Genomic DNA, 288,358 nt, shown 5'->3' on the forward strand with positions numbered 1-288,358 from the left:
GGACATGTTTTTTAAACTCCGAAGTATCTCATTCAAGTCAGGACAAAAATTAAACTCTCAATTTTATCCCTGGATATCAAAGACCTGGATAGGGCAGGTCATGAACTTCTCCTGAATTAGAGCATTCTGAACAGGGCAGTCTAAAACCAAAAAGTGGGCAGTCTTGCCAGTCACAGCAACCGGACGCAAAGCCAGTGACAACACGTTCCGTCAAAGGAAGAGCACCTGGGACGAGCAGTGACATATGGTGACATTCTGAGAAGGACAATCTGACAGCAGAGCAGAGGAGAGAATGACTTATGAAATTTCCAACAGACTTGCATTTTTATCACTATCCAAACAAAAAACAACCTGTCAGTGACAACGAACAAAGCAATTGTTTTGGGTACTCGTAGCTGCACAAAAGGTACCGAGCCCACAGAACGGTCTCGGTGCCTGTGTTCACTGACAGCTCCTAACTATACAGATCACCTGAAGCAGTTTATCTAAGGCAACTCTTAGGATAATTTGAGAAAATATTCCCCAAGAAGGGATCTGATATTCTATGTGAGTCTTTCACAGTACATGCTAAGAACGGCAAGAGAGCAGACATGTCTATATTGGCCCTGTTTGCTCGTGGCATGCATGTCCATCCACAGCCTTCTTTAGACTGTTGTTCCCGGGTAATATCCAAAAAGGACTAGGTATGTTAGAGACTGTTGGCACAAGAACTAGCCTGTATTAAAAAGACCTAGGTATTAAAAAAAAAAGATGTAGGTATGTCATTTTTTTTACCTAGGCCCTGTTTAGAAGGATTAGGGTGGAACAATTTTGATCAACCAACCAACAAATAAACAAAAGTAACAGGCAAAACAAAAAAATGCTGATTAATACCAGCAATCGGAATAGACATTTTTAGAAAGTGTTTTTAATCAGTTCCCCAGTATGGGGTTAACCAACTGTGTCAGCAGAACTAAATTACAGACTCATAGGGAAGGAAAAAGCAAATAAAAAAGAAGAGAATTTTGAAACAAATTCAAACTATTCCCTCCTGGGCTGAGCAGCTAAAAGTACCGAGGAAGGATCATTGGCTGAACGCTATGAACAAACAAACCCTAGGCAAATAACAGTGAAGAGTATCCAGAAATATGTAAGACTTTTCTGCCTAAATTAGGCAAGCATAAAAAACAGAGGGTTGGCCGATCATCAAAGAAATGCACAAGTACAAAACTAACAGGGAGGGAAAGGCTGAGGTGAAAATGGCGATTATCAGGTACAAACCTACATGTCCCATCATTGGCTTCAAGCATTCTTAGCTTAGGGGCGTCAATGGTACCAGAAAGCCAACAATAGCTTGTTAGGTGCCAGCAAGTAAGTTCCGATTCATAATGGCCCTATGTACAACGAAAGCGAACGCTGCCTGGTCCTGTGTCATTTCACAATAGTCAGTCTGCTTGCGTCCGTCCGGGCAGTCACAGTGTCAATCCATCTTGTTGAGGATGATGTCCTTTTGGAACCGGTCCCTCTGAATAGCAAGTCCAAAGCAGAAGAGAGGAAGTCTTGCCGGCCTTCCTTCTAAGCGGCATTCTCGTTTTAGGTCTGAGACGTTTTCTCTGGTAGTCCACGAAATGTTTAATATTCCTCGCCAGCACAAGTTCTCAAATTCCTCAGCTCCTCGTTGTTTTCCTCACTCGTGGTCCGCCTTTCACATGCGTGTGAGGTGATTGAAAATGGCGTCAGCTAGGTCAAGGGCACCTTAGTCCTCAATGTGACATCTTTGCTTTTTAATACTTAGAAGAGATCATTTGCGGCACATCTGTTCAATACAATACGTTTTTTTTGCTTTGTTTTTTTTCACTGCCATCTCCATAGGAGTTGGTTGTGAATTCAAGTGAAATCCTTTGTAAATTCAATCTGTTACGTATTTCTCTTGGTGTTGCTTGTTGGCCCAGTTGTGAGGATTTTGTTTTCTTTATGTGGAGATGTAATTCATACTGAAGGCTTGAGTCATTGATCTTCATCAGTAAATGTTTCAAGTTCTCTTTACTTTTCAACAAGCAAGGATGTCATCTGCATATCACTAGCTATTAATGAGGCTTCCTCCTATCCTAATGCTGCATTCTTCTTCATATAGTCCAGCTTCTTGGATTATTTGGTCAGCATACTGATTAACTAAGTGTGATAAAAGGAGATATATATATATCCTGGACACACCTGTCCTGATTTTAAACTCTGCAGTACCTTCCTCTTCTACTGCAATGACTGCATTTTGTTGGTCAATGTACAAGTTAACCTGAGCACTTATAAGTGTTGTAGAATTCTTTGAAATGCCATCATAATTTGTTCTGATATACACAGTCAAACGGGTCAATGAAACACAGGCAAATATGTTTAGTATTCTCTGTTTTCAACCAACAGCCAGGTGATATCAGTGGATCCCTCATCCCATGTCCTCTTCTGAAGCCACCTTAACTTTCTGTCAGTTCCCTGCCAATATACTACTTCAACCATTCCTGAAGTCTATTCAGTAAAATGTATTTGTGCACGCTATTTGTATCATTATTCAATAATTTCTATATTCCACTGGGTCACCTCCCTTTGGAAAAGGCACAAATATGGATGTCTGTCAGTTGGTGGTCAGGTCGTGGTTTTCCACATTTCTCGGCATAGATGAGCAAGCACATCCAACATTGTAACCACATGTTGAAACGTCTCAGTTGCTATCCCCTTCATTTCTGCCGCCTTTTATTTATTTTAGTATTTTTTGGTCAATGCCGTCAGTGCTGCTTGCACTTCTTACTTTAGTACTAGGGGACCTTGGTCATCCTGAAATGGGCCAATTCTTTTTGATTCAGTGACTCTATGGTTCCCTTCTATCATGTTTGGGTGCTCCCTGCATTGTTTATTATTTTGTCCTTAAAAACCTCCAATAATACAGCACCAAGCTTGGGTTGTTGTTGTTTTTCCTCTGGTTCTTTCAGCTACAGAAATGCTGAGTATGTTCTCCATTTTTCATTTTCTCCCTCTAGGTCTTTATGCATTTCATTATAACACCTTGTCTTCTGGAATCATCCTTTGGAATCTGTTACGCACTTTTATTTCAGCATTTCTTCCTCTTTTTTCCTTTTTCTTTTAGCTACTATACATTCGAAAGCAAATTGCAGAGTTTCTTTTGACATCCACTTTGGTCTTTCCTTGCTTTCATATTTTTTAATCACCTCTTACTTACTTCATGAATGACGACCTAGATATGATCCCACAACTTGTCTGGTATTTGGTCTAGTGCTCAATGAACCAAATCTATATTTGATATGGTCTCTAAATTCAGGTGAAGTGTACTTAAGGTTGTACTTTGGTTCTCATGGACTTGTTTACATTTTCTTCATCTTTAACTTGAACTTGCATGTGAGCAATTGATTATCTGTTCTGTAATTGGCCCCTCGCCTTATTCTGATTGGTGATACTGAGGTTCCATCGTCTCTTTCTAAAGATGTAGTTAACGTAATTCCATCTGTCTAGGTTCACATGCATAATTGCTATTTATGTTGTTGATAAAAGGTATTTGCAAAGGATAAGTCATCAGTCTTGTAAAATCTAATCATGTAATCGAAAGCATTGTTTCTGTCACCAAGACCATATCTTCCAACTCCTGATCCTGTTTCAGGCGCTCTGGTGAAGTAGTGGTCTACATGGGGAGGGGGGGGGGCTACTAAGCTCAAGGTCAACAGTTCAAAACCACTATCTTCTGCTCCCCAGGAGAAAGATGAAACTTTCTAGTCTCATAAATATTTATAGTCTCAAAGCCCACAGGGGCGGTTCTCTTCTGTCCTATAGAGGCCACTAGGAACAGAATACTCTTGGGTAGTGATTCTGTTTGCATCCTTCTTCATTTCCGACCTTTGTAGTCCATATACCGGGAATTATCAGTGCATCTTGATTTCATTTTTTATCAATTTTAGAAAGCAGACGTTAGTGAAACCTTGTTTCATCAGCTTTGGTATTAGTGGTTGATATGCAGATTTGAATGGTAGCCATAGCAGCAGGTCTTCTGCCCTATCCTAGCCCTTTTCTGCTCATATGCCTAGGATAATGATCTTTAGGCATTCAGCTTCATTTTTACAATGCTGTCTCATATTTCATACATTTGCTGTTCTGATCATTGATGAATCTTTGCAGGAGTTTCTTCTCATAGTGAGCTGAACCACATCAGTAAATGAAGCTCTCTCGTGTCCTTCCAGTTGACTCTGCTTTGAGGAACCCCCCCCAGTTGTATTTGGAGGGTCTTCCAATTTGAGGTGCTTATCTCCTGGCACTCTACCAGTGCTCAGATGCTGTTCATAAGGTTTTCATTGGTCGATACTCTTAGAAGTAGACCGCCAGGTCCTTCTTCCTAGTCTGTCTTAGTCTGGAAGCTCAATGGAAACCTGACCATCATAAGTGACCCTTTGGGTATTTGAAATACTGACGACGTAGTTTCCAGCATGACCGCAACATACAAGACAGCCCAGTGCCACAAATTGACAGACTCCAGTAGCACATTATTGTTGGAATAAGACTGAGTTTGATCTTTATAGCAGTGGTTTCTGTAGCATTGGAAGCTCAACTGCGTGCCTGTGTTTCAAAGTGGATTTAGAATTCAGGTAAATCGACAGTTATTATAAATCCACGACTATCTATTTTCAATCTTGTGGGTTTCTAAGTTCCCAAGTATCTAGATTGTACAAAGCAACATTGTTTTTTATTTTATTTCCCTTTGTTTTTAAGAAGGTCAGGCAGGGCAACAATTGTACAAATGTGCTTTCCACAAGTGATGTATGTATGAATTGTGATAAGAGTAGTATGAGCCCCCAATAACATGATTTTTTTTAAAAAGATGATCAGGCATTTTTATACATGATCATTTTAAATTTGTTCCATTTAGTGGGCAGAAGGAATACAGTAAAACCAAAGCTGTAAGTGAATGGCATTAGATTTGCTCAGAAATGTGACCATTTTTTTAGGTAGGCACTAGGAAATAAATCTGTGTATTAATTACTTCCTGCCCTACAAACTCAGTGTGCAAATTCTAATAAAAGACAAAAGGGAAATCGTTGTATAACCTGTGGAGGAAGGATTGAGCATTTTAACATCTAAAACACACCAAAGAATATGCAGACAACATCTAAATGCAAAAAAATTAATAATAATCTCATGCTTTTGACATCTTTGTGTTTACTTTAGTTTTTTGGATTTTTTTTCTCCCCAAGTATGTCTTTCAACAAAGACCTAAGTTGTCACTTTCAAACTGAGAGAGTAATGTCTGTATGTAACAATGCCTGAAGACAGAAAGGAATTCCTGACACTTGATTTTTCTGTTGAGAGAATCCTAAAATAAAATCAATAAGTAAAAGGTTTTTTTGTGAAGAGTGAATGAACGAACAGAGAAGAAAAATTCCAGAGCAGAAGCATTTATGTTTGCCTTCTCAGTAATATAAAAGATAATAGTTTCAGATTTCAGTATTTTTGGGGGTTTATATAAGACCTTATTATGATTTTTGCATAGAACCATGTGTGTTTTTCAAGGTTTGATTATTATTGTCAACATTTGGGCCTCAGAAATTTCTAAAATTATAGTCATTGTATTTCAAAATGCTGCCTTCTAAAACAGAAATTTCATTGAGCTCACCAACATCGGCCAATTTCAGTTACATACAGAAGCTTACAAAATAGAACCCCATTCTAAACACCAAAGTGAATTTTAAAACATTAGGTGTTCATCAGCTTCCCAGTTGTCAGTGCGTTTCTTCTTTCTGTGTCGCCGTGTGGCATTGGTTGAATGGCACTTGGTCCAGGAGCCCTGGTGACATGCACAGTGCTTTATATGTTCAAACCCATCCGCTGGGACGTGAGAGAAAGATGAGGCTTTCTGCTCCCGGAAAGATTTACAGTCTCAGAAACCCACAGGGGCAGTTCTACTGTGTCCTGGGGTCACGGAGAGTCAACAATGACACACTTGCTGTGAGTTTGGTTTGGGATTTTGACTTAGTCGTGCAGATATGCAAGTAGAATCTATTTAGAGCAAACCATATTGAACAGATTAAGATGAGATTAAGACAGCCTTAGTTCATTGCTTCCAGAAGTAGAATGAAGAAGATGTTAGGTATATTGTCAAGCAATAGATTTAGCATATATCCAAGCAAATCATTGGCTTTTCTTTCGCATCGTCACTATACATTACATGAGAACAAAATCCAAATCCCTGATATTTCCATGGTAGAAGATACTTATGTGTTCTGTTTCAGATGAAACAGGTTTTAAAATGAATAAGTAAGTAGCATTTCGGAGGGCTCTGGGAGAAGGCAAAGACAGGTAAAGGGCTGAAGTCCTGTCAGGGACTTCACAAATGCTGTATAGCACAAAACGCTCCTCACCACCAGCTCCAGACCCAAAATTTCAGCTTCTTTAAAATTTACTATGCGATAGTGCCTATCGCCATGTCCTTAACCACGTGACTTTGCAGTCGGTACAAAGTAGCACACTTCCTATCTAGTTTTATGCTACTTGAAAGCATTACATACAAGACTCAAATGCACACAGGGACCAGAGTAAGTTAACCAATGTATCTTACAGGTGACCAACTTCCTTCCATTGGATCCTCCCATTCCTAACTGAGCTGAATTGGAACCCACACATCCTAACTCTCCGTTCTTCTCCTCTAACTCACTGCCTCCCCCCTGGATCCTGGCCGAGACACCTATCTGTGCCAAGAGCGTCTTCTAATACAATCCAGTTTCAAAATAATTTCTCAGTGTGAGCCTACAATCTCTTAATAGGTGCAAACAAAATAGCATACAATATGTCACAGATGTCTGGGATCCTCAAAAGATGTTTAGCTGAAAGAAACATGAATCAACAAGTATTTAAGAAGATGCAACAGACTTGTCTTAGAAGCTTAGGCAAGAGCATAGCTCGTTACTATCGTTTAAATCTTAGAGTGCTCTGCTGTTTTTGTTAAGATTTCATTGGAGCAGAAAACGCGATGGTTTTTAAAATTTAAAAAGATAAATACAGATAACATCAGACTACAAAAGCCAAGCAGGTTTTCTATACCAAGCACTCAGATCAAGGCCAAACTCTAGGCACCAACATTTTTAATTGAAAGGAAGATATGAAACGAACAAGAGTGAAGATGGCAATAAATGCCTCCTTTGTTTTAAGAGCAACACCCAAAGCTAAAAAACTCGAAAACACTTCTCAATGAAAGGGGGCTACCCTAACCCCGGTGCGTTGCCTGTAACATACACAGAATGTCATTGAAAAGACAGTGCCAATCTGGGCCTAGGTTGCTGAGCTTGAAACCTAAACATCCCACTGGGGCATTAAGCCTGTTTGGTCTTTAAGAAGCTCCTTGAATTCTTAAAAGGTAAGCTCCTGCGGAGAGACAATGTTGGAGAGGATTTTGTTTTTAATCCTTTGGTGACTAAAGCCCACTCATGTCCTGAGTAACCTGGGCTAGTTTCTCCCTTAGAGCCACTCAGTCCAGCAAAAGCCCTGTGTGTGCTTGCATGCTTAGAGATGATGGTGTGTGTGTGTGTGTGTGTGTGTGTGTGTGTAGGGGGAGGGTTGGGGGGGAGAGGCCGCCAAGGCCTAGGAAGACCCACGTAACTTTCTTTCTTACCATGTATGGTGTGTGTGTAAGTGTGTAAGTTGGGACACTACAAAAAAGACACTGGCTTTGTCACTTCAATTCTCTGGGTCTCAATTTAATCATGGGCAACAAGGGCAAGTGAAACCGATTCTCCACGACGGGGCAGGGCCCAGACACGTGAGTCTGGGGAAGGACTATCATAGAGCAGAATGGTCTTTCCTGAGAAGATCCATGGGACATTTGAAGACAGTGCCGATGCTTGTGACTGGTCTCAAGCCCCATCCCAACACACACACACACACACACACACACACACACACACACACACACACTTTTCCTTTCCTTCCTGTGGGAATTGTTTCCGACTGAACCAGATGGAAGCTCTGTGGCACAGTTTAGAAAAATCAGTATGCAATTGTGCAAAAGGATATGATAAGATTGTGATCAGAAAGCATCGAAAAGGGGGAATCGGGAGTGTGCAGGGCTGGTCCTCCTTCCCCAGCGAGCCATTTTCCTGGGTCTTGGAGGTGGCCAGCGAGCAGCCACGTTCACTTGTGCTCTGCGGGCTGCCTGTGATTCTGCAGCTCTCCACTTCTTCCTCGCTCCCTGGATGTGGGTTCCTCTCCGAACGCGCCTCTCCCTCCGCTTTCCTTCTCACTCCCTCCTCTCTTGGGGCGCAGGCTTGGCCGCCCCCTCCAGGTGTGAGCGCGGCGCCGGGTCCTGGCTGGGCGCAGGGGCGGGAGCGCGGGCGCTGCGGGGAGAGGCTGCGGGCGCCCGCCGGGCCGCGCCTCCCCTTCCGCGGCTGCGGGGCGGGCACCGCGCCGCTCCGGCTCGGCCCTCCAGCCGCCCTGGTCGCACCCGCGCACCTGAAATAACAGCGGCGCCCCCTCCCAGGGCGCAGCGCCGGCTGCTGGAGGCACTCGGGGCCTGAGTCCCGGAGGGTCCCCGCCTCTCCGGCAGCCTGGCCGCCGGGCACACTTGACCCCCGGGAAGGAAGGGGGGCTGGGCTGCGCTCGGGGACGCTGCGACTCCGAAGCGGGAGGGGAGGTTGCGCCGGCCGCCGGGACTCGCGGCGGGAAGCTGGGGGACTCAGAACGAGAGGCAGGGAGCTGGTGGGGAGGAGGCCGGGGGCCGGCGTTGCGGTGCGGAGCAGGCGCCCCCGGGTGCGCCCCCGCCAAGGACGGACGCCCGCCACGGCCCGGAGGGGCACTGGCAGGACAGCCCACCGCCTGGCCCTCTGCTCCTCCCTGGGCCAAGCCAGCTGGGAGCAGACCCCGCACCTCGCTGCCCACAGAATCCCCAGGTGGGACCCCCACATTCCCTGGGAAGGGGCCCCAAGATGGGGCGGGTGGCTTGGGGCTCAGGGTGGCTGTGCGCGCGGGGGCCCCTCCAGTCAGACCAGCGCCCTCCGGGCGCATCTCGGACAGGGCAGCTCCTGTCTCCGTGCCCCCCCCCACCCTCACCCCCCAACCGGGCCAGATGCCCCTGCGCTGAGCGGTCCCGCCGGGCGAGGCCGCCGGTAAATAAACCCACGGCTGGGTGAACTCCGGGGAAGGGAGGGTCAACCCGATTTGCTCGAAGCTTCCACGTTGACTTCACCCCACGAGGTCTCCGGTTTTGAATGGACCCCTTTTTTCCGCTTAGTCTCAAAAAATGATGCTTCTCTAGCCAGGGGCCCATCGCCTGACTGTGTTTAAAAAAGTAAATTGATCAATAAAGACGCGGACGATGAGATTCTTTATCATTTTCAAATGTCGTTGGTGCCGCCCAGAAGTTCAGGCTCATAGCGACCCTGTTCCCACAGAGGTTGCTGTGTTGGAGCTCGCTCTGTTCGCATCTCAGGGAGGGCCTCCCTCTTTCCCAGACCCAGGGTTTTTTAAAGAGGGGGCGTGCAAAAGGACATTTTTCAGAGATTCACAAGTGAATTCCTCTCAGCAGGCGTCCCTCGGCTTCTTTTGGTTCCTTCTCTCTCCGTGGGGTGTTTTTCCAGCTACTAGAATTCTTTCTGAGCCGCAGGAAGCCTTCCATGTTTTTCTTACTCATTAGAGAACTCAATGAAATGTTAAAATATTTATTTTTGAATAATCAGTATGAAGTTTGCCTGAAGGTTTTCACAAAATCTTCCCCGTTTACCCAGTGGAACATGGACGCTAAGCCTGACCAGCCTGCCTCGCCCTGTGGCTTCGAAGGTAAATGTTTGCATTTGGTGACTGGAACCCATTGGCCAGCTACTCAGTAGTTCACCAACTTCAGAGAGCATCAGGCATGGGTTTATTACTTGCTCTCCGTGCCTGGGAGATTTTCCTATTTTCTCCAACGACGGATAATAAGGTTGTTGGGTGTGTTTTGTTTTTAAATATCTGACTCAATGGCTTTAGACTGCACCTCCTAACAGCAGTTCAGTTCATTGAGCAAAAGTCTGAAAGAAAACCACTGTCGTCGTCACGTTGGAGAGAGTTGAAATCCTCCTGCTCTTCCACAAGGCAATGTGAGTAATCTGGTTGCCTTACCGAGTCCTTGTCCATTGACTCCTCCTGTGGCTATATGACAGCCAATATTTTAAAGTCATTCTGAAGTAGTCCACGCCACACCAAAAGGTGGGTTTGAAATGAATCACTGACATGTGCTGCTGTCTCCATCAAATACCTGAAACTGCCACCTCTCCACTGAGTCTTCATGAGCAGGCACCCCAATCCCTGGCATGTGCCCCTGGTGTTAGGAACCCCCACGAAGGAAGTTTACCCTCAGAAACGCAGCTGAACAGCTTGCAGAGCCTTGCGCCAGACTCTTCTGGTAAAGTCCCTTTAAATTCTCCATATTTTATTGGTGTTGGACTTTGTTTGTTGTTGGTTTGTCTTTAACCACCAGGACAGCACTGGTGTGTGGTGATTGTGATCCTGGGAGAAGCTATGTCAATATCAGAGGTCAAAATTGGCTTATTGCTTTTTTAATACAATGATTCTATAATGCCAGACCTTGACAACATTTTTTTTCAGTATAACCAAAATGTATGCTGTGCTTTTAAAAATGGGTTTAGGAAGACATCAGCCACACGTTCTCCCCACGTGTGTCTCCAAGTGCAGAAACACTCCAGTGTCAAGTTTTCATCTAGGGCTTCAGAAAAAAGGAATTCCTCTCAAATGTTTTCATTGCCAGTTTCATTCCCCCTCTTCTAAAAAGTACTCTTCTCGGTTGCTGAACAATGTCATGTTCAACTTCCAAGAACGAAAGTGGACATTCTGGATTATCAGCCCGAAGATTCACTTAGCCTGACCGTCACACAAATTCACACTCAGAGCCAAGCAAACCATCTGTATTTATCCCCAGAGATGCTAAGCCTGTTCAGTCATCCTTTCTTGCTGTCTTTTTCCCAACTTACTTTGTACACACACACACACACAGAGGGAACGGTATTAAATGTAGGCTTTAGCCTCTGCCTTCGTCAAGTGGCTGAAGTGTACTTCCACTTAGTATGATGCCCTATCCTTGGACTGGAAAATATGACCAGGCCACACGACTGTCCTGTGAGTCTCAGTTGGCTCCTGTGGTTTTCTCATTACTCACCAGGAGCACATCACACCCCCTAATGCTGGACAAGGAAAAAAATAAAATGTTTGTCAAGAGGCTGTAGTTTTTTCATTGTCCAGTAGACGGCACAAAAGATCAAGCCTTCAAATGCTAAACAATCCTCCGAGGCTATTTTGTTTGGATTGGAGCGTGTGTGAGTGTGCTGCTCATTTTAGATAGCCAGCCAGCCAGCGCTGTAGCTGGGAAACAGAAAAACCTCTCTAAACTTCAGTACCTCACCAGGGTTTTGAAATGGAGTGATATGAAAAGGTTTTGCCTGTCTGCTCGGAAAACAAAAATGCTGCTAAGAAAACACACCATCAGAAAGGAGGAGCTCAAAGGAAGACGTTACCGAGAAAATATATTATTTTAAAGTTACCTTTGAAGAAATCAAATGTAAGAAGTGATGAGCCTTTCATTTCTCATGGCGATTTCCTAACAGTTAAATTAAATATTTGCAGCCTGAACCTGAAAGATTCTCTACTGGGATTTTGTGGGGTGTATCTGTATCTTGTATTAAATTGAACACACAGCTCGTTTAGAAAATTCGAGACTGTAATTCAAATGGGTATACATATATACACATATATAATATGTAGTAAAGAGTCTTTCTTTGAACTTTTGGGAATAGCTTTGGAGGGGATATTGGAGAATGGGCCATTAGAAATAACTCAGATCAGAATCTGCCACTTTTAACTCAATGTGTGACTTTAGCTACTAATATTTATATTTTACTAAAAGGTTTCTATTTCCTTTTTCAGTCATGTGTAGCACGAGGAGGGGGGGGGGACACACAAAGTGTGGGCTAGTAACTCATTTCCTAGTTAATTTTATTAAGAATTTATAGCACTGTTTAGAAAGTTTTAAGACAACCATAAATTTTATTAGGAATATTTTATTAAGCCCTCCATTTAATTAATAAAAGACCTCTATAACTTCTGAAAATGTCAGAGCGAGTAATTATGTTAACCAGTGTAGCTTTTTCCCTCTCTAGAGACCCAAGCATTTTAATGATTTGAAGTAGAAAAGTAGTAAGGAAAGTGGCCACCCTCTCAAAAAAAATTTTTTTAACTTCTGCAATATCCAGTCCTTTTCCCTGTGGCGCCCAGCGAGCCTAAACTGACCTCTCATTGACTTCTGAACTGGACCCAGACATTGTTTTCTGAAGCAAAATGCAGTAAACAAATCTCAAAACCCTAGATTGCTTTGAGGGCACTTGATTAACATCCTCCCTAATCCCTTGGGCTCACCCCCTTCCATATCACCTAAGTGGGGGGTTCTCCCATTAATAGACTTCTAAATAGTTTATTTCACTTTTCTCACAGCCATTCATTAGCTTTGACTTCTGGATACCGGTCTCATCTCACAGCCAACAGCCCTTATCTCCAGGCATTCCTGGATTATCTCTACCAGATTTAAAATCTATTTTCTTTAACTGGTCCTTCCCGCCTCTTATTTCTGTCTTTTTGAAATGCAAATGCTAATGTGCGGTGAGATGCCGAGGATAAATGTTCCCCAAGTACTCTCCCCAAGACTACATACTGCAGGACAACCTGAGAAGCAATCACCTCGTTTTGAACAGGCATCCTGAAGTTAGGTGGCATATGATAACCCCTTATCATCCTGTGAACACAGCTGCCAAAGTCGCTTGATTAGCAGGCTCTTGTTTATTCTGGGCAGGCAAATACACACACGTTTTTCCTTAAGAGGTGCCTCTCTTATTTCTGAGGCCTTGAGGACTAACTCATCCGTGTGAACCTTGGGGACAAAAGTTTAATTCAGGATATAGGCCTTTCCGCTGGCACCACTTCTTAGAGAGGTCCAGAAAGTTACAGGGACGTCTGTGGGTTTTCAAAGCCTCTGTATGGGACAGTGGAAACAACAAAGACCTGGGCCCAGCTCTCCTCTCTAGAGGCCCTCTTCTTTATTTTGGGGACAGCGCTGTGGAATATGACGGATAAACAGAATATGGAAGGCCCATGTCTTAGGGCCAAGGGCTCCCCCCACAACACTCCTTCACCAAGTCACATTTTGTTTGTTTTATTGCCTTTAAACCCAAGTGTCCGAAAGACACTAGGAATAGGTGCTGTCACAGAGTAGCCATAAAGATCACTGTTTTCTAAGCTACCTAAACCTGTCCCTTCACCTTTTCCATTTAATCGATGATTAATTGCCGTCCTCCCCCGGAAAGGGGTTTTCGTTGGTGGTGGGGTTGTTGTTTTATGGATACTATATTGCAACTCTACACAACCTCATGCACTGGCTCTCAGCAAGCCCAACTGTAATAACTGTTTGCTAATTGTAAAATCCTTATCCAGAAGGAGGTTTGGGCAAACAATCTGTACTACTGTAATTACACTGTAAAAGTCTTCTCCGTCCCGTATGGTTGCTCAGAATGAATCTTATAAAAGGCGAGGAAATCTACTTCGGTTCACAGTTATCAATGGAAAGGGGAAGGGGTAGGAGAATGGAGGACAACATAAGACACGTCTTGAAAGTATTATGAGGTTGTTATCTGCTCCACAGGTGCACTTTCCTTCTAAAGAAAATCAGTAAGGACATGTATTCAGTGCATGCATCAGGTGCTCCACATAACGCTGGGAAAACAGGAGACAAAATAACAATTAATAAAATTAACCAGACAGCAGTAATACAAAATAAATGATGTAGTCAAAACCAACCCCCCCTAAAAAAATAACTGTAGTAGGTTCCAAACTTTTGCAAATGTGGTCGCCAGGCTAAGGCCACCTTCAGATGGGCCACCCGTGTGTCTTTGCCAGAGAACCCGTGGGGTTTGTCAAGACCAAGGCCATTGAACCCTTTCGCAGTAAAGTCCTCTCAGTTAAGTTATCCTTACACAATTCCCTTGCAGTTCATTTAAAAATCGTAAAGGTAGATGTGCCCCTGTTAGTGTTGGGTTTGACAGCGCGCGCGCGCGCGCGCGCGCGCACACACACACACACACGCCTCCATTCCTGCACCCCAGTCCCGGCCTTCTCAGCTGCCAGTTGAGCCAGGCAAATGAGTGTTCACGCCGCTGCTGGCCGCTGTGGGAAGGCATTAGCCTGGGGTTCTGGAAGGGCTTTCCAGCTGCAGACCCAGCCTAGTCCCTTCTCCAGAGAGCAGTGTGTAGCTGCTGCCTGTCCTGTCCGCACAGCTTCCCAAGAACTAGACGGAGAAAAACGACTTCTTGGGACCGAGGGGCTCTATCTTAGCCTGAAATTCTGCATCCAAGTTCACGTTGGGATGGGGGGGAGGGGGTCAAGCTCGGGTGTACAGGCACTGCTCATTCAGCTGGTCCGCCCCCTCCACCCACCCCTGCCCTGCTTTCACAAACGGGCTTGCTTTAACCTGCGTCATCCATTGGGCCGTTTGTGCCAGAAAATTCTACATATGTATGCAACAAAGAAAAATGTAAGCGATCTCCAAACTTGAGTGTCATGGAGCTAAGGAAGCAAATGAGGAGGGATTCTGGGCATGAGTTGTTGAATCGGTAGGACTCTTTTCAGACAAAGAGCATCTCCAAGCTTTGGGTGAACCTGCGTGAGGCCCAGAGTCACACTGGGGTTGCGTGCTGTGCAGAGGGGGTGTAGTGTGAAGGGGGTAGGACACACAGGAGGCTGGGAAGGCTCAGCTGCTCCGCTTTTGGAAAAACTCCAATATTGGGGGAGGAACGCTGGCATGGACTCGTGCGAAAGGCTAAACTAAACGGATCGCTGTCACCCAGGGAGGCTGAGCGTGCTCGCTGGAACTGGACGCCAGACGGAGGCTAAGAGGCTGCTCTGCCCAAGCCCACTCAGCAACAACTTCAGTCCCATCTCCGCACCATCTCCTTGCCTCTGCGCCTGGAGTCCGTTTCAAGACGTCTCAGAGCGCCAACCTTTTGCAAACATTCTCAGCGTGAAGGTGGCCCCCTAATCTCTCTCAAAATGCTTCCTCCTACCTACACCCCCTTAGGAGTTAGAGTTTGATCCCCAGCTGGCGGGTGGCATGGGGTTGGCTGTGATGGGCGCCCCGCCTCGGCTTCTTAGGGGAGTCAGCCTTTTGGCCATCCTCAGGGCGGGAATCCGGACCGGCAGTTTACATTCCCGGCAGATCGAAGCTCCCTGCTGATCGATTATTTGATAATTGATTTTCCTCGCAGCCAATGCGCGGCAGCCTTGGCGGGGGCGCGCTCTGATTGGTCGAGCCCTCCTCCACGGCTGCCTACCGAGATTTGGGTGAGCTCATTTTCCCGCAGACCGCAGGGGGAATTTTCTGCGAGGTTTCAGCTGGAGGGAGGGGGGGCCGTGCTGCTCTGAGCCGGGCGAGCCGCGAGCTCTGCTCCAAGGGAGAGGCGTCCAGCCCGCTGATGGTGGAGTTGCTACGTCTAAGCCATCTCGGCCGATCCGAGCCCGGTGGGCAGGAACATAAATACTCAAATAACACTCATGAACACCACAATAAAGGGCCAGCTTGGAGTCAGAGAATAGATTTTTTTTTTTAAGAACCGTTTGGGGATTTTTTTGAAGCCCAAAGAATAGGTGTTTCAAAGGAGAAAGTTAAAAGTGGGCGCCCCGAGTTGTGCGGCGCAGCAGCTTTTTTGTCTGACATCTCGGCTCCGGAGGTGGATTCCTTTCCCTCCGGCACCGGGAGTTTTCGCCGGGCCGGGTTGGGGAAAGCGGCTTGGAGGGAGAAGGGCTGGCCGGGGCGAGGCGGGGGAGGAGAGCAGGGGTGACGCGGAGAGAGATCTGGGGGCGCCGGCCCCTCCAGGCCCGCGTGCGGCCGAGGCCCGAGCCCCTCCGCGCCTCCGAGACAAAGGCGGCGCGGCCGCGGCTGTGGCGAAGCGCGCCGACCTCGCCGCGCCCTGGGCGCACAGCCGCCGGGCCCGGAGCGGTCGGAGAAAGAGCCTGCCTCCGCTCGGTTCCCCCGCCGGGGCTTCGCCCGCGGGCGCCCGGGCCTCCCAGCCCGCGTCGGGTTTCGCTTTCGGGGGATCGTAAATAGCTGGTGTTTGTAAACAGGCGCTGGGGGCACCTTCCCGTCGCTCAGCTCATTGTTCCCTCCCTTCCCCTGGCACTTCTCACTGGACGCCCGGGCTGGGGCTCGGAGCCGCCCGGGCGCCCAGCCTCAAAGCGAGAAAGGGCCAGCATTTCCTCTCTGCGGGATCCGCATCCCCCTCGGTCCGCCAAAAAACTCCGAAGAAGGGTCTGCGGAAAGCCACAGCCACGTCCACCCCAGGTTCTCTGGACTCTACCCAGCCTTTCCCAGCCTGGGTTCCCGCTTCTCCTCCTCCTCTGCCTGGGTCCCCGGTTCACTTTTCCTCTTGGGGGTTGGGGGAGAGGCTTCGTTCTGGGAATCCAACTTGCCTGCACCCCCCTCTCCTCCGGAAAATACTGGCAGACCCCAAGAATTTCGAGGACAGTCATGAAGTCTGTGTGCGGAGCCCTGTGCAAAGAATGCCCCCATACAAAACAACTCTCCCAGCTGCCTGCCCCGCGTTGATTCGCAATTTATTTCCACAGTCGCCTGGGGGGCGAGTCCGGAGGGGTAGGGAGCAGAAAAGGATCTGGGTGGGGGGGGGAAGCCGATGGCCCGGTGCTGCTCCCCGCGGGTGTGTGTGTGTGTGTGTGTGTGTGTGTGTGTGCGCGCGCGCGCGCTCGCCCTGGGTGTGTGAGTGTTAGTGCCTGGGCGTGCGATGTAATGGGGCGCCACTCCGCCTCTCCAGGGCGGCCAGAGCTCGCTTCGCGCACCCACCCCTGCAGAGGAGCCGACTTGCTGCAGCCCAATGCATTGTGTAAGACGCGACCTGTTATGGCCACCACTACTTCCGGGTTCTAGCATTCTGGTCGGAATCCACCTCTCCGCCTGTGCAACACACACTTTACACACGCACGGGGACTGCAAGCGGGCAGCATCGATCGCGGCTCCTTTAAGACAAACTCAGACAGACATTTTTTTTAACCCTCCTCCTCTAATCTCCCTCCAGTGCAGCAGTTGCAAAGAGGGAGAGAGAGAGAGAGAAAGAGCGAGAGAAGAGAGAAACTGATTAGGAATTAGGACTGATTCAAAGAAAGCGAGCGCTAGGGCTTTGTGCATTTGAATATTAACATTTGAGGTGTTCTGACCAGAAGAAGACAGAGCGGATGATCATTCATTCCCCACGTTGACAACCTCGCCTGTGATTGACAGCCGGAGTGGCAGAAAGCCATGAGATTTGGTAGTTGGGTCTGAGGGGCGCTTTTTTTTTTTAACAGAATTTTTGGGGAGAGAAGAGAGGACCTGCTTTTCTTTCTTTCTTTCTTTCTTTTTTTTTTCCTCCCCCCGCTGCTGTCTTGGAAACGGAGCGCTTTTATGCTCAGTGACTCGGGCTCTTTGCTTCAGGTTCCTTAGACCGAAGATCTGGGACCGGTAGCTCACGTTGCTGGAGACCTTAAGGGAATTTTCGCCGTTGGTTTTTTTTTCCCGGGACTTTGCGTATTCGTTTCTTTTCACACTGGCCTTAAAGAGGATATATTAGAAGTTGAAGTAGGAAGGGAGCCAGGGAGGCTGATGGCGCAAAGGGTACGTATTAAAAAACAATTGTGAAGCTCAAATGTGAGATTTCAATTGAAACGTAGCTGAAGGACACTGCTAAAAAGTTTCTTCCTTTTTCCCCCCTTCTTTTTCTCTTTCTCTCTTTCTCTTTGAATGAGGTTCCTCAAGCCGTGGCCTAAAGTGAGAGGATTTATTCAGTGCATTTCTGGACTTAATGTATGTTATATGTGATTGTTAATTCAAGTAGTCAAGTTTTCTATAGATTCCTAACCAGCAGCTTTATAAATAAAAATTCAAGCTGGAGAAATCAGCTGTTAAGAATAAGCAACCACAACAAAAACCAAACTACTAGATACTTAATGCTATCATTTGAGTGTTCGGAGATCAGTTTAAAGCTGTTTTAAAACTAAAATAAGCAACTGGAAACTTCAGATAGGTTATTGACTCTACTCGTCTTTGCTATTTCCCTAGAAACAGAGAACTTTTCAAAGCAAATAACTTTGTCACAATTCAGCCGAATTTGAGTTGGGAAAGCAATCATCTTTTAATCGTCATTTTAATCTGCATAGGTTTTTTTTAATACAAGGTAGTAGTTTGAAAGTTTCTCTTCGCTAAGTCTTGTACTAATTGGGTACGAAGCACACAGCTACTAGATTGAAAACGGCAATACTAATTTCCCCAATATTCCTATTTGAATGGAAATGTAGTGAGTAAAGTGAGACAATGACGACTGAGGTAGTTTCTTAAAAGAAAAGAGGTCCACAAAAAGCCTCCCTTGCATAATTTGCGTCCTGGCCCTCAAAGCCCTGTTTGCAAAAGAAAGTTACTAGGCTGACACATTTTTCTTTACCCCTTTGGTTCAGACAAATGTCAGCGTTCTTCCAAACTCCTTTCACACCTCTGGCTTTAAGGAGATGAAAGTGGCAATTCCTCTTTTCTTTGAAAATCATTTCACTCTCAGCACCTCCAAATCTTGGGAAAAGGGTTTTGCCTGGAATGAAGCCATTAGAAATTCTAAATAGCCAAACTTCGCACAGAAAATGACAATCAATGGGAAAATAGGTTTTTGGTTGTTGTTGTTGGTTTTTTTTTCCTGGAATAGGAAGACAGGGCTTGGTATGAGTGTTTGCTTTGAATTTGCTTGAAGCCTGGTGAGGAGCCTTTGCCTCATTGACTTCTAATCTAGGGAGAAAGTTCGTATATAGATGAGTGGGAAAATAGAATCATAAACTGCTTCAACTGTAGGTTTTACTTGCACTTTGGGGGCAAATTCACCAATCTGAAAATTCAGCTCTGATATGCAGTAAAGGCCAGCTTCTCCCGAGTTTCACTTATAAGGGGGCAGTGAGTTTTGTAAAATTTAACAGAGTTTGTCTTGGAAAGCGTAGGAAATGTAGTCTTTGCGGGTCTGCCTAGCCCGGGCCGCTGGCCGAGGGGGGAAAAATGCAAAGCCTGTATGAACTCACATGCTTGGCATACCTGTTCCCACCATAACTTATATATATGTGTGTGTGTGTGTGTGTGTGTATAATTCCCCCTGTTGTGAAGGGATTGTGGGATGAGGCAGGTTTGCTGCACTGCCCTGGCATGTTTTATTATTGTGATTTTGAATTTCCTCCTCTGGAGCCTTGCACGTTTCACCTTCCGCCCTCTGGGAGAAGGCGTCCTTGTCTTCCCTTCTCTTCTTTCTTTCTTTCTTCCTTCCTTCCTTGCCAAAGGATCCTGAATTTCTGAACGGAGTTGATAGGGACACAAGTTAGGGCAAGACCATCCCTGTCAGTCTCACTCAGGGAGAATCCTGGAATTTGTACTTCAAGGATTTATTTCCTTTTTCTTTTCCTTTTCTTTTTGAATAAGAAATCTCTCAACTTGAGAGAGGCAAGGCCACCACATTCCGGGTCAAAAGGACCCAGCTGGACTGACATTTTAGAAACCCCCGAGCCTGCCTTTGCCCCCTTTTGCCTGCCTGGCCTTCTGAACCTTGTTTGTCTCCTTCTTGTCATGCAGTACGACGATCTGCCCCATTACGGGGGCATGGATGGCGTGGGCATCCCCTCCACGATGTATGGGGACCCGCACGCTGCCAGGACCATGCAGCCGGTCCACCATCTGAACCACGGGCCTCCTCTGCACTCACATCAGTACCCGCACACCGCTCACACCAACGCGATGGCCCCCAGCATGGCTTCCTCCGTCAATGACGCTTTAAAGAGAGATAAAGATGCCATTTATGGGTACGTACAATGAGCGGCAGGTTCAGTAGTTGAGATGTGATGCTGCCCTGGGTTCCTTGTGCTGATCCTAAGAGGAAAGTTCTCCGGAGGTACACATTGGGGACTTTACATTGACGTTGCATGGAAAGTTGGACACACACCCTCCTCGGTGGTGGCCCAGCGCCTGGCTGGGCCGCCACCTTGTCGGAATAAGGGGGGTTCCCACGCAGGAGAAGTTCTCTGGGTCCCTGGGCCGCTCTCAGACATTGGCCCGAGGGTTTAGCCAGTTAGTCTTCACTGGGCTGGTCTTGGTTGGGAGAGCTTTCGGGTTTCTAAATGTAGGCGCCTTTGTGTGAGCACTAAAGTTTTAGTTTAGGGAAAATCTTTTAAGCCACTGATTGTTCTGACTTGCTAAGTTTACTCAGCAACCGCATGCTGGCTCTGCCACCGCACAATACAACCGGGAGAGGACAGTTGCAGGTCAGACAAGGGGGGACATGTTTTGCATTTAGGGAGTTTGATCACGGACTTCAAGGAGAGAGGCTGGCTCGGAAATTGCACAGATATTAAGGAACTTCCAGGGGTTTTGTGCACTTTGTGTTTTAAGGAAAAACCTGCAAGACTGAGATACAAGTGGGGCAGGGGGTGCTCTCCGGCCAGGCGGTTTTCCAGCGGCTCCTTACACAGGGTTCTCCCAAGACCTTCCATCGGACCCTGACCGCTCTCTCCACTAGCAAGATCTTTTGAAAGCCATGTACCTACTGTGTGCTGATGAATTTGGGGAGGTTTGTTCTTTTTGTTAGCTTGGTAGCAACTTTTATTTCTAATTTTTAAAAAATATTTAAATATCTTCCGGGGTGAAAGGACCTCACGCCGGCCTTCCCCAGTGGAAAATCTCAACCTGCTTTATTTCCTGATCCCTCGTAGAGAGGCTTCTTAGTGTCCTCGTCCTCTCTGCACCGTGAACTGCAACTGGTTTAGGCTCCAGGACAGCATGTTTGGGGGAGCTTTGGAGAGGACCCAACTGTAAAATGCCCAGCTGGGCTGTAAGAGCTAATAAAAGACTTGAGACAGCTCCTTGAACGCTGGAAGCTTTCCCGCCTCCCCTACCCCCTTCTTTTCTTTTATGAGCTGAGATAAGCCACATCTAGGCCCCTCGAAATACCAGCTGTTTTGCCACTCCGCACAGACAAAATGAAACGCGTCCCCTCAGGAACCTGGGAAGCAACTTGCTTTGCTGGGCTGTGGGGCTACCGGTGAAGGCAGGAAAGTGTGTAGGGAACCCAAGAGGGGTGGTCTTCTTACTCTCCGAGGGTCTTGGGGTCAACATCCATAGGTGCAGGTCCCTGACAGTCAGCCCCACAGCTTCAGGAGACCTCTTTCTAAGTTAGCTGAGCGCCTGCCCCTGGGATCCCAGGCCCTCTGGCCTCCCGCGGCCGCCTGCCTCCCAGTCATCTACTCCAACCAGCTTGGCCAATCCCTGGCCTCTCGCTCCCTTTCCCTCCACCGGGCCCTGGTTGTGGAGCCCAGGGAAGGGGTCGTGTGGGGAGTGGGAAACTTAATTCAAAATGGCTGCTGGAACCGCTTGGGATTTTATGCTTAGCAAATGTTACCAATTTCTCTGGCCAGAAATGCTGAACCGATCCTCAGATACGGTCCAGAGCTCTGGGCCTCCGACTGCTGGGCCCTGGGCTGTAGGCGAGGTGAGCAGCCAGCCAGGCGGGCAGGCGGGCGAAGGAACAAGTCGAGGTTAATTCAGGGTGGGGGTCCCTACCTGGAGCTCCGCTACTGCTTCCCTTGGGCGCCTTTTTTCACGGACTGGGGACTAACCATGGCGTTGTTTTTGTGCTTTGTATTTTTTTGTTTTTTGCAGACACCCCCTCTTCCCTCTCTTAGCACTGATTTTTGAGAAATGTGAATTAGCTACTTGTACCCCCCGCGAGCCCGGGGTGGCGGGCGGGGACGTCTGCTCTTCAGAGTCATTCAATGAAGATATAGCTGTGTTCGCCAAACAGGTCAGCAAAATATATACATATACATATATATTAAAGGGGGGGGGAAGGAAAGAATAATAGAGCTCTCCACCCCACCCCCCACCAATCAATACATTTGCCCAAGTGTCTGGCTCCCCAAGAGTCCCCACGGAGTAAGGACAATGTCCCGCAACCTGGAGACGCAGCTTCCGGAGGGGGGTGTTTGCTGGTTTGGAAAACAACCGCGTTCACCGCCGCCCGCGCACCCTCACCTAACGCAGAAAGCTCCTAGCAAACAACATCGCCAACACCGGCGTTGTGGCTGCTTTGGCTTAGGCGAGCCGCTCGGCCTCCGGGAGAATCATGCTCGCTACCAGAAGTCAGCCAAGGGTTCTGGGGCGTTTTCGGTTTATTTGAATCGCATTGAAGTGTTTCTGCGCGGGACAAGCTCCGGGTCACCGAGTCCCCCCCACCCCCCGGGGGTTCCACACTACCCAGGACAGCGCAGGGAGCGTAGGGAGACACTGGAATAGGCGGTCCGATTCACATTGTCTTTCTTTATCCCCCCCCCCCTTTCTCTCCCTCTCCCCTTGCCCTCTGCTCACGTGTATTTAGATTCGCGCAGAAAAACCTCTATTTTCTTCTAATCCAGAACTGGATAACTTGGTAAGAGCGGACCCCTTATCCTCCCCCACCCCACACACACCATTTCTCCACCCAGCACCCCAGCGGTGCTTTGAAAGACCTGAAGTTTCTAGACAGGTCTTCCGGTAGCCGCAAACGGGCTTGCAAGTGTGTTTCTGTCCACGGACAAGAGCTCTGGGACAAGGTCCCCGGGAAATCCATTCATCTCGAGAGGGGCCGGCGCGGGAAACGCGAGCTTTTGTTTTTTGTGACAGCCGGGCTGCGCAGCTCGGCGCAGGCGGGGATTTATCTCTGGGCCTGTCAGCGTGTGTGCTTAAAATGTGCGATTCCCCAACCCTCAGAGTCGCGTCACCAGGGCAGCGGCCAGGCCAGCGACTCTGAACTACTCATTTTGCCGAAAGGTGTGCGCAAAGCAGCAGGAAGTTTTCCTGTGAGAAGCCACAATGTGGGGGCGCTTTGGAATCTGTTCCATCCCCTCCTTGCAAGGGAAACTCCAGCCCAGGGATGCAGCCCTTGGAGAGGGGGAGGAACGGGGTGGAGAGAGCAGAGCCATGGGGGAGGTGGGTGTTTATGGTCCCCACTTAGACGCTTTGTTGTTGTCTTAGTCATTTTTTTCTCCTTAAGAAATATAAACCTCTAGATGGTACCCAGTCGCTGCTATTAAGTTTTAGTGTTATTGCCATAAATCAAAATAACTCTGTTTACTGGGGGGAGGGGGATGGAGATGGTAAAGCAGAGACAGTCAATAGTCTGCAAAACCAGGAATGGACGCTCATTGCTTTTGTATCTTTGCAGATGATTCAAGCCATACAAGTATTAAGGTTTCATCTGTTGGAATTAGAGAAGGTAATTCCTCCACCCTCTTTTCCCATTGCTTCACCATCACCCCCAAACACACACCAGGGAGGGTTCAGAATGACTGAAGTGCAGGCTTCTAGGACATTTGCATAAATGTCTTCCTTTCTGGTAATTAGTGTCAAGGCCAATCTTAGCGTCCATTTCTCTTTGCAGTTTAATTACAATTTCAGCCACTAAACCCAGGATCACAAACGCCCTGGCCTTGTGTTCACTCTTAATACCTTGCTGGCTTGGTCTAAATTGTTGGAATTCTATGCATCCCAGTTGAAGTGTTGAATGTTGTTGCGAATTTGCTTCCCAAATTACACCTCTGGGCCCTTGGTCCCCTCCTCTTCCTTGCTACCTCTGAGGGGGAACAAAGTTTTGTTTAGTTTAGTGAGTTTCTGGAAGACAGTCTGAGAGCAATGGCAGGTCAGGCACACAGGAGAGGCCAAGGGGCCGGGGAGCAGGCAGGGAGTCTGAAGGAGGTGGTGTGTGTGTGTGTTGGAGGGAGGGGCACACATGAAATGTTTCACAGAGACAATGTCTTGTATCTGTGAGTCTCTCACACACCCCACCTTCATACCCAAGAAAAGGGGGTGTGAGATAACATGATTTTGCTAGCTGTTCTATAAATCTCAGCAATAAAACCTTAATGCATTGTAATGCAAACTAATATTAAATTGCAAGGACTCTGGGGTTTCTGGTGAAATTTTGCAAGTCAGTTGATGCACAGGGCCTGGAAGAGACTTCTCCACTCACATCTCAATATTTGGAGGTTTTCTTTTTTCCTTGAAAAACAAAACAAAAAATCAATTTGATAAGTTGTTCTGGCTGTAGGCTTTTTTATATCCCAAGTACTGGCAATTTGATTTTCTTTCCTCCCCCTCCCCCGCGCCATACATGCTCCTTATGGAGAGAAACCCTAGTTATGAATGTTACTGGGACTTGAGGTACCAGGCATGTGCCACACTACATTATTGATCCTCGGGATATGTAAGAATGATTATATATACATACATATATGTCTATATTCACCTTTTTTTCCTTAGACACTTTGGAAAAGGATTTATGATAACATAACTGGATGAAATTAAATAGTTTACCTTAAATGTCACCCACGCAGGTCACCTCTCTAATGGCCACAGCCCCAGGAGCAGATGAATTTAACACGGGTGTTGAATATGTTGTAGCCTGTGAATCATCTTGTCACTGTCAATTTTCTGGGATATCTCTATTTTGCAAGAAAAGAAAGTTATTCCTAATTCTGGATGCGTCTGGGGGTCTCTGGAGGACAATTGCCCTGTGTTTCCCCCATTTGGAAGTTTGCATCTCACAAGGGGGTGGGTTGTACTTGTCAATGTCATTTATGCACTCCTGATTACATTTTCTTTTTTTGTAAATTTCTGTCATAATGTAGGTACACGAATTATGTGACAATTTCTGCCACCGGTATATTAGCTGTTTGAAAGGGAAAATGCCTATCGATTTGGTGATAGACGACAGAGAAGGAGGCTCGAAATCAGACAGTGAAGATATAACGAGATCAGCAAATCTAACCGACCAGGTATGCGCTTTTCAATCCTTAATATGGGGGGGGGGGTGTTGAAGGTGGGGGGGCATTCGTATGTGTATTGCTTGCTAGGTTACTACCACCTCCTTTTATTATTTGCATATGATTAAGTCCCTTTTAGATACATTTCCATGGAAATGAAAATTTTTGAATAATGTGGCTATTATTGCTTCATTAAGACTGGCTCTGGGATTCGACCTGTAGAGATGAGCTTGTGGAAGCCTTGCCTGCAAACTTGACCTGTTTCTTGTCGCTTTTAATTTTTGTCTTTATTTTATTTACCCTTCATGATAATGAGAGTGCTAACTGCCAGTGACCGCCTCTGATTGTAGGGCTTTGTTCCCGGAGCATTCCAAACCCCCTTCTATTTCGAAGAAAAGAAAAGTGTAGGGTCTGGTTATTTCTTATTTTATTAGGAATAAATCCAAGATAGGTGGTCTAAGAGAGACAGCGAGGGTTTGAAATCTAGCAAATGCTGCCTATTTTCTCCCTGTCTGTACGGTTCATTAGCCTGTCTTGTCAGTTTTCCTCGGCCGAACGCTTCTAGACCTCACTGAACATTGCTTTGTGCAGTGCACGCTGCAAGCTCGCCCATTTTATTGTACTTAATAGAAAAAATAAGACCAGGCCGAGGTTATAAAAACAGATAAATACGGACTTTTCTCCTCCTCCTTTGCATTCATCCTCCAGCTGGTACATGCTCCGGGCCCGCTGGGCTGGCAGCTTTGGGAAGTGTCAGCGTCAGGGCGCCCCCGCGGCTGCCTGGGGGAGGAGGTGGGGGGCTCCAGGCTGCCTAGGCTCTCTCCCGCTGGTTCTTGAGCCCGCTCCTCTCCCTGGCTCCCTCCAGGCCGGGTTTCGGAAGTGCTGCTCCAATGGGAAGATTTTGATTTGAAGTTGCAGGGGTGGGAGCGGTTCTCCCCTACCCCCTATACCCCCCCCCCTTTATCTCTCTTGTCACGGAGTTTTAGGCTTGGTCCAAAGGACTTGCCAAAAGGCAATGGAGGTGAAAACGCGAGGAGTGGGTGAGCTGAAAGGGCCAGGGATAGTTAGCTCTACTTCGAATTGTTGCCGCGCTTGGGCAGGTTTGGGTGACCTGCCTGCCCGGCCCCCAGAGGGACATGAAGGCCCAGAGTCGTTTCTCTGACTTGGCACGTGAATCCCGTCTTGAGGGAGAGACCAATCATCCCTTTGTTAAGCTATAAACCAGCCGGGCCAGCAGAGTTTTGCTGCTATAAACACGGTTGGCCAGCGCCTGTCTTCCGGGGTCCTTGCTGGGGTGCCCTGCACCTCGGTCCTGGTGTCATTCTAAAGTTTTCTCTCAGCATTATCCCCTTCAAATAAAAATCGAAACCCCAGGTTGGGCGTCTCTGGGACACCCTACCACCGAGTCTTCACGTCTACTTGACACAAAATGAGTTAGGGCCAGGCGGAGTTTAGCTTGAACAGCGCCAGCATTCTGGGTCTGCTGCATTATGGGGCGAGTTGTAAACTTCTCAGGAGTGTATGTAGACAAGCACGCGGAGCAAGGAGCCTGGGCTGTCCAGCCGCGGGCCGGCAGGGCTGGCAAAGCGGCCGCCGGCTCCGGCTCAGGCCGGGCCCGCTGGCTGCCAGGCCTCCCGCAGGGTTCGGCCCGCCTGATCGGCCCGGGAGCGGTTAAATGCAGATTCCGCTGCTGTAGAGTAAAAATTGTAATCCAACAAGCCTAACTAGAAAATGGGATTCTAAAAGCTCGGGAGTGCTGGGTACATATTTGAGCAAATTACAAGAATCGCTTAGGGGCACCAATGAAATCAACACTTTAATTGCCTCCAAAATGAAGATTTATACCCCCATTTTCTCAACAAATCATTATTTTATTAAAGTCAAAGATAAAGGACCAAAGTTATGGGGTTGCTGTTTTGGCTGGGGAGGGGAGAGGATCCAAAATTGGTATCACATCATTGAGTTCGCCCCATACTCCTTGCGTAAACTTTTGTTACCCAATTACCTTAATCTGAGCTATCCAAAGATTGATCTCCAATTGTATTGGGTTAACATGCTCATTTTCTTTTCCTCCCCTACCTATAAACTGAAAAACCTTTGGGGGTGTCCTCCTCGCCCCCCCCCCCCGCGCCCCTTAAGAGAAGCGATGAGTCTCAGAAGTCTTGCGCTGCCCATCTGTGCGCGTGGGCGCACTCCCGTGACTCGGAAGGTTTACTCCGGTCTCAGTTGTAGGTGAACAGCAAGGCCAAGGGTCCTCCTTTGGGTGGTCTGGGTCCGAGGAGCCAGGCATACGCATAGGCTCCTTTTGGAGAAGGAGAAGCAGCGTGGGGGGCTCACGCGGGTCTGTGCCCGCAAATCCTGCTGGCTCTCTGCCGCGGGATGGGCTCTCTTGACCTGGGAAGGTGGGGAGCACGAAGGATGAGATGCCAGGGCCTACCTGAAGACTCCAGTTATCATGACTGAAGTCGGCTCTCTAGCCCCTGGGGACGCTTGACCCCGTGTGGGACGACCCGGGAGCCAGGTCCCAAAAGGACAGACTCTCCACCTGTCTGCCAACGCGGCCCGGCCGGTTGGAGCCTGGACAGAAAGTGGGCTCTGGGCTTGGACCGCTCCAGGGGTGGCGGGAGCGCAGGGGGCTAGTTAGCTCATTAACTCCTGTGCCTCTGGGGTCTGCAAGTGGCACAGTTTATTTTACTTTACGGGTTGTGCGTGGGCAGCGCGAAGGCTGCCACCCGCGCCGGGCTCAGGAAGGGATGGCTGACTGGTAGGAGTGGGTTTCTCGGAGGCCTAATTCGGCGGAAATCCACGTGGCTTTATGTTGTTGGCTCGGGGAGCTTTTTATCAGATTAAAATGCCAATAGTAACCATAATCCCGTCTCCCCATCCCGGACGTCCCCCCAAGTCCTGGAGACCGCCTAGAAGTCCCGTGGCCTGCGAACCACGGCGCAAGCCTCCCGGGCGCCCTCTCCCGACGGCCGCGCTCCGCGCTCTCTGGGCTGCTGGTCCCGCGGGGCTGGGGGCGCGGGGGGCGCGGAGACTTGCCGGCCCTGGGGGTGGGACCAGGGCTAGACTGCGGGCCAGGAGTGAGTGGTCCGTGGTGAGAGGCGTCGAGAATAGTGTTGAGCTTAGTGGGCCATGGAAAGGGACTCGCGTTTGGGGGCGCAGGATGGAGTGAGGGGTGCTATCATGGGCATGGGCCAGCCGCCCTGTGCAGCTTCAGCAAGAGACTTCGAAGGCGCTTCACGTGAGGAGTGAAACCTCCCAAGGTTGTCAATATATTTCTCCTTGAAGTCAAGCGTTTTCCACTCCCTGAATAGGTCAGGAGAAGCGGGGCAGTACACCCGGACCCCCAAGGCCACCTCCCGGACAGGCAGCAGTGTGCGGTCATCAGTTCGGGAGCCCCATTCTCCCTAGGAGCCAGAGAAACGGTCCCTTTGGAGTTGAGATTTTTATTCACAGTCGCTCTCCGGGGGGTCTTCGGCTGAATCTGCATTTAACAGCTCCTGGGCTGGGGCTGGCGCTCTGTTGCATGTTAATCCAGATTTGTCTCTGACGTCTGGGGAGAAGTAATAATGGCTAGCAGAGATGGAACCCAAAGGCGTGCTCCCCAGGCAGGTTAAATGCCAAGTTCTGGTGGGCTCCCTGGGGTGGGGGGGGGGTCGGCCGCCGGACTGCGCGGCGACCAAGGGTGGAGAGCGCTGAGCCGCGGGCCACAGAGACCCAGGGCAGCCTGGGGCCAGAGCGCTTTAGGTCCCACACGGGTTGGGGAAACCCGCTAGCGATGGTTTTGCTTTACAAGTTTGGAATGTGGTTTCTAAATTAAGAGTTTGGGTTAAAATTCCAAAATTGAACTCGAACTTGACCGAAAGGGTTCCCTCCCTTTTTTGGGGTGAGCCCAAAGGAGATAGAACCATTCCCTTAGGGGGACGTGTGATAGTAAGGGAAGAAAATGGGAGGGCACGGAACAACCTAGTGTCCTTGAAGGACTGGTCTCTTGAAAACACACACACACACACACACACACACACACACACGAGGGGACCAGTGACTATTTACTGAACTAGAAGTATTGGACATTTATTTTCATCCAATGAGAAGAGTGGGCCACAAACAGTGGAAGGGGGGTGTGTGTGCAGAGGACAATGGTCCTGTTGTCAGGTGGTTTATTCTCAGTGCTCACATTCGATAGAATTATTTAAATTGTTACTGCCTGATGGGATTTCACTTCTGCCTGGTCCTGGAGCCTCTCAGTCCCACAGGTCCTGAAACCAGTGGGGTCTTAGCATCCTCTGCCTTCAGTTTTGATGGTGGTTGTGGAAGTGTGGTCTAGCCTTCTTTCCTTTTTTGAGATACGTCAAAGAGAAATGATGGCAAGGTTCTCTGTAATGATTAAATAATAAGGTGTTGACTGCTTGTCACGACACTGGCTAATTGGGATGTGCATTCTAGGCTCTTTATTGCTTAGTACCCTCTGAGCGAAAACTTAGTTGTTTACCAGGTGTGTTTTTACTGTTGCTTTATGATTGGCTCTTAGAGGGCATTTATGTCTGAACTTCAACGCAGAAGTGTATTGATTTTTCATAAAGGCATTTAGAAACATTGTGGGAAACAGTGGGGAAGAGCAGCTCAGGTCTATGACCATAGGTTAAGAGCAAGTGCATTATGAAATGTCTCAAAGTTGAAATGTGAATACTACAAAAGTGATTCCTGTCTCACTTTTGTTCACTTCTCCCCACACTCCCTCCCTCCCTCCCTCCGTCTTTCTGGACTCCCCTGTGCAAGTCCCATGCTTAATGGACAGCCATGGTACTAACACTAGTTTGGGCAAAGTCAAGTGCCCTAGCAGTGACTATTGTGCTGTGATTTAACTAGCTGTGTGAACTAGCACTGTGGCAATAGATGGCTCAGATCGCAGCCTCTCCCCCAGCAGAAATAGCTCCGTTACTCACCATTCAGAGATATGGAGGTGCTTGTTTGTGTTCTTGGTTGTAATGTAGAGATTTTCTTTAGAAAACACGGAGAAGCATAAACAGTACAGGAAGAGGAGAAGGAAGAGCAAAGGGGGCAGATTAAAATGTGGGCCTGCTTTAAAAAAGAAAACACCAAAATATCATGCTGTAATTGCCCGACTTTGGAAATCAACAAATTTTAAATCATGATGTTTTCAACATTGGTATGTTTAAATTTTACTATATTTGTCATAGTCCAAAAAGATTTGAAACACAGTTGTTACCGGGTGACAGAAGGCAAGTTATTCAGTAAAATGCCGTCGTCTTAAAAGACAAAGACTATGTGTAGCCATCCCAGAGTAGAAACATCATGTGTTTTAAGATCTGGCAGATGGGCAGATAGTAGAGTCTTTACCTGTTCTACTGTTCTGAAACAATGTCCCTGTCCTCAGAGACGGAATCGGAAAAACGATGGAGAGTACATAACAAGTTGTATGAGGGGCCTTCAAAAAAGCTCCTGGAAAATTCCACTGTCTTTTCATTCCACTTCCTTCCAAACTTGTTGGAAGCCCCTTAGTGTTCAGACACTTGGCATCCACGAAATTCGTGCTTTTTAATACTTGAGAGAGGTTATGCGCAGCAATTTACCCAAAGCAGCGTGGCATGAACTCAAATGAAGTATTTTTTTTGTGTTGATAATAATGTTTTCCATCGTAACAACAGTATTTTCTTATGCAACATAAATATGTCAAACAAATGGGCAATGGTAATGTTTTAATAAATTATCATTTAATCATCTAACACAACCCAAATATGTATACAGAAACTTTTAAAAGAAAGTAGGCATCCAGCCAAATTCCTATAGGGACCAGCAGGGGAATGATCAAACAAGAACATGAAATAAGATTTCCTGTAAGAAGGTCTATATTTCAACATTAGTTGATGCCACTGTCAGGGAAATAGTTGAAGGATAGTAAACTGATAGCATTCTCCTCATTTTTGTTACACAGTTTTAAATGCTTGCAACTGTAGCATTACATGGCTTTTTTATTATGATATCTGTCATATTTGTATCAATGTTGTGCTTGAATTTATGTTTCAATCGAAACCAACAGAAAACAATTTCTGCCTCTCCGGAATGCCAAAAAAAGGAGTTCGGTGTTTTAAAATTAAGTCAGAATTATGGGAAAGTATTCTTTTACAAATAAAGGCATAAAAATAGAATGACCATGACACTGTTTATGTGAGAGTGGCACAGATTGTCGGACCTAGGTTTTCATATTTCCAAGGGAAACAGCCGGCTTGCTGTCCTTACTCAGCAGGAACCATCAGGACGTACCTGTTTCAAAAGCTGGAGTTGTGTGGACATACATGTGACTGTTGTTGTTACGTTATGGGCTCACCGCTGACTCATACTGATCCTATGTGTAGCAGAAGAAAACACTGCCCCGTGCTGCCCTGTCTACGCAGCATTGCACGTTTCAGCCGTCGTTGGGGACTGTGTCCATCCGTCTTGTTGAGGTCCTTCCTCTTTCTCACTGGTCCTCTGCTTTACCAAGTACGATGCCCTTGTCCTGATAACAGAGGATGCATTCTGGCTATCTCCCTTCCAAGGAGCCTTCTGACTGTACTTCCTCCCATCAGACTTGTCTCGTGTTCTGGCAATTCATAGAATGTTCCATATTTGTCATCAATACCGTAATTGAAAGGCATCAGTCTTCTTGTGTCCTCTGTAGCCACCGTTCAGCTTTCGAAGCTTAGGCCAGGCGCACCTTAGTGCTTTTTAATACTTGAGAGAGGTAATGCGCAGCAATTTACCCAAAGCAACGTGGCATTTGATTTCTTGGCAGCCATTGGCTATGGATCCAAGACAAATGATGACAAATCACACACAAGACACAGGTCTTCTGGTCTAAATTCTAATAGTAGTTTCAAAATTTGACTTGTGGGATTTAATGAAAGTTGTATATTTCACTGTTCTGATTATGTGACTAAACCTGCATTTGTCTGTGTCATGTAAAAGGTGAAAGAACATTTTCACCCTGGCCTTAACTTTCTATGACATCCTTTCAGGATTATAGGAATTGGGGTAGGGTAGGGTGCCGTTTTGGAATCTGAAATAGTTCCTCGGAGGAAGTATACCTACCACAGACAATTCTGAATCCCCCGACTTATAACACTGGCGTTTTAATAAATGGCACAAGCGATCCCATTTGAAATAAGCAAGAATATATTCTTTTTAACGTTTGTCACTAGAATTCAATTTCAATCAATTTAACGCATTCAAGTGCACAGAATTAAAGCAATTGGCAACACTTTACGAGACTCTGAACACTCTTGTGCAAAATAGCATTTCTTAATCGCGAAAATATGTCCTAGTTAAAGGAAACTATAAGAGTGGATATCTTTCTAAAGGATTTTGTATTTCTTGAATTCTTGACTCAACATTCCTAAAACATACTATAAAAGGTTTGGTTTTGGGTGGAAAAGAAGTTTATTTCTAATTTTCTTAACTTTTACACCTGTTGGTTCTTGGCATCACGGGTATACAGAACCAAGTACAAGTTAAAAATCAGCACTAAGTTGCTAATTCTTTTAAGCTATGAAGTACACAGGCAGCGTCTTTTTCGTGAGTTATATGTGTCACCATAGATGGCATACAAGGATTAACGAGATGTAAACATAAATTTTACTTTTTAATTCTCAGAAAAAGAACTGCTTTACTATGAATTCTTCCCTTGTTACTGTTTCATGATTCCATTTACAATTGATAGGATTTATGCTGATGGGGTAAAACACCTTGAGTGTGCAAAGTTATGAGTCTTTAAAAACTTAAATGAAATCATACTTTGCCAGGGCACTCCTAGGGGAAGCTTCTACTAAAAATACATTTACCCAGGGATACTTTCTAAATGGCCAAAACTTTCTGTGAGTGTAACAAGTTCATTGGAGAGATTGTGTGTCATTGACTCCAGGCTTCCTCTAAGTGCTTCTATAGGGCTTCCAAACCTTGGTCTTTACGGAAGTTTACCGACCCATCTGTGCCGGTGGCTTTGAACCCTTGACTTTTCCGTTAATAGCCGTGGGTTTTAACCGTTGCATCACCACGACACCTATTCAAGAGACAGGAATAAATAAGTAACTAATATTGAATGACGTAGCATCATAAGCTAACTTGGAATTAATTGTCATTACCGAGACCTTCCCATTTCTAGAGGTGTCCTTCCTCTTTAAAACGTGGTATGTGGTTCCTGCTGCTTAGCTGGAAAGCTCTCTGTTGCTGATGGCGATTTGGCAAGGCAGAGCTGTAGTTGTCTCTGCTCCCTTCTCTTTCACTGTTTGGTAAACCTTCTCCTACCTGAGATCTCAACTGAGACTGGTGGGGCGGTGCTCATCCCACTGAGACTGGTGTGCATGGTGCTCATCCCCCTGTGACTGGTGGGGTGTGCTCATCCCACTGAGACTGGTGTGCATGGTGCTCATCCCACTGAGACTGGTGGGCGCTCATCCCACTGAGACTGTTGTTTTGTGGTGCTCATCCCACTGAGACTGGTGTGCATGGTGCTCATCCCACTGTGACTGGTGGGGTGTGCTCATCCCACTGAGACGGTGGGGTGCTCATCCCACCGAGACTGGTGGGGTGTGGTGCTCATCCCACTGAGACGTGGGTGGTGATCATACCACTCTTCCTGTACCTTGCGGGCTTTGGTTCGCCTGTGGGTTTGTTTTACTGAGAAGATGAAAGCAATCTTACTCCCTTTGGAGCAGGAATGAATTGAGACCAGAGTTCCAGATATTCCCACCCTGTGACTCACAATTAGGGGGGAAACTGGCAACTGTGATTCCCGTCTGCTTTCCCTAGAGCTGTGAACACTTAGAATCAAGATTCATATCAGCCCCTCTATGGGCTTCTGCTTAAGGCCTAAATGTTTGTTTTCAGCCATAGTGCTCTTAACTGATGGTCCTTAGTTGGTCCCTGATCTCCATGATTTGCATTTTATTCTGAATTTGCATTCACATTATGCCCCATAGAAACTCTTTGAGGTGGAGGGAACTTATGATTACTACAAGGGAACTCTGGGAAAAGATTTTTATAATGAAATCAGCATAAGTATCCCAGAGAGGAATCGGATGTAAACCCAGGTTTGCTCACCCCATCCCAACGTGTAACAGTTTTGCCCCTCTTCTCATGAATGTAGTAGAAGCTGGGTGATAAGAATTTCTTTGACGAAACAAAACAACAACAAAAAACCTCTTCTTAATGTCTCTCTAACTATTTGGATGTGCTTTTGAAGACTTACTGATTTTGAGAGACCGGCTATAAATAATGGAGGTGTATAGGTGTTTTCTATTACTCAGAGGCAAATCCATGGCAATGTGGAACTTTAATTTAAAACTAAATATGCCATATAGGATCTGAGGCATGCTGACTGTATATTTGGAGGAGGCAGGGGGTTGTATGTCTCTGGGATTTTGAAAGGGAGGTGCTTTTTTTTCTTCTAGCGTCTGGGGGCCTGCAGCTTTCACAGTGCAACGCTCTTAGGACAGTAACTACAAAAAGTAGACTCAGGACTGTGTGCTTCCTTTCTACATACTGCAATTTAAAAGTTATTCTCATGGAAACAAAACGACAACGACAACAACAAACCCACTGATATAGCTATGTCATTTTAAATCTAGCTATTTATTGATCTAAAAGCCATCCCTGTAGAGCACAAATTAAAATGAACAACTAACAGTCATCCATTCATTAATGACGATGCAGTCATCAGAGCAGTGGAGTGAAATTGGGTGTCTGGGATCTAGTTTGGAATGTTGACTCCAACGTTCCCACCAGATCTGGAGTGGTTGTGAAACCCCACGGCAAGGCCATTTTTACTTTAAATACGTCATGGGGACATGATTTGAACGTTTCTTTTAGTTGAATTCATCCATCCATAGGAGACTCAGTCTCCCGAATAGCTACCGTGCCCTTCACTCTTGTACAGTCCAGATAAATGTATTATGTATTTACAGTCTACTGTATACATTATTTACATAAAAAGGCCACAACTTGCCAGGATATATGGACTTTATCTTTATGAGATAGAGGTGGCTTCTCTGCCCAGCGTGGCATAACCCTATAGAGATAAGAAACCTGACTCATAGCGTACCGCTGATGGTCATCTCTTAAAGGTCATTGGGGGTATGTATGTTACAGCCCCATCCAAATGTAGTTTGCCATTTGCATTTCAGTTCCATCACTTGTTTTGTTGGCTTCCACTTCTGCCATAAAGAATCAGGAATTTTACATACTGGAATTGATCTTAGTGAAATTAATATGGTTGGGGATGGATAGGATTTCAGGGTACCATTTCGCCCCTTCTTTTCTTTCAGCATGCTTTCTCCAACCATGTTCTAAAATTCTCTGAGGAATACTTTCCAGGATATTTTTAATGCTGGTGGTGGATTTGTGGGGTTTGGCCTATTGTTTCCCTCTGTTTGGTGATTTTACAAGTTATGCTAAGGGACAAAATCACTCAGAGAAAAATCAGACGCACCTCGCCTTTCAGTTTCTAGCGCAAATGGATCGAAGCACGTCCGCCATTGCTCGGTCTGTGCTTATGGAGTCCATTACTGCCGTTCAAATGTTTGGGTATGCTACCAGTTATTCAAGAGCAGTCACAATCTGCATCTGAGCAGGCATAAATATTTTTATTTGGGAATTTGGGATTTGCAGCAACTCAATTTTATTTTCCAAATTACCCTGCCATTTCAATTAGAGGCATTGTTTGCTCCCCTGTTGCAATGCTCAGGTTTGCTCGCCGCCCCAATCGTGAACGGTTTCACTGTTTCATACTTATTGAGGGCATGTAAGAAACATACCAATAGAGAGAGAGACGAATATAGCATTAACAAATCAATCCTGGGGCCGTCCTTCACTTTCGGAGTGGACTTCTAATCTTCCAAGTACTCGATCGCTGCTGACAGAGTTGGAATGGCCCCTATACTGATAGACTAGGTGTGGTGGAAGAATGACTTTCTGGTTAACAGGGGTTTCTGTAAAAGTGAGGCCCCAGGGCAGCTCTGCGTTCTGCTGCTGGAATTCACAGTGGCTTGGCCTGATCTCTCTGTTAAGTGTCTTGAAACGCGAATGAAATGTCCAGATATTTTGAGAAAGGCCTCTTTGATGATTGTACACAAGATAAATAATGCAGGAAGGTGAGTGATCTTCTCCCTGTCTCCACATGGAGCACTTCCAGGGAACGGAAAGGCTTGAAGAGGAACAGACACATTCCAAATGAAGTTGGGTTGAAAATGCATACAGCTGGATGTGCTTCAGAGGAAACGCCCTCTTGCTAGTGGTTAATGGAAATCTGTGGCAATATGCAGGTCTCCAGGAGTCGTTTATCTGAACGACAATATTACCAGGTAGTAGTGGAATAAAACTGGACATCGTGGATGACGTATTGTGTTTTCTTTCCCACTTGACATGGATGGCCCCCTTGAGTTGAGAACTTAGAGCTGGAAAAGAGAAAATTCCAACTGCACTTGAGAGACAATGAGTGAGTGTTATAATTCTCACGGTTTGCTCCGCCCTTTGAGCCAGGTGGTGGCCCAATGAAGTAGATGTAATGTGGAGCCAGGGTGCTTCTGGATTTCAATCTATACTTTGCTAGGAAAGGGCCAGCCACGTCCCTCTCTGAGCCCCAGTTTTGTCACCATAAAGTGGGTAGGTGAATTACATATGGTTATTTTCATTGAGTAGCTGAAAGAACAAGAAAGCGTGTCGGTAGAATCACAGGGAATCCAGGACAGATGAACCCCTCAGGACCAGTGGTGAGAGTGGTGATACCAGGAGGGAGGAGGGAAGGGAGGGTAGAAAGGCGGAACCGATCACAAGGATCTACACATAACCTCCTCCCTGGGTGATGGACAATAGAAAAGTGGGTGAAGGGAGACGTCAGGCAGTGTAAGATATGATGAAATAATAATTTATACATTATCAAGGGTTCATGAGGGAGAGGGGAGCGAGAAGGAAAAAAGAGAAAAATGAGGAGCTGATTCCAGGAGTCCAAGCAGAAAGTGAGTGTTTTGAGAATGATGAGGGCAATGGATGTATAAGTGTGCTTTACACAATTGATGTATCTATGGATTGTGCTAAAGTTTTATGAGCTCCAATAAAATGATTTTTAAAAAGAATGCAGGTCCATAAACAAGATCTGTATTAAATGATAAGGAGATGTGGTGGAGTAGTGGGTTACGTGTGTTGGGCTGCTATCCACAAGGTCAGCATTTCAAGCCTACCAGCCCCTGTGCAGGGGAAAGACGAGGCTTTCCGCTTCCATAAAGATTTACAGCCTCAGAAACCCAAAGGTGGGGCAGTTCCACTCTGCCCTGTGGGGACAGAACTGATGATGCCAAGGCATTGAATTTGGTCTGGTTATACTAAATGATATGGTAGCTTTGAATTTATATTCAAAAACACGAATGTGATTTGGGGAAGGACGAATGAGGACTAGTTGGTGGAGGGATGCTGTTTTATGGAGCATTTTCCGATCATGGCATCTCTGAAAATATCATTTGAATCCCGATTCAGAGGAGGCCCGTTACTCTGATCACGGCAGTGTAAACACAGACCAGATGGTCAGATGTCTTGCGGAGATAACACAGTGACTTACTGCAGGTTGCCTCTTCAGTTACAATTCATATGACAGTTACGTGCAGACCTGGCACTAAGGACTCGCCCCCAGATTTCTGAGCGCAAATGCTGTACGCTAAGACGCAATCACTTGCAAACTCTTCTCGTCGGGGAGTACTCAGGATGCAGTGTTTTCTGTGTTCCTGGAGGCACTGGATGTCCTCTTTGCTAGGATGGTTGCCTAGCAAGTGTGTGGTTTGAGGTGGCTTTATATAAGACACTTTGGAGTTTATTTTATCTTAATTTGTTTGCAGAACCAAGAGCACCGAATACTGTGACAAATGTAAAATAAAACATTGGGAAGCAAGCACTTTTATGAAAAGGATTTTACAGCGCCAGATGCACTGGAATGTAGTTCACAGATTCCTCCCCCGCATCTAACCAGGAATGAGAGAAAAGAAGCTTAGTTTCAGCAACTGGTTCTCAGCGTATAACTGCAGGATCCAGTTTGAAGTGTTTGGGTATGAATATTTAGAGAAGTAGTGGTGCCACTTGGATTAAATACACAGATATATGGCATATATGCCAATCAATATCAATTAAAATCAGTATATATAAAAGTATATATATTTATTTATTTATTGGAGCCCTGGTGGCATCGTGAATTCTGGGAATCGCCTGTGAACCAACCCAGAACTGACCAGCAGCTCCTGTCCACAGTTACAGCCTTGGGAACCCACCGCAGCAGTTCCGTCCTGTCCTGTCCTGCAGGGTTGCTAAGAGCCCAACTTAACCCAACGGCAGTGAGTCTGGGCCTTCTTTTATACAGACACAGATGATGCAGCTATGGGTACAGACGTGTGTGTGTGGCCACATTTATGTTCCGGTCAGACACAAAACTCCATGAACCAGTGTGCACAAGTCGTTCAGGAAGACAAGTGCCCAGAGTCTTTAATAGCATTAAGCCTCGTCGTTTGCTTTTGCTTGTAGCAGGCCAGCCATCGGGCAGCGGCATGGGAAAGCGGGGAAGATTGTTTACACATAGAGCAAGCAGTCTGTGGACGCTCCTAGTGCGCCCTGGCTTTGCCCTCTTCTCTTCTGTTCTTGAGATTTTCCTCCGCAAGAAACATCTGTGAACATCCAGCACATTTGCGCACCGTCTAAATTACTCCGTAACATCTCATTGCTTTCTGGATTTGAGATTTTGGTAACACTGGTTGTCAACTCTTGATTCAAGCTTCCTTTTGGTGTAGTTCTTGATTTATTTCCCCCGCCCTCATATAATTTGGCTGAACATAAACCCATGTGGGCAATCTACATCTTCTTCTTCGGCCCCAGGGGTTTGTCCCTGGATGCAGTGAGCACTGATATCAGTGTGGAAAAGGTTGACCAAAGCGATCAAGGCTGTGCCCATTTTGCCAGTGTTCTCTTGGGATGCGTTGGGCAGTGTTTTCTAGTTACCGACTTCTTAGCATTGCACGCTCATTTCTACCTTCTTGCATGAATTACCTGACAGCGTCAAGTGGAGACCTGCGAGTTAGCAGGCTGTGGGAAAGTGGGGTTTGCAGAGTGCTAGGAGCGTGACCCTCACTGTGCTGGGCTTGAGCTTCCCGGGGCCCTGGTTCTTAGCTGCCAGCCCCCGAGAAGGCACAACCATTTGCAGAAATGTCTGCTGGCCTCAAGCTTGGCCGTTCAGACCGACCCGGTAGAGTACCTCAGGAGAGAGGCCTGGCACTGCTTCTTTGCAGATTGATGTGGTGGTGGTGGTAGTGGTGGTTAGTGGCCCCGAGTCCGTTGTAACCCACATCCCCAGAAACCCCTGTGGTGCCCAGTGTTGCAGAGAACCATGGGCTCGCCACAAACTGGTTTCCACTCAACCACAACTAACAACAGCGGCAGCGTGCAAGGCGAATCGCCTGTGAACCAAATGGCCTTGCACTTGGCTTTTGCACGGTGCTTTGCCTGATCCCTCCCACGAGGGCGGTGAGGCCTGCCTGTGTGCACGTGTGTGTCTCCAGACTTCCGTGAATCCTAGAGCTCGGGCAGTCACCTGGCTCAGCGTTTAAACAGGAAACTGCTTCTTGCAGAATGTTCACCAGAGGCAAAAAGCACAGAGAGCCTTCTTTTCCCTACATACCTTAGTTTCCAGAGATGGAGGAGTCCACGTTTGAAATGTAAAAGGTTTTTAGGGTTTTTTTGTGGGTTTCATTGGTAGTTTGAGAGAAGTAGGCATTACTGACAGCAATCGTCTCTGCCAGCACAGTGTCCACACCACCATCCTGAATATAGTGTGTGTGTGTGTGTGTGTGTGTGTGTAATGTAACATGTTATAGGAACCCTGGTGGTATAGTGCTTACACGTTGGGCTGCTAGCTGTAAGATCAGCAGTTCGAAACCACCAGCTTCCCTGTAAGAAAAGATGAGACTTTCTACAGACTTTCTACTCCAGTGAAAAGTATAGTCTTGGAAACTCATGGGGCAGTTCTACCCTGTCTTATAGACTCATTGTGAGTCAGCATCAACTCTGTCTCTGGCAGTGGGTTTGGTATTTTGTGTTGAGATAGCACGTGTGTGTGCATGTGCGTGTGCATGTGTGTAAGCACAAGACACTCTTGTTCTATACCTTTTAAGCTCACTGCCACCGAGTCACTTCTTACCCATCCTGCCCCTGTAGCACAGACTAGACCTGCTCCTGTGGGCAGGGTCGCTATGAGCTGGCATTGACTTGATGGCAGTGGGTTTGGTTTTGGTTTATCAGCTGTACGGAAGCAGACGACCACATCCTGGATCTGGGGAGTGGCTGGTGCATTGAGACTGCTTTCCTTTGGGTTGGCAGGCGAATGTTGTCACCACCGGACCCCTCTTTCCCCCCGGGACTTTTCCTTCGCTGTGAAGGGTCTGGAAATCTACCTTATTTATTGCTGCATGAGACATACTTAGGGTGTAAGCCCTAAAGGCATGGTGCTTACATTGGGCTGCTGACTGCTGTTCGGAACCACTAGGTGCTCCGTGGGGGAAAAGACAGGGCTTTCTACTCCCACCCAGAGTTAGTCTTGCAGACACACGGGGACAGTTCCACCCTGCCCTATGGGGTCACTGTGTGTTGGAATCGAGCGGACAGCAGTGACTTTGGCTTGGTCAGCCTTATGGATGTAAAGATCCTCCGGGCAGCAGCATAGTGCACGGATTGACTACTCATGGGGATCACAAGTCCGCAACAGCAGACCGCATAGTGAAAAGAGGAAGCGTGGGGTCTTGGTGAGGGTGAGTGCCACCGACTAGGCCGACATGGGATGCTGGATTGCCACGGTCTTACCACGCATTGACCATCGGCCCCAGCCGCCTGAATTTCCCATCAGGCCTCGGTGAAGTGGAGGCGCCAGCACATCTTATCGCAGCTCAGCAAAGGGTTCCACCAGAACCAGGTCAACAGACAAGGACGGAAAAACCAGGTCATGGGGGAGGGGACGCGGACGGAAAGAAGGAAAAGGAAGAGAGTCGATGAAGGAACTCGGAAGAAATGTCCCAGGGAGCTAACATTTGAAAAGTCCACTTCCCCGTTGACCGCCAGCAAGGTCCCCCCACCGTCAGCAGGACTGAGTGGACTCCGGGACAGATTCAGTACAATCCTGCCTCAACTTGTCCTGGTGAAGTAAGTTTTGCTTGATGATATCCAGGGGGTTTGTTTGTTTGTTTGTTTGTTTGTTTTCAGATCCATATAAAGAGCGCAACGCATTTTTTTTTTCTGAATTAACTTGAATCTGAAGTTGAGTGGACACAGGCCCAGCGGGAGTATGCTTTGTTCAGCACCGGCTTTAGCTAGGGCTCCGGGGACCTGTGGGAGTTAGCTGGCAGAGGGGGCCCGCTGCGTGGTGAGGACCCATACAAAGCGACTGGACCCGTATGATCTGTGGGCTTTCTTTCTCCCTGGCTGATTTGGGAAGTAGGTCACCAGGCCCTACTTCATAGTCTGTCTTAGTCTGGAAGCTTCCAGAAAACCCGTTCACCTTCATAACAGCACACACACACACAAGCCTGCACTGACAGGTGGGCGGTAGCTGTGCGTGAGATGCACCAAAACCCGAAACCCAAACCCAAACTCACAGCTCCTGAGTCCATGCTGATTCCTAGGGACCCGCTAAGATAGGGTCGAACTGCCCTTTGGGGACTGGGGCTCTTTCTACCAGAGTAGAAAGCCTCTTCTTTCTCCGGGGGGACAGCTGGTGGTTTCAAATGGCTGACCTTGGGGTCAGCAGCCCAACGCACGATGCACTTTGCCATCGGGGCTCCTGTTGGCATGGAATTGAGAACTCATGGCTCCCAGATGGAAGCTGAGGCTCTTCCATGGAGCCAGGCCTCTCTCTTCCTAGCAAACCGTCAGTTTCCCGCACTATTGGGTGGGTGAATCGCATGACTCTATAGGATGTCTGGATTATCAAGCAGTTGCTTATGGCCCACCCAGAATTTCGATAGACATATAGGATGATCCGGTTTTAAAATATCCTTGAGAAAACTATCGTCTCAGCACCCGCCTCCCACGCAACCCCAAGGACACCCAGCTAGAGAGTGTGGGTGCCTCCCAGCAGGACGTGGCTGGTCTTCTCCTCCGCATTGCCTCCCATCTGTTTCCTGGAGTGGCATCCCTGACTGAGGGCTGTCCCATGGCCCTTTTGAGCGGGAGCGCTGCTCCCTGTGAGAGATCAGCCTGAGTGTCAGCATTTAGACAGAAGTCAAAAGCCCAACAGCAGGGCTACTGAGACCAGCCGGGCCTGCTAGGCAGAGTGGAGATGCTCTGAGACCCTGCCCGCTTCTTGCATGGATGTGCGAGCCGGGCACGTGTCCTCCGACGCGGGGAGCGGAGAGCGTGTGCGCATGCATGCACTTTGTATGGGGTGACGCATTCCCGGGTCGCCTGAGCCGTTCGCTTTGGGAGCTGAGCCAGCTGTTTTCAGGCCACTGGGCATCGCTGCCCAAAGGGACCCCACCTATTTGAAAGAGCAAACATACCTCCCCAAAGAAAGCGGCCTGTGGGTAGGTGCAGGCGGTGACGTCAGATTGCGAGCATGGTGGTTAGTCGATCAATTTCTACTTAGCTGTCAGCGCCCCCCCTCTTGAGAGTCAAAATCTCCCAACTTCCAGCTGCCTTTTTGAATGAGACCAGTAGAAATTTTTAAAAACATACCAAAAAAAAATCCTACTGTGTCTTTTTTTGCCTTGAAGAACATGATCGTGGCATCCACCTGATGTGATGAATGGCCACGTGAGAAGGTATGTTGAACGTGCTTTGTATACTGTAATGTGATTTATAAATATTAGGTATCAAATGAAACTTGATGGGGTGGGGAGGAGCAAACCACCTGTAAAATCTTGTTATTCGGAGGCGAAAATATGATCAGTTTGCATTTGCCAGCGCACACCAGCTGGGAGATAGCCCCGGGCCTACCGAACTGCGCAGGCAGCCAGCTCCACTTAACGATTCTTCCCAGAAGATCTATCAACGACTACACCTGTATGTAGATCGTCCTGGGTTGACTAGGTCAACCTGTGCTGTTGCAATAAAAACTACAGTAGCTGCCACTTATCGAGTGCTTGCTGCCTGCTTGGCATTTTACATCTTCTGTCTGCACTTTCCTCTCATTTCCAGATCTGGGCAGTGAGGCTCCCCGTGGATGTGACTTGTCTTAAGACCACCTAGCGAGTAAGCGGTGGAACCGAGTTAGAAATAGAGATGTGTCTAGCTCCATATTTCCTTTATTTCCACATGCAATGGACTGTCCATTCCTTTTTTGTAAAAGTGTTTGCAAGTGTGTGAGAGGTTTTCATTCATTGTACACAGGTCTTTTTGAGGGGCTATTTAAAGTTAGAGAACACGAGGTCAGACGGTAACCGAACCCAGAGATTCTCTCATTTATCACTTAAATGATTCATTCAAAAATGTATCCTGGCATCTACCATGACACAGACATCTCCCCAAGGTTCAGGGTAAATAAGACGTTGTCCTGGACTTTAAGACAGTCGTAATGTAGAATCAGAGACCGGCAGAAAGCGGTGAGGGAGCACAGTAGGAGCCGTGGGCAAGAGAAGCTCTGCGTGGAGTCGCCTCTTGCTGGCCACAGTGAGTGTGGACCGGGGAAGGCTTTCTGGGGGAGGGGATGTCTGAGCTTTGCCTACAATCACATGTAGGAAAGTCCGTGGTCAGGGTCAGCCAGGACCAAGGAGGACATTCGAGGCAGATGGAAGGATGGGCATCAGCATGGGAGGGAAAGCAGCAGACTGTCAAGCAGCAGACACATGTGGGTGGGTGGGTGGGTGCTTCTGGAGGAGAAGCAAAAGGAGGATGCTCCCCAGGAGGCAGGTTCTGAGCAGCTTTGTATCCCAGGTGGCACGGCGGACTGTGATTGAGCTGTTACCCACACAGTCAGCGGTTGGAGCCCACCAGTCACCCTGTGGGAGAGAGATGAGGCTGTCTACTGTTGACAAGACGTAATGCCGCAGAAACCCAAAGGGGCAGATAGCTCCTTTGTATTCTGTTAATATACAGGGCTCCTATGTGGCGAACCCGACTCATAGTGAGCTTCTAGGTTGTAGCACAAGCCAAGGACCCTGGTGGCAGTCCCTGGGCAGTCACAGACCTTTCATTCTCTCAACAAGCATTTTGATACTGGTGAAGGCCTCCACTGGGGGCAGAGGATGCAAAGATGAGCATGACTGACACCCTCTGTACCCCCTTTCAGCCTATGGCCTAGTGAAACTGAGCCAATTCGAGCTGGAGAGGAATGTGCACCTGGACAAGAAAGGCCATCACAAGGTGGAAAGTGGGAGATGAATTTGAAACCAATTTCTGGGTAAAAAGGGGCAAGACTTGATATAACTGATTGGATGGGGGAGGTTGAGAGTGAGAACGAGGTCACACGTGGTGGTCTTAGATCAGACTATGGTTGAATGGGTCTGTACCTATTAGGATTAGGAGCAAAGATGAATTAAGAAAGACATTTGGTGGAGCGAGGATGTGTTTAGCTTTAGACTTGTTGAGCAAGGTTGCAGTCTATCTGTTGGAATGTTGTTGGAAGAGGAGCTAACAAGCAATTCTGTTTCGTTCACTATGTATTTATGATGAATACACACATGGGGAGCCCTGATGGCATGGTGGACTATGCATTGGGCTGCTAAGTGCAGGGTCAGTGGGTCAAGACCACCAACTGGTCCCCAGGAGAAAGATGAGGCATCCTGCTCCTGCACAGATTTACAGTCTTGGAAATCATAAGGAGTGGCTGTCCTTTATACTCCAGCATCTCTGTCCGTTGGAATTGACTAGCTGGCAGGGGGTTTGGTTTGGGTTGAATGTAAGTCAAGGGAGTCCTAGTGTACTTGTGAAAACTTGACTGCTACCCACAGATTAACTGTTTGAGTGGGAGAAAGATGTGGCAGCCTTAGATGACATCCTTGGAAACCCTGTGGGACAGCTCTACTTCAGGGTTGCTGTAAGTTGGAGCCAACTTACAAATGACCTTAGAAACACAAGTCACACATTGTACTGGGCTAAGAAAGGGGGCTTCAACTTTCGGACACCAGTGCACTTGGCTTATACATTAAAAAAAATAGTACTCAATGAATTCCAGGCTGCCATCGCAAATTACAATTTACTTTGAAGTATTTCTGAGGGAAAATAGCAAGAACTGGGTATACCGTATTCATGCCGTCAAAGAGAGAGTGTATGGGGAGTCTAGCTTGCTTCACATGTTCTAGGGGTGGGGGGTGATGAAAATAACTCTCGTTGGGGCCTCTAGTACTAGGAAACTAAAATGGTTTACTTAGGAGAGCCCCTAAGTAATGGTGGCTAGTACTTACGCACTGGGTTGCAATCCACAAGGTCAGTGGCTTGAAACCACCTACCGCTCCTCAGGACATTGACGGGGCTTTCTACACCTATTCACAGTTGCAGTCTCAGACACTCAAACGGGGCAGTTCCACCCTGTCTTACAGGGTTGCCCTGAGTCAGCCTCAACTCAATGGCAGTGAGAAAGTATGGTTTATGTATGTTGTCATGTTGACCAAGAAGGATTTTCTGACAGAGCGAAGCCCGAGGTAGCTGCCTTGGTTACATCGATTCAAATCATGTATAAAGGAGTAGGCTAAATAAACAAACAAATGAATGAATAAAAGGACCAGGTTTCTGCTATTGTTTGTTAGCTTTTGTCCAGTTGGCATGTGATGAATGAAATAGTGTCCAGTTCCGTGCCATCCCCATGGTCATCTGTGGATCAGGCAGTTGTGGTCCACAGGGTTTTGTCTCAGGCGATTAGCAAGAGAATCGCTGGGCTTTTGTTTCTAGTCGGTCTTCGTCCGGAAGGTCCGCTGAAACATGTCCAGCATCACAGCAACATACAAGCCTCCACCGATTGAAGGCTGTGCCTGAGGAGCAGTGACCAAGAATCGAGATGTCTACCATTGTCCCTATCGGAAGGACCACTGGCCTTCAAAATCAGATTAACAGTGCCCAGTTGAGAATCCATTAGGCCCTTTCCACCTTTGGTTTACCCGTCTAGCCCTGTGAAGTTTTCCTAAAGCAGTGCTTCTTTGGGAGCATTGCATAACCCTGATGAGACTGATAAAAAGTGAGGCACACTGTCCCCCGGGAGGTGGGGAGGGCGGTGGGCAAGAAAGGGCTTCCTATGTGACTACAGCTATGGTTATGACAAGACCTTCTTGAAGTCTTCCATCAAAAGTCCCTAGACTTCAAGAGCTAAAGGCCCCTTTCCTTGGTGTATGTCCAAAGGAGGAGCACCCAGCCGTTGCTCACTCAGGGAATTAAAGGCGTTGAGGTGAAGAACATCTTTGGAACTTAATTTAGAGCCGTGACTGTGGTTTACTGTGTGTCCAACACGGTGCATCATTTCATTTTATTCTGCCAGCCGCCCTTTACATGGGGCCCCGAGCAACTCACCGCTCCGCAAACAGATGTACATAATCACAGGCACATATTTTATGTTAAAACTAATAATGCTGTTGTTTGGTGAAGCCACGCATCGTCCCAGAGCTGTATTATTGCAACTGTGATTCTATCAGATGGGTTTTGAGGGCATTCTTTCTGATTAGGGCGGTCTTCCCCTTTTGGACTGGAAGACTCCACGAGCCTCTTTTGGATACTTAGACTCGAATCGTGCTTAATGAACTCAACTAGACCTAATTCTTGCTTTGTTTTGGGAACCTTGTGGCTTTCTTCTGATGCCCAGTGTCATATGATCACAGTGGTCTTGCCACGGCAAAGCCCAACATGCTCACTCAAGAAAGGGCCACAAAAGTTAGCTTGCCTCTCTGCACGCACAGACCTTCCGGAAGAGCTGGGCTGTGAGAAGAACATTAGGCGGGAAATATGGGCTCCCACCTTTGGTGGGCACACACATTTAAGCCTGTAGGTTGCACATCATTTGGATAAACTGAGGTGGAATCCAACATTTCTTGCATGAGTGCCTATATAATGCGGCGATGGCTGTGAGAAAAGAGGATCCCAGCATCTAAGACCCAGCACAATGAAAATGCAATGAATTGGAATGCCTCACAGATCATAGCGGAATCAGAATTTCCAGCAAGGAAAATCTTTTCATGGTGAATTAAGTGGTGGATGAAGAAAAATGGCGATGAAAAAAGGCAGGCACAGATCACAAACACTGGGCTCAGGGCTCAAGGCTGAAGATTTAAGAACCTTAGCTAAAGCTATGCAGAATAGAAGGTGGAAAATTGAATTTACTAAACAATTAAGCATTGAATTAATCTACATCCTGCACAGTAGCAAAGTGGGGGAGGGAGGGGAGCGGAGCTGAATAAATCAGTGGAGCTCATTAAAAGATAGTGAATATATCAGGTCTGTGGTTACAAAAAGGAGGACAGTTTCCTGTATGACATGAATTCGCTCTTTGGTTCTCAGTCACCTTTTTGGAGTCCTGGTCTTAATCAGATTAACAAACACGCTGAGGCTGAGGTGAGTCGGTTGCTCTCTGTTTTAGCTTGTTACCGCGAGCTTTTCTATTAATTACGAGCCAGATCACCAGTCAACAATCGTAGAGAGGGACAACATAAATAAAATGAGAGCGCCCAGGAGATGTCACTCGCAGGATCTCACGCATCCTGAAGCTCCCACGGGTTCCTGCAGCCTCCCACATGCCTTGCCGGTCTTTTGTTCAATTACAGTTAATGCAATAGTTTGCCATTTTCTCCTTCTAATTATATTTTCAAGTGGGATTTGTAGCACATAGAAAAACATCCTTTTACATGTAGAGGCACCGGGGTTTTGTGCCTGGCATTGTCTGTCCCCTGGGTGCTGGGCCATTCTTTCTGCAGAGCTCTGAATAAACAAGTCCCCCTTTTAGAGCTGCAGTTGTACAAACTGAAAATTTATGCATTAACTGTTTGCATTCTGAGCATGTGTCCCAGATTCCGTCTCCCAGCCTTCTTCTAGCAGGCCGCAGGATGTGTGTGGGTCGGGAGCATTACTTTCACGGCTCACCCATCTTTCAATCCCAGCAGCAGCCGATCTATTAGCCCTGTTATCTATTTATTGAGGATATGCAGACTGGGGGAGTCAAGCCTGTGTGTTCTAGGGCCTCTCTCTCCATCACTTTATTTCGTGGTGTTTTCAGGCTGCGTCCGCTCGGGGCCCTGATGATGCGGGGAACGTGGCGAGGGAAACGGCAGACTTCTCAGGAAAAGTGAATCCTTTTACCTTGGATTCCTAGGCAGCGGGCCTCTTTGCTAGGATCCTTTCTTCCCTCTCCCGGGTTGTCTTCAAACTTTTGATCTCCTCAGTCTTTCTCTTCTGCTCTGAGATAGGAAAACATGTTTCATGAATGAGGAGTGTTTGGATTTGGGTAGGGTGTCATGAAGGTGGTGGTGGTGGTGGTGTCAATCAACTGTCCTATCCTGCCAAAGTGAGCCTGGACCTCGTCATGGGACTGCAGGAGGGGATGCATACAAGTTTTCTATCCTAGATCATCTTGCCTCCCCATGCCCCATCCTGACACCCCAAAACCCCCTGACTCACCAAGAGGCAGCTTTGTCATTGGCACCTAGCAGCAAGATGACCAGTGGCTCACAGGGCTGCCGTTGACAGCTAGCACCAAAACCTAGTGAAGCCCTTTTCTGGTTGAAAGGGACTTTGGGAGAAGTGTCGCCATGATTGTTTCCCCCCCAGAATTTAATAGCCATTTCTCTCTCTCTCTCTCTCTCTCTCACACACACACACACACACACACACACACACACACACACACCTGAGTGTTACTTTCACATTCCCCCAGTGATAAGAAGCAACATCTGTTTTCCCTTCCACGGTGTAAGAAGGCCCTGCATGGGGCTGAGTGTCCAAAGTCCATGTGAATCTATTGTCATTGTCTTTTCTTTTTTTGTCCCTGTGCCTGGTCCATTGACCATGTGCCACCCGGCAAACAGCTGACACACACAAGCTGTTAGGGACCCAGGTCTCCTTGTGAGGTCTTAAAAGCTCTGCATGTCCGTCTTCTCGGTTGAACCAGGAGCCTCTAAACCGCAGGGCTACGGACACACACACACACACACACCCCCGCCTCCCAGTTTGCATTTGCAGAGTAGCGGACTGTTGCGGCCCAGGGTTTATTGCTGTTCAAAATCTAGCCAGACCATGTGCCAGGTCCTACCCACCCTCAGCCCCAGCCTGGAAAGTTTCTGTTGTCCTTGGTAATAAAGCATGCGATTACTTACAGAACAACTATCTTGTAGATACTATCATAGTTTGGAAGAAGAAACCACCCTTTTTTTTCCCATTTTCCCTGTGCCAGTGTAGTTTTGAGCTGGCACCGCACTTGTAGGGGGTCGGGAGGGACAGGACGACTGGTTGTCCTGCCTGGCTTTCCATGGCTGTCTCACTGGGTGGTGCCCTCTGACATGGCAAGCACTAACCCACAGCTCCCTTGGATTTCTCCTGTGTGCCCCCGCAGCCCTCTTGGAACAGAGATCACGATGACACGGCATCTACCCGCTCAGGAGGAACCCCAGGCCCCTCCAGCGGTGGCCACACATCCCACAGTGGGGACAACAGCAGTGAGCAAGGTAGGAGACGTGCTCTCATTCTCTTTGCTACCTGTTCTGTCTTTTAAAGGTTGGAAACATTGGAGATGTGGAGCTCGTTCCTGTTTAGATGGTTTCCCCTAGGCCATAAACCCCATCTGATGAGGGAATCAGTTCATCTGACCTGATTCCCTGGTCGTTGACTTCTTCCCACTGTTCCCGCTCCCTAACAGCCCATTGCCTGGCTGCCTCCGCAGCACAGGGGCAGGGAGTCCCCAGAAGGCAAGAGTAGAGAAGGCGAGTGGAAGGCCGAAGATGCAGAGACTGTATGTCACCAAGGCCCTGCTATCCAAGTTAACAGTAGGATTGATGGCTTGCCTTCAGATGCTTCTGAAGGGCTTATGAAGAAAGAGCCTCCAGCGGTGGGAAGGCAGGATGCCTTGAAGAGACTCAGAAGGTAGCTTTCACTTCCGAAACCCATGTCGGGCTGCCTTCTCCACTGGGCTGAGCCTTATTTTCCATTAGGTACTTACCTGAAGCTCTTCAATGCTGGACTTGTCTGCACAGTCAGACTCAGTGGGATTAGGAAGAAGAAGGGAGCCATGCCAGACCCGTGTCATGTGGGCTGTACCTGGAACGTACATCACGGTGCACATGTGTGCACGTGGGTGCACGTTCTGGCCATAGCATAGAGCAGGAAACAAAGCTTTCCAGGGAGAGACCCGTTTCACCCAAGAAAGCGAGTGACCATTTATGTATCTCCCTTGCTCGGTGTTTGATGAGGTGCGTAGACGTGGATTGGGGGCCCAGGTCATGCACTGACAGCAGAAAGGAGGGTTCTCTCAGTCTGAATAGGAAATAGACTGCGGCTATTGGAGTTGATTCTGAACCAACAGTAGGCAAGATCCTTTGTAATCTGCACTCGTGGTTGTGTTTCATGGAAGGGCTGGTAGGTAACGCAGGAAGTTGCTTCCTAACTTACTTGGGCTTAACCAATGAGAATGGCAAAGTCTACTTTCCCATGATCAACTCGAACACACAAGGAGGAGAGTTCGCCTTTAAAGAATTTCAGGCGCCTGTATGCTATTTGCACGGGGCCTAATGTCTACAAATAGAATTTTAAGCACGTGAGACATGTATTGTTCAAAGAAAAGTTGCTGACGGCATCACCATGATGGCCTGTAAAAACACAGCCTCGAGTAGTAGAGCGGTTCAGAGCCGAGGCAGAAACAGGGAACCCTGACCTCTAACTCTTACTGGAAAATGATATGCAACGTAAATCCAGGGGCCTTTTCCCTTTCAAGTGTACGTGCATGCCCATGCGCCGGGTGGCTGCTCACAGCGCTGCGGCCAAGGTGCGCTCAGCACTTTCGCTAGAAAGCCCGACTTTCAGAATTCTACTTACAGGACTCCTTCTGGTTTTGTTTGTTTTTTGAAAGGTGTAAATTTAATCTACACTTTTTCCTGTACTGCAAAATTGCTGCCTGGGGTCGCAGCCTAGTGTTTTGTTCTTTTGTTTCTCTCTCTATCTTTTTTTTGTTTGTTTGTTTGCTTTTTTGGGGGGTTGGGCGGGGATAGATCACCAATCTACCGTGAGGGAGTTTAACTGCTGCTTTGAAGGTTTGCACACGGCTGAAATGCACTTGACTTTAAAACTGTAGCAGGCCAGTTTTCTCAAGCCTAATCTGATAAGAGGATTTTCAGAGGCCAGTGCCCGGTGCTCACTCTTTCCCTCTGAGACGCCCTAGCATGGAATTAGGACCTTTGCAGGCGTCTCCTTCTTCGCGGCCAACATTCTCCCAAGGCCAATTCAATCATCCATTTTCCTGTAACCAAGAGCCGTGTATTCTTCACGTTCCCAGCATTTCCTACTTATCCCGTTTCCTTGTACGTTTCTCCGCATCAGGCCAACCCTGCTTTTTTTTTTTTCTTTCACCCACTTGCTCCCACACCTTCCAAAAAGCACTTTTGACAAAAATGGCCTCCTGGGAATGACCCCAGCTGACCCTTCAAACCACACAGCGTGGCAGCTACAGAAGGGCTTGCGTGCCCATCTGCCAGGCGACAAAGGCGAGGCCTGCGTAAGCTGATGTGTTGAGGTTCCCGTGCACATTGGGACTTCACAGTCCAGGTTCCTGAGTGTGTCGATGGAATTCTTCTCATCAGAGCCCCCATTCTTCCCCCCCCCCGCCCCACTGCCTAAGAACCACAGCCAGGGCCGCCTGCCTTCTTCAACCCAGCAATAGAAATGTCCGGTGCCCATCCCACCCCCAATCCCCCCAAGCTCTCCCCCCAAGCTAGATAACAGAGGGGTGTGTGAGCAGTACCTTTCCCATGCCCTTCCCTGTGCACTGGCCCAGGCGGCATGATTTATTCCCACTAAATGCAGAGCAACGCCTGCAAGGGTGGCTGCAACAGCTGATGCATATTTCCATGCCAATCACGACCCCCCTCAACCTTTTTTTTTCAGCCTGAGACCTGGGGAGCCCGGTCTTTATGCAGCCTGCGGATTCACTGTGCATAGTGGCTTTCCCATGTTTTCCCTGTTTGCCTTTTCTGGCAGGCACAGATGTGCAAGCCGTGCCAGCATTTGGCCCGTAGTGCATGTCCTAAATAGTTATTTACACAGTTTGAGTCCATTTTAGTCAACTGGGTAAATAACAGCCCTCTTCAAAAGATTTATAAATCCATAAATATGTCTTTATACATACCCAATAGACAGAAATAACTCAATCTGTCAAGAACATATCCAAAGAGGTGTTTCCCCCACAGACAGAAGTAATACATATTTTAAAACTTTCTCTCCTGTGTTATTTGCACGGTGTGTCTTTCTCCCCGTTTCTTTTCCATTTTCACCACTTCATTATGGCACCTGTGGTTAAAAAGAAAGAAAGAGCAAGAAATCCCTTAGACTTTGCTTTTCTGTTAAATAACCTTCGCTGCTGCACAGTAGAGATGTGTAGTAGGCTATAGCTCAGTAAGAGTCCTGTTCTTTTGGGCTTTCAAAGTAAATAAAATGAAATAAGTCACACAGGACGTTTAAAATTCTCATAGATTTCCACAATCAGTAACAGTTCCTGATGAGAGGTCTAGTCGTTTGAGGGCTTCTGAGGGCTTGATAACTTGCCAAATTAGTAGCTGTTGTGATTGATGAAATTGTTGGAGGACAAATGTTTACCTAAGCATCAAGAGAGGGAAAAAATATGGAGTACAAAATTCAATGCTGGGTATTCTGAGGAGAATCTATGTAAAGTATGCAATTAAGAATGGACCAACAGTTTTATTATTCAGAGATTTAATGCTAATGCGTGATTTACATATTATATCTTTCCCCAAACTCAGATTATTTATCTTGACAACTCTTCCTATGGTGTCTACTTTCACCGAATACTAACACCTTGCAGGAACTTGATTCTCTTCCCAATCTCTCCGGTGAAACCCCCTTAAGAGGCATTTAAAAGGGAGGACTCTCTGAGCATCCGCCCAGCTAGGGGTTCTGCTGCGACTGCTACCACAGCAGCGAGGTTCTCTTTCATTAACTTCCCCAATGCCCTTTCAAAGACCTCGGGTTGAATCTTTACTTTGTCTCTTTCAACTCGCTCCTATTTTCCCATTTCACAGGAGGGGAGGTGGGGACAGGAAAGAAAAGCTCGCAGGCTTGAAGAATGAGTCATTGTCCACGTCTGCTTGGTGTTCTGACCGTGGGACACCCCACTGTGCACAGTGGTAGGCAGGGCACGGTGGCAGGCAGGTGTGGGGCTCTCCTGCGTGGTTGGTAGTCCTACTGTGTGTGCATGGTACTCCACTCACTACAGGCAGGGCCAACTGCAGCAAGGGGTGGTTTGCAGTGGGAGATCCCTAAGAAAACACGGTGTCTCTTGCTTGTCGCATGGGCCCCCCTCCCCAGGAGGGCTGCATGGACTCAGAGGTCGTGTTAGCTACAGATGACCAGATGCCGAGTTTGAGCATGTCCTTATTGTTGACTCAAAAGGGTAGAATAACCTATCATGATCAAGAAGTCCTTCCAAAAAACCAAACCAAACTCATTGCCATTGAGTCGATAGCAACTCATAGCGACCCTATAGGCTGGGCTAGAGCTGGCCCTGTGAGTTTCTGACGCTGTAAGTGTTTCCGGGAGTAGAAAGCCCTGTCTTTTTCTCCTGATGAGCGGTCGATGGCTTCGAACTGCAGACCTTGGTAATCAAAGTCCAATGCAGAACTCAGTGCTCCACCAGGACTCAAGTAATACCCCAAGGGCTGCCATTTTGTGACCCGAGCCTGTAAATGAGCTTGTGCAGGTGGACGGAGGCCGGGAGATGTGTCCCATGTCACGTAGCGGTCGGGCTCTCTTTGGGATTGCAACCCATGCGCCCCGACTTGGGAGTGGAGCTCCTCAGGCCCGGATCCTATCGGACACAGCAGTTTAGTGGGCAGACCTGGCACAGAGCCTCTGGGCCGTGCTGATGCTGCTCAGTTCACAAGCACCCAGAGGTGCCCGAGCTGATAGGTGAAAATGCCACAGCTCCGAAACCCCATGGGGCAGTTCTACGCGGCACACGTGGGGGTCTCGTGGCGTGGAGTTCACCCGAAGAACAGATCATTTTGCAGATGTTTCTCCTTTGATCACCTCAATAGCTCTTCCCCCAGTGCCTAAGCTGTGCGCTGCCCGGCTGGGGACCCTGCTCGAATGGGCCTTAGCCTCAGGGTGTTTACACTCTGCTGGTGAGTGGGGCTCTCCTGTGACAACTGGGGTTATTTACAGAGGCGCAGCGAGGATGGATATGATTCATTTGTATTATGCATTAAGAGCCTAAACATTTCACTCATTCCAAGATTTATTGAACCGGCAACAGGAGCGGAGCTGCAAACCAGTCAGGCCATTTCTCTCCCGGAACATATCCCACTTAAAGCTTGTCTTATTTCCCGCTTTTGTGAGGTTCAGGAACGGGTATAATTTCAACACTGGAATCTGATGTGAAACATTTCGTCCTCAAAGGACTTCGGTGGTCGCTGGTGTCTCTGAAACCCATTTAGGAACTTCTTCCGGGGAAGACAGTATTCAGGGCCACAAGCATAGCCTTGCTCCCACTGGAGAGAAAAAGAAGAAAAGAAAGAGACAGAGAAAAAGAGGCAGACCAGCATGTTTCTTTAAAGGGGAACAATTGGAAGGCAGGGCTATTGATCTCTTCATAATAATGTATCAATAGTTGCACTGCCTCCCACCGCCCCTCCAGCTTGTGTATGAGCCAGGAGGCAATTCCATTTATTATTGAAGGGACACCCGGCCAGTTGTTGAGACCTGTGCAGCGGCCGGGCGGCGTGGGGAGGACTCCGAGGACGAGTTGGGGAAGGGCCACGCGATGTTCCAGATGACTGAGCGACGATTCATATACCAGCGCGGCCTTTTTACAGGAAGAAGAAGAGTAATCACAGCCCAAACCCGGGCACTGGAAACAGCCGGCTGGGTGATGACTAACGGGGATAGGTGGGAAGGAGCCGTCCGATTGCATGTCTTAATGAGCACATTTTGAACCGAGTTTGGGCGGCAGTTCCCTTTGCCCTTTGCCCTTTATTGACCAAACTGACACTTCATTTCTCACATCCTTCCAATTATGGCTGGGCTTAAGTGTTGGACTCCCTCCTTTCTTTCTTGCCTATGGAAGACTTGAGAGTGAGTGCGGTCACGGGAGAGATTTTCATCTGAGAAATTACCCTAGCGACGCAGCTTTAGGGTCTAATCGGAAACTGGGGTCCCTTTGCCGTTCTTCAGTGCAAACGGGTTAAATACGGCTTGTTTACAAACCCCTTGCTTTTACCACCATCACCACCACCACCATCACCACCACCACCACCACCACCACCACCACCACCACCACCACCACACCAAAAAACAACCTAGTTGCTTCTAAAAGTTGGAGAACCTAAGAACACCTAAGAACTTAGAAGATGAAAAAAAAAAAGAAAATTAAAAAGAAAAAGATTCTCCCACCCGCCTGCCGATCTTGCCTGTCTGTTGGCCTGAGGGGCTGGAATGATCTGTATTTATTTGTGCTTCCCTCTGAAGCGATGTACTTCTCCGGAGAAGACTTGTATTTCAAAGCTGTCGGAATGTATTTTGACTAATATGCTTTTTTTTTTTTTAGCAAAGAGGAAAGTATAATATAATTGTGACCACAGGCCTCAGCCCTTCGACCACCGCGGCCCTGTGTGCCGCTCTCGCTCCGGTTAATGCTAGGCTGCAAATTAAAAGGTGGCCTTTGCAGACCGTGGCAGGCGGGATAGGAAAATGATTTCCTGATGGGAAAAGTCAGGTGGAGAAAAGAAAGGGGAAGTTATTAGACTCCACAAATCCCCATTATCAAAAGGTCTATATTATTAACTTATCAGACATGTCCAATTAGGTATGCAGGCAGAAGGTTGTTTTCCTGGGAACACCCCCACCCACCCCCACCCACACAAGACCCTCCCCTTTCCCTTTCCTGAGTCATCCAATTGCCTCTGCTCTTCAGCCCCCATGGTGTCCAGAGTCCAGAAAGCAGGTCATCTTAAAACAAAGGCAGGTAACTCCATCCACCTAGGAGCAGTCAGTGGCTAGGGACTGAGGGAGGTGAACTTGGCCACGTGTGCTTTCCTAGGAAGTGCGGGTCCCCACACTAGTAAACACGAGGCCCCCGTTTCGTCACCAGCCGCTGAAACATGCATGTAGAATGATTTGCTCCTCAAATCTCGGCCCCTCTCACACAGAAGTATTTGTGTTAAAGAGTAGATAAAGTGCTACCTCCTTTATTATGTAGGCCTCTGGCATATCGGTGGCATATTTTTACTATAATATGGTAATAAAAGACTATGTAAAAGGCAGACAAAGGCTCTGTCTTTCTCAGTAAGGTGACCTCTGTTACCAAGTAACTGCTTTACTTATGAGCTTATTAAAAACTCAAAAAATGAGCTTTTCATACTTCACAGGCATTGATGTGAAAATGAGCAGTCCTGTGAGTAGTTTTCTTGATCATTTTTAGAACAATTGATTAGCCAAAGAGCTCCTGTCATTAGTTGACATTGACTGATAGCAATTTGTCACAAGCTCTGAAGGTCAGCTAGACGGTGGGAGTTTCAGCTTGTCTTTGATTGACCTTTACTGATTCCATCCTCACGTGATCCCGTTTAAATAGGGCTGACCCTCGATTGGAAAAGACAGGGCATTCGTCAACGGAGCCATTTCTTAGATGTTCTGTTGATTGCTTATTTTTATTTATGACTGGACACCTGGTCTGGGTTTCCAATCACTCTTGTGCACTCTTCCTTTGGAACCTTAGAAAGCATGAATCTGGTGAAGTGGGGCCGTAAAGCCGTCGTTACGCTTCCCCCTTAGTTTGCCACGAGCAGTGAGCTGGGAGGCCACGCCATAGACTTTGTGACCGGCCGGCACCTGGCATTGTCATCCAGGCATATGGCTGGTGTTTTGCTGCAAGGGGATGGATTGGAGTTATCTTGTCTTTTTAAGGAAGACCAACTCCAGTTGACTTGTAGACCTTCAAAGCTCACGTCTTGATTCGTAACTTCCATAGAATGAATGACGTTTTCTTTCTTTTTTTCCAACACTCAAGAATCCTATTCTATTTCAAAATAAGAATGAACATGCAGCAAGTATATGTATACCAAAGGAAAGTTACTCCACCATTTAGCTCTGCAGCTAGAAAGATTGAACACTTTTTAGAAAGGGCATCTTTAGTTTTATTATTTTTATAGTTTCACTCAGTCTGTTGTAAACTCTTAACAGCTCTCCTAGCTGGAAGACCACTGCATTTTAGCAAGAGTGAACGAGAATTTCCATGCTCTGCCTTTGAAGTTCATTGTTTATCATGCGAAGCCCTTTCTTTCTGAAACTGTAAGGTGCCCCTCCTCCCTCCATCCAAATGCGTCACATATAGAAGATCACATGCCATACTTAAAATAGCAACTCCCCAAGGTACCGCTTTATTTAAATGATTAAAAAATGATATGCTTTGCTTTAAAAACCAATGTCCATTTGTAAATATTTCAGTCCATTTCCAAATAAGTCCTTCCTTGGCTCTTCGCCCCACTGCCTACCTATTGCTCTTCTTGCGTGGCTTCATGGGGCTCTGAACTGTAAGCGGCAACTCATTTCTCCGGTTCACCCTCCCAGGTATTCCTGGGCCACCACGCAAAGCTTGGCACGGCTTAGATGCACAATTCTGTTTACACTCAAGAAATGAAAGGAGTTGGGACTCCATTGTCCCAGGTGTGGATTCTTCTTCACAGGGTGTTGTTCTTGGCCAGGAAGAAGGAGGAGGTTAATTTTAGGGCAGCATTCATTGACCATCGCCCCAGGAGGTTAAAAAAGAACAAGTTTCGAATTGTAACCATTTCTGCAGACCAGCCAAAATGGACCAGGAATTGTATTTAGGAGAAGAGAGGTAAATGGTGACCTTCAAGTCCAGTCACCAGAAATGATTTAGCCACTTAGGAGGTAAAACAGAGTGGGTCATTGGGTTGGTCCTCAGGAAGCATGGGGGTGCTACCCTGAGCATCAAGCACGTGGAAGCCCATGATTCTTGCCAAATACTGGGTATTCGTAGGGAGCTGTGCATGTCCTCATTTCACAACATGCCAGTGGTGCAGGTACGGCAGGCTCTGGGGGCAGGGAGGCATCTGGCTCAGCCTTCTGAAAGGAGAGATCCCTCCTGTATGGGGCCCTGTGACACCCGCGTAGCCCTGAAGGTCCCTCTTGAGCACCCTCTCCAGTCCCCCAGCCAGCCCTGTGGCCATCCAGAGCCTCTGCTCGGTGAGCCACTGGCTCGCTCTTTCGTTCCTCCTCATTTGTCACTTGGCTGATTCGTCTCCATCCTCTTCAGGAGACTTTGGTTGGATTTTGGGGATCGGGGAACCCCTTTGAAAGTCTGGTCATGTCAACGTTCCTTCCTCAGAAGAACGTGTGTAATCATGCTCAAAATCTACAAGAGAAACTAATAACCGTTACACGGAGTTATCAAAGTCTTTGAAAACAAACAAACAAACAAACAAACAAACAGCAGAACTAGTAACAGCGCAGTACAAAATAACAAGAACTAGCAGAAGCTCTGGAGGCAGTGGTGTGATGGTAGGACCACGTCTTCCACTCAGGAGTCCTAGGCAGTGCATAGATGCAGTCACTGTTCATCTGTCAATGAGGCTTGTTGTTGATGTTGCACCGACTCTGCAGGGCAGCTTCCAAATTTCCAAAGGCAGCCTAGGAAGAAGGGCCTGGGGATCCAGTGAAACCCTGTCAGTCACAATCCCCTTATCTCCAGTGTTGAGCCACCTACTTGGTGACCGCCGCCCCCCCCACCAATAGGCTTGCAATGAACTTTTTTAAGACTAAAGACTCCAAATGCACTTTAGTTTTACTTTTCCTCCTCTGTTTTTTTTTCTTCTTTTTTGTAAGCCACTAAGATCAATATCTAGGTTCAGGGGATAAAGAATCTGAAGGGTGTCTATTGAAATTTTGAAGTAGATGGATATCAATTGTAGTCTAGCCATTCCTAATCACTGCATTGTACTATGTAAGCCTGATTTCCACTGGTGACAAAGTCACAGGCCCAGCTGATAGTCCTGAGGTTGGTTAGCTGCCTATCTTCACGTTTACAGTTAATGCTGATTTCAAGTTAGAGGCTCCCCGAACCATTGCCATTGAGTTGATTCTGACTCATAGGGACCCTGTAGGACAGAGGAGAACTGTCCCTGGGAGTTTCTGACACCGTCACTTTTCAGAGAGGTAGAAGGCCACTTCTTTGCTCTCCTCTTGTGGAGCAGCTAGTGATTTCCAGCGGCCGGCCTTGCAGTTAGCAGCCCAACTCGTAACCACTATGCCAACGGGGCGAGACTCAAAAGGCAATTTCTCCCCATTTCCAGGTTCACGAGTCCCTTGAAATCTAATGTTGGGCCCTGGCAGAGGGCAGATCAAGCACTTCTAAGCCTAGTTCAAGAGTCATTTCCAGGAAGTATTCCTTGAACTCACATCCTGGAGGATCCTCTTTTGTGTTTTCTTGGTATCCTGTGCACACCTTTACTGAGTATCAGAATGAGCTACCCATGGATTGGCCTCTCAAAGGTGCCCCCTGGGAGGGGCTTCTTCAGCTTTGCATCTCCGGTGCCCAGCACAGTCAGGGAGGGACCCAGTCAGTGATGGATATCAGCTGATTGAAGAGAGCTGTGCATTCTCCCCTCCTTTCAAACGATGACTGGCCTGAATTCGATCCAAACTGATGCTTGCTTCTAGATGTCAGAGAGCTAATCTTACTGGGCCATCTCTAAGATAAATAGGTGCCAAGGGGTCACTTGATCTGGATCCCACAGATGCATGCCAACAGAAACATAGGAGGGAAAATCCAATGGGTGTTCCTCTCAGAATTACTGGTAGATGGGCTTTGGGTGTAGCTGAAATCATGCCACCCAAGTAATTGACCACTCTGTCTGCTCCTTGGACCCCATCCTCTGCCCCCAAGTGGGTGGGGACTGGTAGCAGCATGTTAGGGCGTTTGAATGGGGATGCGCTGGTCCCCTATGCTCCTGAACGTCTACCTCTCACCCCAGGGTGCAAGCACTAGTTCAGGAAAGCAGTAGAGGTTTGGGCTGTTGCCTGGCAAAGAATAACCCAAATAGTCAATCTTATGCCAAGCGTTTTCCTGAAAAAGAAAAAAAAAGAGGTAGGCGTTATCTACTCTTGTATTAATTGATCCCAGAAGTGTAGTTGGTCAGTTGGGTTTGGCGCAAGTGTCTGCCTTTGTGAATTAGTTCTGTCTGGCAGATGATTTTGTTTTCGTAATTACTTAACCTAAAAGCATCCTGTTTGATTAGAACAATTAGCTTCAGCTTTCCCCCATTTACCAATATCAACCCATACGGATTCCACTCCTAAGTATATTTCCTCTTATTCTAACAGTAAATGAAGCAGGACTTCCTTTTCCATATTTCCACGTCAGTAGACAGGAGACTATGACCTTACTTACCAAATCTTCCATTTTTCTTCACGATTATGCATTTTCAAGACAGGAGGAATTGAACCACGAATGCCGAAAATATTGAATTTGCAAGAGGCTTCTTGCTTAAAATCACCTGATCAATGTTACCTCGTTAAGTGATTCCTTTGTTTTAGGTTCATTTATTTGAGTGCCCCTTATCAAACTGCACCTACAAGAGCCAGGACAAGTAGCCAGTTGATGCTCTTTTAAGCTTTTGACAGCTTGAGAGAAAAGGCTGCATTTTATTATATTTTTAAGTACGTCTTTATGTTCTCACCATCATTCTGAGAAAAGACTTGAGGGAACTAGCGAACATATATGTATCGCGTCAAGAAGTATCTCTGGACCACTAACCTACAGACCAGTGCTTCCAATTCAACAGCGCTTATGCACGAGAAAGACAGAGCAGTCTGTGTTCGTGGAGATTTACAGCCTCGGCAGCCCCCGAGGGAAGCCCTAACTTGTGCCTAGAAGGTCTCTGTGAGTCAAGTCCACTTGATGGCAGGGGGGTTGAGTTCTTGGCATATTGTAAACAACAGGATAAAAATAAGTAATGAAGTCATTCGAATGAAAGGAAAACAAACCAGAAGCCAGTTATAACGGCACTACAGGAAACAGTAATATAAGATTAGGTACAGTTGTTAGTAGTAGACAATTAATTTGACTCTGAGCATCCTAACACTCAAAGCCAAGCATGAAACACAATCAGTTACAAGATTACAGCGCCCACAGAAGTTGCTCAGAAAAATCCCTGTGAGTGCTTTTATGACCTGGAAGAGACTATTTCCTATGTCCTCACACAGGAAATCCGGTCCGTTGTGTAGAGTGACATCCCCAGCAATACGCAGAGGACCCCTCTTTCCCCTCATCTCTCAGCCCAAAGCTGCAGATGGAGGGGGGTGAATGTTTGATCAATTGATGTGACTAGCTGTCTGGGATTTATTTCAGAACAGATTCTCACTTTGAAAGCTCCTTGGTCTCTAAGCTAATTTTTATTTCCATGGTTGAAACAGATTGTGGATGGTTCCCTCCCCTCCCTCATAACTCACTGCTATTGATTCAATTCCAACTCTTAGCTACCCTATATAAACTGAAACCAAACTCACTGCAGTTGAATCAATTTCAACTTATAGTGACCCCACAGGACAGGGTAGAACTGTCCTTGTGGGTGTCTGTAACTCATTGGGGGAGTAGAAAGCCTCAACGTTTCCTCTGAAAGTGGCTGGTGGTTTTGAACTGCTGACCTTGGCAGTTAACAGTCCCACGTGTCACCCACTCTGCCACCGGGGCTCCTTAACCACCCTGTATATGACTCCTCGTTTCAAAATACTACGAGGCCTTTCTCCGTTTTTCTGTTGTCTTTTGTGGGCCTTTTTATGGTGGGCTCTCTTCAACCCCTTCCCTGACTTGAAGTCAGGAATGAGAGTGAGATGTTCTCGTCACTCTGGTTGTTGTTCCGTAAAACAGAGTGAATGGAGCCCCAAAGAGTCAGAGGAGGAATGGTTCAAGTGGGGACACTGAAGGACTGAGATACCAGCCTGGCAGGATTCAGGTCCCAACATCTTTAGAACCAACAGCCATGAGGACCTACCTTCCAAAAGAGGCTTAATGTTGTTAATATTCAGTTTACTACATCCCAGGACCAAGAATATCCCCCATCGATAAAAGAATACATTTAGTGCAAATAGAAGCCCTTATTTTAGATTGGGAATGTTAAGCTTCTGAGGGAGGTGAAACACTTAATGAGCATTAATTGAGTTAATAAAAACAAGGATAGGTACTAGTTGGTAGAGGATCCAGAGAGAAGGAGATCACTGCTGGTATCGAGAAGCTGACAACCCAGGCGTAGGACAGAGGGTTGACCTATGATAGGTTCAGTCCCTGGTTGCCTAGGCAGTGTAGACTTTAGAGATGCAAGGAGCCCAGGGGAGGTAGTGGTAACATGTTGGGCTAATAGCCACAAGGTCAGCAGTTCAAAACCACCAGCTGCCCCAGAAAGATGAGCCTTTCCACTTCCGAAGAGTAATCGTCTCAGAAACCCACAGAGACAGTCCTGCCCCACAGATGGCCAGGAGTCAGAATCGACTCGATGGCAGCGAGTTGTTTTGTATTGTTTACAGGAGCTTCAAAAGGTTCATGGAAAACTTCCATGATATTTTAATTCAGTTTTTCCCAGGAACTTCTTGAGGTCTCCCACCCCTGTCCCCCTGGTAGAAGAATGTCACCCAGCGAAGTGAGGGAGGTGTCCGTAGCAACTGCTGCTGAGGTCGGGCCTTTCCAGGCACATTCCAGGGAACCATCGCCTTCCTCAGGAGCATTAGCCCTAGACAAGACCGGTTTCCTCTTCCCTATCTCCTACCTAACTCCCCAAGGGAGTGAGTCCGTATTGGAAATGTGTGATCAGCAGAGAAGAAGCCAAGAAAAAGAAAATCATTCGTGTCATAAGGACAGAAGAGTTTGGTTAGCAGTCGTTAAAGGAGTCCGCTGCAAAGAAAAGGTTGTTTGAATCCATCCACCAGCCACACGCTGTGCAAGAGAGGGGTGACCAGTTGGCTCCCATCAAAACGAAAGCCTTGGAAACCACATGGGGCAGCACTGGCCTTGTGGGGGGTGGGGTGGCTTTGAGTCAGAAGCAGCTCCACAGCAGAAAGTTGGGTTGTTGGCTGAAAAGTAAGAAAGGGAGTATGACACGTTGGAATTTTGGAATTGGCCTCAAAGTGAGCTCAGAACCCAACCTGTTGATGCAGAGCTGATTCCTGACAGCCCTCTGTGGGCGGGACTAGAGCACTGCTTCCTGCATCACCCAGAAGTCCAGCCCCAGGCCTTTCTGCCCAGGTGACTGCAGGGACTTGAGCCTCCAGCTTTTCAGCTGAGTTTTTCACCCTTAGCACCTCCCTGGGACTTCCAGGGGAGAACAACGTGAGGAGATGGAGGAGTCTGAGACCAAGCAGGTATCATGAGGAATCCATTGCCTTTGGAGTGGGCTTAAAAAAATTTTTTTAAGTCCTTAAAAACATCACAGTAATTGCACAGTGAGATATGGGTGGATGGGAGGAAGCAATGCGAGGTTCGGATGGAGCCAGCGTCCAGCCATTCAGAAACTCTGACAATATGAACGGAGGCAGAGGGAGGAGGTCGGGGAGAAGAGCTTTAGACATGAAAGACTTGATCTAGTAGAGAGATGGCAGAGGGGGGAAAGGGGAGGGGTGGTGCAGAGGTGTGGGATGATACCAAGGTCTCGGGATGCTGTCTAGAGCAGCGGTTCTCAACCTTCCCAATGCCCCGACCCGTTCATACAGTTCCTCATGTGGTGGTGACCCCCAACCATAGAATTATTTTCGTTGCTACTTCATAACTGTCATTTCGCTACTGTTATGAATTGAGTGACCCCTGTGAAAAGGTCATTTGACTCCCAAAGGGGTCACGGCCCACAGATTGAGACCCGCTGGGTCTAGGGGGACCGCAGCTCTCTAGTCTGCAACTCCTGCCTTCTGAAAGGGAACCTCACTGGACAAAAGCACAGTGGTCATGGCTGACTGCCTTTTCCCCAACACCCCTGGGCAGAAGGGCCACTTTTCCTACCCCCTCCTGGGGAGCAGGAGGGTGGGGCGGCTTTCAGAATCCTGGCCACTGTTCGTTCTACCACTCCGTTTTCCCTCAGAGGAGACTCTGTCCGACTCCCTGGGGCCAAGGGCTGGGTGGAAAGGAAGCGGCCAGCCCAGCTGTCATGGGAATGTGGTGACTCATTTCATCAGTTTACTGCTCTGAAAACGAGGTGACTTCCCCCTTGGTTTGACAGCTGATGGATGAACGTTTCCTGAGAATCTGCGGAGTAGATGTTTGGCTTCAAGGGCCTTCGTGTTTAAGGGCTCCCAGCAGATTCTAGCGCTGGCGTGCCTCGGCTTTTTGCATGGCCCGGGCTGCCGGGTCTACTTTCATGTAGAATCTTCGAATCACCTGTCCATAGCTTAATACAAATAGCACACCTGGTGTCTATTCATACCACTCTGTTGACCTGCACTTCTTGCCAGAATGTTAAAAAATGCAGGAGCTTTCTATCCAGAAACCTTATTTTTGCAACTGAAAACACCATTGCCTGACTTTGTATATCTACATTGAAAGTTGTCTGTGCAAAGAGGTGGAGGCATGTCTAAGGTCTAGCAGGTATGGCCCATCCCACGGGGGCCACTGGAAGGAGGGCGGAGCACTTTCTATTAAACTTGGTACTGCGCAGCATCCTTCCTCAGGAACCACACACATCCAGAGGTGAGCAAGGAGGGTGTGCAGGGTGACACTTGTTCCCCGGGACAAGTTCACGGGGGCGCCGCGGGAGGGATCACGTGGCTCCCTCAGGTGCCATCGATAAGAAAAGCTCCTGATTGAGAAAGCTGGAAAGGAGGCAGAAGGCGTTTCTGCTAACTTGTTGCCATCGATAACAACTATTCATCCATCATGAAATGGGGCAGCAGGTGACGGGCAACTCAGAATTTGCTCCCAGGTGTGCATGGTCCTGCCCGAGCCCCTGCAGACAGGTGGGCTTCATTCGGTGTGTGTAGAATGCTGCTTTTGTGTTTTGCATTTTCACGGCCTTTCCCGGGATGTAGGCTTGTATCGTCTCCTAAGGGATTACCCTTGACTTGGTTTACAGATGTCCTGGTGCTCCTGATAGACTAGGAGTCTGCTTCGGCAAAACATCGATTGCTCCAGGAGAGGAAAGAATGCTGATAAAAGTTACATTCAGAGCAAGAAGCAGAAGCCTCCCTTTGGGGTTCCAAGACCAGGCCTTAGTCCGTCGGCTCCTTTCCGGTAATTGAATAGAGACGCTAGGTTGGCTTCCTGGGAGTCGAAGTCAACATCTTTGATTCTAGTTCTGCGATTTGATTTTCGGGTTTCAAATGGAGGCACTAGGTTTAACGGGTCTTACTCTGCAGCTCTAGCAGATTCTATTTTTAATCTGTAAGTCAAACATGGCATTGAGCTGTGTGCCACCCGGATCCAAAGGCATAACTCCTGTTGATACTAGGGAGTTTCATGAAGGATTGGAAAGAAGGAGATGGTCTTTATTTCAAATCTCTCTCTCAGGCTCTTTAGAATTAAACATGCCGAACAAATTCCGGCACTTTTCAAGTGACAAACAGCATTTTTTCTAATGTAGCAACCGTGGTTGGCTTAAAGAAACAATGCAACACTTCCAAAGAGACACACACACAGAACCGGAGAATTGGTTTTTCAGGCAGAGAGGCAAGTGGGCTCAGGAACCTGGCTGGCACAAAATTGCCTTTAAGTAGAAAAGATACGAGGAGAGAGCCTTTTCTCCGGATGGCTCTCCGCTCCCGGGAGCACACATTGCTGTGGGTGAGAAATCCCAGCAGGAACACCCTTGGACTTCCTCACTCATTATCCCAGGGGTGGGAACGGTCATTCAGAACAGACCCGGGTTTGCGTCCATAAATAAATAAATGGGCTTGTATCATAATTGTGATAACAGGATTGTTTGATTATACCTGCCAATGGCCCGGTGTGGAGATAGCGCCTGGATCACCTGTTTGTGGGGAACATTTGAAGGCCCTCCTGTTTATGACCCAGTGGGGTGTCGGTAGCAATCTGGGCTAAAGATAAACAAAAAAATGCAAGTGCTTGTTGACCTTGACTCTTTTCCACAAGAGATTGGACTTTGATGGCTCTATTGCTGTTGAGCTGATAAGAGTTATAAACAGTAGTTTAAGGAAAATGCTTCATTCCCAGAGGAAAACACGCTCTTTGCTGTGGGAAATGGTAATAGGACCCATAGCCCTTGCCAGATTTCCTTGATTCACCTTCATTGGGGCTGTGGGAAAAGGGCAGGGGGAACATTTCTTTTTCTTCTTCCTTTTTGCGCAGATTGCTGTCACTTGTGAATGGTGTGGTTCCTTTACTGAATGCATGGTTCGAAGAAGCCACTGGTGTTTCGATGATAAGATATTTACTGATGGGATTTCTCTCGAAACCATCGGGCTAATAGAGTCTGATTTCAAAGAGCCCTTGTAAAAACGTCCGTAGACTTCTGTGGCTAAAGTGTTCTTTCAGATTTCAATTAAAAGCATAGAAATATCCTAGCTTCCTGTGGTCTTCGAGGGCCAAAGAGAGAGACCACTGCCCCGGGAAGCTTTACCTGGGGCCCCCAGAAGTGGACTGGGGAATTTGCACTGTGTCCTGGGGCACAGAGTCTTATTCCTTGTAGAGAGGAATCTGGGAACCCCAGGCCATGTCTGGGTGTACCATAGAGCCTGGGTGACCTGCTCTATTTGTGCTTCAAAACCCCACTGCCTTTCCTCTGAGAGGAGAGGTGCTTTGGCTGAACGCCGCAGGCTTCCGCTTGTGCTCTTAAAATGTTGTTTGGAGGCATAGTGTCGTGATGGCGGAATTGATTTCGGGGCATAAACAGTGGCCTAGATTCTTGCCCTGTGGAAATCCATGGAATTAAGAAGTGTAGGTTCTTGGAGTGGTAAGAGGTAAGCAAATGATTAGATATGCATGCAGAGGAGAAGGGGGAAAAAACAAAACTGAGATGCTCATAGAATGGAAATGAGGGCCTATATAATTTGCAAGTTTAATGTAAATAGAAGCCGCAAATACAACTAATCATTTAATGGTAATCTTGGGAGGGAAAATGAAAATAGTTCCAAATGTTTCCTATTTTGCGCATTCTCAGAGAGTGCTCGGCAGAGAGGTACTCTCAAATGGTATTGAAGTATTTCCCCGGCGCTCTGGAATGCATGTGCGGCCTGCTGACAACGGTGGTCCTGATACAGCCTCGTGCCTCGGATTGCCCGTGAGATAAAGGCTGTGGAACAATTTGAGACGGCGAGTTCCTTGCAGAGAGTGTTAAAACACTGGGCGATATGGGTTTTCCCCACAAGCTGCAATCTGGTCCAACTTTCCCACTGGAATCATGGTCCGTGTTATTTAATCATACGGCATGCTGCGAATTATTTTTCCAAGCATATTTGACCTCTTCTTCAAGGCCTCAAAGTCTATATGACCTTTCAAAGCGATTGCAGACAGGTGGGGGCTACCTTGCGCTGAGAACAGGTCCTTTGAATGAAAGTTGAAAGATAAGTAAAGCAAGCCAGGCCAAAGAGAACCAGTAGGGAATTCCTTGCTGTCTTTCAAAAAGCAAAAACAAAACAGAACAGAGGGAAAGCATTCCGCCCTCCCTGGCCTCCGTTGCCCGGCCACGTTTCTCTCCCGGTGAATTTCTTAGCCGGCTCGCTGCTTACTGCCCTGCAGTTTGCTGTGCGGCTGTTGTGAAGTACAGTGGAAACCTTTGCAGTGACACATGCCACTATGGATTATGAGGGTGCCCATTACTTGGTGAGTGAAATTAGGAAGAGTTCATTTCTGACGGGGCACCCACCTCTCCCTGCGACAGAAAGACTGCAGCCTGGAAGCTTTGTAAGAAGCAAACCAAACACCCCAGGCCCTCACATCCCCAGGAGTATTAGGCTCGGCTCCGTGGCTGGTGTGTTAGATGGGAGCAGAGGCCAGCGAGAGCGCCACCTTGGCCATCCTGGCCCGCAACAGCAGGAGGCACCCTGGCCTCCAGGCTCCGGCTCCTCTCACTGACTTGGTGGGAAGGAGTTCTCTGCATTCTTCCTGGGGGTCCTTGAAGCCCCTGGACCTTGTGTGGCTGCCCCTCTAGCCTGATGCACAGAGTTGGACTTTGGGGAATGCCAGTCACTCCTGTAGCCCTCTCTTGGGGCCACTTTGTGGGAAAATGTTCTTTCTGGGGAATGACGTGGCATTTCTTGTCACTTCCTCAAATTCCTTCCCTCTGCCTATCAGCAGGCCCTGGACTTATCTGGGCTGAGCTTCAGCCAGCTAGTACCAAGCCAGGTTCCTCTTCCTGAGCAGCAGTTTGATAGCAGTGACGCTGCCGTTTCTTGGTTTGTGGCCCGAGGTGCTAGGATGGGGGGGGGGGAGGGGGCACTAACCCACCAAGTGCCCTTCGGGGCCTTGGGTTCATACCTCTCCCTGACAGCGCCGAGCCTCTGAGAGGGAGTCTCAGGAACCGGGGCTGGGGCGATCGGAGGCAAGGGGCTTTTCCATTCCATATGCCCATCCCTTGGTTATGTGTTGGGGAACAGGGCTAGGAGATCAGAACATCATCAAATAGGGATTATTTTTTCTTCTTTTCTTTTTATGCCTTTTGTTTACAGAATAGCCCCCCACACTCGTGTGTGAGCTTTATACCCACTTTATGTAGGGTCTCCATTCTAGAGGTAACAATCGCCAGGCTCTTCAGTGACCCGACCCCAGCAAGCACCGGGGTCTGCGTCCTGCGGGGTTGTCTGCTCCAGCACAACTTTTTGTGTGCACTCTGTTAGAAAGGGAAGGAAGCCTGATGGCGTAGTGGTTATGCATTGGACTGAGATCCATCCTCAAGGTTGGCAGTTCAAAACCCCCAGCTGCCTTCCAGCAAAAAGATGGGACTTTCTATTCCTTAGAGAGTTATAGTCTCAGAAACTCACAGAAGCAGTTCTACCTTGTCCTGGAAGGTCATGATGAGTCGGCATTGACTCGGCGGCAGTGAGTTTTGATTGTTGGTTTGGTATTAAAAGGGAGCCAAGTAGCTGATACCTTCTTCGTCTAGTTTTGGCTCCGTGGTTTCCTCACCAGGTAGAAAGAGGAGAGACTGAACTAGAAAGGATCTTTAGAAAGAACGAGCGCAGCCCCGGTGGTCCAACAGTTAGGCATTTGGGCTATGAGCCTCAAGGTCAGCAGCTCGAAACTGCCGGTGCTGTGTGGGAGAAAGAGGAGACTCTACTCCCGTCAAGAGCTGCGGTCCCAGAAGCCCAGAGGCGCAGCCTCATCTGCCCTACAGGGTCACCATGACTTGATGCTAAGTAGTGTGTTTGGTTTTCTTTGAAGGAACCGATGGGGCCTTGTTTAGCAATTCAGTTTCATTCATTCGCTGAGCACCACATGCCTGCTTGTAATGCGCGTGCTAAAACTCGGAGGCACTGGGAAGGTGGCTTAGGCCAGTGGATAATCCAGTGTGAGTTCCTCTTCTCACTTCTGCGTGGAGAAATGACTGAGAGCGACCTTTCCACATACCCTTTCCTGGAGAGGTGGCGTCCTGCCCCATTCACTGGACTCTCTGGCCGCTCTGATTTTCAGGCAGGTGGGGGTTATTCCTGTCTGATTAGAAGGGAAGCAGGCCTCCAAGTTTCCCCTGGTGGAAAACAGGCTCGTCGACAATATGGAGTTCTGCGTGAGAGGACAGGGCTTCTTTGGGCTGAAGAACTAGCCTGTAAAAATGGGGTTCGGATGAGTACCACTCCTGGGTTTTTTGTGAACACGGATCAAGGTAGCATGGGCACATTGTAGGCCTTCTGCAGGTGCTAACCACAGTTCCATGCTTCAGGCCAGTGGATTCCCGTGCACGGTGGCCCTTTACGTAGAGTGGAACTGCTTCGGCGGAGTTTCAGGGACCTGATCTTTTGAAAGTGGATTGCTAAGGCCTGCCTTCTGTTGTGTCCCAGCGTGGGTTAGAACTGCCAACCCCTAGATTACTGGTCAAGTGCTTAACCGGTTGAGCCACGCAAGGACTGCTGGACATGTGCTACCTGTGACTATCCTCAGCACCATTATTTTATTTTATATTTTAGTGGAAAAGCGAGACTCTGCCCAAGACAAGGGTCCATTCCCGAGTAGAGGAGACACAGAGACTGGAGAGCCGGGTTTTGCTCTCAGCATGTCTTTATGTCACACTGGAGGTGATCTGTTTGCCCAGTGTCAGGACAGAGGGCTTTGGAAACTTGTTGCTCCTGAAATGCCCCGTGGACTCTCCCCCGTGGTCTAGCGCCACTCTCAAAAGCCATACGTCTGTCACTTTCATTTAAAGTGGTGCCGTGAGGGAGCCCGTCAGTGAGTAAGAAGAGACTTAGAGTACAGTTGACTCCATCCTTACCCCACGGCCTTTGGCCCACTGGACTCTTGTTCAACCACAGCTTGTGGTCTTTGGGTACCACAGAGTCGGGTGTCTGGGAGAAGAACAAGCTGTGCGGTGCCACTTGGGGACTGGGTTTAGTGGCTCACCTCTTGTGGACAGTCACAGTCAGGTAGGGTTGGAGGTCCCCTGGAGGAAGGGCTTCAGGCAGGAACTGTATTTGTTGACTAACAAAGGTCCTTCTTACATCTCCGGTCTCACCTTGCCTTGACAATCTTTGCTCTTTGCTGAACCGATCAGCAACAAGTCAGACTTTCAATGTCATTGTCAATGTTTGAGGTTGTATGTAATGTTTAAGCTCTAGTAAGACAGTCCTGAGTATTTACTACAGATAAGCTTTACTTCCTACGTCGCTTAAGGGTCTGGTTTAGAGTCATTTCATTTGGCAACATAAAGTTCAAAATGTCACTAGCCTATGAATAGTGCATGAGCCCTGGTGGCATAGGGACTTGAGGTTTGGACTGCAAGGTATGTGATTCAAACCTACCGGTCACTCCACGGGAGAAGGATGAGACTGTGTGCTCCTTTAACGATTTGCAGTCTTGGAAACCCTATAGTGGGTTGCTATAAGAGAGAGTCAGCTTGGTGGCTGTGGGTTTAATTGATTGGATTATTAATAGTACATAGGAATGGTTGACTTTGTGAGACCGGAGGGGGCAAAAGTAGATTTGTAGGAAGGTTTTTGATGTGTTTATTGCAAATCGATGCATTGTGATGAGTGCCTAGAGAATCCATCTCCTCTTTTGACTATTCTGATTTCTTTTTCTAGCCTACTCTCTCATGGCACAGTAATATGCTCAGAATTTTTTTTAATATTAATTGCAAACTAAGGGAGTCAGTCGAGGTTGTTTCCTAACAGTTGAACCTGGCCCCGACCCTCTGAAAAAGAGGGCTATCTTACATGGGTGGAGGTGACTACCTTCTCCTGGGGCACCAGACAATGAAAATGCTCGGGGCTTCTCCCTTCGGAGGCGGGGAGTTCGATGGCCCGTGGGAATGCAGGGCAAGACCTGGGCAGCCTTGCAGCAGTATTATTTTCCCACCTATCTTTAGCCCATGTTTCCTCAGCTGTTTAGTATTCATATTTTCAAACATGCAAACTAGAAGGGTGAATAGCACAATAACTATTGGGAACGCACCATTCCTTTTCAACAGGGCTTCGGGTGTTGCCATATTTGCTTTATCTACATACATGGAGAACCGCATGGCTGTGTGTGTGTCTATCAACCAGCATAGCTCTATATCGACATAGTTATCTTGATAGATGACTTTAAACATTTTTTTCACATTAAAAGAAACCAACTTACTTTAAGAATCCTTAATCTCCTCAAGCAATAATGAAACCACCTAGATCCCATCAAACATTAAACTGCTTATTTTGGCATCTTGAGAAATGCTGAAACATTAAGAGCACATAGTTGTGGGTGGTTATCTGTAGGGATGAGATAATGGTGAGTGACTTCTGTTTACCATCTTTGGTTATGGGCATATCACCCGGTGAACTTCTCAGTCTCTGTGGCAGAATATGGACACCACAGTCTTAGGAGTTTGGGGGCTGGCTCTGTCCCTACTCCACAGCTTATGAGCTATGAGCTCTGGGTTGAACACGCCATGCAAGCTCAGTGAAATGAAGCTTCTCCCACAGATAGAAATAGGCAGGACTCTCCATCCCACATCATTTCATGGACGATGAAGAGGAACTGGCTCTGAAGATGCAATGACGCCAGAAACACTGGACAAAACATTTCAAAGGGCAGCTGGAGAAGACAGAGTCAAATATTGTAAGGACGTGTGCAAAGACCTAGAGTGGGAACGCCAAAAGGAAACACGTGTTCAACCTACCTTAAACTGGCAGAACTGAAGAAAAAAAAATTCAAGCCTCAAGTAGCAACATCGAAAAACTCTATGGGGAAAACATGAATGAGGCAGGAAGCATAAAAAAAGATGGAAAGAATTCATGGAGCTACTGTACAAAAAAAAAAAAAAAAAAAAAAAAAACACTAGCCACCATGTCAGGAAGTAGCATGTGAGCAAGAACTTTAGGCATGTTCTCAGAAGTGACCAGTCCCTGGAAAAGGACATTATGCTTGGTGTAGGAGAGGGGTAGTGACAAAGCAGAAGGCCTCTGATGAGATGGATTGGCACAGTGGCTTCAACAGAACCATATCTGTGAGGATGGTGCAGAACTGGCCCGCGGGTTGGTCTGCTGTCTGTCGGGCCACTATGAGCTGGAACCAAGGCGATGGCACCTAATTATAGCATTAAAGAGAAATTCAGAATTGGAGACTTGGCTAATGGCAACCGAAAGGTACAGACCACCCCTGATAGCTGCGTTTTCTGGGTATCTGGGTATAAAGGAGGGTTACATATTTGACTTGTTCGCATACAGCCTATTTATGTATAGACTACTTAAATAATTTGACTAATGGGGGCACTTCCAAATGCTGTACCCATTTCGATCTTTGCCCCTCGATATTTTCTCCCCTTTGATATGGTCTAAAGCTGGCGGAGGGCTGTGTGTGGGGAATGATGAAGGAGATGAATCGATGTTGCTTCAGGAGAAACCATTTTAGTGATATCCTGCACTCATCGGACATTGCCTTATAACATTTGGGTAGCATTTTCATGTTTCTCTCTAAATACCATTTTTACTTCTCAGAAAAATCCTTCCAGTGTATCATGAACTTCTGAGAACCCTCGTTGTCTTTCTCTCCTTTCAAGAAAAGACGGAGAGCTTGGCGTCTATGGATACAAATCGGTTCAGGGAACCAGCATTTCTTTATCGCCTTGGATTTAATCTGTTGCTAACCAGCTGAATGCCTGTGTCTGACCACACAGGCAGAATATAAACTTCGACCTGATAGTAGCTGGGAGGAATTGCAGCAAAATCTTGTTAGTATGACACCTGCCCTAATAAGCAACATTTAAAGAAAGGTCTTTTCCTTCCTTGGCAAAGGAGGTGGAGGTGTGTTCTGTCCCTCTGCCTCTTACCTGTCAACCTGTTACCTACAGTCAAGTCTCCAAAGGTTTGTGTGTGTGTGTGTGTGTGTGTGTGTGTGTGTGTGTGGCGGGGGGGGGGGGAGGTGTGTGTGTTATACATTGTTTATAACTATTTGGCGAGATTACACTAATGCAGGCCAACTTAAAGGGGAGCATTGGGTGAAGCTTTCTAGATTGTTTTAGAAGTATTGCCTGTGTTGGGATCCTTTGAAAGACGGGGCCCGGCGCTGCTTTCCTGTGTGCAACAGTAAGCCCCCTTCCTTGGCTGATCACCTTCATGGGATTCTTGGAAAGTGCATACTTCGTTCTTAGCAACCTTGCATTTTCAGTATCAAGAATATGCTGTCACCCAAGCCAGCAAACAACCCCAGTGAATGATAAACAAGTGGCTCCTAAGCCTGAGGTGACCAGGGAGGGTAATTGCGGCTTGCTTTGGGGGCCTTCTATAGATCCCACTTGGCACCATTAACCTCTGTAAACACTGGAGCCACTCTGTAGTGGAAACACTGTCTATTTCAGGAAGCCGAAGACTGAAGGGTTTTTGGGTTGATTCCTAATAAAGCCCGTTTACTTTTTATTGTTGCCGTTGCTTTGGGGTCTGCCTGCATTCAAATGGACCTGTGATTGTTACGATAAGGCATCGACCAATCTGCTTAAGCGTTGGAAGCCAGCAGGCCGTGGAAGGGAGCTTGGCATTGTGGAGAATCTCACCCTGGCCCGAGTGGAGTCCAGAGTGCTGCAAGAGCATTGTGCTAATTTTAGCTTACAAAGAGGATGAAGATAAACTGCCTGCCGCGAGTTTGCCATATGCTGCCCTGGTGATAATATCCAAGTGCAGAATATTCCGTAGAGAGTCTTATTGTTTCAGTAAGGGACGCTCGGATAAGAGTTAAGCAAATTTCTGCTCCGTAACTTTGTAAGAAATAATGAAGTAAAACAATTCTCAAATGCAGGTAGATGAAACCTGCTAAATTTATTTTGGCTTTATTGACTTTCATGGGACTTGACAGAATTAGTTTTGGTCTACATTTGATCCAATTGTACCTATTTTTCACATGTAAATCTTAAAAATCAATTTGAATAAATATTGATCTCTCTCAAAGAGGCAAAAATACAGTTTGGATTGCATAAAACTGCTTAAGAGACAGCCTCCCTTGAAGTTCCACAAAGGGATAAAGCAATCTGTTCAACGGGCTTTAAAATAACACTTTAAAAAGGCTTTTTAAAAATTGAAAAAGTCAAAATCCATTACATTTCCATATTTGGCAAATTCAGCGTCTCCGGTGTCACCTAAGAGTGTTTGACCTATTTATTTGTCACTGAGACCACTTCACAGTGAAGGGATTGTTAGTTCCTGCAAAACTGAGAAAAATCCAATGTGCATAGCACATTTGCAGATGGAAACGGAGTGTGGAGCCGGATTTGGAGGGTGGGTTGGCTGGAAGCTTTGTGTTAACAACTGCTGAAAAGCTTGACCTTGCGTGACCTAGGTCAAACAAACCCCCAACTGAAGAGCTCTCCTTTGACATGGAGACCTGTTTGGGGAAGGGGGACCCAGGAAGGGGATGAGATAAAACGATGCCAGTCACACGCAACGCAATCTTGCTCTCCATAAAAGTTCTAGTCCACCGGACTATTTTAGGAAGGACAGCCCTCTGAGAGGGCTAGGAAGGAGCGAGGATCTGTTAGCCAAGTGTTGGGGAGCTGGGAGGGGTGCAAGAATGATCGGAAACCACGTCTTTCCCTCAGTGGTGCAGGCCCTGGACGGTTGTTTTTTCTTTTTTCTTCTCCCCTCCCCACAATGCAATATGATCTGGCTTGCGATTCACACAGCGGAATGAATGGGCAAGCCCCTCTGATGAAAACATGTGATAATGTGTAAACTGAAAGCCTGGTCAAGAGGAGAGGGCCAGGGTGCCATTGTTTGTCCCTACGCTTTGTTTTTATAGGGGTTCCCACAGGAACAAATACGGTGGCGTAAATAAAAGCATACGCGCTCGGTCAGCCCCGTATCATGGCCTCACACATGCTCACGAGTCAACTTTGGCAGGAAACTAGCAAGGGTCTCTTCCCGGCCATGTGTGAGACATCTTTATCTCGCCGCTACATTGTTTGCCACCCCGAGCTTGGACCTCAACTTCCCAAGTAAAAGCTTCCTGTTGCTCACTCGCTTTTAAATATAGTTCTCTGACTACACCACCACCGACAAAAGATGGAGGCATCTATTAAGGAAGCCAACAGATGGGGAAAAAAGGAATCAAGCAAGTCAGACCCATCCTGCTGTGAGTTAGAAAGCCTGATCACCCCAGCTACGATCCTGGCTCCTTTTTGAGGTGTGCAGGGAGAGGGGACCTGCTTTATTCTTTGGGTCAAGGCCCGCCGTGGCACATAACCATGGACACTGCTGCCGTGGGCTGTGCTCAGCTGTCACTTCGTCCCGTGACTGCCTGCCCTTTCGCTCGCAGCCTAGAGGAGAGGCCCCCCATGTCCACTGGGCTGCTGCGCCAGGACCCTGCGGAGCCAGCGTATCTGAAAAGTCATCCCCGCTCCTGTGGGAAATGTGGTTCTTATTCCACCTTAATGGCTGGGGGTTGCTCTGATACTTCCTGCAATTTTGAAGGAAAGTGCAGCCGTTTTCTCAGGCCTGGGATATAAACAACATTGTTTACGCTGCTTCCACTCTCCTAGTCCTCTGTTTGTGCAGGACTGAAAATAAGTGGGTCTGTTTTGCATTTGAAAAATTAGTGTATGTTTTCAGAATCAATCTATCAAATTAGGCCAAGAAATGCCCTAAGAATGCACGGTTGGGGGGGGGTTTACCCAATTTGGCTTTCAAAACTCACTTGACGACCGTTTAAAAGGCTGGTTCTGTGCTCCTGTGAGTCGTGCGTGGGGCACGGCACCCTCTGCAGGGCTCATCTAGGATGGAAGCACTTGGTGTGGATGCCTCTGAGTGCGTGATGCCCCCAGCAAATTACTAACACCCTCCAGTGGCCCTTTATTGAGAGGTGCTTCTGTTGGGGGTGGGGGAGGTTTGCTGTTAGGACAGTGGGTTAAGCATCGGGCAGCCAATTAGAAGCCTAAAGATTTTACAGCCTCAGAAACCCCATGGACTTGTTCTACCCTGTCCTGTCCAGTCCTTGTGAGTCCGTAACTGCTTAATGACAGTCAGGTTTTCTATTGATGGGTTGTCCCTTCGGCCAGAATATGAGCAGGGTTGGTAAAGAGCACTGTGTGGTAAGTACTTGACAGTAAGTCCGTTCTGGTGCCTGGTTGTGCAGTGAGTCAGAAACTGTAAGAAAAGGAATTATTCAAGAAAAAATAAATAAAGCCTGTTGCTTTTGACTCAGTGGAACTCCTGGTGACACTGTGTGTATCGGAGCAGAACACTGAGTAGTGCTCCGTGGGGTGTGCAGTGGCTGTTGTTGTTTTTAAGTAGATCACCAGACCCTTCTTCTGAGGCATTTCTGGATGGACCCAAACTCCCAGCTTTTTATTGACTAGCTGAGCACGTCAACTATTGCACTTGTGTGTGTGTTTGTATGTATGTGATGGATGCAGTGTGGTGAGCCAGGTCCACTGGAGGGAAGACTCCAGGGCTCACATTCTGAGGGAGTCTTTTCTAATACCCTGAGAAGGGCAGAGGAGGCAGCCAGCTTGCCGAGCAGTTATGAGCCAGGCAGTTAGGAACCTGAGCTGCCCTTGTAGACTCCACAAGATGCTCTGTGGGACTGAAGATGTGCCCCAGGGTGTTTCAGCCGCAAGTGCCAGGAGGCTTTCTTGGCAGTTTTCTAAAGTGTGACACTAAGTCAAGCACCGAGGTCTCGATTCTCAATCAGCTTGATTGTCTGTGTTCAGCAGTCTGTGTGCATTGTAAAGGTCTCCTTAGCTTGGTTCCTGCTTTAGGAAAATTAACTTCAGGGCACTAGGTTAAGAAAATGGTGCCCCTATCTGGCTAGCTTTAGCCAAGGGAGAATGTTAGGAGAAAGTGAAAAGCTGAGTCCTTTATGCAAGTCTTCTGACCCAATTCTGAGCTGAGGATTTTGGAGGTCAGCTTGTACCTGGAGACCCATCCAACAGGTCCCAGAGCTGGCGATCCTGTGGACATCTCTTCAGGGACAGGGACTAGTGATCATTCAGAACAGTCACTTGGAAAGTTCTTTTCTTCCTATTCAAGAGACGGGAAGTTTGTCCCATTGTTTTCATGACAGCTGCATCTGGCTCTTCACTGCAAGGTCAGCAGTTTGAAACCACCAGCTGCTTCAAGATGTACAGTTTTACTGTGTCCTATAGGACCACTGTGAGTCAGAATTGACTTGATGGTAATGAGAGAGAGAGAGAGAGAATTAATACACCATCGCTTTTGCATAGGTTCTATAACGCCATGCAAGCCTGCCCCGTCTTTCCAGAGAAGAATCAGCAGAAACGAATGGCACGACAAGGCGGGCTTTAAAAAGGGGATCGGTGCTGGGGCACATGGCCGGCAGAGCACCAGCCAGATAAGCGGAAGGTCCCCAGTGTTCAAAATCCCAATGCCATCGCACTAGTTTGCCTAAAAAGATCACCTGCTATCCCTTAACACCCAAGGCCGCTGTCCTGAGCAGAAATGTGGGTCCGTACTATTCTACAGTCTGAACTTGCAGGTGTTAATTGGGGCTGGACCTGTGTGTCAAGTCTCTCGTCTCGCCGGTACTCTCAGAATAATATTCGCTGGCAACATTTGGACAGCCGTGAATTGCATGTTACCATCCAGTCTATTGTAATTCATCTTCTCCCAATGTAACAGGCGGCCTCACTGTCTTCCTAACGGCAATATGTGTACCTTATTTTATAGTTATGTGCTAGGCCCTGAGTCACCTTAAGGACTGAGGGATTTAAGTCCTGTTAATATGGTTATTACTGTTGTCTTTATTTCCTTATGAATGAATTGCCCCTTTCAACTGTATCTTTGGAAAATGGTCTTGGTTTTCTTCAGCATATCAATAATAATAAAAGAAGCCAAGAAGTTGTAATCACTCTTCACAGGCCCTCAGTGGAGTGGTTAAACAGACCATCCACTTGTTATGATGTTAATTTCCACTCACTGCAAATGAACAGGAACCAAATCTTCCTGGCTGTTTGATTCTACCTTTCACGGCTGGGCATGATGGCTCCCTGAGCGTAAACCCCGCAGTCCGCTATCATGCACTGTCTAATGTACTTTCTAATAAATAGAGCCAGCTAAAAATACTGATGTTCTTCATTAAATGTAAAATGATCATTTTAACTGCTTCTACTCTGAGTGACCCATATGCCACTTAATCAGGCCCATTTAAGCAGGCGGAGAGGGAGAATGAGAATATGAGTGGATCATCTGTCTGTATTTCATCTGGCAGCAGTTGGAGTGGAATTTAGGTGATGGCAGTTCTTTAGGCGTCTGATTGTTTCCCGTAAGAGTATTATTATCTTCAGCATTTATGGATGGGCGTGGATAGAGATATCGGTATAACCTGAAAAATCAAGATCACCCCCCCCCATTAGTTCACCTGGAGTCAGAAGGTGGCATGATGGAAGAGATGCCCTCACACTTTCCCTTCCTTTCAATCAGTCGTTTCATCTGCCTTCTTAGCTCACCACATGCAGCAATGAGGATGGAGCAGACTTCTGGAATGCATGACCAACTGCTTTGTTGAGTTTTCCTGATAATGAATTCTGTATTTTCCATAGACGGGGCAGAGTGGAACTAACTCACTCGGGGCAGGATCTCTCACTGCCACCGAGTCAGTCAGTGCTGGCTCAGGGCGACCCCCTGCGGGTTTCTGAGATTGTAGCTATTCGTTGATGGACAAGGAAAGCCCAGTCTTTCTCCCAAGGAGCTGTTGGTGGTTTTGAACTGCCAACCACGCAGATCGCAGCCCAGTGCACAACCAGCATATTGCCGTGACTCTATGACTCAGTCCAGGAAAGGGAACCTTATTTGCGTGTAGGGAAACAACAGCTGCAAAGGTTGAGTTCCTCCTCGACCTGCCCTCCCTCCCCGTCCTTGCCCAGCACCAACTTGATGGTTGCTTCCCAGCAGGTGCCACACCCATGGTGACGTTATGCAGACAGAAGGAAACAGTGTCCAATCCTTACCCCCTTCACGGTCATTCATATGCTTGAGTCTGTTGGTCTGGCTGTTGCGTCTGTCCAGCTCAGGGAGGGTTTCTCTTGGTCCTGTATCAAACATGATGTTCTTTTCTACCGATGGCTCTCTCCTGAAGACATGGTCATCACAAGCCAGTTGAAATCTCTCCAGCCTCATGCCTAAAAAATATTCCGGTGGTCCAAGATATGAGTGTACTGTCCAAAGGGTGTAGCACAGTGGTTCTCACCCTGTGGGTCGCGACCCCTTTGAGGGTCACCCGATTCATAACAGTAGCAAAATTACAGATATGAAGTCGCAAAGAAAATAATTTTATGGGGAACCAATTACAAGGATCTACATTTGACCTCCTCCCTGGGGACAGACAAGTGGGTGACAGAAAAGTGGGTGAAGGGAGATGTCGGACAGGGAAAGATATGACAAAATAATAATTTATAAATTATCAAGGGCTCATGGGGGAGGGGGGAAGGGGAGGGAGGGGAAAAATGAGGGTCTGATGCCAGGGGCTTGAGTGGAGAGCAAATGTTTTGAGAATGATGAGGGCAATGAATGTACGGATGTGCTTTACATAAATGATGTATGGATGGATTGTGATAAGAGTTGTATGAGCCCCTAATAAAACGATTTAAAAGAAAAGAATGTTATGGTTGGAGGGTCACCACAACATGCGGAACTGTATTAAAGGGTCACGGCATTAGGAAGGTTGAGAACCACTGGTGTAGCAAGTTAAGACTGGTATTTCCAGGTGAGACCAGCTACAAGGAATTCCATCAACCCCAAATCATTTAAATCGATTTATTATTTCAATCTGCCTTTCATTCAAACAACATTGAACTGCCTACTTGTTCCAGGCCCCCAAAATATACAGTGGTGAAGAACCAGACCTATTATCAAGGAGCTTATGGCCTGCTGGGAGTAGCTGGCATGCAGACTGTGGGCACGGGGTAGTACAAGTTATCATTGTTTGCACATGGAGAATACACTGACGCCATGCCCCGGAGGCACCTGGAAATTCTTCCAAAGGAAGGGATAGTTTTACAGTGCAAGCCTAAGTCAAAAAGTATTGCTACCAAACCACCACCACCTCTATTCGATGAAAATCTCAAACCATGAAGCCCTTCCCTTAGCTGGGCCACTTTCCGGTTTCTAAAAACTTCTTTATAGCAAGCCCCACCTCCTTTGAGAAAATCTACCCTTTCAACTCCAAAAAGAACAAATGAACTGCCATTGAGTCCAGATCCTGATGGGACAGAGTCAAACTGCCCCCGTGCGTTACCGAGACTGTAACCCTGACAGGGGCAGACAGCCTCATCTTTCTCTCATGGAGTGGCTGGTGGAGGGGGGGGGGGGTGTTGGTTACCTCTGGAGAATTTTATTTTTAAAGTCACCATAGCCTTCTGAGCTGATCGATCTGCTTTGAATTTAACTGGTTCAGCGGAACACCCCCCCCCCTTCGCTGTAAGAGAAGTATATTAATACAAGAACCTGTCTGCAGCCAGCCACTGATCGCAGAGACATGTTCGAACACATTTTATTTTAGAATAAACCTGTGTATGCATGAACAGACACCCCAGTAGCAAAACTTAATGACTTCCTGTCATAGGTCCCATTTTCGATGAGTTTTCACTTATCGTAGCTCCCCTGTGGCTCCTAACAGCCCTGTGGGCTAACAAGGTCGGGCATGACTTGCCTTTCCCTCTCACTCTGGAGAGGGAGATGGGGAGGTGGCAGAGTTGAGTCATCTCCGGAAGGCTGTACAGAGAGGAGCAACTGGGCTGGAACTACAACCCCAGGCTTGGACTGTGAGGTCACTGGTGTGTACGTATGTTTGAGGAGGCCGTGAAAGTTGCGAACAGGAGAATCGAGGGCCCGGCATTGTGAAATCACTCGTTGACAATCTGGGAATGTGTCCTCCTCCCCCCAAGATCGACTGCCAAGGTTAAGAAAGACGGGCAGTGATCATTCCACGTTCAGATTTCCCAAGCACAGCCGAGCAACACCCATTTCACGTCAGGAAAAAAAAAAAAAAGAAAGAAAAAGCGAGCAAATAAGCAACTTGACAGGCCACTCGCAGGACAGCTTTCCTAAATGTCAGTCCCCTCCTCCCTTTGACGAGCCTTGTTCCAAACACCCATAGTTTGTAGCTTGAACGTTTTGTAGGCTTCTCAGCTCGAGCTCATCTAACTGTAAGAGGGTTCTTAAACCTGAGGGGATTTATTTTTTGGTTTGCTTTTGTTTTTTAACGGAAGCCTACCTCTTCTGACCCGAGCAGAAGCAGGTTTCTGGCTGCCGTGATCCGATCCACACAGTTCAACTTCCCAGTCGCCCAGCTCAGACCAGACCTGCCCACACTTGCTCTTTCCTGTGGTTGCCTTTATTATTACAGAGGCAACTTGTTGATGAGATGCCTACTTAAGGAGAGGTCGTTTGGAGATGTTTCTAGGAGGAATGCTCTGGGTAGGGACGGGGTACAGGGAGTACAACTGCGCTCCCCACACCCCATTTTGGCATCAGATAGGCCAAGCTTAGTCTTGCAGGAAGCCTGGATGTCAGTGAACGCAATTCAGGGCCCTTTGCCATCTCTGCATATCAGATGGGAACGGAACAAGCCGTGGTGCAGGGCACCGTAGGGCCTCTGCCGCACAGTGCCATGGGCCGGCAAGAGGAGCCTGGATCGGGCAGACACACTCCCACTACATGAGGAATGAGAGTTTGAAACATTGGACACACAAGCGGTCTCCGAGCAGGCAGCTGGGTGGTCCAAGAAGTAGTGTCCAAAGGGTGTAGCAAGTTCAGGCTGGTATTTCAGGATCCCCAGTCGGATGGGTGGGGCCAGCCAGAAGGAATTCCAGGCCTCAGGCCAACTCAGAAGTCAGGCAGGGCCAGGGTTGGCATTCTGAGTTCTGTTCGGAGGGACAGGACCCCCTCCAGCTGGCAGTTGTGGGAGTTGTGTTCTGCCCTGGGAAAGGAGGCTCTGGGAGAGAGGATGGGGGCCCAGAGACACCCAACTAGGAGTTGACTGAGTTCATACAAGGTCCATGAGCAGCGTGGGGAATGGAGAGCTGAGTGCTATGTGTGTGTGTGTGTGTGCGTGTGTGTATGTGTGTATGGAGAGCTGAGTGGTGTGTGTGTGTGCATGTGTGTATGTGTGTATGGAGAGCTGAGTGCTGTGTGTGTCTGTGTATGGAGAGCTGAGTGCATGTGTGTATGCGTATGGAGAGCTGAGTGCTGTGTGTGTGTGTGTGCATGTGTGTATGTGTGTATGGAGAGCTGAGTGCTGTGTGTATGTGTGTATGGAGAGCTGAGTGCTGTGTGTATGTGTGTATGGAGAGCTGAGTGCTGTGGGGGGGTGTGTACGTGTGTGGGGGCACTAGGCAGGGTAAGCTAAAAGTCAGTAGTTAGAGTGAATCCCAGATCCAGGGGAATGCTACAGGTCCAGGTCGCTCCAACCTGGATGCCCTGGAAGACTGTCCCAGAGCAGTGCACAGGAGTCCAGAAGGGGAAACAGGGACTGAAAGGTAGGGCGCCCAGGACACTGGGGTGGGTGGGTAGGGGTTGTTTGGCTCAGCACCTTTTCTATGGGAGAGAAGATCCCTGTCTTTAGCGGCTGTGAATAATTCATCGGAGACCATGGCATTCTTTTTTAGTATCTCCACAAACAAACAAACAGACCTTCACTGCCAGGGAGGCTCGTGATGACCTTAGGGCAGGGTGGCCCTGCCCCAGTGTGACTGTTGACAGGCGTAGACACCGCGTCTTTCTCCCGGGAGCAGTTGTTGGTTCCGGCCCTATCTCAGGTGTCCTCGCCGTGGGTCGTACAGTGGACGCGTGAGCACCCCACGAGCAGGGGCTCCGCTCCAGGCTGGCCTTAGATGCGGCTCCATTTCGGTAGTCCGCCCAGAGGGGGAGGGGAGCCTTTCCTTTCTTTGCTATGAAAATGGTGAGAAAAGAAATATATATATATCAACTGGGGCGGGGTGCTTCTCCCGCTGGGCCGCCTGCCCCCTGGCCCTGCTCCGCTCATTTCCCAATTCCTTAGAGTGCGGGGGGGGGGGGGGGGGGGGGGCGGGGAGGCCTCCACCTTTTGACTTAGTTGTTTGGGATTCCTGATGGAGAGGGGTGCGTTGCGTTGCCGGGGTGGGTCTGCTTGGGGCGCGTGTCCAGGGCCCGGGCGTTTGGGTCTTCTGATGGCTGGTCCTGTCTGCTGCGCAGGGAGCAGAGGGCCAGCGGGGACAGACCTCCGGCCGCTTCCCGGAGCGTGACTCCACTTCCACCCTGTACCTGGGCGTTTCCGATCGGATCTCCTGCCTGCTTTACTTTTTACAGGCGGCCAAACCCCAAGAAAGACGGTCTCACGGTTTTTGGATTTATTTGTTTATTTATTTATTTTGCAGTGTGGTTATTTGGGGCTTTACCAAGGATCGGTACCGACTTCCTCCCTTCTGGGCATGCCTTTCTGGATCCGTAAATATCTGGTGTTTGTTTTCTTCCTCCTCAAGACGTGGTTTTTCATACGTGGTTTCCCTCCCCCCCCCACCCACTATTTCTCACTAAAGGTGCACTGTCACGCCACGCAGGCAACCTTTGTTTCTTGTCCTTCCTTGACCTCACGAATAAGGAGACACTCGGCCAGCGTTTCTGAGGTCCACACCATGGGCCAGGCTTTGTGCCGACTGTGGACAGCCTGCGGCCTTTCTAGAGGCTGTCTAAGGGGTGCTGGTGCGTTGGCATATCATCGGAAACACTGTGGCTGCCACCTCAAACTGCTCCTGCTAGACAGGGAAGACTTGCCCTGGGGGGGTTCTGAGACTGTGTGACTCTTTACAGAGTGGAAAGCCTCAGCTTTCTCCCATGGAGCCAACTGGTGGTCTCTAACTGCTGACCTTGTAGTTAGCAGCTCCACTCGGAACCCCGCTATGCCACCAGGGAGCCTCCAGCGAGTGTAGCGAGTCCCTTTGGGGAGCGCAGTAGTGGTGTGGTTAGGGGTGTAGGTTTGCCTCAGGCCCGAGTTCAAATCCACAATGAGCTCTAGTTCCCTGTCTGTGTAGCAGGCTACTTCTGTATCTGGGCAATAGAACCACAGAGGGGATTGTATAGATAATTCAGACAAACACCTAGCAAGGTGCACCAGCTACATGCAGCCTGGAAACCAAAGCCAAAGCCATCGTCGCAGGGGAAGATGGAGCAGAGCTGCACCATAAGATTTCCAAGTCTCTGTCTTTCTCCTTTCTCCTTCAGAGCAAAACCTTGGACCTTTTGGTTAAGGGCCAAACCAAAACCTCCAGTGCCACCAGGGGTCACCATTAAGACTCCGTACCTGCAGATAGATTCCCACTTATAGCCAAATCTTTATGGACGTAGACAGCCTTATCTGTTTCTCATGGAGTGAGCGAGCAGCTGGTGGCTTTGAACCGCTGACTTTATTTAAGATTAGCAGCTCAGGACGGCTCAGTGCATGGCCCAGTACACCAGCCGCTCTCCTGTCCAGGACTCTTCATAGTTAACAGTAAATATGAGTTATTTTTATTAACTGTTATGGAAAAATCCATGACAAATGAATGAAGGCTTTTAAAACAAATAGTTATAGAGATTTTGACTTTTTTTAACCTTGATAAATTTTAATTCTATGGTTTTTATGAGGATTAAGTAACTGAGGATAAGTGCCAAACATGGTTTTAGGTACCTAGTAAGTGCTCAGTAAGTGGTACTTTTTATTATGGCTGTTATTCGAAGAATTAAACAAGAGATGAACTGTAATTGAAAATTCATGCTGGGTTTTTTTTTAATCGTGTCTTACTTTTTCTGGACCTTAAAAACGCTTTCTTAGACCATGTAGCTTGCTTTCTTCCATATTAGTAAAGCAATACAGAACGTGGCTGTTAACAACTGCCACAGAAGTATTATTATTCAGAGCGAAAAAAAAACAAGAGCTTGTATTTCACAAATTGCTTTACAGTGTGGCACCACCCACTGATAGCTGCCAGGCTTGTGTGGTTTACATAGCACTCGGCTTGATGGCAGTGACTTTGGGTTAGCCCATTCCCTTTCATGCTGAAATACACCAAGTTCCAAATTACTTCAGGGTTTTCCTTGGAGAACAAGGGGTGGGGGCAAGAAAAAGAAAAGGATATGCAATGGTTAAAAATCGGAGAAGGATGTAGATATTTGGGGGAAATCTGGCCACTCCATGGGAGCAAGATGAGGCTTTCTACCCCTATACATGGTTACAGTCTTGGAGACCCACAGGGGCAGTTCTTCGCTGTTCTATAAGATTGCTTTGGGTCAGAATTGACTCCAGGGCAGTAAGGAATGAGGATGTGATGGAGTAGATGGAGAGAGATGATAAGAGGGACGATGGTCATTTTCCTGTATCAGGCGAGGAATAAATGTCCTGGTAGACCTGTCTAATAGGCATCGGGCTGCCAACTCCAAAATCAGTGGTTCAAACCTGCCAGCCAGTTGGTAGGAGAAAGATGAGGCTGTCTGCTCATGTAAACACTTACAGCCTCAGAAACCATATAAGGTCGCTGTGAGTCAGAACTGACTGGATGACTGTGGGTTCAAAGACAGTCTTAACAAAATAATAACCACAAGAACCAATATCGACAGAGCTGAGCCAGGTGACATGCTACGCATTTTTATGCAACCAAGAACTCTACGGGGTCAAGCCTGTGACCACACTCACTTTTCTCAGAGGGTTTAGTCAGAGGTTTGGAGAGGCTAAATAACTCACCCAGGGTCGCCAGGCTCTTAAGTGGTGAAGATGGGATTTAAATGGAGCCAGACAGTCCGACTCCAGAGGCTCAACTATTCTCTTACAATATCTCTAGTGAAGGGGGCAGAGGGGAAAGCGGGCCAAGGCTGAACAACTAACGGAGAGAGAGATGTCCCAACGTGAGACATCCTGATTGGCTTTGCTATGTCTTAGAGACAACCATATGGCTTTAAACTCAAAATGAGGAGCCCAACAGCCTTTCCCCAACCTACTCCCGCAGGTGCAGGTACGCTCTTCGATGCTGGGTGTGACAAAGACTGTCTTCATCATCCGCTTTCGCTACGCATCCCAGGCCCTAGTCCACCGTCTACCTTGGTGGTCGCTATAGAGCCATCTCCAGGGAGTTGTTGCTGTTGTGACCTTTTGGAAGCAGGTTGCCAGGCCTGCCTTCTGAGGTGCCTCCAGGGGTGCTCAAGCCACCACAACCTTTTGGTTAACAGCAGAGAGCTTCAGCGAATCACCCAAACCAAACTCACCTCCCTGCCATCGAGTCCATGCCGACTCCTAGTGACCCTGTGCTCCCCTGTGAGTCTCCGAGACTCGAGCTGCTTCCTGGGGTCGAAAGAAAGCCCTGTCTTTCTCCCACTCAGCCATCCAGGGACTCCCTCGCATGTCTGTAGAGATGCTCTCTCCACTCTCTGCCCCTGTGGGCTGCCCACTACACCCAATTGACCCTCGGGATCTCTGCGCAAGCACTTCCCGCTAAGTCAATTTCTTCTGTTTCACATCCTCCTAGATCGATATTTCTCCCTGCACATCTATGTGCCTCCAGAACCTTGTGAAGACTCAGTGTGGTCCTTGGACCTGCTGTTTCAGCAGCTCCTGGGAGCTGGCTACAGATGTAGAAGCGTGGCCTACTACTGCCCCTCCTGGATCCAGATGTGCAATTTAACAAGATCCCACGTGCTTGTTGGCACACAGATGTTGGAACAGCACTGCTGGGGGAAGGTAGTGCTACCCTTAAGATGCCACCAACATGGACTCACCTCTTTGCACAGTGAGCTCACTGCGAACACAGACGGGCAAGGAGGTGCCCCTAGTTAACCCAGAGACCAGACGAGCCCTCAGGGCAGAGAGGATTGCACATCAGGCTGCTAATCGTAAGGCCAGTTAGAAACTACCTGCAACTCCTTGGGAGAAAGATGAAGCTTTCTATTCCAGTTAAAGAGTTGCAGTCCCAGAAACCCACAGGGTCAGTTCTATGCTGTCCTACAGGGTGGCTGTGCATTAGAATCAGCTCGATGTCAGTGAGTTGCTGCTCTTTGAATATTCACTGAGCGAGTGGCGCGTGCGTGCGGAAAATCCACGGAAGAATTAAGGGCCTCGGATAGTCAAGGGAGAGAAGGAGAGGTGCACTGTCAGACACATGCCAGTATGTCCTCAACCCTTTCTCTCGGAAGCAGTTAGATATTTCAGTAACTTGCTTTGCAAGAGGAGAATGAAAATGCTGCCTCTCCCCCACCCCGGTCCCGTACCACCGTCTTTCTTGTCCATTTTCCTTCTCACTACACGCAGTGATTATGTGTTGGCATTCTCACCTTCCACGACACAACTCAACCCCAAACACCTTGTCAGCCCATGGAGGCTTGCATGTGGCTGTGGTGCTGAACAGAACACTTTCTGCAAGGCTTTGGGACTAGGGACGACTAGCAAGAAAGACCTGGCTGTCTACGTAGGAAAACTTAGTCAGTGGAGATCCTCTGAGCCACAATGGTCTGATCAAACAGTATATGACTGCCACAAGTCAAAGGCTGACTTCACACACGGACAGGGCCTCGGGCTTCATCTCTCTCTTCATTTCCCCCAAAGGCTTGCCTCACAGAGGTCAAAAATCAAATGCCACCCAGAGTAGAAATATCTGCAAGGGATGTAAAAGAGAGTGCCCCCAAAGAGACGACTCCCAGAAAGCTAGGGGAAGCCTGAGAATGAACGGCTACATTTTAGGAAGTTTACTGAGCCAATCAGAGCCCTCACTCTGTAAGGCATCCAGTCTGTGTAAGCACAAGGACCAGCGAGGTTCCCCCTGGTTTCTCCGGTATCATTGGAGAGTCGGTCATCCAGATGAACAAAGGAACCCTGCTGGCACAGTGGCTGCTCGTCGGCCCACAAGGTCAGCAGTTCACAACCACTGACTGGAGAACGATGAGTTTTTCTACTCTTGAAATCATGTACAGTTTCAGAAACCCACGGGAGCAGCTTTTCTCCGTCCTGTAGTGCACTGTGAGTTGGAATCAACTCAATGGCAGTGAGTTTGGGTTTGGGTTTTGAGATGAACAAAACCCTACTTGTTTAAGATTAACAATTGGGGGCGCGTTTGAATGACAGTGTTTCCAGACTGCGCGCACACACTGCATCATGTCTGATGATAACAAGCATTTCATTTATGGTTGGACATCGTTAGGCACAAGAGCTATGGCACCATGCTGTATGTTTGCCCAACATCCTTTGTCTTTTAATTTCCCAACTAGATGTCGCTTCTTAGACTCTCAATTTTGCCTTTTCACGCTTTTATACTTCCACAAAACTCTCAGTCTGTAAACTATGAGGCAGTGGAGTAGAGGCATAAACCTTTGAGAACTGCATCTGAAGTAAGCGTACCCACTTGCTGAGTGAGCGTCTTTGACTCTTTCTCTGTATGTGAGTTTCACGGCATGCCAAAATCTGTGCTTCCAGCCCAGAGGTTCTCAAACTGGGCTATATGTTAGAGTCAACTGGGAGCTTAGAAAATCCCTAATGCCTTGGTCTCGTCCATCAAAGTATTAATTTAATTGGAATTGGGTGAAACACAGGCCTCAATATTAGTACAAGCTCCCCCAGGGGATGCCCTGTGTAGCCAAAAATGAGAGCCATTGTTTTTAATCTGGATGTCAGGGTGGGGGGGATTTTTTTTTTAATCTTACTTGACAAGTACATTGTGTATAATTGAGTTTGCTGGAAAATTGATGTCTTGGCTCAACGGGACTATCCTGGCTGGGGAAAAGTATCTTCGTAGACACATAGACACAATACGAATGTACACATGCAGGATGCTGGAAACATTCAAAAATCCGTTCTCTGGCCAACATTTGGAGACACCACACAAGGAGGCAATGCCTGTGTGTTTGCCTGCATGTAAGGCTGGATGGGCAGTCTTTCTTTTTATTGGGTAGAAGCCCCATTGTCATGGTTATTTTGATCTGTATGACCACTCATTAACGCACTTCACATGCATCTGCGGGAGGGGATGGCGTGGATCAAGTAATGGCCTCACCATATCACACTAAGACGTCTTTCAAAAGCAGGCAAGGTCGTGGTTTCTAAGATGCTTTCTGGGCTGTTGGTTCGAAGTGAAAACTTGCGACTTTTGCACTGCTTGACCTTTGCAATTGTGAATGTGTTTTCTTTTCATAGAGAAAGGTGTGTGGGGGGTGGGGGTGGGGGTGTGTGTTCCATTTTGTGGAATTTACCTTTCGTGCTAATGCCGACCTTTCATGGTATCTTGCAAAGTATTCACAACCTGAAATGTCTAAGACTGTGTTCAGAAATTGTGCTGGTTGTGCAGGGATTTTCCGTGGCGTTCAGTCGTTTAAAAATGCTGAATGGATAAAGAATGAGTAAAATCGGATTTGTCTTGGGGTCCCCACCCCCCCCGCACCCTTTTCTCTTTCCTATTCATCATGGCTGTCTACCCTCTCTGTGCGGGCAACTAATTTGTGGTTGTTCCCCCGAGGGGAAATCAAGTCAAAAAGTCACATTGAATTACTAGAAAAGGGTATTCCTACTGAAAAACAAAATGACAACTCAAGGGGAAAAAAACCCAAAAAGATGGAAACTTGATCCAAGTTCTTGGTGTATCCTGTGCCTGTTTGTGGCCTTCTACGTGTGTGAGCATTCACATAAAAGAAACCTTAACACAACGAAGCTAAGTACGAACAACCAGTGACTCCTACTGGAAACTCAATATCTTCATCGGATTCCATCCGATGCACACTGCATTTTTGGCAAAGCTTTCTTGCCTGCTCCTCAAATCCAGTTAATATTTTCTCTCTGGGCTTTGATTATTTAGCTCATTTCTTTCCCAATTTTCACCCCGTTTTAAGTCTTGGAAAATATTCGTGCTGACAGTGAAGAAGCATGAAGTGATAGACACTTAATTGAATGCGATGTTAATAGGAAAGAAATTATTCCAAAGGTAGTCCAACAGGCTGGCAGCCCCTGACTTACAAATACTCAAGTGATGAATGACCTACATCCACACATATGTGTCCACCCAGATGTCCTCCTCCTGCTCTCACTCTCTTAGGTCCCCATAGTCCATCTTCCCGCCCTGCCAGAGTGGAACTCGTAGAAATGCATGGTGCCCTACATCTAGGCAGGGATCCACCTGGGTGGGATTGGATAAGGGCATGTAGTGGTCAGTTTGGGAAACTGATATTGAGCTATGCCGGGAGATATTGGTCGACTGAATAAAAAAGAAAAAGAAAGAAAGAAAACTCTACCAATGACTATTTAAAGAAATCCTTACTTACTTTTCTTCCTGAAATCCTGCCATTTAGAAATTCATTTGCATTAGCAAATTTTCTTTTGAAGGGCAAACACTTCCTGGAAAGAGGGCCAGTGGCAGTTGTCACTTATGGCTATTTGGCTATTTTATTTTATCTGATTGCTCTCTACTGAGAGACTGACTTAGAGGCACTAGATGGAAAGGTTGAACTTTTTTTTTTTGATTGTTGGGAAATGGTGAGGTCATTTTAGAACAAAAAGAAAATCCCACTGAGAGTCAAAGGAATATCCCTGTGGGTGACAGGCTATTTTCAGGGCATTGGAATTAGATAGAGCATTGAAACTCCAGGAGAGGCATATGAGAGGTAAATTTGAAAATGATAAGTACCTCTGGTGGCAGGGTGGCTGAAGCATTGGATGCCCAGTGGAAGGTGGGTGGTTCGAAACCACTAGCCGATCTGTGGGATAAAGATGAAGCAATCTGTTTCCTTAAATATGTAGAGACTCAGAAACCCCATGGCGGGCATTTCTGTCTACTCTATGGTGTCATTATGAGTCTTAATCAACTTGATGGCAGAGGGTTTAAAGGCAAGGACACATCATTTAATGTTTCCCTGGGTTTACGGTGAAGAGGAAGATGATAAGTGACTCAAATTCTTCCTCATTCTTGGTCTCTGTGACTTCCTGCACCCAGCGCTCACACACCACTAGGACTTCATTCCCTCAGGGAATTACTTGGGCTTTGAGGGACTAGACTTGGAACCTAACTTGCTTCTGGATAAAAATATATTCCGTGTGTCCGAGGAACCGATTTACAGATTAGCATTGAGAATGTCATCTGTATGTAAATTGGGGTCTTTCTGTAGGGACACATTGCATTCCATGGTCCCTCATTTTCCACTCCAACTGGAATCAAGGGATTCGTTAGGTTTAACTAGAAAGAGGCACTGGGGAGCTAGGCCTTGTTTGACAGTATTTCTATCTTTCTTACCAAGACATGCAATGGAGAGGATTATGATGACTCCATTCACACCCTCAAGGGTCATGGCTTTTAGAACCCCAGACCTAACCCCACCCCATAGGCCTGGTGTGGTCTTGCTTCATTAACGACTCCTGCCCACTGTGCCTTGCATTCTCAGGCTACAACTTCATGCTTGTGTCTTGCATCCTCTAGTCACACAGGGCCTTTGCACATGTTATCTCTGCTACATGAACTACTTGCTGCCCATTTAGACAAGGAGCCCTGTTGGCGGGAGGGCTTATGCATTGGGCTGGTAGCCACGCAGTCAGCAGTCTGGGTCTATCAGCCAGAAGAAAGAGGGAACTTCCTGCTCCCACGGAGATTTCTGGCCTGGAAACCCTAGGGGACAGTTGTACTCTGTCGTGTGGGGTCACTGTGAGTCGGAGCTGACTCAGTTGCAGTGGGTTTTACTATACCCATTCACCTTTTCCTCCCCTTCAGATCCATGGGTGCCTAAGTCAGTTAACTCCCTCTACTTCATACATGATACTGTACATTGATTATTTCTCCCTGAGTATGTGCCTCCATTTGTAACTGCATATTTATTCCAGTGCTTATTTTGTTTAACATCGGTGTGCCGTAACACATAAGCCATGAGAATATGGACTCTTTCTGACTGGGCTTAATGTTGAAGTCCCGCTGGTTGGCATAGTGATTGGCACTGAGTAGAAATCCCATTACTTTTTGAAAACGAGTGATCAGAGTGACTGATCATGCAAAAGATTGTTCTATAGACACAGGGCTCAGTTGTCCATGCTTCTTCTGACTCCTTAGAAAAGGAAGAGTCAGATCCTAGGAAAAGGCACTGAGTGGCAGGACTCCGGGCCCTGAGTCTCCACTTCTCCCCATTTGGGTCTCTGGGATGTCAGACGCCCACTAAGCACTCAGTAAGGCCTTGAGCTCACCCCGCAGTGGTTCGCCATTAGCGATGTCTCATCACCACCCAGCAAACCTCAGTTCAACAGCAGGGAAACACCTATGTGGAGGCCCGTCTCTGGAGAGTCTCTGTGGAGAGACCCTTAGGAGGCACATCTGGGCACCCACGCTATAAATGTGGTTAGCATGTGTATTTGGAGGCCTGGTTTTGAACCTTCGCCCCCATGCTTTGGGCCATCAGCTTTTCAGTGAAGGCCTCCGTGTGTCTGCACCGCAGGGCGTGCGTTGGGCCCCTTGCTGGGCTCAGCATCGTCCTGGCAGGTGGCGGCGACCTGTAACTCCTGATCGTGATTTCCAAAGGAACCACCCGGGAATCCTCAGGAAAGCTGTGAGAGGCCAAGTGTATGAGAGCACACTTTTCTGTTCTCTGTTCAAACGGGAGTCGCTTCAAAGTGAGAACAAGGCAACCTTAAGCTCCAAAGGATGGAGGAACAGACAAAGGGAAGTTAAGGAGTTAGGGAAACCTTTATTAAAGTTAAACTTCTATGCTAATCACTCATAAATATGTAACACTTGGGGATATACGAAGGAAGGATACTGTGTTTCTAATGTCTATGACATCATAAAGAATCGCATTGCTGTGTCTTTCTTCTAGCTCCCAGAATCCTTTCCAAGGGATCCTGGGTAATGTTTCTGCCTGTAGGATAGCATGAGTCACTCTTCCGATTACCTATCCCTGGAAAATTGCTGAGGTTGAGGGAATGTGAGGACAATATTGGGAGGTAGACTGTGGGAAAAGCTGATACATTAATTTGGCAAACTCAGGATAAGAAGAAATCCAGACTTCTAGAGTTTTAGATTTAGCACCAGAGGTTTCAGGGATGGGTCTGGAGTCTGAACTCAGGGTCAACTTGTCTGCTTAGAGACAACTGTGTGTCTTCTTAGCATACTAGCTAACCTATGGTATACCTGGGTGTGTGGTGGGCGGGCGGGGATAATTAATCCACGGGTTGGGGGGGGAGTGATGCAGAAGGAAACAAATAGCTTCTACTTGAGTTTTTAAAAGATGGACTCAGGAGGAAGGCATGAGCAGCAAGAATTTTTATGAGGTAGATGGCTTTACAGTCCCATTGTGGGAAGTAGCGGGGTATTTCTGAATGGCTACGGCAAATGAGAGAGAACTCTGATCATTTAGCTGTTGGTTTGTCCTTTGTCCCAGAAGAGCTTCAAGGAATCGACCCAACTATGGTGGATGTATTTCTTTGCAGCGACAGGGAATGCTTTTTGGCAGTTGACTGAATTTCTTTGATGGGGGTTTTTCAAAAGTTTACTTTTAGTTCATGTGTCCAAAGGAAGTTTTATGGCTAGACATTGGGAGCTGGGGCTTTCTCTGTGCAGTGGTGACAAATGCATTCACTTCTTTCATCAAGGGACACGAACAAGCTTCTGCAGTGGGCAGCATTGGGGTTAGAAATGAGGATGAGGATGTCTGGGCCTCTGCTTCTATGTAGTCAATCCCCACACAGCACACACACCCCTGTTAGAAGCATGGCTGGGGAGGAAAAATCACTCAGGGGTGAAGACAAGGAGTCACTACCTGCTTTTTTATTTTTTTAAAGCAAAACTAAACAGCCCACTGGCTTCCACCTCAAGGTATTTCAGAGCAAAGCTGCCCCAGTCAGGTTTTCTTGCTGGTCTTCTGCATGGAAGCAGGTCACCAGCCTTTTCTTCCAAGGTGGGAGGATTAGAACTTCCACCCTTGGACAGAACAGCCCATGGCAAACCATTGGACCACTCAGGGACCTCTAAGCCAGCCAATAGTTGGGTCTCATAGGAGATGGCTGTTGAGCTGAGCCTGAAAGGTCACTCAGGCACTCGCTTTGTTGTTGGGGGAGGGAAGAGGTGGGGACGATGCGACAGGGACAGAGGTGGGCATGAGAAAATGCAGAGGTGTGAGCACACTGTGTGTGCAGTGAGAACTTCAAGTTCACTCCTGGGACCGGGGGCGGGTGGTGAGTGAAGGCGCACGCAGGGCCGGGCAGCCACACACCCAGGAGAGGACTTATCCAAGACCTCTCAGGCCAGGCTGAAAAAATGTGACCTTTCTCCTGAGGCAGGGGGATGGCCACTGAAGGCTTGCAAGTGCTAAGGTTATATGATCAGATATGTGTTTTTGAAAATCCATTCTGGCAGCTAGTATGCATTCTAAATGAAGACTAAACACCCCTTTAAACCTGCTCCAGACACCTCACCTGGTTCCCGAGGCAGGATCATCTTTAATGCTTATCATGTATTCTCTTGATGTAACCCAGAAAACTCAGCCCTTTGGCTACAGCCTAAGTAGATGCAGCCATGATCTGGAAGCATGGGCTTGGGTCATTTTTACCTTTGTGCTAACTATCCTAGACTCCAGATGTTCAGATAACTTTTCGACTAAGGAAGCTTCTTCTTGATATGGGGTGTTTGTGCCTGTAGACACTGGGAAGGCTGGGGTGTCCGAAACCTTATTTAAAAGGAGACTACCCTTCTCTTGTGCAAACATGCTGTGAGAGGCAACACAGGAGAGAGAGAGAGAGAGAGAGAGAGAGAGAGAGAGAGAGAGAGAGAGAGAGAGAGAGAGAGAGAGAGAGATACAGTTCTGTTTTCTTTTGGCTGCATATCAGAATAGACTTCAATATTTCTAACCTGGATGAAAATGTAGCCACCTTACAAAGCACTCACAAGAGAGCTTTGCCCAGTTAGACAACTTTAAGGCGCCCCGAAGGCCCTCTGGTGTCACTGTGGGTTAAGTCCACAGTGGACTGTGAACTACAAGGGCAGCTTTCAAACCCACTAGTCACTGTTGGGGGACAGTTGAGTGTGTCTTCTCCCATAAAGACTGGCGGTCTCAGAAACCTCGTGAAGGAATTGTACTCCCTTCTTTAGGTCACGCTGACTCAGGATTGACTCTGTGGAAATGATTTTGAGAAGTCCAATCGATGGTCAATCATTTGGCTGCTCACCAAAAGGTGGGCAGTTCAAACCTATCCAATAGCTCCACAGGAGGAAGACCTGTCCACTTGTCCCTGGAGAAATGCTAGCCTAGAAAACCTTAGTAGGACCTTGTTCTACTGTCTCCCACAACCACAACGGAGCCACACTAGAATACAGGAGTACTGGAAGATTTAACTATAAACGGCCTGGATGTGTTGGAGTCAAGGCCCACTGGGTGGGTGGGTGGGTGGGGGGCAGGGACGGGACACTCTAGACCAGCGGTTCTCAAGCTGTGGGTCACCACGCCTATGGGGTCAAACCCGATTCATAGCAGTAGCAAAATGACAGTGATGACGTAGCAACGGAAATAATGTTATGGCTGGGGGAATCACCACCACATGAGGAACTGTAGGAAAGAGTCACACAGCATGAGGAAGGTTGAGAACCACTGCTCTAGAACAAAACGCTGGACAAGGAGACTCGGAGAAGCTGAAGGGAGGACACAGCCTGAAAGAACGGTGTGCCCAAACCCAATTGTACATGAAAATGGCCTTGAAGCTGATGGCTTCTAGCAAAACAAGAGGGTCCACAACCTTACACGGTCGTCTGCCCTGGAGGTTGAAAGTTCAGATCCCTAATTAGGAGTGGTGTCTTCCCAACAGAAAGAGCTCTCTGAGGGACAGCGGATTTCACGTCCACCTGACGGCACTGACGCTGGCTGGTCCCTTCCGATGTGATGGAAATTATATGGCGCCTTTGGGTTTGGTTTGGTTTTAGTTTTGCCTCACTCCTGGATAGGTTTGGGGGAATGGCAGTGTTAGGGGGAGAGAGGAAAATGGGAGTGGGGCTCTGACCTGCCCCAGTGGCACCCCTGCTGACACGGTCAGTCTGACCCATTGAATGGCCTGAATCCGATAAATGCCGCTTTATCCTGCCTTGAAAGGCACGAGGTAGCCCCGTCTCAATGCCCGGGCATGCTTAAATAGGCAACTTGGAATGTTTGAGCTGAGCGTGTTTGAAATCTGAGCTCTCGGACAGCCTGGGAGCTGCCCCAGGTCACCTACCTCGCTCCGTGGGGACAGGCCCAGGTCTCACAAGAAATTGTCCATAGACGAATTGTAGTACAAATTCCTTTCTTTGTTGGTTGGCCTCTTTCACTAGACCATGGCCTATAAAAGTTTGTAAAAACAATTCTTAAATATTATTTGAAAGGGCGAATGGGCCACGCTGAAAGATTTGACAGTTTGACATAGGGGTGCACTGTTTCGATCGCTCAGAAATGGGACCGTATGGCCACCATTCTCCTCCTGCTTGTTAGAAAGAAGCCTGGCGCTTCTTAAATAGTGTCTCATTGCCCGCCAGAGTTCCCCCTGCTCCTGGCCAGCTGACAGGGAAGGAGTCTGCTCCAGTGGTCTGAAATCCTTTTAGACTAATTTGTGAGCGAGCAGGAAAGCGGCTAGCACCTTTGAATCCAGCATCCAGAAAGCACCCAGCCAGGTATGGCCAATTAAGGCGTGGTTTGGTTAATCATATCAAAGCAGATGGCTTTGAAACCTTCTGATGTACCCGGCTGGCACCTAGAGAGAGAGGCACCCAGAGTCTCACGTCCATGAGGGGAAAACTGAGCATCTCTGTCTCATCAGAGCAGGGCAGCGGCAGGAAGAGGATTCTGCATTAGAATGTTGCATATGGGCAGCGTGGCAGGGCTCGTACCCGTCGGCTGCCTCTGCATAGCCAAAGGCCATTTCCAGGAGACTCTGGCCCCTCAGTCACTGGCCTGCTAGTTAATTGCCACATGGACTTCATGACACATGGGCAGATAATATGACATTTTCTGTTTCTGTCACTAGCAAACGCCACAACGTTGCTTGCACTAGTTGCTAAGAAGCTGTCAGAAACCATTAGCAGTTGGGCTAAACTTGCCCTATGGCATTTCCTCGTAGCATCAGCAAAACGAGCATAAATCACCCACAGGAGCCCGCTGCTCCCCTAATGAGGCTGTAAGCTTGTTTATGGACTAGCATCATTTTTATGATTATTTCCACCTTTTCAGTTTGCCTTCATTTGACGGCAGGAGAAGTCAGCTCCGGGGAAGGAGCCACTGCCCACATCGTCCAAATGGGGTGGCGAGCCTGCCGTGTGGTCGCCCGGTGGTTCTCCAAGTTTGTTTAGCGATCTTAAAAACAAAGGGGGGGTGGCGGGAATAAATCCTCCGGAGACCGCAGGGAGGTGACTATCAAATTGCAGGGTGCCTGGCCATGCCGAAGGCACAATTGACCATTTAGACCCTCCTTGGGAGCTGGCGACGGCGAGAGATCAATTTTCAATTTCAGAAAGTGGAAGAGGTTAAACAATTTATTAAAATCTACGAAAGTGTTTGCTTTTAGAATGGCCTGTTTTATTATTGCTCTTCTCCTTCCCCATCTTCTCCATTTCCCTAACTTGTGTCGGAAAGGAGCAGGGTTTATTGTTTTAGGCTTTTCTGAACATGCACCAGTATTTACACTGGATTGAAAGCATTTGCTTCCAATGAAAATCTTGTCTTAGATTACAACCCAGCAGTGTAATTTCCCTCCCAGATGGGAGGAAAGTAGCTGTATTTGCCTAAAAACAGTAGGAAGAACAAACTGTGCATTAAGCCAAGGCTGTTTTTGGCTTGAGCTAATGATGTAACAGAAACCTTTTATTCGGGAGAGGTCACTGCCAGGGACTGAAGGGGGTGATCTGGCTGTTGCCTGAAAGGTTTCTCCATTGTATCTACATAAGTCTTCACTTAAAAAATTCTGTTCCTAATGCTTCTGCTTTCAAACAGCAGAAATAAACAGGAAAGGCTCTGGTGAGTGTTACACATGGAATGCAGAAAGCCTTCCTCTCCTAATGGAGTATATAATTCAGGTGCCCTGCAGGCACGCTTTCAGGAATTCTTTTGCCCGAGGTAATGGGAAGCTAAGGCTGCTTTAAGGCCTTGATTATCTATTGATGCACAAAGCTGGAAAAAAAGTCATCGCTGCTGGATTATAGTAGATATTTCCATAAATTATCAATGAATTCTCTTCCAGGCAGGCACTAGGCATTGCCTGCTAAATTAATCTGAAGGGGTTTTCAAGATGGATAGAAAGGGCATCCTCCCCACACCCCCACTTTTTTTTTTAAGTGGAAAACAATCGTGGCAAAGTGAAACACAGTGCCATTAGGTTGGAGGCTTTTTATTTTATATTATCAATGATGGAGTAATATGTTGCTTTGCCTTGGTTACCTTTTGCATATTGAAAGTTGATCAGCCCGGTGAAATTTTCAATGCTGCCCAGTTGTTTTCTTTTCTCATGTTTCTTTAATGAATTGTTATTTTATATGGTGGATTGCTTCTCTGAATAAAAAGCCTCTTTAAATACTGGACTTTCAAAGAATTTATTAGGCAAATCCACCGGGACTCCAGGAAAAGCACTTGGTTACGCAAATACAGCATGTGACCAGGTGGAAGGAACTCTGACCTGGGAATCTAGGTGCCTGGTCCAGCACCTGGTCGAGCGCTCCCAGCTGGGGCTCCATCCAGGTCAGATCGACCTTGGACAAGTCATCGCAACATTTTCCTCCTTGACACAACTGGAGCGTTGGCACAGTAGATCTCCATGAGCCGTGCCAGCTGGAAGACAGCTTTGGTCTGGGGCAACTTCACTAAACTCCATGGATTTTAAGGAACGCGGTGAATTGTAAACTCATGAAAGCGTAACCTCAGCGAAGTTCTGCACAAGCGTATTTGTGGCAGAACAGCAGTATTCTAGACATGTTTAAATGAGCCCTCTCCTTCCTCACCCAGTGAAGTTTCAAAACTTTCCTTAGAGGCCAGCCAAGGCAACTTGGAAATGACTTTCCTTTTTTACGGGGAGAGGGGAGTATCCTCAGGGATCTGCCAAGAATAATTGATTGATTACAACATAACAGCGATGGATTAGACTGGAATAACTGAAATCAAGATAGAGAACTGGTTTTATCCATAGGAAATAAATGCAATAGAGCAATTATTGAGGCAGCGTCTATCAATCTGAGACTAGTACCTTGAGGTGCAATGGATAAGCACTCAGGTACCTAACACAAAGGTTGATGGTTCAAATCCATTCAGATCACAGCCAAGAAAGTCTGTGTCACTTCTGGTGCATCAAGGGGTGGTCACTAGGGATCGGTCACTGACAACTGCATGCTCTAGTGCACAGTTGCCGCGATGCATGTCTTACCAAAGATTGGGGTTGCCTGGGCCATGAAGTTTGGGGTTGGCTGGGCCATGAAGTTTGGGGTTGGCTGGGCCATGAAATTTGGGGTTGACTGGGCCATGTAGGTTTCTCTCAAATAAGTTATTTAATCCATGGGCAATGGGGGCATTTGTTACCTCACTGGTAACCCTTGAGTGCTAGACATCTCTTCCTTGGGGTCTCAGATTTAGCTGCCCACTTGTAAAAGCCAGGAGCTTCCTCAGAGAGCTGGCGTGCCATCCTGGGGCTCACAGAAGGTGGCATTTGCTAGACATGGGGTTAATGGTTGAAGGAGGACTGGGCTTTCTGCTCCCAGAAAGAGTTACATTCTAGGGAAGCCCAGGGACAGCTCAACCCCTGCCCTGTAGGCTCACTATGAATTGGCATAGGTTCAATGGCGGTGAGTGAGTTATTTTTTTTTTAGCATAGTGAATTTAGACCAATGTTGTTTTCCCTTTTGCATTTCGTGCCAACGCCAAAAACGGAATACAAATTCCATGTGTCATTGTTGACTCGACTTTGGTTAGGATGACTATTTGAGAAGCTGAAGTCTCATGTTTTTCACATTTTTAATATGGCATGATAAAAGAATTACTATGGCTTTTATTTTCTGGTGTCCTGGAGTGAATTTTTTTTTCTAGAAAAAACAAGTCAAATTTCATAATAAGAATCAGCAGGGAAATCACATGCAATGTTCAGGGATAGCTGAACCACTATCCACCGGGGCCCCGAGCGATGTGTTAGCAGGCGATTTTTCAAGGAGAAAAACTTCAATCTGAAGAAATTTTAGAAATTGTCTGAATATTAGGGTCATAGCGTATTTGAATTTATTCTTCACTTAATAATTTATTCCACTTAAATTTTAATTATTTTGTCTAATAAAAATTTATTTCAGGGATCTTTTTTTTCCGGAACTAAACTTGCTACCCTCTCTTCCAAGAGAAACGATAGCCTTTCTGTAGTATCCCATACCAAATCCATCTGTGATGGATTACGTTCGTCTCCTGTCGGGGTCTACCTTGTTGTCAGGTAGATCATTTGGGAAGTAGCTGCTATCTTAAACAAATGTTCTCACAAGCGACTAGCAAGGACTGGATGTGGAATTTGGATATCCAGACAGGAGCAGGGCTGCCACCATCTTTAACTCCCCAATAGGAGGTACACTTAGTATGTGGCAGTTCTACATGTTGGGCTAATTACTATGGCAACTAAACGACAAAACCGATCGTGTATTTCCCTCCAGTCCCTTTGACCTTTAGCACTGTTCTTAGGAAGAAGTTCTTTTGAACCAGCTACGATTGAGTCGAGGCCTTGTTCTGTCTCTGTTTTGAAAAACGAGTAACAGCAAAGCAAATTTTTTTTAAAAAAACTTAAAAAAAAAACAGTACCAAAGAAACTATGAATCATTTAAATTGCTCTTTTGGTTTTGTTTATATCCAAAGGCATTCTATTTGAATAAAACATGTCAAGGTAGCATCAGTCAAAATTTGATTCACTATGTTTGCAGGTGATGGCTTGGACAACAGTGTAGCTTCCCCCAGCACAGGTGACGATGATGATCCAGATAAAGACAAAAAGCGTCACAAAAAGCGTGGCATCTTTCCCAAAGTAGCCACAAATATCATGAGGGCGTGGCTGTTCCAGCATCTAACAGTAAGTGGATTCTAAATGACATATATAAACTAACTATGGACAATGAACCAGTGTTGCTAGACAACCAGGTGGAAACGAAATTTTAAAAATGAAACGAAGTTCCCTCTGGACGATGGTATTTCATACATCACCGAGTTCTCACATATTTTACGGGTGTTAGTACTTACTTGTTTTTCAGATCCATACGCCGTTGAGGAGTTTTATTTGAAGTTTCAATTTTGTTAAGTTTACTAAGCTTCAGAGGTGTCCGAGTTCTTGTACATGGAATTTTTAACTTTCTGTGTTAGAAATGTTGCTTTTCTAAGGGTGATTCTTCAGTACTAGCACCCACAAAGATGAAGCCAGCCCCTAGAAAGAATTCAAATCTTCTAACGCTTAGTGGCTCTTTACAGTGGCACACACACACACACACACACACACACACACACACACACTTAATGCTGTTAAAATGGCAAGATGGTCACGTAATTTGCTCTGAAGAGCTCTGAGCAGCACTGGCTTCCATTTCAAAGCCTCCATCTGAGTCAGAGCCGCCACAGTGAAAGTCGTCCCTGCATTTAGAAGTGTAACGGGAAACAGCAATAGAGAGGCCCTGCTTCCTGTGCAGTCCCCTGCGACTTTCAGGCAGAGTAACAGTTTACATTGTCCGTGTGAGGAGTGCTGTCTGCACGGCAGGGATTCTCCCGGAGATGTGAGAGACTGCAGATTTGGGGCCTTCTGCCACCAGGGGATTTGTTTTGCTTGGTTATTGTTCTGAATGAATTCCATGTTCAAAATATGTGTAATCATAATATTCGGGGTGGATATCTTTTTTTACAAGTGTATACCGATTTAATGAGGTCTAAGGAATTGGACAGCATGAAAATTTATGGCTAAAATAACATTTAAAAATTCAGCAAAATCCTTGACCAAGGGGGCTGTGTTATTTTAGGGACAAAGGATGAATGTAGACAGGTTGTAACATGGCCTAAGAATGTTAAAGATTCCTGGCTATTATCTTCTTCTCCTGCTTCTGCTTCTGCTGCTGCTGCTGCTTCTTCTTCTTCTTCTTCTTCTTCTTCTTCTCTTTTTCTTCTCCCCCTCCCTTTCCTCCTCCTCTTCCATCCACCCTCCTCCTCCCTCTCCTCCTCCCTCTCCTCTTCTCTCTCTCCTCCTCCTCCCTCTCCTCTTCTCTCTCTCCTCCTCCTCCCTCTCCTCCTCCTCCCTCTCCTCCTCCCTCTCCTCTTCTCTCTCTCTCCTCCTCCTCCCTCTCCTCCTCCTCCTCCTCCTCCCTCTCCTCCTCCCTCTCCTCTTCTCTCTCCTCCTCCTCCTCCTCCCCCCTCCTTCTCCCTCTCCTCCTCCCTCTCCTCCTCCTCCTCCTCCTCCTCGTCTTCTCCTTTTAATACCTGGAGCACAGCTTTTTATGTTACTATTTTTAGTCTAGATATTTTTCCCCCCTCAATATCAATTCTTTTTCTAAACATACACAGATTCCATGTTGTCACAAATATGCCCAAACCTGCTGACCCTCCCCCCTGCCCCCTCCCCCATCTAAAGGCCATGAGTCGTACAGCTACAAGGAAACAACTCAGAGAGGCCACTCTCGGAAGGCCACACTGGTTCTGTGCATCCAGTAACACTCCAGGGTATAAATTAATCCAGATTTTCCTGCATCGGTGAATACAATAAGCACTCAGGGCAGCAGGAATAACTAACACATGACTCTTCCCCTGCCCCTCCCTTCAAACAGTCAGCGATCAACTGGAGCATGGTGACAGTGTTAGGAATAGACTTTAGGGGGAGGCTAAAGTGGCAGATAGTTGAAGGAGCAGATACTATTTGACTGCTGCCATTCTGCCATCCTATCAGCTTTTCCTCAAATCTGATTCATGTTCCAGTACTTATCTAACCTTTGGTGCAGGCACGTAGATTTGTTGAGATCTGCCACGTGCAAGATTCCTTTTGAGGATTGTCGGTCGCCGTCGAGTTCTGGTGGCATCGTGGGTTACTTGTTAGTTACAAGATCAGCAGTTTGAGCCCCCCCCCCCCAGCCTCTTGTGGGATAAAGAGGAGGCTTTCGATTCCTGCAGAGTTACAGTCTCAGAAACTCACAGGGGCAATTCTACCCTACCCTGTAGGGTTGCTTAGAGATGACCTGATGCATTGAGTTTGTTTTCCCCTGAGCTGGGGATGAGAAGCCCTGGTGGCTTAGTGATGTATACATTGAGCTGCTAACCCAATGGTCAGTGGTTCAAATCTGCCAGTTGCTCCAAGGGAGAAAGATGAGGCTGTCTGTTCCTATAAAGACTGAAATGTCGCAGTAACCCACAGGGGCCGTTCTACCCTGTCCTACAGGGTTGCTGTGCGCCAGTGGCTTTCCCATTGAGCTGGTTCTGGGGAGTGGGGCTAGGGGAAGGAGTATCGCAAATGAAATAATTAAAATGACATTTTAAATGACCAGGAGAGGAGTGACAATTGGTTGGCAATAGCAATTGCTACTTTAACGGCAGCGCTTGGTTTAACTCCAGGGTGAGTGGGGCAAAATGAGGTTGGCCCTGAATTCACAACAACACTATTTCTGTGTCTTTTACTAGCAGGGGGAAAAAAGGGGTGGGTGGGGGTGGGGAAGTAGATTCTTCCAGCATCCATTTTAATCTGTAAGGAAGCTTTGGTTTTTCTTGAAGCGGAGGTGCCCCTGAATAAAATATAATCAAATATTGGTTCAGACAGAATCAAGAGAGAGAAAGCGAGCTCTTCTTTTCGTCCTCCAGATTTTCGGTTTCTCTAGGCTTTACCCTTGCAAAGAACCTTGTAGAGAGAGCTGTACTATCATCTTAGCGGGTGAAAACAAACAACTTTTTTTTTAAGGGCTGCCATTGGTTTCGCTTGCACTGCGCTGATTATGTGGACCACATGTTACTGGGGCAATTGTAATACAAATGATCTCCTAGATGCCTGCATTCTTGAGCCCTGGCTGATTTCTTTCTGCTTTGAGCTCCTTGCTGGCCTGTGCCACCTCTGCCTGGTAGGGGATGCCCATTCTTCCATGTCTCCTGACCTTCCCTGATGCCAGTCGGCTCATGGTTACCACTCACTATTTATACCTTTGCTGTGGTGGGTTAAGTGTTAGGCTGCTAACCACAAGTACTGCGGTTCAAGCTCACAGGCTGCTCCTCAGAAGGAAGAGGAGGCTGGCTGCTCCCATCAGGGGTTCCTGCCTTGAAAACCCAAAGGGGCATTTCTGCCCGGTCACAGGGGGTCCCTCTGTATCAGAATCAAGTTGATGGCAGTGGGTCTGGTTTTAGTTTCTTTGTCCACTCCCTGGGGGTGGTCAATGTACTTGACTTCTCAGCAAAAGCTTGGGGGTTTGAATCCATCCAGATGTGCCTCAAAAGAAAGCCTGGCATACATGAGTCGGCACCGATGCCCTGGCAACTGATCCTGGCCCTTGTTCCTTCAGGCTGTTTACCCCACATGGGAACACAGGCAGTCCCTGGGTAAGGAGTACTCTGGCTTACTGGCAACCTGGAGTGACGCACCAACAGCATACAGTCTAGTACCTGAAAAACTCCCGGTGTCGTGCGTCATTCACCTTAGCAAATAGGTGCTGCTTTCAGAAGCATCCAGACATCATTGCTATTCTTGCTGTCTTCTTATATGAATGCTATTTCAGTGTATCTGCACGTGTTTCTCTTACTCTTTTTTTAATACATAGAAAGGCATCTTTTGCATACATCATATACTAAGAAAATATTGGGTTCATTGGCTTTAGATACAAATGAGAACTTACTTACAAATTTGGCATACAGACAGACTTAGGGACAGCACTGCTCGGTAACCCAGGAACTGCCTGTAATGACAGTGATCACCATCCCTGAACAATCAGATTGCTCACCTTTACAGCCTCTAAAAACCAAAGTAAGGAGCTCTCGTTGAATTGGTCATTGTTTTGCCCCTTTCCTTCCCTTGGGGAAAGAGAGTCCCTCCTCAGTTCTCTAACTGTAAGATCAAATGTTTGTGTCTAAAGGGGCAGCCCTACTCCCTTGCTTTGAAATGTGCCTTGCAGAAATCCATGGGATACGTTGCCAATGCTTCCAGACAAGATGAAGTTTAATGCAGTAGATGGAAAAATGGAAGACTGTAAAGGAACCTTGGTTGCATAATGGGTTTCTCAGGGGGCTGCTCACCTCAAGGTCAGCAGCTTGAAACCACCAACGGTCCAAAGACAAAAGATGAGGCTTTCTACTTCCATAAAACAAGTTATAGTTTCAGAAACATAAAAGGGGCAGTTCCCCTCTGTCCTATAACCTAATATGAGTCAGAATTGGCTTGATGACAGGGAGTTTGGTGACAAAGCAGGTTTATACATTGGGCTGCTAACTGCAAGGTCAGCAGTTCAAACCCACCCTTCACTTCACGGGAGAAAGCCGAGGTTCTACTCCAGGATAGATTTAAAGTTTCAGAAACCCAAAGTGGGGTTCCTGTCCTATAGAATCAATGTGAATTAGAATCAATTCCATGACACTGAGTTTAGTTTTAGAATGGAATTTAAAGATAGTGTTGTTTGTCCAAATGTAAGTAGCTACTGATACCTCAATACTAATCTTTTAGTAACTTTGTATCAAACCCTGAGAGATCTGTAGGGATACAGAACTCATTTGGAACACTGGCTACCAATTTAAAAGAATCTCATTGTTGCTAGGCGATTGATGCCATTTATTATCTAGAAAATCCTTTCTGAAATCTTGCTGGATGTAAAAGAGCGATTGAAAATCTGGCTAATTAAAACAATGGCAATAGCAGTTTATTAGGAAATTGTCAACAAATCTTTTTTTAAATGCCAAAAGGCATCTTGTAAATCCTCATATACTTTTTAAAACATGTGTTTTCTAAATAAATAGATGGATAAATTCATTTATTGGATTTATTCTTTAAAAAATATACAAACTCCTAATAAAAACCCGAACAAACCACCCCCCCCCCCAAAAAAAAACACAAAAATGTATTTTGAGGGGGTTTTCAAGCATTTGTAAGTCAGAGGAGCAGACTAGCCAAACACCCAAAACGCACTGTCACAGAGCTGATTTCAACTCTTTTTTAAAAATCATTTTATTGGGGGCTTATACCACTCTTATCACAATCCATCCATCCATCCATCGTGTCAAGCACATTTGTACATATGTTGCCATCATCATTCTCAAAACATTGGCTTTCTACTTGAGCCCTTGGTAGCAGCTCCTCATTTTCCCCTCCCTTCCTGCTCCCCCTCCCCCCATGAACCCTTGATAATTTATACATTATTATTATTTTGTCATATCTTACACCATCCGACATCTCCCTTCACCCACTTTTCCGCTGTCCGCCCCCCAGGGAGGAGGTGATATGTAGATCCTTGTAATCTGTTCCCCCTTTCCACTTGACCTTCCCTCCACCTTCCTGGTATCGCCACTCTCACCACTGGTCCTGAAGGGATCATCTGTCCTGGATTCCCTGTGTTTCCAGTTCCTATCTGTACTAGTGTACATCCTTCGGTCCAGCCAGATTTGGAAGGTAGAATTGGGATCATGATAGTTGGGGGAGGAAGCGTTCAAGAACTAGAGGAAAATTGTGTGTTTCATCAGTGCTACACTGCACCCTGACTAGCTGGTGTCCTCCCTGCAGCCCTTCTGCAAGGGGACGTCCAATTTCCCCCAGATGGGCCCTGGGTCCCCACTCTGCACTCCCCCTCATTCACAGTGCTATGCTTCTTTTTTGTTGTTGTCGTCTTTGATGCCTGATACCTGATCCCTTGGACACCTTGTGATCTCACAGGCTGGTGTGCTTCTTCCATGTGGGCTTTGTTGTTTCTCAGTTAGATGGCCCCTTTTTTATCTTCCAGCCTATAGGCCCACAGATTCTATATCTTTTGACAGCCGGGCACTATCAGCTTTCGTCACCGCATTTGCTTATGCACCTGCTTTGTCTTCAGCAATTGTGTCAGGGTAGGCTGGTGTGCTTCTTATATGTGGGCTTTGTTGTTTCTTAGCTAGATGGCTGCCTGTTTAATCTTCAAGCCTTTAAGACCCCAGATGCTATATCTTTTGATAGCCGGGAACCATCAGCTTTCTTCACCACTTTTGCTTATGCATCCACTTTGTCCTCAGCGATTGAGTCAGGACAGGCTGGTGTACTTCTTCCACGTGGGTTTTGTTGCTTCTGATTCCACATCGTGTTGTTTCTGAGACTGAAGTCTTTGTAGCACAGGGAGCCTCATTTTTCCTCTCGCACAGCAGTGGTGGCGAGTTTAAACCCAGGACCTTGAACTTAACTGCCAGATGCTGAGTCCACAGTGCAACCAGAAGAGACCCGATTCTTTTTTCAACCTCTCGGAGTTTCTACCCTAGCATGCCATGCTGCAGTTATTCTCTGGGAGATTCAGTCAGCAGCACATTTACTCCTTCGAAGCGAGAACTATAGTCTCCTTCTTGGCTCCATGTCTCTTGTAAGCCACACTGGTCGTACTTGCATATATTGAAATCCATGAAAGAAAAGGGAAACAGGCTTTAAACTCCGATGAAAAGAGGCCGAAAAGGACATTTCAGTGATGCAAGTTTTTGGCTTTAGACTTTTGGGGAAGCGTGTGCCAGTTTTGCTGAGTCGAGAAGGGCCCTTAAAAACAAACAACAACAATGATAACCCCCCCCCCCCCGGAACAGAGAGCGTGATGGACATTTATGGAGATAAGAAGGGAGAATGAGGAAGAACGCAAAAACAGTTATTAATAGAACATGCTTGCATTTGCCCAAAGAGAAATGATTGCAAATAATGAAAAAGTACTTATCATTTGGGTATGAGTCATTTCCGAACCGTTGTTAAACAGTGCAGGGACCTGTGCCATATTAAGATTTCTTTTTCTTTCTTGAGGGCAGTCTTCCAGTTGTAAACAACCTGGTGGCATAGTGGTTGTTTGTTGGGCTGCTAATACCAAGGGTTCAGCATTTCAAAACCACCAGCCCTTCCGCAGGAGAAAGACAGAAGAACTCTCTACCCCAGAAAGAGTTGCAGTCTCAGAACCCCACAGGGGCCAGTTCTACCCTGCCCTATTTTGTATGTGTTTTTCTTGAAACATAACCATGAACTAGAAGACCAAAGCGATCATCACAGGAGGTACTAGGTAGCACTATTACAATAGTGCATACTGGTACTCTTGTCATCGTGCACACGCTGGCTGTGGTCTGCATATGGCTGGTTCTTTTGCTGCCTAGGATACAAAACTCAGGGGGCCCTGGTGGTGCAGGGATTAAGCTCTTGGCTGCTACCCAAAAGGTCAAGGTCAGAAGTTTGAACCCAGGAGATGGTTGTAGCAAGCCCCACCCATAAAGATACACAACCTTGAGAATCTTGTAGGGCTGGTATGCTCACTCTTAGATAGTTGCACGTCTAGGTGGCAATGGGTTTGATTTGACAATGGGTTTGATTTGGAGTCTAAAACTTTAGGCCCCAGGGCCTAGTGAAATGAGCAAAGGGGATCAATACAATGCCTGAGGTAAAAACAAGGGTCTTTCCGGTTTCGGCTTCCCTACCCTAAAGTGTTGCTGTGCTAAACAGAAGCTGCAGTTGATGCGGCTCTGATTTTAAAAAGGCAGTGGCTGTATTTCCCTGCCTGGAACTGCTGCGTCCCAGGATTCCTGGAAGTTAGAGAGAGTGGAGGGAGTTGAAGCTCCTATCTGCAGACTCAGGTAAAGCAAGCTGTCAAGGAGGGCGCGTTGGGCATAAGCCCGTTTCCTGAGTGACTGATTTCCATTCACATTCTTCGGACTCCCCCTCCTTTCACTGGTGTTGAGGATCCCACTGGGCTAAGCCTTACTGTGGAGACAAACTTTATTTCTAAGCCAGATACACACGTTTGCCAATGAGCTTGTTTGTTTGTGAACTTGCAGCCTGGGAAATATTTTGGGGGGGAATGTGTGGCCAAATTTATGTCTCCATTCCTGATTTATGAGACTTTCCCCTCATTGTGGATCAAGCCAATGTGAGGGGTTGTAGAATTTTCCAGGTTGAGAATGGCGTTTCCATAGAAACACTCTTAGATGAAAAGTGCCCTGCGGGTCCTCCACTCGAAGGATGGAGTAAATGGAATTGAATTGGGAATTGAATGCTCTAGAAGAAACAGATGTTATTTCATTGGTTTTGCTTTTGGTAACAAGATCTGTTGGAGATATCTTAGTGCCATATCTCTGCTTGCAGTTTGGGGAAGAATTAGCTATCTAAACATTATTACGATAACCTCTTATTACAGAGAATGTTCTCTCTCTAATTGGTACCCAAATAATCCATTCTGTTGATCAAGGCAGGTAAAAGATCAAAAGACAGACCTGGGAAGGTGGGAAGGTTGTAGATGCCGCTTGCTCTTCTCCTCGTTTCTGCTGCTTTTTCTGGCCCTGTCCTCTGCCCTGTGCCCCGTCTTCAGGTGGCGCAGCATCCTCCGATCACATTAGCCCTCAGAAGGTGGCCAGGCAGGGCAGCTGTACTTTGCATACTCTTGCTTTTGAGCAAGTCCCTCCCTCAGGCTTGTTCTACCCTACCTTCATGTTCCTGTGCCTGGGCCAAAGAGGTGTGTTTATGGGGATGACAGGCACCTTTCACTTTTTCCTCCCTACCTGTTACCTGCATGATTATTAAAGAGAGAGAGAAAGGCGGGAGGGGCTTTCTCTTATACATCTAAGAAGAATATATCTATGGTGTTTGCCTGTTGCTTTGCAGATAGGAGTTGCCATTCACTTTCATAAGGCTTGATAAGGACACGGATCAAGAGTTAGACTTTGCTGAAACCCAACCGGGTTTCAACAACAAATTCCGCTCATTTTGTTTTTAAAGATTGCTGCTGCTCTGGAGATACTCTATTTCAACCTCGACGAGATAGAATCCTGGTTTGTTGTTGTTGTTGTTGTTGTTAACCCAACGGAGAGTCCTCTGTGTCAAGGGGAGAAGGAAGAGGTGCTTTAATTGCTGGGAGGTGGTTGGAATGCCCTAATTCATCTGTGATACACATCACACAAACGGTTTTGATCATGAAGTGGGTGGCTTCTAAATTCTAGGGCAACTGCCTCTTTCTTTCTCCTGGCTGGTTCTTGAAATCCTAATGGGATGGGGGCTGGATTTTCTTAGGTCAGGTAAACTGAAAAGACTACAGCTGGAATTCTTCACCCAGAAGAATCAGAGTTAATGCTAATGATCATTGTGAATTAGCAGATCAAAGGCGAGCGGCAGCCAGTCCTGCAAGCTGCTGCCCCAGAGACCATTAGTGACCTGGCGGAGTGCTCTCCCAGCGCTCTCCTACACCTCCTTCCCTGGCGCTGGCCTTTCTTCCCCGCTCCGAGCTGTGCACCTCTGACCTGGGGTAATTACAGAGGAGGAGACATAGTGGGGAACACAAAAGTCCAGCTTTAAAATCGCTGGCTTACCCAGGTACAGAAGCCTCGCAGGCAAATGAGGTCTGACTGGGGCTCCAGGTCCTATTGAGGAGGGGACTGTGGGCTTCACGCTGCTCCACCCATGGATGGTTTACTCGTTTCCCCGACGCTTGGGGCCTTCTCCCAGGGACTTCTACAGAGTCTGGTTAGCGACTGGCTAACTTGGTAAAAAAAAAAGGAGTTCCTTTTGTTTTCAAGGTCAAGTTAAAAACTCACTATATTTTTGTTTTTTGGAGATAGTCTCCATCGGGCTAACTAAATAAAAGATGAAGCTGGGAACAAAACTGCCCAGACAAGCACAATTTATTAATTGATGGCTGCTGATGTACAAGACTATTTGAACACTTGCCAGCCACTTATGCTTCAAAGGCTATTGCAATATCATGTCTCCTTTTTATTTCTATTAGCCATGATATATTTTTGGAGATAAAACATCAAACCTGGTCAATGACGACGCAGCTGCTTCCTCTCCATTTAAAACTGGACTATCACCTGTGTTAGGCCGGGTTGACTAGAGAAACAAGTCCAGAGCCACTCACGTGTGCGTAAGAGTGAACTTCATATCAAAGAGTAATTGTACATTAAGAAAACATCCCAGCCCAGTCCTGATCAAGCCCATAAGCCTGATATTAGCATATATATCCCATACCAATGTCTAAAGTCCTCTTCAGGCTCACGCAACACATGCGATGATGCTGAATACAAGATCACAGGCCTGTGAGTGGAAAGTCTTGCAGGCCCAGTGGCAGTGGAAGCATCTCCAGGACTCTGGCCACCAACAGCATGGCTCCTTGTGGCTTATCAACAGGAAGGTGAAGCAGAGAGAGTGTGCCTCCAGGGAGGAAGACAGGAATTCCCAGAATCCTCAGGAGACAGCCATGCCCACACAGAGGCCTCCATGGCTATGACCCGATTGACAGGCTAGACTCCACCCTTTCACTCAAGTTGACAGGAGATTATGTAACTGCCACATATCTTGTTTGTATGTGAGTATGGGGGTGTTTGTATTTTAAGTAACTCGGTCCAACTTTTAAGAAGTTTAATAAGTGTGGATTTTCACTTTCTTGGGGTCTAATATTTCCAGGGATGATGATCCATCTGAAAGTAAGAGGGACTGACTGGTGGAGAGAAACGCAGGTGGTTTTATTTGAGAGACAGAGTGGATTCCAGTGCTTTTTGGTTTGCTCGTTTGTTTTCTGCTCTAGTTCACTGTTTCACCAGTGGAAGTACATTTATATGTCGTAGACCCAAATGGAATCAACCTCATCAAATCTCAGTCTTTCTTATGAAAGAGCATGGCTGGTTACATGTATGAACCCTCACACTTGGGGTTTTGCCTGTAAGACGCAGCTCAATGAACCTACCAGTCCAGGCAAACTCAAATCAACCAAATGATTATCTCTCGGGCTCTATATTCTCTGTTTCTGCTGATGAAGACCCATCTCAGAGGGCAGTCAAGTAGTGGGGACCACGATGCTATGGTCTGGAGACAAAACCTTCTTGACCCTGATCAAAGTCTACCTGCTGAAAACTGAGTGCAACGAAGGAGCAAGAGTTCCTTGATGGACGGTCCAAGGCAGTGGTACCTGCACATCGAAAGAACTGCCACCCACAAGGGTCCTGGGGCCCTACTCTTGCCTGTGCCTGTATTTGGAGAATCTGGGAAACGTGCCTGCTTCGGTTTGGTAAACTTGCTTTAGTGGCTTTCTTGTTCACCCCCAGAGCAAGAAACAGGTCCACGAAGCTACTTCTATCTCAGTGACCCTGGAAAGAGATTCTAGGAGCATTTGTTTTTCCTTGCCTTTGGAATAATGGCTTGACTGTGACACTGTGAACATGGGTTTCCATAAGGATTGTATTGCTCTGTCTTTGGCGACTGTGATGAGAACCCAAAACTCGCTGCCATCGAAACAGTCCTGGCTTATGGTGACCATAAAGGACAGGGTAGAACTGCCTCTGTGGGTTTCCAAGACTGTAACTCTTTATGGGAATAGAAAGCCTCATCTTTCATTCAAGGAGTGGCTGGTGGTTTTGAACTTCATGCTTAGCAGCCCAACAACCCACCGTGTCACAAGGCCTCCTATGATGTGAAAGTAGCCCTCTGATAACTCAAAGTGTGGTTACTATCACCCCCAAGTTACTGGTGTATAAGTGAGAAAAAACTACTTGTTTTATGACACATTATTCTAAATCTTCTGAAACAGAGAGCATTGGGTGGACGATCATTTCCATGTGAATATCCTGCAGGGGTTCTTCCTACAGAAATAAAAAGTGCGACGGGCTGCAAGTCTGTGAACGTCACCTTTTGGGTATTTTAACACAGGGAGGCTGGCTTTTAGAATGCATTTTCACATGAGCTTTGTAGCTATCCCCCTGGAGAACCCACGTGTGGCCACTGCTACCTTGTCCCATGCCAGGAAAGCCTTTGGAGCGTTTGGTGTGCTGCCATGTCCAGGGGTCAGGAAGTCACCTCTGTCAGTCTGAATGTTCATCGTCACAAAAACCAAGGAGTGAGATCACTCCGATAGCAGTTTTTACCATTTAAGATGAATTCCTACTTCATATTTAACGGAAAGCCAATTGCCCAAACTACATAGGGGGCAATCTTCACAAAACAACTAGATCCCATGAAATAGTACTGTGAAATTAGCTCCTACCCAGCCATGGTGATCTTTGCCCAGCTAGTAATTGCATTGCCATTTCTCCGTCCTGTTAACATTCAAAGAGAAATTAAAAATAAGGAGATCAAGGGGCTCAAGAAGATATGAACATGCATTTCTGCAATGCCTCCTCAGCTGATCTTTTCACAAGCACTAGATTTCCAACGCGATCGGGGAGGTGGGCGGGCAGGATGGAAAGGTGAAGTTCGGAGAAGATAAATGGCTTGCCTCAAAGGCAAGGATCTCAGGCTGACTGAGCTCCACCCCTGATTCCTAACTTGGAATTCCCTGTGCTTTCCACCATGTCACCTCTAAAGCCAGAGCCCATGGAATCACGTGGTGGTGGTGGTGACAAAGTAGAATTGTAATCTCATTCCACAAGCTAGCTAGTTCCAATTTGCTTCTAAAATGAAAATATGGGCCAGAGCGCCCGGGTGTCAAACTTCATGCCGCCATGCCATGGTTTCAAGTCACTGAAAGTCAAGGATGCCCCGTTCCTATCTGAAGCCCGCTCCCGTGTCCCCACAGCTGCCCTTCAAATAGGTCGTGGTGCAGATCGATAGTTTGTGACAGTTGTCATAATTTCGGCACGGCAAGGGTGTTCAGATGTATGTTCAACTCTGTTTATCTCTGCCCCTTCTTTATGCATACATGTCAATCTCTCCCAAGGTCTATTATTAATGAAGCCTGGTAGGGGTTTGGAGTGAAGCCTCTTGTCTCACTGGAACTAAATCCTAACTAAACCCTCGAACACAGACTCTGCCTCCTTGGCGCCTTTATTTGCCCCCTGTCACGTGGCCGGGGCACCAAAGAGCTATGTCTTTGCTTTGCTTTATGGAGACAGAAGAAACTGCTCACAAAGCCCCGATTACTCTTGAAACTACAATCCAACCGTCGTTCGCCAGCAAAGAAGACTGCTAAACCCCGGAGAATTAAAGCCACGGCTCAGGGGTACAACACTGAGGTCTGATCATTTGAAAGCCGGTAATAACCAGAATCCTAAAATTCTTATGAATAAAATGCAATTTTAGTAATGTTTCCATAAACAGAGGTAATAGTGGCACTTTAGTAGGCGGTGGCATTAGTCACAAGGAAATTGCACCACATTGGCTTTTCAATTACTCCACCTGTCTGTCTGAATAGAATTTTCAGTGTAAAAGCAGGGAGACAGCTGCTGCTAATGTGTCCTTCTCCCTGCGCAGATCCTGCTGGCAGATCTACATGCATAAAAGACGGGCTTGTGATGTAAAACGCTACCTGACCCCACCGGCTCCCTGGTGCTACACAGCAATACCTTTAATTACCAGTGACTGTGTTTAGTTGTTGATATAAAAATGTCAGCTTCCAGGAGCGTAACCTCGGTTCACTCCCTCTAGTCATGTCACCCAGCGTGCGCTGTTCCTTCCACCCACATCCGCAGTGCAAAGGGGCAGCCTATCGGTGTGGGTTTCAGCAAAGGAAAACGCTGCATGCATGTTGGACGCTCTTGATTGATGATCTTTCTGGGGAGGAACTGTTGAAAGCCAAACTCACTGGCATCGAGTTGATCCCGACCCATAGCGTGGAATTTGGATCCCTCTTTCCAGCCAGAGTGGAAGTGCAACGTGATGCTATAAATAGCCACCAAATATAAATGTCTTCAAAGAGCTAGTCATCATCCATCTCTAATACAAATACCTGCTCACGTGGCCAGGCCTTGCCTATCACCGAATGGGTGATGGGTGGAAGGCGGGCCAAGCTCTTGTTTCTTTAAGCTGTGAGCTCAGGCTTCCTAGAAACCCATTTCCTTTTAGTCTTTTGGTTTGGGCCTATGATAGCAGCTACCCTGAAATCAGAAGGCTTTCCCCCCCACCCCCGCTGTTTCAGACAGTCGACTGGTGTCCCCCCTCCTCCCCCATGTCTTTGGTGTTCAGGTCAACCGCCGCCACTTAGACCCAGGCCTTCTTTCTGACTTCCTTCAGAAACTGGTGTTTTTGTGTTTAATTTAACAAGGAATGAGTAGTAAATGAAAGCTGCTGCCTGAAATCCCACTGTGAGCGTGTTTTGCACTTGGCTCCCCAGTGACAAGGCAATTTGTGAAATTATGTGATGGAGTAATTAGATGAAGCCCGGGCTCTTGATTGTTGCTATGCTTATGTGGTGAGGGTTTGCTGGGAAGGGGGAGGGGGAGGGAAACAAAAAAATAGATGATTACCTTGGCAAGTTGGCTCAAAGCTTCTTCATTTATTTGTAAACAGAATATTTAGTGACCACATAGGAAGTCACTGTAATCACCAGCTCATAAAGAAACCACAGCACAGCTTTTGAATTTTTGCAGAGTGCTCATGTAAAATTTAAGCTGGGAGGCAGAATCCCTGTTAATGTAATTAGGATCTAATTTACCACCCTTTGCACACAGATGTAATAATGTCTAGATATTTATTCTATCTTTAAGCACGTTACATATACCTCAGTGCGGCAGTTACTGAGCAGAAACAGGTGTGAGCAGTTTCCTAATTCGTTTTCACACTGTAAACACATAGCAATTTAAGGGAAATATTTACAACAAAAAAAAAAAAAACGAGGGAAAGGAATGTCTGCGAAGGCAGTAATGGACAGTTGCCCTTTATGTACTGATGGATTTCTCAATGGTTAAGTAAATTAAAGCAAATGCTAGAAAAATCAATAGGCCAGCATAGGTTTGGTTTTGCCTCATAGACTTCAGGACAGAATGACAGATGTGGTGCCTATGACCCATTTAAGTATTAATGCTTGAGAAACTGCTTCGGCATGCAAGGTTATAGGCTTAGGAACATTCTGCCCTATTAAATTAGACAATAATATTTTTAAGTATATGTGGAATTTATATGTTTCCGTTAGGTTGTTCTTCTATGGAATGCTTGGGCTGGAAGATTAGTTGCTTCATGGTTGCAGTCGCACCATAAATCCATGCTGAGCGTTCCCACATGGAAACATCTTCAGCGGGCTATAGTGGGAACGTGAAGATGATGTATATGGAGCTGACATGTATCATGAAGTGAATATGCTCAATAACACTCTATGTGGAAACCAGATTAAATTTAATTAAAGGGTAGCTGCTCTTGGAGCCTTTAGGGAAAAAAAATCTGTAGAATACCGTTCAAAGGCGACATTATAATTCAGCTCATCTCTAGGACGACAAACGCTATGTTTTCCATTTGAACTAACCCGGTAACACGACTTCTAGGTGGACTGCCACAACATGTAGAATTTCAGGGCTGTTCTAATGCCACAAAGGGTGGCCTTTGACCTCTGAGGACCTGGAGAGGGGCCTTTTGGTGGCACCACAGCGTATTCATCTTCCCACTCATGGGTTTCCATCTCCAAAGGTCACTTCCAACTTGTAGACCGTGGCCGTGGGTGGGTTTGTTGGCTACTGGGGACAGGCTCTCTCCAGGCAGATTCTGAGTCAGCAGGTCTGTGTAGAGTCTGAGTGTCAGCATTTCTAGCCAATCTCCAGGTGCGACTGATGCTGTTGCTCACAGACCTAAGGGACAGAAAACGACAAACTGGAAATGGAAAAGATTGTTTTCCCATCTTTCATGTGCACACACACACACACACACACACACACTACATGTCTATTCCTGAAACATAACTATAAGCTGAAATTTCCTACTTTCCGTTCATTTTATTTTACTTTAAACTTTCTCCTGTGATTTGAAAGTTTACAGAGCATATTGGCTTTCTTCCTCTTTTTTTTTTTAACAGCGTTCAATAGTTCAATCATAGCAAGAAGAGTGGAACCATTCGCTTGGGTCTTCTAGCCAACAATTCATACATATTTTGTTGTGTCCCAGCTTTCTTCCCACTCCCCCCCCCACCCCGTGTTTATCACATTCACACATCCTTCTTCCCAATCCATTCCTGCCTTCCCAGCTTTATCCCTGGGCAAGCGCTGCCCTTTTGATCTTATTGGGTTGATTGTTCTAAGGGGTGCACTCCCCCCAGGAGCTTTTGTCTGCCTGGTATGCCTGTCGATTGTGCACAGGGGGGTGAGTTCAGTTCCAGTCCTGAAGGGTGGCAAAGGGCCATCATGCTGGAGATTCCACGAGCCCTGTTAGAGCAGCAAGTCTGCTCTCTTGTATGGTTTGGAGTATTTCCTCCCTCTCTATCTAGCCAGGACCATCTGGGAGGCAGGTGCTTTAAAAGTTCCTGGAAACTTCTCACGATCTTCCTGTCCCATTTTCCCACAGACTCTCTGATGCCCCCTGGTACTGTGATCCTGACCCGAGCGGTCAGTAGTGGTTGCCAGGCATCCTCTAGTGTTTCTGGTCTCCAGGTCCCGGGGTCACGGAGGCCGTGGTGTGGTGTGCAGGGCCCATCAGTCCACTGGACTGATTATTTCCCTGTGTCTTTTTTCCATCACTCTTCTTGACTCTAGATGGGTCACTAGTTCTTTCTGGCAAACTTTGAAGGCCCCGTCACTACTCACTAGAGTCTGACATCGGACATTTTCTCTGTGGACTGTGTGTGGTGGCTGCCCTCCTTGGGGCTCAGTGACGCTGTGGGCCTCAGTCCCCATGCCAGGACCTCATGGTCTCCAGCTTTGATCATGAAGAAGCTGGCATGGCATGCTTTGGCTCTGCTATAAACCTAGATAGATTTAGAGGCCCCTCCCCACCCTCTGTCTTTTTAAAAATTTTTTATCGTGTTAGTAGTCTTCTGACCTTGTATTTTGCGTTTCCTCGGCCATCCATCAATGCTATTTCAGTATACGGGGACCTCCTTTGGAGTTTCGAAGACATTTCATTGGGTTTCTCTTACAAGAAAGTTTCCGACACAGCAAGGACGGACTCTGCAGACATCCAGACCATTTCTTTGGGGCTGAGCGACATCTTATGTGTGTGTGCTCGGGTCGGCGCGCAAGTGGTTCTGAAGGATGAGTGACACAGAACCTTGTCCCCCACCCCCATCTAGCTTCAGTGCTCCGCTGACAACAGGCAGTGATGGGTGTCATTGGGGAGTAAAAAGCAGGGTGTGCAGGGGTATGGGAGAGCCTTTGCTGGTAAGAAAGTCACAGAATCATGAATGGCAGAAGCAGTATATCGGGTTGAGGGAGAACAGTCCTGGTATGACTTATGTGTCCCGGTCCTACTGTCCAACCATCTGTCTGCTTCATGAGACCCGCTCATGTTCCCACTGCCTCATCCACCTTTCCTGCCATGGGCACTGGCTCTCTCCAATTCCCACCGCATCCTGGAAGGGAAATTGCTTTGCAAATGGAAACTTCTCAAAAGTGCCTTCTCTTCACTTGGATTAAGATCCAAGGAATTATTATAAGCAGCACAAACCTATTAATCATTGCTTAGCAGGTAAATTCTTTCACTCCAGAGCACTCACATACTGGATGCAGTCTCTTGAAATTAGGTCATTTATTTTGGTCTAAGTCACTGAGGATCAAAGGTCATAAGGAATCCAAAAGCCATTAGTCAGGGTTCTTCTCTGGACCCCTTAGATGTCATTGTACGAGTCACCCATGGCAGCCCCAGCCTGGCCTGCTGTCAGGGAGCTGGCAGGGTGCCGACTTCATTTCCAGTTTGCATAGATAAAAAGCAGAGCAGCCTCTCTCTGAATCCTTATCAAAATAAGCTTACATAAAATCTCCATTTGAAACACCGTGTGTGTGTGTGTGTGTGTGTGTGTGTGTGTGTGCGCGTGCGCGTGCGCGCGCGCACGCTCCAGCAGGCTTTCTCTGATGGGAGTCATGGGACCCGGAAGTCAGAATAGGGCCAGGGGCCTGCATTGGATGGTGGTGTGGATGAGTCTTTTGTTTGGATGTAGGGATTCATAATTCATCTGGTACTTAGCCGAGGCCAGATTTTCTTTCTTTCTTTCTTTCTTTCTTTCTTTCTTTCTTTCTTTCTTTCTTTCTTTCTTTCTTTCTCTCTCTCTCTCTCTCTCTCTCTCTCTCTCTCTCTCTCTCACTTTCTTTCTCTCTTTCTTTCTTTCTTTCTTTCTTCCACAAAGAATCCTAATGATCAAACTGAATTTTAATTTGCTAATGTACAGTAACAGCACTACTGCCATGTTTGTCAAATAGGTCTGTATGTGATACGTGTATTGCCATTCGCGGTTGATAATATTGAAGTGTGTTTGGTGGTCATGAGCGCTGATGCTCATCAGAAGTGGGGGGTAAGGGATGTAGTCGAATTGATTCATGCCCTTCTCCCATCCAGCCCTGGGGGTCTCCGCCTCACACCTTGAAGTGAAACCATCATTCATTGTCAAGATGATGGTTACCAGGACTTAGTCCCTGAAAGGGGTTCCTATCAGACTGGGAACCACACACACTCAGCTACATGGCACCCATCAGTGTGTGCGCCCGCTTGAGGACATGGGGTGCCTTCCCAAGGGCAGAGGCCCAAAGACACAGGCAGGAAGGAGAGACTATTTAAACTCGAAAGAAATCGGGTTAAAAGCAAGTTCCATTTTAATTTTAAAATGTTATGATCACGCAGGTAGGTTACAGTTTCCACTGCAATGAATAATTGTAACTCCGTTGTACAGATAAAGGAAAAGGTTAAAGATCTATACACGATGTTAAACAACAACAACAACTAACAGTAGCTACTCATAGAAACCCAATAAGACGGGATAGAACCGCCCCTGTGGATTCCCAAGACTGAAACTCCTTAGGGGAGAAGAAAGATTGCTTTCTCCTTTGGGGTGGCTTCAAACTGCTGCCCTTGTGGTTTACAGCCCAACACATAACCAGTACGGCACCAGGGCACCTGTGAGGACTCCTAGGTGCCCAACATATTGCGGGCTGGAGAAACAGTCAAGGCCCCAACTCTGACCCAGTTGGGTCTCACTGCTTCCCTCGCCTGACATGTCAAAGCACTTTTGCAATTGGCCTTGAAGCGGTCTTGGAAACACACAATGTGGAAATGAGACTGCATGACAATTGAGGCAGCCGTTCGTTCACCTGACCGTCTTTGGAGCCATAACCAGCACAGGTGATTTCCAGGCTTCCAGTGGGTGCCAAGGGGGCAGGTGTTAGCAACAGTGCCTTTCGTGGGAGGGAGGTGAGAAGGGGTGGGCAGTTCCATTCAGATAGGGTTTTCAGGGACAGCGTGTGAGTTGTCTGACAAGTACTGGAAGTGGGGAGCCGCAGCTTTTGCAAGAGCGTGCGGCTTGGGCATGGTCTCTGCCAACGTGTGGGATGTACCCGGAATCGCCGAGCTAGAGAAAAGGTGGTGAGAGAACGGGAGGAGACTGAGGCCAGCCAGAACTGGGGGTGCAGTGAGTTGTAGGGGTTGTCTAGAGAAAGAGGAAGTGGATTCCAGGCAGGAAGGTCTTCTGAAGAAGGAATTGAGGAGACGAACCGACGACCTCTGTTGCCCTTCCCAGCTCCAACTCCTGATTCTTCTAAGGAGAGAAAGGAAGATGCAGCCACAGGACAGTCAAAGAGCCTCCCTGGTCCACTGACTTCACTGTACCCCTCCTAGAGGTGCCCCTTCCTGGCATTCCCTGGGCTGGTAGCTGCGTGAGCAGGGGAGCCCAAATCAGGAACCTAGAATCGATGACGGAAGGCTCCCTCTCCGGATTCCCCCTTCCAAGTCGTTCCTCTCTCCAGGAATAGTCTCAGGTCTCTGCCTTCAACACTTCTCCAGTTCCCGTGACCTCCCTGTTTCAGTGGGTTTGCCTTGTCTCCTGGTGGTCCATTTTCCTGACCCTAGCACTAACCCTGTACTAATCATCTCTCATTGTACCACTAGGGTGCTTTCCCCAAAACCAGAACTTAGCAAGCTGCCCCTTCAGCACTACCTTCCTATTCTCCTCATTGCCTTTTAGGAGAGAAGTAGAACATCCTGGGCAGGCTACAGTGGTCTCACAGCAGGTCACTGAGTGCCTGGCGCTTTCTCTCATCCTTCCCGTGCACTTTCCTGCCCTCAGGCTGCGTCCATCCCGCAGGACTTCTCAGTTCTCTGTGGTCTCGGCCACTGTGCACCTGAACATGCTGTTCCCACCACTGGAGCGTGTCACCTCCATGACCCCTTCCTTCTCCACTGGACACTGTTTCTTCGCTTCTTATCTCAACTGTCACTATTTGTTGAGACAGCCATTCCTGGTTCTCCCCAGGATAGAGGAAGTAGTTTCCAACCACCCTCCTCCCCTCCCCCCACATCGCATCTTGATGGGGCCTCTGATAGAGAGAGACAGCACTTATCTGTTTATTTACTGTTTATTCACAAGCTGCCTCCTTACCTAGAGGTCACGGTTTCACCTTTCATCTCTTCATCTTCAGAGCCATAGTAGAGATGCTGGATAATGTTAATGGATGAAAAGACTCTTCAAAGCTTTGCAACAGAGATGCCCAAACCCTGGGCAGTTTTATGAACTAAGAGGACTGGTTAGGATTCTTCAAGGGTGTTTAGGATGTCATCAGAGACTTTGGAAAGAGCCCCTTCTGGCCTTTGGAAGGAAACCATGGGGTTCTGGTGTTCGCAGATGATGCTGCCATTTCTGCAAAAGAACCCCATTTACAACCACCAAGGAGATGTGGTGATAGGGTCACTTTGGGCAGCACTTGGTGGGGGGGGGGGGCGGTGTGAAGCGGGGATTCAGGGAGAAAACATTTTTCTTGCTTGCTTTCTTCCCTCTCCTCTTCTGTTTCCCTCCCTCTTTTCCTCGCTCTCCTTCCCTCCCACCCTCTCCCTGCTTCCTCTTCCCTCTCTCTGCCCTTCCTTCTTTCCTTTGGGCTGTAGGAGAAAGGACGTTTCCATATGAATACATGTAGAATCAAAAATACAGCTCTTGTTCATGGATTTGCTACTGTGTTCCCGGTCTCTTGTTAAGGAGTGGCCAACCTACTTTTTCACGGAGACAAGAGAGCAGCAACAGTGCAAGGCCAAAAAAAGTAGAGAAGGGCTGATGAATGGAGCAAGCTGTCAGAAGACGGTGCTAGTGGGGAGGGGGCCCAGTGACATGAGGGACTCGCTCAGGAGCTGCTTCCCAATAAGTGTGAACCAGGAGAGGGAGAGGAGCATGGAGAGATTTAGAAATGACAAAGGGGAATGCTATGAGGCCTCTCTTCCTCCTCAATATTTTGACAAACTCCCAGGCAACCTCAGCCATCGAATGCCCCAGGAGTCGGACTGGGAGGAGAATGGAAATGATGGGCAAAATTGCCTACTGAGAACACAGTAGGCAGCTTAGGGGGGGAAAAAGTGAAATCCAAATAAAAGAAAGACTTGTGAGAGTCCATGGAGACTAGACAAGGGAATAGTGCTTGACACCATGTGGTGACCAAGGATCGTTTAGACATTTAACAGGGACATTTAAGGATCAACCTTTTTTTTTTTTTTTGATACGTTCAAGGTAAGGTGAAAAAATGGCCTTTGAGAGGGGTTTTCACTGAGAAATAATAGCATTTTCTGTTCTTAAAAATGAGCACCTTGGGGGAAATTCATGCGAGCCCCAATCTGAGCCACTTAAGTTTGTGCTAACCTATGGAGGTGGGTGAACTTGAGATTGCATTAAAGGTTTTATCTCAGTTTGGGAGGAAGTTATCGTGCAATTACTGTACATTTATCTTGCAGTGCTGGTTGGGGGATAAGTTTGCAAACTTGTTATCGATAACCTTTGAAGGGGAGTGTTCCTGGAGACCTGGGCGAAATGCAGCTGCCTGCTGAGATACAATGTTTTCTTACCATGATACTTGCAAGAAAAGGGGGATCATTAATTTAGCTAGAACAAACCCAAGCCAGGTTTTTAAATATTTGAGCAACTGTACAAGTGAGCGGGCCACATGATCTCCAGTGTGCTTCTTACACGGTTCGCCTCAGCTGCAGGAAGTAGGGACACACCTGGCATGGACAGATTCCTCTAGCGCCGCGGGTTGATTGGAATAGACCTTGACGCTGCTCTAGCCGTGTCTGCTGTGGTTCTTTTGGTTTGATGGTAAATGATATACACCTGGGCCTGTGGAATAGAAAGACCCCCAGACATAAGGGGCAGCTCTTTGTCACACAGAGGGAGCTGTTGGCCCTGTGATCAGTGACCTTCGGGGGCAGTGGGGTGGGGTGGGGAGTGGGGAGCAGCGGGGGAGGGAGGGGGAGGCATTTGAAGTCTCCCAGCTTAAATGGTAGGGACAACTGATGTGCACACATGCTAAGAGGAAATAAACAAAGAAGGCAGCAAATAAATAAACAGATCCGACGTCTCCGACATCCTTCAAATGCATATTAGGAGAAAGAGGACAGAAACCGGTGTCCCTTTCAGTTGCGCAAGACAGGGCCACGATAGCGTTGGAGAGAAGGCCAAGTCCCCGTGGCTGGTTGATTGCGGGCATCTCTGCCCTTGTCTTTGGACTTAACCAGAGCGCCATGCGCGCGCGCCGCGAGACAACGGCATACAGGCGAGGGTCATTTCTAGGACAGATAATTGAACATTAATACTCGCTGACATTGTCTCAGGAATGATATGTCAACCTGACAGGGCCTATGTGCTTACATCTGCTGATTGGCCATGGACGAAGGCTGTGTGTGTCAGGATCAGACCCCAGGCCTGATTGCAGCAGGACCAACAGTGATGCAGCCATTAATCATGAGCTGCCATCTTGGGGCCAAGTTCATGTCTGCAAGATCCCTGCGCATCCTGTGCAGGGCTGGCGCGATGCATCTGATGAGTTTCTTAGGCTCTGGCTTCCCCACTGGCGATCCACGCTGAATCCAGGGGGGAAGTTCCAGTGGCTAAAAGAGAAGCGGGGTGCTGGGGTGGTGGTGGTGGTGGTGTGGGTATTGTGCCTCTTTTCTTCTATGGGAGTCTGCTTGCGTGGGTTTCTGGAGTCCTGCCTCACCAAAGCAAGCCCTGAAGAAACCGAACCCCAAATTGAAGGGAAGCGACGTGTTGTGATGTGTTTTTGCAATTCACCACAAAGTATTAAACCCTGCAAGCCAGATTTCCGAAGAGAGAGAAAAAGAGGTTTGTGCCATGATTTCTCCATTCCCCGAAATCACAGGATCAACACTGTCCAGGCTTGTTAATAACAAAGCTTTAGTGGAGTCATCTTGGTGCATCGCTGTTTCCACAGACAAGCCTTCCCTGAGCATGGATCCATTGGCAAAGGGGAACTCTGAGCAATCCCGAGACCCTCTGACACTCAACCCAATTGTGCTTTCTTCAACCAGGGGTAGACACTCGCCGCGGTGTGTTTCCACTGCATAAAATGCTATAAAATATGGCCCCCGAGAGCATCCATTATCACATTGGTTAGCATCACAGGTTTTTAAAGTCCCAGAAGGACGGGTGCTACGGGGGGCGGGGCGGGGACAGTCAGGGAAGAAAGCTTTCATCTGTAAAAATCTAGTTCTCTTTGTTGTTAAAATAAATGAAGCCATTAAACAAAATAGATGCATCTCATCTACGAGTTCCTCATTGGGCATCTTCAAACTGATGGGATTGTTGCCTTAAAATAATAACAATAGTAATTAATAATACATGCCGTCAAATTAGGCGAATTTACGGTAAAGGGGCAGAATCCGATGTGCTGGAGGATTCTGAAACTTTGTAACATCTTCTTTTCCTCCACTTTGCTTCTTTCTCTGTGTCTTCCTCCTCCAACAAACAGTCCGGTGATGTTTCAAGAGGTCTCAAAACAGAAGGACCATATTTCTCCCCCTCCCCCATCCTGTGACCAACCCCATCCAGTACCACGATTGACGAACTCACATTGTGGATGGGCTGGAAGTGAAATCATTTCTGAATACTTGATTTCCAGAGGCTTGTTTGTAAATCACAGCGGCATTTGGCATTTGGTTGGCATGAAAGGGGTGACACTTTCGCTCTTGGTCTCTCCTAGCTGAGGCCCAGGCCAAGGGATTCTCCGCGCCATTCACTCATTTTTGCCAAACGTGGTGCCCCTCCCCTGCCAAGGAAGGCGGGCAATGTGCACTTCAGATTCCTAGCCACCAGCATCACAAAGGCGCTCGCTGGGCATTCCCAAGACCCACGAGCTAGAAAGGGCCTCACACCTTGCAGGGCCCAGAGTATTGACTTTGTCTCCCCATAGACTTCATAGCATAGAATATTTTCTCAGTGCCTCAGCCCGTCCCTGAGGATGATTTAGGCACTTACAGGAGCATGTGGACCTTTGAAGGCCGCTGGAGGACCACTGAAGTGTCCTTCCTCATCTGTCTGAGGCCTGAGCTCATGGCCAGTGGCAGCTCTGCTCCTGCATCCGGCTGTTTTTATCGTCTCCTTTTAATTCCTCCCACCACCTTTTAAAAAAATTTTTAACACTCCTCTACTAAGACCGTAGTTACTGTTTATTTACTCCTGTGAAGCACAAATAAACTCAAGAGGGGTTCCTTGCTGAGGCTAAAACATTGGATGGGGAAAAGCAGGAACCCCTCCTTTCTAGGCAGCAGGGTACGGATGTGCCATTTGTGGGGCCCTGGCACAAAATGCAAGTTCTCCCTCCTTAACAAATATTACCAAGGGCTCCTCGGTGGTGTCCGAGGCACACTCAGTGAGCCCAGTATGGGGCCTTTCTATGGGGCCCCTGAGTGACCACAGGCTGCATGGCCCAGGAAGCTGGGCTGGAAATGAGTTTGTCCGAATCAAGAGGAGCGGAAGACAGCATGAAAACCCGATTGAAGTACTAGAAAAGATACAGAAACCGCCACCCACTCAATTATATTATGCATGCATTTTTATAAAGATGAGCCCAAATGTACTGAGTTATACCAGCGTCTGCTACCGCTTGTCTCCGAACCACACTCACGGACATCGAGTCAATGCTGACTCACAGCGAGCCCCTGTGGATTTATGAGACTATAACTGTGTATGGGAGTAGAAAGCCCAGTCTTTCTCCCAAGGAGCTGCTGGTGGTTTTGAACTGCCGACCATGAGGATCTTTTGCCTAGTGCTAGATATATACCAACGACTGTGCCAACCAATATGACACGTTATCTCATTCTACGTTTACCAATTCTGAACGAGACCACATGTTTCCCTCCTTGTATGGATGAAGAAACTGGCATAGAAAGCTGACATGATTTGCTTAAGATCGTACCGTTGCTCTGGGATCTACGACTTCAACTTCAGGGACCTGATGAAACTGTCACCCCGAACTGCGATGCTTCAGAGGTTCTCCTTTAGACTTGCCGTTTGTAAATGTGTAACCACACCACTGGAGCAGAAATGGACTTAATGACCACTCTCCTGGCCTCAACAGATGAATGACTCCCCATATAGGACTCCGTTCTCTTAGCAAGACTTAGGAAGGAATCAAATTAGTCCCCATGTATGCAATTAGCAACTTTATGTCACTAATGAAATGGCAAAGGGAAAAAGATTAACGAAATCTGCTGGTTTCGGAGAGGAAAAAAACTAACCAGTCATTAGTGAACAGCATTTCCCCCCACAGCCTATTGTGCCATCGTTTCAGACTTTTTTTTAGCATTCCCCGTTAGATTACGTGTGTAAGTGTTCTCAGAAATTATGACGACCAATTTACCAAGTACTCTGCTTTCTGTTGCTTTAGGTTCATGCTTCACCCTGGTTACAGGGCAGTGCATGTTTACACATTAAAACTGAGCCTGTGCCCGCTAACTCAGCCTATGAGGCTACAGCTTTTTATTTGATCATTAACAAGAGAAACTTTGAGCTTCAGTAGATTATAAAGAGACCTAGATGAAGAAGTAGGGGCCTTGGGTTCAGACCTCAGGCCCACAGTTGACTGGCCGAATACCGCTGGCAACCATGCACACGCCCATTCTGAGCACCGGCTTTTGCCTTGTAGAGGCAGAACTCTGTTACCTGGCGGTCCAGTCTTGCCAGGTGATGGGTGGTAAAGCTCAGATGTGGCAGAATCGACAGAAACTCGTGGCACAGCGAGCGGGTGGGGGATGAGTTGGGCTGCTAATCATAAGGTTAGCGGTTTGAATCCAGCGGCCAGGCATCGGGAGACAGTCGATGCTCCTGTAAAGATGTACAGGGTCAGATCGGCTCCATCCTATAGGTCAGTAATGAGTCAGAGTTTACTCACTCTATGGCAGGGAGTTTTGGGTTCCTGTGAAAATATGATGTCATAACAAATATAAGACCCAAGGCCTGAAAAACAAAACATGACCAAAAAAAGAGAGCCCCAAGCTGACCTTCAAATCAACTCAGATGGGGGACATTGATTTCTACCAGCTTCATCCTGTCATCTTGTTGGCCAAAGGCCCTACTCTGTCTTCCACTCTTCTAAGTTGCCCTAGGAACATCTGTGAGAACTCCCCAGAAAGAAATTCACAGCTGCATTGGCATTTCCCTGCCCACTGAGATGGAATCAAGTCGGAATGCTTCCTTTGGGGAGCAATTACTGGAGATCTGCCCAAATTCTGACTATGACTCCGCCCCCTCCTGTATTCTACTCTGGAGACAGACCTTGACTTCACATCAATAAATGGCTTCAGGACTTAAGAGAGGGTTTGGTTGAGATGGTTCATAAAGATAAAAGTAATCTTATTACTAAAACAATTTTGAGTTTTAGATTCCTGCCCCCCTACCCACTCCCACCTTAAAGGGAAATTCTTCTCAGTTTGATTGGAAGATACGGGTTTTGCTATTACCCAAGATAAAATATAGTGCTGAATAATGTCTTAAATTAAACATTGAAGTGTGTTACCGAGAAGTAGAGATAATTAAGTAGCTTAGACTGCCATGGGTAAAGGGAAAAGAGTTTTCATGAAAATGAGCTAGGTAAAGGTAAATTGCATTTGAATCTTAACTTTAGATCTGGATGCTCCGCTATTTGACATATGTTGGATTGATAATGCCTATGTGTTAAAGAATTCTGATTGTTTCTTTTGCCCCTCTCACAGCTTATAAAAATGCAAGCCGACCCACCTAATGAATATTAATAAGGATGATGTCTAGATAACACATAAAACCCCTGGGTCTGTGGACTCTGGATGAAGTAGTCAGAGAGGGTTTCTGTGGCTTTATTAAATACCAGATTTACATACTTTTAAAGAATAAACATCATCTTAATATTTTACTATCAGTATTCCAAAGTGGAGATTTTCATGAAACAAAACAAAACAAAAAAAATAGCTTCATTTTCTTTCCCTGAGCATTGTGTTCACCATGGTCTGTGTTTTAAGAGACAGGAAACTGTGAGCTAAAAAAGAAATTAACTTAATCCCCCTTCATTAAGTTCCAGTCTCTCTCTCTCTCTCTTTTTTGTTACTCCCAGACAAGTAATAATTACACCCGCAGCAATGCGAAGCGTGTTTTACACTTTTGTTACAAAAGAACTGCCTGTTGTTAAGGGGGCAGCAAAAGACAACCGAGAGCATTGATAAATACTGCTTCCCACCCCCATCCCCCCCCCAAACCCCTTTCACATCTTCTCTGATTCTTGAAAGTACATTTCACTCAGGTGTCTTGGAGGCGTTTTTAAATTCATTCACGGCACAACCCTAGCCACGTGACTTTAGAGCATGTCAATCATTCAGCTCAACAATATTTCCCCAGCTCAGGTTATGAACGCACCGGCTAAGTGGGTGGGAGAGCGATCAAGCTCTTTTGTCGTGCGGACAAGGTGAGCATCTTCCAGCTGGCATTTGGGGATGGAACTTTGAGCGAGCACACAGTCAATCTCTGCAGCGTGCATTATTTTAAGCTCCCTCTGCCCCTTTCTCCCTCTCTTTGTGAAAAAAGGGTTTGGTTTTTTTGTGTGTGAGCAAATTTTAGCTTTGGGGGGGAGGGGTGAGGAGGGATCATTAAAATGTAATTCGCACCATTCCGTTCCAGTATCTGTCATCTTTATGGCGTTCTCTAGTTTTCATTGCACCTTTAATGGTGAGCGTGGTCAGAGAGGTGAGGGACTGTGTGCACACTTGGCTGAGGGCTCTGCTGAGAGTGTCTGCTCGCTGGGCTTCAATCCACGTCCCTGTAGATTTTAATGTCTCCACAGACTGCTGGCAGCCTGCTTCCAGCTGTGGCAGGCATGATGCAGTGAATTGCTTTTGAATGTTCTTTACTCAAATAGGCAGTAATTACAAGCTTAAAGAGGTTTAGTGGTCCAGTAAACTACATAATCACCCCTGAATTAGCCCGGGCTCATCAGTTGCAGTCCAGCAAGCTCCAGTCTGCTGTTTGCATGCAGCCTTGATCACATAGCAACCTGATCAGCAGGTGTGGAACAGCCAGAGTCCCCCATAAACACAACTGTCTACTGGGGACAATGATCTCTAATGAGATGAGGCTACACCATCCCTGTAATTTAAGTGGGAGAATTAGCAGCAGAGAATGAGGACCAGTTCCAGGGGTCTTTAGTCATATTGGGAGCAGCTCAGAGTCTCGCTCTCTCTCTCTCTCTCTCTCTCTCTCTCTCTCTCTCTCTCTCTCTCTCTCTCACTCTCACACCCTCTCACCCCCTTGTCACTCTTTCACCCTGTCTCTCTCTTCCTCAGACTCAGACATCTCACCAAATGTACTGTTTTCACTCCTAACTTAGGGTACTTTAATTCTTTATACAAGGATTTTCTCTGAATATTTCATGTCGGACAAGGTATTGGTAAAAGCAATCGTGATTACTGTCAACTCACTCCTTCTAAAATGGTATGGTTGTATTTCATCTCCCTCGTCTTTTCTCTTAATGGTTTCCAAACTCGTTCGCTTTGATTTTTAAAGTGGAAAAGTGTTCTTCGGGGTTGGCGATAGGTCTCCTCTTAGCTGGCCCTTTCTCTGAAACAGCAGAGATGAGCTTTCTGTCGTTTCCAGAAGACCCCGACTTTATTGGAGCTTATTGTATGAAGTGGTCGTGAACCTTCTGCTCAGAAGTGCGGACCGATATGGTGTGTCCTTGCTGTTTTATCTGTTAAAGTGAAACGCGCAGCGGCAGAGCCCGCCCTGTGTGTGGAAACAGTCTCCCTTCCCATTCCTTCAGTCCCCTTGAAGATGGAGAACTTGAATTTCATTTTACTGGCATTGGAGAGTGGGAAGGGATCTTCCTGCAGCCTATAAACCCAACAAGAACATAGAGTGGACTGGGGAGAAACTTTAGGGGGAAATCTGACCCTGACGATAAAAGAGAAGCTTAATAACACAGCCAGAGAGCGAGGGAGGTGGTAAGAGCGGACTACTTGTGGCCAACTCCCAGAGCCCTCCGACCTGCCAGGCACGTAGGTGGTGCCTCAGTTTCCCTGTCTGTAAAGCAGAGGTCAGAAGACTTACCGCATCCAATTGATGGAAGGGGTGAACACGTTAGTGCCTGTAAAGCACATAGAACAGAGTGAGTATTCCTTAAATGGCAGTTAAATGAAATGTGGAAGATCGACACCGCTGTCAGATTTAGGGACCTGAGTGTACAGGAGCCGTCGTTGCCAGGATGGGGCTGTGGGCTCTCTGACATCTACCTGAAATCATGTATTCACACGCATTTTTGGTGCCTCGGACTTCGGTAGCACCCATTCATTCACCAAATACCTATTTATTGGGCACAGAAGGAGTTGCATCATGAATGGGAATGGCATTCATGGGCTTTTATTATTATTTGATGGAAATGAAATGCTTCCAAGAGTCATGTAACTCCTATTTAATGAAGAATCGCATAAGAAATCGAACTCATTGGCAAAAATATAGATGCAGCATATTTCAAAACAGACCCGGCCAGGCATCTTATAATGTGGTTGGATGGGACAGGCGGTCTCTGTTCCTCTGACCCTTCTTCCAGAGCGTCTTGGTTTAACACCGACCATCCTGCCTGGACCTACAAGCAACACTAGGAGTATAAATGAAGCCATGGACTTACTCGTTTTCATTGCGTTCTCTGCCTTGTAGAGAAATCTACTGTTGCATTCACGGAAGCAGAACAGAGGGTGTGCGTGCACACGCACACGCACGCACACACATACACAGGTAGTAGAGTGAAACCAGTGAGCGCTGCAACGTGAAGGGACTGACTGCCTTGTTACCCCAGCTCGGCCACGTCTCAGCTGCGTGCACCTGAGAATGAACGCTAGGGTGCGGCTCTTCCTGGTACAGCCTCACATCTCCGTGGGCGATGCTAATCACCTGTGCCACCAATGGCATTCCAACTTCAAGCCACCCTGCACGGGGTTTCTGAGGCTGTATGTCTTTACAGCCAGCCTCCTCTTTCTCCCAGGGAGCAGCTGGTGGCTTTGAACTACTGACTTTGTGATGATAAGTCCAACACTAGACTGCAACAGCACAGGGCACCATCCTTCCTAACACTAGGCCACTTTGGATGAATACTGTAAGGGATACTTCAGGTGAAGGTTCTGCGGGACTACCCTGCACACCAGCCCCGTTCTCTCCCCTGGAGACTGACTACCAAGGTGGAGGCAGAAGAGGTATAGAGGAGGGGGTGGCAAGAGGTGGGGTGGGAAGGCCGTTTTTCTCTCCTGAATCGAGGCTCTGATACTGCAGAGAAGCATTCTGTCACTACTGAGTGCCGTTGGCATCTTTGCTCTTATGCCATGATAGTATGGCTTGGGTTGAAAATGGTTAAGGCTACAATTTTAAAGGTGGTGACATGGGAAAGAAATAACAGTGGAACTGCAGCCAAGACCAACCTGGCTCTAGCACAGAGCAGCCGTGTGCCTGTGGGCCTGCTAGTTGACCAGTGCAAGCCTCACCATTCTCACCTGTGAAAGGGACCTAAACCCAGACCCTGCTCGTGGGGCCTAAGAGAACATGAGATCATGTGTGCTGTGTGTGTTTGTGGTACTATCCGGACTGCCTTAAAATAGCAGGAGTTTAAAATACTTCAAACAGACACTTGAATCCTCCCATCCTGTTTTTCTTAATGGACATTTTTGTGTTTCTTTTAATAGCTACGGTCTTCTGGGAGAATCAATATTCAGGGAGTTCATTAATAATCATAAAATGTACAAAATCATTTGAGCGCTCTTCATGAATTTTAATACTTTTAGGAGGGGGTTATAAGTAATTGTTAATTTAGAGTCTAAATTATATATGTGTATGTGCACCTATATGTATGTCTATACAGCTACACATACATTTTCAGATGTATACATCTTAAATACTCCTGATGTATATAAGAAATATTTTACAGCTATATTCGTTAAGTATATAATACCTATGATGAAGCATACATCTAAGACCTCGTTACAATTACAGAATTGCAAGCAACTAAAGAAAAAAGCAATTATGCAGGACTATGGCATCTCTTAATCTAAATCTCTAGTTTTTTGATTCGGATTTTTATTTTAGGTTTAACCAGTATTTACAAGAAATTAAAAGATCAGATAAGTGAGGTAGGCAGGGCATTTTAAGATTGGTCCTCTCATAATTGGCTATAAACAATGTTTTCTTTGCTCTTATTATAACGATAACCTCATTAGTGCAAAGCCCACGACTGTTAAGAAATATCACACAGTGTTCCACTTTGCCTTCCATGGTTATGTCATTTCCATGTGATAAGATCAAGCGTACAGATTCCGACCTGACTCTTCTACCTGCACATGGCCACAGGCCCTTTCTCATAGCTATTGCTGGCTGGCTGTCCAGGAAACCAGAGGGATTGTCTGCCAAGTGACCAACCAGGCCCCAGGAGAAGCCACAGCTATACAATCAAGGCAGCACGTTGCATGTACGCAGCAAGTCAATCTGGGGGGCCTCGCTGTAGCATGCAAGCGGCGGGTCGAAATCCCGTGACTTCACTGATGATGCTCCAAACATGGGTTTCTTAGCCAGCCTCCGCCCCGTGCTTCTTTTGATTCCAGCCAGTGAGGACTCAGGGCTCAACCACTATGCATTCAGGCTTGGTTCCTGGGCTGCACGGGGCTCTGCCTTTGTAATGCAAATGGACGCACAAAGTGCCTCTTTGATAATGTGCAGTCAGAAGACAAAAAAGCATTCAGGGAAACAGTAAAACTAATTCATAAAGCTGAAAGACAATAGGGCAGCATTATGGATTTTTTTTAAGGAAAAGTATCCCAGATCAATGTAATTGTCACAATGTAAGCTATTCATAGTCTGTGCTAAAGGGAGGAAGGCTTCCAAGTGTAGTTCAAGGGGGAGAAGTTGTTATTGGCAAAAGAAAACGTTAAACAAACCTAATAAATATATTTGGATATACGATTAAGAGGTTTCTGCAGATCGCCTTAAAGGTCAAATATCTAACTGGCTATTTTCATGTAGATATGCCATATTATTCCTTCAGTAGAAGGAATATTTTAAAACTCAGTAGAAGTTGTTAAAAAAACCCAGAGATGTAATGGTTAAAAGCCATATAGTAGATTTTCTTTTTTTTTCTTTAAAGGGAGTATCTCTCCATCACATACCAGAGTTTAGCTCAAGGTCAACTTATATTAATGCATTAAACTTAGCTGTGGAGGAGGCAAAGAGCTGGAGGAGAAGGGATAAAAGAAGTTCCGAAATTGTTCTTTCAACATATTCAGCCGAGCAACAGAACATTGCCTTGATGGGGGTTATATTGGACAGTTGCCATAATTTCTCCTGTTAGACCAGCTCCTCGGGTACCTATTCCCATACCTTTTAAAGTATAGCATGTAACATTTTGCTTGAAAATTGCTTCTGCCCCTATTGCTTTGTTATAGCTGTTTGGCAGTTTCCGTATAGAGGCAGTTCTGTGTCACAAGAAATTACTAATCTGAGGCTTGAGAAGGGGCAGCGTAACCTTCCATTATCTCGCCAGCGAGCTCTGTACAGGATTATTTTCAAATTTTCTGCTGCCATTACAATGCGCTGTGAGCGTGGACAAGGCGGTGAGGCAGGGAGCATTATTGAAACTTGGTTACCAGGAGGGATAAGATAAAGTTCATCACTGCCTGGGCATCCACGTTTGCAGTCAGGGCTGGGACATTTGACGAAAGGAGTCCATTTGGTCAGGGATGTCATTAAGATAGACGCCTGGACTTTGTCCATTTGAGTTTGCTGAAGAGTTTATCTTTTTCCATGGGTGCCCCACTTAAAAAAAAACAAACAAAACAACACTGGCTGAGTGATAGAAATAAATGCTTCCTCCAGCGTGCCCTCAATGTTTAAATGCCAGAGCACCAACCTGGGGTGGGTGCTAGTGGTGTGTGGGGTGTGAGCGGGTCAGGGGTGGGGGAGTCTTCTCACCCAGTCTCAAGGAATGAAATGGGGACCGTGCAGAGAGAACTTTCTTTCTTTCTGATCAAGCGTCATTTATTGAGTTGAGAGCAGAGGTTTAAATAAAAATCGAGAACTTTCTTTTGAAAGTTGCCATTTTCTTTCTGTCGCGTTCTATCCCTTGCCACTGCTAAAATGACAGTTCGGGCTGTGCTTTTACATAAGCTATTTTTAACCTTTGTCTTCTGCTGCTGCTTCTGTTTCCAGGCATTCTTAACTATTTCTATGACGCAGAACACACATTCTAAGGATCACCTTTTAAACGTCTTTGATGTCGTTGATGAAGCCATCCCCGCTATATGGGGTCATTATTCCACGTCTTCCGGACGGCATCTAAAGCCCATGAAGAGCAACGGGCGGGCGGGTTAAATTTCAGCATGAGACGTCTTGTCAGAAAGGAGAAGTCGGGGTGCTGATGGCGGAAATAAGGATGGTCATTTTCTATGTCACTCCTTCTTGCTGAGGTTCCACGGTCCAGGAGGAACTAATTTCCCTCTGAGCCCAAAGCCAGTTGTGTACACCGGTGCAGGGGGTTGATGCCGGGAGGGAAGGTCAGTCTCACCCATCCATAATCACTATGTGACGGCTTCCCCTCATTCCTGAGGTGTCCATGTGGATCCGGTGGGAAACACTCAGAAAGAAGGAACCCTTGCAGCTCCTGTACTGCCTGGCTCTCTCCCATCTCAATCGTTAATTCTTATTGTAAGATCTAAAGGTAATTTTGTTTGCTCTCTTAATGCGATGCCGTTCTCCCAGTGGCCCTGGCATATCCTTTCTCAAATTCCCATCTTGATCAATTGTTTGCAAATAATTAAGCTTTTAAGAGATAATGGCACGAGACTAATGTACACAACAAAGGCAAGGTCTCCAGTCACTCTCTATTGGACTGTGGTCAAGTTTGCTTTGATATCCCAGAGTGGATAGTTGGATTGGCGTTGCCGGCCTGTGTCATTCATCTTCCCTTCGTGAGGGCCTCCCGAGCCCTCGTCAACTCGTGTCCTTGCCATCTAGATTCGGCCATAGTAAAGATGTCCAGGAAAAGAAGCAGGCGTGACTCACCCAAGGCCCTGGGCTGCAGTGGTTTGGAATGAACTTCCTATTAGCTGTCTCAAGTGGCACTTCATAGAGATCGCCCTTTCCTCCTGAAGGGGCTGCCTCTGTCTGTAGCATCCTCGGTGGGTGGAAGAGTTTTCACAGCCAACTTGCCTGTGGCAAACTTGGGTGTTGTTTTTTTCCATTAAGTCTACAAAAGAAGAAGTCCTACTATACCCCCCAAAATAGCCCCCCCAAAACAAAACAAAGCAAGGGTATCTAGTAAAGATGCATAGTTAAGATCTTTAGGCATATTGGGTGTCAATTGAGAAACCTATTTCTTTGCGAAGGTGTGGCTGGCTATGGAGGAAGTACATGAAGTTGTAGTTTTCATGCGATTCTTGCAATTATAGATTTTTGGGGGAATTGAGAGTTTTTGGGGTAGCAAGGGTAAGTACTAAGAGAAAAAGGACAAAATGCTTTCAGCTCACCCACCCTCAGTGGAGACAGGTGGAGAATCTTGTTGATTCCTTATTTTTCCCCCTTAACAATGGCCAGATAATTGGGAGAGGGATTTTGTCCAGGCTCACTCATTTCTATTAATATATATGTACATCTACCTCCCGAACAACTGAAAATTGCTTAATGGAGACAGAGTGGTGCTGGGTCTCTATAGCTTGAGGCTGCCTAGCAATTATGCTGCATGAAATTAGACACAGTTTGTTCCAATTACTTAAAATCAGATCACATGAAAAGTGACAGAAGGGAAAAAAAGTGTGTGTGTGTGGGGGGGGAGAACTATCCCATTTTATGATATTTAAATTATGAAATCAGAAACTACATGATGTGAAGAAACAACATAAATTTGCACTGAAAAAATTGAGAGCCATCTTGTCGCTCTTTGAAGATGTAGTGACTCAGGTAATGTTAATGATCCAAAGAGAATTTTCCTGACACCACTTGCATAAATAAAATGTGAATTGCATTTGCCTGAGAAGAATGTCTATGTAAAGCTTGCTCACAAACAGGCATGCAAAACTACTCTCGAAAACACAACGCAAATAAATGACTGTGACAATTCTCAGTTTTTCAAAGTAACTAAGGATAAATGGCATAAATACTCATTTTTATCCAGTTCTGTTCCTAACCTTAAGACACAGTTAACAGGGCAAAAGGTTTTGCCATCTGTTTGCCACCCATTGAAAGTTACTCAAAAGGATTCCCGTAGGACTCGGAAAACGGTACCCAAGATACTGTTAAGGAAAGTGGTATCGATGAGACGCTGCTGGCGTGCATCCAATTGTAGCTCTGTCTGGAAAATAATGGCAAACCTCTGGATGCTATACTTTGAACACTTCAAACTGAGTTTATATTCCAGTGGGATGACAATGTAATGACTCTTGGCCCTTTCACTTCTATGGAGTTTAGTACTTCCATGGATGGCCAAACCAAGCATGAGGAGAGGTTTCCTGGCATTCCGAGTCACCCAGCGAGTGGCAATATACATGCTACACCTTCACAGGGTCACCTTTACCTCTGTGTGATTCTGAAACTACGGTGCAAGGACCCCCAACCATGAGTCCATATTCCGTCCAGAGGATAGAGAGAATCCTTTGGTTTGCATTGTACGGCAAGTCTTTACCGGGGTGGGGGTGGTCTCTCAAACCTCAGGGTAGTGGGCTGTTTTCGGCTCGATCTGCAGTGGTCGTGGTGACTGTGACAGGCACACGGATCGCCTTTGACTTGCGCTCATCTGTGAGGGTTACCTGCCTTCATCTGACAAGAATGAGTGGACATCACTTTCGGAAAGGACGTGAAGGAGGACAGTGGAGCTCAAATTGGATTGTTTTATTCTTCCTATGGGCTTCGACTGCATTATTATCGTTATTATTGGAGGCTTTGCTACTGCATCTGAGTAAAGAGTATCTTTGTAACATGGCAAGTAATAGTCATTTCTTTCGCAAATATCTAATGGCCTGTAGCCGCGTGCTGCTCTGGATCATGAGGATGGTGGGCAAGGAGCGAGAGACGAGGGCTTACTTCAGAGTAGCACCCATGGCTAATCACAGGCGGTCTGTCACCCAAAGTGTGGACGTTTGGGGTGTCTGGGAAGAAAGTTGACCTACTTCTGAAAAAGCAGTTGCTGAAAAATCCTATGGACCGCAATCCCTCTCTGAAAACCTATAGATGTGCCAGGAGTCAGAGCTGACTCAACAGACACTGGGTTTGGGGTTTCAGTGAGTGGGAGGAGAAAGCACCACTAGGAATTACATTCTTGAAACCGGTGTTTCGGGGAGCAACGCTTGCTAAGAAGGAAAGAGGAGAAAGGCCGGTGGGAGAGTGATAAATTGAAGTAGTGATGAGCTGGCTGCGTCAAGCCGGGCATTTGAGCTGAGACTGGAAAGTGGCCATAAAGAAAGAGGCGGGGTCATAGGAACAAGCGCTTCCTGTCAGAAGACCAGGACAGTGGAGCTGGACAGAGGCATGCCATGGGCGGTGGGGGTGGGGTGGGAGTGGGGGGATGAGATGCTGAAGACAAGGTCCGGGAGGCGGGCATGTCTGGATGATGGGGAGCTTCCAAGGCTGTGATAAGAAGTTGGGACTTCTGGGTGTTTGTTTTCTTGAGCAAGGAATGAATGAAAATGATGAGAGGCGTTTGTCCTAGCCTTTGGGCAGGGGGAGGCGAAAACATTGCGAGTGGACACAGGAAAGATCACTGACTGTGCCTCCTGCTGACCACCCCTTCCCTCCCTGGCTAGTCTCCCTACCTGTAACGCAGGAGGGATGATAGATTCCATTTATGTCCCTCAAAGGGATATAATGGGGATTAATTACCGTCTTGTCTGTAATACACTTGGAGCTCTTCAGAGAAGGGCACTATATCCCATAAAAGCAAAGCCTTATTCTAATTGTGTATTTATTGATTAAATGACAATCAAAGACAATGCTTATGGGAAAAATTGCTATATCTCTGCTCTCTGCAAACGAATCCCATGTGCATAGATGGAGAACATACTTAAACTTACACATAGGAACACGGAAGTGGCCATTAACAGCCTTTTTAGCATCTAATCAGACATTATTAATGAGATTAGAAGCTATGTTAATTAGCTTTCAATAGACCCGAATTTCGTTTCCATGGCGTAGATAGGTAAAGTGAGAATTATCGGGAGCACTGGGGGGAGGGGGAACTGTCGTATTCATCGGAGACCTCAGGGTCGGTGATCAGAAAAACTTTATCTTGGGTGAGTTTCTGAGCTGCTTTGTTTTAAGCCAATGGCTCCGTGGACGGAAACATCTTCTCAGCTCTTTCCCTAGGTTTCAGAAATGAAGTTTTCAAATTCAAATCTACTAGGCTTTTGATTTAAAAAGAAAACGTGCCAAAATGAATGACAGTCACATTGTAAAGCTTCTCACAGAGAGGGATGGGTTTCATTTTACGATCTTATCGGGCTGTACCCTTTCTCCACTGTAGCTCACGAAGACTTGTTCTTGGCTCGCAAAATATGCTGGTCTTTGACCTCAGATTGACCTGTGTTCCGAATCCCAGTGTGTGTTGACATTCACATGTGGAAACCAACTTTGGTTGGATTTGGTTTGTCCGCGCGTTGGAGAAAAGCTAAACAAATGCAGCTACCCCTTCCATTCTGATATCTGCCGTCCAGCAAGGTGTTAGCTACTTGGTTTAAATCGTCAAGCCCATGATCTTATAAAAATAGGAAGGCCGAGTGGCCTGTTTTTATACGGTTGTCCTTGTTTGAATCCTCCCCAATACCTCAAGGATCAGACGGCACTTTCCGTGTTTGCAACAAATAAACCTGTTAACGGGATAAACTCAGTATCAAGGTGCTGCAAGTATCCTAAGTAGCTATTTATACACTTCACTAATCTTTGTAATTGGCTTGTCTTTTACTGCCATTAATTAGATGATGGAGTATTCCATTAATAAGAATGACACACCTCAGCATTTTTACCTTTAATTATAGACTTGACTAGACACCCGGGTTATTGACAAAATGGCCGCAATCTTGTCTAAGACATCGCGTATCTTTTTCCCTTCTCCTCAGCACCCTTACCCTTCTGAAGAACAGAAAAAGCAGCTGGCACAAGACACGGGACTCACTATCCTTCAAGTGAACAATTGGTAAGTAATTTGGCTTTGTGTTTACACACAATCTGCTTTCCCCTCTGGCAACCTGCAGCCAACTTTTTGCATTAAGAAGACACACCTAGTTATTGCTGCTCTCCCTGGTGGCTTGTTGATCCAAAGGGGAACGTGAAATTGTCGACCTGCTCAGCGAGATACTTGCTAGTGAGGAAAAGAAAACATCCCACTCCTTTTATAAGTTGGTAAAGTTTTACACCCTCTCGGTGTGTGGCAATTGGTTTCTGTAAAGACCGTGGCCTTAGGAGCCCTGTCTGTGGTCCGCTCTGTTTTATGGGATTGCCGTGAGTGGAAGTCACTCCAGGGCACTGGGTCTGGTTCGGATTTGGTTTACTGGAGTACACCTATCTAGGTTTTGCAGGTAGTGAAGCGCTCAGAGGCTAACTGAAAGGTTGGCAGTTTGAACCCGCCAGCTGGCTTGAACCCACCAGCTGCTTCAAGGGAGAAAGATATGTTGCTGTGCGTGTGTAAGGAAAGATGTACACCCCTGGAAGCCCCCCGGGGCAGTTCTGCTCTGTCCTAGAGCTATCCTCTGAGGCAGGGTGGACCCCACGGGCCGGGTCTGGTTTGTTTTGCGAGGGTGGGTACAGGTATGTGGTTAATGGGCACGTGGGATGGCTCTGTAAATGTAGCCCTCCTTTGGATTTTGTGATATTTTCATTTAACCGTTCAGAATAATCGAGACACAGAGGGGCGCCATTCTAATTTTTCCAGGCATCAAGAAGATTTCCCTTTCTCCCATCAGTCGGGTTTCACAGTCATTGAATTTAGGTAGCCTTTGCAAGGGCCGTGCATTCGAGGATGGTCTCCCGTTTTCTTGTGCCTCCAGTGAATTGAAAGGGAGAGGTTGTGTTTGTCTTCGGAAGCTGTTCAAACCCGGTGGATCTCAGAGGTGCGCAGTGCGGTTTGGGAATAGCTATGGGAATTCCTGATCTGACTCCGCTCCCAACTCCCACTAATGTTATTCTGACCGAATGCACACTGGTGTATGCAACGAGGCTTGCGAAATAGGATTTATTACCCTTTGCCAGTATGTGGAAATCCGGGTTTCACACAAGCACCCAGAGCTAGTGTCATACTTGAAGGCTCTGGAAATCCAATATCTGCTAAACTTAAGTGTATCTAACGAATTGCCCTAATATTTTTTAGATTAGCATTTATGGTAGGAGGAACCTTATTCTCTGAAGGAAAATCCAAAGAGAAGGCCCAACGCCTGGATGGGGAGGCAGTGGCATCTTGCAGACAGCAGTGTTTCTATCTGTTCCTTAAGTGTCAGAGATTAATAGGACCCTCTCTGATTACAGGGCCTAATCCATTTTGGTGAATACATTTGTTCTGGACGTCCACTGTACCGACATTAACAAACCCTTCTCTGCCAGAGAGCCTGCGAGCCTTTGGGGGAGGTTTCAGATATACTGAACCCCATTACAGAAAATGTAATTTCTGTCAATATACTCCACGTAGCCTTGAATTTCGTATTTTAGAGATAACAGGCTACTTACACTATATTTGCCTTTGGAGGATTAATTTACAAAGTGGACTATCTGCAAGACACAGGCCGACTCACGGAGGCATTGCTTTGTAAGGCTTATCCATTCCTCCGACCTCACGCTAGCAGCCTTGGGAGATCCATCCTTGCAGCCGCCCTTTCCGGAGAAGGAAGGGGAGCCTCAGGGTAACCGCGTGTGTGGCCAGGGATCCAGGCGCTCTTAAGCAGTTTCCGTTTTCTTGCTTCCTCCTGCCCTTCTCACTTCCTTTCTTCGAGTTTGCGGCTAGCACACATTCGCATGGGATCTTGCCCCTGAATTCACATCTTTAAAAAATGTCCACTGAGGAAGACAAGAGGTGCTTTCAATGCAGTCCGGAGGCGATATGCATCCACTGCGTGTCCCAGGAAACGGTCCAGGTGAGGACAAGGAACGACCGGGCGAGCTCTGTCATTAAGGCTCTGGCCTGTTCAGGTGGCAGATCACGCACGAGCATAGCTCTTCCTCCGCAGTGTGGCTAGCCGACGCCCTCCACCCCATGGTCACCCGAGCACTCACTCCAAGGCATGTTGCTCTCCCTGAGTGACCCACCTCGTGGTCCCTTCCTGCGGAGGCAGGCAGAAGCAGCAAGAAGGTCCTGTGAGACTCGAGAATATACGTTGGTTTGGCCAGACTTTACGCAGCCTCTGTGCTCAGTTAGCGACCCCCGTCCCATGTTACAGTTGTCGTGGTTCTTAGGTGCCACGGAGACAGTCCCGACTCACAGTGACCCCACAAAGGACAGAAGGAAACACTGCCAGGTCCTGCGCTGCCCTCCCAAATCCTGGTGCTTGAGCCCGTGGGGTCCAGCCACTGGGTCAATCCATGGCACTGAGGGGCTTCCTCCTTGCCACGGCTTTACCAAGCATGATGTCCTTCCCCAAGGACTGCTCTCTCCTGATAAGGTGCCCAAAAGTACTTGAGAGGCAGTCTCGCCAGCCTCGCTGCTAAGGAGCATTCTGGCTACGCATCTTCCAAGACGGAATTATTTATAGCCAGAAAGTGTGTGTATGTGTGTGGTGGTGGTGGTGGTGGGGGGAGGGATCTTTAAAAAAAAGAGTTATCACATATATCATAAAATAATTGAAATATATATATATGGAGGCCTTGCCCTAAACAACACACAGATACTCCATTCTGCCCAGGGGATATCAGTTAAAAATTGCTTATAAATTGTTTGGGTTGAAACACAACTTGGGGTCTTCACCAGCGCCGTGTGTAGTGCAGGCTTGTGCCTTCTCTACTTTCATGTGGAATTCACACGACTTGCCTTTGTACTGCCTTACTTTTGCATTTGGTCACGGTTTCAACTCCACCGGTTTCCTTTGTAGTAGAGAGGAACCCTGAAACACCGGTGATATATCCCATCATCCCAAACCAACTGCCATCAGGTGAGTTTCAACTCACGCAGACCCTGTATAGAGTTTTCAAAGCTATAAACCTGTACGGGAGCAGATTGTCTCCTCTTTCTCCCAGAAGGTGATTGCTAGGTTTGAACCTGCAAACCTTCCTTTTCGTAGCCCAACGCCTAACTCACAGGTTGTGATAGAGGTTCAATTTTCATCAATAAAGCTTGATGAAAAATGACACCCCATGGTTGATGGGAGTTTAAAAAGGTTTATTAATTCTCATTCAGACCTTTTACTTTTAAGGAATTAAAAGTAAATAAAATAACAAAAAGTACATAAATAAAAGTAAATTAAGAATATATAAATGTGTGTACATATATGTGTATATGTTCCATCATTTGAACATAGAGGTGGAAATATGATTCAAAAATAGGGAAACCCAAACAGTATTTCAGAGGAACCAAAAATGAGAGAACCTGACGTGTGGTCGATTTGAGTACTAGAAAGCAGAATCGCCCCTGAGTGGTTTTCCTCGTACTTTATTGTAACAAGAAATTACCCAAAGCTTCTTGAGGAACCTGCCTTCCCTGTTCTCGAAGAAAACACTAGCCCAAGTTACTGCCTGGTGCAAGTACTCATTTTTCAAAAGGCTCATTAGTATTTTAGCAGTTTCCTTCATCTCACTTAGTCATAACTTTAAAAAAACCAGCAACCTCCCCCTGTCTTCCTTCTTAGATTTCTTAAAACTTGTTAACACACATGTACATTTCTGTGTGAACTATGACTCACTGTAAGTCACTGTTGGAGAGATTTAATAAAATGCCGAAGGGCAGGTTGGGTGCAGATCAGTCATAATTATTGGCAACAACATCACATATTGAAATGCACAGTATGTAAGTGAAAAATATAAACTTGTGTCTGGCGGTTAGCTTGTCATAGAAACCCTGGCTGATGTAGCTTTAAGTTGGGTCTGGAATGGAAAGTGGGGTGAGAAGTTTGATGCATTCGAATCGTCCTTTCATTTCATCATGGACCTAATTGTACCCTTCTTTCACGGACAACGAAGTGATATGTGTTACACGCCTAAGCTGCCTGTTTCTGAAGAAGATGGGGCTGGTAGGGGTAGTGAAGGTGGTGGGCAGGGGGAGTGAGAAACTTGAATGTTTAGTATGAAAACCGATTTAATTATTCAAGAGAAAATTTGAAATAGAAAATAATTGTTGAGCCTCTTCTTGTCAGAGTAAAAACAGAAGGGAGGATCTTTAAAAGGTTTGCTATTCATAATTACAGGATTTGGGGCCTCAGACAGGATGTGAAATTTATTAGATGAAACATCTTAGGCCATGTCCATGTCAATAAATTATTTGAGGATTGAGGCAATTATGCAAATAATTTGTTTACAATATTTCTACGCTGACTACCTACATATTTTCAGCGAATGCATATTTTGTTTAAGTATTGACTTTCATCGCTAATGGCCTCAGTATCTCCACCCAGGATGCTGGCGGGAGACCTGGAGCATCGGCCCAGTGGAAGCACAGTGTGCGTCAGAAACGCGTGCCACCTTGCTCCGGTGCTCGCTCAGTCCCAATTATGATTTGGTCTGAAAATGATAAATAATAACATTTGGGGCTTTTGTCTTTGGGGCTCTCCACTGTTGTTGCAATGACAGACAGTTCTATCACGTCCACAGTGAAAACACAGTAAGAGGTTGAATTGTTTTTTCATCTTGCAAGTAGAAACTTCAAAGGTGGGGATCAGGTGGCAGTTTAGGTCTCCCTATACTTAGGCTGAACTCTAAAGAGCATACTCACATACAAAATGAATAGTAGGTTTTCTTTTTCTCTCGAAGGACATGAAAAAATAAGAAAAACTGATAAATTATCAAGGGTTCATGATGGAGGGAAGGGGAGAGGAAGAGGGACAAACGAGAAGCTGATATCAAGGGCTCAAGTCGAAAGAAAATGCTTTAAAAATGATGATGGCAACAAATGTGCTTGTCACAATGGATTGCATGGATGGATTATGATAAGAGTTGTACGAGCCCCCAATAAAATGATTTTAAAATATATACCTTTATTTCATATATTGAAAATATGAGTGTAGCCTGACCCAATAAGAACGCCCTTCTGTGTTGTCCCACTGATATTGCAGACTGGATTTTCATGATGAGAATGTGAATTTTGTGATCGTGTCTCCGTCGCTGGAAGGCTCACAGACATCCTGCCTCAGCATGGTTCTAGTCTAGGGTAGACTGAATGAATTTTACAGTTTCTTTGTTCACTATTTCTCATCCGAACATTATCCCATTAAGGAGTGGTGTTAGAAGCTTACTCCTTTGTGCTCTGAGAAGGCAGTGCAGGTTTGGGGTGCAAAGGACCTTGACCTTTTAGTTCCACTTGGTTCCATGTCTCCTATGGGAAGTACAATCTGTATGTGGAGAGAAAGTTCACGTTCCATCAATACCAAAAAAAAAAATCCAAACCTTTGTCAGTCCAGTCGATTCTGACTCATGGGAACCTCATGGGCATCCAAGTCGAATTGCTCACCATCAGCTCCTCAATGGCAGCAAAACGTCCCGGATTCACTAGGCTTGTCTTCTATGACTGCTAGGTGGATTGGAACCAATGACCTTTTTGTTGTTGTTGTTGTTGTTGTTATTGTTGTTAGTCAAATAAAAAACCAAACTCACTGCCAGTGAGCCAGTTCCAAACCAGAACATTCATAGAGACAGAGTTGAACTGATTCTGTGAGTTTCTGAGACATGGACTCTTTACAGGAGTAGAGACCTCTTCTTTCTCCTGTGGAGCAGCTGGTGGGCTCAACCCGCTGACCTCATGGTTAGCAGTTCAACCCAGTAGTCCACCAAGAGCGCTTTTGTTCTTAACTCACTACACCACCCAGTAGCTGATTATACACCAACCGAGTGGCCTCCCGACTACTTGAGTGGATCCTGTAGAGAATTGTCCTCACTCTAGAACGCTGAGGTTTAGGACACATACCAGATTGCCACAGCCACTCCATGTACTGCCTTCAGAAGCACAAAGCGTTCAAGCATCACCTCTCATTTCCTCCCAGTGAAAACAGCCAGTGCGTTATCCTTACAGATTTATGCCACTGGCAGGTAAAAATGTAAACTTCTTTCTAAGAAAATGGTCATCTCCTTTATTGCCACAAACAGATTCAACTGGGAAAGGTCAAGTTCCTTCCTGAGTTACTGCCATCCTGCAGCCAGCACTTTTATAAGTCATCAAATATTCCATAAATACAGGTACCTGTTTAAATGTAAATGTTAAAACATTCGCAAATTATCCCTTCAGCTTCTGTGATCTAGAAATCAATCGGGGGTCACAGGGTTTCATAGAATTGTTCGGCATTTTTTCCCCGCCCGACATAATTTAATAATACGTTTACAGATGTTGTTTAAACATTAGACACAGATTGTTTTGTCAATAAAACTAAACAGAGGCATGACACAAAAGCAAGGGGAAACAGATGTAAAATACAGTGCGGCGTGGAAGGCGCTCCGGGTCATTCAATTCTTTGCTCGCCAACTACAAAACGCAGTGTGCCGTGGAGGGTGGGTTTGCCTTGCCTTTGAACCCGCCAGCAATGGAACGGCTTCACACGCGTACACTCACGTGCGCACGCACCCACAGACACATTTTGTTAAGCAGCCGATTTAACTTTTCCGATTGGGAATCGAAGGTGTAACCTCCATTTAAGGTAACATTCCTCGTTGATCAAGGGAGGAATAGGTGCCGTATTTTTAAGAACGGAGGCGAAGAGGAGGAAATAGAAACTGAAATAGTCTCCCCAGCACTTTCCAGAATCCGTTTTTCTTCTCCAACGCTTGGTTAATTGCTGTGCTTTGCACCTCGAGGGTCAATTCTAATGATATTACCTTTACAGGTGCTACTCTGGGCTTAGAGTATAGCAATCAAGACTACTCACTAGATAAAATTCTGTCTCGTTGCTCATAAGAAAATATTGAAATCAGTCAAAAAAAATGTTGAGCTCACATATTGCCTCCGACAGAGCTGGCAGGGTGCCAGGCAGCCAGGATATTATCAGGAAAGCCGAGCAAATAGCTTGCAGGGGAGAGAGCTGTGAATTTGGAAACCTTCAGGTATTGTCCTATCTTAGGGAGTCTTAGGAGTTCAACGGAGGCATTGCTTTTGTCTGCAGATTTAAAACAAAACAAAAAAACAACGCCTATCCAGCAAACAACCCTCTTGGAGAACGACGCCACAGTCTGTTGAATGTCCTTTGATGTCAGTGTGACACCCTAAGTGTACCCAGCGCTTTTCTCCGGGGCGTAAACACACGCCCTTAACACGGGTCGACATGGAGAAACTCCAGGTGCAGGTCTGGGATGGTGTCTGCTGCGCTCATGCCAACCTCCGTCCCTTGTTGCCATGAGACCTGGTGCGTGTAGGTGAGGCCGGCCTTTCTGGGGTCTAAGAAGGTAGAGTTGAAGACGTCAGTAGCGTTTCTTGTGGACGCGGTGTATGCTCCAGCCTGCATTCAGAGGCCATTTGCAGAGCTTGGCAGGAGAGTAAGAGCAGTATCTTGCCAGAAGCCGAGGGCCGTTGGCCCCCAGGAAGTACCTCAGGGCCACTGAGGCTTGGAGCTCAAGGGCAGCACGGTGCTAAGTGAGTGAGGGGCTGGGTTTTTATCCCGTGAGCCCATGTTTCAGAGCACCTGTGGGTCTGAAGCCCGAGCGGTGCCGGTTGATTTTGGATCGTGTACTTCTGGTACGTGCTGTCCAGTTGGTTCTGACTCGCGGCAGCCCTGTGCACAGCAGAACCGACCACTGCCAGGCCCTGCGCTGCTTTCCTCCCTGCTGCTCTGGGTCAGCCTCGGTGGTAGCCACCGTGTCAGTCCCGCTCAGTGAGAGTCTTCCAAGCCTGATGGCCTTCTCCAGGGTCAGATCCCTCCTGCTAACATGTTCAGCCCGCTCTTCTAAAGAGTGTCTGGTGGCTCCTCTTCTAGGACAGATTTGTTTGTTCCGGTCATCCAGGGCACTCTCTGTAATCTTCACCAGCCCCCTAACCCAAAGACATTGGTGCTTCTTCAGCTTCCTTGTGGTGAGTCTGAATGAAGCCCGGTGGGTTGTCTTTTGGTGTCATGGCACACGTGTCTGGTTGGAGTACTGGAAGGAGGCCCCTGAGCACCATGGACCCCAGCAGAGCAGGGCTTCCTCCCTCTGACTTGCAGGACGGGAGGGACAAGGGTGTGAGAGACATCCTGACCCACGGGACCGAGCCCTACTTGGCAGTGTCCCATGCCACAGGTGGCTCAGAACAGATTCTCCTGCCAACCTCCTGGCAACGTAGGACTTAGCAGTCATATTTGGAAAGCAAACAAGATGAGGAGTCTTGAAGGGAAAAGACATGTGGCGTTAGAACCTTTCATCTGCCTTCTCCATGCCTCGTGGATCGAAGGAATGTCCTTGCTAAAGTTACCTTGTCTCCGAGGGCAATAGGCCCAGAGCATTCACTCTGTGGCTCTTTGGCTCAGATTTTCACATGGACTGAAATATTATAGCTGTAAGAACTGTGCTCTGCCTCCCTGGGTAGCACTAGTTCATTAGCCTCTTGGGCCTCTTGGGGCGTCCCCGTGTGACATAAATGGCTAAGGCCTGGAATGCTAGCCTGAAAGTTCCACCTAAGAAAGGCCAGGCAGTTTGCTCTTGAAGGGTCCCAGCTTTGCACACAGGGGGGCCCCATGCGTTGGAATGGACTGACGGGGAACTATTGCATTTTGCTTTGAAAGGATCTTCCTGCTCTGATATTCCAGGCGATCACATTTGTTGCGAGGCAGCCCTGATGGCGCAGTGATGCAGTGCTCGGCTGCTAACTGAAAGGTGAAACCCACCAGCCACTTGGAGGGTAGGGGGTGCAATCTGTCCCCCTTGCGATTATGACTAGGAGACCCAGCAGGGCGGTTCTACTCTGTCCTGTAGGTTTGTAGTGAGTCAGGCTGGATTCAGCAAGCACAGAGAAGCCAGGTGGAGGCTTAGAAACGGACTGTCTTTCCGACTTTACAGTGCGAGGGAGGGGTGACCCCCACATCTTTCCATACAGAGACAAAAAGGGAAATTAATGAAAAAGTTGTTACTTTTCCTCATGTTAAATAAGCACATCAGAGACTGTAAAATAAAACCTAGATGGAATTAAACATCATCACAAGACATGAAAAACATGTGCGCTGTCATTTTCGGATCCACAATAAAGATAAATCAGTTGTTTTTAGCAGTGTGCTCGGAGTCTATGAAGGGCATGACAGATAATAGGGTTGAAATTTCTGAAGTTATTGTACAGCCAAATTTGTTTTTTCCTCAGGCATTCAATCTTTTTCTGTAGTAATTTTGTACATGACAAACTTTTTAGTGGGCACATTAATAATCTATAAGTAATGTGCTGTCGGGTGTCAGTTAGATAAGATGAAAAGACCATTTAAGCATTATGCATTTGCTTCATTGCAAGAGCATTATAGGTCAGGAGAAGTAACTTTTGAATTGCAGTTCCGTGTACAGCATGCGCTCGCTCTCTCTCGCTCTCTCTCGCTCTCTCTCGCTCTCTCTCTCTCTCTCTCTTTCTCTCCCTCTCCCTCTCCCTCTCCTGCTCTCTCATTTGGCTCTTTTCCAAGTCTTCGTGGAAGAGCTGTCTCTTACATAAGTCCTACAGGTAGGAGCAGATTTGAATTGCACACTAGTGAATCCAAGGGACCATGGTGTCAGCTGTCTCATCAAAACAGACTTCAGTGTTTTCTAAAACGGTGCCTCTTTACCTTCTTAAAAGAAACTTTGTGCAGGGGCAGCAGCCTCCGCCGGGAGGGGACAATGAAGCTTCAAACATTGGTAGTTTCCTAGCAAGTCAGGTTTAGGTCTATTCTTGTCAAATCCGTCTGAAGTGTGTTTACATATGGTTTGCCTCTCTGGTATTTTCTGCTTGCGCAGACCTGATCTCCACCTATTTTGTGTCAACAGTTGCCCGGCCGGGGTTGGGTGATTAACCATTGAGCACCGTAGCACCGAGGCCCCGAGTCAGAGCCCCGCCCGCTGGGCTCCCTGTCTCTGGCTGACATCATCTGGCTTCAGGCTGGGTCTCCATAAAACAGACAGCATTTCTGAGAGGTTGAAAAGTCAGCCTGACATATTAAAACAGGGGGCAAATGTTGCCTCCTCGTTGGATAAAAATGATTGTCTCCAAAAAAAAAAAAAGGCGCGGAGTCAGAGGTGTGGAGAAGCCAAGCGGTTCCCAGGGCACACCTTGTCGTGCATGGATCCGGTCAGCCTTGATCCGGCGTGTGAGCAAATGTTCCCCAGCTTGGAGGAGCTGCTTGGCGAGGGGGTGGTTTGCTTTCTTTCTTTGCCAATGGAGTTAAAGAACATTCAAAGAAAGCAAACCTCTAGCAACATGGCGGCTGAGTTGGCAAACAGGGCTCTGATTTCTAGTGCCCTCACTGTGGTGGGGCTGTTCCTCTTTATCTGCCTGACATCCTGAGCCTGGCCCGTTAATATTTAATATCAAATTAACTGCTCTTGACACCTGAGCAACAACAAATAAACAGAAAGCCTTCATCTCTCCCCCTCCTTGGGAGCTCCCTTTCCCACGATGACCCCCTAACCACATAGATCTCAAAGAACCAGTTTTGTGCTTCCCGGCGGCTACGTTCTGTCACCAAAAGGGGGGTGGGGAAACCTTTTCTTTAAGCATGCCCATTTGAAAAAAACAAAACAAAACATGGGAGAATGTAGTCTTGAGTTCTCAATATGACAGCTAAGAACATTTCTTGTTGGTGGTGAGATCTGGTTCAATGTGCACAAAGTCAGTCTTACGTGAGAGCAGTATGTGACCTGTGGATGGTAATGAAATACTCCTATAATTTTCTAAAGATCGATGTATCTACATGCACACCTAAGCTCTGTGTGTGTGCGTGTGCGTGTGTGTTTATTATTGGAAGCGATGCATCTGAATGCGCCCCAGTAGTTTCCAGGATGGTTGTCCCATGGAAGAATTCTCTTGGCCTTTGTCATTAGAACAGCCAAGGGAGACAGTGGTTTTGAACTGCAGACCGTGTGGTTAGCAGCCTACATTATAAACACCACGCCACCAGGGTTCCTTGGACAATTTAGAGAGGCCATTTTTTTTTCATGCCATTGTCTCCCTTTGAGAGATCACGTCATATCCCTCCGTCGGCAGATATCTGTGTCTCCATGGAGAGCTCCACTTGCATTTTACAGACTGCATGGCGTTTACCTTTCAAGCTTTCATCGCTGAAATCGAAGTTATAGCGAGCAAAGGAATAGACACGGGTACCTATTCAAGTCAAGTAGTTAGTGTGGTGCCATTCTGTCGTTTAACTTTGTGACTGGGAGAAAGTAGATTAGGGCGATTTTCAGATCTCTAGCCCTGGGGGCGTGTGACAGAAAGATGAGGCTTTCTACTCACGTAAAGAGTTACAGTCTGGGGAAACCCACACAGGGGGTTAGACTCCATCCTGTAGGGTTGCTGAGTCTGATCTGACTCGATGGCACTGAGTTTTGAGCCCTGGTCACCTGGCGGCTACCCAATGGGCTGCTAACTGTAAGGCCAGCAGTTGAAACCACCAGCCATGGGACAAGGGTGAAACTTTCTACTTCTGTAGAGAGTTACCGTCTAGGAAATTCAGTCCTTTCTGGTAGGGCCGCCATGAGTCACCAACAACTGGATGGCAATGAGACCCAGGGCATGAGTGGTGTCTGCAGGCCTGGGAGGTTTACGGGTCCCCAAAGCTTGGGGAGCTCAGACAAGCAGAAGAGAGGTTCTAGAGCAGTGGTTCTCCACCTTCCTTTCATACAGGTCCTCATGTTGTGGTGACCTCCAACCATAACATTATTTCCATTGCTACTTCATCACTGTCATTTTGCTACTTTTACAAATCGTAATGTAAATATCTGATATTTTCTTTGTTACAAATGGAACATGATTAAAGCATAGTAATTATTCACAAAAACAATATATCATTCTATATTGTGAAATATTTATTTCTAACAACAAAGAAGTGAAGTGTTGTCTTAAAGCACGGTGGAGCATGGGTTACAGTCTTCACGCCAGGCACTCATAGGTGGGTGTATCTGCATGTGGGTAGACCCGCTTGGAGACAGATAGAGGAGCTGTGTCTGGGTTCCTAAGACCATCGGAAACATATGTTTTTGTGCATATGGGAAAATTGTAGTTTAAATAAAAAAGAAAAATAACAAAAAATCCAAGTCAGCAATTAAGCCAAAGGCAAACATGTTATTCTTTTAACTTGTTCACTAATAGGTACTCTTTTGCTATGTTATCCTAGAATATTCCATTGTTTATGCATTATACTACTAATAATTTAAATTCCATACTTCCTCGGGATGACACAATTGTATTTACAAGGTAATACAGACTAAAATTTTGGCGAGGTGTCGCACTTAGGCAAATATTTTATGCTTATAAATGTCACTTTGTACCATGTTTTATGCCAGTGGATACTTAAAATACTTTCAACGGCTGCATATTCTTGACACAAGGTCTAGTGAGATATCCCCATCATTCATTGCACTGAGTTAGGAGCCCCTTTAGGGACCCAGAAGACCGCAGGTAGTGATAGAAGTGTCCAGAAACCCTTCCATACTCATGGATCAAACCATTGGTCTGAATTCTGGCTGTACATATTTTTCCGAATAAAGATATACTTTCTAACTTTGCTCCAAGGAAAACTCTCTGTAACACACTCCGGGCAATGAAAATTGGGAAGTTGTCTCAACCTCCGTCTTCCAAACCAGTGCACGGGTTTTGTTCTTCACGTCATTCCTTGTCGACGAATCAGGGACTGTTTTTTTCACCAAGGTCTCTGAAGAAAATTCCATAGGTCATTCCTAAAAGTTCTTCGATAACTTCACTTCTTTTGAGAGTAATTTGACAAATGCTCCCATGACTGGATGGATGGAAGCCCTTTCCCAGGGCTGGCCTAACGGCGTCAGAAAACACATATTCCCAATGGTCTTAGGAACCCAGACACCAGCCTTCTATCCGGCTCCAGGTGGGTCTGCCCACATGCAGATACGCTCACCTGTGAGTGAGTGCCCGGCGTGAAGACTGTTATCCATGCTCCACGGCAACATCTCATTTCTTTGTTTTTAGAAATAAATATTTCACAACATATAATGACGTATTGTTTTTGTGAATAGGGGACCCATCAGACAGCTGGTGGGTGGGTGGACTGTGACTTGAGTAATGTCCGACATTCTGTCCCCAGAGTGGACTGAGAGCAGAACATGGGCGCCTCCCCCCTCTCCTTCTGGTTTGCCTCCTGCTACCATTTTCCACCTTCCAGCCCCCGCCACCCAGATGATGGACTGCAGTCCTGGCATTGCTGCATCTTGGTAGGGGTGAAGAAATCAGGAAAAGTTGCCAGAACCATGATTTCATAAAGTTTGACTTGAGATTGAGTCAGCTTCCTTGAGCGACTTAAAATCATGTTTTGCAAAACTGTAATTCGCCAAGAAAGGGAGGGTAGAAGGTTGCACCCAGAAAAGAGCCACACTCCTGGGCCATTCAACCCAGTAAGTCTACGAGCACAGTCGAAGAACTCCAGCAACAAGTGTTGAGGTTCACTTCTTGTTTAAAATGGAAGAAAGGTGAAGTGTTTGGCATACAAACTATGCTTTAAGTTTATTTAGGAGAAACTGTCTATTTAAAAAAAGCAGAAGATATCGTTTTATTGGGAAATTCATGGACGAAGAGAAAGACAAAATTCTAGAGTCCGGTAACTACTTTCCAATACGAAAGTTTATATTTGAGGATTTTCATAGTGTTTAAAGCTACGAGGACCAACCATTGAGAGTTTATAAGACCTATATACATCATGTATTGTCTATTTTAGTTGAATAAGCAACAGTGGTGCATGCAGGAATTGCCAGTACTTCCTTGATGCTTAGAAGATTAAGGTGTCAGTTTTTGATTATTACTTAACCATGCATCTATTTATATTGCCTATCTGTTCATCAAAATGGCTACAGTGATATTTTCTTGAATGGCTGGGCTAGATACATAGGAGACCCTGGGTGGCCCCAAAGTAGAAAGGTTAGTGGTTCAGTTCTACCCAGAGGTGTCTCAGAAGGCAGGTCTGTCTAGCCCTTTGCTTGTGCAAGGTCACAGCCTTAAAAGGCCAGGGGAGCGGTTCTGCTCGGCACAAGTGGAAACTGTGAGTTTGAATCGACTTGGTGGCAATTAAAAGCAAACACAACCTAAGTAGAAAAGATAATTTTACTGATATGTTCTCCTGTGACCTATTTTCCTAGGAATTGGTCATTCCAGTGTCACTGGGCATGTGAGTGTAAATGGCATCTTTCCATTTTCTCCCAAAATTAAGTCTGTGCCTTCTGAAGTTAGGCTACATCCACCACCCTCCAGCCAACTCCTCACTTCCGCCTAGTTGCCAAGGGGCACTATGGGTATAAAAGGTCAGACCATTGTGTTTCGACAAATCCTTTTGATTTTAGGCTGTTAATTGGGTTAACTGTGAGATGCCAAAGCTGCACACAATGTCACTGAAAACCAAAGTCCATGCCCTTGAATCCACTGGGACTCCTAGACACCCCATCAGCTACCTTTAATCACTAGTGAAGAAGTAGGGTACTAAACACTACAGGAGAGACTAAATTGAGTCAAGGTAAAATGCCGTTTCTGAAAGTCAGAAAATACTTTTCCTTCACTTTTATTAATGTTACATAGACCCACACAAGAGAACAGCAAAGCATGCTAGAGCGCGGGGAGAGGCCACAGCTCTGTATGTGGGCAGCTCTGTATGTGGGCAGCATAGCCCATGGAGCTGGGAGTTTGCACTCTGTTTGGTTTCTAACTGAGGCCTCCTTCTGAGAGTTTCTAACTGAGAGCAGGCAGTGGGAGCCAAGCTTACCAAACCATTGGGGTGGGGGTGGGGGGAGGCACCCGAAGGACCAGGGCAAGTGAGTAGAGGATGAATTGAAGGGCAAAGGTCAACTTCTGTAAGCTCCTCTACCAACTCCTGGTCAGAAAGCTTTTCAGATATCCAAAGACTGCGAATGAAAGGAAATAGATAGGTAGAATTAGCAGAACGGGGGTGGGGGGGTGGGGGTGCAGGGAGGAGGCTGTCTAAAGATAAATAAACATCAAGGGCAAAGAAAAGCAAGAATAAAATGAAACGCCCTTTTAACATGATAACTCTGGATTTGCCTTCTCCTTGTCCAGATCCCATTAAAAATGAGAACCCGACTCAATATTCAGATAGTTGTTTTTGGAGATTTTCCTTCATTTCCCCCTCTCGCTTCCTTATCAGCAAGTCTTGGGTCCTAACCCAACAAGTAGGCAAAAAAAATGCCTCTCTGTATATTTGGACATGTCTTCCTTTCCCTTGTGAAAGTTCTTTTATGACACAGGAGACGGTCCGATCCCAGAAAACATTCTGTTCCAAGATTCTTGACAAAAGGAAAGTTCAGGACGCTTTTCCTAGTTCAGGGAGCTCTGGTGGCGGAGTGCTTTCCAGCTGGGCCCCCAATCAAAACAGGCCAGCAGTTAGAATGGACCGGTCCTTCCTTGGGATGAAGACGGGGCTCTCTGCTCCCCTCAACAATCTCAGAAACTCTGCAGGGCAGTGCTACCTGGCGTACAGGTTCTCGACCAGTCGGCGACGATTCATTGGCAGTGAGTTTGGTTTTGCGATTGTCCTGATTCTGCCCGTTCTTCTAAAGTGCTTCACAAGATAAGAGTGCGTCTTCAAGGCACAGTGGGATCTAGATGTTTTTAAATACCCCTTGACTTTTGAAACGTAATAGAGAGAAGCAAATAAGAACTTACAGCATCATTAAAGATTTCCTTTTTGGAAGCACCCTGTTTATGGCAAACTTGACTTCCATCCTAGGAAGTCAAGATGAGCAGCTATTTATTTTATCAAGAACAGGCACATCGCCATGCGTTCCTGGCGTGATACGGACATCAGAGTTTTACAAGCTGTGCTATTTGGTGATCACTAAGTAACACTGCAAAACTTTGCTCTTACCTCTTTAATTATTCTGAGACCTCACTTAATCCACATGTAAAATTCTAAAGATTGCATGTATTTCACTGATATATTTCTTTTTTTAAAAACATTTTATTAGGCCCTCGTGCACTCTTATCACAGTCCATACAGATACAGACATCAATTATATAAAGCACATCTGTACATTCTTTGCCCTAATCATTTTCTTTTTCTTTTTCTCCTCTTTGTTTTTTTTATATTTTATTAGGGACTCATACAACTCTTATCACAATCCATACATGTACATACATCAATTGTATAAAGCACATCCATACATTCCCTGCCCTAATCATTCTCAAAGATATATTTCATCTCAAACATTTGTGGCTGTTGATGAATATTTTTTTATTATATAAGGCAAGTGGAATTTTGCCATTATCTATATTGCATTTCTCTTTAAAACACTGTTCCTCTCGATGTGCAAACATACACGTGTATATGTAGATACACATATATATAAACACATGTAAGAGCTTACAATAATTTTACTGTTCTCTCTTAAATTGACTGTGTCTCAAAAAGGGAGAATGTTCATTCATGTTCACATTAAATCTAAAGTTTTTTTCTTTTCTTTTGGTGTAGTGTTTTTTTAAAATTCTTGATAATTTCCACAAAGGGAAGTAAGCGTTTTGGTAAAAAGCATTTTGCTACCAGAGCAGGGAAGATGAGACACAAGGTCAAAGGGCGTTTTAGAAGCAAACAGCTGGACCAGTTTATTTAAACAGATACAGGGATGGGGGAACTGACCTCAGTTTGACTTACAGTGGGAGGAGCAAGAATGCCATTTTATTACTTTGCCCAGAAGGAAAATGTTTTTGTGTTCGAATTCACCCTCAAGCCATCTAAACACTTGGCTCTGCTGTGTGGGCTATAATTCTCAAGAGAGAGTGCATCTACGATAGTCCGAGATCATCATCAACTCAAAAGAGAGGCAAATGGTGAGATGGTTCCAAGGTGGGAACGGTGATGAGGTTTTGAAAAATTTAAATCTTCTCGTAGTGGGCTCACTGTTGCCATACAAAGATGCACTCCATGACTTCCGAGAATAACAGTTTTCATATCCTGCTAGGAAGTATAATTAACTAGCATTCTGAGGCTTACTGTGCCTTGCATGTCTTAATAATGTTTCACCCTATTGGATTTGAAAAATAAAAAATGTTTTTGAATTTAAGGAATTCCATTTGCCTTTCTGCCTACATCTGCTATTGGTCCGAGTTCCTGGGCCGTGGAAATGGTTAAGTTCTGAATTAAGGATCGAAAGGCGGGCCTAGGAAGTACCAGGATCCGCGAGCGTATTTCCAAACACGAGTCTCCACTGGAAACTATGTGTCGTGTAATTCTCCTCGGACACACATGGAGTTATCATGAATTAGGTTCAGCTCCACAGCAGAGGGTGTGGGATTTATCCTGAGGCTTTCCCAGACAGCAAACGTTCATACCTGGCCCCAAAGAGAGGCAAACAGCACCCTCAACCTGATTGGCGATGGGGAGGGGTTGCTGCTCTCTGGGGTCCCAGAGTCATTCTGTCATAATAACTGCGTTTGGTGTCAGCCACCACCCACTTTAAGAGGGGCTCAGAAAACCCTCAGTCCTTGAGCAGAGAGAGGGGCCCAGGAGTTGAGCGGTATAAGAAACACATCCTAGAAGGAACTTATTAAAAACCAGGCATGTTTGACCTACGGCGAAGAGAGGCATCAGCCCGGGGCGTGGCGACTGTGTTTGAAGGTGCTTACCCTTACTCATTGTGGAGATTCCGACTCACAGTGACTCTTTATAAGGTGTCTAGAGCCATACATCTTTACCGGAGCAGGCAGCCCACCCGCTCACACTCAGAGCGGCCAATGGGTTAGAACCTCTGACCTTGCACGGGCTATCAGGCCAACGATGACTTGACAGTGCCACCAGGGTTAGAGAAGACAGTGGCCCAGGCGATGAGTGGTGTATTAGAATTGTTTAACTAATTGTTTAACTCTGAGGTTCAACAAGAGAGATGCATTATGCTGATGGGATCTTAGATCAAGGAAGGCCAAGGGCTGTGGCCTTGCCCATGGGTGACGTGGCCTCCCCAAGTGCAGCGTGAAGCAGTTCATCTACTTGGTGGGACTCAGGCAGAGGAGACTCCTGTCAACAACCAAACGACGAATAACCAGTGGCCATGGAGTCCTTTCCGATTCCCGGGAATCTTGCTTGCGGCAGCAAAGAACTGTGCTCCACAGGGCCTTCCTGACAGGTAACCTTTCAAAGGCAACTTACCAGGACTTTCTTCTGAGGCATCTCTGGATGGGTTTGAACTGCCAGCCTTTTTGGTGAATAGCCGAGTGCCTTGCACCACCTTGGGAGTCTGATGACCTAACTAAGGGACCTGGAAAGCCCTTCCCACACCTGAGATGCGTAGTTTCCATGATTCCATGAGCGTACAGAATTGTTCTGGATTCTAACCTGGCTTGGTTTTGATGAATTGAAATTCATCTACTGGAATATGACTGTGTGAATGTGAAGGAATCGAGATCAGGCATATAAGTAACTCAAGTCATGGAATCTTTTTGAGAAGCCTTATATGTCCATAGCAGCCCTGGTGGCTTAGTGGTTACGAGAGTTGGGCTGCGATGTGCAAGGTCAGTAGTTTGAAACCACCAGGAGACAGATGGGGTTTTGTACTCTCATAAAGACGTACAGTCTTGGAAACTCACAGGGCCAGTTCTAACCTTGTCTCACAGGGCCTCTGAGTTGGAATCCACTTGATGGCAGTGAGGGTTTTTGTTGTTGTTGTTGTTGTTATTATCTGTCTATGTACGCGTGGAATGCTGCCTCAACCTACAAAATGTGACTTCAGACTTCCTTGCCTCCACAGCCGGGTGGTTGCCAGTGCTACATGGCTCAGACCCAGGCAATTATTAGCTATCTCCTCAGTCTGGGGTGTCTGAGACGGGTGACACAATAGTGGTCATGCTCTGGTCAGGATGTTCCAGAGGAGGGTCCCACTTCTCCGCCACCATTTGCCAGTTGTGTGTCATCCAGCAAATTATTACTGTCTCCTGGGGAACATGTGACCTCAACTAAGTCACTGAAATTCCCTGAGCCTTGGCTTCTCATCTGTTAAAAAAGGGGCTTTTCCTACTTTTTAAGGAATGCTATAAAACATTATGTTTGAAAAAGAAATCTATAAAAGACCACGCTTTAAAAAGGAAGTTAGCCGGCAGAGTTCATTCCCTCCAAGGGCCTGCAGATTAAGAGCTGGGTACTGTCTCCCCCTCTTCTCTCTCGTGCCTTTGTTAGTTACTATGAAAATTACTTTTGGTATATGCAGAGTATTAATATTAAATAATTTTCTAATTGGTCATGCAGTGAAGGCAGCTAATGAAAAAGCAGATTTTTTTTTCATTTTAATTGGTTATTTCACATGGTGTTTGTGCTACACCTGTGCTTATAATGAGAATGGAGAATTAATCTAACCTTCTGCTCACATGATTCCAATTTTCATGGTTTATACAAGATAATGATAACCTGATTTGCAACACCATTTGTTGAAGATCTGTGTTTTAAATATTTTTATTAGCAGTTCAGGGACTTCATATACAAGAACTGAAATAATATATATTGCCAATAAGAGTTAGCACCGACGGTGGATGTTTTAGTGAGATTCCACTTGGTTTGTTTTCATGCCTTCTCAGATAATGAAAATAAATAAGGAAGCAGGTTGGCACTGAGAAACTTAAAATGCATTTTTGTTTTTAAAACCCATCGCTGTCTTGTGTGATGGTTTGGCTTTTAGAAACTGTGCTCTCCCCCCAAAGTGGGCAGACTTACGAAGCAGGATTCATACTTGATCGTGGTTCCTTTAATTATACTAGTGCATTATTCAACTTTTCATTGTATTTCGTTTATGTGCTGCTTGTGTGTGATATATTCAAATCTGAGTCAAGGACAAAAAGGAATTCACTATTTCAACATCGAGTATGTCCTGTTCATTTTCTGTATTGGATATGTACTTCTTAGTATTCCACAGTACAAGTGAATCTCAAAAGTTAGAAAGTCCATGAGTATGATGTTGGAAGGCTTACATTAAGCTCTTTGGAAACTTTTGCAGAAACGATTTCTGCAGGGGTCTACAACAATTGTGGTTTGGTCTGATGTTCGTTATAAATGTTCAGGGCTAACTGGAGAAAGCAAGAGGGCGAGTTCAATTGCTGTAGAGCTGTGACCTTGCCTTGACCTCAGACTTTGCATAAAGAGCAAAAAAAAAAAAAAATCCAAGCCATTTCTACAAGGAATGCACTTCTCTGAAGTCCCCAGCAGTGTGGGTTCGTGGTGACAAACTCCAGACAGCCTCGCATTTGCTGGTGTACTGCCGTCATCATCATAACAGTGGGCATTAAAATAGAATTAGGGTTGCAAGAGGTAAGGAGGTTCTGATAAAAACTGTAAAAGAGAAAACAAACAAAGAAACAGTTCGAGAATATAAGCTGGAAACGTCACCAATTAGGTAACAGATGCCCTTATGAACCTCTGACTCTACATCCCGCTCCCGAATTAAAGAGTGGAGGTTAGTTAGTATGGCTTCCTGAAAATGCGGCTAATCCCCCCATGCAAAGATGAAATGTTAGTGTCCAACTGTGGTAAAGCAGGCAAGCGTCCATCAACTCAGAAGCCCTAAGCCTGTGGCCTCAGAGATCAGGCGGGGTTACAGGCTCTGCAATACGTGAAACTGCACAGAGAGCACTGGGGAACCGAGGCAGCTCCATCTGACCAAGGTCTAGCTCTGCCCCACTGGGATGCACCCCCTCTTCTTTCTCCTCCTCTACCCCACCTCACCCCCCTCTCTCTTTTTGAAAGGACTAATGATTTGCTTTACTGTCTTGCTTGCAGGTTTATTAATGCCCGGAGAAGAATAGTGCAGCCCATGATAGACCAGTCCAATCGAGCAGGCAAGTCCCCCATAGTGACTGTATTCAAGTCACGCAAGCGAAAACCATCCTCAAGCCATTCACCGGGCGGTCCGTTACCTGGTAAATAGACTGGGAGTGCGAGCTAGGAGCGCCTGGCACTGAAAATGAAGCCTGCTTCCTTTCATAACCACACTAATCAATTTAACATCATTAAAATTTTCAAGAAACAAAAGAAAAGAAAAAAAAGGCAACGAAGAAAAGTCACTCTCAAATCCTACGCTCAGCTACAAGATTCTTTGTATACATTCGGGATATTAATATTTTGTGTTTTCTTTTTTAACTTGAGTTTGCCTTCCCAGCTCTTTCTGTTACTATGACCACTCCCTGGTGCATGGCTTGGTGTGGAATTGCTGTAAACTTTATTACCTGTCAAAAGGGCAAAGGGGTCAGGATCGCTTGTGGGACTCAGTAAAGTTCAAAGACATTCAAGGTGGTAGAGCTCTGTGTGTTTTAATAACCCAAGGCAGCTTCCTTCTGAAGCAGCTTTTTAGGCACAGTTAAAACCCGGGACTCAGGTAGTGGTATAAAGACCGGGGCTCTTATTTCGCAGACCTTCTCCTGGGAATCCTCATCTTCTGGTCTTCGAACTCCTCCTCCCCTGTTTTGAAAAGCAAAAAAACCAAACCAACGAAAACCACTTTTTCTTCTTTTTTCAACATGTGCTCAAAATTGCAATACTTCTGTGGGATCTTGGCTTGCAGGACTGAAAAATCCAAGGGCCATCTTTCTAGAGTTGATTTACATAATAGTATCACTCTCCTCCCCCCTCAGCCTCACTCTCACCCCAAACCCACACCAGTAAGATCCTGAAGAGCATTGACCAGGGATGACATGGACCCAACTTTCATCAATTTGGATTTCACTATGAACTCCGGTCTCCCAGAGAGGATTGGAAAATGGTTACATCTCTACGTACTCAGTGGGAGTCAAAACCCACAGAGAAACATTTATCTTTATCGCAGCTATTTTTTCCCCTTTTGTTGTTGTTTTGAGCGTGGTGCTTTGAAAACTGAGTCACGGGGTGTGTAGGACTGGGCCAACAGGAAGGTGAGCGATTTAAAATGGTCTCGGCGAGGCACATGTTCTGTTAGCATCTTCTGACCCCTTGCCGGCTGGTTCTTTCTCGGGAGAAACTGTGACTAAGAAGTTGTGTTCTGCACTTTTGTAGTAAGTCAAGGAACTCCTTACAACCCAGATGGTCAGCCAATGGGAGGCTTCGTAATGGACGGTCAGCAACACATGGGCATCAGAGCGCCAGGTAAGATTGGATGTGAGTGATGGTTCCTACTGGTTAAGCCCGTGAGTGCCGTCCTCTCGTCAGCACAGGTAAATTCACCTGGTCCTCTGCTCTGATCTCTAGCTGCCTGCCTTGCCTTGCCTTGCCTTGCCTGCCTGCCTTCTATGCGCCTCATAGGACAGAGGGGAATCCGGGATCTTAATGCCCTGAAGATCTCGCTGCTTCTCAGTCCTCTGGAACCGGTTTTGGTTTTGGTTTTTAAGGGGCTTTTGGCACTGTCTGTGACTTTGCTCATTCGCTGGCCTCTTCTCGGATTTGTATCTCCCTTCTAGGACCCATGAGTGGAATGGGCATGAATATGGGCATGGAGGGGCAGTGGCACTACATGTAAACCTTCACCTAGCTAACCAATCGCAAGGCAAGGGGGAAGTAAGTACAAATGGGGTCTTTGTGTTCACTTTGTCCTAGGAATATTTTGTTTCCCTCTTGCATTTCCTATGTTCTCCTTGCCCATAGTTTCATGCTTGTTCATATTCCTTTCCATGAAACTCCTGGTTTCTTGCTTCCTTCATTTTCTCCCGGGTTGTGATCAAGCTTTTAAGCTGATAAATACTGTGTATGATGTACATTTATCCTGTGTGTTGCTATTATACAGTACTGACCACATGACAAAACAAGAAACAGTCAGGAGGTGGGGGAGTGGGTTGTCATGGCAACAGACTGATTTGCAAAATGTAAGCAGTCTGCAGCAGTGCAAGGAGAGGAAAGAGCATGTCCCCAAAGTGTCATAAATCTGTCTAACCGCAGTTGACGCATGAGGTACATTTCTACACTAACCTGCAAGACACCGAAAAGCCAAACAGAGACTTTCTTTTAGGTAAAATAAACACAAGCTTTACTTAGGGTAAGTAAAGGCATATTTTGAGCTGCAGCCAACTAAACTTTGATTTTTTTTCCCTTAGTTTATTCCTTTGTCTGTCCATCATAATGGGATTACGTGTGGCAATGGAAAAAGGGAGAATACAAAATAGAGGTGTGCACAGCAGGCTGCAGGGCTTAGCCCAGGCTAATTGACTATATCCAAATTAAGTATGCCATCACTTGCAGTGTGACAAATGGATTTGACTTATTCAGTATACAAAAATAGAGATCATTAATGCACTTTTCAGTGGCAGGCCGAGTGAAGTGGGCCTTCGAAGACTGTCCCAGATTCTCTCCCAATGCATATTCTCTCCTAAAAAAAAAGACACTCCAGCAGTCCGTGTCCCAACAAGTCAAGAGTGTTTGGCACGCCAAAGCTCCGCGCGCTTCCTGAATTGCCCCTAAGAGTATTGCTGCTGCTTTGTTTCTGAAATGAAAAGCAGCGGTCTCAGAGTCTGCGCTGTGTGCCTCCGATGATATTAACACACTATTTGAACTCACTGCTGAGAACAGGGTAATTCCTACTGGTCTTCTCTGGGTGGGAGTCGGATAGAAGTTTAACAATTAGCTCCGAAAACATTCCACTGAGCTTGGGAATGCGACAGTCTTATTACCTCATCGTGGAATGCTCTAGCTTAGTTAATTTAAATATTGTTTCTTAGTTTCTGGGTCAATTAAATTTAAATGATGTATTTTATGCTTCGTGACCAATTAAATTAATAGGTTATTACAAAAAATATTATCATCTTTTTTGATTAAAGAGCTGTGGGTACAGTATATTTTATAAGCAATTTTCATTAATTCAAAAATGTTCCTTTAGGCTAGATTAAGCAGCCATTCATTGCTAGAGCCTGGAGACTTTATTCGAAGGTGCGCAACGCGTTCACAGTGCACTATTACTTAGAACTAAAGCCAATTGAACCTACTTAGCAATGGCGTTATGCCTTTCCCCCTTGATGATTATGGAGCTTATAGCTCTCGGAAACAATACAGCTGTCAGTTTCCATCAACTATAGCAATCCATGCAGAAGACAAGAGGCCTCCTCAAAGCAGAAGGAGTATTGTTTTAGGTCCAATTTTCCTTATTGTTCTGAAAATCATTGTAAGGTGGACAGGGTTTTGTGAAGGTTTTCTGACCCCCTCCTCCACCCCACCCCCCAGTTCAGAGACCATGAGGAAGGAATTCATTGATAACTGCCATTGATTTTTTTAGTTTTAAAGCAGGTTTTGCTCAGTAATCACCTTCGTGAGCCTGTCTAGCTCAGCTTCACGTCAGGTGGTCAGTGACCACTGCAGGGCGCTCACTGGTGATGGGAGCACGTTGCAGGGCTAAGGGCGTTTCTTCAGACGGGATCTCCTGTCATGGCCTTATTTATTGACTTAAATAAAGAAGGCCTCCGTGGGCAGGCACGGGAGCAGGACCATGAAAGGGGGTCTCCAGCAGGACGTTTCTCATTTTATTTTCATCTATGTGAGTCATGTCTCCTTCATCCCAACGTTCCCTGGCTTTCACGGTATTGCCAGAGCCCGTAACCCACTGTTGCTTTCTCATAATTTTTTCTTTTCTTTTTTTTTTTCTTTCTTTTGAATCTCTACAGGGCTGCAAAGTATGCCAGGGGAGTATGTAGCTCGGGGTGGTCCAATGGGTGTAAGTATGGGACAGCCAAGTTATACCCAACCCCAGATGCCCCCGCATCCTGTTCAGCTGCGTCATGGGCCCCCCATGCATACGTACATTCCTGGACACCCTCACCACCCAACAGTGATGATGCATGGGGGACCGCCCCACCCTGGAATGCCAATGTCGGCCTCAAGCCCCACGGTTCTTAATACAGGAGACCCAACCCTGAGTGGACAAGTCATGGACATCCATGCTCAGTAGCTTAAGGGGATATGCATTGTCTGCAATGGGGACTGATTTCACATCATGTTGTTTTCTGCAATGACTGTGGAGTTCCATTCTTGGCATCTACTTTGGACCAAGGAGCATCCCTAACTCTTCATAGGGACTCGTAAAAAGCAGGAAATATCAACCGAAGTCAATTTGGGGGACAAGCTAAATAACTATATAAGACATTAAGAGAACAAAGAGTGAAATATTGTAAATGCTATTATACTGTTTTCCATATTACGTTGTTGCTTATAGATTTTTTAAAAAAAAATGTGAAATTTTTCCACACTATGTGTGTTGTTTCCATAGCTCTTCACTTCCTCCAGAAGCCTCCTTACATTAAAAAAAAAAAAAAAAAAGAAGCCTTACAGTTATCCTGCAAGGGACGGGAAGGTCTGATTTGCAGGATTTTTAGAGCATTAAAATAACTCTCAGGCAGAAGAATCTTTCTTCTCGCCTAGGATTTCAGCCATGCGCGTTGTTTCTCTCTCTCTCTCTCTCTCTCTCTCTCTCTCTCTCTCTCTCTCTCTCTCTCTCTCTCTATCTCTCCCTCTTTCTAGCCTGGGGCTTGAATTTGCATGTCTAATTCATTTACCCACCATATTTGAATTGGCCTGAACAGATGTAAATCGGGAAGGATGGGAAAAACTGCAGTCATCAACAATGATTAATCAGCTGTTGCAGGCAGTGTCTTAAGGAGACTGGTAGGAGGAGGCATGGAAACCAAAAAGGCCGTGTGTTTAGAAGCCTAATTGTCACATCAAGCATCATTGTCCCCATGCAACAACCACCACCTTATACATCACTTCCTGTTTTATGCAGCTCAAAAACATAGACTGAAGATTTATTTTTAATATGTTGACTTTATTTCTGAGCAAAGCATCAGTCATGTGTGTATTTTTCCATAGTCCCACCTTGGAGCATTTATGTAGACATTGTAAATAAATTTTGTGCAAAAGGACTGGAAAAATGAACTGTATTATTGCAATTTTTTTTTGTAAAAGTAGCAGTTTGGTATGAGTTGGCATGCATACAAGATTTACTAAGTGGGATAAGCTAATTATACTTTTTGTTGTGGATAAACAAATGCTTGTTGATAGCCTTTTTCTATCCAGAAAGCAAGGAGCTAATTATTAATAACAATCATTGCACACCGAGTCTTAGCGTTCTGACGGAAACAGTTTGGATTGTATAATAACGCCAATCCCAGTTGTAGTCGTTTGAGAGTGCGGTAATGAACTCTGAATCTAAAATAAAAACAAGATTATTTTTGTCATGTTGACTCCACTGCTTGAAACATTTGTTTCCTGACCCCCTCCCTCCAAATTTCTCAGCCATGAATGCAGTCCATATAGAAATTAATTGGAGCTCCCCAAGACATGAGTATTTGAAGATTTCAACCACAGTCTCTGATTTCTTTCAACCGACTCCATGAACTCTTAATCTCAGCCAACGTCGGGCGGAATGAAGGGCCCGACGCTGACTGTGAACATCCCACAGAATTACTCTTCCAACATCAGTGGAAGGATTCTTGCACACAGTGATGGCTCTGCGCTCAGAGCGCAGTCTTTTCACGGAGCATGTTACCTAGGATGAGCTTATTAGCAAATTAACTATGCGAACTGAAGAGACCAGACTTCAAAATCTAATTTTTACAAATATGCTCTATGTTCTCATTGGATAAAAACTGGTTATTAACCAATTTTCCAGAACAGCTGTACAGAATTTCTGCATGGCAGCCAGCTAAATGGTACAAAATAACATGTTTAGGCTGGAATAGCTTATAATTTTATTTAAATAAAATTGCTGCTATAAAAAGTGCTTCACGAAGCTAAGGAAAATATACAAATATTTTAATTAAGGCAAATTTGTTTAAAGAGAAACAACAACAACAAAAAAGAAGCAGCAGCAGCCTTTTAGCAGTGATTGCTTTGTAAACAAAGGATGGGTCTGAGAAGGCCTTAAACTCAAGTCTGACAGTCCGGTTCCCGTCACCCTATAAACCCGCCCTCAACAATTCTATTTTCTAGTTGAAAAGAGAAACCAGCCGCTGTTTGGGTTTACTAGGTGACGTGTGATTGACTGACTCACCTGCTGGGGCTGCAGCCCCACTCTCACCTCTTGTTTATGGGGCCTTGTTCCGAAACACGTGGACGAGCACAGGGAGACCTGGCAGCCTGGGCGCCCTCCCACCCAACCCCTCCCCACTCCTCCCCCCCCCCCCTAGATGGGATTGTTTAAACTTCCCATTTTGACCCAGCGGCAATTCTTCCTCTCCATAAAGAGGCCGCCTTAGTGAAACCATTCTCTTTTCATAGGTGGTTACTAGCAGTTAACAACCATTTATTTACTTTTGAAATTAATAATAAACTTTATCAACCAACCTCCCAGCTGCCCCTCCTCCCCTAGCACTTGGCTGGGGGAGTTGTTTTTTTTTTTTCTTTTCTTTTTCTTCCCAAGCCTTTCTTCTGGTGGTGACTCCAGCCCGATGGGGGAGGGAGAGGAAAGGGGCGGAGGAAGGGAGAGAGACTGCGAGACTGGCTAGGGGGACGGGGTGGGGTGGGGGTGGGGGATGGGGGTGCGGCGGGGTGGGGGTGGAGATGGGGGAGGGAGGGAGGGGGAGGGGAAGAAGAAAGGTACAGTGAAGACGAGTTAGGAACCCTGGAGGATCCCAGGAATCGAGAGCGTTTCACTAAGTCCATCTGGAAAATAAAGCCGACTGTGTTGTTTCTGTGTTGCCCTTCGGTTTCGCGGGCCTGTGGGAGCCCTGGGCGTGGGCTGGCAGACCCTTGTGTGTGTGTGGGGGGGTGTCTTCTCGCCCCTTCGATGCCACGTTAACATTTCCTCTTGTAACTTTCAGAGCCAGCTCCGGGGTTGGAGGACCCTTATCTGAAAGAGGGGAGTCATAGCGAAGCCACGAGTGCTGCTAGGTTTCTTAAAAGGCAAAAACAAAACGCCCTCCTTCCCATGTGGGCGCACAACCGTACCTGCCTTGGATGTGACTTGGGAGGGGCGGGGAGGGGGTCGTGGAAACACTGCGGGTACCAGGCAACTTTTTTTTAAGCATGATTTAATTTTTTAAATTAAAAAATATTTTACCCTATCATATTTAATCAGCTGTAATTATAACACATTCAAAATGAATAATATGCCCTGACAGTATTTTTATTGTTATTGTTCATCGCATGATGTTCGACTGCTTTAGAAGCGCAGGAAAGAGAAGTAAACGCGCTACAAATGGGGAATTACCCTCGTTTAGCATTAAAATTCATTTAGATAAAATTGCCACAAACATTTAAATGGGAAGATTAGTTCCCCCTCACGCCTTATTGCACTCGCTCAATGGTTCCGTTAAGAACATTTTACACGTTGGAAATTCCGTCTTCGCAGACGGCTTGCTGTTTCCTAGTTACCCGCATTCAAAGCAAAGCAGCCGCACCGGCAGCCGCACCCGCAGCAGCAGCAGCAGCAAAAAAAAAAAAAAAAAAGTTTTGGCAACTGGTGTGCAATTCATCCGCTGCTAGCCCCCCTCCCCCGCCCCCTGCAGACTGCCCCCCAGCCGTCGTCACCCCAACTCTCCACCCCAGGCCTTCCCACCCCCACAGTGTAATTGGCTGAGCCCTGCCCTGGAAGGAGCGAGTTGTTCAGTTGCATAGTGTTTGTAAATAATGTATACAATCAAATAGGGGGGTGTGTGGCGGCGCCCACCCCTCTCCCGGCCTCCCTCCCTCCCTCCTGTTCGGAGGGTTTCCTTGAATGTGCAGTTTCTCACATCCCCTGCCCCGAGCCCATGAGCCACGTGTTTGGGCTCTCTCCCTGCCAGGACATTTCCAGGAAATTCACCGCGGCTTCACGTATTAGGGACGTGGGAAAGAATGAGTTTGAAAGGTCCACGCACCGTCGGGCCACTTCTCCCTTTGCGTCGTGGTCTCTCTCTCTCTCTCTCTCTCCCCTTCCTCTCTCTCTCCCTCCTTCCCTCCCTCCCTCCCTCTCCCGCCCTCCGGTCTCTCCCCCACCTCCCCCTCCCTTTCGCAGAGCTGCAGGATAAAGAGGAATGTCGGCTTCGACTGCCATCTTTTGGGGATTTGGAAAAACGACTCGGTAGGAAACAGAGGGAGGTGGAGGGGCATGGGGGGTGGGGGAGGGAGCGGGGCGGGCTGTGGGGGGAACCCCCTTATTATCCTGTGTCGGAACTGGCTCCCTTAATCTGATGCTTAAATATTTGATGTGGAAAAATTACCCATAAAATTAGTTACTAACAATTTCAAATTGAAATCACTTATCGAATTATAAACGCATTAAAGCTGTATGGATGGTATTAGGGGTGCCTCCGGAGGCAGCGGGTGGCTCCTAGCACACAGCCAGGCCCGGGAGGTTCGCCCCGGGCAGAGTTCGCCCCAGCACAGCCGGGCACCGGCACGGGAGGGCGTCGCCGCGGTCCGCTCGCGAGGGTCTGGGCCTGGGGGGACCGAGATGCAGACCAGGCCCCGAGGAGGCTCTGGAGCGCCGGCTCGCACGGCAGAGGCGGAGGAGAAGGGTGGCGGGCTTCAGGGCACCGGCGCCTGATCGGAAACTTCCCGGTGAAATCGAAAGATTCTGCAAACGACGTCCCAAGCCCTGCCCTCCCGCCGCCCGCGTCTCCTACGCAGGGCGCAGACTTGGCGCCTGGGCTGCCTCGCTGCGTGCAGCGCCCCCCGAGCCAGCGAGCGGCCAGCCGCGGGGCGCGCCTGGCGGCCTGGGGTTGGGCCGGGGCTCCACACGCCCACGAAACCGCCCCCAGGCCCGAGGCGGCGGCTGCGCGGATCTCGGACGCGGAGGAAGCTGCCTCGGCCACCGGCGGTTCTTGGGGCGCCACCCTGGCCCAGGGGGTAGGGCAGGCCGAAGCCCCGCCAACAGCGCCCCAGTACCTGGGAAGGGCTATGGCGCCTTGGTTAGCTTCCCACCCGCTCCGCTTCCCCATGTCCCCCCCGCCCAACCCAACACCCAAAAGTCTGATCTAAGGGGCTGCCGACTTCGTCTCGGGACACTGGGTGACCCTAGGCCAGAGCAGAAGGTGTCCTCTTCTGGCCCCTGGGGGGGGGGGGGGCTTGGGCTCTCCTTTCCCCGGACCTTCTCAGACGCTTTGCGGCGGACGGGTGATGGACCAGGCCGGGTTGGGACCTGAGGTTGCAGGAGCGCGGTCGCGAGCGCGCGTAGGGCGCGCAGAGGGGTGGGGGACAGGGAGTCCGGGGCGCCTGGGCAGGGTCGGCCAGGTGGGCCGCAGGTGCGGCTCTCCCGGACCCGGTAGCTCAGTACTGGGCAGCACACTCACCCTTCAGGCAAGAGGGCTTGGGAACACTGTAGCCTCTGCAAACTTTCCCTGCCTCTCGGCTCCTGGCCCGCCCTCTACCCCGGAGGTGGCCGAAAAAACAGGACTTGTTGATGTGATGATGCGGAGCCTGACGCCGGTTGGGGCTGGCGGAATTGGGTGGTGGGGGCCCTGCCTCCCCACCCCACCCCACCCCACACCCCCCGCCCGAGCCATCACCCCCTTTCTCGCTCCCCTCGCCCGTAATCACCTAGTACCTTTGGACTGCGAGGTGGCCCATAGCTCGCAGGGTGGCTACGCAGCTGGGGACGCCAGGGTCCGCGATAGAGCGAGAAGGAGGAGGAGGAGGACGGGAAGGGGTGCGGCCCCGGGGTCCTGAGAGGAGTGCTGCGTGGAAGGGGGTGTCTCGGAGGAAGCTTCCCCCTGGACCCGACCTGCCCGCCCACGCTTCTGAAATATTTTCTCCCCAGGCGGAGCGGAAAGGAAAAACAGCCCCTGGGACAATCAGTTCGCCCACGTTCGAGCTTTAGGGTTTTGGCTTTGAAATCGGGTACCCCGGGGATTTCGGTGGGGAGGTTGGGGCATTTTAGGGCCTTGGTTCCGACTGGGGGCACCCCGCGGGTCGCTCGGTCCTGGCCGCCACGAGGAAAGGCGGGCGGCGAAGCCCTGGAGGGAAGGGATTTCGTTTTAAGCCAGTCTCCCATCGATCGAGCCGGTAATTCCTACCTCTCTGCCCACTTGCAGACACACTCACCTCTACCCTAAAGCATTACATTCATTACGCCAGCAATGATCTTAATCTCCAGGCGGCCAACGAGTCCGGGACCTCGCGGACCTGGGAAGCAGTGCATAAAGTCACCTGCTAAGCGGGGCGGGCCCGCGGGCTGCTCCAGGAGGGAGCCTCGGGTGGCCGGGCGCCCAGCGCAGGGGACCGTGATTCGTGCGCAGGCTGTCCTGCAGGGTCAAACACCCCAAGTCTGCCTTCTCCGGGCTGGAGACCCTCCTCCGAGAGTGGAATTGTGCTGGCACGCTCCCCACTTTTCCCTTTCTTTCTAGGCCCCTTCGCACCTGTGCACTCTTTCTCGGCCCTTCCGAAAAGTGACTAATGCCTGTTCTCTGCGGGCCACCCCCTCTGCAGCCCAGGGCCTTGGTGCCACCCCGGTGCACCCATCCCCGGTTGGCGCCCGCTTTCCTCACCCACCTTCTTGGGCATAGCTGGATGGGATAGCTTGGCAAAGCCGCTCCCCGAGGGCGCCCTGGGGTTGTCAAGAACCGGGTCCCTTGATTTAGGGGAGATCTCCCATCTATTGATCACATCATCTCAAAGAAACCCAGCCACATGTCAAAACATCTATTGTGGCCTCTTGCTCCCCGGGCCCCCACCCGGCCTTGGCAGGGAACAGCGTCTGGCTGGGAGATGGAGTCGAGCCACGCGCCCCCATCCTTTTACTGGCCGACTCAGGAGGCGCCAGCTTGTTCTAGAGACTCAGTTTCCACCGGGCCATTGTGAAAGCCGGAAAGCACAGCTCAAAGCCTGTGTAAATCCAAGTTCCCGACCCCACCCCGCCCCCTGCCCCCCATCTGGTTTTTGGAGCCCAGCGTTTTCAGGTAGCCCTAAACTGCGAACAGGGAGCTTTGTGTGTTATCTTGTGGGGGGTGGGGTTGGAAGGGGAGGAGACTCCCACCGTCAGTTCCAGGCTTTAATGTCGACATAACGAAATGCCTGTGTGGCAGCTGCTGCTGGACCCCAGACTAACTCTTTGGAAGACGGAAAAGAGTAAAAGGGAGAGAAAGACTGTTCATTTTTTTTCCTTTGGTGCCGTTTGGGATGTCATCTGTTTCCTTGGCGACTGTGCTCAGCCCCGGAGCCCCTGGGCTCCTGGATTGTTAGGGGGGGAAGCATGCTATTTCTGCACCGTCATTTATCACTGTCACCGCACAATGATTCCCCTCGCCGCCCCTTATTGATGTTTGTAATTGCATTATCTCATAAAGGAGGGTGATCAATGAAACCGAGCCGTGCATTCTGGGGTCAGGGGAAGCCAAAGTACTGTTTGTCCCCTTTCATACAACAAGTACTCATTATCTTTAGGTCTGCATTCAAAAAATGATCTGAGCTGGGGCTGACCCTGACGAACACCCCAACACTTTCTAAAACGCGGTTTGTGTAACCTTTTGCTTAAATGCTAAATCAAGTACCTGTCTTGCATTTCAACGAAACAAGATGCTAAAACTGGATGAGGAACGCATTTCTTCTTTTTCTCCCCCCCCCCTTTCCAAGGGAGGACCGAAGTCCTCAAAAGACGCGAGCGATTTTGCATCCTAAGTGTTTAGCCATAGAGTGGTAAGAAAAAGCCCCCCTTATCAATCAGGGACCCAAGTTATCTAATGAATGAAAATTGAGGTGTTGGGAAAACTGGGGTGCGGTGGGGGAAGGTATCTGGGGCATTTAACAAGGTTGGTACTACGCTATCAGAATAAAACCACCTCCGGTTTAATTAATAACTCTAAGCTCAAATAATTCGCCGATTCTGCCCTTGTTTCTCCCCCTCCCCCCTTTTTTACAGAACCTTAGTGCCTCGCTTTAGATAAACGACTTTTGTGCCCGTCTGAGTCTCCCAACAACAATAACTAAATCAGTTGCTCACTCTGTATCTAACACCATCTACAAACTCCAGTAAATAAAACTCTGTATCTAACACCATCTACAAACTCCAGCAAATAAAAAGTTCATTTGTCTATTAAGGCAAGTATTTAGTTGAGCAGAAATGTCCTAGTAATGTTGAGTAGAGTTCTTGTAATCCCATGAAAATCAAGTCATCTTGTTGCACTGAAGTAAATGAAATAATACAAAGGAGGAAAGTCCAAGTGTAATTTTAAGCTAAGTGCATTATTGGGCTGTCAGAGTGAAAACTTGAATGTTTGCTAATGTGGGGACTTGGACATCCACTGAGCTCACATTTAACTGAAGGGTTTGGGGCAGGTAATATGTATTCCACTTTTGGCTACTCTTAATTTGTAGAAGGAGGAGAAAAAGAGACGATGCTTATCCATCAATTTTAGTGAATTAAGAGGCATCACACCTTCAAAGAATTGAGCAGTCATGTTAAACATTGCCAGCTTATATGAGAAGGAAGTTTTCAATCTCCTGAAGATGGATTCCCCTACCTTAAAAACAAATAAACAGACAAAAGCCTTGAGAGATAAAAGAATAAATGCAGGTGTGTTGTTTTAAAAGTTCTAGCAATTATTTAAAATTTTCAATATACATTAATCCAAAATAAAGATATTAATGAGCAGCCTCATTAAAGTTGAGATGAATAGTTAAATCAAACAGACCATACTCTGATCATTTGACACCTTGACATAAAACCTTAAATCAAATGATAACAAAGGACTAAAATATTACCATTTGGAAAACGACTTCAATGATAAAACTTTAAAAGGTGAACTGAATTGAGCTGTCACTTAAATATTTCTCTCGAAGGCAGACACTTCTAAAAAGTAGTAGTGTCCAGAAATTCTGTCAAGCCAATTTGAAATAATACATGTTTTCTATTATTTAAATATTCTGACACTTTTGTTCTTTAAAAATGCTGAAATGGAAATGCAGCCACGCATGTATTTAATATAAATGGTATCTTGTCGTTAACATAAAATATTAAAGGGGAAATAAAACTTTGGGATTTGTCAGTTGAGATAGAATTTTTTAGCATAATATTCTGATTTCGCAAGCACACAAATGAAGCTCCTTGATTTTAACCAATCAACACAAGTCTTTCTCTTATTTGGTTGGAGATCTGGCATCATGTACGTTTTCTATTTTTAATATTTAGTGTTATAGCCCACGGTTAAAATAATGAAAAATTAGTCTCGTTTCAGAAATTATTTATTTATGGAACGAACATGATTAAAACATAAACACACACAAACTGCAGCTGCAATTGGGAAAAAAACGTGATTTACGGTTATTAAATCTTTGATCGCCATGTTAATGTTTCTTTTTCTACCTTTCATTTGCATTTTAATCTATCGAATCTTTACAATTTTTCAGCCTCCTATTTCAATGATTGATCACAGATCTGGGGGGGGGATCGCCTAGCTGCTTTTCTTTTCCTTTCTCTTTTGCCTTCTTTTTTCTTTTTCTCTCCCTAACCACTCCCCCCGCCCCCTTCCTCCTTGGGTAGATTTCTGAAACTTTTTCTCTCTCAATGCTAATGCAGACGGGGCAGATTCATGCTGCTCTTTTAAATGTCAGAGATATAAATTAAAAAATGTTTTCTGTCCCAAACGTGAATATTTTCCCAGACGCTTGTTTTTGAGTCGTCAAAGATCAACCCAGCAAAACCCAACTCAGAGCGCACACACGCGCGCGCGCGCGCGCGCACACACACACACACACACACACACACACACACACACACACACACACACACACACACACAACGGCGGCGTGGAATTTTAAAGGGCGCTGTTAACAGAGTTAAAGGTGAGAAGTTCACGGTCCCTCCACCAGCAGTGGCCTCCGGGCGCCTTCTCCCGGGCGCGCTCACTCACACCTCGGAACCCAGGGTTTGGTTCGGGTCCCATCTCCGATCTAAGTCTCCCAACAAAAAACGAGCTTGGCTGGGGCTTTGAGGTTAAGTTGATTTCTTGCGACAAACTGGGTAAAGACAAAAGGGGAAGCGACGCCGGCTGTTTGTTTTCTCTCCCCAGTTTACCACTGCCCTTGCCCCCTTTCCCCCTTGCTAGCCCCCCCCCCAATACTCTCTCTCTCTCTCTCTCCCCCCCGCCTCCTCGATGCCCCCCTAATCCGCGGAGAAGACCGGCATTTGCTGCTCGCTTGGCCCGGCCGCGTCACTTTCCGCGCGGGCGTGAAGACCAGCGTGCCGGTGGTTTGGGGAAGGAGCGGGCCCGGACTTGGGCTGCCCTCGGTCTCCCAGCGGGGCTCCGGGTCCCGGGGGGCTCCGGAAAGGCCCCCGGCCTCCGCAGATCGCGCTTCCACTGGGCTGGGGGTCGCGGCTGGCTTCGGAGCTGCGCGCCCCAGGTGTGCGCGCCCAGGCCGGGTGGGCGTGCGCGCAGGGTTGCCCGCCCGCGAGGGCTGGGAATCGGCCACCGAGCGCCCCCACACACCCCCGCCCCGCGCTCGCAGCGTCGGCTCCCGGGAAGAAGTTCACCTCCTCGCTCGGGGTGGCAGGTCCCTAGGCGCTGTGAAGCCCCCCGCGGGGCGAGGACAGTCACACACCCCCCTCTCTGGAGGGCTCCTGCAGTTCACGTGGGAGGCCGCGTGTGGCTCGCTGGGTCGGGGTGGGGGCGGGCGGGGGGAAGTCAGAGATGGACCCCCCCAGGAATCCCTACGAGGTCGCCCTAGCAGCCCCAAGCCGGGGTGAGGCCCGCGAGAGGTGGCCCTGACCGAGGCACGGTCTCTGCCATCCAGCCCTGGGACTCGAGAGCGCCCCACGGCGTGCCCCGAAGGGGCCGCCGTCCTCCCCCCCCCCCACCGAAATCCCCCGAACCCCAAGGCGGCTGGTATCGAGTTCTCCTAGCGACCCCCGAGTGGCTGCCAGAGGGAGCGGTGGTCCTCTTTAAAGGGGATAAAATAGAGCGAGGGGCAAAAAGACATTTGATCCGGGCCGACTCTTTTGTCTTGAGGCAGATGAGGCAGCCTAGCTAGACAGAAGAGGCAAAACACAAAGTCTAGACAGGAAAACTTATTGTGTTCACAAAATATAAAAATGAACCGAGCGGTCTGGGACGTCAAGAGGTGAAGATAGATCCTTGTAGACAGGTGGGAAGACGTGACCGGGAAGATTTAAAGGGAAAGAAACGGCAGATTATTAAGAAAGTAATAGTAAGGTGTCCCATACACTACACTTTTATTGTTGGGTAGTAACTACCCGATGTATTTATTGCCGGGGCTATATAATAGAGATAATGACCACAAACTCAAGATAAATTCTTAGGCGCCCAGCCGGTCAATTCTTTTTTATTTAAGAGCGCGAGCCTGAAAGGTGAGTCTCATCTCTTCCCCTCCTCAAAGATTCGTCTTACTTTCTACCATATTATAAGCACGACATGCAAATAAATAAGTGCTCCTGGGTATGTGTGGGTAGGCCCACAGGATTTATTTCAGGTGAGCGAGGAACCTACAGGGAATATGAATTTCCGCAGGGGCTGCGAGGCGATTCTTTTCTTCTCCCTCTCCTCTCAGGCGCTCTCCCTCTCTTTGGGATCAGAGAGCGTCCCCCCCCCCCCCCGAAAAGCAGGAACGTGTGTCGCGTCCCAACGCCCTCTTCTCTGACAGATCGCCCTGGGGAGGGGTGGGGAGGATTGCTCAATGTAGCTTGATACGCTGGGACTGCTTAAAGGTGCCCCTGCCGGGTCAAAGAAGGGCGCGTTGTCATTATGATTTACGGTAGGGGGGGGGAGGCGGGCTGGGTAGTAAGTGTGTTCCTGTGAGTTTGAACTACACAAAATAGGCTCCAAAGTTGAGAGGCTCCCAGATCTGGCCCGGGCACCCGGATACGCCCAAAAGGGAGCCTTTCGGGTTTCTTGCGACCCATCTCTCTGGGCCCTCAGTTTCTCACCCCCAGAGCCCGATCAGCGTCCCTGTAGACAGATGTTGGGATTGAAGATGACCTTGGCGTTGACCACTGAAGTCAGACGGGAGAGGGCGGGCTCAGGTGTTAGCTCCACCGGACCCAATGGCTGCATTACTAGGCGCCGGGATGTCCTTTGACCAGGGCACCTTAGCTCCCCCACCTGCGCTCTTGGGCACCTCCGCGGATTCCGAAACAGTCAGCGGACGGAGTCAGCATCTTCCGTCGATATGTATTTTTTCTTCCTCATTTTGGGGTAGCATTCAGACATACAGTATTTCAGCCTCGCCATGACCGCTTAGATCCCCAGCTCCCTCGAATGAGTGCTTGCTTGGTCAAGCGGGGGTGGGAGTGGGGGGGCGGGGACCCCCAAACCGAAACACCCAGCAAATCAACACCTGAGAGTGCACTGTGAAACAGAGAGACCGAAGGAGCAGGAGAGACGAGTAGGCTGTGCGGGAGAGTGAGGGAGAAAGGTGTTTGGGTGAGGGCGGTAGGCTTAGACCTAGAGGCAGGGAAGAGTGGCAGGGGAGGGGGCGATCCGGAGGGGAGAGGGGCGAGAGAGGCCGTCGCTGTAATTCTGTGGTCTGTGTGAGGCATGGTATGATGGGTCTGAAAGCGAGCGCAGTCCTCGTCGATCTTTTACAATATTGGTGTCACTCAAGCACAACTTTATCTTTGAACCGGAATATCTGTTTCAATGATTTCCATAAGCACATAAATTATAATCTCCCAAGCCTTCGATATTTCTTTCGGTGCTTTATTAAGTGTTACTGCGGAGGCCATTTATGAAGTGAACGATTCAACTTTTAATCTTTTGAACATTAAAGGGTATTCCTTTTCAAAATAATCTAAAATAACAAAAAAGAAACTAAGCTCATTACATGAAAAAGTGACAAGCATTTTGTTCTCCGCCTGGCAAGTTGCCTTCCTCCCTTCAAAGGATGATAAACTAATTGTTTCCAGAGTTTATAACTAATTAAGCTATTACTGGAGGACTTTATGTAACAGTCTGATTCAAGCTAAAACTTTCTACTTGGAATTGTAGACGAGTCTTAAAAAAATACCATGATTTTAATAATGAAAAACAAACAAACAAACCCAGCCTTCGTAATAATGAAACTTATTTTTATTTTTAAAATCATCTGAAAATGTAAACAAATATCGTTTTCTTTTAGGGGGTGCGATAAGTGGACGTCATTATGTATAATTAATGCTGAAAGGAAAATGAACATGTAATCACTTCCAAAGATGAAAACATTTTTAAAGTAGCAAGTTAAGTTTTAAAAGTTATTTCTTAAAAAACTGACTCTGTTTCAGTAGCTCAGGTAGGAAAGTAGATATTTAGTGCTTTTTAAGAATTCAACACTGACAACTAAAATCCTTAAACAAATACTTGAAGTATTGACAAGCCATCTTTTGGTGTCTAGGCAACAAGTATTGATGCCAAGAAATGCGGAGTGCGTGAGTTTCCGCAATTTTGCCCTGGAAAATGTACTTCTTCACCCACAGACTAAAAGATACTTATTCACACATAGATTAAAATAGAGTATTTTTCAAAGATCCTTTGAAATACATTAAGTTCAAACATATGTAGGAGTTGAACTAATATAAAATACTGTTTTGTTTTAATTTAAAATTCATATTTAAAGAATGAGGTTTGCTTGAGATGAAACAATATTCACTAAAGAAAAGTTGTTTTCAAAAGGTGAATTATTTGATACATTTTAGTAAAGGATGTAGTAGGCATTTAATTTATGTAACAGAGTACTATTTTAATATTTTATATCAAAATGATATTTTAAAGAAAAAGGCTATTTCATTGTCATATGAAAATTTTCTAAATTAGCAGATTTTTTTTAATATTAGAATTTTCAGCCTAGGAAACATCTTTTGAAAAAAGACCAATGTGAAAAATCCAAGTAAATAATGACGGCGCTATCTTATTTGTATTAAACCAAATTTTCTGGTAGTTGTTTAGAAAAATTAAAATGTGTGTGGAGTAGCAAAAAAAAATAGAAGGGCTATCATTAGAAGGCCTGGGATCTCAGCACAAATACTTGAACTATAACTACATGTTTCAAATAAAATTACTCTAAAGCAAAAGTCTAGAGTTTTCTGTAAATCGTATACAAAATGCTCTGCATGATTCAATCAGTATTGTTTTGTGTCAAATTAGCATTGTCACTGGATCACGTTGTCTGGCTCAATATTTGCAGTGGTACATTTTCTTTATTCTAATTGACCAGCATTGTTTTATTAAAAGCAAAAACTAAAGTGCCCTGGAGTCATTCAATTCCAATTGTCTAACACCCTGCGCTAATTGACCTTTCGGACAGGAGACACACTTGGATTCACTTTAGGACACTTAGCTGTTTAAACTGACTTTAGTCCAGAGAGACAATGGTGACTTTGTTAACACTGGCACCTGCAGTATTTCACACAACACGCTGGTCATACCTTGCCAAGCCAGCCACCACCATGATTCTTACCAGAGCAGGAAAGCAACTCAAGGCAAATTTTATGATATGATATTTGCTGTTATGATTAAGGAGAAACGAATTCATTCTGAACATCCTCTTGCAGCCTTAAAGAGGTTATTCTGCTTTCTGATTTTTCTTGAGGTAGAAATGTCGACATATCAAGAGATAGTATAATTGTTTTTGTATGTATGATTAAGAGCTAAGGATTTTACGGTACACTGGATTCAAGATGTCCAGAGCAATATAGTCCCAATCAAGCTGTGCTTCTCTATTAAAAATATGCCCAAGTGGAAGAAGGTTAACGAATGCAAAGACTCGGGCAGTAGGAGAAGAGGGACGAAGTCAGTGACCATCTTTCCAGGCACGCAGATGAGGAATCCCGACTCTGTCCCTAGGAAGCCATGCAATTGAACTACGTGGCTCTTGTTCTTAAACTCTGAAGGGCACTAAGACATTCTTGCTCTGTATATGCTTTTTGCATTGCAGAGTGTGGCAACAATTTGCATTTGATGATATTGAAGGTTACAATAAAATCCTGCTTTCAAAGCGTTCCAGATTTTTTTCCCCAGGAAAGGGTGAAATTCCAAGGTAGTAATATCTCATCCTCCAAGTTCTAAGGGTCTCTTAGAATTCTAAGATTGCTTTGGATTTTCCCTGCCTGACCATCAGTAGTGGAATCCTGGTGTTTATTGTTTTAAAGCATTTGCTGAGAGCAATTAATACCTTTATTGATTAGGCTGCTTCAGTGAAATAAAAGGTGACTTTAACACCATTGATTTGATTGTGATCCAAAAGATGGAAAAAAGCAACAGGACCCCGTGTACTAGAGCACCTTCCATTCATCTGCTCTGTCTTGAAAGAAACCCACACTTTAGCTGGTTTTCATTTAAATTCATTAAGATTCTAGCCTGAACTAGGCCTTCAGCTTTTGTACATTTCCATATAAGATTGTATTCTAATTCTAATTGAAATTGAAAAAATTGTGTATTTTAATATCTCAAGTACCTACTATATACTAGACATTGCTAATTAATCTGGTGGTGCTGAGATTAATTTTTGACTGTGTCTTTCCTCTTGGGCTCATGGAGGCAGGAAACAGATGAAGAAAAGAAAGTATCAGTCCATAAAAACAATGGTGGTTGCATTGTATAAAAAATCATTTTATTGGGAGCTCTTACAGATATCATAACATTTTATAGTTCAATCACATCAAACACCACGGTACAATTGCTACCACAATCTGCTTCAAAACATTTTCTTTCTTCTTGAATTCCTGGATATCGGCTCCCCTCCCTCCCACATCCTAAGCCCGCCCCCCAACCTGTATTTATTCATTGCCTTTTTTTACACCATCCAATATATCCATTCTCATATAATTCTGTTATTTGCTCCCTTCAAATGGGGTTATGATAGTCATCAATCCTATCAGTTCCCCTTCCCACCATCTCTTCCGGTACCCTCAGGGAACCATTACTCCTGTTACTGTTTTTGAAATGTTATCTATCTTGGCTTTCATGTATGGAATGATCTTAATTATAAAAATGAACATAATGCAAATCTAACATGATTAATGAGGTAAAACAAATAAAAACCAGTGGTAATGGGAGAAAATATTAAAGAACTAGAGGATAGTTATATGGTTCATCAGTGCTATACCACACCCTGGATTCATCATCCCTTCCTTGTGACCATGTCTTACATGTGGGTTTTCACTACATCCACATTCCTTCACAGTGATTTGGTTGCTTATTTTTGAACTTCTGATACCTATTCCTGTTGACACCTCACAGGCTGCTGTGCTTCTTCCCTGTGGGCTTTGTTGCTTCCCTGCTAGATGGCCACATATTTAACTACAAGACTTTAAGACCCAGACACCTTATCTCTTAAGAGCCAGGCACCATCAGCTTTTTTCACTACATTTGCTTATGCACCCATTTTGTCTTACGGGTTCTGTGGGAAAGGCAAGTATCATACAATGGCACATTATTAGAACAAACCATTCCTGTACTTAGGTAAGATTTAAGTAGAGGTCCAAAGTCCATCTGCTTTCTTGTTGCATTTACATACATGTAAACAAATGCACCTGGATTTACATATATGCATAGCTATCTATATATCTATATATTTTCCTTCTTAGTTCCTCCTTTTCTTTTTTCTTTTCTCCTGCCCCACGATCATGTTTACCCATTGTTCATGTGGTGGTTACATTTTATGCCAACTTTATGGTACCTGTGTGGAGGTAGGGGTGGAGTTTAACCTGCCAATCTGGTGGTGCCTCCTTAGGGCTGTGGTCTTTTTATAAGAGAGACAACGCTTCTCTCTTGCCCTTCACCCTCTATGTTTACTGAGACTCTGAGGCTGCATCTAGGGTTGGCAGCCCCCTGCCATGTTCCCACAGACCTGGATCCACAAGACTCTGCACCCACTGGTCAGTGACTTTTTTTTCTGTGTCATCACCCTATAGCTGTGTCTGAAGGGGGCGGCTCTGGCAAGCATTGAACCTATGGACTTGAGTTGGCTTGGGATTTCTTCTTGATATAGAGTTCTTTCGCAAACATATATCAGTGTCACTGGTTTTGTTTCTCTAGACAACCCAGTCTAACACAATCTGCACAGGTGCCATGGGAAGCTGGTGAGGAGCCTGGTGTGATAATGGTACTTGAATCATGGGGATGGCAAGGTCCGAGTGCTGAGTAAGAGGACATCTCTAGGAGCTGGGGACCGGGGCTGGATGGAGGAGTAAGGTGTGGAGAGAAACTGAGAGCTGTGGTATGGTTTCGGTTCCATTCACTTCCATGGCAACCTTAGAAAAATGAGCAGATTGGAAAGAAAAATGACTTTGTTTTGGTCATTTTGAGTTTGAAGCAGGCACCTAGTAGAGTAGTATATTACAAGTTAGGCTGCTAACTTCAAGATCAGCACTTCAAGCCACAGCTCCTAGCTCTCCCGGAGAAAGATTAAGCTTTCTATTTGAGTAAAGATTGTAGTCTCAGAAATCCACAGGGGCAGTTCTCTGTCTTATAGAATCACTATAGATCAGAATCAACTCAATGATAATGAGTTTGCTTGTTTGCTTTGGGTGGGAAACCAGGATATAGTCGCTCTTAAGAAAGGTGAAGACATGGCTTTACCTTTGGGGGTGAGTTCTGGGCTGGAGGCAAACATTTGGTTGGAACCAATGATGTAGATGAGATTATCTAGGACCTCATTCAATTAGGTTTATGGTGGAAAAAAATAACAAACACATAAATATTTAAATTTTAACATAAAACAAAATAAACTGTTTATGGTGAAAGTAGGCCAAGGACTAGGACAGGGTAGAGGAAAGGGTATATGCAGCTATTTAAATATATTTGTATAATGAAGAGGAAAGCAATGTGGAATTGCAGGAGAGAGGGATGTTAAAGTGTGTTGAGCCAAAAAACTGGACTGTCATCCAGAGTAGGAAATCTTGGTCTCCAAGATTGAAAGCCAGTGATGGGTACAGATGGGTACAGATATGGGTTCTGATGGAGGATAGTGGAGGGGCAAGTTAGGGCAGTTTATGCCTGCCAGCCTTAATGTGCTTTTTTTTTGAGATAGGAGCATCGGTGTCATTTGATGATGAGTACAAGGGTGGAAGCTGACCAAGTTTTAGTATTGAAAATTCCACATTCCAGGAACCTCCTCTGCCCTGGACGAAACCAGGAAGTTGATCATCCTAAGGGTAGCAGAATAGGAGAGGGCTCGAGGGGAGGGGATATGTTCGCCGTCACCTCACCGTGGTGAATGGGAAAGGAGAAAGGCAAACCTGGCTGGCCAACATCAAGGCCTTAGATGGAATTGAGACCCGAGGGTAGCATCGTGTGTGCATGTGTGTGGTTGCCTTTGGCAACACGCAAACATTTTGAGTGCTTTATCCCAGAGAGGGTGCGTTGACTCACCCAGATGGGTGTTGTTATGACTCACAGAATGCATCGATCAGAGGTGTCATTCTGGGAAACAGAATGAAGCACGGGGGCAAGGCTGGTAGAAACTGAGACTCCGGCTAAGGGCATGATCTTGCTGCCGATATTGTACAACATCGCTCCTCATGTTTGTATAGTTGGCAATGGCATAATCAAAGCAACATCGCGAGGCACACCTGACATGCAGACATGCCTTCGTAATGTGCCTTCTCCCTTCGAGATTGTCATCATGAAGCAAGGTTTTCCGGTAAGAAGCCAGGCCCTCCTCAGTCCAGCATCAAGACTCTGCCTTTAGCTGCAGGCTCTGTCCACATGCTCTGCCTCAGACAAGTCCTGGGGAGATTTCGCCTATGGCATTTGTTAAGTTACACCTTTGTATACCCTGGTGGTCATCCCTAAGGTCCAGTCCCAGGCATTATATAGCCCTGTTGGCAGTTACGTAAACAAGAAAGGAAAAGCTAACTAGGTAGCTGCCACCACAGTAACAGTGTGCAAGGCGAATGCACTTCAACAAGGAGACCCAAATAATAACCTAGAGTCTTGCCTTTTTCTTCCTGGAGCTCCTGAAAAAAGGATCACTTCCAAGAGTTTAATATTTTCCTCTCACCTTTGCCCTCAACTTAGAACAAACCAATACCGCTAAACTTGTGGTATCAGCCACTAGTCACACACACAAAGGGAACCAAACTCTGAGTATGGTGAAAATCTGAAACTCCGGCTGGGGAAGGTATTCAGGTCTGATTCGATCCTATGCCGTTTGGTTCAGAACCCTCTAGGGGTCCAAGCTGCAGGCACTGGGGCTTCAGAATTTGCTTCTAACAAATGGTGAGTGCCGCTGTATTCGTTGAAATATCAAAATAGACCCAGGAGGTGGCTGCTGAGAAAACACAAAGCTTGCCTCAACTTTATTTATCAAATATCAAAAGCGTTTGTAGGGCTTCCCAAGGGAGGCGAGATGTTCCTTTCCTCCTCTGCTCGACGTTGATGAAGCTCATTTACATCATAGGGCATCCAACTCTGCAATTGTTATAATCGGAGTCATTCTAAAAATATGTTTCAGACGACACTGGTGCGTTTTTCATGACGTTTGAGTCATGGAGTCTGGGAGTGGTGGCTCCTCATCTGCAGAGGAATGAAACCTGTGTGTGAGCACAGAGGTGAAGTGAATCCTTTTACCCCTTTGATGACTATGAAATTTGGGCCAGTCATCCTATCTGGTTAATTCTCTGTTTGGGCTATCTCAGGGTGATTCTCATGTTTGGCACTTTTAATTAAAAATGCTTTTCTAAAATCCTCCTAGGCACATGATGAGAGCTGTCTCCAGAGCACCAGGTTGTGTGCGGAAAGTCTCACTCACTCTCTCTCTCTCTCTCTCTCTCTCACACACACACACACACACACACACACACACACACACACACACACAACATGGTTTTGTGAACACATTTGTAGCTGCTGCTTTTGGAGAATCGATGCTGATTTGTACCCTCTGCTTTAGAGACCGTGACAGGTAATGCCCTGAACCGGTGATGAGTATTGGTAGATTCTTTCAATGTTTGTCTCGGGTGACTTTGCCTAGTCATTGTAGCTGGGAATAACAGGGCAGGCTGGGAATGAGGAAAGTTCAAGATCTAATTCTGACTCTCCCACTTACTTTGATTAAGTCATTGAATCATAGTGCACACCCATTTATTTACCTGTAAAATTGGGATGACCCTCTTGCAAGCCTATCTGACCAGTGTTTTGTGGGAGTCGAATTGAATATTCAGTGTCAATAGTACCTAGTACCGCTTTGAGAAGGGATCAACTCAGAGGAAGTGTTTTGTTGTTGTTTGTTTATGCTGAGCTTTGTAAGAAAGATGTGGCATGTGCATTAAAACCACATCCCTAGAATGAATGCAGTTGTCATGAAATGGTTTGACTTGCTAACTTACACCCCCTCCCGTTCTAGAAGAAATGCTATCTGGGCTCCCACTGGGAATGAACTTCATAGTAAACCCAAAGATCTCTCCCTTGATTGGGATTCTCAGAAAGGCCTGGTTCACCATTTCCTGATTCCACACCGTTTCAAGGAGTGTCCTTTGGAACTAGAATTTGTTCTAAAAATTTACCCCCAAACAACACCAAAAAACCTCTGCCATCGAGTTGATTGCAATGCACTGTGACCCTGTAAATTGTTGATGAGGCTGAAAATCTTTACAGAAGTAGATAACCTCAATTTTCTCCCATTAAGCAGTGGGTGGGTTCCAACTGTCAACTTCTAGTTTAGCAGCTTAATATTTACCAAACACCACCACCAAGGTTCCTTAAAATTTATATTAGATAATGCTTATTTTTCCTACTAAGCATGGTAGGAAGCATTCTGCTAAGCATTTCTTTAAGACGTATTTTCATTTTATTTATTTTCAGCCAGTTGAAGATATAAATGCTACCGTAGGTAGATATCTTCCAGATCTCACTGTCAAATGACATCCGGCAAGGAGGAATATGTCATCTCGAAGTGAAATGAGAATTCCTCCTTCCCTATAGCAAGCTCTCTGAGAATGAGTCCAGTACTGGAGAATTTCATTATAGTCGTTCTACAAAAATATTATTCTGAAAAGAAGAAAAATGCACATTAACCTCCATCCATAAGTATTAGTCAACTGCACAGGAGAACTCCAGCAGGTACGGTTTCATTTTCTGTGTTGGGACACATGTGAGTACTCATCACGTGTCAAATGATTCCCTCTGAGCCCAAAGTAGAGCTTGGACAATGGTAGCAACCGTCTAGGTCCTCAACCACAAATGTCCGAAGTGTGCACAACCCAGTGGGTGGATGGCAGCACAGTGGGATTGCCAATTGATATCACTGAGGTTGGAAGATGACCAATAATTGAGTGACAGGTCTCTCTATTATGGAAAGCTAACAAGCACTTACAAAACACAGAGACTGGTTTTATAGACCTCCATCATCAACTTAAACAATTACTGTTTTGGACTAGCAGAATAGACACTGATCTCACAATACAAGGGTGGAAGCATAGGTAGTGGGGGGTGGGGGTGGGGAGGTCAGACCACACCCAGGGAGGTACATGTGAGTCCAACATAAAGAAGGGGAAGGAGGAGGGAGAATGTCCAGGAACTGAGATGACAACAGGGCACATACCCACCCAGAGGGAGAATATTGGTTGTGTCTCCACAGAATTGGAATGTGCATACACACCCCATCATGAAGCGCCAAACCTGGAGGGCAATGTAACATGTGGAGGAATCCATGAAAAGACTGGACTATAGGCCTGACCCCCACCCTGGAAGTGTGTGCCACTGAGAGCAACACTAGACCTTCTGGCGGGGGAAAGGAACCCACCTACCATACCCAGACTGAAGTGGAAGCAAATGAAGGGGAAGGAAGGGAGTGGAGCACAGCCTGGCCCACCAAGCCCTGAGGACAATAGCCCCACTCAGAGCAGCCAATGCACTGAAAGGGCCATATGGCGGCCCCACTATTAGGCGGGACATCCCAAACTAACCCATGGCCCTACATGGGACAAGACTGGAGACACAGTGTGGGCTGTGTGACTGATAAGATAGGCTGGATAAACAACAGGGAGAAGAAAACAATGGGACTGATGGTTCCGGGGGTACATGGAAGAGGGAGTGGTGGGGGAAAGGAAGTGGTATAAACCAACCAAGAGACAAGGGAACAAGTGATTCAAAACCAGTTGCAAGGAGGGTGTGGAAAGGCTGGTAGGGATTTATCAAGCACAATGTAACTGAGAGGAATTACTGAAACCCAAATAAAAGCTGAGCATGATAGTGAGACGAGGAAAGTAAAAGGAAATAGAGGAAAGAGCTGGGAGACAAAGGGCATTTATAGAGGCCTAAATACAGGCTTGTACACATGTAAATATATTTATATATGATGATAGGGAAATAGATCTATGTGCATATATTTATAGGTTTACTATTAAGGTAGCAGATGGACGTTAGGCCTCCACTCAAGCATTCCCTCAATACAAGAACACATTGTTCTATTAAACTGACATTCCATGATGCTCACCTTCCTGTCATGATCGCTGAAGACAATTGGGTGCATAAGCAAGTATGGTGAAGAAGGCTGATGGTGCCCGGGTATTGAGAGATATAGCGTTTGGGGTCTCAAAGGCTTGAAGGTAAACAAACAGCCATCTAGCTGAGAAGCAACAAAGCCCACATGGAAGAAGCACACCTGCCTGTGTGATCATGAAGTGTCAAAGGGATCAGGTATCAGACATCAAAGAACAAAATATCATATCATTGTGAATGAGAGGAAGTGCAGATTGGGGACCAAAGGCTCATATGTAGGCAACTGGATATCCCCTTACAGTAGGGTCATGGGGAGGAGATGAGCCAGTCAAGGTGCAGTGTAGCATTGATGAAGCACACAACTTTTCTCTAGTTCTTAAATGCTTCCTCCCCCACCCCACGATCATGATCCCAATTCTACCTTACAAATCTAGCTAGACCAGAGGATGTGCACTGGTACAGATAGGAACTGGAAACACAGAGAATCCATGACAGATGATCCCTTCAGGACCAGTGGTGAGAATGGCATACTGGGAGGGTGGAGGGAAGTTGGGGTAGAAAGGGGAACTGATTACAAGGACCTACATATAACTTCCTCCCTGGGGGATGGATAAAGGACCTACATATCACCTCCTCCCTGGGGGATGGACAACAGAAAAGTGGGTGAAGGGAGACGTTGGGCAGTGTAAGATATATAAAATAATAATAATTTATAAATTATCAAGGGTTCATGAGGGAGAGGGGGATGGGGAGGGAGGGAAAAATGAGCTGATACCAAGGGCTCAAGTAAAAAGCAAATGTTTTGAGAATGATGATGGTAACAAATGTACAAGTGTGCTTGACACAATGGATGTATGTATAGATTGTGATAAAAGTTGTACAAACCCCCAATAAAATGATTTTTTAATTTACTGTTTTAATATCACTTTTGTTATAAGGAAAAATAAAGAAGTAAAAATGTGGCTTACAAAACAATAGACAAGACCAAGATGACTGTGAGGAGACCAGGAATGGAGTTGGATACAGGGAGAGGGAAGACTGGGGAGCAAAACACAAAATCACATGTATTGGGGATTTAATAGGATATTTTTTTATTTCTTGAGATGGACTGCATAAATATAAAGTATGTTTCTTTAGAAAACAAACAAACAAATGCCTCCAGATTCCTTACCCCTTAAATCTTAATAATGCTTTGTGTGGCTTAAAAATAAAAAGAGGAAAAGTACAACTAAAATGGACTTGGAGTCTTGATGACAAACAAGTTCATTGCCAACAAGCAAATGCAAAATGGAATTACCATTCTCAATAGTTCATTAGTTCTATGTCTTCTCACCACCACCACCGCCCCACACCCTACATACACACACTTGACACTTCTCTCTCTCTTTTTTGAGGAGATGGAATGTTGTAAAGCAAATACCAGCTATTAAATAATCTCATTTAAATTTTTTGGAATGTATCTATAATTAATATTGGCTTCATTAAGATATGGTTTAAAATATTAATATTTTTATTTTGGTAAAGTTTTAAACTACAGAAAATTTATGAAAGATGGCACAAGGAATACTGTATATCCTTCACACAGATATCATCAATAACACATACATTTATTTTATTCTCTCTTCCTGTTGCTCATTTAAGAGCAAAAATATTTTAACTATAGAATAATCATAGAAAAATCAAGGTACAGTGCTATTATCTATCGTTCATATTTAAATTTCATCATGTTCTTTTTAATAACTTTTCCTGATCCAGAATCTAATCCAGGATCAGACATTTCATCTTAGTAATCATATACTTTTAAATTAAAAACAATTTTTTTAGTAATCATATACTTTATCCAGTGCCATGAGTCAATTCAAACTCACAGTAACCCCATAGGACCCCATAGAACTGCTCCCTAGGCTTTCCAAACTGTAAGACTTCTCAGGAACAGACAGCCTCATATTTCTCCTATGGTTAAGAAAACAAGCCCCATCAGCACACTATAAGAGACACCTTAGACACAACGACAAAAACAGACTAGAAATTAAAAAAGGGAGGGGAGGGATCAAACTAATGGCAACTATAAAAGAGCAAGAGTGGCAATATTAATTTCTGAAAAAATAGACATTAAAGCAAAATCTTACAGGAGACAAGGAAGGACATTACATAATAATTAGAGTTAGTTGAATAATAGGACATAGCCATGATAAATACCTATGCACCTAATAAAAGAACATCAGAATACATAAAATGTAATTATTGAAGGGATAAGTAGAGAACTATAAAATAATAATTAGGAGAGTTTGATACCTCACTTTTGATGAAGGACAGAACAATTAGAAAGTTGATAAAAACAAAGAAAAACTAACAATACACTCCCCAAACATGACTACATTGATAGATACAAAACATTCCATTCAAGAATAGCACATTATACATTCTTTTCTGGTGCACATGGGACATTTTTTCACATAGGTCATATGTTAGGTGACAAAGCAAACCTCAAATTTTTAAATACTAAAATAACACAAAGATTCCTGCTGGGTCATAATGTTATATAAAATTGGAAATCAAATATGGAATATCAAGGTAAAAATGATTTTGTAAAGGTAAAAATTGACCAGGTTGTTAAAAGCTCCCAAGAAAAAAAAAAAGTGCAGGCCCAGACAGCTTCACCGATAAATTCTACCAAAGGTTCAAAGATGTACTGACATTAATTCTGCTCACACTATTCCACAGTGTAGGAATGGATGGAATCCTTCTGGATGCATTTTATGGAGTGAGCATAACCTTGATACCCAAAGACACCCGTCTATCATCCATCCATCTATCCATCCATCATCTATCTATCTATCTATCTATCTATCTATCTATCTATCTATCTATCTATCTATCTATCTATCTATCTGTCTATCTAATCTGTCTATCTCCTGCATGCATGTAGCTTAAGGTGACCAGACATCCCGCTTTTGGTGGGACAGTCCTGATTTTTAACAATGTTTCCCACGTCCCGAGGCATTTTTAAAAAGTTCCGATTTTTGGAAAGAATGCATGACAAGCTAGGGTATACGGTTTTCCCTTGCCATGTGGCTATTTTGCCAGGATATGAGTTTTATCAATGGTGTCCTGGTGTCCCACTTTACCAATGTTAAAATCTGGTCACCTTAATGTAGCTACAAAAACTGTTAGCCAATAAAACAAACAACTAAAAACTAGGCGTTAAATGCACCGAAAGAGTTCACTGAGGAGTAAAATTGGGACTTGGGGGAAAACATTTTTGACAATCATATGTCAGACAAGAGACTAATCTCCAGTCAGGGTGTGATATAGCACTGATTAAGAATACAGCTTTCCTCTAGTTCCTAAATGCTCTCCCCCACCCCCCCACTCCCCCCAACTGTCATGATCCAAATTCTACCTTACAAGTCTGGATAGAGCAGAGGATGTACACTGGTGCAGACAGGAGCTGGAGGCACAGGGAATTCAGGGCGGATGAGCCCTTCAGCACCAGTGGTGTGAGTGGTGATACTGGGAGGGTAGAGGGAGAGTGGGTTGGAAAGAGGGAACCAATTACAAGGATCTACATGTGACCTCCTCCCTGGGGGATGGATAACAGAAAAGGGGGACGTCAGACAGGGCAAAATATGATAAAATAATAATTTATAAATTATCAAGGGCTCATGAGGGAGGGGGAGTGGGAAGGAAGGGGAAAAACAGAGGACCTGATGCAAAGGACTTAAGTGGAGAGCAAATGCTTTGAAAACGATGAAGGCAATGAATGTACAGATGTGCTTTATGTGTGGATTGTGATAAGTTGTATGAGCCCCTAATAAAAAGTTTTAAAAATAAAAAAGAGACTAATCTCAAAAATTTATAGAATATTTCAACATCACAACAAGAAAAAGACAAATAATCTAATTAAAAAAAACTAGCAGAAGACATTGTGCTGGTCTGGGTACACTAGAAAAACAAATCCACAGAAACATATATGTATAAGAGAGAGTTTTATATAGAAGGTAAGTGCACATCAAGAAATCATGCCAACCCAGTACTGTCCAAGCCCACAAGTCCAACATTTGCCCATATGTCTGACACCAATCTACAAAGTCCTCCTCCATCTCACAAAACACCCACAGTGATGCCGACTGCAGGAGGAAAGCTGAATCAGTGAGCGTAGAAGCATCTCAGCTCTGGCAGGGGTCTCCACATGGCTGCTTCAGCACCCAGGGCTGCATTGGGGTAGGTCCATGTGGCTTCTCCTCAGGGATGTCTTGCAGGAAGTGAGCCTTGCCAGCTGAAGCAGGGAACTGGCTACGGCAGCTGTACCCTGATCCGATCATCAGAAAGCAAGAGACCTGAGAACTAGAAAGGTGAGGCTCACCGAGCCAATTATCTCTTTGCCCTTCAATTAACCCCACATGTGTTTATCGGCCAGATTGGCACAATAAATCTTAACTATCTCAACATGAACAGATAATTTACCAAAGAAGGAATTCAGGTGGTCAACAAATATCTGAAGAAATGCTTGCAATCATTACTCATTTAAGATTTGCAAACGAACACAATAATGACATACCATTGCCCTCCAGCAATAATTGTAATTAATGATTTCTTGGAGGCATGGCTAGGGAGGTTGGGGTGAAAATGGGGAGCTAATAACAATGAGTATAAGAACAGAGAAAATGTTTGTCTGAGCCCCCAATAAAATGATTTAAAAAATGTTTGTATGTAAGATTGGACAATTGAATTGTATTATTTGTGAATTATATGCCAATAGAACTGTTTAAAAACAAACCTAAACAACACATGCTGGTGAGACTGGGACCCTCATATACTGCTAGCAAGACTGCAAAATGGTACAACCAATATGAAAATGATATTGAAATATGAATACCACATGACCCAGCAATCCTACTATGAGGTATGTATCCCAGCTCGTAGGTCCTAGAAACAGCCATGCCCACCCACGCTCATCGGAGAACTATTCACAATGGGGGGGGGGCAGCAAACTAAGTATCCATCAGGGGAAGACTGGAAAAGCAAACTTTGCTACAAGCAGTCAATGAAATACTGTACGGCATTAAAGAATGTTGAGAAATCTTTGAAACCCCTCCTAAAATGCATGAACCTGGAGGCCATTACGCTAAGTGACATTAGTCAATCACAAAAGGAGAAATGTACAAAAGTACTTTACTTTTGTGAAAAGTACAGTTTTTCATACAGAAATATTCTTAATGGGTAGAAGGGCAAGAGAGGGTAGATCACGGAGTAGAGGCTAGAAATAGGTTAGTTTTGGTGACATGAATGCAATATACAATCACAGGGAGGTTATTGAGAATTATGGGGGCAAAGAACGAAATGGGGAGGAAAAGAGAATTCTATGGAGCACAATTTTCCTTGTACATACTTCAGAGGTGTCTCAATGAGAACCGCCATTTATATCTATATGGACTAAAGGATTCTAATTTACGTTATGGGGTGCAATTGCATTTTAATGCTACATTGCTCAGCTTGGTCAGTGGGAGCCCTTTAACCCACTCAACAACATCTAACACCCCACTGCTGTTGAGTTGATTCTGATGTACAGCAACTGTACCTAGAATTTCTGAGGCTATAAATCTTTACAGGAGCATCTTTTTCCCTTGGAGCAGCTGATGGGTTTGAACTGCAACCCTTGCACTTAGAGACGCAATGCCCAGCTCATAGGCTTAAATCCATACCTTCCATGTTGAAACAGAACCTGAGGTTGGTTCTCCTGCTTTCTCGCACCGTGCCTAGTAACCTCAGAAACAATAAGCATGCCACCTGGATCATCTGGGTTTTTGCCATGTCTTTGGGGCGATCAGCATGGGGGGTTCAGAAGGTTTTGATTTTGCCTTGTTAATTGGGAGTTAATACATACACCACATCACTCCACAGTTCAGTCGCACCGAGCAGTGCCGGACAGTCGCCCCCACAATCGGTTTCCGAACATTCTTTTCCTTCCTGGACTCCTTGACCTTGCCCCCCTTGGTTCACAAGTTTTGAGGGGACTGTTTTTTAAATACTTTTATTGGGGCTCTTACATCTCTTCCCACAATCCATACACTCCTCCAATGTGTCCAGCACATTTAATTGTACTGTTAGAGAAAAAGCTGGGTGACAGCATCTTACTGTGATGACGGTCATCCCAAAATGTGTTCCCCACTAAAAAGTCAGGCAACGGGTTTCCTAATTTCTGGCTTCTGTCTGAAACAGGTTTCTTGAGCCAGTTAATTGAACATAAATTACAACTGACCTTGGAGGGATTAACTTGCGTTTTGGGGTCATCTCGGCTGTATACCTACTGAGGTGCTTTCTGACTGCCGGAGCCTTTATATTCTTTTCAGCTAGGTTGGAGGTGAAAATGTACCACTCAGGAACATTACAGCAATTGTTGACCTTCTCCGGTCAGTTGAAGGTCAAGGAATTAATGCAAAGAATTACCAGAAGATCTATAAATACACATGTTTCTTGCATGAGCGTTACCATTAAAAAAGTAATGTTCATTTTACTTAACTGTTTCAGATCCATGTGTAGTATTTCAATGATAATCACGATATGAAATTTTAGTTTTGGAGCACAATAAAATAATGTTTACATTAACATTTGTTAAAGACAACATTAGAAGATTTCCCCCCTCAAATTTAATTATGATTGAGCCTTTTTGACATTAAAAAATAATTTGGATGATAAGCCCCATATTTAAAGAAATATGTTCTTTTTTTCAAAAACCATTTTTGTTGAGTGTTCTTACCAAAGGCTGAGAACACTCTTTTGAGGTCCCTTCAGTTCTTCACAGTAATTATTGTAGCCCGAGTCTGAAATTTGCCTCTGCCTCTTTGGCATATCAGGGGCTTGAATTAAAAACTGGCATGCCAGATTCTCCAGGACGAATTAGTGGAAAGAACAGAGCCTTTGGAAAAACAAACCTGGGATGAAGGGAACCTTGTTGGTAAAAGGATTAGGCATTGGGCTGCTGAGCACAAGGGCAGCAGTTCAAACCCACGTGTTGCTCTGAGGAAGAAGGTGGGTCTGTCCTCTCCATAAAGAGGCACAACCCTGGAAACCCCAAGGGGCAGCTTCACTATGTCCTGTAGGGGCACAAGTTGGAATCGACTCAGGGCAGGGAGTGAATGAGATTTTCTTTGTGTGAGTTCTTTGACCATTCCAAACATTTGTTGCCTCGTTTCTGAAAAAGGGTTAGCATTGCACAGGTCTACTGCCAGGAACAAGAGAGCTATCTCGACCAAGCTTTAACCGAGTGGCTGGCACTGAGGAGACTTCCAGCACGTGGGACCTCCCTCTTCTCCCACCCTTCATTCTGGCAATGTTGTCATCACCACCTGGCCAAGCTCAGACCTCAGCAGTTGTGAGAGAGCAGTTGGCACCCCTACTTTATAGATGAGAAAGGGAGGCCTAGAGTGCTTAAGGACCCACCCCAAGGGATATCAGCGGTATGTTGGGTTTGCTCCAAAGTCAGAGTGCTTAATTACTATGTTGCTTTCCTGCTTCCTGTAACTGACCACATGTACTTCTCTGAAATTTGGAGTGGCGACTCATATGTTCGCAGGCTATTGGTGAAGTGGTGCCGTTGAGAGTCCTAAGATGTGTCAAGGGAACATTAAAAATCCGTGCAAGATACGGACATGCAAAGGGGCTTCAAAAGTTCATGGGAAAATCCCAGTCTTTTAATTCCATATTTCCCCCATTTACTTTTTGAAGCCTCCTCCTAACGCAGTTGTTGTTTGGTACCGTCAGTCGGCGCCGACTCATCGGGACCTTACGTACCACAGAAGAGAAGACTGATCCATCAGTTCGATGCCAACCCTTCAACTGTTCTTATGTTCGAGTCCATCAAGACAGCAACTGTGCCCATCGATCTTGTCTAAGATCTTTCTCTCTTTTGCTGCCTCTCTAATTGACCAAGAGTGATGTCCTCCTCCACGATTGGTCTCTCCTGACGATGTGTCCGAAGTATGTGAGATGACGTCTTGCCCTCCTTGCCTTCTAAGGAGCATTCTAGCCATCCTCCCAAGACAGATCTGTTTGTTCTTTTGGCAGCCCGCAATACATTAAGTATCCTTTGTCAGCACCATAATTTAAATGCTTGAATCCTTTTCAGTCTTCCTTATTCAATGTTCAGCTTTCACACACATACGAAGTGATGCCAATTTGTCCCACTGAGGTGGCTTGTGTACTGCTCCACGCTGTGGCACCGGTATTCCAAATGCCAGCAGCATTACCAGGGCTTGAACACGTTGCAGCAGTGCTTCCAGATTAGGAACAGAGTAGAAAGGAGGAATAAGCTGTCCACTTCAGAGAAATTAGCCTCGGAAAGCCTTATGGGCAGAATGGAAATATTCAATTGCCTCACAATTACGAATACAGGAGAAAAGACAGGGAAGGTGAAACTATGCTTACTTTCTATGCAAAGACTGAACACTATCCTGCATGTTCCCGGAGCTCTGGGTTGCCTGCCTTGTTAAAAGGAGCTGAATCAGCAGAGAGAAAGTACCTTTGCCCTCCTTTGTCTGAGCCACAACTAGGATGTGAGAGTGCACTTCTAACAACTCCCCGGAACCACAAGGTGACATTTAATCTTGAACCTATGGGGCGGGGGGGTGGTGGTGGTAGAGCAGAAAGAAGAGCGCTTGGGTCAATTAGTCACACTACTGGCCCTGTGTTGCCTAAATCTGTTTTCACACGAGAAGGAAACTTCCTTATTTCCTCTCTCCTCCTCTTTCTTCATGCCTTCCTCATTGCCATCATTATTCATCCCCCTTCCCTCTCTTCTGATCTCTATTTTTTAGATGCCATTATTTTTTTCTAATACATGCGACCAAGATTGAATTTTAATTACCGTTTCCAAAAATGTGCCTCGAGTCCTGTGGCTGTGGTCGATGTCCTGAGAGACTTTGTAAAGCCATGAGCTCACTGGCTCAATATTTTGTTGACCATGTTTAACATCCGCGATATTAAGCTAGAATGGAAATACGAGTGTAAGTAAAGTTTCACTACGAGGGTTCCAGTTGTTAGATGGGTTTATTCTGAACAAAATGTATTTAGATATGGCTCTTTGATCAGTGGATGGCTTCAGGCCAGTTCTCTCAGTGATACACACGTCTCAGTCTCATGATTGTGCTTAAAGAAAAAAAAAGCAAAACGTAATATCGTGATAGTTTTTCTCCAAGGACCTACAACAGTCACAGGGGCCCATTATGAAGAAGGTTTGAGAAAATGGAAAACTGAACTGGGGATAGAAAGATCAGGAAAATTCACCAAAGAATATTCTCCCCATGATGACAATGCACTTGTTCATTCTTTGAGGGTAGATCTAGTATCTCCGTTACTTAGCTCAGCAAGCAAGACTTTCTTTCACCCTGAGACATTTCACATCTCCACAACTGCACAGAGTAGCTTTGATGAAGTTCATTCTCCTCTCCTGGATCCTGTGTCTGCCTTTCCCCTACCCGACATCCAGTATTTCGGAACTTGGGCTGGCAGCTTATCATCAGAATTGATTCACCAATTTCTACACCTGTATGACTAAACAGTGCTGGCTTGGTGTGAAGAGGATCTTCCAGACAGAGACTTGAACTCTGAATATGAGACTTGCCTGTCTCCAGAAGCCCTTCCTTACTGGCTTCTGTGAGAGCTGACAGTGAACCGCAGAGTCCTGGAGCATGGCACAATAGCCTAAGGGGTGGCGTGGGGGTTGATAACAGGGATAGTGGAATGGCATCGCATTTTGGAAAAGTCAGACTTGTGGACCATCTTTAACCTCCACGTTGCTGGGATTAGCCTTGGATTAATGTGTATAAAAGAAATGAATGTTGCACAGGAGACAAACAATCCGGTGTCAGTTTTGTAAATGATGATAAAATAAGAATGGGGAGGGGAAAAATCTGACTTGTAGCACATTTTGAGTCTTGGTCTATGCGATATATATACTTTTCTGAGACAGATTTAGTGCTATATTCCTTGTGTTATTTTTCCCCTTTCATATTAGGGCTTATTCCAGTGCATTTTGTCATCCTGGGTAGCCCTTCTGAATATTTGTTATGTGTTTTTCTGGGAAAATTTTGGTATCTGAAACCCAGGACTGATGAACCTATAGAGACAACAAGTAGAATGAGGGCTCCTGGGTGGTGGTGGTGGGGGGGGGGCGTCGAGGGGAGCTGAAATCAAGGAGTTCACGAAGAAAGAAAATACTTTGAAACAGATGGTAGCAGCAATTGTACAATACTGCTTGATGTGAACTTTGGTGTGAACTTGATTGAACTATGGAATAGTAGGATATCTGGTAAGTACGATATTTTTTGGGGAAAAAAGAAATGGCTTTAAAGAAGCAAGATCCTAATTTTCTTCCAATGCATCCATCTTTGAATTAAACAGTAAGGAAGAGGAAAACACTAAAAATATGCAAATATTTTTACCTTCAAAATGCACGTACTTTAAGTTTGAAAAGAGATTGAAGAGCATAAAACCAAAACCAAACGTAGTACCCTGAGACGATTCATCTCATAGCGACTGTATGAGACAAGGTAGGATTGCCCTTGTGGGTTTCTGAGCCTGCAACTCTTGCTGGTAGTAGAAAGCCTCATCTTTCTCCCTCAGAGTGCATAAGTGTCCCAAATATTCAGCTGTGTATGAGTATGAGTATAAAAGATCTTGCCAATAAAATCACAGGAATTTTTATTAAATAAAGGGATCAAAATGTGAAGTGATTGTTTCTTGGCATATTCTCCAACTCCATAGGTCTAAATTATTTCTGAAGGCACGGTCCCCCTTTCTCTATCCCTTTCCTGAAGAATACTATGGTCTTGTCTTTATACCAACTCAAAGCAGTGGTTTTGCCATCTAGAGGAGACTTGGAGAGGAACGTTCCTTACATTGACATGTTCCTTGAGTTTTAGGGAACAAAAAGAAGTCTGAATGGGCAAGACCATGGTTGTAGGGTGCCTGGGGTAAGATCTCCCAGTGAATTTATTCTAAGACAGTCCAAAAGTGAAGAAAGTCTCTCTTGTTTGACCTGACAAAGGGGTACTCTGGGACTCATGCTGAGATGGTTCCCCAAGTCCTAGGCCAGCAGTTTTTTGTTTGTTTTTAAATCATTTTACTGCGGGCTCACACAACTCTTATCAGAATCCATACATCCATCCGTTGTGTCAAGCACATTTGTACATTTGTTGCCATCATCATTCTCAAAATGTTTTCTTTCTACTTGAGCCCTTGGTATCAGCTCCTCATTACACAGACTATGTAACCGCTAGTGTAGAGGCTAGGATTTTTAATACATCACAAAATGTTGGACTATGGTGGAAAAGATTTGTCAAATAATAAGATTGGGGTTGTGGTTGGCTCCCAATCCCAACTACGTGAGCACCCCCCAAACCCCACACCAGAGGAATACACTTCAGAGGACAGCATTGAAGCTTCAGCTCAAGAAGGGGGATATGTCCGAATAGGAGCAAATGAAGAGGGAAGGAGAGAGTGGAACACACTGGGCCCACCAAGCCCTGAGGACAATATCCCGGCTCAGAGCAACGAAGGCACAGAGGGGATCACAGGGCCTCCCCATCACAAGACAGGGCAACATGTCCCTCAATGACACATAGTGCTAAGGAGGACAGCACTGGGGACAGGGTGCAGGAGATGTGCCTGATCTGACCCCACCGCACAGTGGTGAGCACTCAGGGTGTACAGCGGAGCAGCAAGGGGAGCAAAGCAAAGAAGTCCCAAGTAATGCCAGAGGTGGACTGTGGGACCAGGGTGCATCACCCCAGTGGAGTCAACTGGAAAACACTCATAAAGGTCAATAGACAGACTTGGAACCGTTTGAGGGCTTTCCAGTTTTTGCTATTGGATTTTCTTTTTCTCTTTATTTATTTAATTGTATTAGCTGTTGTTAATTTATGTTTTGTCTTCTTTTTCAGTTATGCTTTGCTCAGCTTTGTTTTTTGCCCACATTATTGTTTGTCTATGAATGTCTATCTGGACAAAATAGGCAGGATGAATAATCCAGAGGAGAGAACAATGGGACTGACTATTCTGGGAGGGGGGGGAGGAGCAGGGAGAGATGGAGGAAAAGGAGGAAGGTGCCAACAAACCCAGGGACAAGGGAAGAATAAGCAACCTAAAAGAAGATAGACCTAATCAGTGTCTATTGCTGAAGATAAAATGGGTGCATAAGCAAATGTGGTGAAGAAAGCTGATGGTGCCTGGCTATTAAAATATAGCATCTGGAGTCTTAAGGCTTGAAGATAAACAAGTGGCCATCTAGTGGAAAAGCAATAAAGCCCACATGGAAGAAGCACACATGAAAGAAGCCTTTGTAATCATGAGGTGTCGATGGGATCAGGTATCAGGCATCAAAGACCTAAAACAAAATAAACAGAAAGCATATCATTGGGAATGACAGTGAAGGGCACAGTGGAGAACCAAAGCCCATCAGTAGTCAATTGGACACCACCTGTCAGAAAGGCCACAAAGAAGGGAAGAGTCGGCCAGGGTGAAGTATAGCACTGACGAAACATACAACCTTCCTCTCGTTCTTTAATGCTTCCTCCCCCCACTATCATGACTCCAACTCTATCTTACCAATGGTAAAGATAAGAGCTCAAACCACAGGGAATCCAGAACAGATAAACTCCTCAGGACCAATAAGGGGGCACAGGAGGGAAGGGTGGGGGAAACCAATCACAATGATCACCGTGTGGCCCTCATTCCCAGGGGGGTGGACAGCAGAAGGGTGGGTGAAATGGGACAGCAATCAGTGTAAAACATGAAAAAAAGAATAATTTATAGAATCTTAGGGGGCCATGGGGGAGGGAGAGAGGGTGGGGAGCAAGGGGGCAAAAGGAGGAGCTGATGCCAGGGGTTCAAGTAGAAAGAAAATGTTTTGAAAAAATAATGACGTGCAAACCTGTGTTTGACAAAATGGATATCTACATGGATTGTGATAAGAGCTGTAAGAGCCCCCCATAAAATAAAAATAAAAATATTGGGGTTTTTGTTTGTTTGAGCTGAACTTGTTTGTCTCTAAAAACTCCAAGTCCATTTAAATTTTCCTTTTCCTTTTATCAAGTGAGAAGGTTGTAAGGCCAAAACTTTGCAGAGTGAATCCACTTAAATTTGATGAAAGTCTCGAAGAGGAAGGGGTTAAGTGAGAATACTTCAATTTTTAAGGAATAGCAGACTAAGCCATGTGGAATGACAGAAATAGCAAACTGCATATTGATTCCAAAGCAAATCAAGTTAAGTATCTTCTATGGACAGATATTCCGATAATAAAACTCAAGAGAATAATGTATGCCCTTCTCTATTTTTGTTGAAACTAGGGAATCGCCTTTAAACTTCACATACAATATGGAAATAAGGTTTCTGAAGTAACCATTACAACATGTTTTCATGAGTGTTCATTAAGAAGCCCCAAACGCTTCTTAGTAATAAATCGGCCGAGAGATCTATAGGCTTAGATCTTTTATCGGTTACTGATTTAGTTAACTGCACCGACTGACAAACCTCCATAATAAATACATGAACCAGCAAGCACTTCACAAGCAAACCAACTTGGTTGGAAGGAGTATCACTAAACCATGATTTATACACTAATGAATATAGCAATCAGCATGTGGTGGTGTACAAGTTTCAACATGAATCTAAATTGTAGAAATCTGAAGACACTGAAGTCATTAAAAATCATGCCACCATGCAACTACTTTTAATTAAAAAGAAATAGATCCCATTCATATTTAGCAGCTACATTACCACATAAGAAAAAGATAACCCAGGGTTACTTTGTGAATATTGTCCTAACCAAACACAGGCTACTGATGCTTTGAAGGTTAGTGACTCCCCTTCAGGATCATCTTCCTTGCTATGCTGATTAAAACAAAATCAAAAGAAGCAACGGTATTGCATGAAAACATGAAAACTACATAGACAAAGTGATTGATGTCTGTAAGTCAGTAAGAAAAGTTACTTGTGGATTTTCCCCTTCTTTTCAGCGTGACCACATTCTTCTTGGGAAGCCTGTAACTATCACTAGCTTCTCTCTCTCTCTCTCTCTGAATTAATTAAATCGTTGACAGTTAAATTGTAAAAAAAGTAGCTTTGATATAAAAAATGACTCCCAGATCTTTCTCTCAAAAACTTAAAAAACAAATCTTGAAGAACTTAAGTTTCAAACATCTGTCTGGACAGATGTCAAAATGCAGTGTTACAGCATTATGCCATGTAAGTATCTGACGCAGTGTTACTACTCTTCAGTGAAATATTCACAGTGAGGTTTTATGAGCTTTTTGAAAGGAAACTTGCAGGAGAGAGTAACTTCATCCTGCACAACATAATAAACACATTAAACGAATGGATTCCAGAATAAACGATGAACAATAACTTCCTGTGTGAGTCTTATATCTTATTCTGATCACCTGGGATCTTTATATCAGGATTTTACAAATCATGTCACAGTGTGCTGGATAATGAACCATATTATTAATTTTGAATATTTCCCTGGAATGGGAATTTTAGTGAAAGCTTGTATATAAATAGCAAAGATAATAACATTCAGGGGTGGGGGGGATATAGCACTGCTAAATCCTAATTGTGGAGAACATATTATTGTACAATAAATGATATCTTTTAAGGAATGAAACATGAAAACGGAACTGTCATGCTGTTTTAAGTGCAACCATAAATTAGGAAGTCGAACGTTATTGAAAGGAATATTTAGCCCTAATGCTGAGATGCTGAGATATTTATTATTTCATTTTGTGCTCTCTTCTTCCCCAAATCCTTCATAGGGCAGTTTTCTTGAGAGCTGTTTTCACATTAGGATTACAACTGCCTGAGAAAACCAAAAAACAAAAACAGGTTTCAATGATGTAAGCGTGATTAAGAAAACAAAGCCTCTCTTCATTGCCTAGAATTGACTAGCCTCCTTTGCCTTAAGTATCTACCACAAGCAACTATCATCTCCTTGTATTGCAGAGGCTGAGGCTTGAACAAAACCACTGTAACTCATCTGGCAAAGAGACTAACTGTTGACTAAGGAGCTGTGAGGGGAGCAGTGTGAAGGTGGAAGGACAGGTTCCAGGCTGGAGACCGGCAAGGTGAGGCCGCTGCTTTAACCCAAGGAAGAACCCCTTCAAACGTTTTATCGGACATCAGCAGAACCAGATCTTCCTGCCAGACCTTCCTTCCATTTCATTTTTCCCTTGGGGAGTCCTCCCTATGTGCCTTAAAAATCCTGGGATGGGTTAATTTGCTTCCCACCCCATCTGCTTTGATGTTGATGGTTGTAAATGATGTTGCCTTAGACAATTCCCCTTATAAAAATTCCTTGCTCTCCAGGTAATACTGCATTGGGCTAGTTCCTATTAATAACATCATTTTAACTGTTAAGTAAAACTAAAAGGCATTGGAGAGGAGTTGGCAAAACCAACCAACCAACCAAAAGACAGACAGGAAGAGAGAGAGAGAGAGAGAGAGAGAGAGAGAGAGAGAGAGAGAGAGAGAGAGAGAGAGAGAACAACTCAGGAGTCAACGGAATGCATGCCAGTGGCCTATTTCTCCCTCTTAACTCTTCACACCGATTCAAGAAGATGGGATGAGATTTCTGTGATGGACTCCTCATGAACCATAAAGTACCTTCGTACGAAAGTATGAGGCTCTGTAGTGTCCATTTTAAACTAGAGATTCGGTAGCAGCTTTGTAGTTTTTGATTATTATACAGTCTTATGTAGCCTTACTTGTATTAATACAAACTGGATTTAACCAATCACTGGGGTGTTCAGGTATTCCCCTGAGACTCACCTTCCATGATTACTTAGAATGAGCTCACATATAAAAAAGTAAAAACCCTCTGCCGAGTTTTCTAAACCACACTGCCCAGATTTTAACCAGAAAACCCTCCCACATTTTATTTCACTTTCCCCCGATAGGTAGCACTTGTAAGAAAAAGCAATGCTAATTTGATGCAGAAGCTGCTTAAAGTAGTCAGAATAAGCCTTGTTCCAACGTGTACAACTTAACTAATTCCCACAGATCAAAAAGGGAGCGAGACAGTGAAAAAGGACAAGAGCAGGCGTTTGCAGCTGGACTTTCCTCCCCAGGCTCATTTCCAACCAGGTAAAATGGAGTCGGAAAGGCTCAAATTCTCAGCAGATTTGCCCAGCACAGTAATAGCCTTTATGCTTGGAAATTTATGGCCCATGGACAGTTTATAAGAAACGATGTAGTTCATCAGAGAGCCAGACTGATAGAACACATGGGAGCATGCTGCACAGAGAGTTGAGTTTTGGAATAATACTTACTTTGATAGAGTTGTTTTGTTAGCTAAGTAAAACAGTAGGGAAGCCGATGGCCACTTAGGCTTCAAACATAAATATATATTTATAAGTCACCCAGCTGCCTAATTGAGAGCCGTGGTGTTTTCACTAAGCATAGCTTCACCAGAAAGCAGTAAAAACAATAATATCATCAACCAAACCCCAGTCCCCACATCGATTCATTTAATCAGTCTTTGATGGTTTGGAGATAATTAAATGCTACCCAAATGTAGCTCCCTTAAAGGCAGAAGGGTGAGAGGATGGATAGGGAGAGAGAGATAGTTTAAGGTGAAAACACATGAAACCAAGGTTTATGCACAGTCCGGGGAGAAGAGCGCTATTACCAGATATTGGAAATTCTGGTGCTGGGGGTTTCTGCCAGGGGAAAGTTGGAGAGCTCGGGGGAGCAAGGGTTGGGCCTACAATAGTCTGGTGCTTTCAGATTTCACAGAGGAAGGTTACGCAGGAGGTGGCTTGTTAAATTTGAGCAGAGAAGTGGAAAATAAGATTTCACACTCTTGAGATGGGGAAGGCTGGTGAGTTTGGCGTTTGTCGGAGAGAGATGAAAAAGGTCGGGTTTGTTATACTGCTTCTCATGTTGTATTCCCGTGCTCACCAACGGAAAAAAAGGTAGGTGCTAAAGAAGCAAAGGGTCCTCCTGCACCTGTGGGCAAGTGAAGCATCCTGGGTAGCGAATGCGCTCTTAACTGTCAGTCATTATTTGGCCTGTAGAAGTAAAATGCACACCTTGTCCTTCTGCTTGGCTGGCCTGCCTGGAAATCAGTCCTTGCTAATGATGCTTTGCTACTGTGGCTTTATTCAAACGGCTCCCCTTCTGTTTTCAAGCCCTCTGCTCTGGAGGGCCAATGCTTTAGGGCCCTTTTGCTTTGAGCCCGGAGCAGGGATTGTATTGAAAGTGGCACAATGGGTGTCCAAGACCTGGCCTCTGGCCCTCACTCTGTTTCTTTGTGTGATCTGGTGCCAGGACACTCACCAGGCCCTCTGGGTCTCACCTGTCTACCTGGAGGGACAGGGGCCTTCAGCCCCAAGCTCTTTTTCATGACGCTATCTCACGAGCTCAGTCTCAGTCGTAGTCTAGTATCTTCTTGATTCAACTCTGCCTTCTCTTCTGGGCTGGATGGAGTACTTAGCAACCACTCTACCCAAATGATTCACAGATGCTACAAGAATTGGCCTTTAGCTCAAATTCTGCTTTTGCATGATTTCCGCCCCTCTTGTCTCTCTGTTCTTTTGAATTCCAACTTGAGTCTAATTTTTAAAGTGTTATATGTGATGTCATGTTCTGCCTCTTCAAATATTTATTTTTTCCTTTCCCATGTTGTTCGATAACCGCCCCCCTCCCCTTCCCCAACATAGTGCTGAACACATTGTAGATAGTTCATAAATATTTCTTGATTGGTTGGCTTCAGATCTCCCAGCTCTTCTTTTGGCTTTGGACTCTGGGCCATCTCTTGTGTTTTTTGGAATTGGAGTTCAGGTCATTCTTCACCTGCACTGGCGCAGGCACATCCCACCTGCTCACTCTCGACTCTTCAATCCTCTGTTCGGGGGTGGGGGGCGGGGGGGCGGCGGCATGAAGGATGGCTCATCCTCATTTCCCCTGTGCCCATCCGAACTGAAAAGGAAACATAAAAGGCATTGAGTGTATTGGATAGCGGTCAAACTTCAAATCATTTGGTGTGCTAGGAAAATTAAACCTGTTAGTGTCAAAAATTCCCAAACACTTTCTTTTGGTTCCAGCTTGCAGGCATATAAAAATGAGAGGCCTCTTCACCAAGAGTTACAAACGTTCTGAAATAACAGCTCACTGGAGAGTTACAGATAAGAACCCTTAAAAGTCTAACCTCAAATTAGATCCACATTTCCCTGTGCTACAGAACATTAAAAGAATTTAATAGCTTGGAGAAAATGTTACTCATTGCCCATTATCTTGCTACTAATCTATGTATTTCTATGACAATGTGAGAAATTTTGCACCATGTTAAGCACAGTTTAGCGTATGCTTACAATGGACTATTTCATTTTGAAATCCAGGAAGGCAAATGATTGGTCTTTGTTAATTAACTTTTTATTAAATGGAATTCACAACACAGCAAAACAGGGGGAAAAAAACCCCCTACAAAAACAAGTAATTTTGTACCCTGGTGATATAGCGGTTCTGCATGAGGCTGCTAACTGCAGGGTCAGCAGTTTGAAACCACCAGCTGCTTGCCAGGAGAAAGACAAGGCTCTGTGTTCTCAAAAAGTTGCAGTTTTGGAAACCCGCAGCAGTAGTTCTACCATGTTGTATAGGGCCTCTAGGAGTCAGAATTGACTCAATTGCAGTGATGTTTTCTAGCATTATTCGACAGGTTCTGCAGACTTTCAGACACAATGGAGGTATGCCTTGCCTTGTGATCCCACCATTCTTAGGTTCTCAGTTCTGCCATGTTGAGTTTCCTTCCAGGAGCCATTAGGATTTTTCTCTGAATAGCAAATGAGTTAGTCGTAATTAGAAGCAACTTAATGCCAGGTGCCCTTTGCTTGCCAAGAACTCATAAATAATCCAAACTCTCTAGTAGAGTTTTGCAAGTTAATTGGCTAAAGGTTCAATTGGTGAAAGTTAATTGGGTAAAGCAAATAGATGGTGCAGTTGGGTTAACATGGGGCTGCTAATTGCAAGATTGGCAGTTCAAACGCACCTGCTACTCCAAGAGAGAACTAAGAGGCAGGTTGTTACTGTAAAGACTTATGGCCTTAGAAACCCTTTATAGCTTTGCTAAGGAGCCCTTGGTGGTATAGTGGGTTATGCATTAGGCTGCTAATTGCTAGGTCAGCAGTTCAAACCCACTAGCTGCTCCACTGGAGAAAGATGAGGCTTTCTATATGTATCAAGACAGAAAAGTAGGTGAAGGGCGACACCAATCAGTGTGAGACATGAAAAAATAATTTATAAATTTTCAAAGGTTCATGAGAGAGGGAAAAATGAAGAGCTGATAGCAAGGGCTTAAATAGGAAGAATATATTTTGAAAATGATAATGGCAACAAATGTACAAATGTGCTTGACACAATGGATGGATGATGAAAAGAGTTGTACGAGCCCCCAATAAAATGATTTAAAATGATTACCATAATAAAGAGCCTCATAAATGCACAAGGGCAGTTGTACCCTGTCCTATAAGGTCACTAGGAGTTGGCATTGACTTGATGACAGTGCGTTTGGTTTGTTTCTGGAGATGGGAGTGGTTTTTGAGCTAGACTCATTGTTCCAGCAAAAGTTAACCTTTGGGTTCGTAGTTGATTCAATGACACTATTTCTGCAGCCAAGAGAATTGAAATCATATGATCACACCAAAGCTTGTACACCAATGTTCTTAACAATATTTCCAATATTATTCATAATAGCACAAAAGTTGAAAAAACTCAAATGCCTATCAACTGATGTGTGGATTTAAAAAGAGTGGTACAGTCTATAATGGAATACTATTCAGTTGTGAAAAAGAACGAAGTCCTGATAATTTGCTACAGTGTGAATGAACCCTGAAACCAGTAGACTAAGGGAAAGAAGCTAGACCTTAAGAGGCCACATAAAAGGCCACTTAAGAAATGTCTTGAATAAGGAAACGCACAGAGACAGAAGTAGATTAGTGGTTGCCACGTGCTTTGGGGAGTGCAGAATAGAGAGTGAAAAATGGGTGTGGCGTTTCTTTTTGGAGTTGGGAAAATGCTGTGCAGTTTGAAGGTGGAATTCCATGAGATCTTCTAGGATTTGATAGTCAGCTTTGGGAATATACCCAAACCCACTTAGGGATAAATTTAGAAGAATCAAGTCTCAATTTTAAAAAGAAAGGCAAACATTGATGAATTTGATGCTATTAAAATTTAGAACAGTACCATAAAAGTCTATATAAAATGCTAAGAACTATTATCAATGGTTCTTGTCCATTTTCTACCTCTTGAAAGAGATGAATGGCAACTGGAAATACCACATGCTTTAAATTCAGGACAGGAAAAAGACATTCAGGACAGGTGGACATCAGGGTTGTATTCCCTGACCATACGCATTCAATCTGTTTGCCAAGCAGATGAACAGAGAAGCCAGACTGTTTGGAGAAGAACACAGCACCAAGATTAGAGGAAGGCTCTTTAACAACGGGCCACGTGCAGAAGACAAAACCTTGCTTGCTGAAAGTGAGACAGGTTGAACAACTTGCTGGTGAAGATCAAGGATTGTAACCTTCAGTCTGGACCACGATTCCTGTAAAGAAAACCAACATCCTCACAACTGTCACAGCGGGTCACATCCTGATGAATGCAGAAAAGACTGGCGTCGTCCAAGACTTCCTCTTGCTTAGCACCACAGTCAGTACTCATGGAAGCAGCAGCCAGGAGATCAAATGTTGCATTGCGTTGGGTCAATCTTCTGCACAAGACCTCTTTAGAGTGTTGAGAAGCAGGGATGCTACTTTGAGGCCTAAGGTGTGCCCGACCCTTGTCATAGTATTTTCCGTTGCCTCATATACAGGCGAACATTGGACATTGGACAAGAAAGTCTGAAGAAGAATAGACACATTTGAATTGTGGAGCCGGTGAAGAATACGAAAGCACCTTGACTGCCATCGGACAAACACATTTGTCCTGAGGTGGCACAGTCGGAATGCTCCCGAGAGGCAAGGATGGCAGTATGCCACCTCATGGGCTTTGGACATGTTGTCAGGAGACAGTAGTCCTGGAGAAGGACATCATGCTAGATAAAGTAGAGGGGCAGCGACGAAGAGGAAGGCACTTAACGTGGTGGAGTGACACAGTGGTTGCAACATCCGTGGTAAGGATGGAGCAAGGACAAGTGGTGTTTGGTTCTATTGCTCACAGGGCTGCTGGGGATTGGAATTGAATAAATGGCACCTGACAACAGCAACAACAACAACAACAACAACAACAATGACGTCGTGCCTATAACTCTTAAGCATCACCCAGTATCCTCTGTGGTCTTGATCATACTGTATTTCTGTGCACTTTATTGTCAACATAATAAACATTTGCTTATATTTGCATTATAATGGTAGTGTCAAAAGTTGTATCCCAGACTTGCCCAGTCCTTGCATTTTTTCCCTCTGATAAACTGCCTGTTTGAATCATTTGATTCTATTTCTACTAGTGCGCGCCTCCTGTCTTGATTAGGAATTCTGTTTAGCTGTGATAGCCCAAACCAGTAGGCAGTATCTTGAACAAATTAGGTATTTGATGTTTTTCACAAAAAGAAAAATCTAAAAGGAGAAACTCCAGAATTGATCTTTTGCTTTCAGGATGTCAGTGGAGTTCACACTGTACTATCCTCGCATCCCCATTAGTCTCAAGGTGACTGTGTCACCCACAGCACCGGGCCTGTGTTCCAGGCATGAAGCAGTAGTCAGTGTAAATCGCACATGTCACTTGAGTGTCACCTCTCCCTCCATCTCCAACACGGTTTATACTGAGCCTTCCTGGAAGACCCAAACTAGGTCACATGACCACTTCCAGGCAAGAACTTTGCTGTGTTTGTCAAACACCTCTCCATCCTTAACTTGAGTTCTGCAGACAGAAATAAAGAGAACCGATCTTGAGAGGAAATCGGAGGCCTTCCGTCATGGTCATACTGATGACAGCTGTGGTGATGATCATCATGAACAGAGTGTTTTCCTCTGTGGAGTCTGTGTTCCAGGCCAGGGCCGTGGATTTTGCATATTTTTTATTGTTCAGTCTTCATTAGAATCCAAGAGGAAAGCCCTCTTACTAGCATCAATGTAAAGTGGAGGAAATTAAGATGCAGGCCTAGTAACTTATTGAATGCCATACCTTAGAGAACTTGAGTCCATCTGTCTGACTCCAAGGCTTACCAATTCACCTGGCAGAGAGATGAGACTGTCTGATACTTTAAAGCTTGACATTCTTGGGAAAACTTATGGAGCAGTTCTGCACTGTACTATAGGATGTCTATGATTCAGAGTCAATTCTGCAGCAGTTAGCAGTGTGTGTGTTGGAAGGGGGGGTAGTCCTGGGACTGACCCAGTTTTAGTACTGGAAATCCCCCCTCCCAGGAAAACTCCCCATCCCTCCCTGGACAAGTGGACATCCATTGGAACTCAAACCACATACACGGTCAATTAAAGTTTGTTAAAAGTTTAATGAATACTGTTCGTTTTTGATAAATAATAAAAACTTTCAGTATGCTAAGAATATCTACTGCTATTGATTTAAAATCAACCCAGAGTGACACGATACGATTCAGGGGTGGGGAATCTTTTTATTTTTTGCCAAAGGCCAGTTAGATTTTTATAACATTATTCACTGGCCATACATATTTAGCAACTTAACAACTAACCTGCTACATTTGGTCAAACATTTAATGAACTCACCCCTGAGGTGAAGTGTGTGATGTTAGCTAGTTGATCGGCCTTATATGACCTGAGAAGCCCTGAATTGTGTACTGGTTTTTTGTCGGGCTGTTGACTGCAAGATCAGCGCCAGAGACCGTTAGAAGAAAGAAGGGTCTTTCTATGCCCGTAATGTGTTACAGTCTCTGAAGCTCATGGGCTATCCTATAGGGTCACTATGAGTTGACATTGACTTGATGGCAATGAGCTTTTATGGCCCGAGGGCTGGACATTCTCCACCCCTGTTAAAAGAGAGGTCTTGTAGGTTTTATGGCTTTTAAAAATATGGTTTATTCCTTTGCTTTTATGTTTCGATATTCTTCCCATCCCAACCAGACCATTTCTATATTTTCTTCTGATTCTTTTATGGCTTTAGCTTTGACGTTGTGACTCAAAGTAAAACGGGATATGCAGGAATGGACACAACTTTTATGCACATGTTCAACTTTCCAGGTTTGGGTAAGTGTTTCAGAACTGTAAGCTTATATGTTTGATATGTTCATCTCAGGAACTGATTAAAAATCCATAACGTAAGAGAATAAAAACCCTTTCCGATGCATTCCCAATGTGCAGCACACGTGTATCTGATCTGCAACCGGCAATCATGTCAAAATGTGTCAGCTCATTTCGTATTCCTTTTAACTGCCCTTTGATTAAGGGAGCGCCCTATCAACTTATGTACGTTTGCAGTCAAATCTACTTTCAAATTATTAGCACCTGGTGGGAAACAGCCTTCCCATGCTAAGCACCATTTAAGAATATCCACTGCTGTTCACTAAATTCCAACTCATAGTGACCCTGAAGGGAAGAGTAGATCTGCCCCTTAGGGTTTGTAGGGCTATAATCTTGTCTTATTTATAATCCATTTGATGATTTTGATATATCATCATAAAGACTACATGTGACTAACTCTTTACACTGAAGCTTTGTTCTTGCAAAAAAATGGCAAATACAGATGTTGTGGATGTAGACCAAGCAGGTGTGGTGCTCGGCTGAAATGATAAATCACCAGTTCCAAACATCTTTATGTTGGAAAACGTGATGTCATTAATGCTTATCTTAAACCAGTGGGTCCAACTTAACTTTGTAGCCAGCAGAATGGTAAAACAGTTATGTGAATTCACTGTGCTCCACCAGTAATTATTAGAAAATAAAAGTATGCTGTAGTTTAGGGGGGGCAGCAAAATGTAGTTGTCGCTGTTGTTGTTTTTTGTGATAAAGGGATGAAGCCCTAAAATTCAAAAAGACTTTCTTACCATGAATTTGACACTAACCTGTGGTGACACCAGTCGTGCATGTTACGAGGAGAACTATGCTCTAGGGGGGTTTCAAGTGGCTGTGATTTTGGGGAACTTCCTCACCATGCGATGCTTCTGGAGTGTGGTTGAGTGGATTCAATCCACCAACTCTTGGATTAGTATCCCTCCTCAGACCATGTGCACCACTTAGGGGCATGGGCAGGGCCAAATGGTCAATAGGTTAAACTTGCAATCTGCAAGATCTCTGGTGCAAGGTCTCAACTCTGGCATGGGGAAGGACCCATCGGTAATGCATACTTAAATAAATATGGCTGTGTTCCAATCAAACTCTAGTGACACAAGGAGATCATCTGCCAGACTTGGCTTGTGAGGGATAGGTGGACTACCATGTGTAATCAAAGATCGTGTTCCTTCACAACTGAGTTTCTTTGAATTTGGCGTGTCCGAATCAGTGCCTGTGCTGGAAAAGAGACACAAGTGTCCCTTTCCTTGGTGCTTTAAGAGTTTAACTTGAATATCTTAAGAAACAATTAAATGTGCATCCAAATTTGTAATTTAGAGCGCTAGGTATTCAATATTGTGATAAATAAGGACAAACCCCAACAACTGTAAAGCACCCCTATGCTCCCCTGTCTCCTAGTTTCTGTTTCATTCAGGTAGCAAGTAGAGAATACAAGATTTCTTCTTAATACCATTTTTAAAAATTATTTTGTAAATCAAGATAACAGAAAACTTTCCTTCTGTTTCGGTCAATGCACCCAGGGTACAATAGACACCTGTGTATTCACTTCAGCTTGGGGGTCATTGATCACAATGCAAAGCTACATATAATGCTCAGGGACCCTGAGACCAGAAGAACTAAATGGTACCCAGCTGCTACTACCAATGTGTCTGAAAATTATCCTATAAAAAGATCTGGATGAAGTGAAAGAAAAATGTGGAACAAAATTGTAAAAAACAAAAAACAGCCTTTTGGGCCATAAAACCCAGGGGAAAGGGAAATGATGTAAGGAGTCCAGGAAGAAAAATAATGTTTGGAAACTGATTGTGGTAGCAATTGTACACTTCTTCTTGTTGTGGTTGTACTATGGAATGACATGACATAGGAATTAACTCCCAATTAATAATAAACTAAAAAAAGACCAGTGGAACCCCTGAGTCTATGGCCTTTAGTCACCCTTCTGGTCGGAAAATGAACCTATCGATGGATTGGCCTTCAGCCCAACTATAGATAGGTCTATTAAGGGGAGCAATAATGATTGAGAAGTATAATTTCTTAGAATCATCAACCACTGGAGGTCAAAAGGGCAGCATTTTCCCCAAGGACAAAGTTCAGAAGGGTTTGGAAACAAGGAAGAAGGAAATCGGGAAAATGAGACAGTAAGATACCGTATATACTCGAGTATAAGCCGACCCGAGTATCAGCCAGTGCAACTAATTTTACAACAGACACTGCATTAAGAATGTGCTGAAAACTCGGCTGACACAGGAATATAGATGGTAAGTCATGTTTAGTTGTGGGGATTGCAATCAATGACACGAAACGTGTATGAATTGCTGAGTGGAAAACTCAGCTCTGTAAACCTTCAACCAATTTATAATAAAAAACAATTTTAAACGTGGGACTCCCCACGGCACTAAACAAATGTATCTTATCTCTTAAGATTAATTTTTCAAGACAACTTTCTTAGGGACCTGGAAATTAAGGGTTGTTTTAAAAACATCATCACTCTTTGTTCATATCCTGTAAAACCATGGTTCTTATATTCTGCCTTAAATAATTTGGAAACTTGTAGTATTTCCAAATAAGTGTTTTTTGTATGGATAAGCCCATGCATGGGTTGAACTATAGGAATGGATTTAGAAAAAACGTAAAAAGGACTAAACAATCAAATTAAAAGGACTACTTTCAGCAGGATTGGTCATTAGTGTCTCTTAAGAGCCTCTGGATATTCTACCACCGATCTCCCAGCTCCCAGACTCTCACCTAACCAGCCTGATGATATGTGATGGTGGGCATTTCCCTCCTGACTGTCCCTTACCTTGTCCTTTGTGAGTGGTGTTCCGGGGCAGGGTGGGGTGGGGTGGGGTGTAGATGAAGACCAAGGAAAGGAAGTCTACATCTGTCTCATGATTCAAGGGAGAGTGCGTGATGGAAGAGAGCGAACTGGTGGGCCTAAGGTGAACAGGTAATAGCTAGGAAAGAAAGGCATTCAAAAGCACAGGGCATGGGGTTAATATTGTTTTAAACAGATTGTCCTTGAGGAAGAGAGTATTTATTGAAAAAGAAATTGAAAGTATCCATGAATTGATAAGATGGGCCATGATTGCCTTTGGTATGTTTCTTGCTCACTCTTAAAATACCATGTGCATACCCTCTCTCTTACAGACACAAACACAAGAAACGATTGATAATTTTCCAATTGCAAAAGAAATACACAATTAATGAGCAAACCCTTGAGAACGCACGAGTGCGCTGATAAGAATTACCTGTCCGTGACCACACAGAGGGATCGGTGAAAATTGGGGTTTATGCACTTCCCTGACTTTTTCCTTTTCCTCTGACCTCCCCTTCCCCTTTGTCCCTTTCTTTCTACTAATTTCTTCTTTTTACAAAAAAATAATCCACCTCCTCAGATACAATATTTCATAAATTGCATTTTTTTGGTTTACCAACATGTCCAAATTTCTCTACATCTCTTTACCATTGTGTGTTTTTCTGAACACAATTTAGCAGAATCATTTATCGGCTTCATTTAAATTTTCAGGTACAAAAAAAACCCCATAAGAGTTACAAAGCAATTCAGAAATGAGACAAAAATGAAGGTAGAGCTTTCCGCTCAGCTCTTCCCCTTGGAAGAGGGCCATAGGCAACCATGGCACCCAGCTGGAGTGGCAGGATCCTGAAGCCCCACTTCCACAAGGACCCGGCGGTTGTCCACGTGGTCCAACCAGCCCGTGGGGAAGATCCTCAGGCGCAAGGCCCCACCAGTTCAAGCGCCCCGCCCAATCGCCCCGCAACCTGTTGCCGGCCCAATGCGGCCCATCGTTCGCTGCCCCACGGTGCGCTATCACACAAAGTCCATGTAGGCTGGGGCTTCAACCTGGAAGAACTGAGGGTGGCTGGCATCCGCAAGAAGGTGGCCCTCACCATGGGCATCTCCGGGGACCCCCGGAGGCGCAACAAGGCCACCGAGCCCCTGCAGGCCAAAGGGCAGCGGCTGAAGGAGTCCTACTCCAAGCATACCTCTTCCCCAGGAAGCCCTGGGCCCCCAAGATGGGAGACAGCTCTGCGGAGGAACGCCAACTGGCCACGCAGCTTACTGGACCCGTGATGCCCATCCTTCTATGAGAAGGAGGAAGCCCAGGTTGTCACACAGGATGGACTTCACGGCCTTCGCCAGTCTCTGCCTGGCCCGTGCCAACGCCTGGCTCTTTGGCATCTGAACAAGGAGGCTGCAGGGCAGGATGTGGAAAAGTAGTAGTAGTTTAATAAACTCTACACACACACACACACACACACACACACATACACACACACACACACACACACAATCTCTCTCTCTCTCTCTCTCTCTCTCTCTCTCTCTCTCTCTCTCTCTCTCTCTCTCTCTCTCTCTCTTTCTCTCTCTCTCAAAGTAAAAACCTTAAATGCTGCTGCTAAATGTTCCTGACAGTTATTCTGATGACTTGAAAGGGGATGTTGGTTAGTATAAAAATTATCCTTGGGACATTTGGGGCTAAGGATACTTCCGGGTGCTGTCTTTCAAGGCAGGACTTCTCAGAGCCTTTACGACTTTACCACAGAGTTGGTGCTGCCTCTCAGCCATCCTACAGGGCAAGCTAGAACTGCCCCTGAGTTCCCGGAATCGTCACTGTCTCTGGGCGTCAACAGCCCCATCTCTGTCCCGAGGAGTGGCTGCACCTTGCAGTGAACGACAGACCTTGAGCACAGCCCAATTTGAAACCACTAGCCACCAAGGGCTCTCCTGTTCACAAAAGGAAGCTAAATGCAGTCCCCAAACTCATTTGATGAGAGAATTTAAAGAGCATCCCTCAGAACATACATTGGTAAACAGTTTTCTTTAGCCACCTCGGCACAGGTGTCCTGTCACAGCCTTGCTGATGAGCTACCTTTTAGGTGGTTAATGGAGAGATGTTAGGGTTTCTCTGACTTGAAACACACCTGATGGCAGTGAGTTTGAGGTGATTGAAGAAACTGGGTAAGAAGCTTAATAGGTCACAGAAATTTATCCATATCAATAATTGAGGGACTATGTTATCATCTCTAATGGCCGCAAACTCTTCCACTGTTTTTTATGCATGATGCGCTTAATCAGCCTCTTACTAGGGTGTATATAGGTTGCACGGCCCATCCCCGATTTTGTATTTGTAGATTATGCCAAAATCAACAGCCTTATATCTCTATTTTTTCATACTTGTCCAGTTACCCACTTAGGACAAATTCTTTAAAAAGAAATAGCACATGCCCTTTAATTTTATTTGTATTCCCAGATTACTGTTTCTGTCCAGGAATGTAACAGTTTTTCCTAGTAGTAGAATAAGAATTTAACTCAAGTGTCTACTGTCTTACTTCTGAAGGACAAAGAAAGAGAAGCAGAACGGGCTATTAGAAATACGTTTTGCTAAGTACTTGCAATTATTCACAATGCTGATTTATTCAGATTTTTAAAGTATGGGACCTGGAGGCTTCCCTCCGATGTCCTCAGCATTACAAAATATAAACATTTTCCATATTCTAAATCCCCAAATTGTTATATTCCCCTATAAGAAGCAACTCCAGTCACAAAGCAGAAACTTAGCTTCTGAGTTGTAAGCGCAAAGGAAACACATTTGGAAGCCGTGTGAAGATGTAGGACTAGATCCTTACGTTTCTCAAAGTCGTTTGCCTCTCCTTAGTAATTAAACCGGCCGTGCCGTGTCTGGCGTCCACTGGAATGGTGGCTGCACTTCACTAAAAGTCTCATCAGACATTTTCTTGGAGTTTACATTTGCCAGGGGGTGAGGGAGTCGCATCCTGCTTAAAATAAAAAGTAAGAAAGTCAATCTGTTTCATCAGATCTTGCCCCTCTGAGTCTGGGTCTCTGCAGAAAGGATTTTGAACGGCAACAGACGGGACAGAGCAAAGGCTGTTTTCCGCTTCTGTGATGGACTGAGATCACCAATGTTAACATTATCCCCAAGAATACTTTTTAATTTATATCAAAACTGTATAAACAGGGTCACCAGAGCGAAATGAGATGTCAGTGACCTGTGAAGATGAAGAAGTAAACAAAAGGTCTTAAAATAAGCATGTAACCTGAACACCTCGCAGGTCACCGCGTATGGAGAGGCCGTTGTTTACATAGAGATCGGGGAAATTACTTCGCACTAATTCTGTTTGTGGCAGGCACCTTCTTCCCGATCTATCAATGGAATGGCGATGGATGGGAGCTTCACTGTCTGCTTTGAAGGGCTGTGGAGAAAGGCGCAGGAAACATCCTTCACAATCACGGGGCAAATTTCGAAGCTTCCCATTCTGACCCGGAGCTGGTGAGCTCAAGCTAAATTCTTTAAGAGAGGTATTGGAGAGGCAGGAGGGCAGGTGTCAACCAAGATTAAAAGAGTGAAATACGGTGGGCAGGAAAAGGTAGATGGATTCACTAAGATGCACGTGTGGTCAAGGATCTCTTTGAAGCGGAAACTTCTGTCTTCAAAAGCCGTTCCACCCAGATGGAGAACAAATGGCATCATGTCATGGGGTGGCTAAAACACATGCTTTGGGTTCAAGGGTGAAGGAGTGGTGAGTCCCCCAAATTTCATGTGCAAGGGAGATGATGCATTTAAAAAAATCACTTCTATAATGCATTTAACCCCGCCCCCATCTCCAACCCCCCACTGCCAGTGAGTCAGTTCTGATACAGGGGTTTGAAGGTTGTGAATCTTGAGAGTTTGTGATTTTTTTTCTGGGAGCACATAGCCTCATATTACTCCTGTTGAGTGGACTGTGGGTGTGAACCACTGACTTCATGGTTAGCAGTCCAGTGTACTACCAGGGCCCCAATATAATGATGCATTGGTCACTGAAGCAAATAAAACACTTGAAGAAATACTTTTCCTAAAGGAAGCAAGGGCTATGTCAACCATCCCAGTAGATTTAGTGATTGTGGCTGTGTTATCACACTGTGCTATCATACTGTCTAGAATTTTAGTGAGGGTCTTCTATTAATAACTATGTGCCCCCTTCTAGCCCCTCCTCCAAAGTAATGCAACCTCCCAGCACCTGACTCCATTGTGGCAGTACTTTCTTCCTCATTATTTCCTGCTAGGATAGATGTCAAGAGTAAATGTGTTGCTACTTGCAAAGTAGTTGAAGATGCACTGTGCCGAGTTTTGCTGCTTATCATCCTGTTTGGTAGCTTCAATTATTTGATTTTTAATGACTTTGCTCCTTTAGGGTTACTTTTCAGAATGGAAACAATCCATAGGGTCCTTTCCAAAGCTTCTTAGTTAATAACTACAACTTGTTGCTGTTGTGCACTACCCAATAGATTACAACTCATACGGACACAAGATGATGGAGCAGAACTGCTCCCATAGGGTTTCCCAGCCTGGGATCTTCATGCAGCAGATAGCCAGGTCTTTCCACCCCCGATCTACTCATGGGTTTGAACCACTGTCCTTTAGGGTACCAGTTGAATGTTTAACCACTTCTCTGCCATCAGGGACTAATGAGCAGTGCATGTTGTTTAAATGGGATATCACTCCTGGAAGAAGAAGTGGGTGTTAGGGCCATGGAGAGAGGTTCTTAGGACAAACTTGACAGGTGTCGTTGAATTCAGTTCTAACTCATAGCCGCCCTATTTACATGAGGATGAGCACTGCCTGGTCCTGCTCCAGCCCCACAAGGGTTCTTAGACTTGAACCCACTGTCTCAGCCCCTGTGTCCATTCATCCAGCTGAGGGTCTTCCTCTTTTGTGCTGTCCCTCTACTATACCAAGCAGAGTGACCTTTTCCAGGGACTGGAAAAGTACACGACATGAAGTCTCACCAGCCTTGTGTCTAACGAGCATTCTGGCTGTGCTTTTTCCAAGATAGATTTGCTCGTTCTTTTGGCAGTCCAACTATTCTTTGCCACGGGCATAATTCAAATGTATCAATTCTTCTTTGACCGTTCTTATTCAATGTCCAACTTTCACATATATATGAGGTGATTGAAAAGACCACGGCTTGGGTCGGGCACACCTTAGCCCTCAAAGTAACATCTTTGCTCTTTAATCCATCATAGAGGTCTTGTGAAGCAGGTATAACAAATGCAATGCACCGTTTGATCTCTCAGTTAGTTTCCATGAGCATTAATGGTGAATCCAAGCAAGACAAAATCCTTGACAACTTCAAACTGCTCTCCATTTATCATGAAGTTACCTACTGGTCCCGTGGTGAGGATTTGAGGTTACTTTTTGTTTTTTGGGGGTGTGTGTGTGATTTTTAACATTAAGTTGTAACCCATATTGCAATCCTTGATCTTCAGCAGCAAGTGTTTCAAGTCCTCCTCACCTTCATTGAGCAAAGCGATGTCACTTACATATTGCAGGCTGTTCATAAACCTTCCTTCAATCCTGACCCTGCAATCCTCTTCATCGAATCCAGTTTCTCAGATTATTTGCTTAGCAGGCAGATTGAGCAAGTATGGCGAGAGGATACAACGCTGATGCTTACCTCTCCTGAGTTTAAATTATGCAGCAGCCCTGGTGCTGTGCATACAATGACCACTTGGTCCATGTACAGGTTCTGCATGAGAACAAAGCATTCCGGACAAACTGAACTCATCTTGAATCAGTTGCCATGGACTAGATCGGGACTCGTGACTGCATGTGGCAGAGCAGAACACGGCTTTACTGGATTTTCAATCGCGCATCGTTTGGAATTGAATCTCTAAGCCTTTCTTCCAAAGACACTTCTGGGTGGACTTCAACTTCCAGCCTCTTGGTTAGCATTTAGACATTGAGACATTGCAACTCAGGGCCTTATATCCCATCTCACTAATTGTGGCGAGAACCTGTCGTGTGTCCATGAAAAGCGACAGTGAATGCGTTGATCCCATTCTGGGAGATAAAATAGACAGTCACAGTACATTTTCTGGCTCCCTGGTGGTGTAGAGAGTTGCATGTTGGGCTGCTAGCCATCAGGTCAGATGTTTGAACCCAACAGCTGTTCCCGGAGAGAAAGCGGAGTCTTTCTGTTCATGTAAAGATTTAGTCTTGGAGACTCTCAGGTGCAGTCCTGCCGTGTCCTCCAGCAGGGCTGTGAGTTGGAATTGGTTCATGGCACGGAATTTTCTCTGAATTACAGGGAGGCAAATGTGTCTCCTCTGAAGGCAATCTTGGAACTAGAGAATGGAGTGGAATCATGAAGCAATCAGGCAGGTTGCTTGTGAAAAAGACTTCGTGATGGATTTCAGGAGTCTTTGCTTTGGATGTGGGTTTAGAAAGCATCATGAGGAAGAAAAGAGACAAAAGAGGCCTATTGTTTGGCTAAATAAAAACCAGATTATCATATCTGTTTCTGTATTTAATCTGTTACGAAGCCTCTGGAAAACTGCACTGTGGGCCATGGGAAGCATGAGAAGAGAAATGGCAAGAACATTTTCGTATTATGGTGAAAAGAGTTTTGAATTCACAGACTTCCTGCAAAGGTCCCAGGGGCTCGTCGAGGGCTCCCAGACCACATTTGAAGATGGCTCTGAGGACAGTCTTATGCTTGATCAAAACCGATTGACCTTATTTCATTTTTACAACGTACAGACTCTTGAGAAGTCTGTTGTTACTGTTGTTTTCACATTTCAGCCTTTCGGAATCTGGAACGTGTCTTACAACCGCCGTTGCCTTAGTGGCAGTGGGAACAGAGCAATGACGGTTTGCACCGACATGGTTGTCATCGGGGACCATTGACTTGGCTCCAACTCATAGCAACCCCGGGTGCAACAGCATGAAGCACCCCCTGGCCCCACCCCGTTCTCACCATCATTCTGATGTCTGAGCCTATGCTGCAGCCCCAGTGTTGATCCATCATGCCCAGTGCCTTCCTCTTCTTCTTTGCCCCTGTGCTTTACCCAGCACGAGGCCCTTCCCAGAGCCTGGTTTCTCCTGACACCACTTCCAAAGGTCCTGAGATGAAGTCTCCCATTCTTGCCTCGAAGGAAACTACTGGCAGTACTTCTTCTAAGGCAGATGTGTTCCGTAGTTCATGGTACTTCCAAGCTTCTTTGCTAATAGCACCGCCATTCATATGGATCCAGTCTTCTCCATCTTCCTTATTCCAGCTTTCACATAGAGGCCTTTGAAAATACCCTGAGTTCAAAGTAACGTTCTTGTTTTTATACATTTAAAAGAGGCTATACGCAGCCTATTTACCCACTGCACTGGGAAGTTTGATCTCTTGGCTGCTGCTTCGAGGAACATTGATGAAGGACGCAGGCAGGACAAAATCCTTGACAACTTCCATCTTTTCTCTGTTATCCATGCGTTAACCATTGGTCCAGTGGTGAGGCTTTTTGTTTTGTTTACATCGAGTTGTAGTCCACACTGAAGGCTGCATTCATTGATCTGCATCAGCAAGTGCTTCAAGGCCTCCTCACTGTCAGCAGGCAAGGTTTTGTCTTTTGCCTATGGTAGGTAATGAGACTTCCTGCGTATCAGCATAAAGTTGGAACAAGTACAGAAGCAGCCCTGACACACAACACACCTTTCCTGATTTGAAGCCATGCAGGATGCCCTTGTTCTTTTTGCACAGCTGCCCCTGGATCCATGTCCAGGTTCCACATGAGCACAAAGAAATGCTCTGGAATCCCACTCTTCTCAAGGCTCTCCAGTTTTTAATGATCTGCACATAGGCAGCAAAACACAAGCAACTACCTTTTTGGCATTCTCTATTTTGGGGGCAAGAACCACCTGACATCAGCAACAATATCCGTGGTTTCATATCCTATTCTGAATCCGGCCTGAACCTCTGGGAGCTGTCAATGTACTGCTGTGACCATTGCTGAATGATCTTCAGCAAAATGCTATGCTTCCGATGTCAATGGCATTGCTGTATAATTTGAGCATGCTGTTGGGTCACTTTTATTTGGACTGGGGCAAATATGCATCTCCTCCACTTGGCCATGTACCTCTCTTCCAAATTTCTTGGCATGAATGAGTGAGTGCTTCCAGGGCTTCGTCAGCTTGTTGAAACATTTCAACTGGTATTCCATCAATTCCTGTAGACTTGTGTTTGGCCAGCATGGACTTGGCCTAAGCTATTCCTATTGTAACCATTTTGAGTGAATTATGTACTTTGTTGCTACCATGTGTTGAGCTGAGGCTATTTAAGGACTTTTCCTTTAATATCATAATTTGGTTTGGAACAATTCCAAACCTTACTGTATCTGGAGAAAGGCAAGCAGACATATAAGACCATAAATCTGATGTTAGTGAAACTATTTTAGAAAAAGGAATGCTAATGCTAAATTTTCTTCCTGAACTTTTAATTGTGAATTGGGTGAAGGTTTACAAAATAGACTAATTTTCCGTTGGATAATTAAACACATTTTGATTCATGTCACTAATTGCAATCACCGTAATATAGCATCACTTATCCCACATTCTTCCTTTGTTTCTGTTTCCATTTATCCATCTTTCTTAATGATTCTGAACTTTTTCCTTGGGTAAATGCTGGCCTTTTGATCTTAGATGGTTGAATAATCACATGAGTGTATACATCCCTAGTGTTATTGTTTCCTTTATAGATGTAATATTTGGGTAAAAATTGAACCACAGAGATGAGCTCATTTCCAGAGCAGGAGGGTGGCTAAAGGGAATACTTGGAAAGAACATTGGGGCGTGGGGGAAGGGGGGGAGGGGTTATCAATCTCTACCCGGCCTGCTCTTTTTCCTTTTTTAAAGGTTTTGTTCCAATTTTTCTTTCACCCTATTGGGGACCTTCTAATTGGTAGTGAAAGTCAATACCGTCCTTTTCGTTTTTAAGGTATCAGAGTCATTGGAACCGGGATTGACACGGGCCATTAGTTAGCTGGACTAATTGTTTCCACGTGTCTTTGATCTTCCTTACTCTAAATTTCTTTGGCTGGGGAGAGACCAATAAACCAAGAGGTGGCTTCCCTCAAGCTTTTAAGACCCTGATTCCTCCTCACCAAAGTAGGATGTAGAACATTGTCTTTGTGGATAATTTTATGTCAATTAACCTTGGTGTCCCCTGAGACCATGATCCTGAGCCCCTGGGCCCAGCGACTGGCTTATCTCACTCAGCATCATGTCCTCAAGGTTCACCTATGTTTCAAGGTGTTTCATGGACTCTTTATTATTCTTTAATGTTGTGTAGTATTACACTATGTATATACACCAAACAAAGTTTTTTTTATCCATTCTTCCACGGATGAGCTTTTAGGTTGTTTGATCTTTTTGCTATTGTGAATAATGCTGTTGTAAACAGTGGTGTGCATGTATGTACTCATGTAGCATGTCTTATTTTTCTAGGAAACGTTGTTTCTAGTGTAGATGTATGGAGCCCACCACCATTTTGTTGGTTTGCCCTACTGTGATGGTAGCTTGTATGTTGCCGTGATGCTGGAAGCTATTCAAATTCCCGAAGAGTCACCCAAAGTGAACAAGTTCCAGCAGAGCGTCCAGACTAAAAACGGAGTATAAAGAAGGAATAGCCCACCCATTTCTGAGGAAGTAACCACCAAAAATCTTGTGAACAGCAGAACATCACTGTCATATCCTGAAAACCTCATGAGCAGCAGCAGACATTGCCATAGATACTGGGAGAAGATGAGCCCCTCAGCTCAGAATACGACTGTGGAAGAGCTGCCTTCTCAAAGGATGGTCAACCATCGTGACAGGAGTAGCTCATGGGGTATGAGTCAAAATGGAAAGAAACCGCTTCAAACATTATTAATAATGATTAATTAGTAATAAATGAAGTATGAATCTAGAAAAATGGAAAGTCATAAATAATGGGCTGGTTTAATATCCCAGGTTGTACGTTTTACTCTGATGGGAACGAGAGATTCAAGAAGGATGGGTTTGCGTTCATCCTCAAAAAAGACACGTCAAGATGCTGTGGAAGTACAATACTGTCTATTGGAGGATAATATCTACCTGAAGACAAGGAAATCCAGTCAATACAACTATTGTTCAAACTTATGCACCAATCACTGAAGTTAGTGATGAAAAAATTGAAGAATTTTACCATCATCTTTAGTTTGAAATTGATCAAACATACAATCAAGATGCATTGATAATTATAGTGATTGAAATGCAAATATTGGAAACAAAGAGGAAGAAAGGATAGTTGGAAAACATGGCCTTGGTGATAGAAACTAAGCTAGAGGTCACATGATGAAATTTTTATAGGACAGTGACTTCCACATAGCAAATACCTTTGTTCAACAACCCAAAGGCAATTTCTTCAGATGGAATACATAGAAATCAAGTTGCCCACATCTGTGGGAAGAGACGCTGGAGATGCTCAATATTAGCATCTAAAAACCAGGCCACGCTCTGACTATAGAAGAGACCATCAGTTGCTCATATATAAGTTCAGGTTGAAGCTGAAGAAACTTAAAACAAGTCCACGAGGGCCAAAATGTATCTCATCTGAATTTCAAGTACCTTTCAAGAACAGGTTTGATGCCTTGAGGATTAATGAGAACAGACTGATGAGCAGTGGGATGACATGAAGAACACCATACATGGAGAATGCAAAAAATCATTGAAAAGAGAGAAAAAAATTTTACCCTAGTGAATGAGCAGGGGAGTGCAGAGTGGACACTCAAAGCCCATTTGTAGGCCACTGGACATCCCCTTACAGAAGGCTCTCAGGAAGGAGACAAGTCAGTCAGGGTGCAATGTAGCCACGATGAAAAATACAACTTTCCTCTAGTTCCTAAATGCTTCCTCCTCCCCCTCCCATGCCCCCGGCCACTGTCATGATCCCAATTCTACCTTGAAAGTTTGGCTAGACCAGAGGATGTACACTCATACAGATAGGAACTGGAAACACAGGGAATCCAGGGTGGATGATCCCTTCAGCACCAGTGGTGTGAGTGGCGTTACTTGGAGGGCCGAGGGAGAGTGGGTTGGAAAGGGGGAACCAATTACAAGGATCTACATGTGACCTGGGGGATGGAAAACAGAAAAGTGGGTGAAGGGAGACGTCGAACAGGGCAAAATATGACAAACTAATAATTTATAAATTATCAAAGGTTCATGAGGGAAGGGGAAGCAGGGAGGGAGGGGAAAAATGAAGAGCTGATACCAAAGGCTTAAGTGGAGAACAAATGTTTTGAGAATGATGAGGACAATGAATGTACAAATGTGCTTTACATAATTGATGTATGTATGGATTGTGATAAGAGTTGTATGAGCCTCTAATAAAATGATTAAAAAAAGACCTAAATCCTCACACCTGGACCAATAGGTATCATCAGGATAAGTGGAGAAAGGGTTGACGTTCTCAAGGACTTCAACTTGTTTGGATCCTCAAGCAATGCTCGTGGAAGCAGCTGTCAAGAGATAACATGATGCAGTGTATTGGGTCAATCTGCTGCACAGGCCTCTCTAGAGTGTTGAAATGCAAGGATGTTACTTTGAGGTTTGAGGTGTGCCTGACCCAAGTCAGGGTGTTTTAAATAGCCTCTTATGCTTGTGAAAATTGAACATTGAATAAGGAACGTCAAAGAAGAATTAATATGTTTGAGTTGGGAGAAAGGAAAGGGGGTGTCAACTAACCCAAGGACAAGGGAACAACAAATGAATTAAATCGATGGATAGGAAGGTATAGGATGCCTAGTGGGGCTTAATCCAGGGCAATATAACCATGAGGAATTACTGAAACCTGAATGAAGGCTGAACATGATAGTGGGACAAGAGGAAAGTAAATGGAAATAGAGGAAAGAAGTAGAAGGCAAAGGACATTTATAGAGGTATAAATACAGACAAGTACATATGTAAGTATATATAATGATCTGAAAATATATGTATGTGCTTATATTTATATGTTAAGTAGTAAGGTAGCAGATGGACATTGGCCTTGACTCAAGTACTCCCTCAATGCAAGAACACTTTGTTCTAATAATCCAGCATTCTGTGATGCCCACCGTCTCGACATGATCACTGAAGACAAAGCATATGCATAAGCAAATGTGGTGAAGAAAGCTGATGGTACCTGGCTATCAAAAGATATAGTATCTGGGGTCTTAAAGGCTTGAAGATAAACAAGGAGCCATCTAACTGAGAAGCAACAAAGCCCACATGGAAGAAGCACACCAGCCTGTGTGATCACAAGGTGTTGATGGGATCAAGTATCAGGCATCAAAGACCCACAACAACAATGTCACACCAATGTCAATGAGGTGGGAGTGGGGGAGGGGGACAGGCACAAAGTGGAGACCCCAAACCCATCTGTAGACAATTGGACATTCCTTTACAGAAGGGTCACAAATAAGAGACAAGACATTCAAGGTGCAGTATAGCACCAATGAAACATACAACTTTCCTCTAGTTCTTTAATGCTTCACCCCCCCCACTGTTGTGACCTTAATTCTACCTTACAAAACTGATTAGACTAGAACATATACACTGGTACATATAAGAGCTTGAAATACATGTAGTCCAGGACAGTTAAACCCCTCAGGACCAATCATGAGAATAGAGATACCAGGAAGGGAAGGGGAAGGTGGGGGGAGGGGAGAAGGAGGAATCGATCACAATAATTGACCCCACCACACACACACACACACACACACACACACACACACACACACACACACGGACATGAACAACAGAAAAACTGGTGAAGGGAGACAGTGGACAATGTAAGAAATGAAAATAATAATTTATAATTTATCAAGGGTTCAAGAGGGTAGGAGGATGGGAAGGGAGGTAAAAATTAGGAACTGATATCAAGGGCTCTAGTAGAAATAAAATGCTTTGAAAATGATGATAGCAACATATGTACAAATGTGCTTGACACATGGGTGTATGTATGGATTGTGATAAAAGATGTAGGAACCCCCAATAAAGTTATTTAATAAAAAAAGATGTTGGAATTACAATGCTGATAAAAATATCAAAAGTACCATGGACTGCCAAAAGTACAAAATAATCTTTCTTTTTTTTAACATTTTATTAGGGACTCATACAACTCTTATCACAATCCATACATATACATACATCAGTTGTATAAAGCACATCTGTACATTCTTTGCCCTCATCATTTTCAAAGCATTTGCTCTCCACTTAAGCCCTTTGCATCAGGTCCTCTGTTTTTCCCCTCCCTCCCTGCTCCCCCCTCCCTCATGAGCCCTTGACAATCCACAGATTATTATTTTGTCATATCTTGCCCTATCCGGCGTCTCCCTTTACTCCCTTTTCTGTTGTCCGTCCCCCAGGGAGGAGGCCACATGCAGATCCCCGTAATCGGTTCCCCCCTTCCAACCCACTCACCCTCTACCCTCCCAGCATTGCCCCTCATCCACCCTGGATTCCCTGTGCCTCCAGCTCCTATCTGCACAGTGTACAACCTCTGCTCTATCCAGTCTTGCAAGGTAGAATTCGGATCATGGTAGTTGGGGAGGAGGAAGCATTCAGGATCTGGGGGAAAGCTGTATTCTTCATCGGTGCCACATTGCACCCTGACTGACTCATCTCCTCCCCTAGACCCCTCTGTGACGGGATCTCCAGTGGCCAACAAATGGGTGTTGGGTCTCCACTCTGCACTTCCCCCTTCATCCACTGTGGTAAGATTTTTTTTATGCAAAATAATCTTTCTTGCAAAAATTGCAGCCAGAATGAAACTTAGCAACAAGGATGGTGAGACGTTGTGTCACATACTTTGCACATGTTATCCTGAGAGACCAGTCTCTGGAAAAGTACACCATACTCGACACAGTAGAAGGGCACATAAATGATTGAAGCCTCTCAAAGAGATGGATTGACAATGTGGCTGCAATGGCGGGCTGGGACGTAACAATTAGGATGATGGTGCAGGAGAGGGGACAGTTTCCTTCTGATGTGCCCTAACAGCAACAACTAGAGGGACTTGGGGGTTATATGGTACTTCTATTCCCACCTTTTGAGCAAGCGCTATGCAATTATCCACAGGAGCGGCACCTTTGGCCAACACTGTCAGCAGCATACCAGGGGGCTTCCCCCAAAATGGAATTTTTTTTCAAAGCTATGTATTTATTTATTTTTTTACAAAACAACCTAATCACCTTCTAAGTACTCTCCATTACACTTAATACATTTGTCAAATCTTTTTTCTTCTTCTTCTTCTTTTTTTTTTTTTGCAATTCCATTCTTGGGAACATTTTTCATACTCTTCTTTTTGGATGGCTGACAATACCTCCCTTGCTTTTTTGCTTCACCTCTTCTATGTCATCAAATTGCTTGCCTTTCATGTCCCTCCTCATTCGTGGAAACAAAAAGAAGCCACATAGAACAAGGTCAGGTGAGTAAGATGCATGGGGCAAGAGAGGTATGCTGTGTTTTGCCAAAAACTTGTACACTGGGATGACTGTGTGAGTAGCAGGTGCATTGGTGTAGTGGTAAAACCAGTCCCCCTTCTGCTATAAATCAGGCCTTTTTTGTCATACACCATTACGAAATCTTTCCTGAGCCTCTAGATAGAAAGATTGGTTTACAGTGTGACCTGGTGGAATGAACTCCAAATGCACTATGAGTTGACATTTTCGTCCTTTTGGGAAGTTGATGGACTTCCAGAACGAGAGTTGTCATCAATCAACATTTCACCTTTTTGAAATGAGAAAACCACACGTACACTTGAGTTTTTCCCACAGCACTGCCCTTGTAAGCTGTGTTCAATACCACAATGGTTTCTGTGATAATTTTTCCTGAGCAGGAAACAAAATTTCACAGCCTCGTGCTGTTGTTTGTTTGTTTGTTTGTTTTTTAATTGACCATCACACACACAAAAAACGAAGTTAGAGTAAAACTGCTTTTATAAAAAAAAATTCACTGTGATCAAAGAGAAACTTCCCAGGCAATGCCACTGGATGCACCAACTCAGAGCGGGTTCCTTGATGCTCACCCAGTGGGAAAGAATATACAAAGTTCCACCCCCTTTGCGCCATTCCATTTTTTGGGGGGTAGCCCCTTAAATGAGGGTCCTAGTTTCTCTACAGCCTCACCAGCCTTTATTTTCAGTTTATTTGTCCTTTTATATTGGTTATTAATTCCGGGGTGAGGCAATAGTGTTATTTTGATTTGTATTTTTCAAACACTAATGATTTTGAACAGATTTTCATATTTGTTGACTACCAGGTGTCTTATTTGAGTATCTCTTTATGTCTTCTGCCTATTTTTAATTAGATTATTTGTCTTTTTCTTATGGAGGTGCTGACATGGTCTATACTTTTTAGAGATTATTCTCTTGTCAAATATACCACTACCAAAAAAATTTCCCCCCACACTGTGGGTTCACTTTTCACTCTCTAGAGGAAATTATTTGATGAACATGACTCTAAATTTTTTTTTTCATAGAAAATGAATTAAGCATAAATTTTATTTCCAATTCCCTCAAAGATTATCACAAATACAAAATACTCTTTGAAAAGTATCCCAAACCAAATCAAAGGAATTTAAAACAATAGCCAAATCTGCTTCAGACAGAAGATAGGGCAACCTAATTTACAACACAACGTAACTCTTTCCAACTAATCTGAGAAGAAACAGCTCCCATGTTTAGTGTTAAAAAATAAAGCTCTTTGTGTTTAGAAAAATCAAGGCATCACTTAGTAAAGCCTATTCTTCCTCAAATCTTTATTCAGGCAGTCCTTCTGATTATGAACTGATTCACCTACGATTGTAGGCCACTGTTGCAACCCATTCTTAGGAAGCCTATTATTAAAAACTCAAGGTGCACACAATGGTTCATGATAACAAGCGGGAACTACTTTACAATGTGCATCAAAGCGTTATTATATTTTACTATATTATTATGTCAAAGATGCTTTATTATCTGGAAGTGTTTCTTTAATGTTATACAAAGAAAAGTACACTATATACTAAGACAAACATTTGACCAAGCAATGTTAGACATGAACCTCACAGTCCGACACAGATAAAATTCAACTGAAAGACAGACCTAGGAGTGGAATTCGTTCAAAACCTGGGGACTGCCTGTACTTGCTTATCTTCATTTAGAAATGCGATAGGAAATTTTGTTAAGGTATAAAGACCTTAGGAAAAATTATAAATACTCCATTTAAAAAAATTAACAGAAATGCTTTCCTCTTTAAAATGTAAATATCCAATAAATATAACATAGATGGTACTCCAGGCATAGAAAAACAACAATTCCCTTATGAAAAAGGTGTATTTGGGTAAGTTTGATGGCAAGCTTTTTGTTTGTCTTAAGTGTAATGCACTTCACCAAAAGAACCAGGCCATTATTCTGTAAAGATCTACTCTTTCTTAATTGAACAGAAATACATCAATTTCTATAGAATGTTGGCTATAGTACCAGGCCACAGGAAAGGTCTCAAATAGCTGAAAGTTGTTTGGCTAGAGAAAAATGTCTTGCGACTTGGAGGCAGGCAGTCATCCACTCGTCCTTGAAGGCATTCCTCAGCGAACTTCTTCTTACTAGTCTTCAGAGTAAAGCGCAGGATCGGGGCTCCCGGAAGGGGTTGCTTCCTGCTGGAACCCCGACCAAGAGGGCGTCCTTGCAGGCGTTCTGCATGCAGTACTGTTGAAGCTCTGCAGCTGCCTGAGAAACCTTGATCCTCTCCACGCTGGCTTCCAGCTTGAGCTGCTCCACCAGGCGCTGCAGGGCGTTCACGCTGGGCCCGGAAGACATGGCGGCGGCGCGGGCAGGCGAGGGCATGACTCTAAATTTTTAGGGAGCCCCAGTCATCTATTTTGTTTTCTGTTGTTTTACTATTTTATTATGCTTGATAGTGTATTTATACAATGTATTTTTTCTTTGATGGATTTTATAATTGTATGTTTTACATTTAAATCTTTGATCCATCTTGAGTCTATTTTTGTATATGACATGAAGTATGGGTCTTGTTTCATAAATCTGCAAATGAATATCCAGTTTTGCCAGCCCCATTTGTTATATTATTTCTTCCTCATCTAATGTGTTTCAGCTCCTTGTCAAATATCAGCTGTCTGTAGGCAGATTGTTTTACTTCTGGGTTCCAAATTCTGAGATCTCTTTCCTTCTGATATGAAGTTAATAATTAGGTTTTCCATCTCTTTAAAGAATTATCTGGGAATTTGGATCAGGATTGCCTTATATCTGTGGATTGTTTTGGAAAGTATTCATATTTTCACAATATAAAGCCTTCCTATCCACGAGCATGCTATTTTCTTCTATTTATATAGGTCTATTTTAGTTTGCTATAGTAGTTTTATAGTTTTTTCTTTATATACATCTTTTGTTTTTCTGGTTAGATTTATTCTGAAATATTTCATTTTCTGATATCCTTTTCTGAGCTCTTTTAGTTAAAATTTTTATATGTTGATCTTTTACCGTGTCATATTATGGAATGCAAATGATCTGCTACATGAACACTGTTACGAATGAAGTATTACATTTTAGCCTAACCACATTTGCTACAATTGACTTATTAAATATTTTAGAATCAGTACCCTTGAACATATACCTCAGCCAGTCATAAATGTTTGTGACCAATGGAAGATGACAATGAATGAATGAATGAGTCAGGGTGACCAATTTCCAGTAATTTAATACTTCAAATGCATGGTGGGTAGAGAAATAAATATATCATTGAAATCTTATTCATTTGAATTCAGCCTTTCTAGCTAACACCTTTAAACTCTTAGATTCCTCTTTAAGAAAAAGAAAATTTGGATTATAAAATTTAACATCCACTTTCTGCACCTATAGAAGAAGGGAAATTCCAATATGTTATTTCCTTGAGAAGTCTGAAGCTCGTTAGAAATGAACACAAGGGTAATTTAGCCCTCAACTGATTTTTTCATCTTCATTTTCAATTACTGAGCAAAGAATACAATTTAAGTCAAAAATCTTAATCTAAAGATAGGATATTATTAGGTCAACAAATCATGAGTATGCAAGTTGAAGGACTTAGATTCTGGAAATACTTACAGGCCCAGAAAGAGAGAGACGTCGGCCGCTCTCAGTTGTGACGAGTTAAGTAGTTCATATTTGGTTGCAGGGAGTCTTACCGTGGAAGATAAATGAGTTCCTCAATTCATGATTTACTCCCCAGGCAACTCCACTCCCTGATCTGTCTGGGCAACAGCTTGACGGGTCTCTCACCGTGAGGCAGTCAGCGCCGTGTGAAGAGTTTTCCAGGACAAATAAACCTCACTGAACCAACCAAAATACTGAGTAGTTTTAGTTCACCCTAAATTAGGATCACGCAGTGCAGAGGAGAGTGGTAAAGACAGGCAGGGGCCAACTGTATACCACAGTACTTTATAAATATTTATCACAAAAGATACCAGAAAGAAACCAGCAACAAACAAACAAACAAACAAAAAAAAAAACTATTCTTTTTCAGGCTGATGTATTTCCGTTTCAGTCTAAGCAAGTGGTTCTCAACCTTCCTAATACTGCGACCCTTTAATACAATTCCCCATGTTGTGGTGACCCCCCCAACCATAAAATTCTTTTCGTTGGTACTTCATCACTGTAATTTTGCTACTGTTATGAATCAGGTGACCCCTGTGAAAGGGTGGTTCGACCCTCAAGGGGTTCCCATAGGTTGAGAACCGCTGGGCTAAGCTACAGAAGAGAGGGCTTCAAAGAGTTCATGGAAAATTCTATTATCTCAATACCAGTAGGATTAGGGGATGGTGGGGGGAGAAAGGGGGAAATCTATCACAAGGATCAATCTAGAACCCCCTCCCAGGGGAATAATAAAGGAAAAGTGGATGAGGAGAGATGGAGGATGATGTAAGATATGGACATAATAATCTATAACTTATCAAGGGTTCATGAAGGAGGGTGGCCTGGGGAGGGAGGAGGAAGAAATGGGGAGCTGAGATCATGGACTCAAGTGGGAAGAGAACGCTTTGAAAATGATGGTGGCATATGTACAAATATGCTTGACACACTGGATGAATGTATGGATTGTGATAAGACATGTAAGAGCCCCCGATAAAAATATTAAAAAAAACACCTCAAGAACGAACATAGAACAACAACAAAATCTCTTAATCCCATTTCCTCATAAACATCTGAAGCCCTCTCATGTTATATATAGTAACATTTAAATATCTATTCTATTTCAGTAATTTAACTTAGGTAGCTATTTTCTTAGCCTATGTGTGAATGTGTGTGTGTGTGTGTGTGTGTGTGTGTGTGTGTGTGTGAAGGAGAGAGAGAAGATCTGGCTAAGGAGAGACTAGGGAGAAGTTAAATATATCGGCAAATATAGAACATTATTACTTCTGATTTAGAATATAAAATACTTTTGATTTGTAAAATGTTATTGAGTCAGCTTTAATGTATAATTACTTACCCTATGTGCAACGGAATGGAGCAGGGCCAGGTCTTGCACTATGCTCATGATTGCTCCACTATGCTTATTTGAGCCTGTTGATACATTGATACAGCTACTGTGTCAATACATCTCTTTGAGGCTCCTTCCTTCTTTCTTATTCCTTGATCCTCTGTTTTCTCAAGACTCATGACTGGTCCCTCCTGATAATATAACCAGAGTATGATAGATGAAATCTCCCTGTCGTTGCTTCTAAAAAGCATTCTGTTTACATCTTATGGAAGATATATATGTCCCTGGCATATTTAATATTCTTTACCAATTCCATCAATTAAAAAACCAAAATTACTGTCATTGAGTTGATGCCAACTCAGAGCGACCCGACAGGACACAGTAGAACTGCCCCTGTTGCTTTCCAAGGCTATAAATCTTAATGGGAGCAGAAAGCTTCATCTCTCCCCACATAGCAACTAGTGGGTTGGAACTGCTGACTTTGAAGCCTAATGTATAACTCACTAGGCTGCCACGTTCTTGGGGGCATTTAATTCTTCACTAGCTAGTTAGCATGCAAAAACAGTTTCTAGAAAACTGAAGTTTTGCAAATGTCTCTCTGCATAACCTCTCACTTAACAATCTCGACTGTAGAATGAGGCTACACAAACACCTGTTGGCCTCTGTCCATCTTGGATAGAGCTTCCCTCCCTTCAGCGTTACCTTCATATAAAATCTTTGTGGCTTTTAAACCTGGATGGAGTCAGATGAAGATGAAGGGAAGAAGCAGGGAGAAGTGTATGTGAGAAGCTCATCCCTGGGTCCAGCCCTGGAATGACTTATTTTGGCAAATCGTGCATTTACATTATCCTCAAATCCTTGTTTACGTTGTTATCTGCTTGCCATTCTACCAATAGGAAATAATTTGGAGTGACAACCACTAACTTGTAAATATGGGTGCATTATGTGTATAGGTTGACAAGGAGAATGTCATACTAATATATTATTAGTTATTCCGTCTTTAAGATACTGGTCAATTCAGGTTTTTTTCTTTCACATGAGTGATTGAGTTTCACTGTGCTGGGAGCCCTGGTGGAATGGTGGTGGCTCATTGGGCTGCTAACTCAAGGTCACCTTCCAGTGCTCAGGAGAAAGGTGAGGTTTCCTACTCGTGGGAAGAGTTACAAACTCAGAATCGCACAGGGACAGTCCACCCTGCCCCATATGGTCCGTATGAGTCCAAGTGGACTCGGGGTGGACTGGATGGCAGTGAGAGTCAAGAGCATTGGGAGGAGGGGAACTGTCTGGGGTGCAGGGTTGGGGAAAGCATGGAGTAGAGGTGGTGGGGAAGTAGGAATAGGATGACATATTCAGCCTAGGACTGTTGAGTTCATGTGACCCCGTATTTACAGGCTAGAGCAGCTTCATTGGGCCTTCTTGACTGCAATCTTTACAGAAGCAGAGGGCCAGGCTTTTATTTCATGAAGCCATTGGGTGGGATCAAACAATCTTTTAAGGCATGCTGGTGGTACGGTATCGGTGGGAGAACGAGATTGGCACTCTGCTTGTATGAAAATTACAGTCTTCAAAACCCAACAGGCCCTTCTATTGTGTCCTAGCAGCTCTCTATGAGTTAGAATGGCCTCTGGTGATCATTTCTTTTAGACAAATGAATACCAGACTCGTCCCAAGGAGACGGAGGTTAAAGATGTCCCAAATGTCCAACTCTTCCCAGATGCTCTTCTGTTCCATTTCCCATGCACTCCTCTCTTGTGTCTATCCCATCATGTTCCTGGGTTCTATGATTCCATGCAACGTCCCACAGACACAAAACTTTGAGGACAGGTCTCCCGTGGTGGTGGGTGCTGTTCAGTTCCAAATCCGAAGGTCAGACAGAGGCTAGCCAAATACAAGGTCCAGAGCCAGAAGCCAAGAATGTCCAAAGTCCTGACAGTCTTCTTGCTTTTGCCACAGTTTGTTGAGGAAATAGAGATATGACTTTCCAGGTCAAGTGATGCATATTTGAACTGTAGGGTGTTGTACCAGTCTGTACACCTCATACAAGGAAAACAAAGGATGGTGTCTTAAGTCACGTCTTCTACAAAGGTTGAGTCTCCAAGATGCCCCAAGGAAACAAAGGGTTCACATCCTCTAGTAAGGTCAGGTCTTAATTCCGCCTTAATCCTACCCATTAGATATTCCAGGATGCCTCCAGATGGGACTATACAAGGAGTTCAAGAAGGAAGGGAATGCTTGAAACGGATGGCGGTAGCAATTATACAACACTGCTTGATATAGCTGAACTATGGAACGATATGATATCTGTATTACCTTCCCCCCCAAATGGCTTTATTTTGGGGGAAAAAAGGGACCATAGCCACAAGTGTTGAGAGCCCAAAATTGTAGTATATCACATACGAATTAGGCTTAGAAGGCCATATGAATTGACTCTAACTCAGACTTAGCAGTAGAGAGTTTGACCGCACTGCTCCGTAATATACATTTACTTGATTTCTAAGTAGAGGTGCTTCCTTTCTTTCAAACTATGCACAAGAACCTTGCTACTAAAAGGGAAGCATAGAGCTCAGGGAGGCAACGGTCTGTGTTGTGATCTCACTACTATATTACCTGTCTCATCTCTCTCTTTTTTAGGGACAAACCTTTTATTAATGTCATTGTGTGGTTTGCTCCTTCTGAGGGTCAACAGGAAGTCCTGTTAACAATGTCTTGGCCACTAAAGGTTCCCTCCAGGCATCTGGCTGTCCATTGCAGGCCCCCACACCCGTGGTTCACATGTGCATGGTTGTGCCTCTCTCACTGGTAGTCTAGTTGGTTAGCCTTGCCACCGGCTAACCTATTTCTTTGCCTGATCTGCTCTAAGCATTGCAAGACAGAGTAGCAAACTCCACTTCTTTGATACCAGAACTAGATGGTGCTGGGCTACCAATGCCAAACACTGTAGGGAAAGAAAAATCACACTAGGAGGTCCTGACTGGAGAGGTAGAAAAGTGTGGAACAAAACTCAAAATAACAAAGAAGACTAGGTTTACTGGTCCAAGAGAGACTGGTGGAATCCTCAAAACCATGGCCCTTAGACAACCTTCAGACCTAGAACAGAACACTCCTCTGATGCCTCGCGTTGTAGCTTACAAATAGGCAGACCAATAAGGTGAACCATGACACCAGGCAGACAGTGAGATGCTTCTCAGAACAATCAAACACAGGAGAGCTAAAAGGCAGCATGGGACTCAGAAGAAAGGAAAGGACAGGAAAGAAGGACAAATGGGAACGGTAAACACAGGACGTGGGAAGAGAGCTGCTACATTGTGGGCATTGCAAACAATGTCAGGGATCAAGACATACATGCAAAAGTTAGCCGACATCAAGGAGTTCAAGAAGGAAGAGAATGTTTTGAAGCTGATGGTGGTAGCAATTGTACAATACTGCTTCATGTGACAGAACTATGGAACAATATGTGTTTGTTCCCAATAAAATTGTTATTTTGGGGGGGAGGGGAAATGTCCTCAGAATTGTAGCAGAAGGAGATTTAATAGTCTGTAGTGATCTCAAGAAAATGTCTAAAAAAATCTACATGAATTAGTGGATGAAACCTGTAAACGTTTTCCTAAATCACAATAAAAAGTAACAAAACAAAACCACAGACCCCAGTAAACCCAGAGCCTCAGCTGGATTTATGTGTCGCAGAGGTGCGAGTTTTTGTTTCTAACTCGATTACAGAGCCTCTGCTGGACCAGCCGAGGGTCCCAGGTTCTTTCGGGAGCTCATCCCCTTTTACTGGTCCTCACGTTTGCTGGTGTGAATGTCAAGGCAGGCAGAGATGAATCGGCGAGGATACAGGAGCAGGGAATCAGTTCTCTTTGGAACTTGTCTTTAAGAGCCAAGTGCTCTTCTTTCAATCCGTTTCTGAATCCAGCAGGCTTGGCTAATTGAGGCATGAAAAGACACATGATATAGGTGTCTTGGGTGTATAATTTCAATATGCCACTTTAATGAAGCGATGAAATAAATGATTTTTCCAGAGGAACAGGAATTGCTTTCTGAAGGGGGTGATCCCGTACGATGCTCAGTTGGTTGATAAGTGAGCTCAAACAGGTATTACATTGTAACCCTGCTGCAATGAGAATGTCCATTCCTGCCCAGAGACAGGCAGGGATTAGTCAGTGGCCCTTGACTATCTATCACCACTTGTCTTACACTCCAAACAACCAAACTCATTGCCATCAAGTCAATGCTGACTCGTAGCGACCCCCTGCGGGTTTCCTAGACTTTAACAGTTTATTGGAGTGAAAAACATTCTGTTTATTATTTCCTTGAACAGTTTTGCCTTTCCAATGTGCCCATCTAGTAGTCCTGAGCAGTAAGGAGGAGTCATGATGCCTGTTACTTGAAGGGTCAACTGTATCAGACTGCTCTTCCTCATGTTGCAATAATTCTATCTTCTCTTTGGAAAATCAGGCTTTCAAGGGGTGACAGTTCATATAATGAAATAATATATGACTGTGAAACATGGATACTCTTGAGCAATGTATCAAAACATGGATAGTCTTGAGCAACATGTATCATATGTACAATATGACATGATTTATGCACTCTTAAAGAGAGGCAGGGTGATTTTTATGCTGTCTTAGGAAAATTTGCACATGTACATAACTATTGCTTCTGGGCTGATAATTTACCCATCAGAATTGAAGTTCCCACTAAACAGGGTGAGTTTGGAGAAAAAAAGGCATTTGGAAAGTCTACGCTAAGAATTACGACTATGCTTATATTTAAATTTTTAACTGGGTTGTGGCTCCCCAAGTATTCTTTGTTTTTCATGCATTTTTATCTATTCAAAAGCAATGATAAATGCATAAATAAACTGATTAAGAAAATTATACCCTTATTGGATTTTATCCTTTAAATCATTACACTTCTAAACTTCTTTAATTCTCCAGTTGCCACACTTCAGATTTTGGCAGGAAAATGAAGTTTGAGTATTCATTGATGTCAAAACTTCTAAATGTTATTATTAGAAGGCTGTTAGATCATAGAAAACAAATACATAGCATTGTGTTAACCCAATTAATGATTCAGAACACAGCCTTTTAAATACTTGCTTCTGTAATCCCATTTCTCCAAGAATTTTATAATACATGTTTTATTTTATGAGCTATTTATTTGAACTGCTATGTGTCTTGTGAAGGTGTAGGTATTGTGGAGGAGTGGGTAGGGTTCTCATTTAAAAAAATGTAGAATACAGAAGAAAAGATAGACTAAAACCACAATGAATTTTATTCAGTTCCCCAACCCCAAAAGGAAACAAAGTACAATGAGCCCAATCCCACTAGAAGAACTTGTACCTGGATGAATGAGTAGCGTTTGCTGAGTAGTTTCAGCCTTGAACCCACGTGGCAAGGGATAGCAGGAGTTAGGTTGGGGGTCAAGGTCTTCCAGAGCTGAGATCAAACTGCTCAAATTTAGCCCTGTCTCACATGGAAGAAGTATATCAGCTTGTGTGAGCCAAGGATGATAAATAATAAAATCCAAATATCAAGGAAGGAAGGACATCAGAGCTTAAATTGTGAACATCTGATGTGCAGAAGGCTAACGGACGACAGTGGAAGTCCAAAATCCATCTGCAGGGTCCACGCACGATTAGCCTTCTGTGAATCCTCTCCGACCACAGCCCAGAGAGGTGCATAGCTTTGCTGCCAGACAGAGATCAATGTGGAGCCAGTTATGACAGATGTAATTAGGTTAAACTGTAATGCTTTATTGTTTTATTTCCTTCTGACCCATCTTAAAGTTGTTTCTGTTTTTAATATTTTCTGCTTTCTTTTTGATCAAATCTTTTCAACATGATTGAACGATTAAGTTGAATGATGCGTGTAGTTTATGCCAATACAACTATTTAAAACAAAAGATTGTGTCCTCTGTCCCTGGATTTACAAGGTACTGTCAGAATCAACTCGATGGCAGTGGATTTGTTTTATTGGTTTTTTGGTTTTTGTTCCTGTTTCAGTAACTCCTATGCCTTGAGGATAGCCCCGGTCCCAGGGCAGACTACGAAGACCGCACTACTTGCGGACCCTGCTGACCGGGTCCAAGGCCGTGGGCATTGCTGACAGCAAGCTTGAGGATGCAAGGGCCTGGCTCTCCATGAAAATGAAGATGTGAAAGCCAAGGAAGAGAAATGATGCAATTTTTTTTCCAGCGAAGGAGAAGGATCCCAGAAATGAACGAGGTCGGTGAGGAAATTTATATTAGGGGATAAACAAATGAGTTCTGTGCCCGCCTCTTTAAGTCTCTTCAATGCCATGTTCATTTCTCTTTTTTGATTACCAGGTAGTGCTGTCCTCAGTCTCCCGGGGCATACTTCTTTCCTGATCTGGCACAAACTACCCCGCAGGGCTTACAGACATGCAGATGACAAACGATCAAGGCCTGCATCTCTTAATCAAGCTACCCGAGTCACCCATCGAAAGAGCTGTTTAAAAAACACAGCTAGCAGCTCTCAGCTCCCATGCTCACATCTTATTACTCCAACTCGAGTTTTTGAAACACCTAGAGAAATTCTCGTGCAGGCTGTGACGGAAGGAAAAAGGCAAGCTGGCAGTGGGCTCTGCCAAGGAAGGGCGTTTCTTTATTACAAATTCAGTGGCTTGTGTTCATGAGCTGTGATCTTGACCTTCATGCCAACATACGGATGCTTTAGGTTAACATTCCAAATGTAGACTCGCAGACGCTTCCAGAGCATGTTTAGGTAGTTCTTCATGAACTGGATGAGAATGAACATTGACCTGTATGGTGTTCAGGCTGAAGGAAGGCGCTGGAGACAATTCCCTTCTCAGTTTACCTTCTGGAGAGGTGCCATGTGTCTGACACTGGGCCGGGATCTTTCCACCCTATCATGCCTCTTCCCCAAGATCACGTTTCAACAATCTCATCACAGCATATAGACAGAAGGAGCACAGTGGTGTGGTTCAGGGTGACCTTGTAGCCTTCCATCAGTGGGACTCAGGTTCTATTCTGGCCACTGTCTGAGGGCTCCCTGTGTAGCCAGCGCCCGTGTCTAAATGTGGGGGGGGCCCCATGTTGTTATGCGGCTAAACAGATCTCAGGGCAGCGTCCAGATGCAGATGGGCCAGGAAGGAAAGTGTGGTGATCTATTTCTAACCATCAGTCAGTAAAATCTTGACGGATCACAATGGTCCGATCTACAGGTCATCATGGGGACAGCACAGTGTTGGACAGCTGTTGGTCCCACTGTGTTTGGGTGTCACTGTGAGTGAGGGGCCAAAATGGAAGCGAACAACAGCAGTAACAGGAACAACAACAACAGGAGAGACCAGATATCAGGGAGAAACTCAACATGAAACAATAAGATTTTGATTTTGCTTTTTTAGAAGGTTCCCCTTGTTTTACTTTTGCTAACTGTTTCCGTCAGGAAAAGTGATTTCATAGTGAAATGTTTAGATATGGAATGGATTTTACATACGATAAAAAGAATAATAACCAACAAGGCCTTCTCAAGGAAGCGTCTAGGGAAGTATATTTCCAGAAGTATTTTGGGTGGTGCTGGCTGTGTATCGTGGAACTTCCACCTCAGGGAATCCTCTGACCAACAGTTCTTGCCTGAGCTTCTTCCGTTGTTCTCAGGAAGGGCACAGCAGTGCCTTCTCTTCTGCCAAAGCTTGTCACCTCTCACTTAGACCTGATGTAGGGATCTGCCCATTACCTGGCGCCTGCCTAGTTAGAAAGACAACCCGGATCTTCACTGAGCAGATTTCTACCTCACTGGGGGTTCTGACTGTTTCAAACGCATGAATACATGCAACGATCTGCTCATCCCATGTACATTCATGAGTCACTGAGACCGAGACCAAGGTTGATCTGCTCCATCCCAAGCCACTCACGTCTTTTAAAAGTAAGATAGATTGCTTTTATGCAATTGATAATAGCTCCCCCTTTTTCAGTACCTGGCACGCAGAAGGCCTGTCTAAGGTGTTTTTTGCCCCCCTCACCGCAACCCCAAAAGGTAGATATCTATTTTATAAATGAAAACCTGAAGGCTCATTAACTGACCTGCTGAAGCTTATATTGATGGAAAAGTCACTACACAGGGATAAAAACCCAATTCTTATCCGATGCTGGAGTTCACTCTGCTTTAGCTTTCCCTACCTCTCTTACATTCAAAATCATCAACATGGTCAATGCTGATGTGGTAAGAGAAATACATCTTCTAACTCTACTCCCTGGGCTAGAACAACCGAGACAGAGGTACATTTCATTGACTTGAATAAGGACAAGTGCATTCATTATAATGAATGTTTTTCACGTAGATTGGACCCAATTGCGAGAGAGCACCTTTTCAAGGGAATTTGTCTTCTCTACAAAGCCTAGGACATTGAAGAGATGTTGCCAGTATTTTTTTTTTACATTTTATTAGGGGCTCATACAACTCTTATCACAATCCATACATATACATATATCAATTGCATAAAGCACATCTGTACATTCTTTGCCCTCATCATTTTCAAAGCATTTGTTCTCCACTTAAGTCCTTTGCATTAAGTCCTCTTTTTTTCCCCTCCCTCATGAGCCTTTGATAATTTATAAATTATTATTGTGTCATATCTTGCCCTGTCTGGCATTTCCCTTCACCCCCCTTTTCTGTTGTCCCCTTTTCTGGGACGCCCCAGGGAGGAGGTCACATGTAGATCCTAATAATCGGTTCCCTCTCTCCAACCCACTCACCCTCTACCCTCCCAGTATCGCCCCTCACACCCCTGGTCCTGAAGGTATCATCCACCCTGGATTCCCTGTGCCTCCAGCTCCCATCTGCACCAGTGTGATGTTGCCAGTATTAATGCACTTTTTGCACGCACTCTTTGCCGAGTTTCAGGCGGCTTCTCTTATTAATCATATCTGGGGTATCAGACTGGGGTGTGTGCTATCCTCGTTAGTGAGTGCTTGGGCACAGTAAAGTTTCATGTTTAATCTCTCCATCAATGAAAGAACGCATCCCACTGACCACCTCAATCTCATTCAGGGAGGGAAAACCTCTTCTTTAGGGCATGGAAGAGACTTCCTTTCCGCCATTTGGAGAAGTTGAATAAAGGAAACCCTGATTTAGGGTGTTTGGGGGGGGGGCAAAGGGTGGCGCTGATTTTCTGATTGCACTTAGTGATACATTTCAATCATTGATCTATGCACCCTAATATTGACCTTCATTTAGCTGAGATTACAGGTGAAGTAATTCACTCCTTAATGAAATGTATTGCATGACACATTGACCATGGGAGCGGACCATCATGGCTTTAAAACAGGCTTAGGTCACATTTCTTTTGTCATTGAAAATGGGTTGTCTGTTCATAAACTTAAACCCAACCCTGCTAACCTGCCATTTTCCCCAGAAGAATTTTACTGTAGCGTCAGAGAAATACATAGCAGATTCAGCAATTGTCATGAAGGGAAAGAGTGACAATTACGTGAATTAAGAAGCCTTTCGACTTACTTAGGCGAATTCTCTCCAACTTTTATTTGGAAAAATTTCTGGCCTATGGAAAAATAGGAATTATCTGAATTCACCACTTGTTAATGTTTGGTCACATTTGCACCCCCCCCCACACACATATATTATAAACACACACAGAACAGTAAGTCAGAAAATATTGCTACAACATCATAGAAATCTTTATACCAAATCTTTAAATACCAAAATGTGAAGCTTGTTTCTCATCATCTTCCATCTAGGTCTCTCCACTTCTGCAGGAAGTGTTTCCATTCCCGCTTGTCTTTCTCCCGAGAAATCTGTGCTCTTTGATGGACACCACAGCACAAGAACCGTCTGGGAATCTTAAGAGACCACATGGTGCTCCTTTCAAATGTTTTTTGGGCTTTGGGAACAAAAACGTCTGAAAGGGCATGGTCAGGGCTCTAGGTGGGAAGGGGAAGGTTTCCCAATAAAATCCTTGTAGGATAGCTCTTGCTATCCTAGCAAATTGTGCAGGTGCATTGTTTTGATTGGGAAAAAAAATTCCTTGATTGAATTTTCCTGTGCTTTTTCTCAACATGGCAGTTTATGTCTCAATGAAAATCAGTTAATAAGACCATTATTTAAGTGTATTGATCACTATGGTCAAGTACAGAACACCAAACTCACTGCCACTGAGTTGATTTTGACTCTGAGAGAAGCAACAGGACAGAATAGAACTGCCCCTGTGTGTTTCCAAGACTCAGTTCTTTAAGGGAGCAGAAAGCTTAGGCTTCCCCTGGTAGTTTGCAACCACAGACCTGGAAGCTAGCAGCCCACGTGTAACCACTATTGCCAAAGACAAGGTTCTCGATAAACACTGCCAATTTCTGTAGTTTGAGATTGACCAAACCTGCAGTCAAGATCAATTGATAATTACATTTTTCAAATTCATCTCTTTGGATGGCTGACAGCACCCCGCTCATGTTTTTCTTCTTCACCTCCTCTACATCCTCACATTGTTGTCCTTTCATGTCTCTCTGCATTCATGGAAACAAAAAGACGTTGCAAGGAGTGAGGTCAGGTGAATAAGAAGCATGGGGTAAGAGAGGCATGCTGGGTTCCCCCCCCCCCCAAAAAATTGGAGCACTAAGATGGCTGTGTGAACAGGTGCAGTGTCATGGTGGCAAAGCCAGTCCCCCATCTGCCACAGTCAGGCCTTTTTTTGTCACACACACTAAGGCAATCTTTTCAGAAACTCTAAATAGAAAGTTTGATTAACAGTCTGACCTGGTGGAACGAACTCCAAATACACTAGGAGCAATTGGAGGAATGGTCATTCCAGAACACTTAATTGTGCTCATGTGGAACCTGTACAAAGATCACAAGGTGTGTTAGACAGGGTTCTCTAGAGAAACAAAACCAGAACGCTAATAATTATATATATGTATATATTTATAAAGAAAAATATATGTAAAACATACGAAATAAATAGTTAATTAAATTATAAAGCAATACAAATGGCTCCGTGCAATTCACTCCCATGAGACAGCTGTGAGACACTGGCAGTCCTTCAAGTCTTGAGGTCGCCGGGTAGTCCTCTGTAGAGCAATTCAGGCTACCCGGTATATGCAGCAAACAGAAAGGCAGGTCACCAACAGTCAGCCAGATGGCAGGGTCTGACAATCTCCAGCTCAAGAGATGTAAATTCCAATGGTGTGGCGAAGCAGGTCTTGAAGGAACCTCAAATTACAGCGACACAGTCCGCAGGTTAGGTGTAGCTTGCAAATTGAGGCACAGAATGAGCAAGGCAGCCGCACACTGGTCCAATGATCAAAGAGCAAGAGACAAGAAAGACAAGGCTCACCTAAGCCATTTATCTCTCAGCCCTTCAATTAATCCCACATGTGTTTATTGGCCAAGTTGGCACAATAAACTAACTACCTCACAAGGGAACCATTCAAATAGAACAAGATGATACTGAATGGTTTCAAATAGGAAAGGTGTGTGTCAGGGCTGTATTCTTTCACCGTACTGTTCAATCTGTGTGCTGAGCAAATAATCTGAGAAACTGGACGATATAGAAAGGAATGCAGCATCTGGGTTAGAAGAAGACTCATTACCAATCTGTGGGTTATGCACATGGCACCACCTTGCTTGCTGAAAGTGAAGATAGCGTGTAGTACTTGCTGATGAAACCCAGGACTCTAGTCTTCAGTATGTATCACACTTCACCATGCAGAAAACAAAAGTCTTCACAACTGGACCCATAAGCAACATGATGCATGGAGGAAAAAATTTTAATTATCAAAGATTTCATTTTTTTGAACCCACAATCAAAGTTCATGAAAGCAGCAGTCAAGAAATCAAAGACCTGCCGTATCTGCTGCCAAAGACCTCTCAAAAGCATTCAGGACACATTGTCACCTTATGACTAATGTGTGCCTGACTCAAGCTATGGTCTTTCAATGTGCCTCGTACATGCAAAGCCGAAACAACGCATAAGGAAGACAAGAAAACCCATGCCTTTGAATTGTGGTGTTAATAAAGACTGCCAGAAGAAAGAAGGAATCTGTAATGGAAGATGTACAGCCAGAATGCTCCTTAGAAGAGAAGACGGCGAGACTCCATCTCATGTGTTTGGACATATTATTAGGAGACATCATGCTTGGGAAAGTAAGGGACTATCGAAGAGTGGATCCACATAGTGGTTCTAGCAATGGCCTGATCATAACAAAGGTTTTGCAGAAGGTGCGGTGTTTGTTCTGTTTTACATGAAGTTGCTATGAGTTGGAGCCACCTTGATAGCATCCTGCAACAATAACATATAATAATTACATATAATATATTTAGATTTCTTTTTCTGAATAATTTTATTGGGAGTTCTTACCAACATCATAACATTCCATAGTTCAATTGCATCAAGCAGTATTGTACATTGCTAACACAATCAGTTTCAAAACATTTTCTCTCTTCTTGAACTCCTTGATATCAGTTCCCTTTTATCCCCTCTCGCCCTTACCCCTCCCCAGGAACCTTTATTTATTTCTTTAGTTACTTATTGCCATATCTTACACCATCCAATATATCCATTCACGCACCATTCTGTTGTTCACTCCCCTCAAGTGGGGTTATACAGTCATCTTCCCCTTCTCCCTCACCCTGCCCTTTCTCCTCCCCCCCCCCCTCAGGGCTGCAATTCTGATGCTTGTGGTTGGCAGGGGATATGAGGGTGGGCAGTTTGACCACCTTGCTGCCATCGGCTGAGGATGTCCTTAGAAACGGACTCAGCTCGGTGTCCACTGCCAAGAGAGGGTAAGAGCTCTGTTCCAGAACTCTGGCCTGCTCTTGGGTCTCTGGCTGCTCAGCTAGCAGCCACGCTCTCGTGATGCTCTGAGCTAACAGCAGGAGCACAGAGCAGGTGATTCTCCATGGGCGCCATCTTCCTGGAAGCCTCTCTCAGATCTGTTGTTTTGAGCCAAGGCATCAGTTCTGGAATGTCACAATTAAGTGGCTGTCATTTCCATTCTTAACAATATTAACTAATAGTTTTCGTGATCCACACAGTTAAATGCTTTTACATAGTTAATAAAATAACAGGCTAACATTGTTCTGGTTGTTATGCCTTCATTCAAGATACAGCTGAAATTAGCCATGATATTCCTTGTTCTATGTCCTCTTTGGAAACAGCCTTGAATTTGGGCAGTTCTCTGTCAATGTAATTTGGCAACATACCCACTGTCATTAAGTTGATTCTGACTCATAATGACCTGTATTGTTTCCAAAGCAGTAACTTGTTATAGTAGCAGAGAATCAGGGCTTTCTCCCTTGAGCGACTAGTGGGTTTGAACTGCCAAACTTACTAACTGCAGTCCAACACTTGACAGCGCCACCAGCACTGTGTATTTAAGCAGGTAGGGAGAGGAAGGAGGAGAGAGAGAAGGAGGAGCCCAGGGTCTTCTTTATGAGAAGGGCTTGCCTTGGGCCACCAAGCTGTGACCTGATCGACAGGTTGGATTCTACCCCTTCACTTTTCTTTTTAAACATTTTTTTATTAGGGGCTCATACAACTTTTATCACAGTCCATACATACATACATTGTGTAAAGCACATTTGTGCATTCATTGCCCTCATCATTCTCAAAACATTTGCTCTTCACTTAAGCCCCTGGCATCAGGTCCTCATTTTTTCCCCTCCCTCCCCACTCCCTCCTCCCTCATGAACCCTTAATAATTTATAAATTATTATTTTGTCATATCTTTCCCTGTCCGACATCTCCCTTCACCCACTTTTCTGTTGTCTGCCCCCCAGGGAGGAGGTCACATGCAGATCCTTGTAATCGGTTCCCCCTTTCCAACCCACCCTCCGTCTACCCTCCCAGTATCACCACTCACACCACTGGTCCTGAAGGGATCATCTACCTTGGATTCCCTGTGTTTCCAGTTCCTATCTGTACCAGTGCACATCCTCTGGTCTAGCCTGACTTGCAAAATAGAATTGGAATTATGATAGTGGGGGCCAGGGTGGAGGGAGGAAGCATTTAGGAACTAGAGGAAAGTTGTACTTTTCATTGTTGCTACATTGCACCTTGACAGGCTCATCTCCCCCCACCCCTGAGAGCCTTCTGTAAGGGGGTGTCCAGGGGCCAACAAATGGGCTTTGGGTCTCCACTCCGCACTCCCCCACCATTCACTATGGTAAGATTTTTTGTTCTGATGATGCCTGATACCTGATCCCTTCGACACCTTGTGATTGCACCAGCTGGTGTGCTTCTTCCATGTGGGCTTTGTTGCTTCTGAGCTAGATGGCTGCTTGTTTACCTTCAAGCCTTTAAGACCCCAGACGCTATATCTTTTGATAGGTGGGCACCATCAGCTTTCTTCATCACATTTGCTTATGTACCCATTTGTCTTCAGCGATCATATCAGGGAGGTGAGCACACAATGATATGATTTTTTGTTCTTTGATGCCTGACAACTGATTCCTTTGGCACCTCGTGATCAACAGGCTGGTGTGCTTCTTCCATATGGGCTTTGTTGCTTCTGAGCTAGATGGCCGCTTGTTTACCTTCAAGCCTTTAAAACCCCAGATGCTAGCTCTTTTGATAGCTGGGCACCATCAGCTTTTTTCACCACATTTGCTTATTCACCCGCTTTGTCTTCAGCTGTTGTGTTGGGAAGGTGAGCATCTTAGAATGCCAATTTAAGAGAAGAAAGCATTCTTGCATTGAGGGAATACTTGAGTGGAGGCCCAATGTCCTTCTGCTACCTTAATACTAAGCCTATAAATATATGCACATAGATCTACTTCCCCATCCTAATATATAAATACATTTATATATGTACATGTATTTATCTTGACCTCTATAAGTGCCCTTTGCCTCCCAGCTCTTTCCTCTATTTCCTTTGACTTTCCTCCTGTCTCACTTTCATGCTCAGGCCCCACCAGGGTTTCAGTAATTCCTGTTGGTTACATTGCCCTTGATCACGCCTCCCACAGCCTCGTCACCACAGATTTGGGTCATTTGTTGTTCCTTTGTCCCTGGGTTTATTAACACCACTACTTTCCCCCCCACCTCCCCCTCTGCCATGTTCCCCCGGAACTGTCGGTCCCATTGTTTTCTCCTCCAGATTGTTCATTCAGCCTATCTTATTTAGACTTACCTGTGGAGATAATAACATGCACAAAAACAAGACAGCGCAAAACCAAGCAACAATATACAGCAAAACAACAACAAACCAATTAAAAAAAAAACCAAAACAAAACACAAGAAAGAAAAGCTTGTAGTTAGTTCAATGATTGTTTGTTGGCCTTGAGGAGTGTTTTCCAGTCCAGTCTGTTGGGACACCACAGCCTGGCCCCAAAGTCCCCATTCACTGGGAACCTCACCGCTCCATTCCCTTTACCCCTTTACTTTTCTACATCTTCAAGTTGACACGAAACCATCTATTCCAGTAGGCATGTAAAAAACAATTTCATCAATCCCTATTTTTAAAACTTCCATTTCAGAGAGCGCTTGTGCATCTGACCCTAAGATTTCACACAAGGTGGTAGGCTCAAAGTCCCAAGTCCAAGGAGAGTTCTTTCCTGCCTCCTCTCAAAAAGAGAAATGAATTATGACATTTGTTGCTCAAAGCATAATTTTTTTCCAGCAAAATGTTTAGCTTGAAAGATACATTTTCAACAATTGGGGTTTTCTTCTAATTTAAACTTTTATTCTCCTGAAAGCAAAACGTGTTATAATTAAAAAATGGAAAGAAAAATGAGTTTCAAAGGACATTCCCCAGGGGAAATGCTGGTTTTATTACTGCCAGGGACATTTGGGGATCAAGTTTAAGAGAATGTGGTTGAATTCAGTGTTTCAAACGTACTTCTCATCTATAATTACATGTGTCTAAGGTCTTGTAAAGTGGCTGTATAATTGCTTTTGAGTTGCCTATAAAGGAAACCCTGAGAAGCTGCACTGCATGGGTTACAGGGTGAATGAGTCTTAGGAACTCTAGTTTATCCCGTTGTATTTTCATTAGCAATGCGATGCTGGCAAGCAAGAAAAGAGAGCAACTGTGACCTTTTATGGTCAATCTAGAAGATAGGAACCTTTTTAAAGGGTGAAACAATTCTACCTTCTCCCACCCGCAATTGTTAATGTGGCTTATGACCAATGCAATGCATTAAAGAAAAAGTCCATGGGTGATAGTTAATATATCTAAGAATTAGAAGTTTTTTTCTATCCATTTTCATAGAAGATAGCTATGTATTTCACCATCTCTATGACATGGTTTTCCCATTTTTAATAACTCTGAAATCAGACTGTACCTCAAAAAGATGCCATGATTTTATTATTTTTTTAAAATTAGGAGCAGCCCCCTGCCCCCTACTTTCTTCTTGTTCTTGTTAGGCACCATCGAGTCAGTTTGAACTCACTGAGACATTATATACAACAAAACGAAAACTGTCTGGTCCTGCGCCATCCTCACAATTGCTCCTATGCCTGAGCCTATTTTTGGCCTCACGATGTCAATCCACCTCCTTGAGGACTTGTCCTGTCCCTTGTTGCCTCTCTACTTTACTTAATATGATGTCCTTCTCCGGGAATTAGTCTCTCCTGATAACATGTCCAAAATATATAAGACAAAGTCTGCATCCCCAGGGGATCAGTCTATACCCAAATTCAAGGCCACTGTTTTGAGTTGATTCAGACTCATGGCAGCCCTTTGGGACAGAGTCAAACTAACTGCCCCACGGTCGTTCCAAGGTTGCCGTCTTTATGAAGCCGCCTGCCTCATCTGTCTGCCACGGAGTGGTTGGTGTGTTCAAACCACTGATCTTTCAGTTGGCAGCCAAGTGCTCAAACACCACGGAGATGGAAATCGCCGATGATAGCTTCTTTCGGCACCAAAACAACAAAGACCACTTTCTGTGCCCACTGGTCACACTGTCTGGGTGAGCCCCCAAAGATAATCAGTGACAGCGAGCTGCTGGGTCTCCTTCATTGCTATTGATGGAAGGACAGGCAGGGTGAGGGGGAGCCACTGGGGGACGGAGGTCAGTGAACCCAGCTCCCCGTGCTGAGGGGGTGGCAGAGCAGGACATGGACTGGAGCTACCAACTCCTTTGTCAATGCAAACTTTAGAAAGCTAATCCTCGAGACGTTAATATTTGACTTCCCGGCTTTTGACTGTGTATGGCATGGAGGTGGGGGTAGGGCTTCACCTGTCACTGCAATGTGCAGTTGATGCATGTCCACCATTCTGAGAACTGTATCCCCTGCCTGTATGATTTAGCATGACAACCGGATTACATTTATACAATTAATTAATGTTTGCTTGACCACTTTTATCCAATTTCTTTCCATAGCACATAAAAGAGAACCTGACATAAATTCCCCTTTCAAAACAATTGACTTAGCCACTGCTGACCTTCTGTTCTGTCATTCTAAGGATTGATTGGCTATTGTTGAATTGTTTCATTCTACAGTAATTAAACATAAAATTAATTATGCTAGTAACCCATTATTTCTCCGAACCAAGGACTAAGTCATTTGTTTACGCTTGGTTACTCGGAGAATCTACCCTCAGATGCACAAGGGAGGGAAAAGGAAATCCTACTACTGTTGCAATAGAAAGGAAATATTTTTCAGACACACTTTAATGGCTAACATATAATCTGAAGGCTTCTAATTTCCATATGCATAGCATCTTGAATTTGTTTAATGTAATTTAGGTCGTAAATCTTTTACCTTATGATATGGCCATTTAAATATTTTCTCAGGTGGCTAATCATTTAGAAAACCTGTCAAAGAAGAATATATGTTGAGAAAGAGAGATGGATGGAGAAAACCAGAAGCTCCAGCAGAGCCATTGGGCGTCTCTCATTCTTGATTTGGCTTGTTGCTCAACCGACATGAAATTTACTTCACAAGTCATTTTCTTTGTTGGTTTTGTGTAGAAAACGCTTAAAGTGCCTGCTCCTGGGAGCCCTGAACCTGGTTTGAGAAGGCTCACAAATATCACGGGACTAAATGATCAAGGAATACAGTGATCAGAGCTGAAGTAGAGTTTTGTGGTTTTTCCTTAGCACAGTTCCTATTAATTTAATTAACACGATTGAAGATAATATCATTGCACCAGGCAGCAGAAATGTCACCCTGGCTTATTACTTACCCATAGGCTATGAAATGACATAGCTGACAAATGGGTGTGAAACATCATATCTTTCATGGGGAGAAATTTGCTTTTCGCTACCAGTGCTTCCCTATGGCTTTGGGGCATGCTGTTTGTTTTGTAAAAATTTCCAGGAAACCCCCCAATTTACATTTGTGCACTGCCTTGTGAACTTTACCGGATGAAATTCTTGATGTTTTTCAAAATTCATGATCCTCTTCAGTATTTTGCATATTGAGCAGATTCTTGGATTCTCGCTATACTTCATGTGATTTGGGCTGTTATGTGATCAGTCGTTTCACCTGCTCTTGGGTCGAAAATCGTCTCTTCCTAACCTTCAGGTCATTCTAGGCAGGGCTTTGAATCCTAATACCCCACCACAGTGGGCCTGGGACCCAGGAGAGCCAATTAATGACCTGATTTAGGATTGGTCTAGGAGTAGCTGGGTGATGCAAAATAGTTCTCATGCCTGGCTGCTAACTGAATGGTGAGGAGTTGGAGTCCACAGACACGCCTCCCAAGAAAGGCCTGGTAATCTCCTTTTGACCGGGGCTCTTGGTTGGACATGGCTGGCTCAGGGGCTTCGGGACCTAACATTTCTGACTCTCTGTTTTCTCATCCGTACCTCAGCAGGAGTGGGCTAGATGATCCCCTGGGGTCCCTTCACTTCCCAATGATCACGACTCCATGCTCATTTTCCACAGGCAGGGGCTGGAACGGCAAAGGAGAGAACAGGCCAAGCAAGGCTGGAAGAACTTTGTGACGAGACACGCTTCCTCCAGCAACGAGAGCAACAACAACAGACACAGTCACAGCACAGAGTCTGCTATGGGCATGGCTGCATGTGGAACACGTGCTGACCATCTACGAAGGCAGTATGCATCAGTTACGAAGTGAGGTGGGTCTTTCCTTGGGATTCCATGACTTCTAAGTGTCCAGTTTTAGATTTGAAGAGGACTGGCATCGCCAGAAATTCAGAACTCTTCGTATCATCAGAGATAGTTGAAGGGACTCCAAAGCTCTCTCTCCGGGTTCTCTGTGCACATGAAAGGAAATCGTCATCTCCCAGGGGAATGCTGAGTGGGAGTTAATTGGGTAATCACATCCCCCCAAAATGTGCTTATTGATATATTGGCCTCGAGGCCATTCCCTACCATGGTGATCCTGGGTACAACGGAAAGAAATGCCACCGGAAGCATTCCTATGATTGGTTGCAAGTGGGACCAGTTTGAGCTATTCGGTTCTCATTGCAGGTTTGCGTAAGTTGAGTGCCAAGCCTTCCTCCTTACCCCAGCTGACGCCTGTTAAGTATTGTCGCAACCCACAAGCCATTGACACTGACACTCAGATAGAGGTTGTGTATGAGGCATCTGGAGCAGGAATCAAATCCAGGTGTCCCTGTGGACGGGGAGAATTCAACTAGGGCCTCTCTATTCTACTTATTTAATCTCCAGGGCCGCCTTGGAAAGTAGGAATAGTTGGTCTCCATTTCAACGGTAAAGAGAAAGAACAATGTCAACTTCCATTAAGAGAAAGAACAGAGAGACTGAGTAAATTGCTCAAGGTCACACAGGCAGGAGACGGTGGACAGGGCGTTCTGCCAGCACAGTCCAAACTCTTACAACATATGGGGCCCAGTGTGTTAATATTCCAGAGTTTAGGATGGGAACCATGGGAAAGCCCAGATGTTGAGTCAATGGGAGAAAATAATTAGCCGTAGATTGGGATTGGTTTTATGCTCTGAGCTGGCAAAGAGCTGAGAATGAAGAGTTCAAGCCGAAGGAGATTAGCTATGTTGACTATCACTCCAAAAATTTCTCTGGAAGCTGAGGTCCTATGGAACCTTTGTGGTACGTTTCTTCATGGAAATGTCTGGACTTGCCCCTCAGAGGAGAGAGGTGGAAGCCCTCGTCCCCTGTGGTGTACAAGTTCAGAAGAGCAAGATGCCTTGGTTGATCTTTCTTAAGGAAAGGTTGTCATGAACTATTTTGATAAGATGTGAGCCTGAACATTTCTCCTTGATATGAGAGAAAACAGAAAAAACCGTTTCATGCTACTCTAATTAGGATCCAAGGAAGATAAAATATTTCCTATCTCAGGGCATCACAGATAGGAAAATGGGGTGGAGACCACCTGAAAATAACTGGTATTCCCTCCTTTTTGCTTCTCCTTCATTCAAGAAAGATCTGTACATTCTTTCAAAATCTCTAAGGAAGTAGATAACAAGAACTTTCTCTTAGGAACTATCTAAGCCCAGCTTAGGGCTTAATAACTCCAGGTAAAGAAATGTCTTTCTCTAGAGCAAACTTAAATCATTCTGCTGCAGGTTAATTTCATTTCCTCTATTTTCTCTAGTGAGGAAAAAGAACAGCTGTGTACCATCCTCCTGACATCAGCACTGAACACATTTGAACGGAAATATCAGCTCACCCTCAGACTTCCTTACAGCCCTCAGACAGCAGAGGAGTCAATGGTTCTCCAAGTATGTTCCCTGACCACAACACCACCATCTCCTGTGAACACTTTAGAAATGAAAATTCCTGGGCTCCATGCAGCCGTACTGTCCCAGAAACTCTGGGGAGCGGGGAACCAGCAATTTGTGTGACATAACAAGCCTTCAAAATGGTTCGCATGTGCGCTGAAGTTTGAGAACCATTTGGAAGAACAGACATTTGATCGGCTGTGGTTGTTTACTCCAAATAATTGTTGTTAGATGCCATCAGTCACTCGCGACGCATAGTGACACGATATACAACAGAACAAAATACTGCCAAGTCTGGTGCTGTCCTCAAAGTCTTTGTTCTGCCGGGACCCATTGTTACAGCTACTGTGTCAATTCATCTCGTTGAGCTTCTTCCTCTTTTTCTTTTAAAAATCGTTTTATTGGGGGCTCATACAACTCTTACCACAATCCATCCATCATCCATCCATCCACCCATCCATCCATCCATCCATCCATCCATCCATCCATCATCCATCCATCCATCCATCCATCCATCCATCCATCCATCCATCATCCATCCACCCAGCCATCCATCCATCCATCCATCCATCCACCCATCCATCCATCCATCCATCCATCATCCATCCATCCACCCAGCCATCCATCATCCATCCATCCACCCAGCCATCCATCCATCCATCATCCATCCATCCACCCAGCCATCCATCCATCATCCATCCATCCATCCATCCATCCATCATCCATCCATCCATCCATCCATCCATCCATCCATCCATCCATCCATCCATTCATCCAGCCACCCAGCCAGCCAGCCAGCCAGCCATTGTGTCGAGCACAGTTGTACATTTGTTGCCATCATCATTCTCAAAACATTTGCTTTCTACTGGAGCCCTTGGTATCAGCGCCTCATTTCCCCCCCTCCTTCCCCACCGACCCCTCACTCGTGAACCCTTGATAATTTATAAATTATTATTACTTTGTCATATCTTACACTGGGTCTTCCTCTTTTTCAATTACCATCTATTTAGCCAAGCATAATATCCTTATCCGGAGATTGGTACCTCTTGAGAATATGTCTAAAGTACGTGAGACAATATTTCACTATACTGACTTCTAAGGAGCATTCTGGCCATATTCTTTCAAGAAAAATTTATTTGTCCTTTTTAGAGTCCACTGTCCTTTCAACATTCCTCATCTACATCATCATTCAAGGGCATCCATTCTTAGGTCTTTCTTCTTCATTGTGCCACTTTCACACGTAGGTGGGGTGATTTAAATACCATGGCTTGCAACCTTCTTTTTGATACAGTTCCATCTGCATCTCCAAGGTGACATCTCTGCTTTTGAACACTCTAAAGGTATCTTTGGCAGCAGATACACTCAACACAATATGTTTGATGTCTTGACTCTGCTTCGATGGGTGTGCATCCAAGTAGAATGAACTCCTCAACAACTTCAGTGTTGCTTATGGTTGAATTGAGAGGATGCTTGTTTTCTCTGTGTAGAGATGGAATCCATACCAGAGGGTGTATAGTCTTTGGTCTTCATGACTTCACCTTCTTGTAACCTTTTCAACAAAGGGTTAATGAGGCTTCCTTGAATCCGGATGCTGTGTTTGTCTTTGTAAATTCCAGCTTCTCGTATTGTTTTGCTCAGCATCGACGTTGAACTGGTAAGGTGAAAGGACACAGCCCCCTTTCTGAATTTAAACCACGCCCTGTCCTCCTTTGGTTCGAATGACCACTGGTTGGTCTATGTATAGGTTTTGCATGAACACAATTGAAGTGTCCGAGAATTTCCATTTTTTTGCCACATTCATCGGTTGTTCTGATCCCCCTAGTTGAATGCTTTGGCATAGTCAATGTAACACGGGAGGACATCTTTCTGATAACCCCTGCTTTCAGGTAAGCTCCAGCTGATGGTTTATACCAAGTCCTCTTTTGACTCTGGCTTGAATTTTGGCCAGCTCCTTATCAATATATCACTGTAACCATTTTGAATGATCAAAATGGCTGTGTGTGATATTACTGCATGCTGGTGGATCATCGTTCTTTGGCATGAGCCCAAGTATGTTTGTTTTTTTTATCTTTCATTCTTTTTTTTTTTTAACATTTTATTAGGGGCTCATACAACTCTTATCACAGTCCATACATATACATATATCAATTATATAAAGCACATCTGTACATTCTTTGCCCTAATCATTTTCTTTTTTTTCCTCCTCTTTTCTTTTTTTACATTTTATTAGGGACTCACAACTCTTATCACAATCCGTATGGTTTTTTCCAGTCCAACATTCTGGTATAGTTGAGTGAGCATTTCTCATCTTGCATCTGCTTGTTGAAACATCTTAAATAGAACTCCATTCCGCGAGCCTGGGTTTTCATCAATAACCTCGGTGTAACTGGACTTCTTTCCTCAGTACTATTGACTTTTGATCATATGCCATTTCTTGACATCAACCAGTTATTTTTGGTACTATGACTCTGCATTCTTTCCATCTTCTTTTCATGTTTCCTGAGCCATTTACAATTTTAACATAGAAGTCTTCCATACGGTGCCCCAAAGCCTGAATTTTCCTTCAGTTCGTTCTGTTTGAGAAATTGCAAGCTTGTTCTTTTCTTTTGGTTTGGGAGCCCCAGGTCTTTGTACATTTCATTATAATATGTTATCTTCTCAGCTGCCCTTTGAAATCTGTTCAGCTCATTTGCTTTATTATTTCTTTAATTTGCTTAAGCTACTCTAAACGCAAGGGTAAATTTCAGAGCCTGACTTCTGTTTTTGTATTGTTTTTCTTTTGTCTTTTCAATCCATGCTTTTTTTTCTCTCTGTATGATGGTTTTGGTGTTACTTCGTAGCTCATTGGTCTTTGTCGTTAGTGTTCAGTGTGGAGAGGCTAGTTTTGAGATGACCCTTAAACTCAAGTGGGATCTACTCAAGGTCATACTTAGTTCTCATGGCCTTGTTTTAATTTTAATCATCTTCCCTGAATTTGCATATGAACAAGTGAAGATTTGTTTCATAATTGGACTCTGACCTTGTTCTTATGACATTATTCTCATAATTTATAGTGTTTTGTTATTTGTACATATGCCTGTATATAAGAATATGCATGTTTATAATGCAATGTTTATTGGCTAGCAGTTATATACAGTATCACAGGTGATATAAATTTAATAGCTATAAATAAAATCCTGTCTAGGTACAAAAATTCAGGCATCACAGTCTGGTTATGCCTACCAAAGGTTACATGATAAATGCTTAATTTTTAATTAAAGAACATATAAACAAAAAAATTGCCTAGAGATGGAAATTTAGGTTATTCTCACTTATCACCCCCTCTGGCCCTTCTGGACTCCCCCCATTTTTTTGGTCCTTTCCTTTCTATGCCCCTTTCTTCCTTTCACTCTTTCCTTCCATCCTTCCTTTTGTTTTGAACTATGTTGGAAAGTGGAAGTCCCTTTAAACTACAAATAAAAATCCAAACCAAACATACTTCCATAGAGTCAATTCTGACACGTATCAACTTTCTATAGAACAGAGTTTAGAACTGCCTCTGTGGGTTTCCAACACTATATCTCTTTATGAGAGTAGAAAGCCTCATCTTTTCCCCTCAGAGTAGCTGGTAGTTTCAAACTTCTAACCTGGCAAGTAGAAGCCCAATCCGTAACCCACTAAGCCACTGGGGCTATTTCAAGCTGCATATAAAGTGGTGAGCTAATCACCAATGTCTCCAGCCTGTGTGGTTCAGGATCTCACTGTGCTGAATGAGGTGCTTTACGGAGAGAGTCATGGGGTTATCCTCAAACATGCCTGGAGAGACATTTTCTAAAGAATGCCGAGGGATGGGACATTCTACAGAGACCCTGCTGCTCTTCTTAAAGAATGCATTTTGGAACGTTTTAGTGGTTGATCAAGTTATTATTATTTTAATTGACTCATTAATATGATTGTACCTGCAAATGATTGTGACTTGAAACACATACTTTCAGGAATTTGGTGTTAAATTCCTAAAAGTGTGTGTTTGGATTTGAGACTGGTTTATCTCTGTGAGACATTGGAGTCCTGGTGGTGCAGTGGTTATAAGCTGGACAATGATCTGCACATGTGGTTGGCAGTTCCAAACCACCAGCAGCACCATGGGAGAAAGATGCGGTCTTGGTCTAGGAAACTCACAGAGGGTGGCTATGAGTCAGCATTGACTCAATGGCAGTGAGTGTTTGGAGTTTTGACAGCAAACCAAACTTGCCAGGGAAATGAGAATCCATGGCCGTGCTTCATGAAAACAGAGTTGGAACAAGTCTTGGAGAGCTCCAGCCGTGGTCTGACTTGGATCCAAGAGTTATGGACGCAAAGAAAGTTCTGAGTTTCTTGCAAACAATTAAGCCTTGTTGCTTCTGCCCTAGTGCAGCCAGTCTCATCCCTGTTTTGAACTTCATCCTTTATAGAAACTTTGCGGTGTCATGGTCATTAGAATTGAAAGTTGTCATATACCACAACCACTTTGTTTTTCCTCTCTCACTAAAGCTGGCCTGCCTTGAAGGACAGTCTCCTTGTTTTGCACTTGAGTGTAGCTTTGGAGAGCCTGGTTATATGAAAGTGAGATAAATACCTGGAAACATGACCCAAATCTCTAAACCTGAGTCTTGACTCTGCACAGATTGTGTGGCCTCATGAACACACTCCCCTTTCATAATGAGGCTGAGGAAACACATTGTGTTGTCGGGTGGACTAGAGAAACAAATTCATAGGCACTCATGTATGTATAAAAAAGAGCTTTATATAAAAGAGCAACTGAATATTGAGAAAACATCCCAGCCCAGTCCAGATCAAGTCCATAAGTTCAATATTAGCCCACATGTCCCATGCTAGTCCACCAACTCCTCTTTAGACTCATGCAGTGCATGCAATGGTGTCGAATGCAGGAAGATCACAGGCCAGTGGGTAGGATGTCTTGTGGATATCTCAACACTGGTGCCGGTCTCCACGTGTCTCCTCCAGCTCTCTGAGTGTCTCAACAGCAGGGAGGTAAGGCAGAGAGCGTATGTGCCCTGCCTCCGGGGAGTAAGAATCCTCAGGAGGATTTTCCAATACCCACGCAAAGGCCTCATTGGCTCTGACCTCATTGACAGACTAGATAGACTCCACCCCTTCACTCAAATTGACACATTATGGAACTGCCACCCACATCCAGGGTGGAAATCTGGAGAAAAAAACCATTTCTTAGCATTTTAAACACGGCGTGTACAGCAGACATTGGGACCCCTGCCATCAGATGGTTTTTGACATGAAGTGTCTAACAGTTGTTCATTGCAGGGTAATAGTACTAGCCTTGTGCTGAGCAAAAATAAGCTTCCAATGAATGCCTACTAACAGAGCGAATGAGGGAAAATATTTTCATGACTGCTTTAGTGGGACAGCCAGAAATGCTGTTTTAAATGACAGCGGGAAGGGTGTATGAGGAAGCTTGTAAGAAAACCAAAAAAGCCCAAAACTTTATAGACACTTTCAGAACACATTCCTTCAGAGGTCTATTTCATGTCATGCTGAAAATGAGCATGCCCATTAGTTAAAAAGCAACAACAACAAATACTGCTTAAGCAATTTGTTTTGGGATCTCAACTTGGGTTGTTAATATGTTCCAAAAGGTGGCATTTATTTGCTGAACTCCAACTTTTAATAATAAATATTTGCCGAGGTAGATGTGACCTGTCCCATAGCTTATTTAACACAGCTCGCTCAGTCTAATCAAGAGTTTACAAAGAACTATTCGTTCTGACTAAGGTAGGCCATTAAGACATGGCATAACATTATATCCTTTTCCAAACCCTTTAAACTGGTACAGATATATTTTTCACATATTCCTATATATTTTCACATATTCATATTTATCAGGGTTTAGGTGTGCGTGTCTTAAATATTCTTTCCTATTTTCATGAGGAAAAATATTTTCTCCCACCAAAAAATATTATTCCTTTGCTGTCAGAAGTTAAAAAGGTTTTCTTCTAATAGAGTCAATAAAGAAAGGCCTCATTTTCAAATTAACTGGGAAACTTGTGAGGAAAAATGAAGTAACAAATTTGATAGCACACGCTCAATGCCAAACAGTGATATAACCATTTGTAAAACAAATATTCAGAAGAAGTAGGTGCAGACATTACTATAACTTTTCCGGGGAAATTGAGGCACAGAGAGTTCAAATATGTTTCCCAAGTTTGGGAGTTATTCCCAAGTTATTTGAAAGTCATTTCCCAAGCAGGATAACTGGATTTCAAATATAGACTGGCAGTAGTGTTTTTCAGCACGATACCATGAAGTCTTGGCCTTTGCCTGAGCCATTGCCTCTGATCTTGGACTTGGTATGCAAGGTTCTTTCTTACAGATGGAAGGAGGCCTGCGTGCACAGGGGTGATGCATTGGGCTGCAAATGGCAAGGCCAGCGGTTGGAAACCACCAGGCCCCCCTTGGGAGAACGACGGAACGTTCCAGCCCCTTAAAGAGTTGCCTTCTCAGAGACCCAAGAGGACAATTCTTCCCCGACTTATAGAGTTACTGTGAGTTGGAATAATTCGATGGCACAGAGTTTGGTTTGGAAGGATCTAGGAACTCCCTGGGCCCTGACGTTTTCTGATATTAAAAGTGATCAGCTTAGAAACCGACATTTATAATCATTTCTGAATGGGGAGAAAGACTTTTTCCCCACGATTAAAACAAGAGTTTTAGAGGAGTAAAAGCGTTTACTGGGGGGAGCGGGAAGATATGTAGAGTTTCTGAATTCCAGTTACTCTGTAGTTTAAAACAGGGACAGGTGTGAAGGTCACGGCTGGCATCCCCAGGTTTGCCTGTACCTCCCCTTCTCTTTGTCTTTCTCCTTTATCCAGCCCTGAGACCACAAACGTGCCAGCAAGATGCAGGGGGAAAGCCACGCTATCAAGCATAGCACAGGTGCTGTGAGTAGGTGTTCACAGTGTAGGGAAGGTTTAATTCTCCTATTGCTTACATTCTCTATGGAGTCCTGGTAGCTGCTTTTAGATGAGCATAGGGCTGTTATGCACAAGGTTGTCGGTTCAAACCTAAGCTGCATGGGGGCAAGATGCAGCTACCTCCTCTTATAAAAGTTGACAGCCCTGCAAACTCTACATAGGGTTTTCTCTGAGTTACAACCAACTAGGTAACAATGGGTTCTTTTCCTAGCCCCACCCCTCTTTCAAGAAGCTGGATTACCATTCCTGTGAAATACAGATACTATAAGAGAATCCAAGACTACTAGGGAAATGTCTTTTATCCACTGCACTTGTCTCTCCAAGTCAAAACCAAACCCACTGCTATTGAGTCAATTCTGATTCACAGCCATGCCATGGGATAGCTTCTGGATGGGGCACACTCTTAAAGGGAGTAGAAAGACTCATTTATCTCTTGGAGCACCTGGGAGATTCAAACTGCTGACCTTGTGATTAGGAACCCAGTGCAGAACTGGCTATGCCACCAGTGCTCCTTACACTCATCTTTCCATAGGGGAAGATTGTGAAGGGGGTGGGGGTGGGGGTGGGGGTGGGGGGGAAGCCAGAGATTATGAGATCAGGATCTGTCTTCAGCTTGGCACTGGCTGCATTGGAAACTTTAAAGGAGTGGGGCTTACGGGTTCTTATTTATTGACTATTTTAATGATGAACCTTGTTTAACTTTCTTATAGAAAAAGCAGATAACCAGCATGACTTTAAGATTTGCCAACACCAGTACTGAAGTTGGAAACTGCCTAAGTATGCTCCAAGAAAAATGTATGAATACTATTTTCAACTAAACTCGGTAAGGAAAGAGATTACAAACGAAGTGTTGAAATAATGAAGGATTTTTTAAAAAGAGGAAGTAAGGTTTTATGTCATTTAATTTGCAGGGTTCAACGCTCAGCAAATTCTGGCACTGAAAAAGTGGAGGCTCGCCACCCTAGTCAGCGGAGAAAATCACGGTCCTTAATCGTAATGAACATATGCGAATAATAGATTTCCCAAATGCTGATTCATTTGCCAGATGTTATCAAAGATCCCCCACTCCCACCCCGAGTTTCACACCAGCCATCGTTGACCTTAGTTTTGTTCCTTCTCTGACCTTGGTAAAAAGATTCTCCATGTGTATGCAACATTCTCGTGCCCTTTTGGCTTCTGACTAACCAAACCACCAAACTCAGTCCATTGATTTAGGCTGAGAGTGGACAGCTATTGCCAACAAAGACATGGAGCCCGGCCACTAAAACGTAAAACAAACTCGGGTGTACATGGATAGCCTTCCAGGTGATGTGAAGGTGGTTAATTAATCCCTGGGCCCCTGTGTTTAGCTTTGCCCCCCGCCCCCCGCCCCCCAATGAAGTAGAGAAGGAAAACAAATGAGTCGTCTCGGCATGATCTTGAACCTGGTCTCCTGGATTTCCTACTTGCTGAACTTCCGTGGCGATCACCCATGGGAAAGGTACAAACATGCACCGTTGATGGTGTCGCGCGGAGTAGGTGGTCAGGGACCTGGCAGGTACAGCGGGTGGAGCGGACGAGCAATCCAAAATAAGACCACAGTGTGCTACCCTGTGCTGATGGGGTTTTCAGATTAAGATGGGGGATTAAGGAATTTTACTCAGCAATTTGAGATGCTTTGTTAGGGACTGAGGAGACTTGAGCTGCTTTGTTCTCAAACCACATGTTAGTGAAAAAGCAAACAGGCACTTAATCCTGACAGACAGCAGAACTTGACATCAATTTGCCCCTTGGGAGGTGACCAGGAGTTCTCTGTGACGGGTTAAAATGGTTGGCCCTTGTTTTCCTGGAGTCTAGTGCCAACACTCCATCCTCACCTGTATTTCTCAGCACTGTGGCCCTAAGTCAGACAGTTGGGCTGTCCCACACAGCTGACCAAGAGTTTCCGGGCACGAAGAGCTCACATTTTATTCCAAAAATGAAACAATTCCCTCACTGCCCGTCCCCCCCCCAAAAAAAACCCCAACCCTTTAAGTGAAAACCACCTATAAGGTGCCAGTTACTTAAATCGATTTGGGGAAAGTTTACTCTTTTGATTACTTCAGCTTGAAATGAAATATACAAAGGCTGTGATTCCCAACCCCCTTTTGAAAATAATGGATGGTTTCCTCCAACAATAAAATCAGAGGTCAACATATCAATTTTCAAGCCCCTACATGACTGTGAACTGCCTTGTGAAATAAACATCAATTCTTATGTAGATCTTTGAGGGTGGTTCTACTGAATAACCACTTATACTTTAAGGTCATGTCCTTCAAAGTCACTGGAGTAAGACAAAAGCAAACAAAATGAGTAGGAAAGAAATGAATGGCTTATTGAATTGGATTTCATACATTAGGACACTGAAGTGTATATGGTTTAAAGTCTGCCACGTCATCTGAAATTATGGTGTGAAGGCTAACTCTTCCATCTTGTGTTAGTGCCACACACACTGAACCCGCTGATGTAAAGCACACTTACAGTTGGCTATTGCTTTCGTGTACTTTGACATATATCGTGAGCCCATTTTTAAATCAGAATTGAAACTCCAAATATATCTAGCATAGTCCAAAAGAAATCCTATCATACCATACAGATTTTCTGGATGAATATTCAGATATCCAACAATGCTGTACTTGGGAACGATATAGGCATCTACTGCACCTTGATAATGAAAAAGCACTTTTTAAAATCATTTTATTCAAAGGTTGCTACATTTTAGTACCTCCTAAGCTCATAGCTTTTGACCCATTACTCCTCTGCCTCTCTGGATAGTGCTCCTCCCCAGCCTTCTTTTCTTCCTTCTGTTAAGAACTTGACAGCTTCCCCTTAGATAATAATTATTTTATTCTGACCACGCTTCTTTCGGGATTGGTGTAAACCTCTTTATGTTTAAATAGCACCAAGCTCAGTTTCAAATGACCTGGGGCTTCTGATGATTGAGCACCTTGTGCTAAAAAAAAACCCCAAAACAATTAAAATCATTTCAGATTTTTAAGGTGAGGTGGTTGTTCAAGATGCGGAAATCTGGATTTGAGGTAAAACGAGCTCTTTCACTGGCCCCCGCTGGCCATTGGAATAAGCACCGAACCCTGTATGGTCAGTTGCCATTTCCGAAGACCAAAAACCACACCTACTATCTAGTGTGTCTTTATATACTCTGAACACAGATGAGGGGGATATGAAATTCAAAGGACTGCCCAGAAGCACATTCGTGCGGTGAGTTCAAAACAGCACGTGCCCGGCTTTGGATGCCGTTTGAGCTCTTCGGTTGCTCAGCTTGGTTAGGACGGTTTCCCAGGTGCACTGTCAGGATCAGCTGCCAGGGACTCAAATCAGAAACATGGTATTCATTCATTTGACTCTGGTACAGTAGAGCAAATTCAGGGTGACTCAAGGGACACCATGTCTTGTAAAACACATGTACTTAATATAGGGTCATAAAACTTATTAAATTAAAAGGTAGGTTGAAAATAGGAAGAAAATTTATGCTGCTGTCTAAAATAGCAATAATTTCCCTTTGGCCTTTCCTTCCAAGTCATATGGGTTCTGGACAGGAAGAGGAAAAAAAGGCAACTTATAAAATCTTCATTTTGTTGGACGAAATGTAGATCTCTTTGAACAGTGCTTGCCTCTTAACAGGGAAGTGACATGGCTGAACATAGAGGAGCAAAAAGACAGTGCAAAACTGTGGCATGGAAGTAGGTTCCATCATTGTACCTGAGCCCAAACAACAGGAAACATGGCTTTAAGAAATAACAGCTTAAGGGATACGAGAGGATTTATTGATCCATTGTAACCACGTTGGTGGAAATGGCTACTGAGCTCACTTGTGACCCACAGGGCGGGAAGTTTGGGTCCATCTGGAGGCACCTCAGGAGAAAGGCCTGGTGATCTCCTTCCCAAACAGTCCATACTGGAAACTCTGGAGTGCAGTTCTGCTCTGACACTCATGGGCTTGCCATGGGTTGGGATTCACTATCCAGCAAGTGGCTGGCTGTGGTTCCCATAGTTGATCGAACTACAGGGCAGCAGTTGAGCGTTAGGGGGCGTAAGAGCAACCAGGATGTAGCAATTCTTTCCTGAACAAAACCTTTTTATTCCCTTTCAGGTCGTGTTTCATATGGCGGGGGTGGGGTGGGGTAGGGGTGGGGGAAATCGTATGGCAGTCAGAAATGTGAAGGCTAACCTGCTATTTGGGCTTCTCTCTGTCACCCGAGTGCTACAGCTGGGTAGAAGCTACAGGTTACCCTACTCACCAACTTCTTCAGACAGCGGGGCTGAGGTGGCCTCCACTTTGGAAGCCTGGGGACCCCTTTCTCATCCACACAGCTAATACATATTGACTTTGCTGGAATATCTATCACCACCATGATGGCTACCCTGCTAGCTATTGCTCTTGGGGATCGTGCCTTAGAATTGGAAACAAAAACAAATAGCGAGCTCCTTCCACTGTGTTCACACAGGATTGGGCTAGACTTCTATTTTCCCACAGTGGTCCTGAAGGCTGTTGAGAAGGTGTTGAGTTGGTCCTTTATTTCTCTGCTTCAGACCCATTCTTGCCCTTCCACTAGCCTTCCTTATCCAAGGGTCTTAGCCTTGCAAAGCCCATGGTCAGAGGAGCGCTATCACCCGCTGGCTTCCCCTCTGAGGTCTTGCTTCTCGGGTTCTAGAACTCCACCCGCCCCCCTCCCGTTTCCCCTTCAGTTTCGGCGTGGGAGTGAGGATGGATTTGAACACGGGTGCTGGTGAAGACTATGGAAAGAACCAGACACATCTGTTTCGGAGGAAGTCCAACCAGAACGTCCCTTCGAGGCAAGCGTGGTGAGCGTTGGTGTCTCATACTTTGGAGATGGTGTATCAGGAGAGAGAGAGACCAGTCCCTGCAGGGCAGTGACAAATAGGGAGCCATTCGGCAAGATGGATGGACAGAGTGGCAGCATAAGGGCCATTGTGCGGAGAAGGGCAGAGGACCAGGGGGTGTTTCTCTGTTGTGCACAGGGTCACTCTGAGCTGGAAGGGACTTGATGGTACCTAACCGCACCAGTGAGGGCAGATGAGTCAGGACGGAGCAAGTTTTCACCTCTTGGACATTGGGCCCCTGAACCGACTAGATAGAACCGGAAATCAACAATGGCAACAAGCTGGGCCTCCCTGGGCTGGCCCTGGGCTTCCTGCCATGGGTACACTCTGGGTGACTTCAGTATCCCCATTTGATCTTTCCATTGTATGGGACTACATTTGTGAACTAAATCCCTCTGCTGAAACGCCTGCTCGTGATTCTGTGCCAGGTTGCTGTGGTTACCATTGAGTTGGTCCCCAAGTCATGATGGCCCTCACATGCAATGGCAAGAAGTGCTGCGGGCCCTGTGCCAATCCCGTGAGGAGTGTGGATTGGGCCCCTTGCGTTTTCATGATCTGATTTTCAGAAAGGAAACTGCCAGGTTTTCTTCCTAATCTATCTTAGTCTGGGGGCTCTGCTGAAACCTATTTGGCACCAGACCCCCAAGCAAACTTCCGTGGACAGATGGATGTGTGCATGAGGTACATTTGTTTGGAATCAGACTTCTGTTTCCCATGTGGAGGTCAAGAATTTTACACCCACCCCACCCCCTGCCCTGGAATTCTGACTAATGTAGGGGCCAACTGTGTTTTATTTTTAAGTCATTGGTTCAAAGGGAATTCTATTGGAAATCTGTATGGGTCTTTATGTCTCTATCGGCCAGTGGATAGGCTGCTGGGTCCCAATGATCACCTTGGCAGTGGCATTCTTTTGGGTAGAACTGAACAAACAAAACACCCACAGAAAGGGCACAATGACGACACAAGAGCTGTCCAAACGTCCGATCAAACCAACCAAAAGAAATCACTGCCGTGGAGTCCATGCCAACTCCTGGCAGCCCCCTGTGCATTTCCAAGACTGTCACCGTTGACGGTGGGAGAAAGCCCAGTCTTTCTCCGGCAGAGCTCCTGGCGGTTTCGACCTGCTGACCATGCGCATCCCACCCCAATGTGTCAGGGTCCTACAGGGTTGACATTTTAGGGTATCTGAGAAAGCCCGTGGAAGGAGCCGTATTGACGTGTTATCTCGACTAATTCCCCCAAACTCAGAGTGCTGAAAAGAAAATAACCTTCTCATGGCCCTTGGGAAAATTCTCCTGAAACTCCACAATCTTTGTCTGTTTCTTTAAATTCTCCAGGTTTCCTCTAACGAGTCATTTGAATTGGGATGGGCCAACACACACACACACACACACACACACACACACACACACACACACCACATACTCTCTCTCCTCTCGCTCTCTCTTTCTCTCAGACTTCTCACTTCAGTCAAGGAAGGAGTTTTCAAAATCATGAGTCAGTTTCTCATTTTGTTTTCCCACTCTTTCTTCACTTGGTCATGTTCTCTAATAAAATTTAGAAAGTGGTTCCCATGATAAATCTTCCTAGGCTGTTTCTGTCTGGAATGAGTTTGGCTGAAAGAGCAGTACATGTTGGGACATATATGCACCACACCCTCCCCCAAGAAACCTGAACCAAAACAACAACAACTAAAACTCAAAACCAAACAAATTTGCCATTTGAAATACCATCTTGAAGGCTGCCGTTTGCAGGAATCTGGCTGAGTGTGGTCCAAACAGTTGTGCCCTGACATTGTCACGGGGTGGACTGGTTGGACTGGGGGAACACATGCCTCGGCTTTTTGCTGCCCCTCAACACTCCATGAGATCATGTGGGCCAGAGCTGTGTTCTCATCAGGAGCTGTAGAGGGCTTGGGAAAGCCTGAAAACGGAGTGCTCATTTAAAAATTTTTTAAGTATTTCTTTTGAACCCTTCAGTTTTATGAAATTTAACACATTGTTCATTGTCTAATTATAGATGAAATATGAGAGAAGTGGACTAATTATACACAATGCACTGAGGCCCAATTAAACTAACTTCTATGGCGAATGAAAGGACATTCTCCTCCACTAATAAGAAATACTTTTTGAACAACGGAGAATAAAATCGTTACATTGGATATGCTGTAGAGATTATAAATATCCTATTAGCATATGAAATGAGGATTAACCTTATTTAATCACTGTACTCCAGCTCATCAAAAGTCGTGCTGTACCTCTATAATGTTGCTGTCTCCGTTTGGCAAAATAATAATCATAAACCCCCATGATTAATAAACATAACTCACTCGATGCTTTTCCCGTGCACTAAATTAAACTGTTGGAGAAACTCAAGTAGCCCCTTAATTGTCTAACAACAGACTGAAAGCACTGATACCTGTTCGCGGTGATCTCTGCGCTGAGTCAGCCGTCCGTCTGCTCAGTGGCTGGAAGGCTGGACCTCACTGGCGGAGCAAATGAACTCACTTCAGGGAAAATGCACTACCCATTCTAGCTAGCATGCCAAGTGACCTTTTGACAAATGTAAAGTAGGGGAGTGAAAACACCAGGGGCGTGTCCCAAATGAAAATCGATGTGCTTGAGAGATTGTGGTGGTCAGGTACGGACTCATTGGTATAGCGATCTGATGTACCGCAGAACCAAACCCTGCCAGGTGCAGCGCCGTCCTCCCACTGGTTGTGTGTTTGAGTCCGTGTGGCAGCCCGGGGGTCATTCTGGTCCCTTGATGATGCTCTCCCTTTTTTGCACTGCCTTCTGCTTTACCAAGGATGAGGTACTTTCCCAAGTACTAGTCTCTCTGATAGCACGTCCCAAGGACGTGAGGCAAGGTCTCACCCCCCTCACGTCTAAGGACTTTCTGGCTGTCTTTCTTCCAAGACAGATCAGTTTGTTCTTCTGGCAGCCACGGTATTTCAATATTTTTTGCCTGCACCGTAATTCAAATGCATCAATTCTTCCTTATGCAATGTCCAACTTTCCCATTTATGCGGTGCCATTGGAAACGATCCGAGCTTGGGACAGGCACCCCTTGGTCCTTGAAGTGCCGCCTCTGAGGCAGTGCCCCCTTTATGCAGGTCCTCAGGGGCAGACTGGGGAGCCAGCAACATCATCCGTCTTTTCCCCGAGACCCTGAGACATTGCATTTCAAGACCCTCATGACAGACCTAGGCCGAGCAACTTCTGTATGTTAGCCACAAAGGGAATTTGGGGTTTGTACCGCGTCTAGACACAGCTTATTAAATATAGTGATGATCCGTAACCAATATTAAATATACTAATGGTCAGTAACCAATGGCAGCAAAGTCGAAGGGCACAGAGAGCAGGAGAAGGGACTAGAAGGTGATCTTTCCTGGCGACAATCTGGTGGGTGACCTTGGCAGAAGCGGAAGGGACTCGGGTTTTGCGTCCTTTCTTTCTCCCCTCTCCCTTTTGAGCCCCTCCCTCTTTGTCTCCCTTGAGTTATTTATATTCCTTCTATCCATATTCAACACAGAAGAGTTTTGACAATAATCACGACTACCACACATTCATGTTCTTAATTTGGGGCACTTTTAAAAATAAAAGCGCAATCTGTGTCGCTCTTTCTAGTGTCTTTTAAGCAGAACCCCGTTTTCTTACTCCGGGTACCCATTTTAATCTAAGAAAGCAAGGTCAGGCCTGACTTCTCGGAAAACCCAGATGGGCCCGAACGGAGCCTGGGTGGAACTGGCCTCAGGCCTGCAGAGTGGTGCACGCTGATGTGTGTGTGTGTGTGTGTGTGTGTGTGTGTGTCCAGGGGGGTGGTGCTGGGAGAAAGCACAGAGCCCAGGAATACATGTTTGGGGGGTGGGGAAATGGGGGCTCTGTGAAGATTTGGAATTTAACTTACCCTAAAGAAACCACCCCCTGTCCCAACAACTCGCGTTGATCAGCTCACATTAGAAAGGGAAGTTTCAGGATGGCCATTCAAGGAAAGCAAGGGCTAGGTGCAGGAGCCCCTGCAGGGAGCCCCTTGCCTGTTCTCAGAGCCAAGCTGCCAGGCTCAAAGCCATTCTCAGTCCCATGCAACGTTCAAGGCTCCCTCCAGCGGCCTTGACATTCGGAGTCACTTGCAAAACACATATAGATGTATAATGTAGCGTGTGTCTATGTATGTGAATACGCACATACGCGAGGTGCCGTCAAAAATGTCTGTTATCTTTTGGTTCCATTTTTCCAAGTACAGACATACATATATGCATACATATGACTCCGTCGTTTTACGGAGACAGCAGTATAATACGAATAAAGAATTAGTAATAACAGGTATTTTTGTCCTTTTGATGAAACCAACATTTAGTAGTCTCAGCTTTTATTTTTTTATTCTCCTCACTGCCCCAATTAAAAGCTACTCTGCAAAATAAGTAAATTAAAAAAAAATACTGCATGACCAAAAAAAGCTACGCTGCTTCTCAGGGCCTATTTTTTCAATTCATTTGAGATGGTGGGTGAATGAAAGACAATCCTAGGCTTTTATGTTTTAGACAAGACTGTGGATTTGCTGTGATGATTCCACTTTAAACAGATCATGCATACATGATATTTTAAAATCTAAGAATACAGATGTATATATGTGTGTATATATATATATAGCCTGCCTTGCCTCAGAAGTGTTCCATTATGAGTAAATGGTTAGATTGTGATGTGGGATCATTTTGACTTCAGGAAAACAGTAGATGTTTCTAGAAGCGGGGCTGGGGTGGGGGCATCTTCATGGAAGACAGCAGAAGGGATCTAAAGGCACAAAGTGACTTTTCCTGCAACGAACCTGGGCGCCAGGCCTGCAGCGTGCCGAGTGGAATCCCTTGCCTGTTTCCGGGCCCCGTGATACAATTCTTCCCCAACAGACAGAGCACTTGGTTAAAAGGTCCATGGGCATGACTTCAAGGGCTGTGTGCAAACAGTCTTCCCCTAGAGCCTGCGCATTATTTCTGCCGAGTTATGGGGCTCACATTTCCCGGAACTATCAGAGAGAACTTAATTCAACTCACACAACATCACTTTAGAACTGTGCGGCTCTCTTAATCAACCTTTGTACCAGCCGCAAATGTGCAGCGTGACCTAATTTGGAAACGTCCTAAAGTGCTGACTCAAGCTGTTAGTGAATAAAGGCCAGTCATTACCATTATGACACTAAAGCCATGCAAACTAAAATTGAGTCGCATCAGCTGAACATTAGTTTGCAAAAATATTAGTGATTGAAGCCATTTGCTGTTCATATTTTATTTATACTTGCTATATATACACGCACATGTATATATGCATGCTTATCTATTTATTTTCGGCTCGTCTGAAATGGCTCTGCGACAAAAAAGAATTTTAAGTGCCAAAGAAAGCTACGTCCTCCGTGCTGCCAAAGTCACTTAGAGGCACATCATGTGTTTGCCAGGATCTCCTCTCTGTAAAACGAAGACGTACAAGCAATGACGTGTGAAAACAAAGCAAAACAAACCCCCCCTCAAACACCCTGCCCTGTACTTTGGTGGCAGATTCCAGCCTTTTTAGCAGGATTCAACTTCCTCTTGGGCAGCAGTCCGACATCCACGCTGACTTTTGCCTTTGGGGATCATACGGATTTGAGGCTGATTTCATCAATGTACTTTTCTTCTGCTCTCACTCCCTGACTTCAGAAACACCTTTTTGAGATGGACATATTCTAAAGGCCCATGGGTCTTTAATTACTTCTGAGAATAATTAAGTGAGAATCGAGAAACGGGACTTATTCTGTCTTACTCCTGCAGAGAATGGTTTTATGGAATGTAACCTAGCTTATATTGTTCTTTTACGACTCAGACGGGTTTGGGGAACACGTGGATCCCTCACCTGACTGTACAATACTATATGCATCCTAAAGTTATTAGTGTTCAATTTCTGAGCCATCAGTTGGTTTTGAAAACACACCAGCCTGCATCTTCCCTACATCAGAGAGACACTGGGCCGGTGGTCAATCAGAAGTTTCACCCTGTGCCCCACGTCCTGTCTTCTACATTTAAATTTAGAAAGTGCTGAATGGAATAGTGACCCATTCAGTGGTCAAATACCTCAGACTCTATTGATTTAAAGAGGCACAATAGCCAGGATACACACAGCTAAAGAACCTAGGTTGCTCCCTGCCGTTTTCAAGGATAAGACATTTGGGATGTCAAGAAAATGTTTACCCTCCCTGCTTCGGGTGGAGAGGGTATCCCGTGGTTGCATATGTATTTGCTACAAGTGATTGGTCGAGAACCCAGTGAACTTGAAATGTTGGCAAACTTAACCAAGTCACTTCTGAGAAATGCAAGTAAAACCTTCCAGCAAGATGTGTAGAAACGTGTGCCGATAGCGGCTCTCGGCCGATTTTGCATTATACACTGCTTTGCTTAAAAAACATTTTTTTTTTGCGACCGGTGTATTACTTTCACAAGAAAATAACTCAGATTAAAAATGATAACAACTTTCTGTAATTTCAAAGCTGTCTTGCCAAGAATGCTAGCATTCCGAGAATGAGGGTCTGAGTGCCTGTGTACACACACCGACACACACTTTCAGTTTGCCCAGATTTAAAAAAAAAAAAAATATATATATATATATTTAACCCCCCACCCCCCTGCCAAATGAGCATCACCTTTTATCAGCTAAAGTACAATTGTTCTTATTCTTAGGCAACAGGGCCAATAAGGTATGTGGGTGTCAGTGTTGCCAATGGATTGCCCGCCCCTGAGCAGTTCATCATTCTTCAATGATAAGATGAGAGCAAGCACCCTTCTGAGAACAAAAAAGAAAATCTGTCCAGCAGGTTTTTATGTTGTCCATACCAGGACGGATAACGTGCTAAGTTGGGGTATTTCTGAGACACGCGATGCCTCCATGAGGGTCCGTGGCCCACCAAAGAGCCGGCATCCCTCTTTGGACCAGGAGGGCTGGCCCCTACCCTCTTAAGGGATGATTTACTGTGCTTTCCCCTGGGGCCACAACTGATGATCTGTAAGCTTGTTGAATTTTGAAGCAAATACTAAATATAATCAATATATAAAAAGACGAGAAAAAAAAGCAACAACAAAAAAAGGCAAAATGCAATGAAAATTTATGACCTTAACATTCCTTCAGGGTCAAGCAATTTATCAAATTCTCTCACTTTCTGGTTTCAATTACACAGCCATTGTGGAAGGAACTTATTTTAGCAGGTTCATTTGCCTCAGTGGGGAATACAGGACTTTGGCCCTAATGCTTCACCTAGTGCAGGCCATTTGAGCCTTAGAACAAATACCAATCATCACTCTTTGGGAAAAAGGAATCTGCCTCGGCGTGCCCTGTTGGAATGGGGTTTCTGTCAAGGTAAACGGTTGTCGACAATGACTCTGGTAGAGTGGCGATAAATCCCGTTTTATTGCTGAAAAATTCCAGCTTCTCTCCATGCCTGACAGCTCCCCACATTCTCATACCCATTTGGGCAATTTCTGCACGATGTCCATCTGGTTCTCATTACCTCTCAACCTGCCTGCGTCTGATCCAGAAAAAGGGCAGGTCAGAAACAGGGGCGGGGGTGGGGTAGGGAGAGAAACTAAGGTGATGGGCAAAGCAGGAAGCTTGTTGGGGTGTGGGGGTCTGGGGGTGCGAGGTGCTGGAAGTAAGGGTAGAGGGGTGGAGTGACTCCCAGAGCAGGGCTTTCCAGCCTAGGCTTGGACCATCCCTTCCAGCTCCTCCTAAGGACCTTTGAAATATATTACAGAAAGGTCATGACAGAGCCAGCATCAAGAAGCCAGGAGAACCCGGATCTTTACACTCGAGCCTTAAAAAGACACCTGCGTGAGGGTGGAGGAGAGGGAGATACACTGTGGAGGATCTCAGGGCTGAGGGGACGTTGAGGAGACGCGATCTCCGAGGACATGGAGACTTCATAGGCCCTGGCAACGGAACGAACTCAGAGCGCGGGGTCTCTTCTCGAAGAGCTTGGGGCCTCATGCTCTCAGTTAGCAGGCTTTTAAGTGTGGGATAAAACTCCGCTGGGGACTCCAGGTTTGCTAAAAAACAAAAACAAAAAAACCCACTATTTTTATGTGTAGGAAGAAAATTCTATGACTTCTAATATAGTCACCACCATTCTTCCTTTTAAGAAAGTTAATATTCAGAAGATTAAAAAATGACTGGGTCCTGTTCTGTATACTCAGGATGTCTTCCTTCCTGGAACGGAGGCATTAGGCTTGATCAACATGGGTATTCCAGACGTGACATACGATCATTTTCAAAACTATTGTGCCTTTATACCTTGGGAAAGTTGGCCTCCTTCTCGGAGCTGAAATCCTTTTGATCATAATTCCTTCTGATTTAAAATTACTCACATGCCACCCTCAGGTTTCTCTAGGCCCCCAGAGAAATGAATATGACAAATATCTCATCACCAATACAAATACATGCCTATCTATCTCGATCTCTCTATCTATACACATACAATTTACTTGTTATTGTGGTGTTTGTTGGGGTGGACGGGGTCATTACAATGAATACTAAAACACAGTTTTGGAAAGCTTATTATGTTTGAGAACCTGAAACTTTTCAACGAAAGATGGGAATCGGATAAATGGTCATCATTCCACTGTTTTCAGTTCGAACTTCATATGAAATTTGACTCACACCTGAAAAGAAGATATGATTGCTTATGCTCAAATATGTTGGAGAACTGTCATTCTGATGATTTGTACACAGAATCTTTTGCGCCAGATAGGTTTGCACGGACCATAGTTCTGAGCTCTCGGGATCCCAGGGGACAGGGTCCATTCCTGGTCCTCCTTGGATGCCCACCTTCTGATAGTCAAACCCAAGTACTCTTATGAACACTATTTTTTCACGTGAATTTTAATATCACAGTTATGTTAACTTTAATTGCCGAGCCCAAACCTATTTGACAAGAACATTTTTAAAAGAAAAAAAAAAACGATGGCTTCCACGATTTGAGATTCCATTTCTAAAATTTCAAATCATGGGTATGCAATCAATCTTAGAAAAATATACCCAGAATGGGAGGTGAATGTCACATGGGTACTTAGGTGGAGAAAGAGATTCCTCCTCACATTTTAAAACAGCATCAAGCTCGATGATTTGGCTGAATGACGCGACAAACAACTCAGATGTGGAAATTTATTGTTTGGCATTTTAACAATAAGTATATCTAACCCAAACATAGCGTTCTAAAACAGATACTTCCATCTGGACAGATGAAAAGGCATAAACTTTTGCCTCATTTTACGCACGCAGTAAGATGACCTTAATTGTCGACACCTCTCCTTTGCCGAAAGGAGAGGTGCCGAAAATTAAGAATCTGGAACTTCGGAAAGTTCAGATTCTTAGGCAGAAAGAAACGCTGGCGCTTTATTTTTCCTACCCTGAACTTGACTTTATTTTTACATCAGAGAAACATGATCATTTAAATTCGAAGGGATATTTGTTTTAATAGCAAAGCGGGGAATTAATGGCATGAGGCAGAGCAAAGTGACAACTTAACTTGATGCTTGATAGCTGTTTACCCATAAATGTGTTACACACATTTCTGTGCCCGGGAAGGAAGAAGGAAAGTAGAGAAGCCTAGGCACGCTTACACGTGGCTTGTAGGCAATATACGGCACATGGAAGAACGTGCTTGGGAGGCTATTGAAATATTTACAAAACAAATCATTTATGTCTTAACTCTTGTGTATGGAAAACCCTGAGCACCTACCAAAAACACAGAACCAACTTTGAGCTCTAACAAATATTTCAGCATCAAAATGGTTAATAGTATTATAGCTTCAAAAGAGCCTATTGGCTCACCCTCCAGGATGCCCTGCAGTTGTTGTTAAAGTCAGCCGATGAAGCTAGTCTTCCCCGCTAGCCTTTAGAGTTGTCTGCTAACAGTAAAAATACTACAATAAATCGGTAACATATGTTGCCAGGCAAGGAACACTGATATAAATAAAGAGACGAGGAGACCCCATCCAAGTACAATGTGAAAAGAATTTAACTTTCAATCTATTTGTTGGCTAATTACCATTTGGAAAGAAGTGTTACAGTTATTTGCTTAGATTCTTCCTGGTGCTTCCTTTTTTTCTTTTTCTCTTCAGGTTGCATTCTTGCGTTCCTGACCGCCTGTTTTACAGCTTTGTGGTAAGTCTCAGTTTTCCACAACCTTAAGGAAAAAAAAATGCATAACATGAAAGATGCCAAAAAAAAAAAAAAGACGTATGCATCCTGATGTGCTGGGTTTGTGAAATATACATGGGCTTGTTGGGCAGGGGGATGATGAAATAAAGGGAAGAGGTTTGTTTCTGCCTGGACCCAGAGAGTGTGAGGGTGTGCATATGCAAACGAGGCTCCCTTCAGGAAGGCCACCTCTGGAATGGAATGACAAAGCTTGGAACACATACAATCAATTATTTTCACTAGCATTTAAAATATAGAAAACAAAATCTGCTTTGGGAATTGACTGAATATTTTATTTAGCTTTTTTATTGAGACATCCTTTGAAAAATGGCATAATATAAATAGTTTTACAAAGCAACAATATAATCAATCTCTAAACTAGAATATAAATCAAGGATTTCATTAACTGCTGGTAGCCAGTTTAAATTGTAGTCTTGTCTATAATGTCTATCTATCTATGTATGTCCAAGTTATATTAAAAACCTTTAAATGGCTTTGTAATATCAGCTACATCTAGCTATTATAATAATTAATGGCACTGTTTTATAAATCAATACATGTATACTTGATAAATTCATATCCAGTTAATGGTGTAATTTAAATAAAAAATTAATGTAATAAAGGACATACAGAAATGGGCAGGAAATCTTTAAAGGTTAAGAGACAAATTTGTCTAAATTCATTTTCTTAACCTGTTTTTTAAAAAAGTTTGTATTTAAAATCAGCTGAAATTTACTTTGTTCTGAAAAAACTAAGCTTGCTATTCTCTTGATATCTAGTGTGGGATTTGTAAGATAATTTCCTTTTTAACAGTTAATTTTTCATCAAATACTTAGGGCACGATGGGATATTTTACTGCCATTACACTCTCTTGTGATCGCTGAATATTCTTTAGGGAAAACCCAGAGCGAAACTGAATTTAAAACTCAAACCAGTAGTTTATTTTTATTAACAAATGAAATATAAATGCCTTGTATATTTGTGCTTTTTTTTTTTTAGGGGTGGAAGAGTAGAGTAAATTCTGAGAATCTCCAAAGCTTTGTACATAATTTATTTAAGGGGAAGAGGGACTGATTAGTTCAATGAATTTGCATGTGTTAAAAGCCCAGCGGTTTTTTTTATTATTGCTTCCACGGAATGAACATCCCAGGAATTTTAGAGGAAAGAAACACACACACACACACACACACACACACACACAGAGAGAGAGAGAGAGAGAGAGAGAGAGAGAGAGAGAGAGAGAGAGAGAGAACAAATGCTTCCAACAGACTGGAGTGAATTTTAGCGCTGCACAGGGGCGAAGAACCATTCTACAAAGGCAAAACAAAATTGTATTATTGTTCTCATTAACAAATGAAAACCCACTAATGGCATATAAAAAAGTACCAAGATTTGGAAAAAGAACTGGATGTGTTGCTTGTTTACTCAATGAACTCTTAAATCATTCCGTTCGAGTTAAGAGAGTGAACATTTACAAAAAAAAAAACAAAACAAAAAACCTTCCAGAATTATGCAGACCAGCCTGTCCTGCTGTCTTTGCTGACATGGTGCAGAAATGTTACTTGAATCCACGGAGCTCTTTCTGACATTGTTCCTAACTTTGCTGAGCCTTATTTAGAACACGGGAGGAGCCGGGTTCGGCTTCTCCAGACTCTGCCTTTCTAAGTTCCAGGAGTGGGGGTGGGGGGAGCTTAGCTTCCAGTCACTTCGTCCCCTGATCGACAGGAGCAAGGACTATCTGTTACAAGTTCACATTTCAAATGAAGCCGAAATTTAAAGAAAACTCCTCCTTTTAGGGGGACCGATCAGAGGGGTTTGGGAGGGGCAGGGAGCGGCAAGGGAGCATGCCCACCAGAGATTCCCAACTAAAGCCACTCAGGTCCTGGGGCATGGAAAACGTATTGTGATTTTAGACGAAACCTGCCGCAAAGCCGTTCCTAAGAGGCTTAATTTAGGTTTTATAGGAGAGATGTAAAAAAGACCGGATTACAGCAACACGCTGAAATATGTGCTACATTTTAAATATCTTCATTTAAAGGCGTATGTTTATTTGCCCTCCTGGGATCACTAACGTGTGTCTCCGCAGAGAAACAGGGACATACCACATTCTTCAAAATTATCTGTTAAACGGATCACATTCCGAGGCGCGTTTGAGCATTTTTATTTCCGCCGATAACCTCTTAATTATGTCACTGCCTTCCACTTGCTAATCAGGGACATTCAGCAGAGGTAACCACTGGTGTGGCTGCCTTTACAGGAAAGTCGTTATTATTAGTGATTAGAAACACAGTCGTCCCTATCATCACATTATCATTGCACGTATAATTTTAGCACCGCTAAAAATGTATTCTAGTGCCTTAGCTGTGTAACAGGGAAGAAAAGATCAAGATATCCCTACCAATGTTGTTAATGACTTCAATGTTGTTAAATGACTTTTTGGAAACGCTGAAGCGAGGGAGACTTTTACTTGTCCTGTCTCTCTCCTCTCCACTTCCACCTTGCCCACCTCCCGCGTGTTCCAGGTGAGTTAAGCCCAGCATTCTGCGCAGGCACGGAACAAGTGAGGTGTGAGTGGAATAAATGCAATCATCTTTCACTGTTGCTTTATCAACCCTCCTAGGTAGTTTTCCTGCCAGCCAACCTGGGCTGTTAAGACCCATAAAATTATGCAACTGTGACTTCTTGGGAGATTCTTTAATCAGATAGCGGCTGGTATTGGGAGGGAACCGCGCAAGGCAACTTTGCTGGCACTTAGCACTGTGGTTGGTCAGTACTTGTGTGATAGAGACCAATAAACAGCTGATTACTATCCTAGAAGGAGCCAATATTTTACATTTATCCTAGTTATTCTCAACACCCCCCCTTCCCCCCAACTTCTTGTAACAGCTAGCATTTGTCAAGAAGATCTATGAGGAATATCCTTCCAGACACCTGAAAAATAAGAATGTTCCTAGCGTGAAATGATGTATTTTGTGTAAAGGGGAAAGAGTGATTTGGGTTGTTACAAGAGCAAAGGTTTGATTCCTTAAGAGTCCATTGCTTTCAGAGGTGGGCACTCCTTGAAGTCCGGTCCCCACCCCCACCCCGCCCCCCAACACACAACAGGTTCCCAGGGAGGCAACCAAGGGGGCTTTTAATGTCAATATTTGTATTTGAGCTTCGCCAATAACTGGGCCATTTTGCTTCCTCTGTAAGCCTGTGCCAGTTGATGCTTCAGACCTGGAAATGCATTCCATTTATCTCTTTACACATGAAGATATTCTATAAATAAATGTAATTTGTAGAAAGGAACCGGCCATTTCAAAGAGGAAAATTGCAAACATAATGTGTGTTGAAAACTCAGACGCAGAGCTACGGATTTCTAAATTTCTATGGAAAATTTGAATCACCTGAGAATTCGCACATCTTTGCTTATTGAATGTGAATGATTACAGGGAGAGAAAGAGGGAGAAAGTAAAGTACAACAATGACATGTGTTTTAATCCAGCCCTGGTGGCACAGTGGTGATAATGCTCAGCTACTAACTAAAAAGTCAGTGGTTCAAACCCACCAGATGTGCCAGAGGAGAAAGGTGTGGCGGTAAAGATTCACAGCCTTGGAAGCCCTGTGGGGCCATTCCCATTTTTTTGGTTTTTTAAAAAAAAAAATAATTTTATTGGAGGTTCATAAAATTCTTATCACAGTCCATCCATCCATCCATCCATCCATCCATCCATCCATCCATCCATCCATCCATCCATCCATTGTGTCAAGCACATTTGTACATTTGTTGCCATCATCATTCTCAAAACATTTGCTTTCTACTTGAGCCCTTGATATCAGCTCCTTGTTTTTTCCCCCTCCCTCCCCGCTTCCCAGGGGCCATTCCCATTTTATAGGGTTGCTATGGATTGAAAGTGAACTCCTCTGTAGTGGGTTTTAATTGGGATCCAACCACGTTTGGACTTCTTGTTGCCTTCTGAACGACTTTCTCTTTACATTTATAGATGATAGATATATACATGTATATATACACGTATATATGCATAGATATACCGCAACTTGCATGGGTTAATATTGCAACCCAAATTGCACAATTCAAAGGCTTTTCCAAGTGCCTCCCCTTGCCTGGGGTCCTTTTAGAAAGAATGGCGATACAGCCATCACAGTGAGGGCCCCGGCTTTCCAACATACAAAGGCAGGCAATTCTTGAGCCAAACAAACAAAGAGGGTGTAAGCGATCTCATTTATTTTGATAATCCTCCTTCTGCACAGGAGCATCTTGCTGTCTTTGTCAAAGTGAATGACAACAATTTGGCCAACTCTCTGTGTGCTGCACTCCACAGTGACAGGCAAATTATCAGAGGCCCTGCACTTCTTATTATCAGAGGAGAAGCCATCAGGGGGACGCAGGGAGGATACCTCTCCCTTGTCACTATTTGTCAGTGGGACAAGGGCCACTGCTATGGGTAGCTGACAGGTAATTTCAACAATAACAATTACTCCTATTACTGGTGTCATAAACAATTCGCCCAAGGCATGACAATAGCAAAGCTTTATAATTCAATGCCATATAAATAAATGGCAGCAGGTAACAAGTAATTTAGCTCCAATTAAGCTTTCACCCCAGCATTAATATTGTTATTGCAAGAAAATGGAAAATTGAAAAAAATTCAATATGTTAATGAATTGAGAGGGGTCCAAGGGCCCGACAAGAGGGGTTGGATAAAGGAAACCAAACTTATTACGGTGCCCTGTGTGGTGGCGATCTCAGGGCCCAACAGCAGGATGATTACTTTTAAGGTAAGAAGGGGGACCAGAAGTTCATTGCCTTAGACTTCTTTCTGACTGGGAGGAACATGTGCCTCGAGCCTTTTGAAATCCATTTCCCTCTGAGGTCTGAAGAATCTAAGGAGAAATATGAGTTTATGTCATGTAGCATTTCACTGGCTTTTTTTCCCCCCCACCTGAAATATTTTAAATGAAGCAGAGGCAGGAGTATCAAAGGAGCATTTCCATCTGTTTAAGAAAATCACATCAGCACCTGGCTCCTTTATGGCCATCCCGGTAAGGAAACTCTCCCCGTCTCTCTGTGCAGATCCCCCCGCCCTACCCCCAGCCCAGCCTCCTGCTTTTGGTCCTTGTGGGAAGAGCCCCTAGAGCAGCCCCATCTACCTACAGGGGGACTTCCTGATCCAATCCATTTGCCGCGTTAGTATTTGTCCACCCAGACAAGGTACCCTCACGGTGACAACAGTAAAAGAATTTGAAAATCTCTAATTAGGAGAGCTGCCGAGCAATTAACGCACGTCAAATTTCACTTCATCAAGTGCCACTCTAATTTTCCTTCTAAAAATTAATGGATTCCCCCCCCCTCCCCACCCAACTTCCCTTTCTGGCGTGTGTGTGTGTGTGTGTGTGTGTGTGTGTGTGTCCCCTTAAGGCAATGTTGATTCAAATCTGCTCAAGATGCAGTGTTGCACAGCTAAGCAGCTTCTTGATTACAATCTGCCACCTTCTAACTGCGCTCGTTCTCACTGCCAGGGATACTTTGTCAACAGGCAGATTACACCGCGGGGAGACAATGCACCGTGCGCGCTCACCCTCCTCTCAGGCCCTGTCAGGAGCGGGGCTGCCCCCCAAAACGGGCCCTTTGCTTCCCAACTCTTCCTAAAGGAAGCAGGCCATGACTAGGTGACTGCTTAGGTCTCCGTTTGTTTTGTTTTGTTTTAAATAATGTGTGACTTTCAAGAAAAGGAGCCGAATGATGGAGCATGGACATTCCTCCTTGTGCCTTGGTGGGGGATGAGAGTACGACTGAGGAATTAAGAGTATCGGGGACCAAACTTTTACTTATGCACTTTGTTCGAAGACATTTTCAAGAGCACGATTCTTGGTTAAATACCAGTTATTTATTTTGTCTTGTTTTGTTTTCCTTTCCCCTCTTTACTTATGTGCTATAAACAGCGGAAGCCGCGCTTGAAGAGACAGTATTTAGATTGTGAGAGAAGTTTGTTTAATCGCCATAGTTGCCAGAATCCTCAAAACATCGCAGGACACAGAAGACAAATGACATTTTTTTGGGGGGGTGGGGGGATGGGGGACGGTGGCTTGGGGAGGAGGCGGGGGTCAGGACTGTATATTCCAGATACGTGTTGACTCACTTTAACTATTTTTTAATCCCATAGCTTGATGCAGAACAGTAGGCCTGAGCAATCAGCGCAGGCAAGGGAAATCTTGAAAAATTGAAGAAAGAAACGCAGAGATTATACGGTAATTTTACCTTCAGTTGTTTTCGAAATTCTTCATATTTTAAAAATGACGTTTTCAAATGATCAGATCTGGAGCAAAAAAGGGAGAAATGAGACAAAATAGTAAATGTATCCTTTTGTAGATTTGCAGAGAGAGTAAAAACATCGACATGAATCAACAGCCCCCCCCCCCTTATTTTCAATGTTAAGTACTTTTCTAGTTATGTTTTCTCTCGTCCTCTCTGTTCAATAAAAACCATCTCACTTCACAGAATGCATACTTACTTAAAAAAAATTTACAGCTTGAATCTGCCTTTTCATTTGGCAATCATGAGCAACTAAAATCTCTAAAACTTGAGATTTTGAGGTTTGTATTTCTAAGTATTAAATATCTCTCCTTTCCTTGCTGGTCCCACCCCAGTCAGATCTTAAGTGGTCTATTTCAAACAAAAGAAATGACGTCTCCTTTCAAGTAACCAAATGCTACATTCCCTCAAAACGGATTGGGGGGCTCACTGGTAAATTTACAATTAGATTCACACACACTGAATAATTTTCTTCCTCCAAAAACATCAGTCCCTGGACGAGAGCAATCCTGGGCTCACCATTTCCTGTGGCTTGTTTACAAATACGATATCTGGCCAAAACAACAACAAAACGGACAAGATCGCTGTACCTTTGGAAAACAAAACCCTGGGCCAATTTCATATGAGAACATTATAAAAGGATTGTGATGGGAAATTTAAGGGGCAAAAACTTGACTGTATAAGGCAACCCAGTGGTAATCAATTTTACCTCCAATATCTTGCTTTTGTTTTCAAAATGCTAAATAAACAATACATAATGCATCCCTCATCAGCCAAACCATGGAGGCTCCGTGCTCAAATAACAGGAAACATATTCAATTTTCCTAACAGAAGACAGTTCATTAAGCTGTGCCACATCAAATAAAACTTTAATTTCTCCGGCATCAGAGTCGCAATGAAAGCAATAGAAGGAGACGAGCCATATGGTACTTCTATCAGCAAACACATATTGCTCATTCCCCCAAAGTTTTCTAATTCTGCTCCCCAGACCTGTGTAATATAGATAATGTGCTCCAAGAGCAGCAACCATGAGCTATCTAGTGTACACTTCTAATACTGTATTTAATGGGAAATAATGAATCATAAAAGCCGGGAGAAGACGGCTTTTGCTAACCTAAATCTCAGCTGTAATTTCATTGTTCTGTGCCCAAGATGCTGTTTGCCCTTTCCAAACACCAGCAGTAGAACATAATTATACTGCTTCAAACCTGGGCCTGAAAAAGCATCCCTAATATAATCACGTTTCTATTAACTCCTGAAATTCTGAATTTCATGATGTGCTGATACCAACATTACGATAACAGACTGCGGGCCATTTTTAAATCCACAGAAGCATTTTGTTTCCCCCTCCTTCTCCTCTGGGGTCAGAATGCTCAGTGTTTTCACATTCCCGCCTCCACCCCTGCCTGGCACCCCACTCCCTTCACCGCCTCCCATTCCCCCCTCCCATGAAACTCGAGTGGCATGATTAAAAATGAGGAGATTTTCTTGTTATTAGAAAATTTGACATTTGCTGATGAAATGCACATAAAATGTGAAAGCTACACCGTACTCAGAAGAAATGTCTCCCTCTACTTTGAGCTACCAAGAGGAAATAATTTAGGTAAAGGAAAGATCTTTGTACATCTCTCCTGAAGCATGCTAGGGCTGTATTAGAAATGAAAGAGGCAAATATTACTGCGCTTTTAGAGCGATAGGCTTTTGATGTATGTGAAGTGTGCAGTGTCTCCTTTCTCGCCTTTGCTGCTTTGGTTATGCACCTAAACGGGAATCAGCGCAAGCATTTATGTGTCCGGAGTCCAGCCGCCCTCCGGGGAGATCGTGGAAGTGGAATGTATTTCATTTTTAGAGAAAGAAATATCCACCACCACCACCCCCTTTCCAGCCCCGCTGCCCCAAATAGGTTAGTGATCTCAGCTTTTCCATTTTTAAGGCTCATCCGATCAATATTTTACCAACACAATGCTCATTCAAAACGCCATCAAAGCACACTACAGATTATGTTGAAAGCATCTTTTAATGTTTTTTGTTGTTTTTGTTTTGGCATCGTCGGAACCAAGCCGGATACAGTTTTTTAAAGACTTTAAAAGTCAGCCACTGCTCTTTTTCTTAAGCTTATTAAAATCAATATGCCACACGCCTGTCGTTGAATTAGCTCTGCACACTTGATGGGCATCGTTACAACTAGTTTTGGGGGTGCCCCTCTGTCATGGTTCCAACCGTTCCTCCAATCCAGATTCTTTTTCCGTACTGGTTACCTGGACACCTCTTTCCACAGAAGTGCTATAGAAAAACAAATTTAGCCAGGGGGAGGAAGGTCCAGCATAAAGGTAGCAACATTAACAAGGGCCCAACAGGTAAACAGAACTGCAGGATCGTCTGAAACACGGTCAGGGAAAGAAGTGGGGCGGGGTGGGGGCGGAATCCCACCACCACCACCACCGAAGCAGTTCATTGATTATATTTCATGAATGCCTTAAAACAAATGTTTAAACAGTTCTCTGAAACAGTGCAGAACACGTCCGCATGCTCCGCTGGGTGCAAGGACAATGGTCTATTGCAATGTAAAACACGCTGGAGGATAAAAAGGTGCTTTTTGTTAACATTTTATCAAAGCTGTTCATCTTCGAGCTGCAGGCAGCATTTTGCTGGAATTGCAGATATTTCTCTGTCCGGGCGCCTTTGTTTGTGCATCTCATTTGCATATATTTATCTCCAGCTGAGGGTGCTTTCTGCTCATTAAGGCCTCCCCTCCCATTATTTCATAAGCCAGCTGCTAAGAGGGGTGTCACCTGTGGTGACTGAGAAAAGAAGGGTGAAGAACTAAATTCTTCAGAAAAGGGAAATCTTCTGAGTCTCTTCCCCCAATAAATGGGCACCATTTGTGTTAAACAGCCTCTTGTCATGATAGATGCCTCCAGAGGTCAGGGGTTAAAGTTGATTTGAAGGTCAGCAGTAAAACAACAGACAAACCAGACGCCAAACTGGTTCCTTAGCTGTCGGTGGGAGCTGCGGTACCACCAGGTCTTGAACCTTTTTCAACCTCTAATAAAACCGGGGATGACTCTGAAGCGGATCAACCAGGCCCCGGAGGAAACAGCACAGAAAAACACAAATAATATCGATATCAGGCCGCCCCAGGAAACAATGGGCCGTTTCTCCTGGCTACATGCATGCTTCTATTGTTTCAAGGGCCGGGGAATTAATTCCACTTATTTATTTAAGGCGTGTCAACTCACTGCCTAAACCTGTTTCAGTGTCAAGATGAATAAAACTTTTATAGCTCATAAAATAGAGCCATTCATCTCCATGTTCTTTGTGGTGCCTCCTTTTTTTTTTTCTCCCCTCCCCTTTCCTTTTCCTGGCAGACTGAGAGAGTCCTCTGCCCCGAAATGGCTACATCCGAACCCTGTTGATAGGAACCACACACACCATAGGAGAGAAAAAGAAAATATTTCACCGGTAACACGGATCTCCTCAGAAATGACACCGGAAAGCATTTTAGCTACGATGTAATCGTCCCCCCACCCCCCAGTACCCTCCTAAGTACACCATTGCATCTGTTTGGGGCATGCATTATTTACAAAGCACAAGTTTCATGATGTTAGAGGGAAGAAAAGTTCAAAATGAGAGGGGAGGAAGAATCAGTCTCCTAGTATATTATGTATTTCCTTTGACTTTTGAAATACAACTGGGTTAGGGGTTGCTTGCTTGTTCCTATTCCTCTTTTGGCTTTTTTTTTCTTTCTTGCATAGTTTCACGACATCCCTCACTCATGGACTCACCAAACACCTTCATTAGCCCTGCTGTCCTGAGTAGAAGGTTTAGTGTTCAGCGTTCAAGGGCAAATGGAAATAGAGAAGAAAACACATTTGCCTGAATCTTTGTATTCTGAATTTTTTTCCCAAGGCCAGTTGTAGAATTGATTTTAGTTTTTTGGTTCCAGATTAGTGAATTCAACAGAACTAGAATAATAAGAAAGTTAACATCTATAAAGTGCCAGACACCGAGTTAAGCACATCCGTTCGGTACGCCTGTATTATTACTGACAGCTCAAACGAAGGCATCCAAGTTCATTGCCAATGGACAGTTAGGCTTCTCTTCATTCCCCGGAATACGTTCTTTGTGAAAATAAAAAGTTCCTAATAGCACCATCATCGCAACAAGTGTTTTAACGGGTAACAGTTTGGGGTCACCATTGCAACGCATCAAAATGGACAAGAGGAAATCATCTGATGAGGTTTCACACCTTCTCAAAACGTGCCTTCCATCAGACTCCACCGTTCTTTGCTCATTGCAATGTAAATGGCTTTGTGGACAGTGCGCTTCCTGTGCTGCTTAAGTTGCTGAGCGTTTGAGTTTCCCAAGCAATACGCGAGTCTTTTACGTAGGCTGCCGAATGATTTCTGATTTCGCCAATCAGCAGATTAAGGTTTTTCCTCATGAACCCAAGTTTTTTTTACCCCCAGCAAGTGGCTTATGTGATGATGACCCCAAATGGAAATGGTGCTTTCAAATGTATCCAAAAATGAGTCCCTGGGGAAATCGGTTCAACTATTGAATGCCAAACACCACCCAAGATTCAACTACTCCCTGATTCCCATTTGAGCGAAGGCAGATACAAACATTTGGTGTGCATAGAAGCAGCCCTGTCTGAAAATGGAATCGTTTTCAAATGGGCCAGGAGGCCCTGAGACAAATATTTTAATTCAAAATTGATTGCATTTTGGTAACCCATGGCAGTATGGTCTCATTTCAGCACCGAGCAGGAGATTTTTCGACTATAATCAATGGCATTTTAAAAAAAAAGTAAGCAGTTTTGTTTCACACACGGATCTCCACTTATGGTTGGAGAGATTTTCCGACTTATTAAATATTGTTTATATCCTCATCCTTGCAGACCCTCTGTCTTCCCAAAGCATTTTATAGCTCCCTCTGTAACCGACTTATCAATTTTCTACTGACCTTCCACATTAAATTTAACCCTCCCCCCTAACTCCCCCCACCAAACCCAGACCCTCCCAGCCACCAGACTGGAGTAAAAATATATAGTTTACTTCCCGCCAAGTCTGCGCCCACAGCTCTTGTTTTTCTTTTACTCTAATCTAATCACTAATTCTTAAGCTTGGCCAAATACTTAAAAATGTTAAGTGCTAGCAAAGCCTTCTACCTCCCCCTCATATCTGTCTCTGTTTATGGAATGGGTCCCAGTTTCCTCCTCTTCTCCCTCAGCCGGGGGTCTTCAGGTCAGAACACTGTAAATACACACAGCCCTGTCCAAGCCATAAATCTGAGCAAAGGGCAGGCTTATATATTCAGATAAGCACCGGTCAGGGTGGGGGGATGGAAGACCGAGGACTGGCAGAGTCCCAGGCACCACAGGCGTGTTCAAAGGAAAAGATGGCCAGGAGTGCTTAGTGGGGAAGGAAAATTTAACGTTGTCTCGAAACTTCTCTCTTTATTTCTAACGGATCAGCTCAGCACTGAAGCCCCCTCCTCTTCTCTTTTCCCATGTGCGTATAGTCACATCTGTACCAAGCACATTATCTTATTGGCAATCAGATTTAAACAGTAAATTTCACTTATTTCGAATGCCCTCTTTTCCTCTTCAGCATATTTGTGTTTTGACGTGTGTGTAGTGTGAATCAGAGTCATTTTACTGGAAATTCCTACTAACTGATTTCTTTCCAATCCCAAGGTCTTTGACTAAATAGCCATGTTGTTAGTCACCATGTGGAGTCCAATGGAAAAATATGTTCTGAAGGAGTTGGGAATGCCAAAGTGATAAATAAATGCTTACATAGCCTTCAACCTCCAAGGTTTCTAGTTTATTTCAGTGGTGAATCTAGGGTGTCACCCAAAGAGGTAACACCCCAGGTTTCCTCCTCCCGACCCCCACCATGGACAGGAGCTCGAAGCACATGATACAAAATCCTTTTTAAAGTTTGGTATCCATTTTGATCACAGACTAAGATGCGATAAATACAGTTGGGAAAGGCTTAAATGAACTATCTTCTCAAAAGAAACCTCACACTGCCACCAAGTCGATTTTGACTCATAGGACAGGGTGGAACTACCCCTGTGGGTTTCTGAGGTGGTAAATCTTTACATTAGTTGCCGGCTTCCTCTTCCTCCTTTGGGGGAGATGGTAAATTTGAACTGCTGATCTTGAGGATCGCAGCCCAATGCGTAACCCGCCTGTACATATAAAAACAAGTTTGTTTTGCAAAAATGCCTCTACGTTGGATGGGAGCGTCCTTAGTTACAACATTCTGAGTACAAGCGATTGGAAGCCGTTTCTCATTCTTTCTTTCTTCTCCTTTAATTATCACCCCATTCTCAGGATTGTTACTGACGGAGGTTTTAAAGACAAGGGACCGAAATAAGGTGACTGAAACACTGGACCATT

General features: G+C 45.2%; 2 protein-coding genes and 2 long non-coding RNA genes across 6 annotated transcripts; 3 read left to right on the plus strand and 1 right to left on the minus strand.

Moving 5' to 3' along the window:
* The first annotated feature begins 16,922 nt into the window (after positions 1–16,922).
* MEIS1 (Meis homeobox 1) lies at positions 16,923–166,314 on the plus strand. 3 transcript variants are annotated; one of them, XM_075536027.1, is made up of 13 exons: positions 16,978–17,713; positions 19,694–19,920; positions 21,773–21,914; positions 22,488–22,538; positions 23,313–23,363; positions 24,775–24,921; positions 49,448–49,559; positions 101,532–101,677; positions 139,988–140,064; positions 160,910–160,968; positions 162,158–162,247; positions 162,559–162,655; positions 164,746–164,887. In XM_075536027.1, exons 1-12 carry the CDS (start codon positions 17,702–17,704, stop codon positions 162,615–162,617), a joined length of 1,173 nt encoding a protein of 390 aa, XP_075392142.1. In that variant the 5' UTR covers positions 16,978–17,701; the 3' UTR covers positions 162,618–162,655; positions 164,746–164,887. The 3 variants fall into 3 exon arrangements, with proteins under 3 accessions (XP_075392140.1, XP_075392141.1, XP_075392142.1); XM_075536026.1 differs by lacking the exon at positions 162,559–162,655 and having other exon boundaries at positions 16,977–17,713; positions 160,910–161,049; positions 164,746–166,314; XM_075536025.1 differs by lacking the exons at positions 16,978–17,713; positions 162,158–162,247; positions 162,559–162,655; positions 164,746–164,887 and adding an exon at positions 16,923–16,946 and having other exon boundaries at positions 160,910–161,072.
* A 2,660-nt stretch (positions 166,315–168,974) lies between these two features.
* LOC142431077 (uncharacterized) lies at positions 168,975–203,564 on the plus strand. The gene is made up of 3 exons (XR_012780678.1): positions 168,975–169,139; positions 202,420–202,541; positions 203,476–203,564. It is a non-coding gene; the product is annotated as an uncharacterized LOC142431077 (long non-coding RNA).
* Positions 203,565–210,558: 6,994 nt separating this feature from the next.
* Positions 210,559–255,550, plus strand: LOC142430401 (uncharacterized). Its single transcript, XR_012780637.1, has 4 exons — positions 210,559–210,632; positions 238,976–239,197; positions 251,796–251,989; positions 253,447–255,550. It is a non-coding gene; the product is annotated as an uncharacterized LOC142430401 (long non-coding RNA).
* LOC142430719 (guanine nucleotide-binding protein G(I)/G(S)/G(O) subunit gamma-10) lies at positions 229,256–230,336 on the minus strand. The gene has a single exon (XM_075535730.1). The coding sequence runs from the start codon at positions 230,316–230,318 to the stop codon at positions 230,112–230,114; it is 207 nt and encodes a 68-aa protein (XP_075391845.1). The 5' UTR covers positions 230,319–230,336; the 3' UTR covers positions 229,256–230,111.
* Positions 255,551–288,358: the final 32,808 nt, after the last annotated feature.

Source organism: Tenrec ecaudatus, chromosome 17, assembly GCF_050624435.1.
Source record: "Tenrec ecaudatus isolate mTenEca1 chromosome 17, mTenEca1.hap1, whole genome shotgun sequence".
In the NCBI taxonomy this organism is placed as follows: Eukaryota; Metazoa; Chordata; class Mammalia; order Afrosoricida; family Tenrecidae; genus Tenrec; species Tenrec ecaudatus.

What these genes read in the sequence shown, in the direction of transcription:
- MEIS1 (XM_075536026.1), top strand. An exon ending in GGCTGTTCCAGCATCTAACA is followed by an intron (nt 101,678 to 139,987) that starts GTAAGTGGATTC and finishes CCTTCTCCTCAG; the next exon opens with CACCCTTACCCTTCTGAAGA. An exon ending in CATGGGCATCAGAGCGCCAG is followed by an intron (nt 162,248 to 164,745) that starts GTAAGATTGGAT and finishes GAATCTCTACAG; the next exon opens with GGCTGCAAAGTATGCCAGGG.
- LOC142430719 (XM_075535730.1), bottom strand. Translation starts at nt 230,318, where the DNA reads ATGTCTTCCGGGCCCAGCGTGAACGCCCTGCAGCGCCTGGTGGAGCAG.